Here is a 288,358-nt window from a genome sequence, read left to right on the forward strand (position 1 = left end):
CACTAATTTACATTCAAATAACAGATAGAACCAGTAAGATTAAAACACAGTCTGGGGGTCATAACACAGGACCCTTAGAGCCAGCTAGTGTCTGGGGGTCAGAGCAAATAACAATCAGAGCCAGCTAGAACAGCCTGGGACTCAACACATATTACTTAGAGTCTATTGATGTTAAAGGTCACTCTCCTGTCCCCCACATACAAACCATGCCCTTGCTGACACCCCTTCAACCATCCACCCCCACCTCCAGCCCACATTGTCTTTTGTCTTATTCAAACTAGTCTCCTTGCCACCTCAAATATAATGGATTCATTAAAAGAGGGCACAGACACTGTCTCACTTTACCCCACAGCATTGGTCTCACTTTACCCCACTGCCACAATTTGAGAAAAAACTACCTCTCTCAGTAATTCAGGCTACTCTTCAGTTATCATCATCACATGGTTTCATATGTTGGTAGTTCATCAACATGTATGATATAAGCTTTTCTTCCTGAATCAATTTGCTTTGGCACAACAATCGATTAAGTTGACAGCAAGAAAATGTACTTTTACATGCAAAAAAGACATTTAGGTCCTCTCTTTCATGGCCAAAGGGAAATGAGAGGGTCTTGAAAACATATATCTCACATGACCAAAAATTTGTTCCATTGCCTAGATACAGGGGGTGTCTCACATTACCCGATGTCTCACATTCCCCCGTTCTCCAGTACTTTCAGCCAGTACAATGGCATTTTATTAGGTAGGCTACCTGGTCGGTGCATATGAAAATTATAAGAGTAAAGCAAACCACTGGAAAATTATAATAACATTAATAATAGCAACTTTGAAGCTGCACTGATCAATATTTTATCAGTTCCATTGAAACAATGATGTGCAATGTGAAAGGGGTCACTAACACTGAATGATTTACCCTAACCCTACAGTTAGCCTCAATGATTAAACATGATGTTGTAATGCCTTTCAGACATTGTTTTGGTTTGGCAGCCAGCAACTTTAACGTTTTGATTCAGTCTCAAGGCTCTCACTAACTTAATTCACCAACCTCATTCATTTTCTGTGAAAAGATTTTGATGAACCCAGGTATAGCCTATTCTTCTTGTACAGCACAAATTGGCTGATGAGTTAGCAACTAGCTAGTTAGCAGGGTCAAGATAAAAGAGCAAGCAGCAGAGCAAAAATTAGGATCGACAGAAGTGACATTTATGCTAATGTAGCTTCATGTTTGCTGAATGTGTGAATAGGTAATTGTTTGCTAACACAACCTTTTTGAAGTCGTAGAATGTCAATATTGTGTTAGAAACTTTGCTAGGTTACCTACGGCGTCACTTACACCCATCAGTTTTCCGTGATCCCTTTGGGGTAATTCATCAAGTTGAGAAACCCTTTATTAAAGTGTATTTCCCCAATCAAACCAAATATAGCCTATAACTGAATCTCTTCTATTCTATTGAAGTCTACCATTGATGTGACATGCTTCAACCCAATCTGTCCATCTTGGAACCAATATTTGCCATTACAGGATGAATCTGTCTAGGCTATTACCGCCGCGTAGACGAGTTACTAAGCATACACAAAGTTTCCTCTCGTGTCTCCCTTTAACAAATAGGAAAACTCAGTGAGTGACGATATCATCCGTTACAAAGCGGCTTTGTTTGAAAGGCAGGCTTCTTTTTTCTGCAAATAGGGTTTACTCGGAAAGAGACTTGTGCGTCACTGGTCTGAAGCCATTCACCCAACTCAGACCAGCATCCATTTCGCAACAGCAGCCCATCCAAAAACACAGAGGGCCAAGCTCACCTCTCCCTACTCATTCCTCCATTCATTCAAACCATAACTGGCAATAAGTCAAGCCAACGAACCCGTGATTCAGGCTTTTTGTAATGAGAGGACTTTACTAAATATAAACCGAGGGGGGGGGGGGGGATGGGGATTAGGCCTTTTTTTTCACAGCTTGTCAAACACACAAAGCTCCTGAAGGTGCTGAAAACAGGCCTGTGTGTATCTAGGAAACGGCCGCTGCCAAAACGGGAAACAAACCGAGCTCTGTGTGCTGCTCTCCACAGAGCCTTATGTAAATGTCCCGGCAGAGTGGGACGCTTAATTGACATCAACTGGCGGCCCCGGGAGCAAGCACTGAAAATGATCAAATTGTTCCACCTTGTGACCGACATCCTAACTGAGCGGCCTTGTCTGACCTATATATGCCTGTGTTGGCATTAGTCGTAGTTACCTTAAAGTGTAAACTTTGTAACAGAGATGAACATCTTTGTTTAGTAAAAACCAACAGACACACACACACACACACACAAAAAATCTCTTTTTAATTGGAGAATCATGGGATTAGGATAGTAGAAATGAGTTGCACAAGGAAAAGGAATACAAAAAAAAACTGTGACACTTGCATTCTTCCTCGCTTCCAGGAGATGGCGGTAGAGTTCAGTGTTTTGTTGAAACGTGTTGCGGCTTTGATCTAATTCCAATATCTGCAACTTGCCAAGTTAAAGAAGAGAGTGTGTGGGAAAATAAATGTAGAGCCTAAAATAATGCAGTGATGTCGTAGTGACAGCTGTAACAGAGGGATATGACCCCTGTAACACCGAGTTATGGAAACTTCATAACCTGCTGGACAGGATGTTTGCCTATTCCCTACACTGTTGTCATTATATTTACACCTAGCCCAGTGTAAGTTTTGTTTTTTTAATAGGTTGTTTTTTGTCTGTGTGTTCTTTCATGGATTAATTTCTATGTCCTGGTATTATTAAATGCTCTTTAAGACCCTTTTTAAATTTGATGTCAACATGTATTTATTCTATCAATAAAACGTTAGTTCGTTATAGGGATAAAAGGATAATTTTGTAAGTAAACCTTACAACATCTTACAGTGAAAAAGAACATAACAAAATTAGTAACTAAGTTATGACATTATAGTATCACAAACAAAGGAATAAAAATAAATGAAAACATATAAACCACACGCTACATTAGCACAATTTCACAGGGTATAAGTTATATTTACTTCCTATGACATTTTGTTCTTTATAAAATAAGCCTACACGTTTTTAGAAATGTGTTTAATCATGATAAGAGATTTCTTTTTGATTCAAACCATTCAGCAAATTGTCTGGCAGAGAAAAATCCTTGACGCGCCAGTAAAGCATTTAGATGCTTATCTTAATTGTTGTTTTGATATGCCGTGTTAGGAGTGACCTGCCTCCTAATAACATAGTAACATAATATAATAACAGCTGGGGAGATTGTGGCAGTGGTTTTAGGCAACCACTCGGCAATACGTTTGATGATTTGATTTTTTTTTAAAGAGCGATAAAAGAGCATTTACACATTAAATGAAGGAAAGTTCCTGATCCACATTTTAGTTTAAATTGACTTTATAAACATCTGTGTCCAATGATATAGTGTGTAAATGTTTTCACTGCATTAGCCAGCATCTTTATCCATGTATCTACTGCTATGTTTGAATTAAAGCGCTATATCCCAGTATGGGTCCCATTACTATACAGAGTATTAACCATAATCTTATAAAATACTGAGGCAAAGTGTTCACTTTTTCACTTGATACTTACCTTATTTGTAAGGCCAAAATAGTTAGGTTCAGGTTACTTTATTTGTACATAGGTAAACTTGTTTGGGACATCACTTACACACAAACACAAATGGGACAGTTACATACAGTAGGTAAAACAATTAAAGTGCTCCAGTGCTAATCCTACATTTGGACACTTAAAACTGACCAACATAATTCAGATATAATAAAACCCCAATAAATTGATCTAAAAATAGATAAATGAAACATACAAAATTAATGTTGTGCAAATGTAGCAGTTTCTACAGCTTGTTCATCAGCGTGATTGCAGCTGGAACAAAGCTGTTTTTAAAACGCTTGGTTTTAGACCTTTTTCCAGAAGGGAGAAGCTGAAAAGAATTGTATAAAGGATGCAAACGGTCATTTAAAATGGACTGGGTTATCCGCTGTACCTGTCTAGTGTACAGGGAGCCCGGGTTGAGCCGAGATTCTCCAATTAGCTTACTGGACCATTTCACCACCTGATTAAGTGAGTTCCTGTTCTTGATAGAGAGACTTCCAAACCATGAAACCAAAGCGAAGGATACAATTGATTTGATAAAAGCATGATAAAACAAGGTCATTATGGTTTTATCCACCTGGAAGAAGAACAGTTTCCTCAGACAGTGAAGATGCTGGTGCCCCTTTTTACACACAGCAATGCAATTTTCTTCAAAATTCCGTTTGAAATCAATTATTGTTCCAAGGTATTTATATGAATCCACATATTGCACTGGTTGTGTTTTTATTGTTGTGACATCGTGAGGGGAAGCATGTTTTCCAAAATCAATGATCATATCTTTTGTTTTAGATATGTTTAATTGAAGATGTGACTCCTCACATCACTTCACAAAATCCTCTATTATCGGGCCATGACCAGTCTCATTTTTCTGGAGGAGACTTACAATAACAGAGTCATCTGCATACTTAATTATGGTCCTGTTTTCATATTTAGTTACCGGTAACTGAATGTTCTTATCCAACAACAATTTCAATAGAAAACTATTTTTCTCAATTTAAATAAATGACCTTTTCCAAATTAAAATATTTCATGCAAAACAAGAATTAAGTACCTTAGAAACATGTAGTCTTGGTAACAGTAGCACTCTAGAGCCTGCAGTACAACCTTTTGTTTGACTTTCACATTGTCAAGTTGGCTGAGAAAGTTAATGAGTATTTATGAAAGTGCATTGTGAGTGTGTGTGTGTGTGTGTGTGTGTGTGTGTGTGTGTGTGTGTGTGTGCGCGTATAACAATCAAGTTCTTGCTATATTTACACAGTGCCACCCCTTTAAAACCACTTGGAGGCAGTGTTGGACTTGTTTTGCCTTCATTCATTGGCTACTGAAGAACCTTTAGTTGTAATTGAGAAGACGCCCATGATTAATCCAATGATACAGTGCCAGTTTGAATGGTTTGGATAATTTTGGTCAGCTGAGTATTATCTGACCTTGTGATCCTGCAACCATGACTGGCGCACCATGCATCACGTGGGTGAGTATTGAAAATCCTTCTCTTGTCTGTTTAACATAAATTATTATGCCCCCCCCCCCACCCCCAGTGTTTAGTGAATTTTGATCCAGTGTAACTTAAACAGCTTTTGAACGCCATCTCTATAGAGGTGTGTGGGTGGTATCCAGGAGTCACTGTGGAGATGTATGTATGGCTAATGCCCACACCAACCAAAGGCCCATTATCCAGTCCAGATGAGGGAGCACGATAACATCCTGAGTGACAGGTTTGTGGCAGCTGTATGGTGGGGAAGGCCCCCCCACCACACACACACACACACACACACACACACACACACACACACACACACACACACACACACACACACACAGACGCACAAACACTCACTCTCACTCTCTCTCTCACACACACACACACACACACACACACACACACACACACACACACACACACACACACACACACACCACCCTAGGTCTCTGAGTGTCCGTTCACAGAGGGAGGCGTTTGTTTCTGTGTGACAGCTGTCAGGGCCCCCTCTCGCCCCTCGCCCCTTTCCTCCACAGCACAGCTCTCCACATCATTGCCTCTCCCTGTAACCTGCTGTCCCCTCAAACCTGTCAATAGAGAGAAGACATCTCTGCATACCAAGAAGGAATTTGCTTATGAGGTTTTCAGTTATTCTGAACAGTAGTTTCAGGCAATCAAACACACACACAAATAAACATAATAGAATGTCAGCATGGACCCTCATAACACCCGCATGGAAGTTCAACCCTTTTTAACAGAAAATCCAACAAGACCGTCAACTGTGATTGACAGATGAAATTTGGGAAGTAAGTGCAAAAAGACCCCAGCAGCGAGTACTTAAAAAAACAAAAAGAAAACATGGAGGTGACCAGCAAAACATTACCAAAAAGAACACTTCATTTTAGAGCCTTTCAGAAAAGCAACACTGTATGAACACCAAAAATGGACAACAGTGAATGGTATTCATACTGAAGGATGGTGCTTCCAATGGTGGAGGGCAGGACTCCCAAGGGGTCACCAAGAACAATGTGAGTGCCATGCTAACAGCTCTGTGAGACTTTACTGAGGCACTGCATGCATGCCTTGAGCTATATGCTAATGTAAGCAAGCAAACATGCTTAAAATGGAAACATTTACCCACCTTCAAGGTACTATTTGACAATGTTCATCATCTGAAGCCCCAATCGGACTGTATGTATTTCTCCAGGGAAGGTGGGTTGATTTTGAGCATAACCTGTTCTCGTCAGTGGTTGTAAGAGCAGGCACCCCTACCCCAGTAATACTTACAGCTACAATAATGCGCTGTCTCTAAGTGACCTCGCCGATCCTCTTGCAATTTCAAATCCTGTTCGGAGCAATGTCCTTGAATTTTTAAAGTACATCTCTAGGTTCTTTCCACAGGAATAAGTAATCCATTTACTTCTAATTGTATTTAAGCTCATAATAGCTCATAGTAAAACTTGACTTTAGTGTGAACATAGGATAAGTCAAAGTTTCTTGCTGATTCGATAGATAGAAAAATGCATAGAACGACAAATATATATATAGAGCCATTTGAAAACTAATATGATGACAGAAAAATAAGGAGAGAACGACCCCACAGAGGCTCCTTAAATGGGCTTTTGCAATGTCAGCTACAGTACATGTAGGAGCTGCTACTCTCTTCTGAGCACTGTTTTTAGCTAACATAACATTGTTGATATTTGGGCATATTGGCACCAGTAACGTTTTGCCAAATCGGCTATTATTTGCAATGTGGATATACAGATAACTATCAATGGATTGTCTCTATGCCATGGAAAACTAAAAAATGCTAGTCGGAAGCGTCTTTCTTTAAATGGTAATGATAATGATATCTTTGGGAAGTGTATAGGTCACAATCATATCAACGTGTGTTTTATTTGACTCAGTTATGAGGCAGAGAAGCAGTGAGATTTTTTAAAAACTCATATTCAACTCACAAAGTGTCTTTTCCTCCCTTGTCAACACTCCCACACCCTCTGGGGAGACTTTTGGCTCTGAATTGTTTGGCTTTTTCCTTAGGAAATGTCCATGTCTATTAGAGACCAAACCATTTAGTGTCCTTATAGTTAAAATGATGTCTGGAACAATGAGTTAAATTACTCAAAAGCACAGCAGATATGTCATCCCCTACCTCCCCCTGTAATGTCCGCACAAGATTTTGTGCAAATCTATCAAGTAGATGTTGAAATTTTGCTGAGTAAGTGACAAGGTGTTGTTAAATGGAGGGTCAAGGGATTACCCAAGTCAGAGGGATTTACCCTCTGGACCATCTTTCATGGCAATTCATTCAATAGTTGTCGAAATATTTAAGTTTGGGGCCAAAGTGGAGGAGGAGTGCTTTACACCAGTTTATCGACACTGTCCCGTATAGCCTAGTGCAGCTAGCATGGCTTATAAGATGATGAGACTGAAATACATTCCAGCGTAACACAAAATCTTGCCAAATACTGGATATTTTGAACTCTTCTGACTCTGCGATCCCACTGCTGGGCCATGACCTGCGCTGAGGGGTAAAACGTAAACATTACAGTAGCCTATAACCTACAGGAATACATGGTAATCCTGGCCACCTTATCTAAAGGTGGTCGATAGATTAAACCGCACACGTGTGGAGTTCTATGAAATGATGAAGACATTTGCAGAGAAGAAGATCACTGAGGTGGTGTTAGGGAAGCTCAAATGAAGGCGTGGGGTTGTGCTGACACTGTCAAAGTAAACAGATGTTGTTTTTATTACAGGATGATTCATGCACAAGCCCGAGGACATGTCAGGCCTGAATACAAAAAGCATGCCATGGCTATATTTCATAACAGCTATTCAGTGTTGGAGAAAATGTACCTTGGCTTTTATTCAAAACTTAATAGCTTCCTGTTATCATCAGTGTTTCACAATGTGACGACTATGACACAGCTGGATTTCGTAACATCGGGACCAGTTCAATAGACTGGTTAAAGTTAAAGCTTATGAAAACATTCTGAACCAGAGCACAGCATACCTGTATTAGTTGCAGCTTCAAAAAGAAAAGTTGTATAAGGGGTTAATATTTAATTTAAAAGACGTCAGCAGTAAAACAGTTTTATAATGGAATAAACCTCTCCACCCAAGGCTGTAAATGCTGCGTGGGAATATCTGTTGGATTCTCAGCTCCAATTATACAGTCTCTTTCTGATTGTTAGCCAGCACATGCTGTATGCTTTACCACACTGTATTGTACTGTAAAACGCAGTGCAAACCACTAAATCACAGATTAGATTGATAATCACATTTTGAGTTCCTGATTTGGCACAGCATGGTAGGCCATTTTATCAGCAAAATCTCCATTTTATGTGCTAGCCTAATAAAGAACCTTCACTTCCTTTAAAGGAAACATATAATGCTCATTTTCAGGTTCAGGTCTAACTGCCAGTTATGCCTCGTTTCCACCGAGTAGAGCGGGTCGGGTCGGAGCGGTTCGGTCCGGGTAGTTTGGCTTTTCATTTGCCAAAAGTTGGGTAGGGTACGGTTTAAGCGCACCTAACCGCTCTGAGCCGCTCCCGATCTCAGTACTCCTCCGTAGGGGTACTAGCGGCCTGAAAGCGGGCCGAAAATGCATGAGAAGGCGGAGCTACACACTGCCGTCATTTGATTGGTCGAAAGAATCATTTCCGCCATGTGTAGATCTCGGCAAGAGTGAAGAGAGTCTTGTGTTTTGGCGAAAATGTGAGCACAGCTCTGTTTATTGTGTGGTGTTTTTCCTCGTCAATAAATTAATCAGTTGGTTACACTGTGTCCCATAGTCACGTAGCTGCTGCAGCCAGCACTGTTCGCTCACTGTCTCTATGAGTTGCGCCGAGCGGTCTCTGTGTGTTTACGCCATAGATAGTAGTAAAATACACGCTCACAACAACACGGGGGGAATACATAAAGAAGCGGCTGGTTTGAATCATCTCCGCCGTTTGTAGTCACCTCGGCTAGAGTGAAGAGAGTTTTGGCGAAAATGTGAGCGCGGCACTGTTTATTGTGTGGTGTTTTTCCTCGTCATTAAATGAATCAGTTGGCTACACTGTGTCCCACTGCTACGATGTCACGTAGCTGCCGCAGCCAGTGCTGTTCGCTCACTGTCTCTATCAGTTGCACCGAGCCGTCTCTGTGCTCACAACACGGGGGGAATAAATAAAGAAGCGGCTGGTTTGACCAAGCAAAAACAAGAGACCGCTGGCTTGACCACAGTTGTTCCCACAGCCCGATAGTTTGACCCACATTCTGGCGTCGGCTATCGCAGTCCAGCCTAAACCCCGCCCTACCAGTAAGGGTAGGGTCGGCGGTGGAAACAACACCGAGATTCTTAAAAGTGAGCTGTCCCGCTCTGAGCCGCTCCGATCCGACCCGCTCTACTCGGTGGAAACGAGGCATTAGATTCAGGGGTATATGGGGGGGTGCTTATCACAGGTGGAGGTATTGTTAAGTTAGGTTGGTAATGAGGGGGCATATCTTATCCCTTTAGACATCATAAGGGGAGAGAAATCTGACTGGGGTTTTTAAACACAGGTTTTCAGAAAGGTGGAGAAAGAGTGAGTGGGTTGTGTTTTCTCATACTTTGTGAGTCTTTAGTCTAATGTTGAAAAAACATGTAAAAGTGCATTTTGTGTAAAAGGTGACCTTAAATCTAATGCTTACTCAGACAAATTCAGCCTGTCCGTCGTGTGAGTCAAAGGTTGGTGAACTGTTAACTGAGGATGGAGGTTAATCCAATGAAGGTAATGACACAGTCCTTCCTGTGTGCACCACCGTCCTGTTGATTCATGGCCTGCTTTTCACACACACACACACACACACACACACACACACACACACACACACACACACACACACACACACACACACACACACACACACACACACACACACACACACACACACACACACAGAGAGAGAGAGAGCGACTGTACTAGAGGTGTAGAAATAGACATGGTTGCTGAGTCACCAATTACTATGTCCACAAAAATTTGCTGTAGACTATTTAAAGCTATAGTGCGTAAAGTTTGCCTAGAAATGAATGTTGGTTAAATTCAGGCCATCACTAAATAAGATCACACAAAGTTCATTAGCTCCACAAAACTCTCTCTGTATTTCTCAGTTTGGCAGTGTTTACAAACTGCTGTCCTCCCCACCCCGCCCCCCGAAAAATCCCAATAAGTGGCAATGATATGCTTACTTTGTTGATTCTACTGCTAAGATGAAACATGGATGTACAGCAAATGGTATAAAATCCAATTGCGATCAATGAAAGGGTTACCCAGTGCCCCGATAGTGTTCTTTTAATTAGAATTACTCATGGGGGGGACACCCTTAGCTCAGTTGGTAGGGCGTCCCCCCCCCCCGGGCCGGGCCCAGCAGCAGACCCGGGTTCGATTCCCGCCCGCGGTCGTTCTCTGCATGTCACTCCCCTCTCTGCCCCATTTCACCTCTGTCTCTCTAGACTGTCAATAAAGCATAAAAATGCCAAAAAAAATATCTAGAATTACTCATTGGGCTGACAGAAGTTACACACATAGCTTTGATGCTAATAAACCAAATGGATTCCATTTGTGAAAAGTGAGGCATCAGTAAACACCCAACCACACACTTATGTCAAAAATGTCACGAGCTAACTAACATTAACCAAAAAGCCATAGGCAAGTGAACAAAGCAGGGGATCTGATAACAAATGTACGGAAGAGACAAGGCTATGGAAACACATTAGGACAGGGCCAGTAATCACAAAGGAGGGAAACATTCCTTTTATTTCTTGTACGATTAACACTGGTGAAGACCTAACCTAAAAGAACACACCTAAATGACTGTCGGAAATGAAACACTTTTATTTAGGTTAAGTTAACAGCAGATCTTAGCTCAAGTGAAAGAGGCAGCCATCTTGGTCTCCTTTAAGAAACATGTATCTTTTCCAGGATGGCAAAAAGCAAAAGCAGTAGGCCAGTTGTCATTAGTCACAGCCAGTGAAGTTGGTTCACTCCCTAAAGTAAGCAGTTGTGTCCCCAATCAAATGTACATTGCAGTAGGCTATGTTCTGTCTGTTGCCTGTTGAAGCTATTATGTACAGAATGTGCCTGTACAAGCACTGCACATTATGTTCATAGCTCAGCAACCTGTTATTAATAAATAATGATTGTGATCGTTTTTATGGCTTCCACTAACTTTAAAGAAGAGGTAAGCGATATGTTTTTAGTTAATAAACATGTTAAACCACTCTATATTCCAACAACAATCACTTAAACGGTATGCACATTCCATATCACAGGTCTCCCAGTCATTCAGTTTTGCAATAATTGCCGGATAAAATTTTGTTGTATCCAATCAAGAGACAGAGCTCTATAAAGAGGCGTGTCTCTGTCCCCGTGAACAATGACTCGCTGCTCTCCATGGCAGCACAAACTGACGAAGACGGCTGCACATTCATGTACCGACGTAGGGACGAGGGAGGGGACTGCTTACTGCAGTCACTGACAGGAAGTTAGCTAAAAGGACCATATCACTTACTGAACCTTATACTATTGTGTGTCATGGCTGAGCTGGCAGCGGTGCTCTCGGTCACCGGTGAGGGGAGCTCCCCTGCTAAAAGCTAATGATTCCATCATTGACATAGTGACAATGATTCAGTATTGTTGGCTCAGTCTGAAGTTCCGTTTTTTAAAGAATCACTCATGCATTTACTGAACACCCCTGTCTTTTACTTCCACTGGACCCAGGCCAAACCTGAAAGCTAATGGGCAAACCACTATAATGGAGGTTATGGATCTGTGGCTGGCTGGGTTCATTGCCTTTTAAATCCTGCTGGCCAGCTCTGTCCAAAATGTCACCAAATCTGTAAAAGAAATACAATTAAAAGAATGGGAGGGTGCTATTATGGAGCAGTAAGATACAATATGTCACACAGTTGAAGCCTGTATGTGTTACTAGGTCCACTGGATGTGGAACTCTACCCTGTTTTTTATGATGGTGAATTCCTTTGGCCGGTATAATTCCAATATGCTTGACTCACCGAGCTGGCATCAAGGTGCACTGATTCAGTCTAAAAGATTACAGCATGGTGATTCAGACTCTGAATGACTATACCATTACAAGCTAGTGATGTTTGGAGCATATGGTGTGTGGGTGTGTGGGTGTGTGTGTGTGTGTGTGTGTGTGTGTGTGTGTGTGTGTGTGTGTGTGTGTGTGTGTGCGCGTGCGTATGTTTCATTTCGCACATTATTTGTGTATGTGGGTTACGCACCAGGGGAATCACATTAAGATATCCCATTTCACCTCAGCTGAGGAGGGAAAAAACATGGAGGAGCAATATTGTATTAAGGGGGGGGTAATTAATTGCCGCTCTGCTGATTAAGGGTGAATCACAGATGTATCATTCTTGGCTGATTTATTTGAACACATGGAGCATAGTTGTAACCGTGGAAAAGCATTGCTGAATGGCTGCAGAGATGAGTGCGGTGCTCTTTTCTGTCGGAGTGAGCCATTGATTTCCGCCCTGCTGATAACTCTGGGGGCTTGTGTGTGTGTGTGTGTGTGTGTGTGTGTGTGTGTGTGTGTGTGTGTGTGTGTGTGTGTGTGTGTGTGTGTGTGTGTGTGTGTGTGTGTGTGTGTGTGTGTGTGTGTGTGTGTGTGTGTCACTCATCACTGAGCGGGAGTTGGGAGCTGTCGATGAGATGAGTGGAAAACATGTCAGAGAGTGAGGTGGCAGTTAGACACCACTATGGCTCCAGGGAATCTGATAGTGAGAAATGTGTTACCTCCCTGCTGAATGGAGAATGAAAGAAAAGAGCTGCTTATACACATTCAAACTACACTCTAAAAAGAAAAAAGTTGAACCAACTTAATTGAATTAGGGCAACCGGTAACACAGGATTGAATTAAGTTTATTGAACTAAAGAATGTAAGTTACACTTAAACAATTGTTTTAAGTCAGATCAACTTAATAGTTTGTTTGTTTTCAAATCAAAAGTTTGCATTAATCCAACTTAAAATTAAGGGACAACAACTTAAAATGTCAGTGTTTTCTGACTCAATTTCTTGTTTAATCCTAAAGTAAAATATTGCTTCCGTAGAACCTAAAAGAAAACAGTTGGACCAACTTAATTGAATTAAGGCAACCGGTAACACAGGATTGAATTAAGTTTATTCAACTTAAAATTGCTTCTAAAATAAAATCACATTTTCAAATCAGTTTGTTTTAATATACTTTATTGAATAAAAGTAGAAAACAAAGTGCCAATACCTTCGAACACATTTCAGTGTATAACAGTCGGGCAAGCAACATATTTCCCATATCTTTCCAATATAGAATCCATTATAACCAGCTATAGCCAGTATAGTCACAGTGTAATTTAACATGGGAAAGGAAAAAATATTTTACAGTTTTAAACCAGACAACCAGTGTAATGCAGGTAAGCCTTTTCCATGTTTCTGGCAGCCGTCAGTTTAAGGTGGAGTCAGGGATTCTGGAGACCGCTTGTTGTCAAATCACTTTTGGTATTTTTTTTTACATAGTTTTAAATTGTGTGGGGAAAAAAACACAGCCTAGGCTCAGCAAACTGGTATGTAAACAAAGGGTATGTTAACAAAAGGGGCCCACCGGAGAACCACATGCCCGTTTACAGAGCATAGGCATTGTAATGGAAGACACTGAATTGGTTTTCAGCGCAAAATCGTGAGGATATATTTACAGATTTTTGAGAAAGTGATTAGGACTACAAGCAGTCTCAGGAATCGGTGACTTCACCTTAAAAAAAATAAAAATAAAAAGATCTTGTAAGTCATTATAAATATACTATCACCATTTCACCTTTAATTTTGAAATATGTTTGAAAAAGTAAGTCCAAATATGTTTATACTAAGCTGAAATATTGATAGTTTCTCAATGTAATGACTCACAGGTTTTTTTCTTTTTTTACAGTTTTAAATCAGACAAACACGGTGTGTAATGCAAGTTGTCCTTTTTTCCTTGTTTCTGGCAGCCGCCAGTTAAAGTTATAAAAATCCTCCAAGTCAATATGATACCATCTCAACATTTCACCTTTTATTTAAAAATCAGTTTTAAAAAATTATTCCAAAAATGGTTTTACTTATAAGTGATAATACATATTGAGATAGTGTCTGTAAATATAAAAAGGAACTTCTTTTACAGTTTTAAATCTGACAAACTGTGTGCATAGTAATGCATAAAACCATCAAAAACACCAAAGTTATGTATTCTTGTGCGTGCTAAACATAGATTCTGCTCTACAGCCAGTGTGTTTTGTTCTTTTTGGACCATATCGAAACAAAAATGGAACCTTTCACCTGCTCTTCCAAAAACGTGTGACAAAATTTGTGTATATCACCTTGTGGTTTGAAGAATATTTGTCTCTCATGTGTAGTCACTGTTTTCAAGTCTGCCATACAGATTTTAGGATTTGGGGGACATCTTATGTTGCTTGAGATGCATGATGATTTTCTGGAGCACCTCAAAAGTGAAAGAAAGGGGTGTTGGAAAAGCTAGGTTCAGGTCAGTCCATGCAAAACCTCCACACTCTCGATGAAGAGGCCCATGTTTTCAGGTGGCTCCTGCAGTCCTTCCCCATCCTTTCAAAAGACAAACACTGCAATGGCGAGCTGCTCCAGAGTCCTACAGTACATGACACAAAACATCACTGTCATCACTTTGCACTTGTATGCAGTAACTAACTATGAACCTTGTATGGTACAATAATATCACTGGCATTAGTCTTGAGTCCAATTTTGTGAACATGCACTAATTATTCTAATGAGTAATTCAAGTATACTTTGTGTCTTGATTTTATCTGTATTTTTTTCAGGGCCCTTGACTTACTTTTCCACTATACTAGTACCTCTATCGTATGAATGTACAACAGTAAATCAAATAATTTCTAGTCATATTTTGCATATTTGTTGCAATCTAGAGTAGGGGTGTGCACGTGTACATGTGTAACCGGTTAGTAAATCATAACCATTTAGGTAAAATCAATAAACGAAAACCTTTCTCTCTCCCCCGCTAATACAGTTTTTAAATATGTTCTGGAGACACGCATTTATTAATTTTACAAACTATTTGGGGATGATAAAAGCTAGTCTGCCAAATCTGTCTGTCCCTCTGTGTGTGTGTGTGTGTGTGTGTATCGGCACTGCAGACACACATGCGCGCGCACACTAACACACGCGCGCAGAGTCACCGTCGGGCATGAGTCACAGCCATGGACGAGTGATGAAAGATTAAAGTTACCCGGTTGACGTGAACTACGCTCGTAAGTAGACCGAACTTTATAACACCTGTTCAACCTGCATAAAAGTGTAACTGTTGAAGCTTACCGGATATTCCTTGATCAGGTCATCTGTATCCTCTGCGAGGCAGATGATGAAGGCTTTCGGTACACACTCCCTCCGAAGAAGAATGTCGTCAGTCTAGGACAACATGATATTGATTAATTTTCAATTCAAATCAGTTTCATAATCGAAGACACTCTTAAAACTTAAATCCTACAATTTATTTAAAAATAAATGGACATTTGTAATGCCAGAGTTTCATTAGAAAATAAATGTAAGCTCAATGGTGTGATGGTGAAACATGAGCTGCATATATTAAAGACACTATAATGGTCTGCCCTTGTTATGTATCTGTAAAAGATAGGGAAACTCTGACACCCTCTAAGCTACCAAGGAAACTTGTTTTGTTTGATGCTCCAAATGTACCTGGTCCAAAGTGTCCGTCATTTGGCCTGTTGATCCACCTTTGATCGGCTGACTTGAGTGACTGTAACTGGGCCATGGACCCAGGAACAGCCATGAACCACAGGAACTCAGAATGGATCTAAAACAAATAGTGAATTAATAAAAGAAAATGCAAATTACTTCACTCTGTATACAATCTTACTATGGATCTTCATGTGTCCTGAATAAAAAAATCATATAATCTCAGTATTAAATTTGTTATTATGCTCTATAGCACTTTGCCACTGTTTTGAAAGTGGCTATAAGCTTTTTATGGCCATTTGTCACAACAAAGCTGCGTCACCTGACTACATTTTTCTTATCGTCACCTCCCCAACATGAGTTTTAATTTTCACACTGTTTAATCCTTTTGAGGAGAATCCTTCGCACACTTTTATAATGAGGGCTACAAATAGCTTTAAAAAGGACTGTGGCTGAACTGGAAAAACAATTTGCCTGACGTATAGAAATACATGCCATTGGCAGGGTGCAGTAACTTGTACTCTAACCCTGCATGGTAAACTGAATGTGGCTACACAGCCACATTGAAGCCTTATAAATAGCACTGTCATTAGCACTCAATACTGCAGTTTAACTTACCTTTGGGTAGTTCAATTATTTGTGTCCAGGCCTGAAGTAACCACCACCAATCAGGGAAAGAATCATGAAAAGAAAATTAAACATGCATTAATATTAACTAAGGGAGTGGCGTTTCATTTCAATGTTAAGCCAAATGTGGTAAAGAAGGAGAAAACAGTCTGCTGCGATATAGCAAACTAATATGAGCTGGACTGGTGAATGCTTTAACCACCGAGAAACGTATAACTATGGGGTTTCACCGCTGCTGCCTCCATGTCAAACAAGCCACAGAGGCAGTTATCACTGCGTTTCACAGCTAGGTTGAGTGTTTGGTTGTCACGAGAACTACATGACACACACACACGTAGGAACGAATGGCCCAAACAGACACGCGGGCGCAGTTCAGTTTATTCTACCTGTCCGCTAGCAAACTAATATAATAGTAGTGGTGTTGTTTATTTAGCAGCCGGACTCACCTCCGTGCTTTCATCAGAACGGCATGCGACTCTCATTGGTGCTGCCTGAGTATTCATACTAAAAACGTTGATAGCAACGGATGCGGTGACGGCAGTAACACACAACACACACACACACACACACACACACACACACACACACACACACACACACACACACACACACACACACACACACACACACACACACACACACACACACGGTGTACTGAACAACAGGCGCACGCAGCTCGGTGGTAAAGAAATGTAAATGTATCTGGCCTTACCAGTAGCCTACACAGCATGCTAACCCGGAGAGCAGAGCACTCAGCACCGCGCGCAAATTACTAACCGTTCACTCTACATGTGTCCGCTGGCAAAATGCAATTAATTACTGACCAGTTAACAGCCAAACTATCACCTTTAAATGCCACAGGAAGTTTTACACACAAATGGTTTGAACAAATGGCCAACAATTTCTCACAGAATCAGATAAATTAATCGAAAATTATAAGCTAACCTGAAGGACACAGCATGACTTTGCTGGTCCGGCTCAGTTTAGCTTACTGACGTTAACCTTAAGACGAAAAACTGTAACCATTACAGGCAGAAAATGTATTATCTGACAATTAACATTTGTAAAACATTACTTTGTCTGTATTAGACTTACCGTTTTGTTGGGGCGCCGTGACCGTGTGCGAGACGAGTGCGAGGAGAAAACATGGCGGCTTCACAGGAAAATTTTAGTTGAAAAAGACGTTGACGTAAACGTCCACGTCATGACGTTAGACAGGAAAACCTAATTGAAGCGCTTTCATTTGCATAAGAAAAGCAAGTCAATGTCAGGTCTATGTAGTACAGTACAATTTCAATTTGATGTAATCCACAAAAGTACGTTGCCATCGCTAAAGCAGAAAACCGAGTCAGACTTATTCAAAACAGTGCGTTACTTCAACTTTTCAAAAATATACTTTTTAGAGTGTAGGAGCTTCTGTTACACTAACCTCCACAGCTGTGTTTTACCATAGTGTTTTAATTCTACTTTTCTATTCATGTGGGTTACACATATTTTATGTTATTTGGTTATTGGCTGATGAATTTGTTTCTGCATTTGTTGAACAAAATATACACCTATCAAAATATGGGTGTCTTAATGGTATGATGTAACCATTTGTGGTCACACATATCAAAATGTAATAAATGATCAACTATGATAGTGATGGGTCACTAAATGTAGTGTATACACAATGGATTTAATGACGTAGCAGAGTTTAGGTTAAATGTAGCTGTTGATTGCTGTAAACTACAGTTTACATAATGGGATTTGTTTTTTTATATTGCAAAATGCCAGGGGAGAACCTCAAATGTCTGAATATGTAATCCTTAACTGTCTGCTATACCTGCATACTGCCCTTTAAAGACTACACATGTATAAAGCGGTTACTGTGACTTGAAGCTTATGTAAAATGGCTATAGGCAAATTTAAACACGCTGTACAGGTTGCAGTTTCAGTTTTGTAATGAAAAGGACCATGCATAAATATTATGACAGGCCTTAACAAGCACATATCGCTCACCCCAGAATCTATCTAAGCTTTCCCATGTGTTTTAAGGTTGTGAAAAGCCCGTGGCTTGGAACAAAATGTCAAGATTGACATCTAAAACTGTACCAGTGATGTAATACTAAAAAAAAATGTTATCCTCTCCAGTGTAATTTACTTTTCAAACGACTTCCTAAGATCTTTTTATTTGCTGGGTCATATCCGACCCTGATGCGAAGTGACGGTAAACATTAACTACACTGCACCAAAGGGAAATGAAGCCCCCTAAAGGAAACTTGATCCGATGGCCTGAGGCACAAGGCAGCCATTATGGGGCAAAAATGACTCCTGTCATCTCAAATGCACACCTCGCCTTTTTTCGTTGCCTGGATTCATGTTGACGTTTCACCAATGTGAGAGAGAGAGAGTCCTTGATGATGAACCCTCTTTAAAATGCCTGTGCGTTTCACATGGAGACACAGAGATAATGACTGTGCAGCTATGACCATGAACGCACACATTGGCATTTCCTCCCTCCGGGAAACACAGCCCGCAATCCAGGCCTGAAACACTGACTCATCAGGACTCATACTGTAGGAGAGAGAGAGAGAGAGAGAGAGAGAGAGAGAGAGAGAGAGAGAGAGAGAGAGAGAGCGAGAGAGAGAGATAGAGATAGAGATAGAGATAGAGATAGAGATAGAGATAGAGAGATAGAGAGGAAGAGAAGGGTACAGAGGAGGTAACCAGAGACCTGTAATTTCTTCTGCACAACTATAATTTTTCGCAGTGTCAGATGTTACCTTAAAGGAATCGGCGATTGTGGAGAGTGCTTGTGGTCAAAATCACTTTGTCTACATACCAGTTTATAACACATAGGCTGTGTATTAACAACAGACATTTTCTCTCTCTCAGTGCACAGGATCGTGCGGAGACATTCACTGATTTTGATAAAAGGTAATTCTGACCTTTTCTGAAGCATCCCCCAGAATCACTGACTCCACCTTTAATGAAAGCTTACAGAACATGTCAAAGGGTTAAAGGTGGTTGCTGGTGCAGAGGTCTGCGGGGCTTTTCCAGCTGTGGGACCGACTATGAGTTGAGTTGTGTGGAATGACATGAGCAGCTTCTTTTACCCACAGTGGAGAGGGCGGTGGCCTGCAGAAAGACTTAGCAAACTATGGTTATTATTCTCCTCTGTAGCACCAGCTGATGCTGATCGGCCATACAAGGCCAAAGAATGTCAAAAATGAGGGAGGGCAGGGAGAGCGTATGAAGCAAGCTCTCTCACACTTCTCAGGGCCTGTACATTTTATTTCAAGTGTTATTGTGAGCTCTCATTGAGGCACACGCAGACACCCACATGTGCACACACACACACACAGAAATATTGAAGAATCAACAGTTCCCAGGCCTCGGGGAGGTGGAGGCTATGCAAACTCAGCTGCTCTGACTTACAGTAAGCAAGTAAGCTCCTCAGGCTTAACCACAACCTGCGTACAAAACTGTTTTCTTTTCTGCCACAGAGCTGAGCAAAGACCATTTGTACAGACCTCCAAGCACCGGAGGGCAAATCTCTTGGGCCTGTTCCATATCTTATAATTAGATTTTTATCTACATGAGCTATTTGTGTCTGTACCTATGCTGCAGTCATTCCCAGAGGCCACCCTCCAGGCCTTTAGGGAAAGCTCTTCATGCCACTTCCGATATAAGTGACAGATATGTTGAGGACAATAGGGAATGCAGAGTATGCTGTTGGTTCCGCCAGCATTTATAAATTAAATTGAGTTGGGGATCACTTGCAAATGCTCTTACATGCATTTCTCTAGCGCTTGGGTGAACTTTGACATGTCCATTTGTGACAAAGAGCAGGTGGAAAGAGCCATGGCAGTGCTGACCCATAAAGGAAACAGAAAGGCCTTGGGAAGTAAAAATGGAGGAAGCTATCATATGCAGCATAAACTGCTCCACCAAATGATGCGTCATGGTTTGTTATTGTGAGAAAAGATTAGATGGCTATGTGAAATTAAATGATCATTAACTAAAGCTTTCAAATGATAAATGTAGTGGACTAAATTCAATGCAGTAGAAGTAAAGTAGCATACATACTCAAGTGACGTAGGAGTAGTTTAAATTTGAACTAATGTACAAAACTTGAGGAAATGTTCTTCGTTATATTCCACCACTGACTGGATCTGAAAAATGAGAAGAACTTCAGATGTACTTTTCAGTTCAGGGTGGACATATGACCACACCCATAACAGAATTGGGATTTTTTTTCCTGTTCTGTCAGGTCTAAATCAGCATAATAAGCAACAGTGGATTAAAGAGACTTGGATAATAAATGACTGAGGCATTTTACATACGTTACATACGTCATGGTGAAACAGAACAAACCGGATCAAGGGCAAGTTTCTACAGGAGGTTAGAAGTCAATTTTGTTTTTGAGTTTCAAAGATCACCAGAACACCTCTCCCTCTCTTTTCATCTCTTATTTTCTGACGCACATGAAGCGTTTCCTCTTGGCTTCAACACATTTTCCCCGGACATGAATCACATAAGTCATTTTAAAGTGTGTGATTGTAGTTGATGTCAGAAAAAGTGTACGGACACTCTGTTCTGAAGTGGGAACATAATGTGGCAATTCTTTTTAAGGCCATTTGCCATTTGGCACCTGTAGCAGCCCCGTTCCCCACTCCATTATGAGAAGGTGCTAATCTACTGGATCCTGTTAAACTCACACACACGCACACACACACGCGCACACACGCACACACACACACCCTCTGGCACACACTAGACCCTTTTGCACCCCCCTTCCGAATTAATTAGATTGCAGTGTGTTCATAGGAGAGATTTTCGGGAGCCATCAGGAGGCTGCAGTAAGAGCCTGTTGTGGTGCTGCAATGTTAATGGTGCTGGCTTAGTGAGACAATGGAAATGGTGCTGGGATCAAGCTGTTCAGAGGCAGAGTTCACAGATGGGATGAACATATATAGCTGCGGGCTGGGCTGAACACTACACACACACACACACACACACACACACACACACACACACACACACACACACACACACACACACACACACACACACACACACACAAAAGGACAAGGGATTCCATGAAAGTGTGCAAATCATTTGCATATTTGTGTGCATGTCCACATACACAACAAAAAGCCAAACATAATCACATGTTTTCCCCATGTGCTTTTCAAACATTCACTGCAGCATTAAGGATCCCATTCTAACAGTCACAGATGAACACATTCCCCCCTCAAACCTGAACTCCAAACACACACACACACACACACACACACACACACACACACACACACACACACACACACACACACACACAGGAATAATCTCATGTATTTTTTTATGGATAATTCTCTCCACTATGTGTGTGAGTCGATGATCTTGGAATGTCCTTTTTCCCCCATCTTGCCAGCTGCTTGATGCATGCTGTGGTTAAAAATAATAGTCAGATAAAGAAGGGCACACAGGCACTGAAAGATGACTTTGAAGAGCCAGACAGAAAGAGATAGCAGCAGAGAAGGCGTGCAGCAAATACCTCCACGTGTAAGGAATGGCTGTATTGGTGAATGTACCGAGACAGCATACCAGTAAGATGAGAGAAGATGGGAGATGACAGATGGTGTGATTACATATTAAGATATTAACACACTTGGATCAGAGCAGGTGCCAAGAGCCCCCCCCCCCCTTCCTTCTAATGTGACCAACTCCAACGCATTTGTGGTTCTTATGTGTCAACCTCTTATAATGCTGCTTTAGCTCTCCAGAGAAAACATTTGGATTGACGCACACATTTCCAAAGAATCTTGAGATGTGAAAACACAATCAAAATGTTGACTTGGCTTAAGATCTTTTGGGGGTCATGCTTTGCTCACAAAATACCCCAAAGTAACAAGTTTAAATTATTAAAAAAAAGAGAAGAAAGGTTGTTTCTGTGAAATGCAGCTGTAATGATAATTAGACGAAATTACTGTAAGCGGCGGAAGAAAACTATAAGGCATTCTAAACAGAAAGAGTTTTAGGAAGTGTTTTGAAGACAGTCTCACACAGCACCCCATTTTATCAAATGCAGTTTTTTAAGCTGCAAGTACATCTGTTTTCTCTGGCGAGCTCAGGGAAACATTAACTCAACATAACACCTAAATATTCGCTGTTTTGAGCTAATTCTCATCTCGGCATGCTAACATGTTCGCAATGACAACGCTATTATGCTGATGTGAAGCAGGTGTAATGTTAACCATCTTATTTGGGCTTTTTAACATTCTAAAATGTTGCTTATTATCACTAAGTACAGCTGGGATTCATTCATGGGAATGTCATTAGTATTGCAGCAGGCCATGAATACAATATGATTCTGAGGGAGACATGAATGTAACAAATACCAACACCATTTGTCCAGTTGTTGTTTCATTTCATTTCATACAAAACCAGGCATGTTAAACTGTCGGTAGTGCTAGAGAAAAAATGTCAGGGGATCATCAAAGTCAATAGGATTCATCCAATGGGGACCACGAATTTCCGTACAAAGTGTAATTTTAACCTATTTTAACTATGGCTGATGTATTTGAGTCTTAGCTAATAACACAATAATGTCCATGTTTTAAAAATAACCTTTCGACTGACTTGGGCACGCTCATACGGAACAGTTTTCACAATGATTCACAAAGTGACCAATTGGGTCAACTGTGTAATAATCAGAGTCTTTAACAGAAATGTCATTCATTGGTGATATGACTCAGTTACCTTGTCTCTGTGTGTGACTGCTGTGGCTCTTTGCAGTGTGGGAACCTAGCAAACACAGAGGTGTGGTAAACGCAAAGTCTCCTTGAATTTCCTGTTCTAGGAACTCATATAACGTTCAAGTGTGCGCTCTTATGCAACTGATGGCGTAACCACACTCGTGTGTTGATTTGACCGGGTGAGAGGACAAATGGTAATGTTAAATATATATTGTAGTTCATTATAACACATGCAGGCTGGTGGCTCAGTTTTTGATGTGGTTTTCAGTATATTCAGTAAGGCTAAAATTCAATATTAATACATTTTTAAACAGTGCAAACCTTTTGTGGTGGAATGTAGCAAGTACATTTACTCATGTAAAGTACACATTTAAGATACTTGTCTTTTACTTTACTTTATAAATACATTACATCATGACTATTTTCATTGCAACATTGGCAATGTTATCACTTTTTACCTTTTTACAGTTATTAAAAAAGGTATTCAGTCATTTAAATAATACTGCCAGTGATGAATCATTCATTATAGGTTCCTACTGAGCGTAACGTTGGTATCCTCTCATTGCGAACCACTTGACTTCTTTCCCCATCCGCACTGTTATACCGGAGCTGTAATCTTTAGTGTTAGCGTGTCTTCAGTTCAAATATGACTCATCTCATCCCTTGTGCTTTTCAACTTTTCCTCTCTCCTCTTCACACTTCGGCAGCTTCTCTATCTGACGAAGCGGAAATAATGTAAAGTAGCCTTAAGGAAACAAATCCTACACAGACAGCTGTACCAAGGAACATTTAGAATGTCACACATCAACAATATACCAGAACAGGCTTGGGCTACATTCAGGGATCAAACATCACTTGTGCCTGAACCCTTTATCATTTCACACTTTAGATGGGGCCAACTTATCTACATAAATCCTGCACCAAGGTTTAACTACTGTACTTTTTAAAAACTGCAATTTCTTCACAAAATGCATAGGCATTCTTGGGTACATGTCTCTGCACAAACTCCCACTGTTCCATTTCTACAGTAACACCGGTGGCACGCAGGCGGTTTTTTAAACCCGTTAGGAAGTTACACCTGGCTGACGCTTCAGTGGAGAACAACCACTACACCAGTTAAAGGCCAATGGAGGAGGTGGTAAACAGGAGGCTGGGAGAAGAGAAGAAAGAGAAGGCCAGATGGGAAGAGACACACACACACACACACACACACACACACACACACACACACACACACACACACACACACACACACACACACGACTGAGCCAAGAATTTTCTGTCTAAACCATTCGGGTGGAAAAGACAATAAATCAACACGATGACACGAGTACGGTTCACACAAGTCCAACATTTCCAAACTGATTATTTCATGAAGACATGTTTTGAGGAATTGCTTGTGATTTCCCCATGTTATATGCCTCTCTGTATATGATTGCCCATCCCCCTTTTTTGGTCCCTGCAGTGAAGAGGTGGGGGCAGGGCGACTCTCTTTTCTTTGCAGTCTCCACACACAGCCTGCTGACAGCTGCTCGCGTAGGCCCGGGGCCGCTAGCCGCTCACTGCTGGGCAGAACCACAGCCCGCATCCTGGACCAACCATGCAGTGCACAACTCAAGGATGTGCTTACGGCCACGGAAGACCAACAAGAAAAAATACACTGGAGCAGCCCCCGAAATAAAGAAGGGCCTCGACCAAGGCAGTCTCCAATGTTTACTCAATCTGTCCCACTTCTGTTAATATTTGAGGAATCCCATTGTGGCTGCGAGGAGGTGGCAGGAGAGAGAGAGAGAGAGAGAGAGAGAGAGAGAGAGACATAGAAAACACACCGTTTTAAAGGTTTAAAGTTCCATCCCAACTGAACTGACGGCTGCTTCCTGTCCAGTCCTGAACTGTGATTATAGCCAGTGTCACATGGCTTGACCCGCGGGGCTGCATGTAATGTAAATTGTAGAGCTGAACCGCACCCAGATCCTTGAGAAATGTATCTAGTCTCTTTCGGGAATTGCGTGGGGCCAGGAGGCAAGTTTGGGAAAGGGCTGCGTATTTGGCAACCGCAAGAGAGAAAGAGAAATTCAGGAAGTGCATAATGTGGCTTTACTGTTGAGGAAGTCGTTGTGTACTCGAACAGAATCGGAACCACTTTGATGGCCTGTTTTAGACCCTATACCACCTATAAGCGAAAATAATGAATTTATCAAAGATAATTCCCGACAGATAACATGTGTATTATCCTTATCACATTATAAAGGCAATGAGTAAGGGGGGAGGCTATGGCATGCTACTGAATGTAAATGAGAGGCTGAAGTAATCAAAGCCCAAATGATTAACTTGGATCAATAAGACGACCCAATTTAAAAAGCCTGGCCAGCAACTTTAGGCTGTCAATACAGATGGCAGGAGTGAGGAATAACTCTGAGGCATCAAGGACAAAGGAGGAGACAGCTCTCCCATGCACAGGCTCTGGAGACGCGCCAAGGTTGTTTTTGAAGCCACCGTGCTGTGCCATTGGCCTAGCAACAGCCAGGGACCAGGGACATGTGGAACACGTCAAATACACATAAGCACATCCCAGGCTGGAAAAATGTTTGGACCGTGAAGCTTACGAGCACATTTTCACACACTGAGGGCTCACTCACACTAAGGCTGCTGTTCCGTGCCCGAGCTCATTTGCATACTATATTTGCTTCAACGAAAGCTCATCTCCATCAGCTGAGACAAAAAAAAGTAGATGAAAGTTAGTGATATACATTTTCATGCAGTGTCAAACATTAGATTAGCTATGATAAAAAAAATATATATATAATATATATTTTAAGTGTCTACGAGGAACTTTCAATTTTTGTTGATATTAGCAGCACCTTTGGACAAAAGTGGTAGTATTTTTATGACACCAGTGCCCAAGCGCGTGCTGGCAAACTTGATAAAAATAGTGTTGTTTTCGCTGGCTTACTAAGTTAAATAAATATTGACTTAATTCATGATTCTGTGCAAGTAAAAGGAAATGTTTTATTACCATAAATATTTGGTATATTTTTATGAAGACTACATTTTGGTTGTCTTTTTCTGGCAGGATTGGGCTTCCATACACAGTAAAATACAACTTATACAGTAACTTTCTGACCTCCGATTATCTGTTTTACCACACCCTATTGAGTAAGCCCAAGTTTTAGCTAAGTTCCGGAGGACGAGCCCCCTTAACATCCGCATCATGTTACTCCTAACACGGGACCACCCAACTTGCCTAATCTGGGGTATAGCAGACATGTCATCTGAATAGTGTCAAGGCAGGTTTGCTTTCTTAGCCTTGGCTCATAGCTCTATTCCTGTTCCTGTGAGCATCCCCGCTCACCGAGCTCAGATAGGCCAGGCTTCCTCCAAAGTTAATTACGGCCACAGCTTGCATGGAGGCATATCATTAGCAGTAATTGCACACAGCATCCCACTGCCATGTGCCTCCCTGCTTCTCTTTTTTGTCCCAGATTTACGCTTTACTGATCCATGAAGGAGCACTACACCCCTCCACACTCTGTGAATGGGAACATGATGGATGCAAACTGCAGACCCTGCGTGTGAGAGCATGTGCTCACATATCTCAATCGGGGTCTAAGTCTGGGACTGGGTTTCAAAGAGGTATGGGGGGGGGGGAGGGGGGGTTGGGGCACATGAAGATCAGGATAGCGCAGTTCCATGTCAACTCCAGGAAATGCAGGGATTACTGAGAAGCACTGCATGTTTGTTGTGTAAGCAAGCATGTGCATGTGTATGAGAGTACGTGTTTTCATATCAACAGTGGGGCAATTGTTCCCTCCTGCCTGGTTGCAGAGCTGGTTGGTACACGTTGAACCCTGAACTGTAGATTCTCAAATCTAAATGGAATTAGCCTGTTTCATCTCTACTCTCTGACCATGCAGATGGCTGAGGCCCACTTCTGAGAGACCCATTAGTAGGCTACTGCAGTATGCCACCACCCTCCACCTGTATGGAGATGAAGCCTCTGGGCTTACATAATAACTAGTGGCTCTCTGTTAAATTATTACACAGGGTGCTCAATAGTGGCTCCAAGGGCTCCATGCACTGCAATTTAAAGATAACATATTATGCCCCTTTGTCAGGATTGTATTTTGGGTTTCTACTGGAAAATGTTGTCATGGTGTAGTGTCCAAAAAACCTTTATATTTCTCACAGTGCCCTTGCTTTCTTTCTCCCCTTTTCAGCCTCTTTCTGTGCATTGTGCATACTAGGTGACCTTTAAGAAAACACATGCTTAGTATAACCACAGGGAAATGAAAATAAACAGATTCACCTATTTGACAACTCATGCAGCCCACCGATACATGCTATGAAAACACAACCAAATACAGGAACATACTGAAAGTGACTTGACGTCACTAGAAAACAAGCAAACAAACGATTGATTAAATACTATTGCAGATATCTGGTGTTAACCCTACTGTACAGAACATGACATAATGTACAGGCCTATACAGCCTGTCTCATGGTTAGTCATTGCGTGACTATAACAACTTGCATAGTCGAATCATGTGCCCTGAATTTCTTTCCCCCAAACACTTATGTGGAACTTGCAGCATTTCTGCATTGTGTTGTGTGGTGAGAGTCCATCACATTATGCTATGCTCCATATGTTCATCCCCATTTGCATGTGCCTTCATTAGTTGCAGTAGTCCTTACTAGCTCTCAAAGCCACCCCTATAGCTACAAGCTAACGTTCTGGTTCAGATCCATTAATCGGATGAAGTGTATGCATAGACATTCCTAAATACCCAAATACTTATGAATAAAAAAAAGGAATTTTGTCATCAGAATTTCATTTAATATAGAAACATGCACGTCAAGATGTCCCCCGTCAATCGATTGGGAGCAGACATTTCTCGCTTCATAGCCAAGGAATCCACAGTGGAGAGCGCTGTTGGCTCCCCTTTGACAGAAGAAAAACGACGCCAGCTTGACAAATCTCTGCACAGTGGTCACCGCCGTCCTGCCTGCAGATATTTGTTTGGCACATCTTGTGTAATATATCCAATGTGTTAATTTGTGTGTGGCCTGTCAGCAAGATTCAGAAAACCCAGCCTGCCTGCCTTCCTCCCATCCCCCCTTCCTTCCCTCTCTCTCTCTCTCTCCCTCTCCTGCCTCACCTGCACAGTGTGACGGATCGACGCTAAGCAACAGCCACTGAGCCAAACACAGCCTCGGATGGCAAAGACTGCCTGCGGGAAGAAAACAAAAGACTTTAACAGAAATGAGGAAAAAAGCCACACAGACGCTGAACCTGCAACAAACACAGAGGCAGAACCACATGGGTTTATCTACACTGTATAAACTGTTTCTCCTCCATTTTTAGGACTTTTGACATCCAGGATGTAAGACAGAACAGCAGTGCAGCAGTTTTCTATCTGTGGCATCGGGCCTTCAATGGGCAATGATGTACACTGAACAGAATGGCTGTGATCCCAAAGCGGGATCCTCCAAGAATCCTTGATCCCTAAATACAGTAGGCCTACGGTGGTTATTTTGTTATCAGCTTTAATTAAATAATAGGTTAACACACACACACACACACACACACACACACATCATTCTGAGAAGCTGCCCAAACACAATTCGATGCGCCATTAATTTTGGCCTTCAAAAATCTTCATTGTCATTTATCAACACTGTTTGCAGGCTATAGTCAGATACGTATTTTACACTTTCTATAAAATCTCCATTGGCTTTAAGGAATATCCGGTAAATTCTATAAAAAGGTTTGGAGACCGTCTTTATGCTAAGCTTAGCTATTCATTTCGTGGCGGTAGCATTTTTACATAATGTGTCATCAATCTCTCGCTTCTTAGAAAACGTATCCAAGAGAGACGAAAAACAGTGGAGCCTAATAGATGGCGTGTTTGTGACTCAGTGCAAAGAGCACAATATATATCTGACATCTGACAATATGTGTGAAATTCAGACTTTATCCCCATCTTCTTAGGTCTTAACAACTGCTCCATTACCCAGTGCACACGTTATGAGACAATGTGATTGGCCAGAGTGGACACTAATGAGGAATCACAGCTGTACACTTTATTTCTGTCATGCCCTGAAGAAAACCCATTGTGAGTCAAAAACAGTCGTCTTTTTGTGATATTCTTAATCTGATAAACCCCAAAGGCCTTATAGCAATCCTTGGGTCGATGCGAGTGTTCCCGAAGTAGGCCTTAGTGCTTCCCTTTTTTGTGAAATTATGATATTATTGAACTCTTTATATTAGTAGCTACAGTACAGTATGCCTACAGTACAATACTAGCAACCTTTAACACCCAAACTGGTGTATTTCTAGGAATCAGTTGAATACCACACACTTTTTTGGCCTACTCCATTTGCTCTGGCACAAATTAATCAGATTGCAGAGTGCATGGTTATGAAATGAGAGCAGGGGTGGGTGGGGATCTAAAGTTGAGCCAAGAAAATTGATCGGGAGATATAAGAGTGTCACCTCACCATCGAGCTGCACACGCTAGTTATGCAACAGACATACCTAACCACTCCTATCTATAAAAGCAGGCTGTCAATCAACATGCATTAGTGTGCCCCTAACCTTACTAGAGTTCCAGTCAAAGGCACAGTCATATATCACTGTAGGGTGTGTCCGCCACAAGCCTCTGTAAATATTTGGGCTTTAGAGGACCATTTAAGCAGTACTGAAAACCCCCCAAGTTACAAAACCTAAACATAAGCACATGATGATGAAATGAACATGTGACCACAGAGACATTTAGAGGAGCAGACTGAGCAGTGCATTGGAAACAGACCCAGGGACCATGTCTACACAACTTAAAGCTTGGAGAGATTAGCAAATAAATCGTTTGACATAAGACAGAAGACCAAACAGCCATGTAACATCGGCATGTTCAATATGAAGCTACAGCCAGGAGATGGTTAGCTTAGCTTAGCACAAATACTGAACAAAGGCAATACGCTAACCAGGCTCTGCCCAAAGCTAACTAGCAGAATCAGCCTAAAGCTCACTAAGTAGACAGTTGTCTAAACTGTACAAAACACTGAAGTAAAAGTCAGTTAGGCCAGCCTTTTCTAGTCCTTTCAGCCTTTTTAAGCTAACCATAACCATGCGCTGGCTGTCTCAGTATATTAACCATTCAAATATGGAAGTGGGATTTATCCTCTCACACAACTCTCTGGAAGTATAGGAGAATAATGGTAGTTTCCAAAATGTTGAACTTCTCCTTTGCACACCTGACAGAATGAGCATGAGAGGACTTTTTTTCTTCCAGCCAAAAGGTCCAACATTCTCAATGTAAGACAGAAAAAGGATGAATTGAGTAAATATCTTGTCTATGCCATGCTGATCAGCGAAGTAGCAACCAAAACATGGCCCTAAACCATTTGATTCTACATTTCCCATTGTGGAACTTGAAAGCATCATTTCACAAGGTCCCTGTATACCTGGTAAATGCTCACATCTTTTAAACTCCACAGTTTGGAAAGCACTTATGATGTAACTGTTTGAACAGGTTGTGATGAGTAAAACTGAGGAGTGAGTCAAGGTGCATTTTATCAACTTTACACAAAGATTACGGTGAAATTTGAAAAAGGCCCATTTAAAAGGTGGAGTCAGTGACAATGCTTGTTAAAAACATTTAGTCAAAATCAGTGTTAATGCACAACCTATGGTGTGTTAACAAAGGGGCGTGTACAGACACAGCTTCGCTAGAAACATGCTATTTTACAGAGCCCAGGCTGTGTATTGACACCGATATTGACAAGCATATTACAACAAGAAGAGCATCTCATGAACATCAATGACAAAGTGACCCATCCACGATAGCACAGATATTGCTTTATATTTTATTTTATGTACAGTACATGTAAAAAAGAAAACAAAAAAAAATTAGCCAATCAACATTGACCAACGTGGGCAACAGTAGATAGCCATGTTGCTTATAAAGGGGGAAAACCTTGACGGCTGTTTCCCCCTCTCTCAGGCATACATACATACATTTACACTCTCCCACTCCTGGTTGTGTTATAGGCTGCCTGGAAACTAGCAATCAGTCAAACCGCAGATTATCACAATGAGAGGTGTGTGTTATCTGGCCCCCCCACTCCCCATAATAGAACAACACTGCTCTAACTGACAGTCGGTGGAGCTAGTTTTTCAGCCTCCATCTGAACTAAGTGTTCCCAGACAGGGCATAAAGGAAACGGGCTGGTCGGCTGAGCGTGACTGTGTGCAATCTTCAATATGTTCTTAATAGAGACCCGGGCTGTGCTCGACAGCCGTGGTCTCCTGCCTTCATTGCACCCCCCCCCTCGCCTTCCCAACAGTGCCGCTTTGGACACTAAAGGTCAGCATGGCAGTCTGCTTTGGCCGGATGACTCAATTACTGCAGCCTCCCGACTAGCAGCGAGATGTTTCTCCAGCACGCTCAGCAAGTTGAATTCACAGTATTCTTACAGCATCTAATTTTTTAATTGTTCTCCCAATGTCACTCATAAAGCTTTAAACTGATAATGCATAAGGAAGGGGAGTGGCCTTTGACACCCTATTGTTCACCCATGTTCCTGCAGTGGAAATGTTTAAATATGGATTGTTGTAGTGTGTGTGTGTGTGTGTGTGGCAGATAAGCTGAGAGAGAAACACACCCAAATGCGAGAATACAGTGTACACAACCATCCGTGTCAGGTGTCCCCAAAGAAATCGTACAATAAAATAATATAATAAAAAAAGAAAAGAAATGTCTTCTTCTTTTTTTTTGTATCTCCAAGGCCATGGATAGTCAACCACAGAGACTTCCCCCCCTGTCCTGCTGCCTTTAAGGGCTGTATCTCGCAATATTGTTTTTCTCAGACAAGGAGCTAACAGCAGGCCACCAAGGTACAGATAAAGTGCTTTTTTTTTCTCTCCTTAAAACGGGACACATTAAATAATGAAAGTGATGCAAAAATGAAGGAGTTGGGAGGGAGGGCAGGTGGGGGATAAGTCCGCTGACATGATGACACTCCAAAATGAAATGGAATAGACACAACATGATTCTGGAGAAGGAATTAGAGTTCGGTATAAATACATCCACAAATCCAACTAATGTTGCAGAAGGCTACGAGGATGGAAAACACTGATCGCTAGAGGAGCTGGCCCTGAACAGCCACTACTGTCTCTGGATGGAGCCGTTCACAGTTTTCAGAAGTAAGAGCAAGACAGGTTAAGACTTTTTTTTTTAAACCGTGGTCAAACTTCTCGTGTCAAAAAAGGAGGGAGTATTTCCCTTGAAAGATGCCAACGGACAAAAGGTGGACCTCGCAGTGAACACATCGGCAGCGAAGGGGGCCGCGATACTGACAGCAGCAGACTGGTAGGTTTGTGAGACTGTAGTAGAACGTTGATCAGAACAAATAATAATAAATAAATTTGGGTCCTTCCTTGTAGTGTAGTTATTCGGCTCTCTTAAAATATGATTAAATCTAAAAGGAAAAAAAAAAATAGAGGAGGAATAGTTCATTGTTGATCATGAGGTGCCTGGCCTATTTTATTTTTTCTCCCTCATCCAGCCTCAACTTAAGTCCCCAATGGCGGCCATTTTTTAACCAGCCTTGTTAAAAAAAAATAACAACGTGTAAATAGTAGCCGTGGCAATCTCATGTACTCCCTTTCTTGATGAAGAGAGTCGGGAGAAATCAGAAAAAAAGTCCTCTAGTAGTTGGTTGTCAGCTTCTACACAGGAGACAAAGAAGAGGGAGTGAGGGGGGGAGCACAAAGTCAAGACAATGAGCAAACAAAGCAGGTACAGAATGTCTAAAAGGCTTAGCACTGGCAGAGTTGGGCTTCTCAACATCTCATATTAGTTATCTCAAGATTATGGAGCACCGTCAAGTGAACGTCAGCTACTTTCCCAGCCTGCTAAAGCCTCTGTGTCGCTGACAGAGCATAAAGAAGAAGAAGAAAAAAAAAAAGTTTAGGCGCTCTGGAAAAAGTACCAAATATAGGCTTAGTGTGTATATTCTCAACTACGGGCAACCTCTTCCTGGCTAGTGAGCCCATGACAGAGTAAACAGAAGGGTTGGGAGCTGCCAGTCTGTCTCATATCACTCAAAGAGAATATTTAACCTCCGAGTGTGTGTTGAGGGCCTGCTGCTTGGCTACATAAGTAAAAATGCACTGGGAAACCAGGGGAACAAGCTCGACACCGCCGCAGTATGTTGCTTCTAGAGACACAGCACATTCCTATTTCTATGCACTTGCAGCAGACTAATGCATTTGATTGGCTTTGGTTGTGCTAAAGCAGCAATGTCTTGTTATGTTGAACTCACTTCTTTCTGACATGAGCTGTTGTTAACCAGCTATTCCTGTGGACAGGCAGCGGTACAGCCCGTGCCTGCATTCAAAGCTGGTATTAATATTTGTTTTGCTGCTGCGAGTACAGCAACTCCTTCATGACACAAATGTAGCTGGGGCTGCCTAGGCCGCAATGGAGTATTTGTGTAAACGAGCAGGTTGGTGCACTGCAGAATCAAACATTAACATCATTAAGTTAGAAATTAGTTAAAAATAAAAAATCTAAGGTTAGGGCTGGTCAATGTGACCTAAATGTATACAGGATCCTGCTTTCTAATTCCACAGTATGTTGCGAAACAAAATTTGGTCCAACGGCTGCCAAATAGATCTGAACAGCACATTTTATGGTGTCTCATTCAATCGATTAGATATGTTAGCCTCTACAGTGCGAGCATTATGAGCATATGTAACTCTGACTTCCTAATAGGGATGTGAAATGACTCATTATTGACGTGTCGGAGGCATGAATCGACAAATCGATCGATTTACTGTGCCATAAAAAAAAAGGCAGTATGCCGCCCACTGTGTGTGTTCAGACTTCATTTGCATCAAAGCCTTTTTGATAATAAAAATGAGAGGCTTTAATTAAACACTGTTCATGCGTTGGAGGTGCTTGTAACTTACTCGGCTGAAACGGAGGGAGGCGTCTCACTGTACAGTTCCTTTAGTCGCACAGTCAGTTTGCCGACATGGCTCTGTGTATTCCGGCTCGAGACATAGGCTACAAACAGATCGGGGAAGCTATTCCCCTAGACAACTTTAACGGGCAGAATATCCCCGACTATCATTTAGCTGTCAAACCAAGCAGTCTTTCTGCAGGGCGGCTCACTTGCTCGCACTGGCGAGGTCTCCCGGTGATTTTTCCCGTCACAGCGTTCCACTCTCTGCTTTGCTCGGGCGGGGGCTTTGTGTAAAGGTGATTTAACATCACGGTCATATATGAATCATGTTAGAACTTTATATGACACATTTAATGGGCGCATATTACAGAAATGAAGCACCTGCACCTCACTCGCGACCACACGTGAACTCGCATCAAGGACGTCTCCCACGTCCCCAAAAAATCAAATAAAGTAAACCCCTGATTAACCGATTTCTATTTTTCGTCGTCTTGAGCAAGAGTTGAGAATCGATCGTTAAGTCGAGACATTGTTCACATCCCTACTTCCTAACACCTTAGTTTGCAAAATACAGACTGACTTAAGTCAAAGTCTAACTGCTAACTCTTAAAGACAAGATCAGAGTACAATACACTGTTGTAGCAGCTCACACTGCCCGTGGCAGGTCGTAAAAGCTGTTGCCAATTAATGATAATTTTGTGAGAACATTAAAAGGTCACCACTTATTGAAAATGCACTTTTTCAACATAAATGTGGGTCTCTGGTGTGACTTGAGACTCTTAAAGTATGGGATAAAACAATCCCCCAGTCAGATTTATCCATGCAGCCTCGCAGCCCCTCCCCCCATTTCCAACGTAACCTGTGATAAGCAAACCCCAAGATACCCCTTAATATAACTGTCAGTTAGAGTTAGGGGGTATCTGGGGCAGCCTGGGCTTTTAAGATGGCGGGCCTTAAATTGGAGCGTTTTAGACAGAGCCTGAGAAGAGGTGATTCAGCAATGGCTCTGTGAGAAATATAAAAGGTTTTTTGAGATACTAGAACATCAAAAAAAATTCTAGTAGACACCCAAATAAGTATCTTGAACCTGATAATGAGCATAATGTGTGACCTTTGAACTACTCTGCAAACCGCTGCCTGTGCTCAGCAGAAGATGATTCATGAGGGAAGAAACTCCCTTGTGACACAGATACACCTTTCCCAGTATAACTATCTGACTAATAGTGTCCAGTTAGTTTAGTGAGATTAAGGAGGATCAAAGTCATAGATCTGAACGAGTACCACTACCTTCATATTTGGATGAAGAGGCTCCTGAAAAATCTGACTGGGGTTTTTGAAAGGTGGTAGTGGAAAAAAGAGACAGGGCTGTTTTTTCCTCATACCTTGGGAGTCTCTAGTCACCATTATTAAGGGGACTCGTTTTAAAACAACAAAAAGTGCAAATGCATATTAGGCGACCTTTACATTTTTAGAAAGCTCAGAGACACATGCAGTATGCAAATGTGATCCACCCACATGTAGCATCTTGACTGTGAACTGACCTACGTGTCGCAGTGCGAGAGGAGCGATGTAATCTCTGGGCCCATGTGTCCTGTGGCCTTGGCTGCCTCCAGGATGGCTCTCCGGTACATCCCTTTCTTCTTGCGATTGAAGCGGGACCTGAAGAACTCCCTGAAGGGCGACAGTTTGGCGACGGAGAGCTGTGAGGTGGTGGGCGAACCGAACCATGCCACCTTGGCCTGGGGCCACTGGGCCTCGCAGGTGGCCGTCTCTTGTTTGCGCGTGCCACTGATGCTGAGGACGCGCGCCGGCCACCAGGGGAAGCCGTGGATCTTCCCCCACACCACGTCGCCCACCGCCACCGCGTGACCCTCCTCCGTCACGCACTTTGTCATGCTGCGGGTGTGAAGCCGCACAGTCAGCGGAGGCACCGTTTTGCAGTCTTCCCGCAAGGGAACCGATGATGAGGTCACAGACAGGTCTTCGCCCGGGGCCAGATCACACAGCTCTGGTGACGTGCCGTCGGAACTGAAGGACTTGGACTCGTCGAGGCTGTCCGTGCTGCACACCGAAAGGCTGGAAGAATCCGCTTTACGCTTCCGAAAATTGATGAGGAGTGTGAGGTCGCTGTGGCCGCGCTCCACCTCCTCACCTGAACTCCCAGACCATAACTCCAGTGAGTTCTTGCCTTCCCCTGAGTCTTCAGAGTGGGGCAGGCAGGGACCGGGCACCCTGGGGCTTCGTCTCCTGGTGCCTCCCACGAGCTCTGCCTCGTACTCCACCAGACTCTCCTCGCCCTCCCTCTCGAGAGGCGGTCTGAAGCGGATCTTTGGTGAAGGCAAGTCCTGACCCACGGTGGTAAAAGGTCTGGTTAGTTTGAGTTTGGGAATGGACACCGTGAGGCCAGACCTTGTGGCGTCTAGAATGTGCCGTTGTTCCTTGTCTGCGTCGGAATGCGGCGACGGCGTCTTGCCGTTTTCTCCCAAAATGCCGTTCTGAGCTAGTTGCTTGGGGCAGAAGGGCTTTACCGAACCGTGTACTCTGGCGGGTATCTTCATGACCTCGCCCTTGCCCTGCGGAGTGCTGTAGGATATCTTTATGACAGGACTGTGGGGTATAACAGGGAACTTTTCCACGTCAGCATCCCCCTTTTTGTCCTTCCTGAGGCGCTTGCTGTCAAGGCTGGTGCCATTTTCACGTCTCCTAGCGTCTTTGGCTGCATCCTCTTTCCTCGACAGCTTGGAGGCCGGGCTGTCCTTATCATCCCCACACTCGTCGGCACTCTGCGGAGCATTCTCTTTTCTAGAATTCTTAGTGTTGCTCATGCCGTCTTTGCTGTCCTCGTCACTGTTCAGCGTGTTCTTGCACTTTTCACACAGCACCTGCCGCGGCCGCAGACGGATGGTGCTCATGGTCATGCGGCCTGGCTCTCGCGTTCGCCTCTTCTTCCTTTTGATTGGTCGCGGAGGGGGCTGAGGTACCCATTGGCAGTAGCTGTGGCGCACCCATAAGGGCCGGGGGAAGGGGGCTCCTTCAAAATAAGGAGGGTAAGCCTGTCCGGCTGGCACCGGTGTGGGCACGGGGCATGGGAGAGGTGTGGAGGGCTCGCTGCTTTCAGGGAGCTCGTTCTCATCCTTTGGCATGTGCGGAGCCTGGCTGGGAGATTTGGAAACCGGCTCCTCGCTCAGAACTTCTGGGACTTCACAAGCCTGTTTAGAGTCTACGGGGCAGTCCGCTGCCGCTTTGGCTGTGAAATCCGGTAGACAGAACAGCCCACTCCTAAGATGAACAAGAGAAGAAGGAGAAGTAGAATAAATGAACAACTGTGTGTCTTATTGAGCTTAATCAGAGCGCAGCAGTGAAGGTCATGCAGGCGAACGCAAACAAACATTCCTGTCAACACAAGCGAGCATTTCTTGAATTTTTTAAAAACTAAGCAATTTCCTCCACAAGAGTCACGTTGTTATGCCGTGCTTGTATTTCAACATGTCAGATAACTTAAGGCTAGTGGGGCGAGACAAGTCAAACACCTTGCTGTTTCAGTAAAAAAAAACAGAGAAGAACAGCCGTAGTTATTTAAATACATTTTATAAGTGGCCTTCTATAGGCTTTAAGAAGGAGACACTTATTTTAGCATTTTGGTTCTCTGTGACTGAACACACTGACACCTCTCTCCCCGTCACCTGTATGCTGAAATTCTTATCGCATGTGGGGGTTGGGATCATGTTCTTCTGCCTAAGGCCACAAAAATGGAGCAATGGTGTCGCTGACTGTCTGAGTGGTTTTATGCCGTTCTTTATGCTTTCCCTGTACTCTGGGACCAGCAAACATGTCCAAAGAAGGCCTAGCTGCCAAGGAGTCTTTGAGAGGTGGCTGGCAGGCAACAGTAACATGGCTGTGTTGCTTTAGTAAGGAGACAGCAGACAAAGAGACTACAGGATGCCCAGGAACCAAGCCCCCTCCTTCTCCTCCCTCTCTCCCCAACATCTGACTGAACAAAAACAATCCCATGAATCACTCGGGATTCAGAGATGCAGGGAAGGAGCCATGAGATTTGGGTTTGTTTTTGCATCCGTGTGTCTTTTCTGGGCTTATGTGTGTGTGGTGAGATTATTAATTAGTGCACATTGGTGAGCCCCTTTGCGCGTTCCCATGAGAAGTGACTGGCAAGCACCTCCGAATAATAGTCTCTCAGTGCGACTTGATCCCCCTTGCACCTTTTAATATGCGGCCCCTAAAGCAGCTGAATATTAGACTTCACTGTGATTGACGCGACACAAACAGGGGGCTGCCCGTGACATGGGGAACACGCAGTGCTTGTTATAAGCACAGTAGACGGACGCACATATGACCAGCCAGCCACCATTCAGAGCAGCGTTGCCATTTCACCTTGTGTACAGTGTAACCAGATTCAAAGATCTGCCTGAATGATAGGCCTAAATTATGACATACAAAAACGTGGGAGACAATGACAGGAAATGGATTTCCATGAGCTGGAAAGGAAGAAGCCGTCACATTTTGTCAGTGACAAGGCCTGAAAATATAGGCCTATTTTTAAGTGATTCAAGAGCCTGTCTTTCCCATTTGGGTGGGTTATTTTCGGGACAGCTTGAGCTCTCACATGAAAAGCTATCTAAGCAAAGTGAAGGGGCAAAGCTGGTCAGATTTTGATTCTGCTCATCTATAAATAGTCTAAAGCCATTGGCTTTCAAGGTGCACGCCACCAAGAGAAACACAAGGCTTATACATGTGACACACACACACGCACTCACACACTAAGAGGGGAAGATCAGACATGACACTGATACATGTTCAATTATATATAAATGTTTTTTTTCTCATTTGAACAGTGTGGGTCAACTTACTATCAAGATAAGGCCTATACCTGCACACACAGAGCCTAAAGGTGGTCATTGGATCTTTTCAGAACCAGGTTCAATGACAGAGAGAAAGCGCAAAAGCATTCAAGTGGTGGCTCACTGGAATGCTTTTGTCATATTTTTCAAATCAAACCCCCCCCCCCCCCTTAGTGTCTTAGTTGCCATTTTCCATGGTTTCTGAAGATAAAAAAAATGTGTTCATATGCAGGACTGCTCTTTTAAAAGACATCAGCTGTATTTTACACTATTTTAATTGAAACATCACTCAAACTATTACACAGTGCAGTACCATCTGTATGTGCAAATGCACCAACACATAAGTGATATACAGCATACTGTTAAGGCCTACTCTTTTACTGGATACGTTGTAGCTGCAGTGCCTTTGATTATGCTAACAATAAGCTATAGATGAACCCATTGACATTAGTTAATGTTTATTAGAAGCCACTAACAGTCTCTGTGGACAGGGCCATTGTCTTGACATACAGCATTTGACCACAGTAAAATTGTGAATTTCACCGTGTAATTTAGGGTTAAAATAAAAACCATCTTAGCCATTAGCCTAGCAGCTAGCACTTAGCTTCCCTGTCAGCTACATTAACCTGCGAGTCTTTTGTATGTAGGCCTACTTAGCTCAAAGCTAGCTTTGGCTTGTTAGCATCAAAGGTAGGTTAGCCGTTAGCTACGTTTAGCGATTTAATTTCAGATATAAATGTATGATGGGAATAACGCGAAATGACACTCACTTTTTGTTGCAATCAAGTAAAATACCCGTGTAGCTCCTTTCTCGGTAGGTCAGCGTCACCACCAGTGTATCGTTAACCATTTGATCGATAGTGACAGGTACCCGAGAGCCGGCCTGCAGCTCCTCGGCCGCAGCCTCCATGTTTCCCTGCGTCAAGTGTCCGGCTCGGCGGTGCTCGATCCCGGCCAAGGGAGCCACGGTCGCGTCGGCTAAAGATCCGTCTCCCCTTCGATATTGGAGCAGGAGGCTACACCAGGGCATAAAATGACGCCATCACCCCCACCAAGTCAATTACAACCGTGCTGCCACCACTGACATCACGCTCTGTGTGCTAGAGGAGCAAAAAAGCTCCCCAAGACAAGGCCTACCCTTTCTCTGGCTCACTTTGACTTGTTTGATGCTATTCATCAGTGCGGACTTTTACCTCCCGTTTCTCACAGTGAGAGGCTAAATAGCGGGTTGCTCTAAACTTAAACCACCGTTACAAAGAGAAGTAGATTGGAATATGGTAGCATTGTCTAACATGCTGTGACCGACACGGTTGTTAAGATTATACAACTATGACCTTTATTTAAACATTCATCAGAAGATATAGTAGCCTATACTAAGTTACCAATCTCGACGACATGTAGTTATACTTCAAGAAGACAATCCATCTGGTTATTGTGGCCTTTATTAATTAATGGCATTATAGGATACCTGAAATAATGGCATATACCCTGCTGCAAATCTACCTATTAATATTATTAAAATGTAATCTTTATATCAGGTTTAAAGTGGGCTGGTCCTGATCTGAAAACAATTTAAGTTATGGTTACCATAATTGTAACAAATACTTATCAGTTCCCCCTGAAGGTCCTTTTTTGAATCCTTGTTTAGTAGCCTACATTGTGTGGTGGTTTTTCTGTTCTTATATCTGACAAGATCAAAAGGATTCTTATGCTATTATGGATGGTGAGCCAATGTAACATTTAGCAAATTAACAGCTTCGTTCCACTAACTTTATTTACTTTGAACATATTTGAAGGCAGCACAAAATGGTAATGAGCTAATTGCCAAACATCAGTAGTTTGTACAGTGTAATGTTCAAAACACTCACTTATGCAGTATTAGCCTTGTGATCTTTATTTTAACGTGAGTCACATAGAGGGATTAGTCTTCACAGCGTCAATTGTGAGTGTGAATTCAAAGCCACCAAAACTCAAACAACAGGAGTGAGGAGTGACAGGCCGTTGTTATCATCTTGTGGTCACTGGTCAACGAAACTGGGCCAGGTGTCTCCGGTGAAGATGGTGAAACTATTTTCAAGATCTTTTCCCCGATTTCGCTTCTTATCCAGGAGCCGAGTCTGGAGCTTCCTCACCTGTGATTCAAAGTGGGAAGAAACAAAACAGAAACAGAAAAACTAATGAGATCAATACGCTTCCATATAGATTGGTTGTGTGAATGATGTGTGAATGATGATGGGGTCCGACCTCGTCCACGTCGTGCTCTGCCGCTGCCATCTGCTCGGTGGCCGTGCCCCGGGGATTCCTGCGCCTCTCCTGCATCCTCTCAACGCGGGCACGGATCTGCCGCTCCAGCTCACGGGCCGATCTGGAGGGGAGGCAAGGGCCAAAGGTCAAAATCTCATATAGAAAGACTGAAAATGTAGATGCTCCAGTACAGACAGTAGTATCATAACCTTTATGTTGTTAAGTGATTTAAATGCAAATATGTGTCTCACTGTTTTCTCCCTAGTTAAGACTTATTCTATCAATGAAATCAGAAAAGGCTTGAGGTGTTCTATCTACACTGGTTTATCTCGTGTTGGCCATAATGTGGCTCAGGGAAGAACAAAAGAAACATTCTGATGTTCTATGGTTGGTGTACAATCTTTGTTTGTCCACTAGGTGTCTAACTTTCCAAATGCATTTGCTCACAATTGAGGTCTATGCCAAAATGGATACGTTTATGCCTTAACATCAGGTCAAAGACCTGTTGTCTCTGTGCCGCTATGTTTTTTCCCTTCAGGCACACTGATGAAATAAACATACGTACAAACCTTTATGATTTAGCAAGTTCACTAAATCTGTACTAATCTCAAATGAGATAGTGGAGATAAACAGAAGCAGACGAGTTTTAGATAATGGGTTTTTAAACGTTTGAGACAAGTCAGATGATAGTTGTGCAAAAAAGGCTGCAACTGAATATCAGTAAGTTGTTTCAAGTATTTTGGACATATAGTTAACAGCAAGCGGTTATTCTGGGACAAACATTGCTGGATAATACGGTAGGGCAGATTCAGATTATTTTTCCAGCTAAGGTTTCAGGTATTTGTACAGCAAGTTGTTGGTGCAGACACTATTTTGTCTGTTCAGTCTTTCAATTTACCTGGACTCCTCACTCTCTTTGATGGGCATGTGGGGAGCATGAATGATGGTATCACTGCCTTCACCCATGACAGGCTTTGAATCAGTTTCTGGATCCTGAAAGACAGACAGACAGACAGACATAGGAGGTGTTTATAACCATGTACAATGATATTCAGTTCTAAAATATTGCAACACAGTATACAACCTTCAAATACAGACTGCAGCTGCAACATACCAGCCTCATTGCGTCAATGGTTTTTACTACACGCCTTGGTAAATATTTAGCCTGATGTTGCTAGTTGAATGCAAACATTATGAAGCTATCATTCAACTGTTTGTACAGTACATTTGGAATGCAGCTGAAAGCTCAAATTACTGAAAAGCTTTGATCTACATGTAGCCGTTGTGCGATCACTGGCGTAGCTTCACAAGCTTAGCATCTACTGCCCAATAAGTCCTTCACCAACACCAACATAGTTTTATCCTTTGGTATATCATATTTATAGTTATAATCCTCCACCCAATGTGACAGAGGTGGCGCTCTACTGCCCCCCTGTGGTTGACAGGTGTAGATGTAAGTGATTTATTCCACCCATACCTCTTGCTCTCTTTGTCTTTCCTGCATCTTCTGCTTGCGCTCGGACAATTTTTTCTCCTCTGTGATCTTGGCTTGTATACGCCACTTACGAAGAGCATCTTGGCTTCTGTGGGAGAGCCAAAAAACAATGTATTATAAATCTATGTCAAGGAAATTGGTTATTGGGCTATTGGTTCTGCATGGTTGCAATTGCAAATGGGTCTTTAAACAGACATTGTTCTTTCTTCCTTTACAGTGTGTCACTTGGGCAAATGCCAGTTAGAAAAGAATATAGCCCTGCCTCATGAAACAACACTATGTCTTATCTTGAGTATTACCGGGCCTGACTATTCTGTACAATACAGCCAATGTAATTTAACGGTCAAACTGTAGTGCAGTAGGATAGCTAATAGGGTAATTCATCATAATGAACTCAAGCTTATAGAATAAATCAACTTACTTTCTTCTTTGCTCGATAATAGCTTGTTTCTCCTTCAGCTCTTTCGTTGCAGCCTGTGTCCTTTCTTCAGGCTTCTTCCAATGCTTGGTGTCATACAGGCGCAGCTCAGGAATCTTGCCAGCCTTGGTGGTTGGTGGGTTTTTTCTGAAAAATGTATTAAAGCAAAATGCTTAATTTTTTTATTGTCCTCCTGAACTCTCAGTCCCAACTGAGATGGCCTGGGTGAATTTTTATGACTTGATCTCCTCTGCAGAGAATGTCATTAAAAAAAGGTGGTTTGCTTTGCCGTCCTTTGCTCGGCCATCAACCACAACTTCTAACTCTCAGCACAAAAGTTATCTACTGAAACAAAACAAAATCACCTCCTCTGTCCTACTATAAGAAATACAATAACACCTTTAAACATCAGTGCACACTGTATAGGCATACAATGTATTCCTGCTCAACAGATATTTGTAGGATACATTGTAACAAAACAATTGCAAAACAATCAAATGATGAATAAGACTAAGAAAAACATATTTTAGAATAGCCTAGACTTTTTTTCTTGACATTTGGGGATATGTGCTTAACGATTTCAGGCAGAGATATATTCAATAGCACTCTGTTAAATATGCAGCTAAAGCCATCAGCTGTTGGTTTAGCTTCTTATTTAATCATATAGTAAAGCAGCTACCCTAACAATGTCCAATTGTAACAAAATCTTCCTACCAGCACCTCTGAAGCTCAATAATCAACACTCTGTATCTCGCTTGTTCAGTCTCCTTAAACCCTAATTGTAAAAATGTCACTGTGACTATTTCGTTGCCGGGACCAGTTGTCAGGCAACCAGTGAAGACTCCAAAAGGTCCTCTTCGTCCCTGCCAATAATTGGTCTGGCAGGTAAACCCATTTTAAATTTGTAATTGGCTGTTTTTTTTTATACTTTGGGTCTTTTATAGAACACACATATTGGGTCTTTAATGAGCTTGAGAGGGTCTGGTAGGCAGATTGTGTACCTTTGGATAAAGCCGAGCTAGCTGTTTGCCCCTTTTTCCAGTTGCTACACTAACGGTGTCCTGGTTTTAGCTTCCTATCTAGGTATAGATTTGACAGTCTCTTCTTCTGTCTGGGAAAGAAAAGCAAATGAACAGATATTGACAATAAAAGAAAAAAGCTATTTATCTTCCTTCTTTACAGCAAAAATATCTTATTCCGTTCATCTGATATACTTTTACGCTACTTACCTTTTCGAAATAAAAATAACGTGTGACTTTGGGACGCCATCTCCGCCGTGTGCTAATGAGCCCAGCTCAGCTTTGTCCAGCAGGATCATCTTGTCTTTGAGTTCCTCGAACTTCTGCAGCTCTCCTTCATCCTCCGGCTCGTCCTGCTCCTCCATACAGGAGCCCATCAGATCCACCAGCTGGAGCCTCTCCACCACTGGAAACTCTACCAATCAAACACAACATGGCAGCTCAGTATGATGTAGCGGTGGCCAATTCTGTATAAAAGTAATGATAATAATCAGTTGAAATGATCCATCAAGAATTATTGATAGAATACTCCTGCAGCAAACAAATGCCAATTTTTTTTACTAACAAATGCAAAAAAAAACAATAATGAGCAGAGTAATGTTAGCCTGGTGAGACCAGCCTATATGTGTATTTCATTATCATATTGTAGGTTTTGGGAGGACTTCTCCCACGTTGAGCACAGACATAAGCAAATTGAGCACTTGCCCTGCGTTCCGAATCGCATACTTTCGACTATATAGTATGTAGAAAAAAGATTTAGGATGTCCCGATTCTTGTGGCCAGATTTAGGATGGACGACGAAGCCTCCATATGAAAACAAACGGGGATGCAACGGATATAAAAGCAAGAGGCAAGATCAAGGCGCAATGTTATGATGAAATAAAAGAGTAAAAGTATGTCCCAATAGTATGCCTACTGCATCCTAACTAACTAGATTATTTTTATCGTCGGATGTAGTATGTAGAATAGAAAAAAGAAAGAGTATGCGATTCGGAACGCAGGGTGAATGTAAGAAAACGCAAGATGGCTGACTTGGATGTGGGCCGGGCTTGATGTCAAGCCCCGCCTTCCCGCAGGTCGCAAGATGCTTCTCCTTAATTTGTCACTGATTGAGTGAGCAGGTGTGCTGCCTCACTCAATCACGCCCAGGTGTTATGATCAGTGAGCAGCATAAAAGCAGGAGGAAACCTCAGTCTCGGCCCCTGCGCTGCCATGCTGCTGACTTGTTGGTACCATGCTGATGCTCTGCTTAGTGATGGTGTGATGAAGCCCCGTGAATGTGTCGAATCTTTCTGGCCAAATGCTTCACCAAAAAGCCTGATCAACAAAGCCCCATTTAACAGCTTACTTAGGAATACTGACATCTGCTGGTATGTTATGGTAGTGGCCCTCTTATTTCACATAGCGAGCATATATAGTATATAAACGCGAGGCAGTCGCATGATTTCAGAAAACGGGGCTTCGTTTGTCTTTAGTGATGTGGTGCTGTGACAAACGATACAGGCCTCAAGACAGGCTTCATCTGGACACGCCCCCTTTGCGCGACACAGGCTTCGGGGCTTTCGTGTCTGACGTAACATCACTAGCTCTGCTCGCTTTCAGTTTTTCTTTGTTCACCCTGAAGTTAAGTAAATGCTTTTGTTTTGAGAAATAAATACATATATTTGACTGCCTGACTCCCATTTTAAATCAGGTTTTATGTTACAGTCTTTACCCTTAGCCCAATTTGGGGACCTAACACTGACCATTGACCACTGTACATCCCTTTATAGCCAGAGATTTGCTACATGGATGTGCAGACGCCAAATCTGCAGCAACTGCGTGATGCTATCATGTCAATATGGACAAAAACCTCTGAGGAATGCTTCCCACACCTTGCTGAAAGTATGCCAGGAAGAATTAAGGCAGTTCGGAAGGCCAAATGAGGTCCAACCCGTTACTAGCAAGATGTACCTAATAAAGTGGCCGGTGAGTGTATAGTTCATGTTATCGCAGCTGAGAAAGATTGATGAGAACTCAGAATGCAAAATGAACAGTGCATTTTTAAATCTTGCAAACCTATACTCTGATCCAGTTAAATAAAAGGAGATTTCCCACAGGAGACCGGAGCCCTGTCTTTGCTAATAACCTTGCAGGCAGGGCAGATGAATGTGATTGAGGGCTGTGGCTCTGCTCAGTGTGCAGCAGCAGCCTCTCCTATGGAGGGCTGTCGAGGGCTTCTCACAGTGATTACCTCCAGACAGCGCGGCGAGACACACACACAAGCTCCTGGGTCCCGTGAGTTATCGATCAATTTCATTGGGCTTAAAATATTACACAGAGCTAAAAGTGTTTGTGTGTAGGGAAAAGATGGTTAGTTAGGCAGCCGAGTGGCACGTGTGCAATCTCCAAGGCAACAAAGAAGTCACACCAGTGAAGTGGCACGAGGGCAAAAAAGCTATTTTTTGTGACCTATCTTCGACACAAAGAGCAGATGGATGGGACGGATGTGGAAGCTTGAACACCTCACCGCTGCACCAGTCAAAGTTAAAGGGTGTCATTGATTCACCTGGGGGGGTCCTCCTGTCGTTCACCGGCCGCATAGCCATGGCCTCCCTGAGGAACTGGAGGATGCTCTGGAGCCCCTGATCCACAATGTCTCGCGGGGGGAAACTAATGGGGCAGTTCCTCAGGTTGAGCCCTTTGAGGGTTATCACATTTCCTGGGTACAATGAGGAAATAGAAGAAACAAGCCCTTAGAAACATGTTTACAGGTTTAGACTTTTTGCATTAATACCTGATACCTCAATCCAAATGAGTTCACAATGAGTGCATCAGTAGAGGAATTTTGCAGTGTATTTCTGATAACCGTTGCTTATGCACTGTACACGCAAGCAGCTATGAATTAGTAAGAGTCTAAAGTGACAACAGGTAAGAGGGCAAAGAAATTGCATCGGATTATTGTGTCTTTCTATAAAGTACTTGTTATTCATTTCATGTCATCGTGATCTAAGTTTGCTGCCAGTGAGGCTTTTTGAAACTGGTGAAAGAGAGATTCAGTGTGTTCTTTCAAAGAACGAAGAGATTGCTTGCTGTTAAAAGGGGACTGCACTCAACCCACCCAATTCCGGTGGAAGCTCTGAGATGGGATTTCCCTCGAGAAGCAATGTTTTCAGACATCTACGGGAAGAATACATTCAGAGATTATTCGACTATTTCAAAGGCTTTTATGTATTAGCAAGAGGATAATTTACAAAATGTGCCTTAATCATAAAGAATAATAATGTTGACACACTTGGGAGGAGTCATATATTTGGTTTCCAGAGTGTATGCCAGTAAAATTAATATATAAATTCAGATCCAAAACATTTCTGAAATGTGACAAAGAGACATACCGTCTTCTCAGCATATTTTTCAACAAGTAGTTGCATGTGGAGCCTACCTGTGCGAGCCAATTTCGGCAGGGAGCGAGGCGACTTGGTTTTTTCTGAGGTCCAGCCACAGCAGGTTGGGCAAGTTGAAGAACATTGACTCTGGAATACTGGATATCTGGTTGCCTTCAAGATATAAATACTGAAGATGATATGATGAGTGGTTAGAATGAATGGATAGAGCAGATCAAAAAAATAACACTGAGATATAATATAACATAATGTTGGTCTTAAAGGTCACCTATTGTGGAAAATGCACGTCTCCATGTGTTTTCAGCATTAATATAGGTTCCTGGTGTGAATACACACTCCCAAAGTATGACAATAAACAGCCCTCTCTCTTATTCTCCACCTGCACCTCTCTGAAAACCTTTCCTAATTAAAAGATAATTTCCCTTATTACAATCATATGAAAAAGTTTGGGAACCCCTCTCAGCCGGCATTATAATTGACTCTGCTTTCACAAAAAAAAGATAAAAGTGGTATGTCTTTAATTTACCAGGAACAGCTAAGTACTGGGATGTTTTCCAAACAAAGATTTTTTGAAAAGCAGTATTTGGTTGTATGAAATAAAATAAAATGTGAAAAACTGGCTGTGCAAAAATATGGGTACCCTTGTGGTTTTGTTGATTTTAATGCCTGTAACAGCATGTAAAACTGATGACTTTAAACGCAAAATTGGTTGGATTATGTTGTTAAGCCTTGAACCTCATAGAATTGTCTGTTTAATCATGAGAAAATGTATTTTAGGTGCCTAAATGCAAGTTGCACTTCTCTTTGACTCTCTGCTGAAGTGAGACAGAATGGGATCATCAAAACAGCTCCCAAAAGATCTTAAAAACAAAGATTATTCATTGTCATGGTTTAGGGGAAGGCTACAAGAAGCTTTCCCAAAGGTTTCAATTGTCAATTTCTACTGTAAGGAACGTTGTCAGGGAATGGAAGGACATAGGCACAGTTGCAGTTAAACCCAGGTCTAGCAGACCAAGAAAAGTACAAGAGCGACATATGCGGCGGTTTGTGAGAATGGTTGCACACAACCCAAAGATCACCTCCAAAGACCTGCAAGAACATCTGGCTGTAGATTGTGTATCTGTACATGGTTCTACAATTCAGTGCAATTTGCACCAAAACATCTGTATGGCCGGGTGATGAGAAGGAAGCCCTTTCTGCGCCCACGCCACACAGTTGCATGGAGTATGCAAAAGCTCATTTAGACAAGCCAGCTTCATATTGGAAGAAAATGCTTTGGACTGATGAGACAAAAATTAAATTATTTGGTCTTTATAAAAAGCAGATGTTTTGGTGCAAATTGCGCTGAATTGTTGAACGATGTACAGATACACAATCTGCAGCCAGATGTTCTTGCAGGTCTTTGGAGGTGATCTGTGGGTTGTGTGCAACCATTCTCACAATCCTCCACCTATGCCGCTCCTGTTTTTTTCTTGGTCTGCCATGCCTGGGTTTAACTGCCACTATGCCTGTGTCCTTCCATTTCCTGACAACGTTCCCTACAGTCGAAATTGACAATTGAAACCTTTGGGAAAGCTTCTTGTAGCCTTCCCCTAAACCATGACAATGAACAATCTTTGTTTTTCAGATATTTTGGGAGCTGTTTTGATGATCCCATTCTGTTTCACTTCAGCAGATAGTCAAAGAGAAGTGCAACTTGCATTTAGGCACCTAAAATACATTTTCTCATGATTAAACAGACAATTATATGAGGTTCAAGGCTTAACAACATAATCCAACCAACTGTGTGTTTAAAGTCATCAGTTTTACATGCTGTTACAGGCATTAAAATCAACAAAACCACAAGGGTACCCATATTTTTGCACAGCCAGTTTTTCACGTTTTACTTTATTTCATACAACCAAATACTGCTTTTCAAAAAATCTTTGTTTGGAAAACATCCCAGTATTTAGCTGTTCCTGGTAAATTAAAGACATACCACTTTTATCTTTTTTTTTGTGAAAGCAGAGTCAATTATAATGCCGGCTGAGAGGGGTTCCCAAACTTTTTCATATGACTGTATGTCATAAGGGCAGAAGCCAACCAAGACAGAGGCTGAAAAGAGGAGATTCAACAATGGCACTGTGAGAAATGTATTGAACACCACAGACTACACCATGAAAACTATTTCTAGTAGAAACACAAATTATAATTTGAACCTGAAAATGAGCATAATATGTGCCCCATAAAATCATACTGAATGCATTTATGTTATGTTCATTAGCCTACTGTTGTTATGCTTGAAACCCACAGCATGTGTAGCCAGGTTGACTAAAGGCAAAGTAAAGTGCACACTGACCTTTAGTCCACTATTTCTCAAAATACTGTCCTCAACATGTGTGAGGTGACTCCTGCTCAGACTCAATCTCTCTGTTGAATCATTTTCCTGGGACTCAGCATCCCTAGGCAGAGTGTATGGGGTCTGTGGTTTGACAACGGTGTTCCCAAACACAAAGGTAGGCTGCAGGTCAGAGACTTCCTCCTCCTCCTCCTCCTCAAATGGGGAAGACATTGTAGAGGTGATGCTGAGATGTTTAGTGTGCACTGACTATTGTCAACGGCGTCCAAGGGTCTTTAAGCACGGCCATTTGTGTCCTTGTGTCTGAAGAATGAGAAAGGCAATGTAAATTATAGCCTACTGTAGAAACTTTTTAGGCTACGTGACATTTTTAACCTTCCCCAAAAGCAGCTATTAATTCACCGCTGCTGCTGCCTAACTTGAGCTAACATTAGCAAACAGTTTTTCAACTACGGTAGGCCTACAACAGCTGTAATAGCTTGGTTGGAATTTGAATAACCTGTGGACGCGTCTCGGTAACCTTCTCAAAACTGAACACTTGACATAATACGAAAGAGGAAAACGTCGCGCTTACTTCGACCACCGGCAGACAGTAGTATCACAAGGTTTTTTTTGACGTCGTAACCAAGGCAACGAGGTCAACACAAACTACGGTAACCCTGCGGTAACCTTCCACGTGCAAACAAGGCTAACAGCATCCTTGAGATGTGTTATACTTTGTGAACGTGAGCAGGTCACGTGCCAAAGCTACATTTACCAACAATATACAATGCCATTCTTTTAAACGTGTTCATTAAGAAGCAACAGGAGAAAATAAAGACAGTGTGCGTATCGGAAAAAAAGTGTTAAATCCCTTTCCCCCTCAGTGGTTCTACACCACCCCTCCATCCAGCCATCCATCCCTAATGGGATTGTGGAATAATTCAATGAGGTTCATTTTGGCTGGAGGATGGCACCAGACAGACACAAGCGATGGGACACACACCTTTTCTTTTTACTAGCTATCCTGGCTTTACCATAGATAGTAAATAAGGCTTTACCTACAGAGGCTGCTGGTCCTTATACTGTAACATATGCATGACAGTCTGTGATACAGAGCTACGTCGACTACACAGTCACTCACTGGTCAATAACTGGCACACTACTCTCTCGACTATCAAGCTAGTCAAAATGCCAAAAGGTAGCGTCCGGTTGTTTCTTTCAGTATAAAAGTCTCATTGACAAGCCTTACAATGAAAGTAAAGGAACAACGATTAAACAAGAAGGATTTTTGAAACATATAAAATATGTTATTTGTTGGTATTATTTTTGACATCATGGCCTACCTAATTGCTACTAATACTTGCAAGTGAATTTAATCACTGATATATTCTTTTTTTATATATATATCTTTTAATCTAAATTGACTGAACTCGACTTCACATTGATGTAATAATAATTATACATAGGCTAATAATAATAATGATCATAATAATAATAATAATTATTATTATTATAATATTATAATTATTATTATTATTCTTTATTTTTCACAGTGTGTACGGTAAGGTGATATAAAATCAGTTTAGATTTGACACAAAACTCATTAGGGTTAGAAAAACAACCAGCCAACTAAAATAGAATTGAGCACAACCAGACAACAACAAAAAAGTACAAACTTCATATTGAATAAAATCCCGTAAGATACCAAACAACATAGCCTTTGTAGCTTACATTATTGAAATTAGTTTATCTTTTAAACTCATTCTTGGCCATCCTGCTGCACAGATAAAAGCTCACATAAGGTATTTTGTTTCAATTGTCCCCTAATCTTATCTACTGTAGACTATAGGCCTACTGAAAAGTGCCAATGCACGAATGCAGCGCTGTCTACATTATTTGTAAGCTTTTATCTTTTAGGCAAAATTGGCTTCCGGTCTCCTCTTTGCTACTGTGTGTAGCTCGACGCAGCTCTCTACTCTCGGCTCCGACAAACAGAAGTCTCTCGTGTGTGGCTGGCTTGCTACGGAAGACAACTGAGCAGCAAGCAGTACCTGCGCTGAGTGGTTATATTTACCTCCATCTGTAACATAACGAACAGTATATTTTATCTTTAGATATATTTTCCAGTCCGTCGGTACCAGTATTTGATAAGCGACTCTCTAGTCTATTTGGTTTAGAAATAGTTTTACTCGCGGTGCTGTAAAATTTTCGGCATAATATAATAAAAAAAAAGAAAAGACAAATACAGCGAAAAAACCGGCCACGGTTTTGGGGTGAAATGTTTAATGTTTTATGAGGGGGGTGTCCAGCACAGAGCTGTAGTTTCTCCTCAAGACGCGAGGAATGCAAGCTGAGCATCAATGTTTCACTGGGGCAAGTGGAAGAAGAGGATGGGAGCCAACAGTTCGTCAAAGAGACCTGTGTTCGACGAGAAGGAAGATGGTAAGTGCTGAAAAAACAAGTAAAAGTAGAAAGCGCGGGGTTCCCCGGAAAGCTAGCTAAAAATAAAAAAATGTCACCATTTCACAAGTTGTAGCCATGTTGTGTGACAAAATTGAACGCATAGGTTCCTCGTGTAACAGTGTGTTTCGAGTTAGCACAAGCCTGCAATACTAATATAGAGCTGTGCTACGAAACCAGCGGTGGAAACGAGGCATTAGTTGTCAAAGTTTGTGGTGTAGGCGCTGAAATGTTGACAACAGAGCACTGTTGCTGTTCTGTCTGTTGGAGATTTTTTACGAAAAGATGGAATATGTCGCCGACATTTTAAATAATGGTTGTTTTTTGTGTTGTGTTATTGTTTGGGGGCGTGACGTCCAACTTCCCACTGACAGGCAGCACCATTGTCTGTGAGCTTAATCAAGCATAAGTGCAAATTTGAGAATCAAAGTAACCCTGTGACGTGTATCAGGTTTCTACTTCAAATTAGCCTACGCCTGGAAAAAGTTAATATCTTTCCTCCAATGCACAAAGTGTGACATTAACAACTCAGTCACGCTGGAATTGTCTGCTGCTCAATATGCGCTGCTAATGCCTGAATGAAGTCTTTAGGACATGCACCATTTGAAGGCAGATATTTAATTGCATAATTAGGACACGATTAGTGTCATGCTTTGGAAGTAATGTTAATATGTCACGTGATATCTTGTCAGGGCATGGGATATAAGCCCTGTATGGGATGTGCATTCAATAAGCTCTGCCCTGAATCATTGGATCTCTATGATGGAGTGAGGAGTGTTGCTACAGAGCGAAGATCAATGCGATGTGCTGGCTAAGTTACAGGCAAAAACTTGAGTAAATGAGGTCACTCCCGCTAGGTGTGTGTGTGTGTGTGTGTGTGTGTGTGTGTGTGTGTGGGGGGGGGGGGGGGGGGGGGGGTGTGTCTGTGTGATCCAACATGCAAGGATAACCAAATTAAGCCTAAAGCTTTTAATCAATAGCCTTCAAGAGTAGAGAAGTGTCCAGGTCTAATTTTGGATTACGATCAAGGGGAGTGGTAATTGAAAAAAGAATAGGAGTGGCCCTAAAGCCTCAATCGGTGTGTTCTCCCCCTTTGCAGCAGTTGATCAAAAAGCCAAGACCCACACTGGTTAGAGTATTAAGGTTTTTAGAGAAATGTTCCTGGTTCTTGTGTTTCTTCCCATGCAATTTAAAAAGAGAAGCCTTGATGCTCAGGGCTGAACCCATCAAGGCTGCTGCTGAGATGGTGTTTGAACGCAAAGAAGAGAGAGAGAGAGAGAGAGCTTCTTTCAGCTTTTGCTTTTTTTATGAGACACAAGTCACTGTCTGTACTCTCCCATCATCATATGTGGGCTGTTTATTTATGACCGTCACCATCATATGACCGTGTCAAGTGTCAATGCCATTGTAGCAACAACAGCAACATCTTGGGCGTCATTCATGCCTTTGTCATAACTGCTAGTCTATGATTCATATTAAGTCCAAACATAAGCATATATTTCAGGGGAATGCAGGGGATATGTCCCCCCTCAATATTAACTAGAGGTAAATGTGTCCCCCTCAAAAAGAAAATATGAAAGACTTAACCCTTTTCCCAAACCTACCGACCTTACACCATTGCAGTGACCATTGCAGTAAGATTCAATAATTTATAAGACATTTCCACCATAAATTGGTGCAGTACAGGCACTGATCGGTTCATAAAAATTTGACTAAAGATTTTCTTGGGGAGGACCCACAGACCAACCCCTCTCGTGCTGAATGTGTCCCCCTAATGTTGGAACGAAAGTTACGCCCATTGGGCCAGTCTGGTCTTAAGTGCAAAGGTGCATAAGGACATGTTCAGACTGCCAGCCTGAATCAAATTATTGATATAGGATGGCCATTTAGAATTTTTTCTTTAACCAGTTACCGACAAGAATGAATGGTTATTAACCGGTTAATTAATTCAAACCACGGTAGTTTGAAATGCGATTACAATCAGATTTCTACAGATGCGTATCCAGTCCAGAGTTTAATGCTCCCATCGTTCAAGTTGGATAGTGCCTTTAACTTCACTCACGACGCAACACAAAATAACAAGCATCATTCAGACGGAGACTGAAGTGCCCTTGACGACAACAAAAACAATATCAACTTTTGCTTGTCCGTGGTCGGATGCGGACATTTCTTGTCTGTTGGGGCGTGGCGAGCTGGAAGGAAGCAACAGACAGCTGCTTCACACCAGCAGATGTAATGATGCCTACAACGTTACCACAGTAACCCATGCATATAGGTTGGTACAGAGCGCAGAGGTCCCGACGCAACACATTTTTTATTTTTTTTAAACTTTTATTATGGTTTTATGTTTTTTTTTACATATGGACAAAAAAAACAAACAGAATAAGTAAACACATACAATACATACACAACACCCAACTCCCTCTCCCCTCCCCCCTGCCCCCTCCCTCACATAAATAGACAAGGAATACAGAAAAAAAGTGAAATAAATAAGACAAAATTATTAAGAAAATAAGCTATAAGTACACAAGAAACAAAACAAAGCTAAAACAAAAACAAAAACAAAACTGGGGCAAACCTCACACCTTTTGGTTCCCTAAGTGCCGCAGCACTGGGCCCCATATAGCGGGGAATTTATGGGGGTGACCTGACAGCTCATGTCGTAGCCTTTCCACATGTAGAATGCCCACCATTTCCCTCAGCCAGGTCTCGAATTGGGTCGACGCAACAAATTTGATCTGATCACTTGCACGTCAGTGTCAAGCAAATCGGATTTGCCTGCAGTCTGAACGAGGCCTTAGATGTAATTATACAATGTTGCTGTTACAAGGATGAACTCTACAGCGGGCCCCTTTATGCACCAATGAAACACTGCTGAACACACAGTGAACTGTATTGAGTAAAGTGGAGGGCAAAAGCGTATTGAAAATAAGACTTTTAACGTCAGTCTGGTCACAGTGAGCACTTTGTGAAGCCTTCATTCCACAGTTTTTAGTCTTTATAAAGGCGGCCACTTATCTTTTAACCTTGTCCATCGTTCAAAGCGCTGCCTGCCACTGATAACTCTCAGAGCAAACCATGGTGTGCTGCGTAGCAGATGCTGACTCTGTCTCTAGATGTCTGTCGCTGTCCGTTGTCAGCTCTCTTACAAACAGCATCTCTGGGCTTCTTGGAAAACAACACACAGCCTACATTAGCACTACTATTAGAGCAGCGTTTGGCTCAAAAAGCTGCACAGATAATCGAGTGGTCAGGTTGATGTCCAAGCGTTGCTGCCAAAGGGCTTTTCTGGCACATAGTTTGATAAGCAAAAGAAGGCTGTGGAATTGATTGAGGTGCACATCCTGCTTTCATGGCTGAAACTCTTTGCCCACAGCATTCAGGGTGGAAATGAATACAAGTCAGTGGTAGATAAGCCAGAGAAGCCTTTCCTTCTTCTTTGGCTGCTGAATCAGTCAACTTCACATTTACTGGATTGTTTCTTGGCTGGGTAGGACTCGTCACCTTAAGTTTGTTGGCAGTTGACCAACGTTTTTTTTTACTCTTTATGTGGATCAAACTAATGAGATTTAATATATAAATCATCGCCTGTCGATGTGCTGATAACTTACCGTAATGCAAAGCTAGGCTAGCTGTTCCTCCCTGTTTTTAGTTTGTTATAAACTAAGCTAACTGGCTACTGGCGGGCGCTTTATATATTTCATAATTACTGAAAGTGAATACCTGAAATGCTATATTATTTATTTTATTTGAAGCTATGGCCAATTTTTGGCTGCAAATAAATAATTAAAAGTGGAGCTTCTCCCCTCCCCGACTGTTTAATTTCACAGTCTTGCCGAGCAGTTTGTTTTTGTTTCCCTCATTTATCTTGTGACCCCTTAGGGGCGTCCCCAACCCTATGTTGGAAAGCATGTTCCTATATTTGGTCCGTAGTGAGTCATAATGAACTGTAAGCAACTAGAATCCATCTGTGACATTTCTAATTAGTCAATTCAGTGTTAAATACATTTTTCAAGCAGAAAAATGCTGCAGTTTCCAAAATGACTGCCAATCAGATCCGACTGGGCATTTTGGAAGGCGGAACTTATATAGGCCTACACCAATAAGACAGTTTCCTGTAGAAACCCAAATTACAATTTTGAACCTGAAAAGGTCAAATTAATAATCAATCAATGGGTGAATTGTCCGTAAAGAAAACCCTCTTTAATTGCAGCCCTGATGTAAATGAGTTTTACTCAACAAAGTTGTCAGCACAGACTGAGCCGACTACACTGAGGGCGCACTCACACTAGTGCCGTTTGCCTGTTCCGTGCTCAGCACGATTCAGCACGATTCCCCCCCCCTTCCCCACTCCCCCCGCAGGCACGTGCTCACACTGCTCGTGGCCTGGGCACACTTGCACCTTGCCTACGTCACCGTGCGCGTTTAGGATTTGGAGCTTAGTCTACTTGTAGGCTATACGACTGTTTGTGAATATTTTCATCCGGCCAAATTTGCATCAAATATTCCACTTCCACATTAGAGCAACGAGAATCCTTAAGCTATTGTTTTTTTTTTAATGTAGCCTTGACGTAATAGGTCGCGGTGGACAGTCTCATATTTGTGCAGCACGCTGTTTATTATTAATATAACGGCCCGTCATCAGACCATATGTATCCGGATGGTTTTGTACTAGGGATGTCCATGGTTAACTGGTTAACCGTTAACCGTTAAGAAGATCTTTAACCGGTTAATACTAAAGGTTAAATGGTTAAAAAAAATATATATCTTAATTTCTCTGAAATCCGAACTCTTATTTTGATATCGCTAAACCGGATGTAAGAATGCCAACTGCCGGTAGAGAATGAAACCAGTAGTGTAGGCTACGCTCAACTTTATAATAGGTCCATGGTACGCTCCCAGTCACAACTTATGGTCACAACGCTCCCATGTCATATGTTTGTATAATTTAATTAACAGCGTGGGCTCCCGCTAGCTTAACATAGCGCTAGCATTAGCCTTCTTGAGGTGGATGCTGTCCTGCATCTATCACCGTCTCAGTGAGTGTGTGAGGGAGTGACAGCCAGGCAGTGAGTGCCCCTGCACAGACACAGGTCTGCCATGATTGTGTGCCAGGATCAACAGCAAAAATCTGTCAACAAAAGCGTAAAGTATCGTTATGCAGTACTGATAACATCGGAGCTTATCAATATTACTGTCTTTCAAAATGTTGCCCCGTGCTCAGCACTACTTAGCACCGGGTTTCGGTAGGCTATCCCCTAAGCCTGTGTGTGTGTGTGTAAATGTCCCGGCCTTTTCAGTCACTTATTTCACTTTCTGCTCCTACATTCGCATACTACACCTCTTCTCACAACAGACAAGGTGCCGTGTGAATGTCAACATGTAGGCATTTAAATTGGCTACTGGTCCCTGAATTGTTTTAAATTAATATGCCGGTCCTTGGAACAAAAAAAAAGTCGGGAGCCCTGCTATAATGCTTCATATTTTAGGCTACATTAAATCTTAAAGGTTAACCGGTTAATAACCGTTAATTCTGGTGGTTAACCGGTTAAAGAAAAAATTCTAAATGGCCATCCCTATTTTGTACACATCGATCGCTCCATCAAATCCAAGTCAGAACTTTTTGTATGGGCAGAGATCGTTTTTTTAACTGTCTTTATAAAGTTTCTTGTTAAACCTTAGTGTAGGCTACTGTTTCCTTATCACCGGGCCGCGGTGTGTTGTTTTGGGTGCGTCTCCACCGCCATGCGTAAATGCAGTTATGACAGCTGACTGGAGGAAAAAGAAAAAAAGTCAGCTAACGTGAGTAAACACGAAAACCTTTTTGCTGTGCTTTCTGAGCCGACCTAATTAGCTCTCTCCCTCTTTTATTAGCCCACACCTAGGCTTACACACATTATAGCTACAAGTCCAAGTGGTGGGCAATTCTGGTGCCGACTAGTAAGGCAGCGGACGTTAACGGACAATGCATCCTTAATAAATTCACGTCAGGAACGCCGCCTGTGCGCTTGCTTGTGCGCGTGTCATCTCATTAGCATCTGTACTTTGGCCACGGCACACCTCTCCCAGGTGTGCCGTGGCCAAGGGGCTGTTCCGTGCTGGAATACGGATGGCGTGGTCACACTAGCCAAACGTTCTAGACTTTAGTATGCTAATGAGCTTTGGCACGGGGCCGCGGCCCTAGTGTGAGTGGCCCCTGAGTGTAAAGACTCTTTGGTTTAACCATTAGCCAGGCAGGAGCAAACAAAGGAGCTGTTCACTCTACACGTTTCCATGTGAACTTGGAACAGCACTTCCTTGTCATTTTTTGAAAGAGGGCACTTGTGAATGTGCTACAGTGTTCAGGGAAGACAGTGTAGCATTGACAGATTCCCGTTTCATTGAGCGCTGGAAAGGACTTAGTCTTGTTTTTATTTACAAAGGATTTAAAGTGTGTGTGCGAATGTATACAGAAGATGACGCTAATTGCGTTGATGGTTTTGTGACATTATTCTTGTATGCGTTTGATCATCCCACTCCTCCATTAAGCCAAAGGCAAGTTTCATCTTCCATGGACAATAAACTTCAGTTCTGAGTGTGTGCATGACTGCTCTCCCGCCAAGGATAAGTGTGCGAAGCATTGAAAGCAGATTTTGTTTGAGGATAAAGATAGATACAGGGAGAGATGGCTGATTACTTGCACTGAATACTGAGGCTCTCACTTTCGTTCATCTCTGTTATATATTCCAATCTCTCCCTCTCTCTTTATTCAACTTCATGGCTGCCGGCAGCTTCTGGCCTCTTGCCAGAACAGAGGGACGCAACAAATGGCCTAAGCAGTAACACGATGAGATGGGAATGTCCTGGTCATATTGCAGTTGTGTCATCTGATCTTGGAATGTGGCCGCAGTTCAGATTGATAAATGTTTCCCTTGTAGCCACTGAAACTCAGTCTATAATGACTGAAAGCGAATTGGCCATAGCTTCATGAATCTCAGAAAATCTCAAGAATAACTAATTGAAAAAAGTTAAAAATGATCCGTTAATGTGTCACTGCTAACAGCAATGAAACGTATTTAGACTGAGAGATGAAAGCAGTTGAAATGTCAGTTGGTGTGTTACCCAAAGGGTTTTCCTCCCACATAAGCTTGCCTCTGCTTGATCATTTTAGCTCACATGTCTTACGATATTACTTTAGGGGTAAACACTTGACATATCTCGATATTATTCCAATAAAATCATTACATTTCAAATTGCTGTGATATTTACATTTAGCTACAACAGCTGCATAGTGGGCAACTTATAGTATTAATGGCAAGGTTATTTCAGAGTTTTCACATTTTTCACAGCACACATTTTGACTTGCGATGGTAAGAAAGAAAACAAAGGTTTCACCAATAACATTAAGATATAATATTCAAGTGTTGCAGTGAGCCATGACTTATTTTAGGTTTACACCTTTTTACAATTGTGACATATATAAAGTATAGTACTTTTTAATTATGGAACAAATCTTTCTCTCCACATAAGATACAACAACTCCTAAATGCAGCACCCCCGCCCCCCCTCTCTCTCTCTTTCTTTACGTAAGCTATTTTGCTTTGGGATTTTGTGCATGTCATGACAGTTGTAGCAGCTCCAGTGCCAGAGCGAAGGAGTCTTCAAAGAGATTAGCTCAGCATGATGCGAGGTGTCAACACGGGGGAAAAAGGTTGCGGTGTGCGCGGCACTGCCTGTCTCTGTGCAGGGAGGAAGGGATTAGTACGTGGAGAATGCAGTCAGAGTGGGCCTGTTAGTGTGAGCATTCTCTAATACCTTTGTGGATTGTTTGGTCTCTCCTTTGCGCTTGTTTTGTCACTGCGTTAGTATCACTTTAAAAAGGTTGAGCGCTTCATTGTTGATAACAAATCCACTGATGATCCCTGTCATGGGAAATTAAAGATTGTAATTGACAAGAGGAGCATATAATAAAGCACACAAAACCGTTACCTGAAGGCAACTTTGCTTGAGCAGTGAGGTTAGTTATGTGTTGAAAAATATATACAACTGCTTTCAGTCTGCATTCAATGCATCCCTGCTGCTTCAATTACTGAGCAAGATTCATAACTGTGGTAGGAGAAGCCGCCCTACATCGCCTCACTAATTCCTGTGGGAAACCTGAATGAAAATGTAAGTACATTTTCCCTGTGCCCAGGCTCAGCCAATGAGCAAATCGCAAAGTCAACTCACAACTAGACAGACTGACAAGGTGTAAACTCCCTGTAGTTTGTAATCCCATTCATTGTGCTCTGTGTGTGTGTGTGTGTGTGTGTCTGTGTAATGGTTGTGTGTGTGTGTGTGTCTGTGTGTGTGTAGCATCAGACTCTGTGTGGAGGCCTCTGTGTGAGAACCCTAGGCTCCTTGGTTTAAATCAGACGTTGTAGATATTGTTGCCCCTGGAAATCAATTAAAACCAGTTTTCAGCAGATCTCAGCATCCCTGGCTGCGTGGTTTTGGTTTTCATGTGAAAAAATTTCATTTTATAAAAATGGTAGCCTGACAAGTTGGCTGTGTGTTTTAGTTGTATAATAGTGTGCATATAGTTTTCAGTGCAAAATAAAAAAAGGTGCAAGACAAGTCAGTATTTAAGGCTAACTGATGCATATTACTGGGTAACCAATGTTTTTTTCCTGGATGCCTCGATACAGCCAATTACCAGCACTTTTAGATCTACGCACATCAAGCATGCTGCTGACCCTGATGAGATGAACCACTTGTGTATTGAAATTTGGTATTGAACGGCAAGACATTTTTCAATACTTGGTGGTATGGAGGCATTTTGGTTGTTGCCAAAAAAGTATCAAACTTAAATTCCCATAAAGACTAACTAATGTGTATCTATAATGATCTTGTGTAACGTTAGCCTAAACTCTGATGGCATCACCAACCATGGGCATACACGTGTGAAATACTACACACCGGATGTCCTACTTGTTTTTGTCTTTACTTAACCAAAGAAAAGAATGTACTCAGTTTAGCTTATCTCTCAAAAACTAAATATTTAGTTAGCGAGACATACCTAAGCTTATGCAATAAGGGATAAACACAGTTCCCTACACTGTTTTGAAAGTAACAAAATACACCATCCTCCAAACGTTTGGCCATTTCTACATCCAGCCCCATGTACACTGCTGTCACATGGAGAAATATTGACTGACCTGTGCTTGCTTATTAAGTTGCTTAGCTACAAATGGGCAATCAGTGCTGGTTGGGAGCAAATGGTCAATTCCAATGATTTATTGATCTAAATGACACTGCCGTCTTCAAAGTATAAAATCTATAGGACTAATTAGTTTCCTTTTATTCAGTCTCTACGATAGCACAATTAGGCAATTTAAACTGCTCAGGAAATGATAGACATTTGGATGCCCTTCCATAAAATTAGAAGAGAATTAGATTCGATATTTTCCAGTATATATTTCAAACTGAGAGGTCGGAGGAAGGTAACACTGTTCTTCACTGCAAAAGGACAGGACAGGTCAGGATATGGAAAATCACACCACCCAGCACCGCTGTTCTTCTTTATGTAAAGCTGTGTACTGCACATGCACCCTAAAAACCATGCTGAAGAAAACATAAGAATGTGTTTACCTTAAATCCCAAGATTTAATTGACCATTAAGAATGAATTTAATGACAATAATGGTTTTCCAGCAGCAATCTAGCCATGTTAACTTAATTTTTCTCTAAATCTCTTCCCCTAATAATAATCACACAAACTGAGGTCCTTGTTTATATGACATCTGATATCTCAGGATTATCCCTGTCTCAGACAGTAACTTACTGCACATGTAAAACAAACTGACTCACTGTTGACAGGCAAACGCAAACATGCATATTCTCCTTCTTGAACTGTACTCTCCAGTGAGTGGCCAGTGGCCACTGAAATGTGACACTATTAAATCTGACAGAGGCTCCTCCTTTCCAGCTGTCAGGTATAACCCTGGGGAGTGTGTATGCAAAACAAACCACCTTCACTGCGTAGGGCAGAGGTCTATAGAAACAGTCACACTGCTACCTACGGGTGTTAAAAGACATGTGTTTCACTCCCTTTTTTAGAGTTAGAAACAGGTGTTGTGCAACAATGTATGGGTTGGTGAAATAAGGCTTGTTATGAGCACACACCTTAGTGTGAACTAGTTAACTCAATATATAGCTCAAGTGTTTGTCCTAAATAACTGTGAGGACTAATAGAAGTCAGGTGTATCTGGGCCAGAACATGATGTGTCCTGCCTGTGCTCTGCATCAAAATCGTTGTTACCAAGGGGAAATGAGAAGTAGGCCACACTTTCCATCTCCCCTCACCTTAAAACACCCACTTAAAGGCGGTGTCATAGATGCCATGCTTAAGCTTAAGCTCAGTTCTTAAGTAGTCCATCTTTTCTCATGGTTGGAGAACAGAGATGTTGCCTGAATTAAGCTTCTATCTTTGCCTTAATTCCCATCAAACTTTCACTGTGAATCTCAGAGATCCGCTATTAATAAAATAATTTTTTCTCCCGGGTTATACATGAATATAACATGTGTTTGCTTATTAAGACATTTCCTGAAAACAATCTGTAATTTGCCTCGGAGATGTTATCGTGAATAATTCGTGGTTCATCAGCGCCGTCCCTCTGAGGCGCAGGATGCCCTTTTGTTTTCTGTGTTTGCGTTCGTACAAAGACAGCTGGAGTTGGAAGTGAAGATGCATTATTCAGTCCTCGGTGTACTTTTCACCTTTTTAGATGGGCTGAAAATAAAGATCACTGCTTTTTTTCTTCTTCTAAAAATGCATCACCTGAGTGCTATAGAACTGGACCTGTGTAGAATTCAGTAGCCTACACCTTCAACATTTTCCTTTGCTCTTAGAGACTCTTTGTGACCGCTCCTCCTCTAATCCCTATACGGCATTTGCTTCAGTCCCACCACCGCCCACCAGGCTCTAAATTGATCCCAAATGTATCCCTCTGCGAACATTTGAAAGGTTAGTATGGCATTTTGGCCCATTTCTTCCCAGCCGTGTGTCTCAGCCCAGCGGTTCGTGAAAACAGGTCCTATTGAAGATGCAGATGGAGGGTGGAAGCAGTTCGGGTTTAGGCATTGAGATAGACTTTTAATGGGAAGAAAAGGTTGGAAACATATTGGATTATGGACCCACTGAAATGCTGTCTATAGGTTGTGATGCATGTGTGAAGTGTCAAAAATAGGGTGCGTGTTCCCTCTCTGAGGTGCAGCCAATCCTAATGTTTTTCATTATGCCTCAGTGCTAGCATTTTAGACTCAATTGAAAACGAGAATAAAACAGGGAACATTAAACGTGTGCATGTTAAGATAATATACACACACGGGTTCGCCTGTCATTTGTTCGCCGTCATTTTCACCTTCATTCATTTCCAAATTAATATTGCCGATGGCTTTCTACAATTCCACGTTTAAATGCAGGTTGAACAGGTGTCATAAAGTTTGTAATGACATGTGGTAGGTTTACTGCTCCTTAAATCAACTAAACATAAGGTTGCTTTGAAATGGGAAGAATCACTAAATATTCAATACAAATCCAGGATTGATAGACAGAAACAGATTTGGGGGTTGGATTCATTTTCAGCCTGTCAAATAATTAATTAAATGGACTAATTGCTTCAGCCAACCGCAGTAGCAGTGGTGTCTGTAATGAAGCTTTGGCCTTACCTTCCTGCTTGAGTGATGGTGCAGTTGCTGACCTGGTTTCAGGGTGCTGGTTTGGGATGATGACCTTTGGGGAGTCATGCCAGGCTGCTCAATAAATCCATTGCTTTTTTCACTGGAGAAACTCGACTCCGGTCCGTGCTGCAGGAATAAGTCACACTAACATTGACTTTTAGTGTATTTCATCCGTATGTGTTTTCTAAACAAAGATACTGTATGTAATAATATATCTTAGGTATTTCATCACAAATCCAGCACAATGCCTTGCCTGCTTATTAATATTAATAAGGAGCCTAAACAGGATGAATACACAATGTGCCCCCCAGGAATCGTATATCATAGATAATTAATAATGCCAATGCACGGACAAGCAGCACTAGCGTCGACGGAGGAAAATGCGCACACACTCATGGGAACCATTGCTATGGTAACCTCAGAAGTTTTCACACGGTCCAGAAGATGTTTCTTTGTGACAGTGCGGTGCACGCAAGAGTCCCCATACTGCAGTGCAGAATTACCCTCTGAAGTGTTCCCGTCTTGCAGCCCATTCGTCTTGACAGTCTTTAGATGTACTATACAGCCTCCCATAATGATTCTCTCTGTGGGCCAAATTCTCACATCGACTCTTTAATTCTCAGTGGCATAGCTCCCTGTTTGTGCGGATTTACCAGCTTTTTCATATCGCACTAGTTCTCACAACTCTGCAACACTGTGGATACTCATACTTTACACATTGTTTCTGACTGTCTTAATGACTTAATTTGTAAATTTTTGTCTAAATGCATGTTGGAATAGTACACTTGCAGGTGGGCATCTTGTGTGTAATTGTAGGCCCAGCAGTGGCTGTTACTCATCCCTCAGACAGTTTATTACTTACTTACAAGCTGAAGTGTTATAATTCTAGATTTCAGACATGCTTGGTTTGGTGACACCTGTGGTTACTTTGGTAACAACAAGTACGTTTGAACAGGTCCCAAAACCTATTCCTTGAGCCACTCCTTTGTCAGCGACACAACAGACGAGCAACTGGTGTCTCTGTTTACAGTGAGGCCTAACAAACAAAGAAAAAAAGTCAAATTGAATCGGTCAATTTCAATTGCAACCACGATCTGATTCCATGCTGGCACACAACAGCAGGACACGGTAAAGTTGTGTACCTCACCTGCAGATCTTCATCTCACAGCTCACTATGACTGCTCCATTTTGTTCAATTTCTGCTCCCAAAAAGTAGCTCACTTTCAAAAATTGCGGAACATGAATGTGTCTGGAAGATCCAGTCAGCCCTATAAGTGACAAAAATATGATACCCTTCAAGAGAGTTGAAAGTAAACATTGAGGATTACAAAGGTTATCACTGAATGCTTCATATTGAAATGAAGCCAAGTTCGGAAAATCTCATAGAAAAGCTCAGGGAATTGAGTCTGACTATATGATGTTTTACGTCTGCATCCCTAAAGTCTTTTGTCTCCAATTGTTTAGAAATTGCAGCGTAAAACAGGTTTTGATTTGTATTTCCATTTTCTGTTTCTCCACATTCTGTCAACAGTTAGAAGGAAGATGTATGGAGGTGCACAGATATTAGAGGATATAAGAAGTTACCCAGGGTCCTTAAGCTATGCGCAAGACCTTATTCACAAAAGGGTGAAAAGAGAAACTAAGACAGCAGAGTTAAATCGGGGAACAACAAGAAAAAGATGGATTACTTGGATAACTTGCATTAGAGAAAGACACGACTGCTCAGGGCGAAACATCTGTATTGTCTATTGGTTTGCAATGAAACACCCGATACAATTTTGGCAGTTGACATGCACATCCCTGATCCGTCATCTATTGATCCTTCTTAAGGCAGCATCTGTCCAAGTCCACTCTAATTTGGTAAGTTACCTTAGCAACAAGGAACTGTGTATGAATCACCTGCCCTAATAGTTGTTAATGGGACAGGCTATTGGGGAGGTACACAAACACAGCCAGGAATAGAAAACTGCCACATCAAGCCTTAATGGATGCTTTAATTTTCCAGCAGTATGACTCATTTATGTCATCATAAAAACTGTACAACAGATGAAGATCAAAAAAACACTCTAAGGGTAATTAATGCGCATGCAAGGATGCTCAAAGATCGTAACCACATGACAGTCCGCCTGCAGGGATTGTCGACCTGCTACTGGAACTGAATAAAGGGTTGCACTTGCACATACCCTTCGTATCTCACCATCCAATTCCAATTATCAGTTGAGATCCATAGCTGAAATTGTCACGCCTGTAAAGACAATGAGCTCTGTGGTGCTTATTAATATTCATGAGATGCTGTGTTCAGTGAGCCCACAATGAGGCTGTATTAGTGTTCTGGTGTACAAGGAGAAAATGATGATGATAGCTGCTAAGTGATGATAGTGATTTAAGTAAACAGATTCATCAATTGTTGACTGCAGATGCATTGTTTTTCTGTTGCCGCAGACCGCAAGAGTTTGCTTTTTGTCTTTTATAGAGTTTTCTTAGGCACACTATGCAACATTTTAATGAAAAAATAAATGTTAGACTCACACAAAAATAATCCCCCTCAATGATCAGTTCTGCCTCACTAGAATGTGTGTTGGGGTGTTGGTTGTGTTTTGTAAACAGACTGAGCTCCACCGTAGCTCCTCTCTACTTATTATTGAACCGATCTATTCAATTAGATTCCATGTGTGCGACCGACATAACGGCATGCAAAATCCAGTGTGTTTCAGCAGAAACACTTTTATTTGTGCATCACGTACAAGAACCTGGTCTTCAGACTATACAGCCATATCAAATGTAGAACGGTGCCAACGACGTTGATTCAAACCACCATATTCTCTTTGTCCCCATCCAAGCACATGCCGCCATGCCTATGCTGATCAAAAGAACATGCAAGTCTTCCCCTGTATCTTGTAATGAGAATACCATCAATAAAGATCAAAGAAGACCGGGACAAGGTCAAGTGCAAGATGGCCTTTAACCAGCGCTCGGTCTTCGAGACAGCTTGAGAAATGGAGATCGCCATTAGCCAAATGTCCTAAATTAACATTGAGTGGAATATGACAGCACAACCTTCCGCGTCTGCCGTTCAATGCACATGATTGGATGCTCAATATCAAAGAAACTGGTGTGTTCCAGTAGAAGCTCTATTACGGACCGTGAAATTCGCCTTAGTACTGCGATAAAATATTCATGAATCACATGGGAGCTGCTGTAAAGCAAACAGTTTCTTTAGATCGGTTCTTACTATGGTCCTAACGGCACTGTGTGGTGTCACATGCACTCAGACTCTGATCCTTCCTTCAGTGTCTGTGAGAAATTGAACAAAGTATGTAGCCCTCATTGTACCGGGCGATGCCTGCAGCCAATGGTAAGCTGCCAAGCATGGAGCACAATGCTTATGTGCAATGTTCATGCAAATGGAAACCTGTCAGCAGAATCTGAGAAATGGCTTGTACACAGGCTGATAACATAGTCCAAAGGCAGACAGTATGGGATGGGATTAGGAGGAGGAAGGGATCGATGCTAGGAGGTTTTTTGATCCCAGTCCAATGGGCTCATCCACACAGGGTGCACTCACTCTCAGTGTGATATAAAGGCTCGGTCATACTCTGCTCTGCCTTTACATTTCAGAGTTCACTTTCTGTGTTCTGTTTCAAGCTATTCTACATTCGAAAAGGACGGTGCTTTGATATTTTATCATTCATTACACTCTACCCATATATTTCAATTTTCCGATTCACTTTTACCATTATTGAAAATAATAATCCTTTGCTGCCAGCTATGCTGGGCTTTTGCAAACTGTGTATCCATTTACCACATCATCTTAGATAGAAACAATCTACAGTACAAAAACACGTTCATGAAACCACAGAAATCATCAAAGGAATCTGTCTGTAATGAAAGAGGTGTGTGTATATGTTAATATCAACACAAGCTAACTGTCATAGCGAAAACATTACGTACATCCGAGTATCTGCACCATCTTGATGAATGCGTGTTGAAGTCCTGACTTGATCCAAAACCTCTTGATAATATTTGTATCTCTTTGCTTTGTGTATTGTCAAAGTTTTTTCACCAGCTACTTGTTGAATTTGGTTCCTTGCAATTTCCCATTGGACGGAAGCATTAGTAGATAATAGCACCAGAAGGCATAAGCGGCCTCCCAAAGGTTGCTAAGAACAGATGGTGAGAACATTAGGACCTATGCATCTGGACTTTAGGTCCACCAGCAAAACAATGGGCTGATAATTTGTCAATGCTGGCTGATTAGTAGCCATAAAGTAATGGCATAGAAATATGCGTAGGTTAGAAAGTGTAAAATGGGTTGTCCACTAGAAATCACTAACCAATTTTATTTTCCAACTGTAATGTTTTTAAGAACCGCAGAAATTGATTCTCAAGGGGATTGGCAATTTTGCAAACTAATTAACATTACAACAACTCACACATCAAAATATCTTTATTATTCTTAATGAAGCTTTTATCATACGGATTACGTTTTTTATATTTGCTCTAGGAATAAGCAGTAGCCATAATGAGTATTTCAAATTGAATGTAAGTGTTTACCGTTAATCAAGGTTTGATTTACTTTCAGTCATTACTAGGGCTGTCAAACGATTACATTTTTTAATCAGATTAATCACAGGATTCTGTGGATTAATCACAATTCATTTTACCATTCGAAATATGCACGAAAAATTCGAATTTTCTCTGTATATTGTTGTATGATCGGAAAGATAAAGGACAGAAGGTGGATATGGACATTTAAAATTAGTGTTTTTATTAATTAAAAATCCAAATGATGGTTTTAATACTGATTTTTTTTTTAAATCAAACTAAAATATATACCTACCACACCATAATTCAATTGGTCTGTCTCTTCACTATTAGGCCTTTCACACCGCCGCAAAATCGGCGCTAGTTCTGGGCTTGTTCGGAGTTAGAGCCAGTGTTTTGGTTTCACACCGCCAGAGAGCCTGCTCCGGGTCGTAAAAACCGGGGGAACTCATACCCCAGGATTGAGCAGGGTTTGATAAGAACTGCTTGCGCGAACGGTTGGGGGAGGGATTATCCTGACCAACCAGAGCAACTCAAACCTCATGCCCGCCATATTTAAAAACACCGCTACTACGAGACGTAAACATAACATAATTACCGAACGTAGCGATCAAATTGACCGGCGAGAATACGCTGTATGGGTCCTGTTTGCTTAAGAAAGCAAAGCGAGAGCCAACAAGTGTAAAAATAAGACGTATTCGCCGCTGTTGTTGTGCTTAAAGCTAGCGGTAGCTTTAGCGTTAGCCACAAGAGCAGCGGCGTCGGGTGACGTACACACACGTTTACAGTGACGTCATGACGTTGCTCTCTTGCCGGCTCCATGGCTGTCTCCGGTCGATGTGAAACCAACCGGTTCATAACTGGGATAAGGCTGTAACCAGTTTTGAACTGACCCCAACACCAGCCTGGAACTGACTCTTGGTTCATTTTGGTGTGAAAGGCCTACAAGTCTTTGGGCAAATATAGGCTATATAATGGCATTTATTTTGTGAATCTATAGGTTGTGCATTCTTGAATACAACTTGATTACAGTCCTGTGTGTGTGTGTGTGTGTGTGTGTGTGTGTGTGTGTGTGTGTGTGTGTGTGTGTGTGACCACGTCGTAGGGAACTGATCGTTATGTTGATGTCTACTCACACACACTTCTGAAAACTGCAGACGTTTGTGTCCTCGCGGGCTCTGAACAGAGCGGACAATGTGTCTCCTCCTGTTGCTCCCAACATCAGTCACCCGCGGCAGTTGATTTTATATACTATCTATGCCCCCGACACAGACGTGACCGTTAGCAGTTTAAAACACGGCAAGGGCTAACGTGCTGCTATGTTTGGCTGCGCGCAGCTACTGATCCTGGGTCAGCCATAACGTAGAGTGACTGTAGTACAGAGCCGGTGGGATGCACGGGGCGGATCATTCTGCACATGCGTTAATTGCGATAAAAAAAATTAACGCGTTAATTCCAGAAATTAATCACCCTGCGTTAACGCGATAATTTTGACAGCCCTAGTCATTACCCCAAGCTAAAGTAGCACTGGCAGGTGTGAGTGGATAAGTGGATCAGTGTTTTAAATAGAAGTATTTTTGCATAACAGTGACAGACCTTCGATCCCTGCCTTTTTCCAATTCAGCCCGCTCAGCACAACACTTTGAGTCATGAATGGAATGAGCCTTGCCTCCATCGTATTATGTGGGATCAATTTGCTGAGGCTCTGCTGACATATGGGGTATTAGGTTGCCCCCTCCCACCCCTCCCAATTACGATAGTGTTTTTCCTCCTTCTCATTCCTTGGTAGCACCCTAGTTCTGCTTGACACATCTATTTCAGGTGATGGTGAAACGGTATCATTGGTCCAGTTTATTGATCATGTGGTGAATCACTTCCAGTTAGATATACACCCACTATCGGGAACCCAGGGTGAACCTGGAGGCCACATAGCAGAGTGGTTCGACATAAACCGAATTTAGTTATGTTATTTTCAGTTAGAGAACCACGCCAACCTAACTTGGCCTAACCCCAGCACGTGACATTGCATAAATAACATAAACTCATAACCTTGAAGCGGATAGCATCTGTTTGTCATGAATCACGCTGCAGCTATCTAAACTACAGGTACATGTATATGAATTGAACTCATAATCCATTAGCATCTGCTCTGTTGATAAATTGCCACCCCTCCTCCACTCATGCAACACTCTTTGTGCTGGGAGCAGTGACTGTAATGGTAATTAATAGAGAACGTCTCATGAAAATTACATCATTTTAGGATTCATAATTAATACCAAAATATGACTATAGAAATTAGAAACTTCACATTAGTTGTCACACATTGATAGGATTTTGTTTTGTTGTTTTTTGTCAACATGTTCTGCCTCTCCATGTCGTCCCAGCTGTTAATTGCAGTCATTTTTGTTTCTGTTTTTAACAATGTTCCATTAGTGACTCTAGCTTGTAACACATTCTTATCATCTTTGAAGGATTGATACTACCCTGCCCTTTGACTGCTGTTACTTGAGCTGTGGATTTGTTTTATCTTGCTTCCTAAAAGTAAACATGTTGAGGAGATTTACTTTGAAAGGAAGTCTCTCCGGACGAGTCAGTATTTCCCAGGGTTTAAATAGCAAGGTTAATGATCCCGCTGCATAATGTATTTTTCATGGTCTTGAAGGTGTCCTCCACATGCTGTCCTTGTCTCTGCCCCCCTCTTCTCTCTTCTATCATCCACTATATTCTAATTGATTGCATTAACTGCAATCAGTATATAAATAAGAAACCCCCCCCCCCCCACCACACACACACACACACACTGTACCACCACCACCAAGCGTATTACCTTGCTTCTGCTGTAGTTGTCAAGCTGCTACTAAGCAAGAAAGATTAAAACAACTAGTCAATCTCCCTCTGTATCACCACCACACCTCTAATAGCCCCAAGTAGTGCTAAATTATTATTTTCTCCATTAGTATATTTATAAAGTAAGTTACTTATCAGTCAAAATACCAAATACTGGCTGTTTCCAGCTTTCTTAAATGTGAAGATGTGTGTCTTTCCTAATTTTATTAACTGTTAATCCATAGGAAAATGACATACGTTTTGTTAATTAAATTAATTGTTTTTGCGGCCGTTTACTTCAAGAGTATTGTGCTGCAGAACTGTCCTTTCTGCTGAATTGATCATGACACCCTATAATCCGCCCCCTCAGATTGTGTTGTTAACCCATTGATGACGGCTGCTGCGCGATGCCACATTGGCTCTCCTGCCTGATGCTGCGTCGCGCAGCATTATTACTTTATCTAATTTTCATGGCATTCCCAGCATAGAATGCACTGTCATTGGTTCAAATACACATGAGGTGGGTTTTGTTGATTTTTTTAAGACCACGTGACCACCCAAAAGTTGTGTGGTTTGCCAAAAATCATGTCAATCAAAAAAATAAAAAATAAAAAAATAAAACAAAATAATTTAAAAAATACGCCAGCTATGTCGGCGACAGAACAGTTAGTGGCGTTTGGTGCGCAGAATCAAGGTCTACTATAGACTACTGACGAAAATCACACAACACATTGCATCTATTTATTAACAATATTTAATAATTTTCTAATTCATCTCATTTTGACGATTTTTAGAAATATTTGTTGGTTTGTAAGCGCTAGGGGAGCATGTTTAAATAAAACCTGTGAACCTTAACTTTTAAATGTATTTTATTTCATGTTTCTATGTGCTACACAGGCTTAGATATTATGGTTTTGGTAGACTTGACAATTCCTACTATTTTTTCAGAAAACCCTCAGGCATTAAGGACATGCATCCTAGATTGCCATAGTCATCAATGGGTTAATTAAGAAGCAGTTTTTCATAGTGAGTTCAGTGTTTCCCCCAGAAAATGTCTTAGTCAAGGTGGTCAACGCCCCAGGTCATGGGATTTATTTATTTATTTTCCGCAAATCACAGCCTTTCGCACAGTTATGACCATGCACAAGCACACATCGCGCTTGCTAGTACATTAATTGTGCAGCACTGGGCGGGTCGGTCGGTAGTCAAGGCGGGGCGCTGGCGTTGCTAAGGCGGCCGCCTTAGCCATAAAGCGCTGAGGGAAACACTGGAGTTGTAAACTTGTATAAAGTGGTGAGGGGGAGTTGCGAGTTGACAAATGATAAGAAGACAACTTGATTGAAATATCTAAAATTGCAAAGTTGTGGGTGTGATACTTGGTGTGCCCCTGGTTCTGGAAGCAAAAACACATTTATTTTCTCCTTAGGCAATGCGAGGTGATGGACAGCTGCAGCACTTGGATATACAAAGATTAACAACCATGTTAGAAAATATCTGCTTCTTTGACAAACAGATTGAAGGTACAACAAGCCTGTGGACATAATAACATAAGATGAGAAGTTACTCCCACAGTGTATTTTGGCAACATACCTCCTTTGACAGAGCTTAGTATTATATTGCATGCACTGCGAACGGCAGAAGCTAGAGTTTATTGTGTTGTGAAAACTAACTAACTGCAACTTTAATCAATCAATACCCTATTGTGCGGTGGAGAACAAAATGGACCAATGCAAGACATGAGAAAGAGCCAAGTTGGAGGTGAAAGGGAGTGCATTAAAATGGGAAAGCCCAGGAGAAAAGGACTGTGCAGATACACACACCACCACATATTCTAGTGAGGCAGAAGTGATCATTGAGAGGGATTCTTTTTGTTTCACTCTAATAAATGTTTTCATTAAAATGTTGCATTGTATGCCTTTATCCATGAAAATGCAATTGCCTTGAAACTAAATAAATTATTTTTAACACTTGTGGATGTTTTGGAAAGCAGTTTGTGTAAAAAAAAGAAAAAAGTAATACTATTTTTAATGATTGGGTAATTATTGTCCCAGTCTGGCCCTGATGCAATGATAACGCATCAGTTTCTCTTCCATAACAATTGCGGCCAAAGCTCATGGATGTTGTACAATAGAGAAGCCTGCCATGACAAACTGACTTTCAGAAAAAGGAAAAAAAAATAATAATAATAATTAATATTAATTAAAATAATCAAAACTAGTGGTCATTGCATAAACCCTTATTGTTTTGAAATTATTTATGTGATTCTCTTGTTTCTATTTAAATCAAGACTGAAGATATCATTAAAAGAACCATTTGAAATGGGTATACAGAGTGGAGATAAGCCCTTCTGCAGCTCCTCCAGCATTTGCAACTCTACTTTATGATTAAAATTCAAGAGTTCTTTTAGTGAGTGCTGACTTGTGACTCAATTAGACATACACTCACTCTCAGACACAGTTTCCACAGCCCTTGACACAGGCTCTGTGCCAATATCAACTCAACCACAGGAGCCAATCACCCATCAAGGCCCCCTGTGGAGCCCACTCAGCACATCATCCTGGTGTGTCAGCAGCTTCGGACCCCGACAGAGGAAAGAGATGTTGACGTTCTCCCAGCGCTATCTTTGGAAGATCAAATTCACTAGCGCTGCAGTTGTCTGCCTGCATTTGCCAATGGCCCTTTAGTGCAGCATCCACGGAAACCTGATAGCGGCTTATGGAGCCAACGTAGTGACTGCAGACACTATCCAACCACTTTCACCATCAACCCGCTGCTTTCCTCGATCATCCCTACTTGACCGTGAAACGACACAAATTACAAACGGCATCAGCCACGTTGCTTGCCGGTATTCTATCGAACAGACAGCCATCTGTCCTTTGAATCGATTGGCTACACCTGCTGCAGCAACCGTGTCAAAATCAACCACTAAAAGCTGGGAAAGAAGAGTTCTGCATCTCTTAAGTAGTGGAAGCTCTTTGACTGCACTAAAAAAACATTAATTGATTTGCTGGGGAATGGTTAGTCACACAGGATTCCACTGGTAAAGAGTGGGTAATGACCGCCATGGCCAATAGCGAACAATTAACTATTTAAGATGATAATGAAGCGATGGTTATAGGGAATGCCGTGTCCTCTCTAATTATCCCTGTACAATGGAACAAGGGCCCAATTCTCTTCTTGCCCCATGTATCTGAAGAGAAACTCATTTCACCAGGCCAGATAAAGGGAGGGGGCTGCTTTTGTTTCCCCATCACCCCGATGACTCATACTTCGAGGAAGCGCTGGGATCCTGGAGACATCGATCGATGGGTTGAGAGAAAGGTGGGCTCGGATGGTTAGCTGTGCTGTCTGTCATGTAGAATCATATTCCAAGTCTTTAAATGTGAATTGACAGGTCTTGGGTTTCTTTTTTCAATATATCAACATAATTGCCTCGATTATGACACATACAGTGGACTCCTCATATTGAAGCTGGGTTCAGGGTAAAGTTATGTGGGATAAGTCCGGTATAATGTACTCATACTTTGGCTGATGAAAGAGAATAAACCTCTGCCATTTAGTAGCTGCAAAATAATTCAGGATACTTTAAGATACATTCAAAGTAAAATGAATGTGAATCAAGTCATATTGAAGGAATATGTTAAAATATTGTTTTGCTGTCAGAATCCAGCAAAGCAAATAACCAGGTCAAATATGTAATCCTACTGCTATTATTTGAATATTATACTGGACAAGAATATGATGAGTGAGTCCGACTCCTCACATTTTTTTCTTTTTATGTTTTACGACTTGTTGATACTGCTTATACCATCTCACTGAATAATACATGGCATGTCTGCCTCCTTTGTGAGATATATCAGGGATAATCTACAACAACATTGCACTTGATATTTCTATGCACACAGTGTTGACATGTACTGCACATATTTCCTTATTTGAAGGGTGATGGATGAAGTGTTCCCTCTCTTTTCTGTCAGAAAACATCTGATGGATGTCGGGCGGCAAACCAAAACATTACAGATAATTACAGACGTTGTGTTAAACCGTGATCAGATTCATGACATCGGTAGCTGAGTTGGCTGGAAAGCAACAACTCACGTGGCTCATTATTTTTAATTAGGCCCTCACCTTTTAAGACTTTGCACGTACCAGTGCCGGTGTTTCCGTCAGCACATACCGCCAGGCAAAAGTGCTAGGAAACTGCTGCAATACAATGTAGCAAACCCTGCCACCCTCCTAATGCATTCAGAATATTTCATTATTTAACATGCAATTTACATTTGCATGATCCATTATCAGGCTTGTAAACAAACACACTTTACCCACATTAAATATGCAGTTCGTCTACTTTAGCCATTGGATAGTTATGATTTTTAAGTAGTTTTTGGACTTACATACTCAAATTTGCTCCTCCTTAATGGAAGACAGTTTAGTAGATGGAGGGATGTAAAGTGCATTTAACAATGGAAATTTCCGTTTCAGGTAATGCTACAAAATATGGGGAAAACTGTGGTACGCATTTTTAGACTGTCTTTCCTGCAAGGCATTTATTGTGATACACTTGGTTGCTCACACGGATGTGACAGGAATAGCGGTGTTAAGATCGGAAAAGAGATTTGGAGAGAGAAGTTCCAACCCTGGCGACCCTCTCTCAATCACTGCTCAGAGTGGGGGGGGGGGGGGGGGTAGACTTGGTATTGTCGGTTTCGCAAGGTTAGAAAATCTGTCAGACACCACCCAATTCAAAAGCTGTGAGGGGAGTTTGACAGGGGGGTTCGGAAGTTCAACCACATGACAGGCGTGCGTGCGTGTGTGTGTGTTTGTTTGTGTCTCGGCACCAGGATGCAGTCAGAGTAATACATATGTGAGAGGATTAGCCATGTACAAAAAGATTCAGCGCTGACAATCATGCAGGATTAGTTTATCTCCCAGAATTTTTTTTAAAACCACACCTTGTATATTTGGTCCACATGTGAGCAGAAGGCATTGTGGGGTTTACCTCCTCGTTCAGCCTAGCTAGTATAGGTCATCAGGCATGGGGTCTGCTTAGAGGAGCCCAGCATGTGCTCTCTTCTCTCATGATCACACCTTGTCTACAAGGACAGGGGGCAGAGCATTTCAGAAAGTGAGCCTCTGAAGATGCCTGACTCTTAAGGAGGAGCCGCGTGAGTTGGCGTCATGCATGCTGTGCTCACATCTGCCTGTGTGGCACTGCTACACACACGCACACATGTACGCACACACGTACACACACACACAGACACACACACGTGCGCACACACACACACACACACACACACACACACACACACACACACACACACACACACACACACACACACACACACACACGAAGAAGAAGAAAGGCTTGTCTCAGTAATCTGATCAGGAGGAGGTCGGTCACTGCTGTGGTAGGCCATCACATTATTCTTCTTCTTCTTCTTCTTATTACTATAGTACATGAATGGCATATAACAGGTAGCCTTATTTGTCTCGATTCGGCTCCAATGCACTTCCACGAAAACCCTCTACATTGTAAATCTAAACCTTTTTCATCCATGGGGACCCCAAATATTACAAAATTTCCTTTTGAATGAGTACTCGGGTAATTAAGAACATCTTAACAAGCTGTAGCAAGTGGAGGTTTAAACCAATGATGGCTCATTTCACCTACTACAATGTCAACCGTGGCTGGTAAATTCACTCAGCTGTAGCTAATTGCAGTTCATTCTTTGAGTTGGTGAAACAACAAAACAGAAATCTCTGCTGTTATCTGGTTACTAAACTCTCTGCTGTATTGGTTCTGTCTATTGGTGAATGATGTTTAAAAGAATGAGGAGTCGGCTGTGTTTATGTGTTTTTCATAAAACTCCTGGCTTCAATTCAGACACTCAATAATTTACTCAAAAGTGAAAAGTGAATTAAAATCAGACTGTTAGTAATCATCAGCAGCTGCAGGACGTAGTGGATACATTTAATTAACAGGATGGGATTTCAAACAAAGCCGAGGTGATTGCCTCATGCAATTTCAGACTGGTGGCTAGCAGCTAATTAGTGTGATAGTAATTTAGTGTATTTTGTGGGCAAAGGTATAGCATCATTTAAGATTATCAATCTAACACACTGAATTGTGTTTTATAAATATTATTGAATTTTCTCAAGTGTACAAGTAATATACAAATGAATGACAACAGCAGAACATACTATGATTACTATTACAACTAGTTTACTATAACTAATATTTGTACAAATTGCTTTTCTTCAACTTTCTTCAATTCAATTCATTTATTTCGGGGCACAGGGATTTTTCCACCCCTTTACGGCTTTAAAGTTATTTTCACACAGGACATTTCTATCAATCAGCAGAACACACATCCACTGATGGCAATGAGCCAAGACGTCTAACTGTGCCATTACACATAGAGATATGGCAAAATAAAATACCATGAATGATAGCTGTGCAGTGAGCTGGGTGTTGGCCTGAAAAATGACTACTCTGCCTTTGCCTATATCTGATATTCCCACCAGACAAGCAATAGTTCATCTTGATAATAATTGTAGTGGCTCTGATTAGATAAAAGTGCTCAATTTTCTGTGACACAACCCACATTAATTTAGATCATTCTTGATCTGCTAAACATTGTACGTGTTATGTTTTAAGTTCTGATCTTATACAATAATAGCCTGGAAATCCAGACCCTGATATCTTGAACGATAGAGGGTCTGGCCACGATCAATAGTAATTTCCAACTCAAGGGGCGGCTCCTACTCGTGCATTTCAAATGCCACTGCACGCAATTGGATAGCACTACAACCAATCGGAGCGATGCACAAGGTGACGTATTAAGCCCCGTTCGTTTAGCGAACAGCTGTTAGACTGTTACATTAAACTTTTGCCGTGGTCGGTCGGCAAAACAGAATATTCCACTTACTTGCCAATGAAAGTTTTGAGTGCCGTCTTCCGAATCGTAAAGGGTCGAGGCCAAAGCAGTCTCAAACTCAAAAAACATATCCGCAGCCATCTTTGATGTTTACTATCACGGCTTCGACGGCGCAAGCACGTCACTGTCGTCATCCGGTTACGTCCGCCCCAGAGAACCATAGAAAAGGCTTTGGCGCGCCCATATTAGATAGAACCAATTGAAACGCGAGTCAGGATTTCTGGACTTTCTGAAAAAGCTTCAATGGAGAGTGTCCAGACCAACAGGCGCAGCAAATTTTATTTGCCAGTGCCTAGTGGCAGGTCTGGGAATGCCAGGCTAATACAATGACAGAATGTAGAACGTTTCATAGAAAAAAACTTTGGCGTCATGATCAGTGGTTCAGCAGAGTCTTTATAAAGTTATGAGAAGACAGGACCATTCAACACAGGCACGATAAGAAAAATAATTGTGGACACATTTTGATGCTACGTTGAAGCTTCACTGTTCAGATCTTGCATGAACAATACATGCTTCATGTTGTTCCTGAAGTGTTCTGATTCATAGGGCAACTGCTTTTATATTTTCAAGCTTATTTTCATATTCTTTCTCCCACTGTGTCCAGGACAGCTGGTGATTACTCTAATGGAAAAATTCCATTTTGTTCAATTGATTCCAGAAGCTGGGGACTTGACAGTTACAAATCTAATGTGTACAGCACAGTTAGAAGGTGTTCTATGGTTTTGGCTTTGTAATCCAGCAAATTTGATATAAGTGAAACAGTGGCTGGCTATCAGGTTCAGGGTGCTGACTGTCAGCTTGACAAGTGTTTGAGAAGGTTCAAATCTGTATTGGGTGAGAAATGTAGGACTCGCATACATTTTAAGCCATGTAAGTAACTTGGCTTTAGGGAAGGCGGTGCCAGGCAATCCTATTGACTGTGGTGATCTGATTTGGTGATTGACTTTAGTGACCTCTGTTTTCCACTAGTGCTACCATGAGTTTCACATTGCGGTTTTGAACTAAATGTGTCAGAAGTAATGGCATGGAATGTGCTGTGGCACAAACATTCATGTTACCCTTAGGATGAATTGTAATTATTTTTGGTGATTTTATTTATCTAGCCATTATCAGGTCAAAATTTGTCCCGTTTCAGCTTTACTTTGTGTTTTGTGCTCATTAGCAATGTCAGCATTAGCATGCTAAAATAATGTGGTGAACATACACTTGAAAGCAGTAGGATAATAATACCAATAGCATGTTAATGTAATCTGTTTGTGAGCATGATGGCTTACTAATGTATGCATTTTTACAACCTGACAAAGACGCTAGCATGGCTGTAGGTTTTTATTCTGATTTATTTGAAGTACACACAAACAAATTGATCTTATACCTACAGTACAAACAAAACAACCAACGACTTTTTGGAGGCCAACCAGGATTCTGGTGACTGGGCAAGTAATCACCTGACCTCATTCCAACTGACCATGCAAAACACAAACAGTCCTCAAGGCAAGCTGGGGTGAAAATGGCTGCAGTACAGGCCTGGGCTGGCACAGCATCACCAGGGAACTGTCTGCAATTGTGTGTGTGTCCTACGCATCAGCTGGTTATTGATTGCTAAATATTTGCAACTACCATTAAGCCTGATGAGTCCATCTTAACTTGTCCAATTACTGTCAGTCCCATAACAGTGTGATACTATGCTATTCCTCCACTGTTCCCCTGATGGAGATCTTAACACCCTTTAATGAATGATTCAAGTCAGCACATGAACATTATAGACAGTTATTATTTGTATATTAAAATCAAGATTTGCTGATGCCCAAAGCCGAAACAGCCACCAACCCTTTACAAATGTACTACATGTCTTGTTCCCTGCTTGGTAGCTAAGCTCATTCTGACCAATTACTTCTCTCTCCTCTTCTCCACAGTGAACTTTGACCATTTCCAGATATTGCGAGCCATCGGGAAAGGGAGCTTTGGAAAGGTAACCTAACCTACATTTCACATGCCCTCTGTGTGTGCGCGTGTATGTGTGTGCATGTGTGTGTGCATGTGTGTGTGCGTGTGTGTGTGTGTGCGTGCATGCGTGCGTGCGTGCGTGCGTGTCTACACTGCTCATTATCTCTGTTAAAGAATCACCTTAGATCTCATGATATTATGGTGCTTTGAAGACAAATAATAGTTCTATTTTAAAGTAGTTATGAATAATACAGCGTATGTAATTCTCTAAAGTCACCAAGAGGAGGGCCAATTTACTTTTCATCTCATGCCTGACAACCTGTTGGGAGTTTTGACCCACTGTCTCCATTTAATTACATGGCAGCACAATACGTTGGCTCGATTTGTCATCGTGCTAATGGTTGGGCTGAGGAAGTGTGTGTGTGTGTGTGTGTGTGTGTGTGTGTGTGTTGCATATTGTCAAACCAAATTACCGCAGTTATATTCAAACTTCCCTCAGGTGCCAATACCATCATTGGTGGCCATTGTTGGTAAAACAGACATTTTGGATTGGTCAATTTATTATTCCTTTTGTCCAAGTATCGAATGCCTGCATAAGACTTTGAATCCCAAATATCACAGCTAATATTTGTTCATTATACTCTTGTCTGTGCATGACCTTGCACATTCTTTCTGCTTTGCTCTTTTCAAAAACTGTCCCTGTGTCATATGGGAAGTCATTGCCCAATGCTGAATACATTACCATGTGAATTTATGTTAATTTTTACTTATTGCTTTGTTCCCTCAAGCTGCTGTCACTTTCCTTTTGATACTGAAGGGAATCTGCAGTAAGCTGGGAAGTACACTGTGTGCAGTTCTTACATTAAATACTGAAGCAGTGCAACCCAAACGTTATGAATAACTTATATACACTCACTCAAAAAAAATGTTTTGGGGGTTGGAGGGATAAATGCCATTTATTAATTAATGTTCATTTTAAGTATTTTTTTGTTTTTGGTTCTAAAATACCTACACAAAGAACTGGACGAAAAACTCCTGTTTCTTGTTGGACAGCCAACCGCTTCATCCAAGCAGCTTGGGAGATTGACACGCTTAGTTCATCACAGCCTGCCTCCAGTCTACACAATATCTGTAACACAGTCATGTTCGCACACCGTTTCCCAGAGACACGTGTGCGCTCACACTGACAAACCACCCTGGCACAGTCAGGCAGATGCTCACCGAGACGTCCAGATAAAGTTTGTCCTTGTTGGAGGTCATCCTGTCTGTGTTTCTTGGCCCACTGTGGCCTCAACTCTGTTCCTGCTGTCTCTGAATACTGAACAGCATGAGTCTTTAACTTCCCACTGAACACACGCGGCCTCTGGGTGTGTATGTAATCAGAGATGTAGTTTGAAGGATAGAATATGGGTAAACCATGACCTGCAATTGGTATTCATACCCAAACAAAGGAACACGAGTTGGAAAATTAATACAGAACATTTTCACATTAGATTTGCTTTTGATTTTTGAACATTTAAGTATGACATGTATAGTATTATTGTTACAATACATTGTATTTGAGTTGTACCTTGTTTATAAAGTAAACCATTTCAAAAAACTAAATGTAAAGACAGTGTGAGATTGTGTGTTGTTGAGAGATATAAGAGTGGAAGGCTGAATCGGGCACGATTTAAAGGGTGAGGTATTTACTTCACACTGCAGCTCTGTGAAACGAGATCTGTGTATTTCAGCTTGTGTAGGTGCTCAGAGAATGGGCTCTTTGTAGTGCAGTGCTGCTATAGATGTGTGTGTGTGGGTGTCGATGTGCGTGTGTGATAGTGAGAGAATGGGTGTTGTGTTTTGTGGTGCTTCTTCTGGAACAGCGGGGAGTCTGGAGTTTGTCTGGAGGAGCTGAGAGAGGGAAAGAAACCTCCATCTGCAAACAGGCTGACACTGGCTTTACTCTGTTCTTTCTCTCTCTCTCTCTCTCTTTCCGTTTTTCTTTTTAATATACGCACATTAGTCTTGAATTTTTTCTCCACCGCCAGCCTGGCTCTCACTCTTTCAACACAAAAGCTTTTCTCTGTTTCATCTTCTCCTGTCTTAAAGATTGTGCAGACTGAATTTTCACATATCCTATGTCCCATATTAATGTGGGGCTGCATGCACAAACTGCAACTGATATGTCCCGTAGTACACTGCGGTTTGGGCAGCCAGCTTTAATTACTGGTTACTTTCCAGATTACAATTTTTACCCTTCCTGTCCAGTGAAAACCAAGTATCTCATATCACATATCTGTTGATTTCGATTCGCGATTTCTCAGATAGGCAAAAGGATCAAGTGTTCCTTCCTCAATAAACTGCTCAACCCATCAGCTGGACAATGGATCAACACCAAGGTGAAAACAGGGCGGTTTCCCTGAGCTCATGAACAGTTAAAACCTTTTACAGATGCGTGGTTTTCGCAGGACAGAGCCGCAACAGACATATGATTAGGGCTGGGTATCGTCAAGGACTTCGCGATACGATACGTATCACGATACACTGGTCACGATACGATATATCACGATGTATTGCGTATCTTGATATATCACGATATATTGCGATATTCCATAAACAAGTTGCCTTGTCAAACATAACAGCAGAATATAGTGATAATTGTACAGACAAATGAAGTCAAAACTATTTCATTCACAGCTTCCTTTACTATTTTTCTTCCTTTTTTTTGTTTTGGCAAATGATCAAACACTGCTGCAGCTGCCATAACATCAAAATAACAAATCCAATTCACTCTTGTACTAACTGTACAGGACACACTGAAAATGAAAACACATCAGTGTGCTTTTGTGACACAGTGAATCTTAAGTATTTTTATAAACAAAACTGATCTAACTTCAATAGTCAGTATCCTAGAGGCTCAGGCCTGACAGCAGACATGGGTTTGAATCTGACCCGTGATTGTTCTCTGCATTATATTCCCCCTCTGCCCCATTTCATATCTGTCTCTCTCCACTGTCAATAAAGCCCTGAAAAAAAAAAAAAAAAAAAAAATCACAAAAAAAAAAAAAATCATAAAAAAATGTATTAAAAAAAATCGATATTTTGATATAAAAATCGATACTGATATCGGGAAACTAAGTATCGCGATATATCGATATTTCGATTTTTTGACACAGCCCTACATATGATAGTCTTGTAGGATATGATGCATTGCTAATGTTTAAACGATCCAACAGTAGCTTATACAGTGAGTATAGTCAAAATTTGTTAAACCCTAAACAATGCAACAAACACAGCAGTAATATTATCATTTAAAATAGTCAAATAGGAACTATTTTACTGCACAATCACTACTTTTACCTTTGATACAATTTGTCAATAATAATACTGATTCACTTTTAGGCCTTAGTTTTTAAGTATTAGTACTTTGAGTGTATAGGATTAGGATCTGAATACTTCCAGCTCTGCATTTTGGGCTGTCCCAGATAAAAGTAGGATACATGGCGAAACCTTAAATCTTTAATATGAATAATGGTTGTCCTAGATTTCACTGTGTGACATGTCCACTGACAAACCAACCAATCGAAGTATGACCTGAAATGACTCAGAATACTGCAGTTGCGCGTCAATCTACTGTATGCCGGTGCCACAGCTGCTGGCTGATACCGGCACTGGCAGTTATAAGTGTGCAAATTGTAGATGTGAGTTCTTCTTATAAGTAGGATACACTTTCCGCTTCTGCTCCGCCTTTGCATATTTGAGAAGCCTCATTTAGTCTTTTATTGACCCATAAATGTAAACAAGTGTAAGACAGGTCTTTTATTAACAGTCGGTCGTAATATATGGTGGGATAAATGATGGTGACAGTTCGTCTTAGTTGGGTTAGGATTTTTTAATTCTGAAGGAAGGATAAAGTTGATGTAAAATGGTCTAATTTCCCCCATTTCTACTTTTGATATATGGGCACTGGTATCTCTCTCCCCAGCTCTCTCAATGTAATAGACCAGGGAAAGTTTCTCTCTCCATTCCCTTCTTGCTCTCCTCGCAATTCAATTCGAGGGGGTTTTATGGCCACAACAGTAAAGAAACCTGTGTTGGCAAAGCAATATAGTATTATTAAGAATAATATATAACACCAATATTGTTCCCTGCCCCCTGACTTCCCACTCTCAGTGCGGCGAACAGTATTAAGCGCACTCTGTCTTGATGTTTTGGAGCATCTGTCCTCTTCAGGGTGGGGAGTGAGGAGTGATGGTAGCTGGATGTGATTATTTTTCCACAGCAGTGGGGGATAAAGCTCATTTGTAACTTGCCGGCTAGTGGGCCTGGATGGCCATATACAGCACCAGAGTCGGTGTAATTGCCTGCTCGTCCGTTGCTCCCACTCTCCTTCTCTACCTCTTCCCCATGAACATCACTCTCTGGTCCCCCATTGTCACTCCATCTTCTCAGCTCAGGCTGCAAAGGAGACTGTCGTATCCGCCGCAGGCCTCATTAAGGCCCATATACTGAGAGAGAGAGAAAGAGCACATGACAGCCATTGGTGCTGGCAGCTGGTTTAGTGACAGCTCCTTAATGCTGACAGTCATACGGACAGGCAAACATCTAAACAGAGTGAAGAGGGCATGAGGGGAGGCGGATGGAGACAGACATGGGAGGTCAGAGGTAAGGGAGCTCAGCTGGTGGTTTCTACATCCTCATACGCCTTGTTTCCACTGAGCAGTTTGGTTCTGCTCGGCATGCATTTATTTGCGTTTTTACTGTCAAAAGTAAATAAGCAAGGCGAGCTGCACCTATGTTTATCACTGTTTCGTTGGGGTGCCAGGCCGTTCCAAATAGTCCCAAAAGGGTTGAGCTTACACACTGCAGTCCGTTGTGTGGTTGACAGAATAATTTCTGTGTTAGAGATAAACCGCCGTATATAGTCATCTCTGCAATGTCGGCGTGCAGCTCTTTGTTTATTGTGTGGTGTTCTTCATTGAATTAATCAGCAGGCTACACTGTGTCTTACTGCTGTGATGTCACGATAGTTACGTAGCTGCCGCTGGCAGCGCGGTTCAAAGACACCGCCCAATAGACTGTACTCTGGCCATGGCTACCAAGTAAGGCTACTGTCGGCAGTGGAAACGAAAGCTAGATCTATGGTTGCGGTGCCCTGCCAAACCGAAGGCATACTTGTTCCCCATGAGCAACGCACTCTTGCCCCCCATTGTCACTCCATCTTCACAGCTCCGGCTGTGTCCGCCGCAGGCCTCATTAAGGCCCATGCACCGACAGAGAAAACTCTGGGTGGGGGGGACATGACAGCCATTGGTGCTGGCAGCTGGTTTAGTGACCGTCAGACGGACATGTAAACAGAGAGACGAGGGCGCGAAGGGAGGCAAATGGAGAGGGATATGGGAGATCAGAGGTGAGGCAGGAGCTCAGCTGGTGGTTTCAACTTCATACTCTGTACCCAGCACACACTTCAGCAAGGAAAAGCCTTCATTAGGACGAAATTGAAGTAGAAGAAATAAGAGAGACGAACACACGGAGCAGGAAATAAGTGGAAGGAGAGAAGTGAGTAGATCATACAGCAAGGGAAGAGGACATGGAGAGAGAGAATTAGAGATTCTGTGACACCCTCATCATATCTGGGAATGTACCAGCGTCCGTGGAAAGGTCAGGGCACGATGAAGCCTTTGTTAGCTTTGTTGTCCCTCTCTCCGGTAGACCCACAGTTCTCCCAGGCAGCACACTGAGAGCCCTCCTGCCTTTAAAGAATGACGGTTCAGCTTTGTCTTTGCTCAAAAGGGCTTCTTCCTCTCTCCACTTCACTTTCTGGCTGCAGGTGCGAAGAGCTCAGAAGAGAGTTGGTTGGCTAAAGCTGCACGCCCCCAGCCGCAGCGGAGCCCCCGGCAACCTATTAACCTAGAAATGTGCACTCTTCCATTACACTACATCTCTATAGGTTTCATAGTACAAAGCTCCTCTGCATGTATATCCATTAAAAAGAAACCAAAAGGCCAAATGGATAAAATAGCTTCCGGACTGGGAGAGCTGCTTGAACAAAAAACTCCGGAGAGCTCGGACATCACTCCATTTTAATTTGTTTTGTTTTTAAATATATAATTGAAGCCATCCCTCTATTTTTGGTTGTTAAAATGGAAAGGGCAAATTCAGAATCCGGATGAAATAGGGCACTCGGAGGCGTTAATATTAATATTACTGCCAACAAAATATTGTAGAAACTACCGTAGAAAGTGAGAATGGCTTCAGTGCTCTGAGCCAGGACTGCAAAGTTTTTCACTGCAGTCTGCATCTTACTTCATCATCGTCCAAGTACACCAGAGTGCATAGACATTAACTACACTCATTAATTAGCTATACAGTATCTCACAAAAGTGAGTACACCCCTAACATTTCTTCAAATATTTCATTATATCTTTCCATGCGACAACACTGAATAAATGACACTTTGATACAATGTCAAGTAGTCAGTGTACAGCTTGTATAACAGTGTAAATTTACTGTCCCCTCAAAATAACTCGACACACAGCCATTAATGTCTAAACTGCTGGCAACAAAAGTGAGTACACCCCTAAGAAAAAATGTCCAAATTGGGCCCAAAGTGTCAATATTTAGTTTTGCCATCATTATATTCTAGCTCTGCCTTAACCCTCTTGGGCATGTAGTTCACTAGAGCTTCACAGGTTGCAACTGGAACCCTCTTCTACCCATTCATGACGACATCAAGGAACTAGTGGATATTAGAGTCCTTGCGCTCCTCCATCTCCCGTTTTAGGATGCCCCAAAGATGCTCAATAGGGTTTAAGACTGGAGACATGCTTGGCCAGTCCATAACCTTTACCCTCAGCTTCTTTAGCAAGCCAGTGGTCGTTCGGAGGGGTGTTTGGGGTCGTTATCATGTTGCAGTACTGCCCTGCGGCCCAGTTTATGAATGGAGGGGATCATGCTCTGCTTCAGTATATCACAGTACATGTTAGAATTCAATGAACTGTAGATCCCCAGTGCTGGCAGCACTCATGCAGCCCCAGACCATGACACTCCAACCACCATGCTTGACTCTAGGCAAGACACACTTGTCTTTGTACTCCTCACCTGGTTGCCGCTCCACACTCTTAACACCATCTGAACCAAATAAATGTATTTTGGTCTCATCAGACCACAGGACATGGTTGCAGTAATCCATGTCCGTAGTCTGTTTGTCTTCAGCAAACTTTTTGTGGGGTTTCTTTTGCATCATCTTTAGAATAGGCTTCCTTCTGGGATGACAGCCATGCAGACCAGTATGATGCAGAGTGTGGCGTATGGTCTGAGCACTGACAGGTTGACCCCCCACCCCTTCAAGCCCTTCAGCAATGCTGGCAGCACTCATACGTCTATTTTCCAAAGCCAACCTCTGTGTACGACGCTGACCATGTGCACTCAACCTTCGTAAACTGGGCCGCAGGGTGGTATTGCAACATGATAACGACCCCAAACACACCTCCAAGACGACCAGTGGCTTGCTAAAAAAGCTGAGGGTAAAGGTTATGGCCTGGCCAAGCATGTCTCCAGACCTAAACCCTATTGAGCATCTTTGGGGCATCCTCAAACGGAAGGTGGAGGAGCGCAAGGTCTTTAATATCCACCAGCTCTGTGATGCTGTCATAAATGGGTGGAAGAGGGTTCCAGTTGCAACCTGTGAAGCTCTAGTGAACTACATGCCCAAGAGGGTTAAGGCAGTGCTGGAAAATAATGGTGGCCACACAAAATATTTACACTTTGGGCCCAATTTGTAAATTTTTTCTAAACTTTTGTTGCCAGCAGTTTAGACATTAATGGCTGTGTGTCGAGTTATTTTGAGGGGACAGTAAATTTACACTGTTATACAAGCTGTACACTGACTACTTTACATTGTATCAAAGTGTCATTTATTCAGTGTTGTCCCATGGAAAGATATAAAGAAAAATGTGAAGAAATGTGAGGGGTGTACTCACTTTTGTGAGATACTGTATGTATCTTGACTATTGTAGCTTTTCTTGACAACAATGGGGCTAAATTATTTTGTATGCATTATCATTCCGACCCTTCTTCCCCAGAGAATACAAGATAATTTCACTTTTCACGTGTACTCTTTCATTATTGAACTTCAACGAGAGAGAGAAAGAGAAAGCGAGAGAGAGAGAGATATTTAGAGAGATAGAGAGTTGAGTTTCACTGTGCATTTCCATGCCTTAGGATAAGGTTACATTTTCTGATTACAATCAGAACTATGATAAAATGTCTCTCATTTGGGTTTAAAAGTTCATATAAGAATTCCATCAACCTCCACTATGCCCTTTGTCATTTATGCATCTGCCTTAGGCTGTAAATCACAATCAAGATATTTGATTTATTATAGCCATTGAAAACACCATATATTTGACATGGTATAAGTGTCTGCATTTGGCCAGCTCAATAGCTTTCCAATGATAACAGATGAAGTTGTTCCAGCAGCCTTCCCCTACCATTAATTGTCCAGGTTATGCTACAGATAGAAAACCCACTGTTTAGTAGTCTGTAGTATTTTCCCACAGTGTGAAAGCCAATCCTGGATGCTATGTTTTATCTAGTGTTATCCTGCTCTTCATTGGAATTGCGGCTCCAGCAACCATAGTCAACTCTCCGTGTGCTTGCATTACTTTTGGTAGGTTAGGCCTATTCCTCATCTTGAAAGCTTTTTCCTAGTCTTCAAAACATACAAGTATGTAAGTACCCAAATGGCGATGTGTGCTTTTCTTTTAGATAATTTTTTGGCATTTTTGCTTTTAATTATACATATTTTGGACATGGGGCAAAGAGGGGAATGACATGCAGAGAGGCGACCACTAGTCTGCTTCGAACCGGGTCTGCTGAGGACTGAGCCTCATGGGGGGGACGCTCTAACCACTACACCACGAGTGCCCCGCCCCCCGGATAAAATGTGTTTGATACGGATGTCACTCCAACTAGCAAAGACAACAGTCACCAATTGTGAGAGGCCTTCTTATGGCTACTGTACAAATTAAAAAATGACCAAGAATTTTCCGTTGTTGTTGTCAAGCGCATGTGTGAGAACAGAAAGGAAATAAGGAGGGCCCAGGCTTTAAACCATTCAATTGTGAAAGCTAAAGCGCTCATGCATTTGACGGCGCTGATATACAGTCCCCTCCATAAGTATCGGAACAGTGAGGCCAATTCCTTTATTTTTGCTGTAGACTGGAAACATTTGGGTTTGACACCAAAATATGAATATGAGACAATAGATCAACATTTCAGCTTTCATTTCCAGGTATTCACATCTGAATCTGCTACACAACTGAGAAGATAGCATTATTTGTAAAGGAACACCACATTTTTAGGTGAGCAAAAGTATTGGAACAGATAGACTTAAAATAAATTAATTGTGATTAAGTGAATAAGACTTAATATTTTGTTGCAAAGCCTTTGCTTGCAACAACTGCATCAAGCCTTTGACCCATTGACATCACACAACTTTTGAATCCTCCTTTTTGATGCTTTTCCAGGCTTTCACCGCAGCCTTATTCAGTTGCTGTTTGTTTACTCTCTTCAGTCTCCTCTTTAGCAGGTAAAATGCTTGCTCTATAGGGTTTAAGTCTGGAGATTGACTTGACCAGTCTAAAACCTTCCATTTCTTGACCCTGATTAACTCCTTTGTTGTTTTTGCAGTGTGTTTTGGGTCATTATCTTGCTGCATTATGAAGGATCTTCCAATCAGTTTGGTTGCATATTTCTTTAAATTGGCAGACAAAATGTTTGTGTAAACTTCTGAGTTCATTTAGCTGTTGCCATCATGTGTTACATCATCAATGAAGATTAATGAGCCCATCCAAGAAGAAGCCATGCAAGCCCAAGCCATGACATTGCCTCCACCGTGTTTCACAGAGGAGCTTGTATGTTTGGGATCATGAGCATCTTTCTCCAAACTTTAGCCTTTCCATCACTTTGGTAAAGGTAAACACATGATGGCAACAGCAAAATTAACTTAGAAGTCTACAGAAACATTCTGTCTGCCAATTTAAAGAAAGATGCAACCAAACTGATTGGAAGATCCTTCATCATGCAGCAAGGTAATGACCCTAAAAAACTGCAAAAACAACAAAGGAGTTCATCAGGGGCAAGAAATGGAAAGTTTTAGACTGGCCAAGTCAATCTCCAGACTTAAACCCTATACAGCATGCATTTTACCTGCTGAAGAGGAGGCCGAAGGGTGTAACCCCCCAAAACAAACAGCAACTGAATGAGGCTGCGGTAAAAGCCTGGAAAAGCATCACAAAAGAAGAATGCAAAAGTTGTGTTATGTCAATGGGTCACAGGCTTGATGCAGTTATTGCAAGCGAATGATTTGCAACAAAATATTAAGTCTTATTCACTTTAATTTACTTTAAGTCTATCTGTTCCAATACTTTTGCTCACCTAAAAATGTGGTGTTCCTTTACAAAAAATGCTATCTTCTCAGTTGTGTATCAGATCCAGATGTAAATACCTGGAAATGAAAGCTTAAATGTTGATATATTGTCTCATATTCATATTTTGGTGTCAAACCCAAATGTTTCCAGTCTACAGCAAAAATAAAGGAATTGGCCTCACTGTTCCAATACTTATGAAGGGGACTGTATGTCAGTGTTGTGGTCGGTCCCACAGGGATGTTAATGAGGGAAGTTTTCTCTCCAACAGACAGCTAAGAGAAGGAAACCTTCTATCAGAAATAGGTACAAGCTGTTAGGATACAGGAACTAAATCACCATGTCAAATCCCTGAAGTTAATAAGAAGGGAATGAAGAGAACAGGCAAGGTGTCAATCATTCAAATGGTTAGAATTATGCCGCGCTAATTTCTATCATGTATGCATTTTAAGAAGCAGACGATATAACACAGTTGCTGCGTTCTCGAACAGCGTGTACAGTATCTCCATCAAGATGATATGGAATATAAGATATCAAACAACATCCTTCAGATTCTCTAGTGTTGATGAATATTAATGAGATATATCCACGGCTCTTTCACACACACTTTCAGTAAAGCTAAAGAGAACACACTTAAGATAAACCTTCAAACACTCTTTGTGCTTCTTGAGTCTCCTTTACATTCTGTGATGCATGTAATCCTCATTATGCCGCCGTTATATTTTCCCACCTTCACACATGAGCAACTTCAAAGTCTTTTGGTGTGTTTTATATAAATTGGAGGTAAGAACACACTTGAGGCAAAGCTTGCTTATACAGTACATTTCAGTAACACTTTTTTAACATCTGTTTCTTTTCTCAAGGGGATTTGTGTCATGTTTATATGTGTTCATCATGTGTATTTAAGGTTTTCGTTTATTGTACACAGGCAACACAATATTTAGAAATGTCCTTTACTCTGTCTTTCCCTTCTCATTCTGACAGTTATGCAACCATAACAACCAACAATCCAAATTAAAAGTCAATTAGTAAGGGATACACCGATTGGAAACACTGAATGGCAATATTGACCATAATAAATAGATTTGGAATCAGCCACAACATGACCAATCCACATTGGTCTGGGAAAAACTTTTTTTGTCAGCTATGATTGCAAACTAAACATCTTCAGGTTTTGGGCTGTTGGTAAGACTAAACATCTCAACATTTCAACAATTATTCTGACATTTTACAGACAACATGATAAATGAAGGAGGAGGAAGCAATCACAAATTGTATTGGGAGAGAAATAGTGAAATTAATGCATCACCACTATTACTTTTTTTTAGTTTGAAGAGTGTAAACATGGAGCCACTGCTCAGACTTTTTAAGCTTTTTTCCTTAGTGACACCAAATCCCTTCATAAAGTTCAGTGATTTCCAGTGGAGGCAGCTTTAAAGTGCTTTAAGAAGCACTCTCAGGCTGTCAAAGGAGTGTGTGTTAAGTCTATGTGAGGCCCTGATGTGCTTCCATTGTCTGCCGGCACATAATCTTAGGTAATGTCATTTGTATTAATCTGTATTCTAGATGATTCTTACACTTTCACCAAAAAAAAAAGCTTCACTTTGCTCAACCTTCGGAGAAGTCTGATTCATGACTGTGCTTCTGTAGTCATGCTGCTGTTATACTACATCCTGGAGCTGTGCGAACCGACGGCCAAGCTCGGTAAACACTTTCATTTCTTGCATGCTGACAGCAGCCGCTGTGGAACAGAAGACATCCAGTGGAATGAAGCAAATGAAAAAGCAAATGATTTCTTCTTCTCCCCGGATGACATGTTCATCAGACCCTGAAAGTGTATTTGCCTCGCTTTCCTCTCAAAGCACACGAGTGTGTATTGTGTGTGGGAGCATTGGAGTTATTCCAGGTCATCCTTTTACGACGGAGTAATATGGCCATGTTGAGGAACAACTTGATAATAAATTGAGAGAATACATTTGTAATGTTACAACCAAAAAGTAATAGCTCAATATTACAAGAATAAAGTCGTAATATTACAAGAATAATGTTGTAATTTTATGAGAACAAGTGTTAATATTAAAAGAATAAAGTAATAATTTAATGAGAAAAGGCCTTTTTCCTATAAAATTACAACTTAATTCTCAAAAATTCTGACTTTATCAGCATAGAATTATGACTTTATTTTCGTTTTTCTTTTCTTTTCATCGTTGTGGCCCCGATTCTCTGTCGTATCTTCTACTACTTCTCCAATCTCTGACAACAAAATGACTGACGATGAGTGTCAAACCATCGTACCCACAAAACACTCAGACAAAAGCTGAAACATATTCTGAGGGAATGATGGATGTCAGTACTTAATGTACGGTGAATTTCCACTGAACTTAAGAGGCGAGTCGCAAGCTCCATCCCCTCAGGCAGGATCTTCCATCTGTTCGTGTTCCCCATGTATCTCAGTCACAGGCTTCTGGCCGACTTGGCACTTACCTGACCTAGAAAACAGTCACATTTGTCCACTAAATTTAACATCCAACCCTTTTCTCCTCTGCAAGCCTCTTTGTCCCAGGAGCTTTAGACCATCTGACAACAATTGATAGGACTGCTAACTATAGCAGAACGGTGGAGGGTATTAAGAGTAGGGATGAGAAAGAAGGCTGACTGGAAAGGTAAACAAAAAGCAGCCATCAGTGGGATTTAACAGTGACGCATTGCTTTGAAGCACAACATGAAAGAGCTTTTATTTTTGCGTGTGACTGAGGGATATGTTCAGCTAATAAGCATTTAATAAGTGCATATGTTGAAAGAGCCCGAAACATTAAGATTAGCCGGAGGGAGGTCTGGGCAGATGGTGAAAAGCTTGAGGCAGAGGTATGGGGGTGCAGACCTAGATCACTGTTTTGTAACATATAAAAGATTCAGAGCAGCAGAAAGTGCATTTGGGCTTTTTATATGTTGAGACTCACCTGCCCAGAGGCCGGTCAGATAAGGACACAGAGAGTGATAGGTCAGCCTGCTCTGGTACTTCACAGGTGATATTATATCAACAAACTACCTGAGCCTCCATGAAGGTGGCTGCATGGTAAGAGAGTCTGTCCCAAGACCTTGTGTCGACCATTTGATCTGTGGTGCCGTAAATACTTTACATGTTCAAATATGACTTTGAGACAGTGATCACCTGAAGGCAAACTCACTCCTCTTATTTTATATATTAAAGCTGCTACTTAATAGTATATATAGGATTCTACTTAGCCTTTACAAACTGTTTTACAATATTTTCTGTCAAATCAAAATCCGTCTGCGTTTCTGTCTGGGCTCGGAGACTAACTTTGTAGTAAAACACCTATGTATAAACTGACAAGCTATCAAGTTGCATTGTGTGAAGCATAGGATTCAACGTGTGTGATGCATATTAGGTACTAAAATATTGGCCATCCTGTTTGTGATCTGGCTCTTGTAAACCATCAAACTTAATGGTGGACTCGAACTAGGTTTTTTTTATGACTTTATGCCGAAAAAACTTCTCACGTTGTTGACAGCTACTTAAAGTTTTAAACAATGTGTGAATAACAGTTTTTTCAACAATTGAGACTGAAATATGCATTAATTCTGTTAACAGATACACATATGTTTTTAAAGTTTAAATATGTAGTTTTTGTTACGTTCATTCGCCATCTACACCGAAACATACATAAAACGATGTATCTTCTGTTTCTAGATGCCATGAAATCCCCTTGGTATAGCGCTAAAATAAGAATGAGCCCCTGGGGGTTCTGTTACCTACCATTGATTACCACTGCCATACTTTAGCTCTTGTTTTTATTCTGTGGCATGTCAGCCTCGTCCAATGAGACACTCTTTGAGGCACTTTGACCTGTTGGCTTCTGATAAGCAAAGTCTGCTAGCTGTGAGATAAGTTTCTGAATATATCTTTAACGGTGGGAGGTAGGATTTATTACCTCCTTGGTGATGGATGAAACACATTAAAGGATAGTAATCATCTTTGAGGCTCTTGCCTGTCAGTCTTTCTCCTCTCCAATATTGGAAATCTTACTGCATGGTATTCTGGTATCGCTCAGTTAATAAAGGAACTGTTTATCCTCAACTCAACATATTTTTGTAATAGGACCGTGGTGCCTTAAGTCCTGGTGGTTTTAATGAAATTTCTGTTTAATTAAGCTGCGCTGGAGAATCGCCTGCCCAACCCAATGTTTTGATGTTTATTTTTTTATATTTTATTATTCTTCAGTCACTTTCAGAAGCAGATTTCTTACTGAAATTTAATAGGATTCCTATAAGTCAAGAGGATGAAAATTTTTTGTATGGCGTATCTTCAAATGCCCTTTAAATTTAAATAATTATCTTCCAATGCCCTGTGGAATCATCCATTTACCTCCAAAATTAACATAATTAAGGGGGCAGCAACATGGGTGGAAAGGCTAGAGTCAGAGTGGGACAAAGCATCTCAGTGGGATATAGTTATGCCTTGTTTCCACTTAGCAGTACAGTTTGGTTTGGTACGGAATGGTCACCCTTAATCTGGCTTGCATTTGGGACCCTTTGGGACAGCTTGGTAGTACCCTAACGTATGGGTGACAAAAATAGGTACAGCATGTCTGCGTGGTTCTCTCATTCTGGTACCCTTCCCAACATTTGACAGTGGAAACACAAGTAATTGTGTACCTTACGGAACTCAACTGTACCACTCAGTAGAAATGATGCTGTAGTCTCATGCTCTGCAGGTGGGTCATACTAGTAGATGGGTCACATTGAGTCTTGGGGGCATTTCTTTAACAAATCTAGGTAGAATCCTACTCTACAGTAGGGCATAAATAATCGTTTGAGATGATATATCTTTATCCCCAACTCTTTGACACTAAGATAGTTCCTGTATTGCTCTTTCAGTCTATGAAGTAATATACTGACGCAACCTGATAACCTGTTGAATATGGCATGCTGAATTATTAATGAATTACTGTAATTTTTATTATGGATTACTGTTGCCTTCAAACCATTTTGAAGGGTTGGCAAGCCACGGGAGAATCCCCATTGTTATCCTGTGGTTGCTGCTCATATTGCCTCATTGGGGATCTAAAGAAGTTTTTAGAACACATGGGTGAATAACTGCTGGCTTTATTTAGAATGGTGGATGTTTTTAATGTGTTGTTCAATCACAGGAAAAGTTGTTTCTTGGCCTGCCAGACACCCCCGGGTGAGCCCATGGAGATTAACTCCAGGAAACACACCGCCAAGCACCTCGTTACTAGTGCGGTTCTCCCTTCTTAGCATTGATTAAATAATGGTTGTGCTGCAGAAAAACAAAGTTAGTTTCACGCTTCAGAGCTCAAAACTATTTAAAATGTGCTTTGGTTGCTAAATGTGATGCAAAGGAGGGGCTTCTTTGAGGATAGACAGACAGGTGTTCTCATCTATAGTGTCCTTCGTCCATACCTTGGAATTCCTCCCCATCCAATGACTGTGCACTTTTGCTCCCATTGATACACTCAGTGTTTTGTGCTTTTGCGTCCAATGTCCAGCTGGGTGAAAATAGTAGCCAGCTGAGATCCCGTCCCTCCAAGGGGGGTCCGGGGGTAAGCCCCCCCGGGAGATTTTTTTAAGTTTTTAAAGTGAAATGCATGAATCTGGTGCACTTTGAGAGGGAAATTAAGAGGCTAAAGCTGAAGAGTTTTGTATGAAAAAAATGGAGACACTGTGTCAGATGAATTAGGAGCTATTGGAGAAGGACACATGGATTTTCCATAATAATCTTAATTTAAAATAAAACATTATGCAGGGTCCTCTGGGATGGGCTTGGTAATCTTTTTTTTTATGGGACATATTTCTCTGTAATATAATAAGTGCATTTAAATTATTTAAAAATTAAAAGGGCCATATTACATTATATTTTTAAAATGTGCCATGGGCCAATCAATCAGTTGACACCCCTGCACAAGTGGGTTAACTAAGAAATGCAAAAAAATATATATATATATATTTATTTTTTCCAAAGGGCTATATTATATTATATTTTTAAAATTGGCCGCGGGCCAATAAAAAGCGGGCCGCAGTTTGGACACCCCTGATTTAAATAATTTAATACTTTTGTCTTTTCATGGGATTGGTTGTCAAAACACACTCACTCACACAAAAAAGAAAGTCACCATTATTTGGTGTATCCTTTTAAGGCGCTAAACATTTATTCATTAATTCAATTACTTATTGGGTTGAAGTGGGAAGGAATATGACATTGACATACTTACGTATATTTGTTTGTTCACTGTAAATAAACTATGATCAAAAGATGCGCATCACAGGCCAGAAAAATACATTAAATACGTTTTTGAGTCTTATAAAAAAAATGGATTGCTGCTTATTGAGTCATAGAATGTTGAAAAGAAATAGATGAGGAAAGACGACACACATGAGTTTCTTTTGTAGGACGAGTCATGATGGCTTGAAGCTAGTACATTGAGAGTCTGCTCTGGTGAATATGCCATTATATTAGCCTTGTATCACCCGAGATGCGAAGCGTGCCAGCCAGTGGAGATATTTGCCACCATTATCAGATTTGCCCCCAGCTTCCACCCAGCCTGTTGGAAAAGGAAATTACCTTTATCTCTGACAAATATTCAAAGGCAATCTGTGTAGCAGGTGTTCCTAAATTAGAATGTAACAATCAAAACCTTGCCAGCAGTGAACTAGAAGGTGGCTCACGCTGACCATTAGCATTTTGGAGATAATGTTACAGAATTAATTAGAGACACTTTAGTGTCCATTACTGGAGAAAATTGTTCTCTGATCTCTCATCAATCCGCTAATGCCACGGGACTAAGCCGGTGCGTCACAGCAAAAGCCGGAATCTTCCATCTCAACTGATTTCAATCTAGGTGGAATTATCTCCATTCATATGCAAATCGAGTGCAAAACATTGTGCCTCACACCACACTCGCCTCAAAACTCGTACTTTTCTCGTCTCCAAACTCGAATGGTCTAATGCATTGAATTACTAATATGCTCAATGAATATATGAATAACACTTGTCTGACCGTCTCCTGAGGTTTCAAGATAAGACGGTGCTGCTGGGAGATGACTGACAGTGTGATGTCTGATTGGTTGAGAAACTCTTGAGTTTTCCATTGTTCACAGCTGCCACAATCATTGGTCTCCTTAATAAAAGAAAAATCTAAAAATAGCAATGTATAATGCAATTGTCTGCCTGTACAATGAATAGCAACAACTGCACCGAGAATATGGCCCAACAGAGAAAAAAGTGTGATCAGGAAACAGGAATCCATTCAAAGTTTGACAATACACAGAACTTATATATTTCACTCATAAACTTTCACCTTTTGGTTGCTGCCTTTTAAATCAGTTTGAAATATGGGCTTTAGTGGCCTCCCTCAACACTTCATCTCTCTGCCTCCATCAGTTTAAGTCTGCCTACATGAGTAAGTCAGTGACATGCAGTCCTTCAGCATGGGCAGGAATATTCCAAAAATAAATGACGGAAAATGTCCACAGATGTTAGCACCTTTTACAAGGATTCAAGCCTAGGAATCAATTAAAAACTCTTAATTTCAGTTAAGCATGTAAACCAACCATAACTGCTGAGCAAATCAGCTGCATATATCTATCTATTCACAAAAGAATACATAATGACCTATTGAATGGGTTCTTGGCAGGCTTTCTGACAACAGCATATATTTTTATGTATATTTTAACTTTGGTCCGGAGGAGCACATTAGCCAAAAGACAGGGCAAAGGGGCAGCAATATTGAGCCTCAAGGGCCTCCGTACTGTGCACATCCTGCATTTGAATGAATGCACATTAAAAATTCAAAAGGAAGCAAGATGAAGAATGATGCCTGCCTAATGAATACTTACTAAGTGCATGACGTGCATTCAGGCATATCATTATGAACATTTGCTAAATGAGACTAGGTTTTTAGATGTCAGTATGCTCTGACTAGATGTCCACTTTGAATAGATACTGTATGTAACACATTAAGCATTTTGCTGCCCTCATTTTTTTGATTAAGCTAATGTAGTAAAGGAGTTGTGAGCTGGAAAGATTTGTTAAAACTCTCTCCTCAGCCGGTCATTCAAGTTAACATATCGATCGCATAAATTAGAAAATTGTGTCCCGTACAATAGAAAATTAATGATGTCTACATGTGAATGCTGTAATATGAGTGCATTGCAGCCATAATTTAGTTATATTTAGAGTTATCCAGATGAGGTTCTGGTACTCATCTGTACCTCATATAGAACTTCCCTCACTTCCACAAGTTATCCTGATATTACATTTAGCATACAGTTGAAGTCTCTGGAGGTGATTGGCTCAATCAAATTAAATCAAATCAGTTTTATTTGTATACCCCAAAATCACAAATACATTTGTCTCAGTGGGCTTTACATTTCATACACTATGATATATGATACAATATGATACAATATGACACCCTGCCCTTACACCCTTAGCTCGGCTGAGAAAAAACTCCCAGTAAAAACCCTATACCGGGAATAAAAAAAATTTAAGAAATCTCAGGGAGAGTCGACAGAGTGGACTCCGTCCTGGGATCCCTCTCCCAGGACGGACATACTGCAATAGATGTCATAAGTAGAGAAAATCACGAAGAAATGTGATCATTGACCAGGTGATTACATGGTAATACTAAGTAAAGTGTAAATAGTGTGGATGCAGGAAGACTTCAGATGCTGCCAGAGGATCCACACCGTCTCGTCTCCACCAGGGAAAACTAAGGTTTCCATCGTCGGGATTACATCCCACGTCTCCAGGTGGCGTCATTAACCACTGCAACATCTTTTGCGTTGATGGTCCATTCTCAGATGTTACCGGAGGGGGGACCAGATCCACACCGTCTCGTCACGACCAGGGAAAACTGGAAGAGGACAGACATCTAATGTTTGAGACTTACTTCTGCCATGCTCCGTTAGAGATTGTTGCGTTTTTTGCTCCAAGCATAGCCATAAAGAAGATTACCAAAACAGGGCCAATGTGTCTAATAGACCCTGTTTCTTATTCCCAAATGTATGCAGTCATGGAAATTACTTAAACAAAATGGATTAAGGTGTATGTGGAAAGAGGCTTAATTGTTTTCAACTTGAAAAAAAAGGGATACAAGTTCAGATGACTTTTTGGACTTTTGGATTTTTGTTTTTTTGGAAGATTCAAAGTACTAGCTCATCTTTAAAGGCAACTATTAGTATCTTTAAAGATGAGCTAGTTGGACCTTTTCGGGTCAAAGATACTTTCTTCAAGCAGTGGTACAGGAAAAAGTCTGCATCTTTCAAGAAGACCATGATTTTTATGCAGGACAATGCTTCATCACATACATCGAAGTACTCAATTGCATGGCTAGCCAGTAAAGGCCTTAAGGATGAAAAAAATAATGACATGACCCCCTTCTTCACCTGACTTAAACCCTATTGAGAACCTGTGGGCCTTGCTTAAACGGGATATTTACAGTGAAGGAAATCAGTACACCTCTCGGAACAGTGTCTGGGAGGCTGTGGTTGCTGCTGCACAAAAAGTTGATTGTCAACAGATCAAGAAACTGACAGACTCCATGAATGGAAGGCTTGTGACAGTTATTGAAAAGAAGGGTGGCTTATTGGTCACAGATTTTTTTTTTTTTTTTTACGTGTCGGAAATTTTTATTTGTAAATTTTGAGTTGTTTTATTATTCTCACTTTGACAGATGAAAATAAACAAGTGAGATGGGAAAATTTTAGTTTTTTTATTTAGTTGCAGAATAATTCTGCATACTAATAGTTGCCTAATAATAGCAAAACATATATTCTCATAAGAAAGACAAAACCTCACTTAAACATTCAGGTTTAGGTTATTTAACATTTTGGATTGACCGAGAGCACTGTAGTTGTTCAATGATAAAATTAATCCTCTGAAATTCAACTTGCCTAAAAATTTTGCACGCAGTGTATATCATTATTTAAACCATTGCAACTTAAAAGCATGTCATTGATTGATATGACAATAATATTGATAACAAATCCCATACAGCATTGATACTTAAAAAAAACTCATGAAGCTTACATTAGCTCGATAGCTGAATCAGATAAGATATATCCTAGTGACTCTGATGTTGACCCGTAAAATCGCAGGCCGCCAAAGCTGCTGTTTCTCTAACCATTGTTTCTCTAACCATTGCAGTTATCATCCTTACGGTTTATATAAACTCAGATTATAATTCACTATAACACTTTATGAAGACGAAGGAACATATGTGACATATTTCTGCCGTGATGAGCTAATAAAAGGGACAGAAGTATGGGGAATCTGGGCTTGGAGGAGAACCAGACAGAGGAAAGGGGAGAGAGTGAAGTCAGACTTAATTTTGAGCTCTATGCCTGAGGACCATGAGCTCAATTACACGGATGGTGTTTTACACTGTCAGAGATTTCCTTCTCTCACTCACTACACGAAAAATGTCTATTGTAACAGCTCATTTACTTTTGTGTTCATCACTTTTAAAATAATTTTATTGAACAACCTTAGTCTAAGATGGTATCACCAAGTTCATTAAATATGTTAAATCATGCAGGTTTTTCCTTTCTTTATAAAGACAAAGTGAAAATTACTGGGCTGGGATGTTGAGGCATTTCTTGCAGAGTGCAATGTAAAACAGCCATCTGTCTGGCTCAGATTGCAATGAGGAGTCCTGTGTTTTGGCGGACAATTCAATCCAGCTAAGGACTACTGTCTGTAACAGAATTAGCAGGGGGCTGTTTAGCTTTTAATGCTTTACAGGATGGTCAAGTGCTACACTCGGGGCACTGGGGTGACAGGTTTAAGGGCTAAAACAGCTGCTTAGGATTTGTTCCTGAAGCACTTTGACAGTGAATGATGGTGTGAATTTTCTGGCTTTGGCGAAGGGATTCACATTATCTGTGTTTACATGCGCACAGGAGGCCCGCTTATCGGGGCAGATAAAGTAAAGGAGGAAAATCGTGGAGTTTTTCATGCAGGTGGTCGGTAATCAGATTCCACCGTGAGGAAATCTGGTGTCTAGGCTCTGTAAACTGGTATGTAAGCAAAGTTGGCCGCACCGTCATGCCTGTTTATAAAGCCTAGGCTGTGTTTTAACACCACTTTTCTTTTCAGCGCACAAACCGGTGATTTTGACAAAAAGCGATTTTGACAACAAGCATTCTCCAGAATCGCTGACTCCTCCTTTAATCCCTTTCCCCGTGTTCTTGTTGGCGTGACATTTAAGTTTAAATCAGGTTGAAAAAATAAAGGCTCAACAATATTTTTGTGCATCTTGTTAGTCATTTTGAATTTGAATAAACTATAAATGTGTGTTTCCCCTCTGGCCCACTTAAGCATTCCACTGACAGTGTCGAGCGTTGGTGGCATCCCTGCTGAACAGTCACACAAATTAAATCGTACCACCCTTTGGAGCCCCATTAAAGGAAACCCTACTTTTAATGCGACACAGACAGAGTTTTTGGTTGAAGTGTTCATCCCTCCTCTTCATGCTGGCTATTAAGCAAATCCCTTTGTAGTGCCAATAACTGTCTCAGGGTATATATTCGGCAAATGAGTTTCATATTAAGACAAAAATATCTGTCTCCTTTTCATGTTTTCAACCACTGATTAAGAATATATACCTGTATGGTCTTAAAGCCTCTGGAAACCTGGTGTGAAATAGTAAAAATCAGTAAAGGACCTACTATCATGCAACTAACTCCCCAAATTGTGTAGTTGGAAGGATTTTGTGGATTTGGGTTTACAGGGGATTTAAGGCAATACACCAAACATGAACGGCTAAGAATTGAATTCCTTGTCTGTCTGCAGGGTGGGACTTGCACTAAACACATGATGTGTTTAAAGACCACACTTGGACTTTAATGTTGCTGTAAAGACTCTGACCTACCGTGCTGCTCCTGACTTTTCAAAGCCACTTCCTGACAACCACAAAACCTGTGATGAATAAATAACGAGGTCATTTGTTTGGAAGTGGTGTCTGCCACAAACTTCCGTGTCTGAAAATGAAGTGTGTCAGAGTTGCTCAGCATGTCAGTGTTTTTATGCATCAGTACAGGCCATCCATCTCAACAATTGCATTAATCAAGATGCTTCGGGGCTGTTTTGAAAACATATTTAATTTGCATCTTGGCATTGTGGAGCTGAAACCTTTTTTTTTTTACACACATTTGCACTTAATACATGATAATCTTGTACAAAAAGGCTTAACTATTTCCTTATTCCCCTTTCTCTCTCCCTCATTTTCTCCATTCTCTATCCTTTGCCTACTGCAGGTATGCATCGTGCAAAAGAGGGACACGGAGAAGATGTACGCCATGAAGTACATGAACAAACAGCAGTGCATAGAGAGAGATGAGGTCCGAAACGTCTTTAGAGAGCTTGAGATCCTACAGGAAATTGAACATGTTTTTTTAGTTAATCTCTGGTGACTATCCCATGTTTTTACACTTTGAATGTGGTCTGCATTGCCTGTGTCGGTTTGCGTGCTTTGTCTGTCTGTGCATCTTGCATTCGTACCTAAGAGATTCTCAATAGACAAGTGCATGCTCGCTCTAAAATCTGTTGCAGCCCTAAAATAGATGCACTCTTTCTGACTATCATACACACAGGGTTGCATGCACTTTACTTTTCTGCATTTAGCACACTGAGTGGGGGTAAAAAGTTGTGTTACTTAGTTCCATTACAGCTTGAAACAAACGTTCCTCAAGTAACTAACAGCTATTAACTGGAGAAACAATTAACACAGGAGAGATATATTAGGATATTCATTTAGATTCTGAGCCCATTTGATAATTAATGTGGTTTAAAATGACCTAACTCTTCCCCTGAGTCTGATACTTGGGTGAATAGAGGCTGCTTCCATTATTCAATGCTCATCTCCGAGCGGGACCCATTTCTAAATGTAATTGGGGACCCGGCGCGGCATTCACGGCATATTACACAAAGCACTTAACTCCTCTTTAATTGGTAGAATGATAGTGCACGTGCCCATCTCCTGAGCAATCGCCTCCAGAATATTTTGTCGTTCATGCGTTACATAATGGATTGATTATGTGTTGAGGGTGAGCAGATGAACTGAGACAAAGTCCTGTCTGAGGCTCATTCTCTCCCAAAGTTGTGAATGATTTAAGTGTGATCTAGTGGATATTTGTGCCTGCTATGTACTTGAACAAACTGAGGGTATTTTAATGAGCGTACAGTAGTAGGCCTTTGTATTTTTTTATAGGATAATTCCCTGCAGGAGAGCATGGCTGCCAAAGCCTCTTGTGTTCTAGTTTTCCATGTGCTGCTTGCTCTCTCACATACTAACGGTGCATCCAGCACCATTTCAGAAGCCCATTAGTGGAAAAAGATGCTTTTACTGTATCATTGCAGCTACGTGGGAATGAGAAGTTTCACACTTCACACCTCCTCCCTGAGTTTTCTGTGTCGGCTTCACGCAGATGCTCCAGACAGGGCCTGTCCATCTCCCTGGGAGTATATAGAAAAACAGCTTCCCTCATACCAAAGTTTTAATGGTCACATATACAACTAGTCTGTTACTTTGGATATCTCGTAATAACAATGAGAGTGAAACCTTTTATCGACAGTGAAGAGTCACTTGGCACTAATTTCCAAAAAAAGAATTATCTCCCATATCCCTAATGTCTTACTTCACACAATACAATAAAGACAACTTGAATTTTTTATACTTGTCACACAGCATTAATAACATGTTAAAAAAACTCACACCGTTAATAGCATTAAATAAGCATTCACATTTACAGTTAATTAATGTACCCTTATTGTAAAGTGTTACCAAATAAGTGACAAGGACATTGTTTCTGGAAACAGTGCTACAAACAAATACGATTCAGTTCCATTGTATTGGGTGGAGACAGGGACAGAGGCATCTCTAAGATCTGATAATCTGGGCAAAGATAGCTAAAACTATATGGAAGGCTTGATACCACTAGACGTGGAAGTTTGAGCCTGCCCATTCATGCAAAACAAAAAGCATACCATCATCTCAAAGCCACAAGATGTAAGGCTCTTTGCTTCTGAGTGGATTAGCCCTCAACTCCGAAATTACATAGGGTGCGTGGCCTTCTTTTGTACTTGCGCGTCTAGTTTTTTCTAATTGGGATCCTTAAAAGAAAAGTAAGTATTTCAAAAAGTAAGTATAATTAGTAGAAATGCTTGTACGTACTTCGGTTTTGAAGTCACAGTTCGGTTCTGTATGGTACGGTTCTCAGTTAAGAGGAAAAATGCAAAAAAAAATAATAATAGGAAAGAATACCTGTATTGTTATAGCCATAATAGCTGTAGAAGTGATGGGCTTCTCTAAACAGTAGTGTATCCTTCCCTCACCTTGCTCTGAGCTTGCCTGCTTGCATTTGGCTGGCCCTCTTAAAAAAGCATAAGGAAGCTGGCACATCTGCATAAAAAGTATACCATCTTATAGAGAGGTTGCAGGAAACAAAGGCAATCCCTCAACAAGCTGCAGCCGTTGTCATCAGATCGTGTGACGAGGGAGAGATGACATGTAAAAACAGCTGTGTGATGGTGTCTAGATGCAGCTCTTAATGTACTTGTCCGTGGTGTAGCAAACACAGACCTGAACTTGGACAGCTGTGTTGATGTTTTGTTAGTACCACCAGACTGGCTCCATGCAAAGCCACCAGATGGAGTGATATGTATTTATAGCTCTGCACCAGAATACCATTATTGGTTCCCCATATTTTGCAAACCTACAGTCTGTCGAGAAATGCAGTTTGGATTGGTTCCATCCCAATCAAGTAAATGGATTCACTGCTCCAAAGATCGTCTTCAGGGACTGAAGCCTTCCTGTGTTGAGCTTTCCCGGTGCACACAAATGTATGATTCAAGGGAAGTCTTGATTTTTCTCATCAAGGTAGAGAGAACACGGTTTGACGCAAAGGAAATCAATTTATATCTTGAGTCTATGCTTAAGTTTATTATTTCTGCCCCATTTCTGTGCATGACAGCGTTGTTTCGTCTTTCACCTGTATGCACCTCAGAAATTGTCAAATTAATTTAGCTGTTGCTCGAGACAATATCTCAGCCGGCCGAGTAATGAGATAGGACTGATGAGAACTGTGCTCCATCTTCCCATCGTCTCCTTTCCTGCAAAACAACTAAGATCCTAATTGGTTCTCTGCGCGGGTATGCTGTTAAACCAATTCCCCGTAGATGAAAATTGCCAGTATACATAAGCTTGTCAAATAGTGCGTTACGATTTCTGCCACTTTGCATTTGGGCACCTCAGTACATAATTAATGCATGTGCGATAGACCAGCTGAGGTTTGTTTGGGAACTGCCTCTCAAAAGCAAATTTAAGAAAGATGCAAGTCACGAGAAACAGTGGCTTTGATAAGGCTTCATAGGATATTTTTTTTCTCTTTTAGTTTTTTGATACGGAGGCAGGAGGGAGCCAAAGAGACAGGCAGCTAGAGTCAAAGAGAATGCAGGAAAAACACAGCGAACAGTGTTTCAGGGGAAGTAATGATTTGTGCAATCACACAGGGGTTGTGGGGGCCAGGGGACCCAGCTTAGGAAGTATTTTGCATTGATTTGTTTTGTCAAAAAAGAGATGTGCAGACTATGAGGATTTTTAAGGTTTCTTTCAGCTCCTACCTACACACAGAGACAATGTTTTTTGGCTCAGGGCGGGGCTTCCCTTGTGATTGAAACATCCGGCATTCCGCCGTGCTTTATAACAGCTCCATCCGTATAGCTTCAGAGGAAATTCATTAGGAAGCAACCTTGTGAAAGCCCACACTGAATCCCATCAGCTCGGCAAAAGGCTGACTTAAAGCTGGGCGGATGTCAAGTTTGCAGCCTACAGTAATTGCCGCGACCATTCCCTCGCTGCATAGATATGGTGTGTAGGAGTCGACGGTACACTGAATGGATTACCTTGGAGGAGGAAAAATGAACTATCATCAGCTGCACCAAGCGAATCCACACAAATCCCTGTAAGGATTTGAGACACATGAGAACATGCAGACTCCTGCTTTCCCTGGCATATTTTCGAAACCTTAAAGTGCAGGGGTCACCTCGCCCCACCCTGAAGCAGAGGAACCAGTAATAGGGCATAAGAATAAACTCCTTGCCCTGGTCTATGGAGTTTAGATATTGGATATTGTTGCTGGAGAGTGCCAAACTGAATTTCGTTGTGCTACAATGACAATAAAATCCTTGAATCCTTTTGAATCCTTGAATCCTTTAGTACTTCATTATGAAGCAAGGTTTCACCTTAAGCGTTCCATCACAACAGATCACTCTCAAACAGCATCACCCATTTTCCCTGAGGGCCCCGAGATGCAGCTGTGAATCTTGACCAAATGGGGCTACAATGCTGTAGAAAACAGAGTTGCAAAGCGAGGTTAGGGAGTGTTGTCGCAGCAACTGCCATCAATGAGTTTGACATTTGATCACAGTCCCTTGGGACCCTTTTCTAAGGTTTCAAAACCAAAGCAGGGTTGAGTCATCAGGAGGAGTGGTATATGGTGCATTTATTTTACTGTCTGTCTGTTCGCCCTTCACCAGAGTCAGAAAGTGAGCAAGTGGAGTGGTGAGGATGGATATGCCGTGTTCAGCCTCCATTAGGAATATTGATTTCAAGCCTGGATGGAACAAGGCCTTGGGAGACTGTGGAACAAATTAGCCTCTACACTCCCAGTCAGCAGTTATAACAATCCCTGTGAGGGGGGCTTAGCCTCAAATCGGAAAAAGCCAATCGTGGGATCATTTCCAAAACCATATAAGTCTATTTCTCTATTATCAAAAATAGCATAGTAAATCTACAGACTTTCCCTTGAATTTCAGCCTTGAAGGACTCAAGGCTCCCTTTAACTGAAATCGCCCCCACACACTACTTTTTAAAAGATAACTTTTTTTTTTTTCCAACATTGTATTTATTGATTTTTAACATTTTGCACATACAAAGTCTTACACATTAATCAGCAGGTTTGTACCCTATATTAGCACCAAGGTGTAGGACATTACAAAAAAGATATATGAAAAAAAAACATATATATATATATCACAAGTACAACAGGATTTAAATAACGAAAATAAAAATAATGTGAGACCCCTCTATTCAGGCGTCTAACAAACAAAACCAAAAGTATATAACAGACAAACAATAAGTCCTGTAGTATTTCTAATGTTGCAATCGGGGAATACAAGTAAAATCACATTACAATCTAGTATTCATCATATAATCACGTGAGCGTTGCAGAGGGCAATTTATTCATCCCCAGGTTCTTCTATCATATGTGCTATATCTCTCCTCTCCAGAAAACTTATAAACGGACCCCATATGTTAGTAAAGAGTGACTCCTTGGCCTTGATAATGTATGTAATTTTTTCTAAGGGCAGAGTTGTAGATAACTCAGTAATCCATTTATTTAAACTGGGCATGCCCACTTTTTTCCATGACAGAGCAATTATTCTTTTAGCCAACAATATACCAATTTCTAAAAATATGCGGTGTCCTTTCCTAATATTGTATTTTTCTGGATATAGGCCGAGTAAGAAAAGTTTGGCATCTAAAGGTATTTGTATTGGAATAATATCCTGGATACACCTCCTCACAGCCTCCCAAAACTTATTAACTTCTTCACAGTGCCAAAGACAATGAAAAAGAGTACCCTTTTCCTTCTCACACTTGATACAGATATCTGGAACGTCACTGTTGAATTTATTGAGTTTTTCTGGGGTGATGTAAGTTCTCATGAGCCAATTGTACTGCAGTAATTTAAGACGAGTGTTAATTGTTTGTGATTGTGCTTTGGTACATGCTCTCTCCCAGTCCACAATGGTTATGTTGTCATGTAGGTCTTCCCTCCAAGCCTCCAGCCTCTTTACCGATGACTCTGAGGACTCGGCTACTAGAAGGTTATAGAATTTGGAGATTATGCCCCGCCCCAAATTGTCCGTACACATTATCCTTTCTACTTTTGATAAGGGTGGGATAGACAATGATTGGCCCTGTTGTGATCGGATAAAATTCCGCAATTGTAAAAATTTAAAAAATTGATTACGGGGGATATTATAGTCAGCAGTTAGTTCTTCAAATGATTTCAGATATTTCGTGACTGGGTTAAATAAATCTCCAATTTTTTGTATTCCATTGTCAGCCCAGAATTTGAATCCTGCATCGGATTTACCTGGAGGGAAAAAATTGTTTCCCCAGATTGGACTGAAGAGTGAGATAGAGACATGCTCCCCAAGATGTTTGTTAACTTGTTGTAACACAGTAATCATATTTTTAACCATGGGGTTCTTTATGATTTTTTTAAGCCTTCTAACATTATCTGAGTACAGGAAAAGGGGAAGAGGGAGGCCCAGCTGTTGGCTCTCCATCTCCCTCCAGAGAGGGGCTTCCTCTTCTGAAAAGTAAAACATCAGCGTTCTTAACTGTGTCGCCCAATAGTACCAGAGCGGATTGGGGCACTTAAGCCCCCCTCTATCATATGGCAAGTATAGCAGTGATAGTCGCAACCTGGAGCGTCTATTGTTCCAAATAAATCGGATGAAAAGTTTCTTTAGGTGAGAGAATAGATTACTCGGTGGTGGCAGTGGTACATTTTGAAACAAATACAGCAATTTTGGCATTACATTCATTTTAAGGACATTTATTTTCCCTATTAACGACATTGGTATAAATGACCATCTATCCATCGATTTCTGGACTTCGTGCATTAATGGACTATAATTAACTTCTACAATATTCTCAAGATGGGGTACAATTTGAATGCCCAGGTATGTAAAACAATCAACAACTTTAAATTGAGCAGCTTCCTGAGGTGGGGATTTCCTTTCCAAGTGGTTTAACGGCATAATTGAAGTTTTGGATTTGTTTATCTTATAGCCTGAAATGTTTCCAAATGTCTTGATCAATTCTAACAGAACCGGAATAGATTTTCCCATATTTTTTAAGAAAACAATAATATCATCTGCATATAATGCAAGACGGTGCTCCTGCTCCCCTATTCTAATTCCAGAGATATGTTTATGAGTTCTCACTGCAATAGCCAATGGTTCGATTGCTATAATAAATAATAATGGGGAAAGAGGATCCCCTTGTCTGCATCCTCGTTGTACTTTAAAAGGTTTTGAGATATTACTATTAGTCAGTACCTCTGCGTATGGATCAGTGTAGAGCAACTTAATCCATTTCCCAAAATTTCCTCCCAGGCCAAAGCGATCCAGAGTTTCGAAAAGGTAAAGCCACTCGACTCTGTCAAACGCTTTCTCAGCATCTATTGACAGAAAAGCAGTATCTTGCGCCCCCTTTTGGCTGTGGAGAATATTCAAAACCCTTCTGACATTATGGAAGCCTTGTCTGCCACGAATAAAACCACACTGATCTTTCCCAATTATTGTCGGTATTATTTCTTCAACCCGTCTAGCTAAGATTTTACACAGCACTTTCAAATCGGCATTTAGAAGGCTGATTGGCCTCATATTCTCGCATTTATTATTTGGTTTACCAGCTTTTGGCAGTAAGGTAATCATAGCTCCTCTTAACGAGAATGGCAGGATTCCATTTGAAAACGATTCTTTAAACATTGCCAATAATGGAGCTTGCAGCCTATTTTTGAATTGTTTATAGATTTCAATGGGTAGACCGTCTGGCCCTGGTGATTTACCTACTTTAATATTATCAATTGCTATGGACATTTCCTCTAAAGTTATGTCTTGTCCTAATTCAATCCTGTTATCTTCTGATGCCCTGGGAATATGAATTCCATCTAAGAAATTGTCCAATTTAAGTTTGTCATGTATAACCTCAGAACTATAAAGTTTCTCATAGTATTTCCTGAAGGAATTGTTTATTAGGGGGCCAAGCCCGAGCAGGAGCTGGGACCGCGTTTTGCACAGCAACGCGGTTCCCAAGCCCTGCGGGGCAGGGAACCCTATTGTTTTTGTGGCGATTATTATTATTATTATTATTATTTTAATTTTTCTCCGAGTAAAAGTGGTGCTGCAGCCCAAACCGTAAAGGGTTGGGACATGCCACTTGCGTGACTAGTTCAGACCCCCGGCCTCCCGGCCTACAAAAAAATTCAGACATGCCGGCCACTAGGTGGCGCTACAACGAAGGAAAACGCGTTTGGGGTCATAACTCCCACACCGAACGTCCCACAGTCAAAAACTTTATATCCACAGATGCACTGGAGTCAGCTGCATCATTTGGCATAGGCCACGCCCATTTGCGATATTATAGATTTTTCGCAGAATCGCGAAAACTGAAAAACTTATTTTTCGCTACACCTCCCACAATTTTTGGACAATTGACACCAGACTTTGCACAGAACATCTACCGACCCACACGGAAAGAAATCATTCGAAAGAATTGTGATCCGACCATGGATAACGAAACGGTAGCGTTTTAAATATTTGTTGATTAGCTACGTTTTACGAAAAAATTAATAAATCCAAAATCATAAGTCGGATCAAGTCCAAAATTTAGACATATATTGGGGCTACCCTTAATTGCGTTCAATAAAAAAATTGGACATTTTCGCCATAAGGGGGCGCCATAAATTAGGAAATTTCATATCTCCTAGTTGGCCAGAGGAAATTTCTTAAAACTCACGGGAAACCATCAAGGGGCATACACGACTCTATATAAAAAATATGGCCAAAAAATATTAATGTGTAAGGGACTTTTTAATAAAATTAGATATTTTGACCGCGTTTTGCACAGCAACGCGGTTCCCAAGCCCTGCGGGGCAGGGAACCCTATTGTTTTTGTGGCGATTATTATTATTAGGGGGCCAAGCCCGAGCAGGAGCTGGGACCGCGTTTTGCACAGCAACGCGGTTCCCAAGCCCTGCGGGGCAGGGAACCCTATTGTTTTTGTGGCGATTATTATTATTAGGGGGCCAAGCCCGAGCAGGAGCTGGGACCGCGTTTTGCACAGCAACGCGGTTCCCAAGCCCTGCGGGGCAGGGAACCCTATTGTTTTTGTGGCGATTATTATTATTAGGGGGCCAAGCCCGAGCAGGAGCTGGGACCGCGTTTTGCACAGCAACGCGGTTCCCAAGCCCTGCGGGGCAGGGAACCCTATTGTTTTTGTAAGGATTATTTTTATTATTATACTTCGTCCCCTAAAACTGTGTCCACAGCCCAAACCGTAAAGGGTGCAGACACGCCAATTGCATGACTAGATCCAGATCCGTGAATTCTCAGCATACAAAAAAATTCAGACATGCCGGCCACTAGGTGGCGCTACAACAAAGGAAAATGCGTTTGGGGTCATAACTCCCACACCGAACGCCCCACAGTCAAAAACTTGATATCCACAGATGCACTGGAGTCAGCTGCATCATTTGGCATAGGCCACGCCCATTTGCGATATTATAGATTTTTCGCAAAATCGCGAAAACTGAAAAACATATTTTTCGCTACTCCTCCCACAATTTTTGGACAATCGACACCAAAGTTTGCACAGAACATCTACCGACCCACACGGAAAGAAATTATCACACAGAATTTTGATCCGACCATCGATAACGAAACGGTAGCGCTTTGAATATTTGTTGATTAGCTACGTTTTACGTAGAAATTCATAAATCCAAAATCATAAGTCGGATCAAGTCCAAATTTTAGACATATGTTGGGACTACCCTTAATTGCGTTCAATAAAAAATTTGGACATTTTCGCCATAAGGGGGCGCCATAAATTAGGAAATTTTATATCTCCTAATTGGCCAGAGGAATTTTCTTAAAACTCACGGGAAACCATCAAGGGGCATACCCAAGTCTATATAAAAAATATGGCCAAGAAATAGTAATGTTTAAGGGACTTTTTAATAAAATTAGATATTTTTTTTTTCCGTCAAAGAAAAAAGGCGGGAATGTTAGCATGTCCATTGACATTACATTGTGCAATTAGCTCCGGCGGCCATTTTGTCAAGGCTGACAATCTGCTTTTGCTCATAACTCGCCAACCACACATCGCACATTAAAAAACTTGACATCCACTTGTTCTGTGAATTGAGCTGCATCGTTCCACCGTGGCACTTTCGCGAAATTCATCCGTAAACAGCGATACCTATACAACTCCCGCACCGAACATCCCACGGTCAAAAACTTTACATCCGCAGATTCTGCGGAGTGAGCGGCCGGCGCGGCGGTTGACGACGAGTTGCGTCGGAGGCTTGGCCCCCGGTAAAAACTGCTTGCAGTTCTAGTTAGGGGGCCAAGCCCGAGCAGGAGCTGGGACCGCGTTTTGCACAGCAACGCGGTTCCCAAGCCCTGCGGGGCAGGGAACCCTATTGTTTTAGTAAGGATTATTATTTGTAGTCACCTAAAACTGTGTCCACAGGCCAAACCGTAAAGGGTGCAGACATGCCAATTGCATGACTAGATCCAGGTCCGGGCCGTGTACGCATACAAAACTATTCAGATATGCCGGCCACTAGGTGGCGCTACACCAAAGAAAACGCGTTTGGGGCCATAACTCCCACACCGAAACTCCCACAGTCAAAAACTTTATATCCACATATTCACTGGAGTCAGCTGCATCTTTTGGCATAGGCCACGCCCATTTGCGATATTATAGATTTTTCGCAAAATCGCGAAAACTGAAAAACATATTTTTCGCTACTCCTCCCACAATTTTTGGACAATTGACACCAAAGTTTGCACAGCACATCTACCGACCCACACGGAAAGAAATCATGCTAATGCATTTTGATCCGACCATGGATAGAGAAACGGTAGCGTTTTAAATATTTGTTGATTAGCTACGTTTTACGTAGAAATTCATAAATCCAAAATCATAAGTCGGATCAAGTTCAAATTTTAGACATATGTTGGGGCTACCCTTAATTACGTTCAAAAAAAAAATTGGAAATTTTCGCCATAAGGGGGCGCCATAAACTAGGGAATTTTATATCTCCTAATTGGCCAAAGGAATTTTCTTAAAACTCACGGGAAACCATCAACGGGCGTACCCGAGTCTATATGAAAAATATGGCCAAGAAATAGTAATGTTTACGGGACTTTTTAATAAAATTAGATTTTTTCTTTTCCGTCAAAGAAAAAAGGCGGGAATGTTAGCATGTCCATTGACATTACATTGTGCAATTAGCTCCGGCGGCCATTTTGTCAAGGCTGACAATCTGCTTTTGCTCATAACTCGCCAACCAAACATCGCACTTTAAAAAACTTGACATCCACTTGTTCTGTGAATTGAGCTGCATTGTTCTACCGTGGCACTTTCGCGAAATTCATCCGTAAACAGCGATACCTATACAACTCCCGCACCGAACATCCCACGGTCAAAAACTTTACATCCACGGATTCCGTGGAGTGAGCGGCCGGCGCGGCGGTTGACGACGAGTTGCGTCGGAGGCTTGGCCCCCGGTAAAAACTGCTTGCAGTTCTAGTTAGGGGGCCAAGCCCGAGCAGGAGCTGGGACCGCGTTTTGCACAGCAACGCGGTTCCCAAGCCCTGCGGGGCAGGGAACCCTATTGTTTTAGTGGCGATTATTATTATTAGGGGGCCAAGCCCGAGCAGGAGCTGGGACCGCGTTTTGCACAGCAACGCGGTTCCCAAGCCCTGCGGGGCAGGGAACCCTATTGTTTTTGTAAGGATTGTTATTATTATTATTATACTTCGCCGCATAAAACTGTGTCCACAGCCCAAACCGTAAAGGGTGCAGACATGCCAATAGCATCATTAGTTCAGACCCCCGGCCTCTCAGCCTACAAAAAAATTCAGACATGCCGGCCACTAGGTGGCGCTACAACGAAGGAAAACGCGTTTGGGGTCATAACTCCCACACCGAACGTCCCACAGTCAAAAACTTTATATCCACAGATGCACTGGAGTCAGCTGCATCATTTGGCATAGGCCACGCCCATTTGCGATATTATAGATTTTTCGCAAAATCGCGAAAACTGCAAAACTGACTTTTCGTTACTCCTCCCACAATTTCTGGACAATTGACACCAAACTTTGCACAGAACATCTACCGACCCACACGGAAAGAAATCTTGCTAAAGCATTTTGATCCGACCATGGATAACGAAACGGTAGCGTTTTAAATATTTGTTGATTAGCTACGTTTTACGAAAAAATTCATAAATCCAAAATCATAAGTCGGATCAAGTCCAAATTTTAGACATATGTTGGGGCTACCCTTAATTGCGTTCAATAAAAAATTTGGAGAATTTTGCCATAAGGGGGCGCCATAAATTAGGAAATTTTATATCTCCTAATTGGCCAGAGGAATTTTCTTAAAACTCACGGGAAACCATCAAGGGGCATACCCAAGTCTATATGAAAAATATGGCCAAGAAATAGTAATGTTTAAGGGACTTTTTAATAAAATTAGATTTTTTTTTTCCGTCAAAGAAAAAAGGCGGGAATGTTAGCATGTCCATTGACATTACATTGTGCAATTAGCTCCGGCGGCCATTTTGTCAAGGCTGACAATCTGCTTTTGCTCATAACTCGCCAACCACACATCGCACATTAAAAAACTTGACATCCACTTGTTCTGTGAATTGAGCTGCATCGTTCCACCGTGGCACTTTCGCGAAATTCATCCGTAAACAGCGATACCTATACAACTCCCGCACCGAACATCCCACGGTCAAAAACTTTACATCCGCAGCTTCTGCGGAGTGAGCGGCAGGCACGGCGCTTGACGACGAGTTGCGTCGGAGGCTTGGCCCCCGGTAAAAACTGCTTGCAGTTCTAGTTCTTTTTATTTGTCTCGGAAAAACGGTGTAAAACTGGTGCTGCAGCCCAAACCGTAACGGGTTGGGACATGCCACTAGCATCATTAGTTCAGACCCCCGGCCTCTCAGCTGACAAAAAAAATCAGACACGCCGGCCACTAGGTGGCGCTACAACAAACCCAAACGCGTTTGGGGTCATAACTCCCACACCGAACGTCCCACAGTCAAAAACTTTATATCCACAGATGCACTGGAGTCAGCTGCATCATTTGGCATAGGCCACGCCCATTTGCGATATTATAGATTTTTCGCAAAATCGCGAAAACTGAAAAACTTATTTTTTGCTACTCCTCCCACAATTTTTGGACAATTGACACCAGACTTTGCACAGAACATCTACCGACCCACACGGAAAGAAATCATTCGAAAGAATTGTGATCCAACCATGGATAACGAAACGGTAGCGTTTTAAATATTTGTTGATTAGCTACGTTTTACGAAAAAATTAATAAATCCAAAATCATAAGTCGGATCAAGTCCAAATTTTAGACATATGTTGGGGCTACCCTTAATTGCGTTCAATAAAAAATTTGGAGAATTTCGCCATAAGGGGGCGCCATAAATTAGGAAATTTTATATCTCCTAATTGGCCTAAGGAATTTTCTTAAAACTCACGGGAAACCATCAAGGGGCATACCCGAGTCTATATAAAAAATATGGCCAAGAAATAGTAATGTTTAAGGGACTTTTTAATAAAATTAGATATTTTTTTTTTCCGTCAAAGAAAAAAGGCGGGAATGTTAGCATGTCCATTGACATTACATTGTGCAATTAGCTCCGGCGGCCATTTTGTCAAGGCTGACAATCTGCTTTTGCTCATAACTCGCCAACCACACATCGCACATTAAAAAACTTGACATCCACTTGTTCTGTGAATTGAGCTGCATCGTTCCACCCTGGCACTTTCGCGAAATTCATCCGTAAACAGCGATACCTATACAACTCCCGCACCGAACATCCCACGGTCAAAAACTTTACATCCGCAGATTCTGCGGAGTGAGCGAACGGCGCTGCGGTTGACGACGAGTCGCGTCGGAGGCTTGGCCCCCGGTCAAAACTGCTTGCAGTTCTAGTTAGGGGGCCAAGCCCGAGCAGGAGCTGGGACCGCGTTTTGCACAGCAACGCGGTTCCCAAGCCCTGCGGGGCAGGGAACCCTATTGTTTTAGTGGCGATTATTATTATTATTCTTATTTGTCGCCGCTAGAACTGTGTCCACACCCCAAACCGTAAAGGGTGCAGACATGCCAATAGCATGACTAGATCCAGGTCCGTGAAATCTCAGCATACAAAAAAATTCAGACATGCCGGCCACTAGGTGGCGCTACAACGAAGGAAAACGCGTTTGGGGTCATAACTCCCACACCGAACGTCCCACAGTCAAAAACTTTATACCCACAGATGCACTGGAGTCAGTTGCATCATTTGGCATAGGCCACGCCCATTTGCGATATTATAGATTTTTCGCAGAATCGCGAAAACTGAAAAACTTATTTTTCGCTACACCTCCCATAATTTTTGGACAATTGACACCAGACTTTGCACAGAACATCTACCGACCCACACGGAAATAAATCATTCGAAAGAATTGTGATCCGACCATGGATAACGAAACGGTAGCGTTTTAAATATTTGTTGATTACCTACGTTTTACGAAAAAATTAATAAATCCAAAATCATAAGTCGGATCAAGTCCAAATTTTAGACATATGTTGGGGCTACCCTTAATTGCGTTCAATAAAAAATTCGGAAATTTTCGCCATAAGGGGGCGCCATAAATTAGGAAATTTTATATCTCCTAATTGGCCAGAGGAATTTTCTTAAAACTCACGGGAAACCATCAAGGGGCATACCCAAGTCTATATGAAAAATATGGCCAAGAAATAGTAATGTTTAAGGGACTTTTTAATAAAATTTGATTTTTTTTTTTCCGTCAAAGAAAAAAGGCGGGAATGTTAGCATGTCCATTGACATTACATTGTGCAATTAGCTCCGGCGGCCATTTTGTCAAGGCTGACAATCTACTTTTGCTCATAACTCGCCAACCACACATCGCACATTAAAAAACTTGACATGCACTTGTTCTGTGAATTGAGCTGCATCGTTCCACCGTGGCAGTTTCGCAAAATTCATCCATAAACAGCGATACCTATACAACTCCCGCACCGAACATCCCACGGTCAAAAACTTTACATCCACAGGTTCTGTGGAGTGAGCGGCAGGCACGGCGCTTGACGACGAGTTGCGTCGGAGGCTTGGCCCCCGGTAAAAACTGCTTGCAGTTCTAGTTATTATTATTATTATACTTCGTCGCCTAAAACTGTGTCCACAGCCCAAACCGTAAAGGGTGCAGACATGCCAATAGCATCATTAGTTCAGACCCCCGGCCTCTCAGCCTACAAAAAAATTCAGACATGCCGGCCACTAGGTGGCGCTACAACGAAGGAAAATGCGTTTGGGGTCATAACTCCCACACCGAACGTCCCACAGTCAAAAACTTTATATCCACAGATGCACTGGAGTCAGCTGCATCATTTGGCATAGGCCACGCCCATTTGCGATGATATAGATTTTTCGCAAAATCGCGAAAACTGCAAAACATATTTTTCGCTACTCCTCCCATAATTTTTGGACAATCGACACCAAAGTTTGCACAGAACATCTACCGACCCACACGGAAAAAAAAATTGCTAAAGCATTTTGATCCGACCATGGATAACGAAACGGTAGCGTTTTAAATATTTCTTGATTAGCTACGTTTTACGAAAAAATTCATAAATCCAAAATCATAAGTCGGATCAAGTCCAAATTTTAGACATATGTTGGGACTACCCTTAATTGCGTTCAATAAAAGATTTGGAAATTTTCGCCATAAGGGGGCGCCATAAATTATGAAATTTCATATCTCCTAATTGGCCAGAGGAAATTTCTTGAAACTCACGGGAAACCATCAAGGGGCATACACGAGTCTACATAAAAAATATGGCCAAGAAATATTAATGTGTAAGGGACTTTTTAATAAAATTAGATATTTTTTTTTTCCATCAAATAAAAAAGGCGGGAATGTTAGCATGTCCATTGACATTACATTGTGCAATTAGCTCCGGCGGCCATTTTGTCAAGGCTGACAATCTGCTTTTGCTCATAACTCGCCAACCACACATCGCACATTAAAAAACTTGACATCCACTTGTTCTGTGAATTGAGCTGCATCGTTCCACCGTGGCACTTTCGCGAAATTCATCCGTAAACAGCGATACCTATACAACTCCCGCACCGAACATCCCACGGTCAAAAACTTTACATCCGCAGATTCTGCGGAGTGAGCGGCCGGCGCGGCGGTTGACGACGAGTTGCGTCGGAGGCTTGGCCCCCGGTAAAAACTGCTTGCAGTTCTAGTTATTATTATTATTATACTTCGTCGCCTAAAACTGTGTCCACAGCCCAAACCGTAAAGGGTGCAGACATGCCAATAGCATCATTAGTTCAGACCCCCGGCCTCTCAGCCTACAAAAAAATTCAGACATGCCGGCCACTAGGTGGCGCTACAACGAAGGAAAATGCGTTTGGGGTCATAACTCCCACACCGAACGTCCCACAGTCAAAAACTTTATATCCACAGATGCACTGGAGTCAGCTGCATCATTTGGCATAGGCCACGCCCATTTGCGATGATATAGATTTTTCGCAAAATCGCGAAAACTGCAAAACATATTTTTCGCTACTCCTCCCATAATTTTTGGACAATCGACACCAAAGTTTGCACAGAACATCTACCGACCCACACGGAAAAAAAAATTGCTAAAGCATTTTGATCCGACCATGGATAACGAAACGGTAGCGTTTTAAATATTTCTTGATTAGCTACGTTTTACGAAAAAATTCATAAATCCAAAATCATAAGTCGGATCAAGTCCAAATTTTAGACATATGTTGGGACTACCCTTAATTGCGTTCAATAAAAGATTTGGAAATTTTCGCCATAAGGGGGCGCCATAAATTATGAAATTTCATATCTCCTAATTGGCCAGAGGAAATTTCTTGAAACTCACGGGAAACCATCAAGGGGCATACACGAGTCTACATAAAAAATATGGCCAAGAAATATTAATGTGTAAGGGACTTTTTAATAAAATTAGATATTTTTTTTTTCCATCAAATAAAAAAGGCGGGAATGTTAGCATGTCCATTGACATTACATTGTGCAATTAGCTCCGGCGGCCATTTTGTCAAGGCTGACAATCTGCTTTTGCTCATAACTCGCCAACCACACATCGCACATTAAAAAACTTGACATCCACTTGTTCTGTGAATTGAGCTGCATCGTTCCACCGTGGCACTTTCGCGAAATTCATCCGTAAACAGCGATACCTATACAACTCCCGCACCGAACATCCCACGGTCAAAAACTTTACATCCGCAGATTCTGCGGAGTGAGCGGCCGGCGCGGCGGTTGACGACGAGTTGCGTCGGAGGCTTGGCCCCCGGTAAAAACTGCTTGCAGTTCTAGTTATTTTAATTTTTCTCCGAGTAAAAGTGGTGCTGCAGCCCAAACCGTAAAGGGTTGGGACATGCCACTTGCATGACTAGTTCAGACCCCCGGCCTCTCGGCCTACAGAAAAATTCAGACATGCCGGCCACTAGGTGGCGCTACACCAAGGAAAACGCGTTTGGGGTCATAACTCCCACACCGAACGTCCCACAGCCAAAAACTTTATATCCACATATTCACTGGAGTCAGCTGCATCATTTGGCATAGGCCACGCCCATTTGCGATATTATAGATTTTTCGCAAAATCGCGAAAACTGAAAAACTGACTTTTCGCTACTCCTCCTACAATTTTTGGACAATTGACACCAGACTTTGCACAGAACATCTACCGACCCACACGGAAAGAAATTATCACACAGAATTTTGATCCGACCATCGATAACGAAACGGTAGCGCTTTGAATATTTGTTGATTAGCTACGTTTTACGAAAAAATTAATAAATCCAAAATCATAAGTCGGATCAAGTCCAAATTTTAAACATATGTTGGAGCTACCCTTAATTGCGTTCAATAAAAAATTTGGAGAATTTTGCCACAAGGGGGCGCCATAAATTAGGAAATTTTATATCTCCTAATTGGCCAGAGGAATTTTCTTAAAACTCACGGGAAACCATCAAGGGGCATACACGAGTCTATAGAAAAAATATGGCCAAGAAATATTAATGTTTAAGGGACTTTTTAATATAATTAGATTTTTTTTTTTCCGTCAAAGAAAAAAGGCGGGAATGTTAGCATGTCCATTGACATTACATTGTGCAATTAGCTCCGGCGGCCATTTTGTCAAGGCTGACAATCTGCTTTTGCTCATAACTCGCCAACCAAACATCGCACATTAAAAAACTTGACATCCGCTTGTTCTGTGAATTGAGTTGCATCGTTCCACCGTGGCAGTTTCGCGAAATTCATTCATAAACAGCGATGCCTATACAACTCCCACACCGAACATCCCACGGTCAAAAACTTTACATCCACGGGTTCCGTGGAGTGAGCGGCCGGCGCGGCGGTTGACGACGAGTTGCGTCGGAGGCTTGGCCCCCGGTAAAAACTGCTTGCAGTTCTAGTTAGGGGGCCAAGCCCGAGCAGGCTGGGACCGCTGTATGCAAAGCAACGCGGTTCCCAAGCCCTGCGGGGCAGGGAACCCTATTGTTTTTGTAAGGATTATTATTATTATTTGTCGCGCGCAAAACTGTGTGCACAGCCCAAACCGTAAAGGGTGCAGACATGCCAATTGCATGACTAGATCCAGGTCCGTGGTCATTCAGCATACAAAAAAATTCAGACATGCCGGCCACTAGGTGGCGCTACAACAAAGGAAAACGCGTTTGAGGTCATAACTCCCACACCGAACGTCCCACAGTCAAAAACTTTATATCCACAGATGCACTGGAGTCAGCTGCATCATTTGGCATAGGCCACGCCCATTTGCGATATTATAGATTTTTCGCAATATCGCGAAAACTGCAAAACATATTTTTCGCTACTCCTCCCACAATTTTAGGACAATTGACACCAGACTTTGCACAGAACATCTACCGACCCACACGGAAAAAAGTTATTCGAAAGAATTTTGATCCGACCATGGATAACGAAACAATAGCGTTTTAAATATTTGTTGATTAGCTACGTTTTACGAAAAAATTCATAAATCCAAAATCATAAGTCGGATCAAGTCCAAATTTTAGACATATGTTGGGGCTACCCTTAATTGCGTTCAATAAAAAAATTGGACATTTTCGCCATAAGGGGGCGCCATAAATTAGGAAATTTCATATCTCCTAATTGGCCAGAGGAAATTTCTTAAAACTCATGGGAAACCATCAAGGGGCATACACGAGTCTATATAAAAAATATGGCCAAGAAATATTAATGTGTAAGGGACTTTTTAATAAAATTAGATATTTTTTTTTTCCATCAAAGAAAAAAGGCGGGAATGTTAGCATGTCCATTGACATTACATTGTGCAATTAGCTCCGGCGGCCATTTTGTCAAGGCTGACAATCTGCTTTTGCTCATAACTCGCCAACCACACATCGCACATTAAAAAACTTGACATCCACTTGTTCTGTGAATTGAGCTGCATCGTTCCACCGTGGCACTTTCGCGAAATTCATCCGTAAACAGTGATACCTATACAACTCCCGCACCGAACATCCCACGGTCAAAAACTTTACATCCACGGATTCTGCGAAGTGAGCGGCCGGCGCGGCGGTTGACGACGAGTTGCGTCGGAGGCTTGGCCCCCGGTAAAAACTGCTTGCAGTTCTAGTTAGGGGGCCAAGCCCGAGCAGGAGCTGGGACCGCGTTTTGCACAGCAACGCGGTTCCCAAGCCCTGCGGGGCAGGGAACCCTATTGTTTTTGTAAGGATTTTTTTTATTAGGGGGCCAAGCCCGAGCAGGAGCTGGGACCGCGTTTTGCACAGCAACGCGGTTCCCAAGCCCTGCGGGGCAGGGAACCCTATTGTTTTTGTGGCGATTATTATTATTATTATTATTATTATTATTATTATTATTTGTACCTCCCTAAAACTGCGTGCACAGCCCAAACCGTAAAGGGTGCAGACATGCCAATTGCATGACTAGATCCAGGTCCGTCCGGACTACGCATACGACAAAAATTCAGACATGCCGGCCACTAGGTGGCGCTACAACGAAGGAAAACGCGTTTGGGGTCATAACTCCCACACCGAACGTCCCACAGTCAAAAACTTTATATCCACAGATGCACTGGAGTCAGCTGCATCATTTGGCATAGGCCACGCCCATTTGCGATATAATAAATTTTTCGCAAAATCGCGAAAACTGCAAAACATATTTTTCGCTACTCCTCCCATATTTCTTGGACAATTGACACCAAACTTTGCACAGAACATCTACCGACCCACACGGAAAAGATTTTTTTGAAAGAATTTTGATCCGACCATCGATAACGAAACGGTAGCTCTTTGAATATTTGTTGATTAGCTACGTTTTACGTAGAAATTCATAAATCCAAAATCATAAGTCGGATCAAGTCCAAATTTTAGACATATGTTGGGGCTACCCTTAATTGCGTTCAATAAAAGATTTGGAGAATTTCACCACAAGGGTGCGCCATAAATTAGGAAATTTCATATCTCCTAATTGGCCAGAGGAAATTTCTTAAAACTCACGGGAAACCATCAAGGGGCATACACGAGTCTATATAAAAAATATGGCCAAGAAATAGTAATGTTTAAGGGACTTTTTAATAAAATTAGATTTTTTTTTTTCCGTCAAAGAAAAAAGGCGGGAATGTTAGCATGTCCATTGACATTACATTGTGCAATTAGCTCCGGCGGCCATTTTGTCAAGGCTGACAATCTACTTTTGCTCATAACTCGCCAACCACACATCGCACATTAAAAAACTTGACATGCACTTGTTCTGTGAATTGAGCTGCATCGTTCCACCGTGGCAGTTTCGCAAAATTCATCCATAAACAGCGATACCTATACAACTCCCGCACCGAACATCCCACGGTCAAAAACTTTACATCCACAGGTTCTGTGGAGTGAGCGGCAGGCGCGGCGCTTGACGACGAGTTGCGTCGGAGGCTTGGCCCCCGGTAAAAACTGCTTGCAGTTCTAGTTATTATTATTATTTGTACCTCCCTAAAACTGCGTGCACAGCCCAAACCGTAAAGGGTGCAGACATGCCAATAGCATGACTAGATCCAGGTCCGTCCGGACTACGCATACGACAAAAATTCAGACATGCCGGCCACTAGGTGGCGCTACAACGAAGGAAAACGCGTTTGGGGTCATAACTCCCACACCGAACGTCCCACAGTCAAAAACTTTATATCCTCAGATGCACTGGAGTCAGCTGCATCATTTGGCATAGGCCACGCCCATTTGCGATATTATAGATTTTTTGCAAAATGGCGAAAACTGCAAAACTGACTTTTCGCTACTCCTCCCACAATTTTTGGACAATTGACACCAAAGTTTGCACAGAACATCTACCGACCCACACGGAAAGAAATCATACGAAAGAATTTTGATCCGACTATCGATAACGAAACGGTAGCGTTTTAAATATTTGTTGATTAGCTACGTTTTACGAAAAAATTCATAAATCCAAAATCATAAGTCGGATCAAGTCCAAATTTTAGACATATGTTGGGGCTACCCTTAATTGCGTTCAATAAAAAAATTGGACATTTTCGCCATAAGGGGGCGCCATAAATTAGGAAATTTTATATCTCCTAATTGGCCAGAGGAATTTTCTTAAAACTCACGGTAAAACATCAAGGGGCAAACACGAGTCTATAGAAAAAATATGGCCAAGAAATAGTAATGTTTAAGGGACTTTTTAATAAAATTAGATTTTTTTTTTTCCGTCAAAGAAAAAAGGCGGGAATGTTAGCATGTCCATTGACATTACATTGTGCAATTAGCTCCGGCGGCCATTTTGTCAAGGCTGACAATCTACTTTTGCTCATAACTCGCCAACCACACATCGCACATTAAAAAACTTGACATGCACTTGTTCTGTGAATTGAGCTGCATCGTTCCACCGTGGCAGTTTCGCCAAATTCATCCATAAACAGCGACACCTATACAACTCCCACACCGAACATCCCACGGTCAAAAACTTTACATTCACGGATTCTGCGAAGTGAGCGGCCGGCGCGGCGGTTGACGACGAGTTGCTTCGGAGGCTTGGCCCCCGGTCAAAACTGCTTGCAGTTCTAGTTATTATTCTTATTTGTCGCCGCTAGAACTGCGTCCACAGCCCAAACCGTAAAGGGTGCAGACATGCCAATTGCATGACTAGATCCAGGTCCGTGAAATCTCAGCATACAACAAAATTCAGACATGCCGGCCACTAGGTGGCGCTACAACGAAAGAAAACGCGTTTGGGGTCATAACTCCCACACCGAACGTCCCACAGTCAAAAACTTTATATCCACAGATGCACTGGAGTCAGCTGCATCATTTGGCATAGGCCACGCCCATTTGCGATATTATAGATTTTTCGCAAAATCGCGAAAACTGCAAAACTGACTTTTCGCTACTCCTCCCACAATTTTTGGACAATCGACACCAAAGTTTGCACAGAACATCTACCGACCCACACGGAAAGAAATCTTGCTAAAGCATTTTGATCCGACCATGGATAACGAAACGGTAGCGTTTTAAATATTTGTTGATTAGCTACGTTTTACGAAAAAATTAATAAATCCAAAATCATAAGTCGGATCAAGTCCAAATTTTAGACATATGTTGGGGCTACCCTTAATTGCGTTCAATAAAAAATTTGGAGAATTTTGCCATAAGGGGGCGCCATAAATTAGGAAATTTTATATCTCCTAATTGGCCAGAGGAATTTTCTTAAAACTCACGGGAAACCATCAAGGGGCATACCCAAGTCTATATGAAAAATATGGCCAAGAAATAGTAATGTTTAAGGGACTTTTTAATAAAATTAGATTTTTTTTTTTCCGTCAAAGAAAAAAGGCGGGAATGTTAGCATGTCCATTGACATTACATTGTGCAATTAGCTCCGGCGGCCATTTTGTCAAGGCTGACAATCTACTTTTGCTCATAACTCGCCAACCACACATCGCACATTAAAAAACTTGACATGCACTTGTTCTGTGAATTGAGCTGCATCGTTCCACCGTGGCAGTTTCGCCAAATTCATCCGTAAACAGCGATACCTATACAACTCCCGCACCGAACATCCCACGGTCAAAAACTTTACATCCACGGATTCCGCGAAGTGAGCGGCAGGCGCGGCGCTTGACGACGAGTTGCGTCGGAGGCTTGGCCCCCGGTAAAAACTGCTTGCAGTTCTAGTTAGGGGGCCAAGCCCGAGCAGGAGCTGGGACCGCTGTATGCAAAGCAACGCGGTTCCCAAGCCCTGCTGGGCAGGGAACCCTATTGTTTTAGTGGCGATTTTTTTTATTATTATTATTATACTTCGTCCCCTAAAACTGCGTGCACAGCCCAAACCGTAAAGGGTGCAGACATGCCAATTGCATGACTAGATCCAGATCCGTGAATTCTCAGCATACAAAAAAATTCAGACATGCCGGCCACTAGGTGGCGCTACAACGAAGGAAAACGCGTTTGGGGTCATAACTCCCACACCGAACGTCCCACAGTCAAAAACTTTATATCCACATATTCACTGGAGTCAGCTGCATCATTTGGCATAGGCCACGCCCATTTGCGATATTATAGATTTTTCGCAAAATCGCAAAAACTGCAAAACTGACTTTTCGTTACTCCTCCCACAATTTTTGGACAATCGACACCAAAGTTTGCACAGAACATCTACCGACCCACACGGAAAAGAATCATTCGAAAGAATTTTGATCCGACCATCGATAACGAAACGGTAGCGTTTTAAATATTTGTTGATTAGCTACGTTTTACGTAAAAATTCATAAATCCAAAATCATAAGTCGGATCAAGTCCAAATTTTAGACATATATTGGGGCTACCCTTGATTGCGTTCAATAAAAAAATTGGACATTTTCGCCATAAGGGGGCGCCATAAATTAGGAAATTTCATATCTCCTAATTGGCCAGAGGAAATTTCTTAAAACTCACGGGAAAGCATCAAGGGGCATACACGACTCTATATAAAAAATATGGCCAAGAAATATTAATGTGTAAGGGACTTTTTAATAAAATTAGATATTTTTTTTTCCGTCAAAGAAAAAAGGCGGGAATGTTAGCATGTCCATTGACATTACATTGTGCAATTAGCTCCGGCGGCCATTTTGTCAAGGCTGACAATCTACTTTTGCTCATAACTCGCCAACCACACATCGCACATTAAAAAACTTGACATGCACTTGTTCTGTGAATTGAGCTGCATCGTTCCACCGTGGCAGTTTCGCAAAATTCATCCATAAACAGCGATACCTATACAACTCCCGCACCGAACATCCCACGGTCAAAAACTTTACATCCACAGGTTCTGTGGAGTGAGCGGCAGGCACGGCGCTTGACGACGAGTTGCGTCGGAGGCTTGGCCCCCGGTAAAAACTGCTTGCAGTTCTAGTTAGGGGGCCAAGCCCGAGCAGGAGCTGGGACCGCGTTTTGCACAGCAACGCGGTTCCCAAGCCCTGCGGGGCAGGGAACCCTATTGTTTTTGTAAGGATTATTATTATTATTATTATTATTATTTGTCGCCGCTAGAACTGCGTGCACAGCCCAAACCGTAAAGGGTGCAGACATGCCAATTGCATGACTAGATCCAGGTCCGTGAAATCTCAGCATACAAAAAAATTCAGACATGCCGGCCACTAGGTGGCGCTACAACAATGGAAAACGCGTTTGGGGTCATAACTCCCACACCGAACGTCCCACAGTCAAAAACTTTATATCCACAGATGCACTGGAGTCAGTTGCATCATTTGGCATAGGCCACGCCCATTTGCGATATTATAGATTTTTCGCAAAATCGCGAAAACTGAAAAACTTATTTTTCGCTACACCTCCCACAATTTTTGGACAATTGACACCAGACTTTGCACAGAACATCTACCGACCCACACGGAAAGAAATCATTCGAAAGAATTGTGATCCGACCATGGATAACGAAACGGTAGCGTTTTAAATATTTGTTGATTAGCTACGTTTTACGTAGAAATTCATAAATCCAAAATCATAAGTCGGATCAAGTCCAAATTTTAGACATATGTTGGGGCTACCCTTAATTGCGTTCAATAAAAAATTCGGAAATTTTCGCCATAAGGGGGCGCCATAAATTAGGAAATTTTATATCTCCTAATTGGCCAGACGAATTTTCTTAAAACTCACGGTAAACCATCAAGGGGCAAACACGAGTCTATAGAAAAAATATGGCCAAGAAATAGTAATGTTTAAGGGACTTTTTAATAAAATTAGATTTTTTTTTCCGTCAAAGAAAAAAGGCGGGAATGTTAGCATGTCCATTGACATTACATTGTGCAATTAGCTCCGGCGGCCATTTTGTCAAGGCTGACCATCTACTTTTGCTCATAACTCGCCAACCACACATCGCACATTAAAAAACTTGACATGCACTTGTTCTGTGAATTGAGCTGCATCGTTCCACCGTGGCAGTTTCGCCAAATTCATCCGTAAACAGCGATACCTATACAACTCCCGCACCGAACATCCCACGGTCAAAAACTTTACATCCACGGATTCCGCGAAGTGAGCGGCAGGCACGGCGCTTGACGACGAGTTGCGTCGGAGGCTTGGCCCCCGGTAAAAACTGCTTGCAGTTCTAGTTATTATTATTATTTTAATTTTTCTCCGAGTAAAAGTGGTGCTGCAGCCCAAACCGTAAAGGGTTGGGACATGCCACTTGCGTGACTAGTTCAGACCCCCGGCCTCCCGGCCTACAAAAAAATTCAGACATGCCGGCCACTAGGTGGCGCTACAACGAAGGAAAACGCGTTTGGGGTCATAACTCCCACACCGAACGTCCCACAGTCAAAAACTTTATATCCACAGATGCACTGGAGTCAGCTGCATCATTTGGCATAGGCCACGCCCATTTGCGATATTATAGATTTTTCGCAGAATCGCGAAAACTGAAAAACTTATTTTTCGCTACACCTCCCACAATTTTTGGACAATTGACACCAGACTTTGCACAGAACATCTACCGACCCACACGGAAAGAAATCATTCGAAAGAATTGTGATCCGACCATGGATAACAAAACGGTAGCGTTTTAAATATTTGTTGATTAGCTACGTTTTACGAAAAAATTAATAAATCCAAAATCATAAGTCGGATCAAGTCCAAAATTTAGACATATATTGGGGCTACCCTTAATTGCGTTCAATAAAAAAATTGGACATTTTCGCCATAAGGGGGCGCCATAAATTAGGAAATTTCATATCTCCTAGTTGGCCAGAGGAAATTTCTTAAAACTCACGGGAAACCATCAAGGGGCATACACGACTCTATATAAAAAATATGGCCAAAAAATATTAATGTGTAAGGGACTTTTTAATAAAATTAGATATTTTGACCGCGTTTTGCACAGCAACGCGGTTCCCAAGCCCTGCGGGGCAGGGAACCCTATTGTTTTTGTGGCGATTATTATTATTAGGGGGCCAAGCCCGAGCAGGAGCTGGGACCGCGTTTTGCACAGCAACGCGGTTCCCAAGCCCTGCGGGGCAGGGAACCCTATTGTTTTTGTGGCGATTATTATTATTAGGGGGCCAAGCCCGAGCAGGAGCTGGGACCGCGTTTTGCACAGCAACGCGGTTCCCAAGCCCTGCGGGGCAGGGAACCCTATTGTTTTTGTGGCGATTATTATTATTATTATTAGGGGGCCAAGCCCGAGCAGGAGCTGGGACCGCGTTTTGCACAGCAACGCGGTTCCCAAGCCCTGCGGGGCAGGGAACCCTATTGTTTTTGTAAGGATTGTTATTATTATTATTTGTAGTCACCTAAAACTGTGTCCACAGCCCAAACCGTAAAGGGTGCAGACATGCCAATTGCATGACTAGATCCAGGTCCGGGCCGTGTACGCATACAAAAAAATTCAGACATGCCGGCCACTAGGTGGCGCTACACCAAAAAAAACGCGTTTGGGGCTATAACTCCCACACCGAACGTCCCACCGTCAAAAACTTTATATCCACAGATGCACTGAAGTCAGCTGCATCATTTGGCATAGGCCACGCCCATTTGCGATATTATAGATTTTTTGCAAAATCGCGAAAACTGCAAAACTGACTTTTCGCTACTCCTCCTACAATTTTTGGACAATCGACACCAAAGTTTGCACAGAACATCTACCGACCCACACGGAAAGAAATCTTGCTAAAGCATTTTGATCCGACCACGGATAGAGAAACGGTAGCGCTTTAAATATTTGTTGATTAGCTACGTTTTACGTAGAAATTCATAAATCCGAAATCATAAGTCGGATCAAGTCCAAATTTTAGACATATGTTGGGGCTACCCTTAATTGCGTTCAATAAAAAAATTGGACATTTTCGCCATAAGGGGGCGCCATAAATTAGGAAATTTTATATCTCCTAATTGGCCAGAGGAATTTTCTTAAAACTCACGGGAAATCATCAAGGGGCATACACGAGTCTATATAAAAAATGTGGCCAAGAAATAGTAATGTTTAAGGGACTTTTTAATAAAATGAGATTTTTTTTTTCCGTCAAAGAAAAAAGGCGGGAATGTTAGCATGTCCATTGACATTACATTGTGCAATTAGCTCCGGCGGCCATTTTGTCAAGGCTGACAATCTACTTTTGCTCATAACTCGCCAACCACACATCGCACATTAAAAAACTTGACATGCACTTGTTCTGTGAATTGAGCTGCATCGTTCCACCGTGGCAGTTTCGCAAAATTCATCCGTAAACAGCGATACCTATACAACTCCCGCACCGAACATCCCACGGTCAAAAACTTTACATCCACAGGTTCCGCGGAGTGAGCGGCAGGCACGGCGCTTGACGACGAGTCGCGTCGGAGGCTTGGCCCCCGGTAAAAACTGCTTGCAGTTCTAGTTATTATTATACTTCGTCGCCTAAAACTGTGTCCACAGCCCAAACCGTAAAGGGTGCAGACATGCCAATAGCATCATTAGTTCAGACCCCCGGCCTCTCAGCCTACAAAAAAATTCAGACATGCCGGCCACTAGGTGGCGCTACAACGAAGGAAAATGCGTTTGGGGTCATAACTCCCACACCGAACGTCCCACAGTCAAAAACTTTATATCCACAGATGCACTGGAGTCAGCTGCATCATTTGGCATAGGCCACGCCCATTTGCGATGATATAGATTTTTCGCAAAATCGCGAAAACTGCAAAACATATTTTTCGCTACTCCTCCCATAATTTTTGGACAATCGACACCAAAGTTTGCACAGAACATCTACCGACCCACACGGAAAAAAAAATTGCTAAAGCATTTTGATCCGACCATGGATAACGAAACGGTAGCGTTTTAAATATTTCTTGATTAGCTACGTTTTACGAAAAAATTCATAAATCCAAAATCATAAGTCGGATCAAGTCCAAATTTTAGACATATGTTGGGACTACCCTTAATTGCGTTCAATAAAAGATTTGGAAATTTTCGCCATAAGGGGGCGCCATAAATTATGAAATTTCATATCTCCTAATTGGCCAGAGGAAATTTCTTGAAACTCACGGGAAACCATCAAGGGGCATACACGAGTCTACATAAAAAATATGGCCAAGAAATATTAATGTGTAAGGGACTTTTTAATAAAATTAGATATTTTTTTTTTCCATCAAATAAAAAAGGCGGGAATGTTAGCATGTCCATTGACATTACATTGTGCAATTAGCTCCGGCGGCCATTTTGTCAAGGCTGACAATCTGCTTTTGCTCATAACTCGCCAACCACACATCGCACATTAAAAAACTTGACATCCACTTGTTCTGTGAATTGAGCTGCATCGTTCCACCGTGGCACTTTCGCGAAATTCATCCGTAAACAGCGATACCTATACAACTCCCGCACCGAACATCCCACGGTCAAAAACTTTACATCCGCAGATTCTGCGGAGTGAGCGGCCGGCGCGGCGGTTGACGACGAGTTGCGTCGGAGGCTTGGCCCCCGGTAAAAACTGCTTGCAGTTCTAGTTAGGGGGCCAAGCCCGAGCAGGAGCTGGGACCGCGTTTTGCACAGCAACGCGGTTCCCAAGCCCTGCGGGGCAGGGAACCCTATTGTTTTAGTGGCGATTATTTTTATTATACTTCGCCCCCTAAAACTGTGTCCACAGCCCAAACCGTAAAGGGTGCAGACATGCCAATTGCATGACTAGATCCAGATCCGTGAATTCTCAGCATACAAAAAAATTCAGACATGCCGGCCACTAGGTGGCGCTACAACAAAGGAAAACGCGTTTGGGGTCATAACTCCCACACCGAACGCCCCACCGTCAAAAACTTTATATCCACAGATGCACTGGAGTCAGCTGCATCTTTTGGCATAGGCCACGCCCATTTGCGATATTATAGATTTTTCGCAAAATCGCGAAAACTGAAAAAGTTATTTTTCGCTACTCCTCCCACAATTTCTGGACAATTGACACCAGACTTTGCACAGAACATCTACCGACCCACACGGAAAGAAATTATCACACAGAATTTTGATCCGACCATCGATAACGAAACGGTAGCGCTTTGAATATTTGTTGATTAGCTACGTTTTACATAGAAATTCATAAATCCAAAATCATAAGTCGGATCAAGTCCAAATTCTAGACATATGTTGGGGCTACCCTTAATTGCGTTCAATAAAAAATTTGGAAATTTTCGCCATAAGGGGGCGCCATAAATTAGGAAATTTTATATCTCCTAATTGGCCAGAGGAATTTTCTTAAAACTCACGGTAAACCATCAAGGGGCATACACGAGTCTATAGAAAAAATATGGCCAAGAAATATTAATGTTTAAGGGACTTTTTAATAAAATTAGATTTTTTTTTTTCCGTCAAAGAAAAAAGGCGGGAATGTTAGCATGTCCATTGACATTACATTGTGCAATTAGCTCCGGCGGCCATTTTGTCAAGGCTGACAATCTGCTTTTGCTCATAACTCGCCAACCACACATCGCACATTAAAAAACTTGACATCCACTTGTTCTGTGAATTGAGCTGCATCGTTCCACCGTGGCACTTTCGCGAAATTCATCCGTAAACAGCGATACCTATACAACTCCCGCACCGAACATCCCACGGTCAAAAACTTTTCATCCGCAGATTCTGCGGAGTGAGCGGCCGGCGCGGCGGTTGACGACGAGTTGCGTCGGAGGCTTGGCCCCCGGTAAAAACTGCTTGCAGTTCTAGTTATTATTATTATTATACTTCGTCGCCTAAAACTGTGTCCACAGCCCAAACCGTAAAGGGTGCAGACATGCCAATAGCATCATTAGTTCAGACCCCCGGCCTCTCAGCCTACAAAAAAATTCAGACATGCCGGCCACTAGGTGGCGCTACAACGAAGGAAAATGCGTTTGGGGTCATAACTCCCACACCGAACGTCCCACAGTCAAAAACTTTATATCCACAGATGCACTGGAGTCAGCTGCATCATTTGGCATAGGCCACGCCCATTTGCGATGATATAGATTTTTCGCAAAATCGCGAAAACTGCAAAACATATTTTTCGCTACTCCTCCCATAATTTTTGGACAATCGACACCAAAGTTTGCACAGAACATCTACCGACCCACACGGAAAAAAAAATTGCTAAAGCATTTTGATCCGACCATGGATAACGAAACGGTAGCGTTTTAAATATTTCTTGATTAGCTACGTTTTACGAAAAAATTCATAAATCCAAAATCATAAGTCGGATCAAGTCCAAATTTTAGACATATGTTGGGACTACCCTTAATTGCGTTCAATAAAAGATTTGGAAATTTTCGCCATAAGGGGGCGCCATAAATTATGAAATTTCATATCTCCTAATTGGCCAGAGGAAATTTCTTGAAACTCACGGGAAACCATCAAGGGGCATACACGAGTCTACATAAAAAATATGGCCAAGAAATATTAATGTGTAAGGGACTTTTTAATAAAATTAGATATTTTTTTTTTCCATCAAATAAAAAAGGCGGGAATGTTAGCATGTCCATTGACATTACATTGTGCAATTAGCTCCGGCGGCCATTTTGTCAAGGCTGACAATCTGCTTTTGCTCATAACTCGCCAACCACACATCGCACATTAAAAAACTTGACATCCACTTGTTCTGTGAATTGAGCTGCATCGTTCCACCGTGGCACTTTCGCGAAATTCATCCGTAAACAGCGATACCTATACAACTCCCGCACCGAACATCCCACGGTCAAAAACTTTACATCCGCAGATTCTGCGGAGTGAGCGGCCGGCGCGGCGGTTGACGACGAGTTGCGTCGGAGGCTTGGCCCCCGGTAAAAACTGCTTGCAGTTCTAGTTATTTTAATTTTTCTCCGAGTAAAAGTGGTGCTGCAGCCCAAACCGTAAAGGGTTGGGACATGCCACTTGCATGACTAGTTCAGACCCCCGGCCTCTCGGCCTACAGAAAAATTCAGACATGCCGGCCACTAGGTGGCGCTACACCAAGGAAAACGCGTTTGGGGTCATAACTCCCACACCGAACGTCCCACAGCCAAAAACTTTATATCCACATATTCACTGGAGTCAGCTGCATCATTTGGCATAGGCCACGCCCATTTGCGATATTATAGATTTTTCGCAAAATCGCGAAAACTGAAAAACTGACTTTTCGCTACTCCTCCTACAATTTTTGGACAATTGACACCAGACTTTGCACAGAACATCTACCGACCCACACGGAAAGAAATTATCACACAGAATTTTGATCCGACCATCGATAACGAAACGGTAGCGCTTTGAATATTTGTTGATTAGCTACGTTTTACGAAAAAATTAATAAATCCAAAATCATAAGTCGGATCAAGTCCAAATTTTAAACATATGTTGGAGCTACCCTTAATTGCGTTCAATAAAAAATTTGGAGAATTTTGCCACAAGGGGGCGCCATAAATTAGGAAATTTTATATCTCCTAATTGGCCAGAGGAATTTTCTTAAAACTCACGGGAAACCATCAAGGGGCATACACGAGTCTATAGAAAAAATATGGCCAAGAAATATTAATGTTTAAGGGACTTTTTAATATAATTAGATTTTTTTTTTTCCGTCAAAGAAAAAAGGCGGGAATGTTAGCATGTCCATTGACATTACATTGTGCAATTAGCTCCGGCGGCCATTTTGTCAAGGCTGACAATCTGCTTTTGCTCATAACTCGCCAACCAAACATCGCACATTAAAAAACTTGACATCCGCTTGTTCTGTGAATTGAGTTGCATCGTTCCACCGTGGCAGTTTCGCGAAATTCATTCATAAACAGCGATGCCTATACAACTCCCACACCGAACATCCCACGGTCAAAAACTTTACATCCACGGGTTCCGTGGAGTGAGCGGCCGGCGCGGCGGTTGACGACGAGTTGCGTCGGAGGCTTGGCCCCCGGTAAAAACTGCTTGCAGTTCTAGTTAGGGGGCCAAGCCCGAGCAGGCTGGGACCGCTGTATGCAAAGCAACGCGGTTCCCAAGCCCTGCGGGGCAGGGAACCCTATTGTTTTTGTAAGGATTATTATTATTATTTGTCGCGCGCAAAACTGTGTGCACAGCCCAAACCGTAAAGGGTGCAGACATGCCAATTGCATGACTAGATCCAGGTCCGTGGTCATTCAGCATACAAAAAAATTCAGACATGCCGGCCACTAGGTGGCGCTACAACAAAGGAAAACGCGTTTGAGGTCATAACTCCCACACCGAACGTCCCACAGTCAAAAACTTTATATCCACAGATGCACTGGAGTCAGCTGCATCATTTGGCATAGGCCACGCCCATTTGCGATATTATAGATTTTTCGCAATATCGCGAAAACTGCAAAACATATTTTTCGCTACTCCTCCCACAATTTTAGGACAATTGACACCAGACTTTGCACAGAACATCTACCGACCCACACGGAAAAAAGTTATTCGAAAGAATTTTGATCCGACCATGGATAACGAAACAATAGCGTTTTAAATATTTGTTGATTAGCTACGTTTTACGAAAAAATTCATAAATCCAAAATCATAAGTCGGATCAAGTCCAAATTTTAGACATATGTTGGGGCTACCCTTAATTGCGTTCAATAAAAAAATTGGACATTTTCGCCATAAGGGGGCGCCATAAATTAGGAAATTTCATATCTCCTAATTGGCCAGAGGAAATTTCTTAAAACTCATGGGAAACCATCAAGGGGCATACACGAGTCTATATAAAAAATATGGCCAAGAAATATTAATGTGTAAGGGACTTTTTAATAAAATTAGATATTTTTTTTTTCCATCAAAGAAAAAAGGCGGGAATGTTAGCATGTCCATTGACATTACATTGTGCAATTAGCTCCGGCGGCCATTTTGTCAAGGCTGACAATCTGCTTTTGCTCATAACTCGCCAACCACACATCGCACATTAAAAAACTTGACATCCACTTGTTCTGTGAATTGAGCTGCATCGTTCCACCGTGGCACTTTCGCGAAATTCATCCGTAAACAGTGATACCTATACAACTCCCGCACCGAACATCCCACGGTCAAAAACTTTACATCCACGGATTCTGCGAAGTGAGCGGCCGGCGCGGCGGTTGACGACGAGTTGCGTCGGAGGCTTGGCCCCCGGTAAAAACTGCTTGCAGTTCTAGTTATTATTATTATTTTAATTTTTCTCCGAGTAAAAGTGGTGCTGCAGCCCAAACCGTAAAGGGTTGGGACATGCCACTTGCGTGACTAGTTCAGACCCCCGGCCTCCCGGCCTACAAAAAAATTCAGACATGCCGGCCACTAGGTGGCGCTACAACGAAGGAAAACGCGTTTGGGGTCATAACTCCCACACCGAACGTCCCACAGTCAAAAACTTTATATCCACAGATGCACTGGAGTCAGCTGCATCATTTGGCATAGGCCACGCCCATTTGCGATATTATAGATTTTTCGCAGAATCGCGAAAACTGAAAAACTTATTTTTCGCTACACCTCCCACAATTTTTGGACAATTGACACCAGACTTTGCACAGAACATCTACCGACCCACACGGAAAGAAATCATTCGAAAGAATTGTGATCCGACCATGGATAACAAAACGGTAGCGTTTTAAATATTTGTTGATTAGCTACGTTTTACGAAAAAATTAATAAATCCAAAATCATAAGTCGGATCAAGTCCAAATTTTAGACATATGTTGGGGCTACCCTTAATTGCGTTCAATAAAAAATTTGGAAATTTTTGCCATAAGGGGGCGCCATAAATTAGGAAATTTCATATCTCCTAATTGGCCAGAGGAAATTTCTTAAAACTCACGGGAAACCATCAAGGGGCATACACGAGTCTATAGAAAAAATATGGCCAAGAAATAGTAATGTTTAAGGGACTTTTTAATAAAATTAGATTTTTTTTTTTCCGTCAAAGAAAAAAGGCGGGAATGTTAGCATGTCCATTGACATTACATTGTGCAATTAGCTCCGGCGGCCATTTTGTCAAGGCTGACAATTTGCTTTTGCTCATAACTCGCCAACCACACATCGCACATTAAAAAACTTGACATCCACTTGTTCTGTGAATTGAGCTGCATCGTTCCACCGTGGCACTTTCGCGAAATTCATCCGTAAACAGCGATACCTATACAACTCCCGCACCGAACATCCCACGGTCAAAAACTTTACATCCGCAGATTCTGCGGAGTGAGCGGCCGGCGCGGCGGTTGACGACGACTTGCGTCGGAGGCTTGGCCCCCGGTAAAAACTGCTTGCAGTTCTAGTTATTATTATTATTATACTTACCTCCCTAAAACTGCGTGCACAGCCCAAACCGTAAAGGGTGCAGACATGCCAATTGCATGACTAGATCCAGGTCCGTCTGGACTACGCATACGACAAAAATTCAGACATGCCGGCCACTAGGTGGCGCTACAACGAAGGAAACCGCGTTTGGGGTCATAACTCCCACACCGAACGTCCCACAGTCAAAAACTTTATATCCACATATGCACTGGAGTCAGCTGCATCATTTGGCATAGGCCACGCCCATTTGCGATATTATAGATTTTTCGCAAAATCGCGAAAACTGCAAAACTGACTTTTCGCTACTCCTCCCACAATTTTTGGACAATTGACACCAACGTTTGCACAGAACATCTACCGACCCACACGGAAAAGATTTTTTCAAAAGCATTTTGATCCGACCATCGATAACGAAACGGTAGCGTTTTAAATATTTGTTGATTAGCTACGTTTTACGTAGAAATTCATAAATCCAAAATCATAAGTCGGATCAAGTCCAAACTTTAGACATATGTTGGGGCTACCCTTAATTGCGTTCAATAAAAAATTTGGAGAATTTCGCCACAAGGGGGTGCCATAAATTAGGAAATTTTATATCTCCTAATTGGCCAAAGGAATTTTCTTAAAACTCACAGTAAACCATCAAGGGGCATACACGAGTCTATAGAAAAAATATGGCCAAGAAATATTAATGTTTAAGGGACTTTTTAATAAAATTAGATTTTTTTTTTTCCGTCAAAGAAAAAAGGCGGGAATGTTAGCATGTCCATTGACATTACATTGTGCAATTAGCTCCGGCGGCCATTTTGTCAAGGCTGACAATCTGCTTTTGCTCATAACTCTACAACCAAACATCGCACATTAAAAAACTTGACATCCACTTGTTCTGTGAATTGAGCTGCATCGTTCCACCGTGGCACTTTCGCGAAATTCATCCGTAAACAGCGATACCTATACAACTCCCGCACCGAACATCCCACGGTCAAAAACTTTACATCCGCAGATTCCGCGGAGTGAGCGGCCGGCTCGGCGGTTGACGACGAGTTGCGTCGGAGGCTTGGCCCCCGGTAAAAACTGCTTGCAGTTCTAGTTTCAGTTGGTTCTACTATGTCGTGTCCCTGGTCATTTTGAAGTATAGAAATTAGTCGTTCACTCTGTAGCTGTTTGATACGCCAAGCAAGCACCTTGCCGGATTTTTCCCCCTGATCATAGAATGTTTGTTTTAGGCGAAGCAGGCTGGATACTGCTCTTGATGCAGAAATCTCGTTATATTTTGTTCTTAGCAGGAGTAGTCTTTGATGAGTTTCAGCAGAGCGTGAATGATAATATTCATCCTCCAGTACTTTAATTTCGGTTTCCAGCGTCTTTGTCTCCTGGTATGTCTTCCTAGCTTTGGAACTAGTTATTTGGATTATTTGGCCCCTGATGAAGGCCTTAAAGGCCTCCCACCTAATACTGGCTGAAGTTTCTGTTGTATTTGTTTCGAAGTAGAATTTTATTTGTTCATCTAAGAAGGAAACAAAGCCGGGATCAGTTAACCATTTTTGCTTGAAACGCCATCTAGGGGGATCCCTCACCAATTGGAGATCTTGATATACTATGGAAGTTGGAGCGTGGTCCGAGATTAGAATAGCGTCATAAGAGCAATCTTTAATTTTATATTTTAAGCTGGCTGATATCAGAAAAAAATCAATACGCGAATAAGATTTATGTGTGCTGGAGTAACATGAAAAGTTCAAGTCGCTAGGATTTGTCTCTCTCCAGATATCTATCAAATTCATATCCTTCATGAAATGGTGTATTACCCCCCTACTTCGAAGATGAGATTGGTCACTTCCTGAGCTTCTATCTCTGACTGGATCCAGAGTACAGTTGAAATCTCCTGCTAAGATATAATTGCCGGAGAGATCAGACAAGGAAAGAAACAAGTTCTGAAAAAAATTTGGGTCATCAATATTTGGGGCATAAATATTTGCCAAGATAATTTTTTCCTTAAGAATATTACCCTGAATGATAAGATACCGACCCCCCTTGTCTTTAATAATCTTATTTACCTGTAAAGGAATAGACTGATGCACCAGGATAATAACTCCTCTTGCTTGGGAAGTAAAGTGGGCTGAATACACACTGCCTCTCCACCGTCGCCTTATCTTTAACTCATCACTTTGCATCAGATGTGTTTCTTGAAGGAACACTATATTAGACTGTATCAGTTTGATTCTATTCATCACCTGTTTAACTTTCTTGAGTTTTTGTAGTCCTCTGCAATTCCATGAAGTCATTTTAATTTTTAGCTCACTAGACATTAAACGAATTAAAATTATTTTCCCCGACGTTTGAAGCAACTACCATAAAGTAAAAACAAAACATGACAAATACAAACTTGGATGGAACAACCAATGAACATTGAGCAAACATACCCCTTAGCCCCTTCAGGTTACCTGACCTGAATACCCTCCCCCCTTAAATCGTATGACTTCCTGAAAGCTTATTACTGTTCTACCCTAAAGAGAAGAACAGAGTAGCTGTGCTATCAACCTTGTATCTTGAACCTTAACTCCTGTGCTACAATTTGAAAATAAAACTCTTTTCACTTGAATACTATAACAGAGCAGAGGGATGCATTATGCCTTTTTCCAGCAAATAAAACCACCTTAAAATAAGAGTGAGGAAAAAAGGAAAAGTTAAAAAAGGAAAAAAGGGAGATAAACTATCTCCTTTGACTGTAGTGACTGCCCACTGGTCCAATAATGTTGTCACTCTTGCCTCTCAAAAAATATTTTAAAAAATAAATAAAATGGGTCAGAAAAACATACAATATGTATGTCCATTTGAAAACAAAAGGTTTTCTCTGTATGACCCGTTTTTCACTTGAATACTATAACATAACAGAGGGATGCATTATGCCTTTTTCTCAGCAAATAAAACCACCATACAAAAAGAGTGAGGAAAAAAGGAAAAAATCAAAAAAGGAAAAAGGGAGAAATACTATCTCCTTTGACTGTAGTGTCCGCTGGTCTAATAATGTTGTCACTCTTGTCTCTCACTGTATATAAAAAATATTTTAAAAATAAATAAAAAAGGGGCAGAGATGCATACAATATATGTCCAATTGAAAACAAGGGTTTCTCTGTATGACCCGTTTTCCCAAACAGACCTTCAAAACTGACGAAAGAGTTTAAAAGTAACTAAGGAAGTTAAACCAAACACTTCTAAAAAAATAAAAATAAAGAAGTTCCAAACCGAGCTAGTTCTAAACAAGCCATATGTAATATCTGCAATCGCTCATTATTAAACCACGATACATGTTACCTTCAAATTGACGTCAGCGTTTGCAATATATGGGTTTAGTCCTTTCAGTGCTCCTCTGACTTGATCCTCCTGATAAAGCCTTCTGCCTCGCTTGGGTTGTTAAAGATGTGAGATCGTCCCTTATGTGTAACAATAAGTCGAGCAGGTGGGATTATACCGTACCGGAGTCCTAATGATCGGAGCTGCCGCCTCGCCTCGTCAAACTCTTTTTGCTTCTTGTGCAGGCCTGCTGCCACGTCTTGGTAGAGCCTCACATGGTGGTTCTTGTAAAGGATTTGTCCTTTCGACTTGGCTGCTCTTACCACCGCTTCTTTATCTTTATAGCTCAAAAACTTCATTATGAGCGTTCGGGGTGCCGCATTGGTGTCCGATCTCGGACCGATCCTGTGTGCCCTCTCCACCGTTGGTTTCGCACGTAGCTCCAGCACCTCCGGAATCCAGCTCTCCAGGAAAGTACATGCATCTTCGCCCTCTGCTCCCTCCGGTAGATTCACCAGCCTCAAGTTTGAGCGCCTAGATCTTGCTTCCAGGTCCAGTATTTTCTCTTCCAAGTCCTTATTTTTACCTTCTAGAGATTGCACTTTAGTTTGGAGCGTTGTAACGCTGTCTTCGGTGGTGGAGATCCTCGCCTCTGCCTGCGTCACTCGCTCTGTACAGTCCGAGACGTCCTGCCTCACATTCTCAATAGCAGTGAATAAGCCGTCGAATCTGGTTGAAAACTCAGTTTTCATGTTGTCGATAGCTGCCAGTATGGTGTCGGTGTTGGCTTCCGACTCATCCGTTGCAATCTGGTCTTGTGTTGTTGTGTCCTCATTTAGTGCTATGCTAGCTATTTCGTCCGTCTCATGGTCCGTCTCCATAGCTTTAGCGCGAGGAGTAGCCGTCGAGCTAGCGGGCGAGGTGAAGTTCGACATTTTCGTTTGATTATTTCGTTTTTGGCTTGCTTTTTTCTGTGCGCGAGGCATAACCGTAGAGTATCTGCATTAAAGTGACCAAGCAGCAGTTCTCAAATAGAGTTTTGAAAAGGATTTAAACACTATGGTAGCGGAGCAGGAGAATACACGTCCACTCAGCAAGCCGCCATAACCGGAAGTCAAAAGATAACTTTTTTAGTAGGACATGGAAAGTGTACCTTGTGAAAGCAGGCCAGTGGAGGTGTTTTGTCTTAAGGCGACTGGTTGAAAACTGCCGAGGGGAGAGGCGCTGTTAACTCGCACCATTTATTTGCAGGAATCCCCAGGAGCGTGCAAGTGTCTTGTGATTGAGTCATGCAACCAGTTCAGCCAGCATATGTCCATCATCAACTTTTATGTAGGCCACCGAAACTTTACAGACCAGCTCGAGCCAACAGAATCACAAGCTCTTGTTTCTCATTTTTTCCCTCAAAACTGCTCTCTCTTTCACTGTCCCTCTATTTCCCTCCCTGCCTCCCTGGACTCGTTTGTCATTGTGGCCTGATTATTTCAGCCTGTTCCTTGTTCTCCTTCCAGCCGGCTAACCTTCCTCTCTTAGTCGCTGTGACTGTCACAGTCTAGTCCATGTCCTGGCCTGTTCTGTCCACATGGTCTCCTCCTGGTTTTGGACAGTCACAGGCAGCTCTCCCCAGACTACAGATTTCTGCCAGGCATACACTCTCACACTCCTCTGTGCTCTTTGTGCAGCACAACTACATTAATTTAGCTTGTTTTTCAGTATAAAGAGCAGCAGAGGAGATAAAATGGCAAGTCCTCATGCTGTCCCAACATAATGGGGAATTTAACAGCTTTATGTTTCCTGAGGAGTTATATAAGTGAAAGGAATATCAACTGTATAAGGCAATGTACAATGGATGTCAGTGTTGTGTTGACAGCTTTTTACACTGGTAAACCAGGTTTTGGCTTCTAGTTTATTTCTTCTGCGAGACGTGGGGGAATTTGGCATACCAGAGAAATGGTATGAGAAATTTGCTCCTGGTGTATATGTAAATGACTATGTGACTCTGCACTTTGGGGCCCTCCACTTGCAGTGTGTCCCTTTCGTAAGGGTCCAACTAATCTGCTGATGCAAGTTTAAGGTAAGAGGACAGTTAACTTTGTTTTTTCATCTATGGATACCAGTCATTATCCTAACACCAGTACATTTTCATATGTAGGTTACCTCAATTCAAGACTGCATCTCGGTAGATACTATGTCCTTGAGTTCCAGCATTTCAAATGATTTGTGCTTTCCCTAAGGGACAAGATAAGGAGTGCATGCATCTGGAAAGAGCTCAGAGTGGAACTGTTTTTCCTTCATATTAAAAGATGAGATGTTTCTGGCATCTGATTAGAATTCATCCTTGACACCGCCTTGTGACCCAGGGGTATGCCCTGAGCATGCTGGGCATTTCTTATATCTTATCTCACCTATGAACACCTTGGGATCCTGCAGAAAAATACTGCAGGGCTAGAGAGCCTATGGCTGGAGTGTGCTAAAATCCAACTAGTCTGTCTAAAAAGCATGTCAATCGACTGCATCGAATATCAAAGAGGTTAATACCTGCTCAAAATGATGGCATGAAAAGCTTGCCATCGTGAAGAGGGATGAGACCACATGACCCCTACAAATGGAAATAAAGACACACGCTTTCTCCTCTCCAGGTGGGACACATGAACAGTCAGGTAAGTAGTTGTGTGAAGATGGAAAACGTTCAAAGCCTGTATATGTCTAACGTCTGCACATCTGGGCTATTGCGACAAGAAATGGGCGTGCCCAAGGAAGACACAAAATTTGTCGGATTTGTCGGACTTCCCAACCACTTCAGCTGAAGAATACTGACCCCTCAAACCTGCTGCCACCAATACCAGACCTTCTTTACTTCCGGTTAATGGATGGACGGATTGATGGCATCTATTGTGTCAGTCTTTCAAAACAGCCAATACAGGACTTGTCCCTTATTCCTTTCCCCAGACAGCGGAGGAGTCCTTTTTTGAATATTAGGATGGACAATTCTGTGCACCTGGATTTATTTGCCGTGAAGTGCTCCCAAAAACTGTACGAATAAAATTGTTTGTGTTTCTCCTCTGCCCCATCCTTGACGAGAGTCTTGAAGGTGACACAGCTTTTCTACGCCGGTGATTTCATATACTCCAGTTGTCGACCCATATCTGACATCTCCTTGTCACCTCAGCAAAAAAAAGCCCGGAAGGAAGTGACAGCCAGTGCTCAGACACTACAGTCTGTCTCTTAGGATCCCAGATATTTTGCGGTGGATTGAGAAGACGTTTTTTTGTGGGACACAGAGATAGCGAGTGCTACCTCGGAGGAAGCTAATCTGTCAACAGGATAGCGAGAATCAGACTGTGACAATGAGGTGATAAAAAGGTGACAGTGAGGAATCCCTGCCAACAGCAAACAATATCCTGGGGCCGGCCATCTGTTGAGGCCGCCTTGTGGTTTAATTGTGAGGCTGATCTTCGGTAGGTCTGATGTGTATGGCCCTACTGTCATTTCCTATTAAAGTTGGAGTCAGCGATTCTAGATAGTACTTTTTGTCGAAATCAGTGAATATCTCCATAGAATCTCTGACCCTACCTTTAAGTGCATGCTACATGGCTAGGTTGCCTTGGTGGTGGTAGGGTTTCTTAAGAGAAAGAGAGAGTGTTATAATGACTTATTTGATGGTTATAAATAGCTGAAACTTACAGCAAGCTCGTTATAATTTTGTGATGTCGTATTTAGACTTTTTTTCCCCCTTGCAATGAAGTGGTAATGCGAAAATGCTGTAGGGGTTGTTTTTGTGTTCACTTATTCAGTAGAGTAGGCCCATTGTGCCCATTATCTATCCTATCACATGAAAGTCGAGGTCATTTCATCAATTAATTTACGCTGTTTTTGGAGGAGAGAAAGACCCAGCAGTACCGCAAATCGGATTTTTTTTTCATCTTCAGTGGCAGAACCACCAATCTTCGGATGAGATGGAATGATTTTCGCTCTGCAGAGAGGCAGGAAATTGCACCTGAATAGGACCAATCAGAATGTCCCCCAGTGTATTCAGTGCCAAGCCTGAAGAAACAGAGGGACCCTGCAACTATAAAAAGAAGAAGTAATACACTACCTTTAATAGGAAAATAAAGAATCGTCTCAGTCGCAGCCACATTAAACTGAGTTTGATAGAACAACTCACTAAGGCTCAGTTTGTTTTCCCTCCTGCGCTGCAAATTATCATAGTGGGCCTATTAACATATTATTCTGACCTTTTTTTCTCTCTCAGATGAGAAATTTGATTCTGCTGTACAAAATCTGTATGTTCCCGTGTGGCTTAATGAGACAGAAATTGTGTAGTGGAGTGTTGCAAATCCCCTCACCCAGATCACAGAGGCTCTGTTTTAATTTGATGTGCATGATTAGTAAGGCTGATTGACAAAAATGTGAGGCGGACCACGAGCAGCCCTCAGTTAAGTCCCATCAAGCAAGATTGGGCTGCTTTCAAGCCATAATTCAACGTTTACTTCCTCTCTTTTTGCATTCCTTCAAATAAATGGCATGTTATTAGGATAATGATGGGTGTTTATCTATTATTGTCCTATATTCATGTTCAGAGCTTGCCAGGAAGCACACATTCACACAGAAACCAACTACATTGGCATGCATAAATATGTATTGTGGATTGAAGTTGACAATTCAATGGAATTTGATCTGATACGAGAAAGAAACTGCAAGGCGAAGGCATGATTTAGATACTAGATACAGCTTTTTACAATGTATGTCCAACAAGCATGTGTGCCTGCCGATGTTTACAGTTTAAGCTTTGCGCACGTAATGTTCTTTGTGTATTGGACGCAAGAGCATACAAGCTCCAAAACTGTATGTTCTATTTGTTGTTTAATGTGCTTAGTCTTTGTCCAGCATGTCTTCAAGTTCCACACTGGACAGTGAGTGAGCACTGTGTCCTCCCCTTGTTCTCAGGTATTCCTTCCAGGATGAGGAGGACATGTTCATGGTGGTGGACCTGCTGCTGGGAGGAGATCTGCGCTACCACCTGCAGCAGAGTGTCCAGTACAGTGAGGATGCTGTCAAACTCTACCTCTGTGAGATGACACTGGCGCTGGACTATCTGCGGAGGCAGCACATCATCCATAGGTAGGCGTTTGCCTGTCTCATTTCCTAAGTTCAGGAGTTTCCAAAACTTCTTCCACAATGTGAACCATTGAGTAACGATGTGCTGTGCAGGTAGCAGGCTGGAGCTTTGTCCACTTTTCAGTTTGAAAAAGGCTGCCTGCTGTGTCTGGGAAACAGCACTTAAGAGAACTGTTAGACTGAGCTCAAACAGTGAACTGATATTTGCTAAAACGCTACAGAGAGACGGCTGACAATTCTCTGTGGGTTTGTTATTATGAACAACTGCTCACAAGAATTCCACATGAATGCCAAGAATTCAATTTGTTTTTTCTTTGTTTTTTTTTCTTTCAAATTGTGACTCATCGGTCTGGTAGCAGATTCTTTTGGGTACTTAGTGTACCAGTATACCGAATGAAAGACTTCAACACTAATTACAATGTTTATGATTAAATCTTCAAAAACTGCAGATCAGAGAGAGACACACAACTCTCCAATCGTACCCACTCAAGTGTTTATGTCTGCGTTACTTACTTACCTCCTGACAACACCCAAAGCACCATTACATCATTATATTTTCTTTCATCAAAAACACTACGTCTCAGTTTCAGTTCAAAGCCGAGAATTTCTCCTGAATTAGACAAACTCTGAAGATCAACTCAAGGTTGTGTGTATGACTTTTTGTATTCAGAAGGTTTTCTTCACTGCTGCCTCCAGTTTGCAGCAATATTATTGGAGCTTTAGAAATGTTATGATTTGCTCAAACACCAAAATGAATGAAAGGAAAAGTCTAGCATCTTTTCTTTACATCATGACTCCTGCAGGTGCATTTTCTCAGCTATTCCATTGTGAATACTTCAATACTCTTTGTGTAAGCAACCACAAAGTCACAGTGGCCCTCATTTATCAATTTTGCGTGGAAACTGGTGCAGATTCTGGCGCAAATACCTCCCTACGCCAGGTATCGCGTGGGATTTATCAAACAGGCGTATCTCGCCAATCTCAGCGTACGCCAGGCCATTATTGATAAATGCGGCGGATGAAAACTAGCGTATCACGCCCCTATATTTTCTCAGTTTAGAGGCCTCGCCCAGAGGTTTTACGACATGGATATGCGCAATACGGCACTTCCCTGAAGTAGAAATTGACAGAATAACAGCGAAAGTAGAAAAAAAAAGAGTTTCATTTCGGAGCATTAGCCTACAAGCAGCATCAAAGAACGACAGAAGGCAGCAGTTAGGAAGGAAATAACTGCTGCGGTCAACAGCGTTGGTGACTCAAAATCGCCACTAAAAAAAGCGTGTTGCTGTTCTGAAATGCAACCAACTGGGGGTGCGGGGCTGCGGGCATAATATAAGTGGTGGAGGAGAAAAAGACGCACCAACTGTCCGATAATGGTCCCCATAAAATAAATACACGTCTGCAGAGATTTGAATGATTAGAATGTATTGGCCCTTTTAGATAGCACTATTCAAAAGGGTTTTAAAAACTAAAAATAACACATTTAACGTTTTACTGTATGACAGCATGCGCTTGGCACGAGTGGTCAGCCCGGCCGTCAGCTGCACAAGCCGACCCGGCAGCGATCAGCTGTGAGAGCGCCCACCGTCCTGCTCCACCAGCAGATAGGAACAACGTGCCGGTTATCGGTGGAAATAAATTGCTCGCTTTAGCATTAATGACACATTAAAAGAGGAACTAACATCTACAAAGTGCGTCAAATAAATAAAATGTTAAGCTGAATGTTGTGCCGTGTATTTTTTTGTATCATAAAGAGCAGTGTATGTCTACTACATATTTAATACTTAGGCTAACATTTTGAATGAATGCAGCCCCCGTGCCTCAGTGTCCCCCCAGCTGCTCCAAGACGGAGACAATTGCCCTTACGCAGTCCCATGCAGCCCTCCTAAGTGGCTGGTGTGCGCACTATTGAATCAGCTCTCCTACTCAGTTGCACACCATAAGCTGCTCATTTTTAAGTGATTAATATCTTTATTTCGGTCTTATTTGCACTGCATTTGTATTATCTTCTAATAATTGTCCAACAAAGTCATCGGCTACCCGGCACAGCCTGCACTGCGAGTCCAAGCTGTTTTCAAATTTGCGTACACGAGCTGAGAGCTGGCTTGGGATTTGAGCGTACCCTACGCTCACGTCCATATTGATAAATGCCGAGATTTGCGTGGAAATGTACGTACACCCATTTTTCTGGTCTACGCAAGATTGATAAATGAGGGCCAGTGTGTGTATATATATGCAATATACACTCAACAAAAATATAAACGCAACACTTTTGTTTTTGCTCCCATTTTTCATGAGATGGACTTAAAGATCTAAAATTCATTCCAGATACACAATATTACCATTTCTCTCAAACATTGTTCACAAATCTGTCTAAATGTGTGATAGTGAGCACTTCTGCTTTGCTGAGATAATCCATCCCACCTCACAGGTGTGCCACATCAAGATGCTGATCTGACATCATGATTAGTGCACAGGTGTGCCTTAGACTGTCCACAATAAAAGGCCACCCTGAAATGTGCAGTTTTGTCTCACAGCAAAATGCCACAGATGCCACAAGCATTGAGGGAGCGTGCAATTGGCATGCTGACAGCAGGAATGTCAACCAGATCTGTTGCTCGTGCATTGAATGTTCATTTCTCCACCATAAGCCGTCTCCAAAGGCGTTTCAGAGAATATGGCAGTACATCCAACCGGCCTCACAACCGCAGACCACGTGTAACCACACCAGCCCAGGACCTCCACATCCAGCAGGTTCACCTCCAAGATCGTCTGAGACCAGCCACTGAGACAGCTGCTGAAACAATTGGTTTGCATAACCAAACAATTTCTGCACAAACTGTCAGAAACCGTCTCAGGGAAGCTCAACTGCATGCTCGTCGTCCTCATCGGGGTCTTGACCTGACTCCAGCTCGTCGCCGTAACAGACTTGAGTGGGCAAATGCTCACATTCGATGGCGTCTGGCACGTTGGAGAGGTGTTCTCTTCACGGATGAATCTCGGTTTACATTGTTCAGGGCAGATGGCAGACAGCGTGTGTGGCGTCGTGTGGGTGAGCGCTTTGCTGATGTCAATGTTGTGGATCGAGTGGCCCATGGTGGTGGTGGGGTTATGGTATGGGCAGGCATCTGTTATGGACGAAGAACACAGGTGCATTTTATTGATGGCACTTTGAATGCACAGAGATACCGTGATGAGATCCTGAGGCCCATTGTTGTGCCATACATCCATGAACATCACCTCACGTTTCAGCAAGATAATGCACGGCCCCATGTTGCAAGGATCTGTACACAATTCTTGGAAGCTGAAAATGTCCCAGTTCTTGCATGGCCAGCATACTCACCGGACATGTCACCCATTGAGCATGTTTGGGATGTGCTTGACCGGCGTATACGACAGCGTGCACCACTTCCCACTAATATCCAGCAACTTCGCACAGCCATTGAAGAGGAGTGGACCAACATTCCACAGGCCACAATTGACAATCTGATAAACTCTATGCGAAGAAGATGTGTTGCACTGCATGAGGCAAATGGTGGTCACACCAGATACTGACTGGTTCTGAGTCCCCAGACCCCCAATAAAGCAAAAAAATGCACATTTCAGAGTGGCCTTTTATTGTGGACAGTCTAAGACACACCTGTGCACTAATCATGATGTCAGATCAGCATCTTGATGTGGCACACCTGTGAGGTGGGATGGATTATCTCAGCAAAGCAGAAGTGCTCACTATCACACATTTAGACAGATTTGTGAACAATGTTTGAGAGAAATGGTAATATTGTGTATCTGCAATGAATTTTAGATCTTTAAGTCCATCTCGTGAAAAATGGGAGCAAAAACAAAAGTGTTGCGTTTATATTTTTGTTGAGTGTATATATATTAGAGGTGGGCATAGATTAATTTTTTTAATCTAGATTAATCTAGATTAATTTTGGAATTAATCTAGATTAATCTAGATTAAAATGGCTCATTTGAATTCATTCATAATATGTGTGTGCTCCCTAAATAATGACTCAAAGTAAGTCTTTGAGAACGTGTTTCTCAAGCCAGGTGGCGCATCAGACCAGGGGCTCATCTCCTGTTTCCAACATGCATCACAAACTGCTTGAGGAAGCTGTTCTACTATGATAATTGGTGATGAAAATAAATAATGTTCAACAAGATGTTACATAGTAACGCGTTACCGGCATCGGACCTCTTTTTTCAGTAACGAGTAATCTAACGCGTTACTATCTCCAAACCAGTAATCAGATTGAAGTTACTCATCAAAGTCACTGTGCGTTACTTTTTCTGTCATTTTCCTTAGTGAAACATTTTACATAACTGCACAAGTGACTGCGATTGCGATTTTATGTAAATAAATGTGCGCGCATGTGTCTCTAAACTCTCCAACTGCTCCAACCGCTCCTCTCGTCTTTTTGGTAGCGCCCCTCGTCTCTGCCATGCAGCGTGTGTGTGTGCCTGTGTCTGTGTCTGTGTGTGTGTGTGCAGCAGCATTACGGCCGAGTCGAACTGTGGCGCAAAACAAAGTTTTCCCCCCGATGAAATATAGCGTCTGCTATGGGGATATTTAGGATTCGGGTACGGTGACGTTGAAGAGATAGAAGTGTTTAAAACTTGGAAACTTATAGTCACGTGGCGACCGGTGGCCACACACACCCACCCTGCGTTCCAATACCCGATTGTGTGGGCAAGTGATGGAGAGAGAGAGAGCGGCGGGTGTGTGAGAGAAGATTCGCCCCTCGTCTCTGACATGCAGCGTGTGTGTGAGTGTGTGAGTGTGTGTGTGTGTGTGTGTGTGTGTGTGTGTGTGTGTGTGTGTGTGTGTGTGTGTGTGTGTGTGTGTGTGTGTGTGTGTGTGTGCGTGTGTGTGTGTGTGTGTGTGTGTGTGTGCGTGTGCAGCAGCATTACGGCCGAGTCTAAGCTGAACTGTACAAATGACTGGCTCTCTGAGCCGAACAGGAGGTGGAATAAGAGATTAACGGCGATATTTTTTTTATCGCCGATAAGAGTCTTGCGTTAACGCAGCACGTTAACGCCGATAACGGCCCACCACTAATATATATATATATATTTACTTGTATATACACTCAACAAAAATATAAACGCAACACTTTTGTTTATCAGATTGTCAATTGTGGCCTGTGGAATGTTGGTCCACTCCTCTTCAATGGCTGTGCGAAGTTGCTGGATATTAGTGGGAAGTGGTGCACGCTGTCGTATACGCCGGTCAAGCACATCCCAAACATGCTCAATGGGTGACATGTCCGGTGAGTATGCTGGCCATGCAAGAACTGGGACATTTTCAGCTTCCAAGAATTGTGTACATATCCTTGCAACATGGGGCCGTGCATTATCTTGCTGAAACGTGAGGTGATGTTCATGGATGTATGGCACAACAATGGGCCTCAGGATCTCATCACGGTACCTCCGTGCATTCAAAATGCCATCAATAAAATGCACCTGTGTTCTTCGTCCATAACAGATGCCTGCCCATACCATAACCCCACCACCACCATGGGCCACTCGATCCACAACATTGACATCAGCAAAGCGCTCACCCACACGACACCACACACGCTGTCTGCCATCTGCCCTGAACAATGTAAACCGAGTTTCATCCGTGAAGAGAACACCTCTCCAACGTGCCAGACGCCATCGAATGTGAGCATTTGCCCACTCAAGTCTGTTACGGCGACGAGCTGGAGTCAGGTCAAGACCCCGATGAGGACGACGAGCATGCAGTTGAGCTTCCCTTAGACGGTTTCTGACAGTTTGTGCAGAAATTGTTTGGTTATGCAAACCAATTGTTTCAGCAGCAGTCTCAGTGGCTGGTCTCAGACGATCTTGGAGGTGAACCTGCTGGATGTGGAGGTCAGTACATCCAACCGGCCTCACAACCGCAGACCACGTGTGGTTACACGTGGTCTGCGGTTGTGAGGCCGGTTGGATGTACTGCCATATTCTCTGAAATGCCTTTGGAGACTGCTTATGGTGGAGAAATTAACATTCAATGCACGAGCAACAGATCTGGTTGACATTCCTGCTGTCAGCATGCCAATTGCACGCTCCCTCAATGCTTGTGGCATCTGTGGCATTTTGTTGTGAGACAAAACTGCACATTTCAGGGTGGCCTTTTATTGTGGACAGTCTAAGGCACACCTGTGCACTAATCATGATGTCAGATCAGCATCTTGATGTGGCACACCTGTGAGGTGGGATGGATTATCTCAGCAAAGCAGAAGTGCTCACTATCACACATTTAGACAGATTTGTGAACAATGTTTGAGAGAAATGGTAATATTGTGTATCTGGAATGAATTTTTAGATCTTTAAGTCCATCTCATGAAAAATGGGAGCAAAAACAAAAGTGTTGCGTTTATATTTTTGTTGAGTGTATATTTACAGCTGCCTTCATTATGTCCTCTTGATTCATCTCTCTTGCATCCGATTCGATTAGGACCAAGTCCTGTCAGATGACACTTCATTATTCTTCCAGAGCAGTGCATGGTGCCCCAAGCTTCCTAGATAGGATAGCAGAAAGGGTTGGTTATATTTTTATTTTGGAAAGTGTGTTCTATCCATGCGTCACAGTAAGGGGAAGATTGTGTTCTTAACCTCTATGAGTCCAAACATCGCTTGTTAAGAGTGATTAAGACATAACATAATAAAACACAACATTTTCTTCTTTTCACAATTACATGTTTTAATTGAGTCTTTGTGTGGGCTGAATGTATCACCTCATCTAGGCATTTGGGCCTCCACGTTTGTATGCATGTTACTTTACATACATAAAGAAAGCCTTAATGTATTCCCTGATATAATTATAACAATCCATCATCTTCAACCAGGGTGGACTCGCGGCCCACAGCTTTTTGTACAGATATGCTTAGAGCAGCACGATGAGTCTGTGCAATCCAGTAAGTGGAAGAGCTGGATCTCTTCAGACTGCAGATTGAGTACTTTTCAAAACCTTGTTGTGGCTTCATTTCTTCCTTCAAACAACAGCATGTCCTTTGTTTATTGATTTACCTACCAATCTAGCACAGTACCAATAAGAGAATAACTTATGAAGTGACTTGCCTGCAAGGATATAAATCAAATTGTTAAGGAGTTGAAAATGTGTTAAGAAGCAAACATAAGCATAAAAGAAAATGTTCTGGTCTGCGTCCCCAGTGAAGCAATATGTATGAAAATGATGTAGAAAATTTTGATTTTCTATCTATATACAGTCAATTTAAAAAAAAAACAATATTCATACAGTATTTAGAAGTAGGTCTTTTTGTAGATAATGTAATGTATACATTACCTACAAAGGTGTATAATAGTAAGCGGTTTGTGCGTTAACAGATTCCATTCATATCGTAATTCTAATGAGTTCTATATTTATATATACGATTACAAGCGTGTGTGACAATAAACCTGTCTGTGACTCTGTCACATTTTACTACACGGCAGGTAAAGGTTTTTTTTTTAAATAGTTGGCAAAGACATCCAGGATGTACATGACAGAGGCAGACGGACGAGAGAGAGTTGTGCTTTTATTTTTTCAATAAAAAATGTATTTACGCTCTCCTTGACATCAACTGATCTGCCTTTGACACAAATGTGCCTGCTCTCAGATCCATAATCCAATCCCTGGGTATCCACAGTTGTTCCCAGCGCTACAATTTTGTTCCACCCTGTAAGTTTTTGACAGGAGAATACTATACAATTATTTTGTTGCACCAACTGAGGGAAGAATGGGTCTGTGGTCTCCTAGCAACAGTCAGCTGCCACCATGCCCAAGGAGGTAAAATTGGTCCTATGAGAAGAAGGGAAGTTAAAGTGGGGTGTTGTTTTTTCTTTTCTTTTTCTTCTCTCTCTCGTCTCTTGCTTTTTCCTCTCTGCACAGACCACCAGGTTGCGTCCCTTTTTCTTCATCATACACTCTGCATGTTAAAACGGCTGCTTGTTAGATCACCTCAAACGGGAGGTTTTTCCCAGTTCCAAATAAGAATTCACTTCACATGCCGTTTCATGTTTGATGGGTGGTTCTGTGTTCGCTGTGAAATGAATTTAACGCTTTAAGTGAATTTCGTACATCAAACAAAATGGCACATCGCTGTAGCTGGCTCTCACTATCAGAATTCCTCTTGCGAATATGTATTTCCCTCCAGTCTTGTACTGCTGGATCAGTCCAACCCCCCCCCCCTCCTCCCACCACCACTCCCCTCCAAGTATTTTGGCAGATATTAGCATCAGCTAAGCGTTTCAAGCAGCAGTACTGAACAAATGCGTCCTATGGGATGTGCGAAGGCTCTCTGTGGACCGTGTGTATTCTCCACACCAGCGTGATGTGCGGCATAATTAAATAAGCTTTGTGCTCCGTTAATTGCCTTTGGGGGGCTTCGAGGAAATGTTGGGATGTGTGTGTTCAACGGGTGTGAATGTGTGGCGAAATGTGTCCGCTGCATGGGTGCCCAGTGTAAAAAAATCATGTGCGGACAAACCCGCTCTTACCTCCAGGGGGATCTGTGATAGGTTGGTTCTCATGTTCTCTTGCAATGTCTGAAAAGAAGGGATGAGAATTTTCTTGAATAAAAACACAGAAACACACACACACACACACATACACACACACACACATGCCAACATGAAATTCACACATGCATCAGCCTTCAAACACCTCCTTCAGACGTTCACATTGTCCACATTAAATGAATACACAGTTTATGTTCTAATCCCAGTCTTTGCCACCTGACCACAAACTATACACTTCGAGGCACTGTAACAAACCAACTGCATCACAGTTGATGCAATGGAAACAGACTTAGTGAATAAATCATGGCGCGTATAAAACGTGTGACTTGAGTGTTCACTGAAAACTCTGCTGAAGATACGAAAGATAGTAACAAACCAAAGCATCAAATCTGTGTGGACGAAAAAGTCTACAATGTTTTCCACTGTTTGAGGTGAGACTGGTGTCCGTCCACTATGTAACCTCTTGGCATCATTTGTTCTGCAATGGTTTAATGCCACCTTGGAGGATTGGCACCAGAAGCTCAATCTTCACACATTGGCATTCCAGTAGTAGAGTAAAACGGATATGAATTCAGTTAAATCTGTACATTTGGATGAAAACATGACTCATGATTTGTTGCTTTTCTGTACGAGGGTAATTTATGTGATAATCTGTGATCATCTTTAATTGTTCAATCTTTTGATGTGTGTGTCTGTTACTGTCTCCTTTAGAGATGTCAAGCCAGACAATATCCTGTTAGATGAGCAAGGTAAGGGTGTAAACTTTTAGCTTTTTGCTTTGTGTGTGTGTGTGTGCATGCAGCATACATCTGCTAAACAACAGTTTTCTTAGCCTACTGAAATGGAACAGGAAATTTAAATTTAATATCTTTCTCAAACCTTGTTTCATGCATATTTGACACATTTTTAATAACCCAGGGCGTATCACAGGACTCTATGATTGGCCCATTATTATGCAATCTACGTAGACTTCTTTAGTAATGTCTGATATTGTTTCTGATGCTGTTTGTTTGTTTGCTACTGGCTATGTGTCTTATCTCTGTCCTTACTTCTTCTGTTGTAATCGGCTGGTGTTCCTGCAAAACAGATCTTGATCTCAAGAGATAACTAAGCAAAGGTTTTATGAAAAGATTGCATGTCCATAAAATATTTTTTCAGATTAAGCCCTAATATCTACCTCTAAGTGTATAGTCACGCTTCTAAGTGTGATCAAGGAAACATGCAAAAAGCCAAAACCTTTTAAAGTGCACAGTTTGCAGGCAGCAGTGAGATTGAGTCCGCTGGTACTATAGTGAGTCACAACAATAATGAGGTCAGACCCAGAGGGCGCATTGATCCACTTTACAGGAATGTCAGATTTTGTTATCACTCTTTTCAGTTTCTTTTTACACATAGAAATATTTCCTTTTCTACATGGTCAAAGATGTTTGTTTTAAAAATCCAGAAGATGGGTTGTATGGATATGTCTTAATCAGTGTTGTGGTTGCTTTGTCTCAGGTCACGCTCACCTGACGGACTTCAACATAGCAACGATAATAAAGGACGGAGAGAGAGCCACAGCCTTAGCTGGAACCAAGCCCTACATGGGTAACTTTGCTTTTTGTATTCTTGGCATGGGAGAATTGAGTTGTGTTGACTTTATAATGGAAGAATGGTCCCTAGATTTGGTAGCTGTTGCCCAGTCAACTGAATGTTTAGTCGCAACAGTTCATTTTGCCAAACTGTTCCTGATGTGTAAGTGCAGATGACACTCTCCGTAAGAAGTGACTTGCTAATTGTGAGCAAATAATATACATTGACAAGCACTGAATGAATGAAATTGCAGATCATTTGTTAAAAATGCTCAGTCTTTCCTTTGAATGTTTTTCTGCTGTGTGTCCTTTCAGCCCCAGAGATCTTCCAGTCTTTTGTAAGTGGAGGGACGGGCTACGCCTTTGAAATAGACTGGTGGTCACTAGGGGTGACGGCCTTCGAAGTGCTGCGTGGATGGGTAAGGCATTATGGGAATTTTATTCATAATGTCATCAGGTTGAAAAGCTGAACTTACCTCCTTAAATTCGTCTCGTCCTTGTGTTTCTACTTTCTTTGTCCTCCTCTTTCCATCACCAGAGGCCCTACGACATCCACGCCAGTAACTCAGTAGAGTCCTTGATTCAGCTCTTCAGTACAATCAGTGTCCAGTACAACCAGGCCTGGCCCAAGGACCTGGTTTCCCTCTTGAGGAAGGTGAGCTGGACACAGTGTGGCAGTACGTTCTGTCGGCTCCTTCATTTAAATATTAGGATTTTCCTACGAGGAAATCTTTACCAACTGAGAGCTCAAACTATCATGACCTTGGGACAATGGAAGCGGTTATGGATTTTTTTCTTTGCCAGTTTCTCTTTTCTTTTTCTCTGGTTTTAGAAATGTTTTCAGTTTTTTTCCATACTACGTTTTTTGCATCAGGCATTATTGATGATTCTCTCAAAGTGCTATGATGTACACTTCATCAATAAGAAATAAGTGTTATTTGAAAATAATTGTTGGTAGGTGACTTAACTTGATCTATTTTACTTTTAGAACACAAACAATTATTTTGTTAATTGATTTGCCTATTAAAGTCTGTTTGAAACAGAATTCCTCAACTCTCTAGAGTTCCAACTTGTCAAATTGCAGTATATTCTAATGAAACAAGCGCCAGGTTACAGATGGTCTTCCCTTGAAAGGGGAGCAGATATTGTGGTACATATTGAGTTTAAAATAAAGCCTGAAGCCATATGAGCAGAGGATGGAGTACTGTAAGGGGACTGGACCCGGAAGGGAGGGGGTGAACCCTCAGGGGCAAAGGAGAAGAAAAATGACAGATGGGAATCTGAGGGATGGAAGCACAGAATTGGAGCAAGTGGGTGAGAGAAAAAGTGTGTGTGTGTTTATGATGGTAATATTCATCATAAGAAGTCATTTAACCTCATATTGAGGCTCAAAATGTGACTCAAATGATCATCTGCCAGCTGGAAGACAGAATAATTTAGCCTCAAATGGAAATAAATCAGCTTTTCTTTTTTAATGAGACTCATTTTCTCTGTAACAATAGCGTACCTCATTCTGCTTAGTGTCAACATGCTGTCATCTGAACAAGTAAACCTCTGCTGGAATCAAATGAACTCACCCCCTCTGGCAGTACTTCTAGAGCCATTTTAAGACGAGACTTTACAGTGAGAGGCCTGTCTTGCTGGATATTGTTGTTGTCCGAGTGTGTGAGTATGAGTGTACCGTACATGTGTTGTGTGTTAGAGTGACTGAGTGTTCTGGACAGAGCGTTGGTCTCTTCCGCTCTGCTGCTGATCGATTACCGTCTCTGGACCTAACCGGAGCAAACTGAATCAACCCTGCTGTGACCAACAGGAAGTAAATAAAGAAAAGGGAAGAGAGTTAACATGACAACAGCAGACCACCTCCCATTATCTTTTCTAATGTTAACCAAGAGTAGAGAAGAAACGGAACAGATGGAATTCCATTAAAACACACAACCGCACCAGGTTTGATTTGCTCTCTTGACTAACTGGCTCCACCCGTGTGTGTGATGCTCATCTGTTTCGATTGATGCAACTCTTTTTACTCTAAGCTGACCAGCGGCTGATTTGATTAACAGTGCCCCCTGTTGGTTACTAGAGCAGTAAGGGCTTGAGTTTGTCTGCTATCCTGTTGGAGGTTGCAATGCAATTATACAGATATTTAAAATAAAAAAAATATTAATAAATAAAATTGTTGTGGAATAAATGATAACTGGAATAAAGTTTAAGATAAAAAAAGGTTTTGCAAATTAATTTTTAAAACTCATCTTACTGAAATAATTTAGTCATTCTGATTGCAAATTTTCAGGGTTTTATTGTGGCTATCATAAGTGCACTGTATCTGGTGTTTAATTGACTTCTGATTAGATGACAGAGCCTGACAGGGTATAAGTTGGATACGTTTTACTAAAGACGAGGTTACTTAAGCTTATTACACTAACTGTGTTTCATTACAACAGCAGCTTTAACTGTAAAATTACTGTTTCTGCTTTAGCTAGTTAACAGGAGCTAACAGGCTAAAATCTGTATCTGTTGAGTTTGCTGGCTTTCGTGAGGCTTGGGGCATTGATAGACTGTGCATATATAACATAACATGTATTGTTGTGATTCTATGTCATGTCTTTTAAATTATTTAATATTGCAGACGTGGACGGTCCATATTCTTGTAAACGCCTATAAACAATAGAAACTAAATGTAGAACAATGGAAAGCGATGTCTGTAAACATTTCTTCAATTCCAAATAAAAAGAAGCAATATGTCAGTTAATAATATCAAGAGGTCTGAGGTTATACAGTGCAGTTGAAAATCTTAAATGTCATGGCCAGTTTCAAGGAAGCCAGGAAGGGATAGAAAAGAGAAAAATAATGTTTGGCTCCCTGTTATATTTACAATGCGCGATTAAAAAAAGAAACCTTCAAATTTAATTATATTCATCATCCAGGATTTGACGGATTTACTTCACCTCCCAGAGAGAGGAGCCTGGCTGTGAGTGAGGAGAGATGTTGTGTAGATGATACTGCTACTCTGAAGTTGACATGATGTAATGACATTGTGTGTGTGTGTGTGTGTGTGTGTGTGTGTGTGTGTGTGTGTGTGTGTGTGTGTGTGTGTGTGTGTGTGTGTGTGTGTGTGTGTGTGTGTGTGTGTGTGTGTGTGTGTGTGTGTGTGTGTGTGTGTGTGTGTGTGTGTGATTGTCTTCCTTCCAGCTACTGACAGTGAACCCAGAGCATCGGTTCTCCAGCCTGTCTGACATGCAGTCGTCTGCCTACCTCTCTGAAGTCAACTGGGACGCCGTGTACGAGAAAAAGTTGGATGCCGGATTCGTTCCCAACGTGAGTGATAACCGATCAGATTCTTACAAACATATAGGCACTCTCATAATAAAGACTTAAAAGCACACACACATCACAGGCATTCCTTCATGTTTGCCTAACCTTATAAGCATGTGTATAGCAACTAATGGCGCTTTTCCACCGCATGGTATCAGCTCGACTCGACTCGACTCAACTCGCATTTTTGGCTTTTCCACCGCAATTTCATGGTACCTGGTACCACGTAGCGGCTGCTTTTTTGGTATCGCCTCGCTCTAGGTTCCAAGCGAGCTGAGCCGATGCTAAAAGGTGACGTTGGCAGACGGCCGGCCACTGATTGGCCAGAGACTATTGTCTGGCCAATCAGTGGCCAGAGACTACCGGCTTCATTCTGTTGTTTATTCTCCCCAACTCTCCGGGACTTTTGAGTGTATTTACGCCGCGTGCAGCCTTCTCTGGCTCTCTTTCATTTGATTTGCATCACAGATCTGAATTTATTTTCCATATATTCGCTAAGCTCACCCAGTGTTGGTTGTTGGGGAAGTTACTTATCATACGAGAGGAGACATGTAGGGCAGCTAGCAGCTAGGCTAATATAGTAGCCAGCTGGGACAGACATGATAGCGAGCGATTACATTACAAGCCTCGGACTGAACTGATTACCTCAATAAAATATTCAGGCTGAGACACGGCTTGCATTTGAAAACACGTATCCTGAAACAAGCGCTAAACAGTCAACTTTATCATGCCCGTGTTTACGTGCATAGGGATGTACGTGACGCATCCCTACAGCTGTCTGTGTGGCAGTCACACATCGGGACAACAACCATCCCTTTTAACAAAGGTGGGTCGTAACGCGCTACATTTACTCCGTTACAAATACTTGAGTAACTTTTTGAATAAATTGTAATTTTAGGAGTAGTTTTATTGCAACATACTTTTACTTTTACTTGAGTAAATATCTGAAGAAAGAACGGTACTTTTACGCCGTTCCATTTGGCTACGTGACGGTCGCTCCCTTATTTTTTAATATATTTTATTTATTACATGCGAGAGCTATTTCTCTCATGATTTCTTTCCCCGGGGACGTCTTCAGCCAACATCTCTATCACGTGACTATTTCAACCAATAAAAACCACATTACAAAAGCTTGCCAATCAAATGCAGCCACTTCAGTCACATGACAAGTGTTGTCATGTTGTCATAGTGCTCAACCATGGGCTCAACAATGTCCGCGGACTTTTTTAAAGGCTGCGGTTCCGCACCGATGTTGTGTCCGTGGCCGTGCCATGTAGGTTAAACGCATATTTTACCGACTATCTGGGTGAGTCGAGAAAATGGAAGAAACCGCTGATTCCGAGGAGCAATAGCCACACCCCTGGCCTCAAATACAAACTCACACACTCGCAAGCTCTCAATCACACTAACTCACAAAATAACAATCACACAATCACAGTGACACAGACTCCCACACACTCGCAATTACAGAGAAACTGTTCTTCTTTGACACATGTCCTGTTCTCCCTGTAGCCTACTCACTTCGCATGCCCCAGTCTGGCTGTGTGAAAGTCTGAGAGTGGTCTCTTTGTTCAGCCACTCTGTAGTTTCATACGTTAAGTGAGTGTGCCAGCAGGTTTTGATGTGTAATGAAGTTTAATTTTGTGTGTTTTATATTTTTGGGGCTAAACCCAACCTAGATAATTTTCTCAGGGCCAGTGACATATTGTAGGAATTTGTTTTAAAATGTGTATGTGCAAAACAATTGCAACAGTGTTATAAGTGTATTGGTTTTAATTAATATAATTTTGGACAAGCCTAATTTATTATAATTTTATTTGAAGGGTTATGTATTTAATTTGGCAGATAATTAATTTATTATTGTTTGAGTTCAAGGGTTATTCATTTGATTTTTAAATACCTTATTTATTGTTTTATTTAAAATTATGTTATTTAACATATCTTTACTTGAACATTGCTGTTTTATATTATGTTCGTGTCTATTCTGTACCGTTTGTGTTGCTCTGTATATTTCAAAAATAAATCCAGAGTAATTCAGTAGGCCTACTTGTACTCTTGAGTACTTGAGTAGTCTTTTCACTGCATACTTTTTTACTCTTACTTGAGTAATAATTTTTATGAGTACTTTTACTTCTACTTGAGTAATTATAATCTTAAAGTAACTTACTTTTACTTGAGTAAATTTTTTGGCTACTCTGCCCACCTCTGCCTTTTAATGGCCCGTAGCAATATTCTTCTACTTCTTTTAGCAAACAGATACAAGGGGGGTATTTCTTAAACATTTTTCATCCGTGTGTTTGGCGGTTGGTTCAGTTAATAGTGCAACAACTGCTCGCAATTTCTGCTCTAATACTTTGCTCCGGACTAGGCTTTCAGCCCCTTACGACGACCCCGCCCACGTTCAGCGGGTACTATTTGCGGTGGAAAACGACCCGTGCTGCTACCAAACCAAGTTGAGTCGAGTCGAGTTGAGTCGAGTCGAGCTACATTTGCGGTGGAAAAGCGCCATAAATAATGCAAAAGGATTGCAGATTTTTTATGATATTTCCTGTACAGCACTGCATGCATATGAGTGCATTCATACTGTATGTATTATTTTCTGTATGTAGCTATCTATGCATCTTCGTGTGTGTGTGTGTGTGTGTTTCTGTTTCTAATTACTGCGTACGTCTCCCTTCTACAGAAAGGGCGCCTCCACTGCGACCCCACATTTGAGTTGGAGGAGATGATCCTGGAGTCGCGCCCCCTTCACAAGAAAAAGAAGAGGCTGGCCAAGAACCGTTCTCGAGACAACAGCAAGGACTCGCAGTCTGTGAGTGCTTTAATAGAAAGACAACGTTCTAGCTCATCTCTATTGTTGATCCAGATGTTTTTACTGGTTTGCAACTTATGACCAACCTTTTCATACCATGACCAGCTATTCTATGTCAAAGCAAAAAGAAAAAATATTGGAAAGGAAAACAAAGAAAAGTTTGTCAAATTCAATAACAGACCAGTCACAAGCTGCAATGAGATAAAGAGCATTACATTACAAAACAAAACAAAAACTATGGCGCTTTTCCATTTCATGGTACCGGCTCTACTCTGCTCGCCTGTGGTAGCGGGTACTTTACGATAGTACCAACTCTATGTAGCTGGTCATGATAGCAAAGTTAGCGGCTAGCGTTAATCGCCTTTGCGTTTCTACCTTTTATACACAGTCTATGGTTTCTACTAGTCTTCATCATTGCGATTATTTACAAAAAAAACATTTGATTAAGTAACATTAGTTCCTTTAACACTCACCACAACGTGCCGTGTAATAATAGGCTGTGTTTGATTTATTTTTCAAACACATTAACCAACATGCTTATGTGGAGAGTTGCCGCCAGACCGTTGCTGTATTAATCTTGGGCCACCAAGGTGAGGAACAGCTGTACCTCCTTTAGGGACCACGGCGAAAGAAAGTAGAATAAAACTGGAGAGACGGCAAGCTAAACATGTGCTAAACTTGGCTGTTTTGTTGTGCGGGATAGAGTTCCACCCACTGACACTCTGAACAAGGAGTGGTCTGCAGTGTTTCACGACAGCGTTTAGTACCAGGTCCCCTTGAACCTCGACCAAGTAGGTACCAAAAGACCAAATGGTGAGTAGAGTAGAGCCAGTACTATGTAGTGTAAAAGCACCTTTAAAAACCAGCACTACAGGAGTGATGCTGTCTGTGCGTACAATGCACAGGTGACATTCCTTAGATTCGTTAATCGTCCTTAATATCATGCTGAACTGCTGCAGAATCCCAGCTTTAAACACATAACGCTCTGTTGAGGAGGAGGACTCTGGAGCTGTGGGATGGAGGGGGAAACTCAAGATCTGTTAAAGGCCTTTATTCCCTTTGTTGGTAGAAAGGGTTATTTATAGCTTCTCTTCACATTTAAAAGGGTTGTTTTCTCTTACACAACCCTGTGATTTGCCATTTCCCGGTTTAATTTGATCTTTGCAGCCTTGTGCAGATCACATTAGTGTTGTTTTGCAGGATGTAGCTGCTGAAAATATGAAAACAAAACGGTTGTGAAGAGGACACCAGCAGAGGCACATGCATCTAGTAAATTATAACCTTACCACAAAGGAGCATTACTCACAGATAATGTACACGTGAAGAGGCAGGATAACAATACAGCTCAGGTTTACCTCACTGCATGATCTGTCACTTCCTGTCAAAAACTGTATATTTTTAGATCGGAGCTGAGAAGCATCCCAGCATGAATTATCTTTGTTTTCAACTCGCAAGACAAAAACAGTGTGTTTGTGAACATGAAGTTAGACTCAATGTGCAAACCTGGCATCCTATAAGTGTGATGTTTAGTCGTATCTATAGATCATAAATACTCCCAAACATTACTGAGTCCTTTACTATAATACTATATATTTTACTCTTGTTTCAAAACAGACTGTTTCTCCTGAACAAGGGGAAATAAGATGATGCGTCTCATAGCAGTTTGTTTATTAATGAGTAGCTGGAGCCAGAAGTTCAAGGAGTCAGAATCTCTGATCCTTTTCGGTGCTGGTAGGCATATATTTCTGTGACAAAAATTGTCCATATGTTGAATAATGCTGAAAGTTCATAGTTTATTCAGCCTTGTTATGTTTGAGTGAGACATCAATGAGACATCATTTTCCAGAGTCAGGAGATATCCTCTCGGTATTTATGGGTAAAAAGCCTGTTCCCATCTGTGTGTGTGTGTGTGCGTGTGCGTGTGCGTGCACGTCATGTGTTATCAGCGCTGATCGAGAGCAAGGAGTGTGTACCTCCTAAACAATAAAAGGGTTATGAGACTTTGTGTGTGTGTGTGTGTGTTCGTTGCCCATACACGTGTGCGCCTGTTTGTGTGTACTCCTACTCCGTTATTACAAAGATTATTAAATTATGAAGCCTTCGCTGCTGTTGTCATGGCCTCGAGTGCTTCGGAAATATGAGCTTCTATTTTCGTCTCGGGCCAAACATCCAATTTGAGGAGGGCTCACAAACAATCCATGACTAATTTAAAAAGAGCAATGAAAGATATAAAAAAAAAAATAAGTGAGGAGAAGAATTTTTTTTCCCTCAGAGGTCACACGGTTGACTGATGGAAGTTGACGTAAAGATTCATCTGTCGGATGATATTAACGATGATAACGAGGTGTGTGTTGATGGGGGAGACGGCTGTGATGTTGATGATGTTTTGTCTGTTGGCTGCCTGCAGGAGAATGACTACCTACAGGAGTGCCTTGAAGCGGTGCAGCAGGAGTTCATGATCTTTAACCGTGAGAGGTGAGCGAGCCGCATTTAAAGGTCACCACTTAATGCAAAATGCCCCTTTTCATGGTTTCACATTAACATGGGTCCCCTGTGTGTGTCTAGAGACTCCCTAAGTAGGAGAGAAAAAACAACCCTCTCCCCTCTTCTCCACCGCCACCTTTCTGAAAACCTGTGTTCAAACACCCTGTTCAGATTTTCTCCCCATGTAATGTCACAAGGGGAGAGCCCCCCACCCCATGACCAATCTAACCTAGCACGTCTACCTCCAACTGTCATCAGCACACCCCCAGATACCCGGGAATCTGATGGCAGTTAGATTCACATCGGCAGTTTTTTTTACACTACACCATGAAAACATTTACTAGTAGAAACCCAATTTACAAATTTGAACCTGAAAAAGAGCATATGTGACCTTTAAGAACTTCTATCAGCATCAGTATGTGAAGAGGTAGCAGATAGAGCAAATATTGATTTATGTCAGCTAAGCAATCAGTGTTTATTTGATAAAGTAGAGAAAGATATGGGTAGGCACTGAGCTTGCATATTAATTCAGATCTGTATGACAGCCAAGCCTCTTTAATGAAATGACCCTGGTGTGTGTAGATCTTAGATGACTGGTACACACTGCTGTAGCTTAATAGTATGCATCTATTAGTTTCTACATGTCAGTAAAATATACACAGAACACCAAGAATCAGGACTATGAGGTCAATATATCTTTAAATATGTGTCCTCTCTGCAATGACGAGGGAGGAATCTTGGTACAGAGCTGCTATAAATTATTGCCTCATGTATTATTGACCAGGGCCTGCCACTGCAGCGTTACTGAAATCCTTGTTTGGCAAATGTCTTATTATAGCCTATTGCTCTAATTAATGGAGTTTGCATTTATTTATAATGTCGGGCATAATATCTAGAATTATGCACACGTCAAGAAGAGTGCTGTATAATAGACTCAAAGCCTCTCATTAGATCCTGAGTGTCATTTTACTACTCTTCTGAAGACCATTCAGACGAGAAGGAGACACACAAAGGACACACTGTGCTCTCAAGGGCAGAGAAATACGGGACACAGTCACAAAAACAGCATGCCTGCCCTTCAAGAAGGGCTTAAGTATAGACACTGCAGACAAAAACGTCCTTTTTTCAAGCACTGGCGTTTTTCCAGATTTTGCTGGCATAACATATCTTCTTTGATACTAGTACAAATAAAAGGTCCCAAATGTACATTAAGTTGTTTATTTGACTATACCTTGTCTGTCTGCTTCTGTATATTTCTCCTACATTCATCGTAAATGGATATTTTTTTAACATTTTTTTTTTCTTTTTTGGAATACTCTGAACCAGAAATCTAAATGTTAATTTACACATTTCTTAAACCATTGTAACACAACATTTATTTACTTTATTCAATGTAAGTAATCAACTGGCAACCTTTTTCAGTGATATTTATGAGTTAAAAGATTGACCCTATTCACCTGCCAAGTCTCGCCTTAAAGGTTCAAAACAATGAGATTACAAGGATTGTGCGTCTGCCTCAGGTTGAAAAGGCCTATGGACGAGGGTCAGTCAGAGGCCGGCGGAGATGACGCCAGTGGAGACGGAGAGGCTGAAGCCAGGGCCACCGATGGTGACGCGCCCGAACCAGAACCAGAGCCCGAGCCCGAGTCCTCCTCCAAACTGAGCATGTGTGGCTCTGTGTGCTCCTCCCCCGGCAGCTGCTAGCACCACATCACCTCACACTGCCCATGGCAGGTGTCTCTGGCCCACTGCAGTGTTTGTGCCACAATGCCAATAGATAAGTTCTCACCTCTCTCCTGTCGTAGCCAGGATCAGTGGGGGGGGGGGGGGACGCACAGCAGGCCAAGGCGACTGGACGTATAACAGGACCCAAAATGGCTCCCACCATATCCCCTCCTTTTCTTTTCTCTGTAGCATCCTTCCGGTAAGGCATGAAATGATGCAGATTGTCAGAGTCCACGTCCACTGTACCCCGTCCGCCCTAGAGTAAGCTCTAACTAACTTCTATGCAATTTTACAGTATAGCATGACCAATTAAGGCATCACTTACCAGGAGGTGTTGTTCAAGAGCTGAAAGCTTCACGAGCATGATGACATCCCGCGCAATAGCAGTTCACCTTCTTTTTTCTAGGGGGGCTGGAGACGACGCTCTCTCAGCCTTCCTCTTCAAAATCTGACGGGGACGACTGAATAATTCAGCACACACAGGCACTCAGTTTATGTTATTGCCTGTGTCTTCAGTTAACTTTTTTCCCTCCGCATCTTTCATGTGAAGTGTGCCCTAATTCCCAACAATGTTTTTTTTTTTTTTTTTCATTTTTGTCCTGAAGCGAACTCCGCCTGTCCCGCATTTACACTAAGTGTTCGTGGCTGTTTTCAGTCGGCTGTGAAAGCGTGGCTGGTTTGTTTCATGTTGTTAACCCGTTTGAAGTGGTGCCTGTTGATGATAATCAGTATCCGTAAATCACATTGTAGCCACAGATGCATTGTAGGTCTGGAAGCTATTTTAAAGTGTTAGCAAATTATTCTTTTTTCAGGTTGATAAGTTACTGTGATGTATGGGAAAGCAGTGAAGTAATCAGACTGAAAGGTTTTGCTTGTCACTGTGTCTGTAATGGAGATTAAGTATGTTAGCCCTGACTAAATTTTCAAAAAGAGCATTCATAAATCACCAACATTTTAAGAAATGATTAGAACGCTCTGTTTGCTTAACTAGACATCATTATCTGTTTAAGTGCTTGGTTAATATAGAGTTCATCTCCCTGTAGAGCTTGTTTTGGGGCTGTACTCTAATGTGTAGCTGCGCCCTGTCGGTACTTCAAATTGTATAGATGAACTAGTCTATTGCTGTCAAAGTGATAGTGGTACAATAAAGGTGGCGCCATTAATCTCAGGCTGAACACCTGGGAACCTGTAGCAAAATGTCCACCTTAAAACCCTAAGGCCTAACGAAATGGAAAAAACAATGTAAATATCATACAGTTTAGGTAACTAAAGTCACCACAGTTTTATGTGGCACTGCGAACTCTCTGCGTTACAAACTAAAGGAAGAGCTTTGTGAAGCTTCACACTGCTTCGTTCCGCTCTTCTTTCCAAGTGTGCAGGCACAACTTGCAGGCAAAATATGCCAAAGCTTTTCTACCATTTGCATAACCATTTCTAAGGAACTTTGTGTGAATGTATGTCTCTTTCTCCCTCAGTATAATATAGTCACTTTTCGTTCTTTAAGTGAAAATACTATAATTTATACAATCATATTGTGATTGTGTATGAAGTATCTACTTCAGGTAGGCCTAAGGGGCAGGACCTTATAGTTATGGTTAATGCACCTATTCACTTTCATTACCAGAATTAAATGAGAAGATTGATGCTACTCGTTTGTGTGTAAAGTTCAGTGCTGGAGCTTTGAGCTTTTTAGGCATTTATCCTAGCTAAGCATAAAGACTGTCAAAAAATCTAATTTTATGTTTCACGTTAAAAGAACACACCAAATGGTGATCTACATTATAATTCTATATTGTAGCATTTTAATAACAATTTAGAAGAGAACTTGTTTGTTAGAAGACTCCCCAAATACCAATGTGTTCTTAGCTGGCTTGCTAACGTTAGCCACTCGTAAATCAAGGTTCAGGAATCCTACAAACAGTCACCGGGTCTAACTTTAAGCTAGCTGTTTTTGGTCAGTAAACACCTCAAAAACCTAGACTGACTGCTTGTCTAACCAGTATGTCTCATTTTCTATTGTTGCCCATGTCAAATAGAGAAATGTAGTACTTTTATAATGAGCCAAATGTAATAATTAATAAACCATTGATAAGTAACCTGTCCAACACTAATGCAAATAGTTCCTACGGCGAATGATGGTTAGCTGGCAGTAAACATGCTAGCAGATTAGCCTGCTAGCGAAATTTGCTGACTAGGCTGCCTCTGTCAGCTGCCTGACCCTTATCTATAGGTTGTAGCAGTCCCTCAAGGGCCTCCCAGCTGTTTCTGTCTGCCTCTGTCTTCATGCTAAGCTAGGCTAATGCCCTCCTGATTAAATGAGTGGTATCAGTCAACACTTTTAATTATGGTTATATTAAGGAGCTTCTTTAAAGGGATATTTGTGGCATCTTCCCAGCCGGCCAAAATATACGAAGGCTCGAATAGTGCTCAAGCCCTGTACTTTTTTTTGCATGTACCTTTACAGTATAGGCCTACGCTTGTTTTGCCAAAGCCTGGAACTTAAGCCTTGCTGGCTGATTTGTGCATGTACAAGCTCTGGGTAACGTCATACCTCAGTGCTCACCTGATTATAGCCACAGTCCAGATCAGACTATAACTGGCCTGCGTCAATGTTTCTGGACAATTGAGTTTTGTGAACTTTAAACTGTACAAAATCGTATAATTCCAGTGTTATATGGACGGCATGATATTTTTAGATGATATGCAGTACCTTCTGGCATCCCGTAGAATGTCTTAATGCTTTGGTCCAGTACACAGGCCCGTACCCTTGAGCTGGATGAGTGGAATGAGGTCAGCAGTGGTGTGTGTGATGCTCTGTTGTGGGTTAAGTGTTGCGTTATTGTCTGTGCGGCATAAAGAGAATATTTGGAACCGGGGCAGCTTTTCACTTCAACTCCAAACACATAATCTTGCATTATTATTATTAAAAAAAAAAAATTCAATGTCTCCATTTGTAGAAAATAAAGCTCACTTATTTCTATAACTCACTCAATCAGTCTACGCTCCATCGCAATCAACATAAGCCTGAAGTGGATGTGTCATCTAATGTTAGCCATCTGTTAATGGATAATGACTGAATGATTTTGACACTTCGTTTGAGTGTAGCTCTTTTTCCTCTTAAGTTACAATACTAAGCCACTGTTTTGGCATTTGTTCCTTGATACCAGTGATCGCCCCTAATTGGGCCGCGCTTGCAAAACCCTCCCGACATGTTTCGTTATGTGTTAACGTTCTGGATGCCGTTAGGTGTTTCAAAAAAACGCGTTGTGTTAGTGTTTGACCAGCAACAGCATGTCTCCTATTAAACCGATTGAGGCGTACCATACTGTAGATGTTTTACTTCTGTGGATACCATTTGAAACGCAGATAAAACATCTCAAGAAGAAGAAGAAGAAATTGAGATTTATGTCACTCTTTCCCTCCTTGTCATCCTGTGTTGCATGATCTCGCACTGCAGGATTTTCTAAGGGGGGAGCCGGTGAAAAAGCCTTGTTACTGTACTAACTGAAACTGCTCCGTGTGTCTACAAACATGCTGCTTTAACTGCTTTGATAAAGAAATAAATCTCCTTCCAGTAATATTATGGTGTCCCTGTGTCTTTGTCATTAATACTTCAAATGCGGCATCAAAGGCACAGTTTGTCTGCATACTGTAGAGGGCGCTGGAGAGCAGGGGTATGAATCGACCGGGCACAGATGACAAGAGTGGATTCATCTCTTTGAATGGCATTGTAAACAATAGCTGTGCTGCTGAGAACTACATGAGGAGATAATCTTAGGACCGAATATGTGACTGTAGAAGAGATGGGGTTGTTTCAAGATCAGCAAGAGTAAATAATGCAGACTAGCTTGGCCTTGGGACTCCTCTTTTAAGAGAAACATGTTAAAACACAGATCCAGTCTGCATACTACACCATTACATTATTTAATTTTTTTTTTGGAATACAGTCATGGATACAAATTGAATATTTCAAAGTCCAAGTTCAGGAAGCTTCTTTAGTCCCTCCATAGCTGATGTGTGGTTACTTTGAGCCAGTTTGTCAGCCCCTCTGCATTGGCTCTTCCAGGATATCCACAGCTGTCTTTCCAGTGTTGTCCAACAGGGGGCGCCACTTTGGGGCCTCTATGGCATCCAGAAGAGCAGCCACCTCCGCCTCCAACTTCTCCACCGTGTCCTCCACTTTCTGCAAGGAGACAGCAGACATAGTTGTGGTGCTGACATATGAATAATAAATGAATAAGTTGTAGTATGAATAATAGAATCATCACTCATCAATAATACAAACATATTCACATCAATAATACAGTTTCCCAAAACAGCTAGCAAAGTTAGGTCAGAGTAGGTGTGGGGGTTTGTCGGATGAATGTGCAGAGTTGGGAGTAACTCATCAGCGTTTTTTTGGGGGGGAGAAAGAAGAGAACTCATGGTGGTTAGGTTTTTTTTTGCACAGTAAGGGAATGTGGATTTGGCAGTGAGCCGCAGCTTTGTCCAAAGATAATCCCCGAAAGGAAATGCTGAGAATTTTTTTCTTTTTTGGCAGCCTAAGATAGAGAGTGATAGAGGCTGACATTTAATAATAGAGTTGACAACACCCGAGGGGGGGAAAAATATCCCAAATCCTGTTGGTTTCAAACCACAGAGGGCTGAATGCCAAGTTGATTTGGAAACGGCACCTTCTCTACTACGTCCAGGCGGTTGTGAAGGTTGGTGTGCTCTCCACAGGCACTTGAACGCACCGCTCCAGGCCGCAGGTCAGGCTCAGGTCCTGTAAACATAAAAAAAATATATGCATATCTGAGTATAGGTTTACAGTGTATGACAGTAAGAGATGAAGATGTCCAGCTTGTTCGAGAAAAAAGAAAATCTTTAAAACCACACACCAATAAACATGGTCGCCCACTAAAGGAGCAATACAAGGATGAAAAGTAATATTGGGTTTTAAAGAAATGTTATTCACGCCTGTGTTGGGGGATGACACTATATCGTTAACGCTGCCATACTGAGAGTTGTGTAGAGCTGATACAGGCTTTATCAAATTTGTCAACATAATTGACCGTGGCTTGAATGTAACCGACATTCAATATGAAAAAGTTACGCACTATAGCTTTTAAAGGAGAAGATCGATACCACTTGTCTGTCGGTTAAACGTAAAACTATTAGCTAGAAGCCACTTATTTTGGTTAGCCTGGCTCTGTATAAACCAAACACATTCTACCTTCCAGCACTATTAAAGATCAATAACTGATTTAATGTTTTAACCTGTAGAAAACTAACATTTAAAAACAGATAGCGTAAACTACAGGAATTAAGTCACCTTTCCTGGCCAGGAGATAGGAAAACAAATATGTGTTTATAAGTAGGTTTTAGAGAAGGCTGACTGCATACAAAGAAGAAGTGTATCAACCTGGACTGGGCCATGCTAGAAGTTGGGTTTTCTCCTGTTCCCAGTCTGCATTCTATGTAATGCTAAGCTAAGCTGAGCTTTACAGAAGGCTGTCTCTTGAGGCTTCATATTAAGCGTAAGCCAGGTCAATATTCTCACCTAACTAGAGTCTTTGGTGCTGTGTGTCCTATATATGGGCAACAACTGTATCTGTGCAACTGTCAGCACACTGAGGAAACTAATAATGCTGGTGTAAACTCTCTTCAGCAGGGCGGGGAGGGCCACAGGCTTTGTTCAAGACGTTTTCTGTTATGTTTCCAATTATCTCTTTCTCTTTGAAGTCTAAATTTTAGAGGGGAGAGGCTGCATACTTTCGCCAGACTGCTTCCATTTTCTAACACCTTCTTAGTGGCTGCAGGCCAAGTCTCCCATTGATAGCATTAATTCCATATAAATGAGTCGACTGCATTGTTTTTACAGCATGCTGCCGGAGGTGCTGTCTCTTTCATTTGGAGGAAACATTTGGAGTGAATGTGGACAGCTGATGCCCGAGAGCGTGTGTTGTTATTGAACATTAATGATACTAAAGGCGGTGTTGCCTCTGCAGACCTTAGTCAATACCACTCAGATCATTCCATGGCTGCTTGCCAATGACCAAACAAGGATGTGCTTTCCCCTTCTTCTCCTGGAAAAATATTGTTAGTTATAAACTGTACAATCTTTAACTGTTCCCCACCAAACTGTTTGAGCACTATGAGAAGAAAAACTCAACTTCCAAGCTTAGTGCTTAAATAATCTTTGGTCTCCTAAATTTTCCCAGCATTCACACCTTTATATTACTAACTTTGTTCTCTCAGGGCTGTTTCACTGTCCTTATTGGAAACTTCACATGAGCACACACTGGAAATAAACATTTTTTTAGAACAAAAACACCCGCCCTTTAGTCTACTGTCAAATAAACACAGACTGTGGCTTTTTTTTTCAGATTTCCGTCTTCTGTCACGAAGAATCCGTATATCTCACCCAGTCACATCTGGCACGTACTAGAAAAAATGTGTGTGTACGCTTTCATCAGCGGACATTTATTCTCCTTATTTTATCGTATTTTATTGATACAGGGGTAGAGACCAAACACTATTTGGTCTAACAAGTCATTTGTAGTCCACCACCAACCTCTGATTTTTTTGTTGCCTAAAAACAATAAAGGCTTTGCCAGCAGAGTGGAAGAGAAATGATTCCAATATCTTATTGTGCACGTTGTCCTAAAAAGCACAGCTGTGCTTCAGCATCAGGCTGCCTTGATTGTACAGAAATATCCCATGGAAACGTTTTTACAAGCTTCGTTACACGGACCGGAGAGGGTGCCAAGCCCAGTACATGAAGGTCACAGGCCCAGGAGGAGCGCTGGACGGATGGGAGGCACGGTAAGTTGCAGACATCTTTTCACTGGGGGGGGAGGGGGGGGCATGGAGAGGACACACTGCTATGGACATGATACACGGGTGAGTGCACAGGTTTGTTACTCTCCTGCAGATCTGGCTGGCCTTTCTCTGGTCTCTGTGGGGAGGAGCCTGGCCCCGTCCGATACTGGAAGGCAGCCCCTGATCGTTTTTTTGTGGTAGTTGGCATCAACAATGAAAGACGAATAAGCTTGTGAGATATAGCTGGGCCCACAAGATTGACGACCACATGAACCAATCTGAAGCTCCCTTCCGCTCTAATGGACAAACGTTAGGCTCGGCCATTTTTTGGTAAACTCCTCCGAACAGAGATTGGAGAAAGGCCGGAGAGAAACAAATGTGAAGCCTGCGAGATCAGGGTGCTGGTCTCAACCAAGCTAATGATACACACGATCGGGATTCAGAAATGACTCAAAGTGGTTATTTTCTTCTCATTTTGCTCCATTTCAAAAATAACCACAATCCTTAGCTGTAACAGAATGTGTGGCTGGTTTCCCGATCAGCTAAAGAAATCCCAAACCACAGCAGTGCTTCCATGTATGTGTCAGTGTGTATTTGTTTGACTGTGGCTGTGATGTTATATTATCACCACTGTGTGTGTCCCAACAGGCAGAAGACATTTGCTCCTGTTTGTGTTGGCTGTTTGTTTTGGTCCATCTCACTGGAGACTCTTTTGCCCTTCACAACTGTGCCAAGAGGTTGAGAAATCACATAGTAACCTTACCCCCCTCCCCCCCACACCACACACACACACACACTCCGAGAAAACACACGGCAGGACCTGGAAGCACAGATATGATAATCAAACTCACTGATTCCATTCTGGGACAAAGGTGAATGACCATGTGAGTGTGTGTGGAGTTAAAAAACTTTGTGCATTGACATGCAGAGGGAGAGGGAGTTGAGAGCCAAATTGATAGTCAGCAGTGGCCTGAGAGGAACCCATGGAAAACTTTAAAGGTTGAGTCAGCAGTTTTGGATAATGTTATGGACAGATAGCGGATCACGAGGAGATATTCACTGATTTTGACAAAAAGTTATTTTGACAACAAGCGTTTGCTGACTTCACCTCTAAAGATGTGCGTACTCCACACTAGCTTGTGAGGAGTGAAGAAAACGGCATATGACAAAATAAGCAAGTGTGTGCAAATGCGCCCTGACAATGTTTCTCACCCATTAAGTGAGGTGATATTTCACCTTTTCCTCTTTTGTTCGGCTGCATTCAAATGCTTACACATAGCGAACAATTCAACATGTCCGCTGCTTCAGCCTCAACCCCAACTGTAAATTTGTCAAGCAACCAATTAATACTTTGAAAAGATAATATTTAGAGTGTTTCCTGTGGGCACCCCGTGTCTGTGTCCATTACACTTACTGTACATCTTGTTGACTCACACATAACTATTTTACACCAGCAGAGTGTCACATCCTGCCCTATTCTAAGATAGTGACCCTCTCCTGTAAATTCCACACATGTTAAGTTCTTTTAATAATTTAAGTTAAAAGGGAAATCAAGCTTTAAGATGAACTATGAGGTCAATTGTGTGGTGTGTTCTTATGGGCTTGCTTGCTAGTTGTGTGAGGTGAGCTGCCTGCAGCTGGCCATTCTTGCGGTATGAAGTCAGTGTATAATTCCCACTTGAGACGGTCACACACAGATTTGGCTCAGGAAGATTGGCCCACATTGTTGTGAATTCCCATTGGACTTTAGTAAGACCGATGAAGCCAGCCAAACAAGCTAGTTACAAGCTGGCAGATGAACATGAACATCATGGAAGAGGGAAAGAGTGATTGTTTAAAAAGCTAATGCTGACAGATTATGTGGAGCAAGAACTGCAGTGAAATTAGTAACAGATGTGCTGGCGATCGCTGAACACACACAGGCTCTTATATGTGTGTGTGTATGTGTGTGTGTGTGTGTGTGTACACACCCATGATGTCAGCAGTCAGCACTGCTTCATGTGTGTTCACCCAGCCATAATGTACGCACACTTACACACATACCGTGAAGTATAAATGTATTGTACCATGCAGCATAGACAGAATGTGGCGAAAAGACAGAAAATGTATGTCCACTGCACTGATCCTTAAAGGTGCAGTCAGCGATTCTGGAATATGCAGTGAATATCTCCATATCCGCTACATGTCCGTTCTGTGTGTGCTGAAAGACAATCTGGTGTTAATACACAGCCTAGGCTCTGTAAACTGGTATAAAAGGGACGTAAACAAAGGGGGCCCACCATAGCTAGCAACATGCCCATTTACAGAGCCTAGGATGTGTATTAACACTGGATTATTTTTTCTGGCACACATACATAAAGTCAGGTACAATTGATAGGTGACTGATTTTGACAAAAAAAAATAGATTTTGACATCACGCGTTCTCCAGAATGGCTGACTACACCTTTAAAACCTCTATTCATTGCAACATCAACTCTGCTCTGCTTGGCTAAATCCTCCACTGTGTGTCCTCTTGCCCTTAGCTGTCCCACTCTGTGACCCCCTCCACCCCTCCCTCCACTTGAAACACATCCTCCCTTTCCTTACCTGCTGCAGCGTAGCCAATCAGAAGCAAGATGAGTCCAACAGAGGATGGGCAAGGGCGGCCCATGGCGACAAACAAAAAAGAGTGTTCGAGAGGGGTGAAAGAGACAAAGGGTGGAAGTAAAAAGAAGGAGAGCCCCCCAAATCTCCTGTACTGAATCCAAGACTGAAAAGGAAAAGGACTTATTTTCTCCTCCAAAACGTTTCCTCTCTCCTGCTTTTCCCTGTCTTGTTCTCTCTCTTGCTCTGCTCCCTGGTTGACTTGGTTGAACACGGTATTCCCAATGAAAACATTAAGAGGCCGAACAAAAAGCTCAGTATCTGGGAAGGGGCGGGAGGGAGATGCTGGGGAGGGGACTCAGATCTCAGTTCAGCCCCAGACTGACTGAAAGCTTTTGAAGAAAGGAACGCTAGCTGCTTTAAATGATGTGCTGTAAGTTTTGTAATGCATATGTGGTCGATGTGCAGTAAGTTTTGTAATGCATATGTTGTTCACATTAAGGCGAGACAAGGCAGGCTAAACATTGCTTTTTGAAGCACTGGTCAATTTGGAGATTCTTTGTCAATGTTGCTTCCATAACATGTCTTCTTTCATTATAGTGTAAATACTAGGTCCAAAATGTATATTTAGGTGTTTTAGTTTTTTACTTTACCTTGTCTGTTTGCGTCTATATCTTATATATACAGTATACCATCTTTAACGGCTATCAACTCAACATTATTTATTTTTCCCAATACTCTCGCAGTATTCTGAAAGTTATTACAGGAGGGTTTGTTCATATGTTGTTTATCGTCTGATTTATGATGCATTTCGGTCTTAAAAACATGGCGAAAAAAATCCGTTTTTAAGACCTGTGCATATAGTTTTTTTTATTAATCATTATATGCAATAAAGGCTGTATCCAAAATCTGTTCTGTAAAAATCTTTGGACACCAATATGTAATAAAAATTAAATAAAGATTTAAATCTGGCTTTATCAGAAATACAGATTTTTGGTTTTTAAAGAAATGCCAATGTGCCAGTAGCCTTATAGCTAAGGCGAAATAATTATGTAATGCATCAAAGAAGAAGAAGAAGAAGTCGAGGTAAGATCAAACAACCTCTTAATTGTTTTATTCAAATAGATAAAATACTGAAAAGACTGGAGGCTGCCAAACCCTTCCGGGAAAATCACTTAGTGTTTCTGCTCAGCGGGACGTCAGAGAAATCAAAATCAATTCTGCAGCAGCAGAGGATGCCCTTTATAATCGCATTGATTGGTTCCTGTTTTTCCCTCTGAATTGACTTCTGTCAATTCCCCGACTGTGTGACTCACACACCTTCCTACGCACCTACCCCCTCACACACACACACATAAACACACACACACATGCTCACAGCCAAGACAATTACGTTGTAAACGTGGTTATCTTCATTAAGCCAGACCGTCTTCAGCCTGTCTGACCTTCTTAAGCTGATCTGCAGGTTAAGCAGCAGAAAAGAAAACTAGAGGAAAAGTGAGTGAAGGGATCAAAGGAGAGGAAAGAGTCGGGAGACATTCAGAGATACAAGGCAAAGACTCAAAAAAAGAAACTGCCACATGCCAAGAATAACTGTATGTATCTCACACCTTCTTGGTCATCGATTTGTACTATAGTTTCAGCAAAGCCAATCGAAATTCATATGTGCCCATAGGCAAAGTGAAGAAAGTTGAAAACTATTGATATACTGAACATAAGACGAGGAGGAGGCCTTTTTCTACCATAACATATTTGGGAATTTCAACAACATATTTCCATTTCACAGAAAAAACGAAGATGTTTGTTTTCTTCTCACATCTATTTCATGAATCATTCAGAAAACATCAACATATTTATTTCTCAGTTTATGTAACGGGGACAGTGTGCATTGATAAACATTGCTGTAAATGTGGCAGAGTTAACCAAAGATATCTTTCATCGGAAGTCCCTGGAGAGACATTGCATTGTCACGCCCAAAGGAAAGAATGTTATATTAAAAATCTGCCCTAAAACTTACCCCATTAATGGGAAATGACATCATCAAAAAGGTTTTTGAAGGTTACAATACAACCTCTTTGTATAAGGACTTAATGGAAGGCATGCTACGTATTTTAAGGTCCCTAAATTGACAAGTTGTCAGAAACTAGCCTTTTTATTTGTTCTCAATTTCAAGAAAAATTATTGTAGAATTGTATGTACTTCGAAAGTGTTTTCTGATTCATAAGAGCGTATCCAACAAATATCAATATTGTATGAATGTTTATCAGACATGTTTTGCGACTGCCTGTGAAGACTATTGTGAAACAGTTTGATATTAAAAGTAAATGTGTCAAAGTTCATCTTGTGACCGTTCATTCACGTAGCCAGCAGACACATGGTGGAGCACACAGCCTGAGGATCATGGCAACACGCTGGTGTGTGTGTGGTGTGACAGACTGCTGTGGGCAGGGTCACCTTCTTACCATTTATATCTGTCCACTTCTCCTCATTGTGCTGTCTCTTTGTTTTGTTCAGTGTAACGCTTGCCAGTTGTTGTGCTGACCAAAATGTCCTCATTAACACAGACAGATTAGTGAGACCCCAGTCAAACAGTTCTTTTTTCCTGAATCTTGTTTATGCCAAGAAGTGTGCTCAGCTCTGGGTTCCTGTCTGGCTCCTGGCATACGCCCTCTTCCTGACACCTTTTAAGGAGCTCAGTCTAATTGGGTGAGGTGTGAGATTGTGTTTGTGAAGTCTGTGACTCCATGGAAAGAAGCAAAGCTCTACCTTTATTGACATTAGTTGACCTTTGGTTTCCCTAAACTTTGTCCTGATCCTATTTTAGATTAGCTGTTATTACAGAAACTATCTGCATCTTGCCTGAAAGGTCTTCTGGTGATGTTTGAGAACTAATTCGTAGGACATGTCTGACCATGTTGTAAAATGGATTGTATTGTGAAGTTTCAGGAAACGTCAGACACGACCCGTCCTTTAAAAAAGGGCATTTTTGTTTGTGTTCCGATGACACACTTAAAGGTATAATTTTGCCTTAATGTCACATCAGAGGGACTTGTTCAAATCTACCCCTTGGATAAGGGTAAAATAACCGACCCTAATTGTTAAGGGTTCAGTATGTTTGAAATGAACAAGGTTGTAGGATGTGTCATCCGACCACATTTTAGAGCAAAGTGTAAACTTTAATTCTCCACTATCATGCACTTTTCAAGGTTTTCAACATAAACATGGGTCCCTGGTAGCCTGGTCCAACCAGACCATCGTACTTCATTTCAGTTGGTCTGGAACTGCTCTATTTGGCAAACGTTCACTCACTTGGAGGCGGGTGTCTGTTGAAGTTTAAAACTATTGGATCTGCCCAGTGCCACTCTGGTATCAGCCAACCAATCGGATAACGTTTGGTCGGGAAGTATGTCATGAGCCGGCTTCTGACGGTGCGTTCCAGTTGTACTGGAAACTCGGAAATATCCTACTTCACTACATATTGTACATATTGTCTATTGATCTACCGGTACCTGGCAACGGTAACTTTCTAGAGCCTAACGTTTAGTTGTTTGGACAAGAACGGTTGTAGGCGTCCATACTTTCGCGAGCAGATGCACTGGAACACAGACAGGTCGGAACTCGGAACTACCAAGTCGGAAATCTCTGATTTCCGAATACAAAGGAACGCAGCATTCAACTGAAACTGAAGCGAGACTTCGACGTCATCATAGATGCCAAACGTATGAGATAAAACATCCCCCTCTCCTCTTTTCCACCTCCACCTTTCTGAATACCTGTTGAAAAACCCTAGGCAGATTTCTGTCCACTTATGATGTCATAAGGATAGAAGCCCCGCCCCCCAATTACCAACCTAATTTAGTACTACCTCCGTCTGTAATAAGCACACCCCCAAATACCCCAATCAGAAAAGACTGGGCTCTTAGGCAGGCGGGTCTTAAAGAGACAGGCTCTAAATCAGAGTGGTCCAGCTCTTAGTTTCCTACACTGCAACTGACACTTAACTTGACACTATCTGCAGTATGCCGGTGCAGTCTACTCTACCCATCTTACACTCCATCTACTATGCCCAGATTAACACGCAAATACTGTTTGAGCCATGTCTCTGTAAAGAGATTATCTCTGATTATACGCATTCCTGTAGTGATCTGAGAACGCTGAACGCTGGCATCACGGTCGGTCCTCTGTTCAGATGTAAGGACACTTTGGACATCAGATCAGAGCTGAATAGGATCTTGACCGCCTGCTGAGTGCTGGCAGCAGCCAATTTACCTCTTCTCCACTTTCCCTAAGGTCTCTGAGATCAGTCTCTCTGGCTGCCCGCCTATCTCTCTCTCTCTCATACTAGATGTTCAGCAACATACTGCTTCAGTTGCACATAAGCACTGGCAGAAATTCTGACCACTGAACAGAATATTATATTTTATTGCCCTCTATGTATGGTTTGAGGAGATTGCAATTCAACTGGATTCTAGATAATTATGGAAATGTAAGAGTTATTTGGCATTTCCACTAAATGTGTAGGTAAATTGATCAGATCCTGCCTTAAAACAAACCTCCATCTCATCCCAGCCGGCTTTATTTTATTCTGATCCTTAAACCATTTTTATCTCCTTTGTGTGGTGGAGACTTTAGATTCATGACTCCAAGAAAAACCCTAAGTCTGCATCTATCTCCTTACACTGTCTGATTAGCTCTACGTCATAGAATGGGGAAGTAATCCTGGTCTGGGCCCAAGAATAGAGCCCTTGAGAGGCAAGGCCACTGGAGAGACACTGCAGAGCCGCCGCGCATGTGTCCCTGAGTAATCCTTTTCTCAAATAGCTCCTGGGCAGGGAAAGAGGAAAGAGGTGGGGCAGTGGAAGTTACGCCGTGGGAGCAGCCCCAGTCAGTGTCCTCTTATCCTCTGGACACACAACAGCAGCAGCAGGCGGACAAGGGATTTCGGACACAGAGACTTGTTGGACCGTAGGGGAAGAGTGCCTCGACCAGGATGAACTTTGCTGCCCAGATATTCTACTCGAGCTACTTGGCGGAGCGACTTGAGCGTTTGTACGCACCCAGGCCTGCAATTAAAGCCAGCGAGGAGAATGACCCCTTCTGGCAGAGGTTGGAAACGACAACATGTACCCCCCTAGATCCTCCAGACCCACCCCCTGACCAGCCCAGTCCTGTAGTGACAGATGTACCCTCTGCCGAGAGTTCGGAAGTGGCTCCTACTACTATCGAAGCCTCAGGCAGTTCCATTTCTCCTCCTTTGCCCAGCCCTACAGACACACTCTCAGATCCCCAGTCTGTTCCTCTGCCACATCCTCCTCCTCATCATCATCATCATCACCACCATTCCCACAGAAGGAAATCCTTACATCCCCATGGCTGTGCATGCTGTGTTTCTGCTATCCCTAAATTAAGATCCCGTTCCAACAGTGTTCTTTCTCTTCATTCACTTCTCCCTGAACCTTCTCATGAGCCATTCAGCACCGCAGATGAAATGGTCTCTTCCTCTTCCATCTCCCAGTCTTCTTCTCCCTCCTCTACCACTGCTCCCGTTCGTTATATATACCCATCCTTTCAAGTACTGATAGATTTGTTCCTTCGCTTCGTCTTCTACCTTATGCTCCTCTTCTCAACTAGGTAACTCTTTCAGATATTGAGGAAGTCCAAGAGAACAATCAAAGAGGTAGACTCTTCTCAATAATTGTATTGCCATATTCGGCCACTGCTTTGTGCAATATATGATTTACTTCAAGAGTCGAAAAGGGTTTTCAGGTACATCCTATTTGTTTGTCTGAGCAAACATGAAACACCTTGATTGTCAGAATGAAATACATTGGAACAATTTGGCATGTTAAATCTTCAATCAGGGAAAAACTAAAAGAAAATCAACTTTCAAGAGTCTTGGCCCAAACCTTCTGATGCTAAGTGTGGTATGTAAATTGTCTAAAACAAACCAAAGAATGTAAGAAAGTTGTTGGACCAGGGTCTGCATGACAAAAAGATGCAGAATTGTATCCAGAAACGCATTATCAAAAACAACAACAAAAAAACTGGGTCTTACAGTGCTAGGGGACAATTTTTTCTCCAGAATGAACCCTGTTCAAGTAGGTAAGGGAAGTTCTACGGAAGCCAGTAAGGGTATTAAGTCTTCTAAAGGACATTATAAGCTGAGATAGTTCAAGGAGGAAAGTCTGCTCGGCAAAAATATCTTCTTCACTTTTTGCTTTTTTTATGTTTGCAATCTTGAATTGAATGAGCCAATTTGTACTATGTCAGCTCTTCACCTTCAAGTGTTTTAGGCTTGAGACTAGCTGTCATGTTGTTCTTTTCCCCCTTTGATGTTGTTTTTTGAACTCTGCTTTGAACCAAAGCACTGTAACGCCTTTGTGTGTGTGCATCTGAATATTGGACTTAAAATGGTTGACAAGTGGGGCAGAGGGCAACAATGGACCCTGGGGACGAGGTAAAAGGTCATGGTATTGTTTACGTGATATAAATAGAATGGGATGTTCTATAGATTCCTGTGATTGTTTGGTAGAACTGCTCCATCTGCTGGCCTCTTGATATTTGAACACACTTAAAGCTCACTAAGGCTCTTTGATCACTGCATTTCTAGTTACTCAGCTCTATCTGGACAGTCATGATGCAGAAAACCCCAACCATCTGCCAGGTTTTTAAAAAAAGCAGACACACCATTTTGCCTATACTGTAGATCTGAATACGTCTGGCCTGGCTTTCAAACTTAGCTATTTGCCTTCTATGAGCTGTTTTAGAGTCTAAGTCATACATTTAATCTCCAAAGGCTGTGATCCTATTACAATGTTTATACTGTAAATGGTATCCTGATTAACCTGGTTAGAGAAACGTGCACAATTGAGCCTGATGTTTAGTCCGGTTTTGTGCAATGTCATTTGATAAATGGAAAAGTGGAGTCCCTCAGTTGAGATGAGATTGAACTATTTAAATGAATTGTACGGTTTGATTAAATTCCATGGGATGTCCATTCACTGAGATGTCATAAATCAAATTGTTCTGCCTTTGGCCCTAAATTGCCACTTTAATGGTTTATGTGTCACCTAAAAAGAGAAGTTGAATGACCCGATGAATCATAAATTGCCTCTGGAGATGTAATCTGTCACAGTCACTGGAAGTTAGGTTGACATGGAAGGTGAATCAATTAATCTTAGATTTAGGGGACGTGTGTGTGTGTGTGTGTGTGTGTGTGTGTGTGTGTGTGTGTGTGTGTGTGTGTTTGTTTGTTTGTAGGTGGGGGTGTTCTTCCAGTCTCAACATTTTTACAAATGTCACTTGAACCCAATCTCATATGTAGAGACGGAATTACAGTCTCAGTATATTTTCAGGATTGGGTTAATCAAGGTCTTGTGTAGGGGGAGGGGGGTTGGGCCTTATTCTTTCACAAACTGTGGTCTACTTTAGCTTCAATGAAAATCAGTACAATAGAGTACATTGTGTTTTCACTACATGTCTGTGTGAGAATGATATTACTTAAAGTTTCAAATATCTTAATTAGCAGTTCTAATTAAGGCTCTGCCCTACTTTGTTAGACTTTGTTCCTAGAGACACTTAGGGGATTTGAGAGGTTTTACTTACACATTCTCGTCATTTCTAAAGAATTGAATCAAATTATTTTTTTCCTTATGAACTTCACATTGCTGAAATAAATAAATAGGCTAGTATTTTTTTTTTATCTTCTTCCTACATTTTAACCGACTGGTTTCCATTCATACACACAGTTAGAGTTAAAAACATGAACTTGATTTGAATATTAAAACAACCTTCTGTATGTTGTCCTTCTTCCCAGAGATGAGTTGCGTCTGGGCCCCAGTCAGCCTGGAGGCTCTCACAAAGGTGGCCCCGTCTGTAACGGCACTGCAGGCCGCAGACAGACCCTCATTGAACCGGACCGGCTGAAGGACTTTGGCGAGGAGGATCTTGTCAACGGAGATGTGAAGGTCCATCAGACCAAAGTGGCGGAGGATCCTGAGTTTGTGCTCATGGAACCTCCCAAAACCAGACGTCTCAGCGAGTTCAGGATCGTCCCCAGACCTGCATTCCAGTACCTTCGCTTTGAGGACATCAGCGCCGCGGCCTTCAGGATCCAGACAGTCATACAGAAGACACCATGCACGGTACGCTAGCTTAGCATGAGCTTATATAGTGGGGAAGGGGTTGCAATGGGAAATAAAGTGGTAGGTGACCTCTGAACTCTTTAGAAGAGGTCAAGGGTGGACAGTGGACAGACATATTAGGAGGTTGTTGGCGAATTTAACACAACAGAGGATATGAGAACACACTCAGAACACTCATCACAAATGATGACTGAAAAAGGTAGACCTAGAGAAGATTAATTTACATATATACATTATTAAATAACCAGACATATAATGGAAACCGCACCTCTAAAAAAAGTGTTATCCCAGTAACCGAATTTATAGAAACCATCTAAGGTGAAGGCTGCGCCGAGTGGAAATATGGAGCTGAATTGGTTTCACCTTTGCAAGAAATATACACTTAAAAATCGAGTTCACTGTAAAAGATAAACTTTCAAAATAAAGTAAGAAGTTTGAATTTCATAATACAGTAACGGGTAACTGTAACATAACATCACCTGCTCAAATTTTTACTCATTCTCCTTTGTCTTTATTTCACACACATTGCATGCATATATTCAGATTTTATTCACATAGTATAACTTTAACATTCAATACTTTGTCAGTTTGCATGTCTTTTTTATTCTCTATTTGAGTATTTGTATCAATTAGACATTTTTTTTCCTGGTGTGATTATTTAACTTTCCTCCAAAAACTATGAAGACTAAGAAGCATGTAACATTGTTGTTTGTTTTGATTGGTGAATAAACTCTGTTTCCTACATTAAAGGTATAGGTCAGTATTTTTGCAGCGGGGATGTATGAGGTTCTTAAGCAAAGTGTGTTACCTTATGGAGATGGCGTTCATTGAGTGAGTCACTAAGGAGTTTGGGGGAGACGTCGTCGCTGTAGCAGAAGTCAGCCTTGTACTGTTAAAGAGGGGGCCAGAAGAAAAACTTTCTTCTCCACATATTGAAAGGCTTACTTAAAACCTAAATATCTGTTCAATTGTACACTTTTCAACAACTTTTGTTTGCTGCCAGACAGCCGTTCATTTTGTATCATTCTCATGCTCAGCTCAGAGCTACTGGGCCCCCTCTGCAACAGTTTAATGGTGACTTCTACTAAAGCATCATCTCCCCTAAGCTTCCCTAAAATGACTGCTCCGACTGCGAGCTCCATAAGGTAACACACTAACTGTGCCTAATTACCCAATTCAGTGCCACTTCAAAAATACTGAAGTATCCCTTTAACAGGGTAGATTAACTGAATTAATACAGTAGTTGCCATTGAGCTGCTTCTAATGCTGCTTCTCTTCTGTGTGCAGTACTCCAGACTATCCAAACAGTACGGGATGGAGATCTATCTGAAGAAGGAACACCTGCACTACACAGGCTCTGTGAAGGAGAGAGGAGTGCTGTACATGCTCAGCTGCCTCACACAGGTAAGAAGAGCCAGAGAAAGCAAGAGAGAGATAGAGAGGGGGAGAGAGGGAGAGGAGAGGGGGGAGAGAGAGAGAGAGGAAGAGGGGAGGGGGGAGATAGAGAGACAGAGAGTTAGAGATGATGGTGATGATGATCCCCTCCTGTCTGTAAGGTCACAGCGAGTGTGATCTATGATCTGTGTGTTCGTGCAGACTCACGTGTTAACCGACCATTACTGACCTGGGACAAAAATAGTCTGAGTGCAGCTTTAATGACCAGTGGCCCGGAAACGTGCAAATCTACCAGGTGGGACGGTGTGGATCCTCTGGCAGCATCTGAAGTCTTCCTGCATCCACACTATTCACACTTTACTTAGTATTACCATGTAATCACCTGGTCAATGATCAAATTCCTTCATGATTTTCTCTACTTATGACATCTATTGCAGCATGTCCGTCCTGGGAGAGGGATCCCTTACTCTGTCGACTCTCCCTGAGATTTCTTCAATTTTTTTATTCCCGGTAAAGGGTTTTTACTGGGAGTTTTTTCTCAGCCGAGCTAAGGGTGTAAGGGCAGGGTGTCATATTGTATCATATATCATATTGTATGAAATGTAAAGCCCACTGAGACAAATGTATTTGTGATTTTGGGCTATACAAATAAAACTGATTTGATTTGATTTGATTTAGGTGCATACTGTGCCTTCATGTGCAAGTGAGTCCAATTTCCTTCAGACAAGTCAAATTTATTACAATATTATTTTGTGTAGAGTGGATTAACGTTTAGTTGACATATTTCACATTTAAGGTAGCTATCAAAAAACAATGGTTCAATCAAAGGCTCTATGAGGAGAGTTAATGGTGAAAATAGGGCATACAAAGAAGAATTGAAAGACAGCTATGCGTTCATCCTACCTGGTTTCATGGATGCAAAGTGGTGTGTCTCATCTCCAATGAAGTTGTAGCTGTATGCTACAATAATAAGACGGCATCATAAAACGAAGCATGGCACCTTCAAAGTGACCTTTCTGCTCCATAAAGAGAGATGAAAGCGCAAAACGGACAGCCATACATCATAGTGCTTTCTGCAGTGCTGCTGGTGGCCTTAGCATTGCATGTTCACGTCTGTCTGTCACGGTGTTATTGTATAAAAATAAAAGAGAAAAAAAGACTTCATCAAAATAAGTAAATGTAGGGAAATCTCTGGAAAATTGGCTGCAGATGACATAGACTAAACTCCATGTATCAACTACATTCTTAAAAGCGCAATATTTCATGGTTGATGAATTTGCAACATTCCTAACTGCATTATTGCCCAATAAAACATATAATCACTATCAAAACATTATTTCTTAACCACCAGACATTAGTTAGGCCTACAACTCATAAGACGTTTATAAAGGGGGAAATATTTAAAAATCATTGTTCCACAACATTTAAATAATTAAGCCTGGTATCATGTTTTCAATCACTACTATTGGAAGAATACATTTTATTATTCCTGTTGGTTTTACAGCTAGAGATTTACTTGGACTGGTATGGCCATAAGCTTGTTTGCTATTGTTAGCTAGGATTAGCAAACTAAAACAGTGCTGAGTCAGTTTGGTAACTTCCGTTGCTACTATAAAGCTACACTTAAGTATTTACAACTTTTTTTGTATTATCTATTTAGTAAAATTGACATAATCTCACTTGAAAATTAACAAGAACTTCAACTTCTAAATAAAGTCAGTTCATCAAAATAATCTCACAGGACCGATTTTATATTGCTGGTGGTCTAGTTTTGTCTCGCTAGCTGCAGTTGGTCAAGAAGCCTCTGTTGGGTAATGTTGTATCTATTGTGTATCACTCTTTAGCATTTTATAGTCTTTAGTTTTTCATTTGAGAAAAATATGCTTATTCACCTCCTGTAGTTAGATATAGCCTAATGTTTGTTTGTTAAAAATAAATGTAGTTTAGCTTAGCATCATACTACTTGCTGTAGTTTGGTCTGGTTTTTCAAGACTAAGCTTAGCATAAAGACGTGAAACAGGGGGAAACCGCTAATGAAATCCACCATCCAGTAGGCCTACCTCCAAAGCTCCCTACTTATCATATTTTACATTGGTTTTTCATAAGAATATTTCAAAAAGTAGGCTTTGTGTTTATGGTCTTCCAGGAGCAGCAGAGGAAGGGTGTGATCGTGGCCACTGACTGTAACTTCTCCCTGGCCGTGGCTCACCATGCAGTGGAGCTGAAGATCCCGGTGTTTGTCATCATGCCTTCGTGCTGTTCCTCGCCTCGCCTCCGGATCTACAGAGACTACGGTGCTATGGTCATCTCCTACGGCAGCACCGGACACGACTCCCTGAAACACGCCCGCCACCTCTCAACAGAGAACGGATACCTCTACATGGAAGAGTCAGTACCACTAAATTATCTAATTTAATAGGCCTATCTAATTTCTAACACAATAACATTATTGGTGACTCTGCTCCCAGCCAATATGCACAGTGCCAGGACTCTGGATTGTCTGTTAATACACCTTTGACTGTAGGCTACTGTGAGCGACTGTAACATATCTAAATATAAGGTGGGGGTTTCTGGGCTAACTTCACCTCCTTTAAGGTGAATGAAGACAATATAGCCTATTGTAAGTCTCAAAGAGCCAAGACCTCAGCAACACTTATAGTAGCCTATTAAAGAAAAACTTACATTTTTGTCCACTGTTAGTTTAATATTGTTTTACGGGTGTGATGCTTAATCTTCTGATATTAGCTTGTCTTTTGCTAAATGATGGCCACTAATGTCTTTGTATTTCTGTATTGTGTCCAGAGATGAAAATGCAGCGTACCTGGCAGGACTGGGCACTGTGGGCATGGAGATCTATGAGCAAGTGCCCAGAGTGGATGCAGTGGTTGTCCCTGCAGCTGGACAGTATGGCCTGCTCGCTGGTACAGCGGCAGCCATCAAACACCTCAACCCCAAAGTTCTTGTCATAGTAAGAAGATGCTCAGAAATGAGATATTGGTCGGAATTTAAATATCATTTTCATATGATGTAGAAGATGTGTTGATTTGTAGCCTCCATCTCACACCATTTTATCAAAGCGTATTTTGTTTTACTACTTTCTGTTGTCAAAGATCATGGTAAAAAACACCATGCCACGATTAGAGGTTTCTCATAGTATCTATTTCACATTTTGAAATGTTAATTGATGACGTAACACATGTAGCCTAGGCCTCATTAAAGTGGGCAGGAGGCTTATGAGCTGTTTTATTTTGAAATGCAGTCTGTATGCCGAGTACCCACAATTGATGACATTGTGTTTGATGCTTATTATTACATTTTAGCAAGCTAAGATGCTACTCTAAAATGGTGACCATGGCAAACAGTACACCTTCTCAACATCAACAGATTAGCAGTGTCACTGTGAGCATGTTAGCATGCTGACATTAGCATTTAGCTAGAGAAGGATGGCAGACTCTTATTTTGGTTTATACCCACTGTGGTCATTGGTAATTGGTGATGAAATGTGATAATTGTAAAATGATAAATACAGTATAAATATATATTTGTAACTAAATGGATTTTCTTCAACAGGGAATTGAACCAGAAGGTTTCCCTCTGCTGCGACAATCCCTGAAAGCAGGCAGTCCGATCACAGACATGCACTGCAACCCCAATAAGAAACTCTTTGGAGGTAAATTGATCAGACACATGGTAGAATCTGTCAACATGAACGTTAAATAAGCTTCATCAATATCTGCTTATCCTATCCATCAGAAGCTTGCATGGTTTTGTAATGTCTCTCCATCAGTAACTGAACATATGTCCAACCTTCTGTTTGTTGTCAGATCTTATGGAGCGTTCGCTGGGCTTCAACACCTTCCAGCTGGCAAAGACACTAGTGGATAAAGTCATCTCTGTCAGGTACTGCATCTCCATAGCGCATTTACACTAAGCCTGGTTTTACAAAGAAATGGCCTTTAGGCTACGCATGTGGTCGGATCATGGTTTTCTTTTATCAGCCAAATTCATATCAAATCTAACTTTAAAACATTTTAAACTGTAGAAAACCTTTTGTGAGGCTGATGCAACCTGCTTTCTACCTCTGCTTGACAGTGAGGAGGACTCTCTGGTGGCGATGCTGCGGTTTCAGGAGTTTGAACGCTCCACTGTGGACACAGAGGGAGCCATGGGATTGGCTGCCATCTTGGCCGGACAACTACCAGAACTGAGAGGCAAAAAGTGGGTCAGCCTTGTTGTTGATGTTATTTCATCTGACTGAGTGAGGCCAATATAGAGTCTTTTCTTGTGCATATAAGACCTAGTTTTTTTTAACAACATAAAAAACCGTCTGTATCATCTTAAATATAGTCTGTCAGAGGGCTGAGCTGACATTTTGGCACTACAGTGATGTCAGCTGAGCTTATCCGTTTGGCTGCGGATGAAACAAGACCCATAGTGTGTGTGTGTGTGTGTGTGTGTGTGTGTGTGTGTGTGTGTGTGTGTGTGTGTGTGTGTGTGTGTGTGTGTAGGGTGGCTGTGGTGGTGAGCAGTGCTAACATGGATCTGGAGATGGTGAGGCAGTGTGTGGACCGAGCCCTGGTCCTGGATGATCGGGTCAGTAAGTTCTCGGTGCAGCTGGGAGAGTTTCCAGGAGACATGGCCAAGCTGCTAGACTTCTTGTCCAGAGAGGACGTCAGGTAGAGTCTACACAGCCTTTCCTTTTGTATCTTTTTACTCTGGTGTTTTTCGTGCTGGGGTCCAATCTCTTGTATGTTTAACGTCCCTTGATTTGCTTCTTTTTTTTTTTTTACCCAGATTGTTGGACGTTTGCCATCGGAGGCAAAGTAACAAGTCAGACCTCTTCAAGGCAAAGGTATGCAACTAATCTTTCCTCTTCACCTCATTATTTTTCCTCCTCCAATCGATCAAAAATAAATAAATACATATCTATGCATATTTTTACTTCATTATCTGGAAAGGATCCAGATCAAACTTCAAGAAATTTGACTAATAATAATATAGATTCTACTAAATAAAAAAATTAAAACACCATCAACACATTATTTATCAAGCCCCATTCATAGGAATCGGAAACAAAATGCACTCTTGTTCAATTCAAAACAATCAGAGGCTTCACAGCTATACAGACTTACTTGTTCTGGTATAACCATAAGCTTAAGTTTACTGGTATTAGGGCTGGGCGATATGGACCAAAACTTATATCACGATATAGGTAATTTTATATCACGATATGGATATATATCACGATATAGTATTTTTCCTTAAAATTCAATGGATTACAATAACTGTACTGAACTTTAATCACATTAGATTATTTTCATCTTTTGCTTGGAACTTAAATTTCCATACAAAATACCACACCAGTCTGGCTTTAGTCAGTCAGCGCAAAATAAAAATGACAGCATCAACCAAAGAGCCTACATTTTCCAATTGATAGTAGCCTATATCAAAATAATGAAAGACTTGAATTTTCCTGCAGTATTTGCTCATCTTCATTTAAAAAAGCTGTCAAAATTAACTAATGAGCAAATGTCTGGTAATACTTTAACTCCAGCTTCAACACAAATAATATTTTCAAGTTTGACATGTTTTAAAGTTACATAAAACTGTCTCCAACAATAACAGCACGGGGGTGAAGCCCCGAGTAGGCTAAAGATGTCATTATTAGCCAGCTAGCTCACGAGAGCTAACCCATGTAGTTTGCGGCTTAAAACAAGCCAACTCTGCGTCACGGCAACAGCACGCTGAAGCAGCAAGCAAGTTTCCTTTGCCCGATGACATTTTTGACCGTTAAAACGAGCTGCTCTGCCACCGTGACACGGAGTTGGTTTGTTAACTGTAAAGCGACGGCGCACCGGAGCTATGGAGCTAGACAGCTAGAGCAACAGATGAGGCTTCTTCTGTTGCGGGTAGAGAAGCTGTATTGCAGCCCAGAACTCTGCAGCAGAGCCCCCGTGTGGCGCGGCGGTGTAACTGCAGTGTAACTGTAGGGACTCGGAGGGACAGCTGCCTCCCGCTCCATCTATGCTCCCGCCACATGAACTTTTTTTCTCTGCGATATAAACGGTATGGCCAAATCTCTCCCGGTAGACACTTTCATATCGTCCACGATATGATATCGTCATATCGCCCAGCCCTAACTGGTATCTAGGTTTACTCAATAATAAGAGTGCCGTTTGGTAACTTTAAGAGTCTTTGCTACTGATGACTCGTTCCGACTACCCAAAAAATGGAGTCGCCGTTTCAGGAAGCTCCAGTCTTCCCGTCGCGGCCAAAAAACACACCGAGACGACTGCTTATTTTCCGTACGCTCTGCGCTTGCGCGGGACGTAATGTCTCCACAACAGCAGGCGGCGCTAATCTGTATTGTGGCCCGAAAAAATACGAAAGCCGGAAATGATGGGACAGCTCTCTAGAGCATAAACATATGCTTTGTCTGAAATCGCGCACTTCTGTACTTACACTTACTTTTTTGAGTGCACTTTGCGCAAAACCGGAGAGTGTGCCAAAATGCAGTGCACTGTAAGTTCCTCGGTCGTGCACTCAAAACGGTCTAAAACTTGAGTGTGGAGCGATGGACACTTTCCACACTCAACGGCCGCCATCTTGCCTACGTAGCGGAGAGGACGGGACATTAAAATCAAAATAGAGGAGCTTGAAGCAACTGTGGAGACGGACGCGCTCTACAAAAGTTAAATTACACATTTGTTTAGTTTTTCCGTACAACTACACTGTTTTAGACTGTATCCGACCGTTTAAAAAAAAAATACCACCGAAGAAGAACCTTCAAAATGCAAAGTCATTTCCGGTAGGTGCGCGACGGCAGTTTGGACAGTGCACTGTAGAAATGAGAGCACTGCGTCTATAAGTAAGTGTACTGTAGGGATAATAAAGTGCACTCAATGTAAGTGCACTTACGTGAGTGCGCGATTTCAGACACAGCAATAGATAGAAATACGTAGTTATATTTATGGACCATAAGAGCACAATTTTTAGCAGAGAGTGTCGAGCATGGTGTCGAGCAGTCAACAAGGGTTGATGCATGTGAGTACTCTCAAAACGAAACGAACAAACACATTAAAACGATGGCTAGCTGTTGTTAGCTGTTTGTGCTACCCGCCTCACTTCCGGGCTTCACTGATTCGCTAGCCCTCCACCAATCAAATTGCTCCAAATGAAAGACAGTCGGCCGCCGATTGAACATGTCAAAACAAGCCCGACGACCTCTACGTCGGCCGACGTCACGGCACACACCAAACAGATTCGTGTCCCGACCCCCTACCGACACTACGACGGCGATTATCTGGCCGGTGTGTCCTGGGCTGGCTACATTTTTATTTGTACTATTATTGTGTTATACTATTATCTATCTGTTAGGCAAAATGTACATAGGCTTGCTTGAAAATTGTCTGAAAAAGAGTGTAAAATTGCATTGTAAACACATAGATTTGGCTCATTGTTTCCTGGTTCTACATTATGACATTTCTTGCCTACACTGACAGCTTTGCAACCTAAAGTTATTTCACCAGAAATGTCCAAACGTGAAAGGTGTAACATAGTTAACAGGCAACCCTGCTCACTGCACTGATTCCATTCCAGTGTGTGCACTCTCAAAGGGCTAACTGTATACGTGTGTGTGTGTGTGTGTGTGTGTGTCTTGATAGGTGGAGTGTGTGGTGGAAACCAGGGATAGGACTCAGAGCGCTCAGCTGCGCAAGACGCTAAGTGAACGCTACCCGTCTATATGCTGGCTGGACCGGTGATCATAGCAACAGCATGAACACAAACTATATTTATTCATGATATCAAACCAGAGAAATGAAGAAGATGAAACATACAAATTCACAAAATGTGAGATGAAGTTCAAACACATCCTGTAACGTAAGCTGCTACGATATATGAAGTCTGTTATAGGAATCTCGTTAAGACAAGTACAGAAAAGCCTTGAGATTATAGAGCAAATGCTATTCATGTTACTTGTGCTGCTAATGCTATTGTTCTTTGATCACAGCAACCTGCAATCATGGTAAAGTGGTTAAGGGGCATTCAGAAGATGAATATAGTTGTATAGTTTAATCACAGAGTATGATTCATGCACTGTAGAAGCAGGCTTTCTCCGCTTTCTATAGTAAGTACCTCCTCTAACCCCCAGCATAAAATACTATATATTTTTCAATCCATGTTGTTTTTAAACTGATGTATATATTTCTGTATTTATACTGTCCAAGAAGATAGATTTAATCCAAGTAAGTGTTCTCCAAATAAAAAAGGCTAATGTTTTTATGGTTGTGTGATGTTTTGGGCGGAAAGTAGAGAAATAAACTGAATCAGCATTTTCAAATATTTTCCTCTTCTCTGGGGGTTGGTGTAATTTCACAAGAGTCAAAGTGAGGCGAGGACATGAAAGTAAGACGTCTCTATGCTAGCCATCCCTGACTAATGGCTAGAGACAGCTCTGGTGGAGTTACACGAGCTAATGCTCTTAAGCTCATAAGCAGAGGACATAGTGACCCCGTGCTTCTAGGTTGGCCTCACTCGGACCAAGTTACTGTTTACATGTGACATTAAGCACTTCCGCAAATAATAATGTAATAAAACAAACATTTAAAGGTCTCCTATTATGCAAATTGTAATTTTCATGGTTTTTCATCGTTAATATGGATGACTACAGGCTCCCAAAGTATGAGTAAAAACAAGCCTCTCTTTTTCTCCGACTCCACCTTCCAGAAAACCTGTGTTAAGAAGAAACAGTCAGATTTTGGGGCACTTTACACGACTACACGAAACGGTGCAAACGCAGAAATATTCTCGCGGTTGCACTATATCATTTATGAAAACAGCAAACGCAGGCATGAAACCGCAAGTTTTTGAGATCTACTCCCAGTGAGGATTTTTTGGAAAACACAACGGTTTTGGTTTCTTGTAAACACCGAAACCATTTTCCCTGGTAACGCTGACGTCACGGCTCCATTTCACGTATGCGTAGTCTATAACATTTGCTGTCAAAATACCCACATGCGAGTTATAAAGTTAGAAGACAGCATAACATGAAAGGTGTCTCTGCGGCACCATCACTGTGATCAGCGGAGAGTGTCGTGCAGGGCTCAAATATAACACTCGCCAATTTAGTCTAAGCGATTAGTAAGTTATTGAGACCACCCGACACTTTTTCTGGGGAAAGATTTTGAGCTCTGCCGGTTTTTCTAGCAAAATAAACGTGTGTAGCTTCTATATGCCAGGGACACGGCTCTCTCTACATTAAAAAATCACTATCCATAGTTCAGCGTGCAGCGGTTAAGTTACTGTTCAACAAAAGGAGCATTAAGGCTATGGCTTCACAGTAAAAGCATTTCACTGGCTAAACATTAACAGCATTTCACTGGACAAACGTGAGTCGACTTTTATTTTGAAGTAGGCTATGCCTAACAGGAAAGTAGCCGCTCACAAAGCCCCTGCACTATCAGCATGTCTTCTGTTTTCACGAGTTCAATGCAGTGAAATAAGAGCTGTCCTCTTAAAGCTTGTAATTTACAATACTTGTAACCCCAAGCTTACACCAACCGCTTTATGAAAGTTAATGGCATTACTTTTCAGTTACAGTAAGGTTTTATGCATCAAATTGTACCGGAAGAGCTATCTACTAGGCTGTGTCACCGCTGACTATTGGCTTGGCATGGCTGCTACACTGCTACTACAGCGATTTCGTCCCGTTTCCTCTGAAAACATGTGTACGAGTGAAGATGTCAGATAAATTGTGTCTGAACAGGTTTTTTTTTTCAGACCAAAAACGGGAAAACTGTCACGTTTTCACCGTGCAAAGTGCCCCTTATCTCCCCTTATGAGTTCATAAGCCACACCCCTACATTACCAGTAGGGGCTGGCCCGAATGCCATTTTTCAGGCTTCGAGTATTCGTTGGTTTTTCCGAGCGAATATTCGGATATTCGTTCCAGAAAAACACACCATCAAACCAACATTAATAATGCCAATGTACTCACTGAAACCAAGTGTCTGAGCCGAGACAGCAAGCTGCGTAGTTTGTTGATGCTTTAATAACTTTCGAACGGTAGTAAAGTCGGAGTTCCTTACTTTTTCCCCATGGAGGCGAACAGCTGTTTTTCCGTTGCAAATCAGCTGTCATCTGCGCCATCGTAACCCATACAGGAGCTTATCAATTCATCCAGGAACGTGCATCTTTTCGGCGATTTATAAATCCATACAAAGATCCAATATTGATCTTTTGTGTCCATATTATATCCATTATTGACCGCATATTCCCATGAAGCAAGCAAGTCACTGTTGATGATGGGCGATAGCAGCGCTGCATTAGGAACGCAAACAAACAGCTAAGGTAAGCTAACGTTAGCATTACGCCAAGCATTAGGCTACTTTTCCTTCCAAAATCGCGCTAATGTTGTGGTATAGAGTTAAGAGGAACACATACTCTATTCTTCCTCCATCTCTCTCTCCCTACTGCGCTTGGTGCCACTTTTAATTTGCCTCGCTCTGGTAACATCACGTAGCCTACAGCTCTTTCTTTATAGGTCCATGCTACAGCTGATATCACCTGAAAGGACAGCGGCCATGACAGCGGCCAACTAGGTCAAAGTTCAAATAATTTGATCATATATTAAATGAACGTCTAATGTGTATTTTACAATTGTTGTATAACTAGTGTATATAATTATTATTTTCTGACTAAATATGTTGCAGTTTGAGGTACTTTTTGCAAAAAAAATAATGTTACATTTTTTTTTAAATGTAAAAAAAATAAAATTAATACTAATTTAACAAACGAATACTCGGATATTCGAATAATTCGGGCCAGCCCTAATTACCAGCCTAATTTAACACAACCTCGACATGTGATAAGCACACACCTAGATAGCCCTGAATCTAATTGACAGTTGTATTCAAACCAGCAGTTAGTTTCACGCCTAATCAGAGCAGTCTGGGCTTTTTGGAAGGCGGGACTTAAAGAGGCAGGCTCTAAAACAGAGCCTTTCAGACAGAGGCCGAAAAGAGAAGATTCAGCAATGGCACTGTGAGAAATAAAGTTTTTTTTGGAAACTACAACATGAAGAGTCGAAACCCAATTACAATTTCAAACCTAAAAATTAGCACAATACGTGACCTTTCTTTATGAAACTGAGTTGCATAAACCAGGATTGGTTCAAGCTGCTTATTTCATAACATAAAACTATGTGTGATGGGAAAGCGGTAGCTAGCAGGGATGAACCGGGACAGAATGTTCTCTGAACTCAGCAGTTCATAGCTCAATGAAGAGTAGTTTGTCCTACACAGGACAACTGGCTCTCCAGTTAAATTCAGCCTCTAGAGCTATTTTCATCAACATCTACCGGCCACCACAATACAATAAAAGCTTTTTTGATGACCTTGCTGAACTGCTGTCTGTAATCTTTACTGAGTTTGACTGTGTATTAATCGTCAGAGATTTCAATATTCATACTGACAAACCAGAGGACAGATGTGCGAAAGAACTGTGCTGTTTCCTTGACAACTTTGGACTAAATCAGCATGTTGACAAACCAACTCATAACAAAGGGCACACGCTGGACCTTATCATTTCCAGAGGAATGAACATTTCAGGCTTAACAGTGGCAGATATACTGTAGGTCCCCTCTCAGACCATTCCTGTTTATTTTTTGAGAGTAAAATGTCTCTGCACACAATTGATCAATCAAAAGTAATCAAAAAACGGAATATTACAGAAAATACCAGTGAAACATTCATTCAAGCATTTTCTCCAATACCACCCCTCCCCTGTAACTCAGTTAAAGGCCTACTTCACCGGTTTGAATATGAATGTGTATTAAATTCTGAGATCCTATGTAGTATAAATGTGCGAAAAAAATTGAAATCGGTTCATCCTAGCCTGAGAAAAGGCAGAAAGAGTGTTTTTTTAACCCTATATTTCTCTTTCTCGTGACATCACAGAAAGAGAAATATAGGGTTAAAAAACTTTGTAAATATTACTGTGATGTCTTTTACTGTGACATCACAGTAATATTTAGGTCAGAATAGAAAAAAGAGAGTGCCGTAAAGCAGAACGCAGGTGGCGAAAAACAAATCTCCAGGTTCATTATGACATCTTCGAAGAGAAACTGTGCACGTTTAACTCAGAACCGAGAAATGCAAGGCAGTCTTTCTTTTCTGACATCATCACCAAAAACAACAACAATGCACGTGCCCTGTTTGCTACTGTCGACAGATTAACAAACCCTCCTGTGTCAGTAGCGTCTGAACATCTCTCCACGAGAGCCTGCAATGAATTTGCCTCCTTCTTTACTGAGAAAATTCACAAAATTAGACAAGCTGTCACTGCATCAATACCAAGTTCAACATATGTGTTCCCTCTTAAAATCAATTCAAATGCAATGACAGAATTTTATCTTATAAACCACAAAAACCTGGAGGACATTATACAACACCTGAACTCCTCATCCTGCTGCCTTGACATTCTGCCCACAGGCTTCTTTAAAACTGTTTTTAGCTGTATGGCCTCAGATGTTCTACAAATTGTCAACATGTCCCTTCAGACAGGTCCTGAAAACAGCAGTCATCAAGCCACTCCTAAAAAAGAACAATCTAGATACATCACTCATGAAAAATTATAGGCCCATATCTAACCTACCATTTTTAAGTAAAACATAACCTTTACACATTTACATAACCATATCACCAGGAGACTACAGTCCGATACAGGCACTGAGTAAGTGCATTGAACAAATCAATGATTGGATGTGCCAACATTTCCTTCAATTAAACAACGACAAAACTGAAGTAATTGTCTTTGGTGCCAAAGATGAAGAATTAAAAGTCAGCGCACAGCTTACATCCGTTATGTTAGAAACCACACCCCAAGCCAGAAATCTTGGTGTTGTTGTAGAGTCCGACTTGAATTTCAAGAAACACATTAAATCAATTAATAAATCAGCCTACTACCACCTAAAAAACACATCAAGAATTAAAGGGCTTATGTCTCAGCAAGATTTAGAAAAACGTATCCATGCATTTATCTTTAGTAGACTTGACTACTATAACAGTGTCCTTGCTGGCCTTCCAAAAAAATCTATCAGACAGCTTCAGCTAATTCAGAACGCTGCTGCTCGAGTCCTCACTAGGACCAAAAAAGTGGATCACATTACCCCAGTTCTGAGGTCTTTACACTGGCTTCCTGTCACTCAAATAATTGATTTAAAAATACTGATGTTGGTTTATAAAGCACTAAATGGTTTAGGGCCAAAATACATTACTGATATGCTGATACGTTATGAACCGTCCAGAGCCCTTAGGTCGTCTGGGACAGGTCTACTTACAGTCCCTAGAGTTAGGACTAAACAAGGAGAAGCAGCTTTTAGTTTTTATGCACCAAAAATCTGGAACAAACTCCCAGAAAACTTGAGGTCTGCTGCAACTCTCAGTTCTTTTAAATTGAGTCTGAAGACTTTTTTGTTTCCATTTTAACCTGCAATTTTAATTTTATTTGCTTCTTTTATTAGCTTTTAAATGTTTTATAATGTGTTTTATGTATTCTAATCTTGCCCCTGTAAAGCACTTTGAGTGGCCTTGTGTCTGAATTGTGCTATATGAATAAACTTGCCTTGCTTTGCCTTACACTTAAGTTTATGAATAAGTACCTGCTGAATAAAATTATGCAACAACAATAACATTTAGTGCAGTTTGTAAGTCACTCTTTATTTCTCAGCATTAATATTAGTATCTTCCAGTCAGTAAGTTTAAACATGTTGAACTCAAAGCGCTTCGGTATGAGAAAAGGCAAATGCCAGAGAACATTTGAGGCTGATGATGACAGCGTACCATCTGCAGCCAAAGCTGTCTGACATTATGTTCATCACAGCAGCTGAGAATATATTCCTGCTGCCATCACCCGGGCTGATCGTAAACATCATGACAGTACACAATAGTTACAGAGGAGATTCTTCTTGTGTTGCACTGAATCTTCAGCCCAGGGCAGATCATCCATCAATAGGACATTATTATCAATATAAAACATTAGGTCCTCTGGTTTTACTAAGGTAAAACTTTACTTTCTATGGTTTATTCATATAAAATCTATGGAATGGAAAAAGTGATGCACTTCACTCAAAGGAACACAGGAAGTAGTATAAATTAATAATATAATTCATAAAATTAGTGTAGTGTTCACTTCAATACTTTTATGTTAGAAGAAACAGTATAAAAATCAAGGCTCAGGTGTCTCCCCCATCTCTTAGCACGAGAAAGAGATTTTCTAGGTTCAGCTTGTGCTGTGTTGTTCTGTTGGCTCTTGGTGCTGCTGTCAGTGGCGTTTGGGACGCTCGGGGTCGTACTTGATGAGCAGGCCGAGGGAGGCAAAGCCGAACACCAAGGTCTGGACGAACCACATGCAGCGAGTGGTCATGTTGGTAATGCCTTTATTACTGCAGTGGAGAAGAGACAATGACAACAGTCAGACTAGCAGTGGTTGCATTGTGTACAAATGTGTGTACAAAACAGTGGTCACTCATCTCCATGGTCCTTAATTTAGTACAACGTAAGAGCCTGCATGCAAATGGGTCAATACGTGATGAACGGAAATAATATCATAACTCAAATAAATGTTGAGGATTGCTAGTCATGAATGCTTATCTGATGTGTTTCTGATGTACATTAGGCCTCCAAAGACCCTTCTGGAAAATGTGGGTTCATAATTGCTATCCATAATTTAAAAAAAATACAAGATCCAAATTCGACAAGTGTCATTCAGAAATAGCTTATTCATTTGTGTTACAAATAATAATGTCAAAGATTGAAGAATAAATTAAAAACACACAAGAAAGGCAGCTTTTGGGATCTTTGTGTACGGTGTGAAGAGTGTGTTAGAGGTGAGTTTGGAGGCAGCCATATTTCATAGTAGAGGTTGAGAGAAAAAAGTTAGTTAAAATGAGATCACAGCACCATCTAGTGGAACACCATGTTCTTGTCAATCCTACCTGCAAACCTTCAACGCGTGAAAGGCCTCATAAACATGGATGGCGAAGCCGGCCCACCACCTGTGACAGAGAGAGAAATGTGGTCAACTTCACATTATCCTTGAGGAAACAACCTCAGTATTGAGTCAACAAAGACTGAATGGGGCCTTAAGGCTTAGCCCTCTCCCTAGATAGACACTTATCAGCTGTCTCATATGTCACATGACTTAAAACAACTACATATCAATAGGCTCGTTCGACCTAACTTTCAGCTCGTCTGGAAAGTAGACGAGAGTAGCCGAGTGCAGTCGGGGGAGTGACGAAAATGCCTGACTGAAGCCGGACAGCTCCGAGTCGGAAGTAGCGTCCTTGTTGCGGATGCAGTTCGTTTTCTAGTTTTATTTTGAAGGCCTATTAGAAACATATTCGCAGGAGAGTCACACATGCTACAACCGATTAGAAGCAGAACACAACACAAAGACGAGTAAACACTTTAAAAGCGAGGGGCATTTTCAAAACAAGAAACGAGATATAAGCTAATATCCCCATTCCCCACACATCTTTATCTTTCTTGTTACTTTACTAGAACACCTACTTTTAAGTGATAAAGAATAATTTACAAGAATAATTTACAAATCCAAATAAAGGAGGTTTAGTAGCCTATTTCTCCCTTCACATAACGAATATGATCGGCCTAAATAAAGAAGGTCTAAGAAAAGATCCCTTATTATTATTGTAGAGATGGATATGATGAACTGTATTATGATGTGTAACAAACAAACAAACTACTTGTTGTAGTTTTGGTCTGGCTTTGCGACACTACATGTAAAATACAATTCCCAGACCATTTAGATCACTTGAAATAAGCCTATGATTTAATCTTAATGGTATAAAAATCACTTCACCAAGATCTTATGTGACTCAAGTTTGTGTTCACTTTTAAATATATCTATACAGGAGAGTTACACATCCAAATTATTTCTATGTCAAGGGTTCAGAGGTTTAACTCTGATTAAGTACATTTCTGCTTAAATGCATATTGTGGCGGCCTAATGATTAAACATAAATTAAAATCAAAAAGAATGGATCGTAATTTAATTTTGAGCGGTGATGTCAGACTTTTGCCTAACCAATTGGGGAAACGCATCAAAGGCACGAGGTTTAAACTCCCAATTAGCGCTCAGCTCCGCCTGTCAGCAAGACGTTTCCCATCAGACATTTCGCTCCCGCAGCCCGTGGGGAGCAACTGCAGCGACTTGCTCCAGTGTCTGTGTCCGTCTTGATACCGCGGGACTTCAAAGTCTCAAGCAGCCGAGCCGCAGCCAGCCACGGGTGCAAGTGGGACATAGGCTGTGTCTTGATTCAGGGGTTGCGGTCTTGGAACCGGCCTCGTAGGCTGCATTTGAAGACCGATTGCGTCATAGCGGCGCGCAAAGGCTGTCCCATTTGCAAGGCTCCTTGCAAGGCTCCTCATATGCGGTCGTGAAATGCAGCCTTCGTTTCACGGTTTTGAAGCAGTTTTGAAGGCTGCATCAGATGTATCCTTCGTGGCCCAACATATCCCATGATTCATTGCGTTTTTTTCAGAGATGGCATACAATAAAATAAAAATTAACAAAACAGCAACGTGTTGCTCCATCTTCTTAACTTTTATATTCCTTTCTTTTTTTCTTGTACTTTTTTTTCTTTTCGTCTGGTAGACAACTTATTTTTCTTTTTTCCTCTGTTGACAGGGCCGTCTCCGTTGGCAGCAATCAGGGTTGCTAGGCAGCACAGGAGCGGCGAGTCGTCACGCAAGGTAACGGCTTGTTACGTAAACCGGAAATGCTCGTAAACGGAGACCTGCGGAGACCGTCCCGTTTAATAAGGCTCGTTGGCCTCAAAACCGGCCTTCATAGGCTATAGCCTTCATAGACCGCGAGACTGCGTCCTACCAAGTGCGTGGTCTCTGAATCAAGACACAGCCAAATAGTCTAACCATAATGCAGTGCGCTCAGCAAGACGAGCGTCATAATTGCGCAGGTCTTAGCAAGACGGCGACAGGTCGAACGAGCCTAATATCTCTTGCTCACTATCTCTGGTGCTTCAGCAGTCATGTGACTGAAATGATTAATGAACAAAGTGCTCCTCCACTTGGTAGGTCTGTTAACGACCTGTAAATGGGCTAAAAACATTGACATTAAGGATGTGGTTGATTAAAGAGTGTATTGCAGCCTTGTGACGTTTTTGTGGACTGTCATTGATGCTGCTCTGCTGAGGAAGTTATTGCCTTTCATTCCAGTCAAGATCAATATTATTTTATAACAGAATGTAAACAAGAGAACTGGAGTCTTCTATATTGAACTCTGATGTGTTTTCAGTAGTCAATAGGTAGGCCTACTGTTGATTAACTGTAGGTACTGTATGCTGCATTCCATTAAGTCGGAAGTCTTAACTGGGATTGACAGCACCTTTGACTTGCGCGTAGGGAAAGTGGGAAATTACAAGAAACTAAGCATGAACGTTGGCCTTTAGCAATCACCTTATGAATGTTTGCTTTTAGGAAATCAGCTCAGGTTAGCCATTGTTAGCAATACCAGTTGATAATAGGGCTCTATGTTGTATTTTGTGAATCCAAATATGGTAGCAACATATCTACAGATAGAAAATGAGCAGTACCATGTGAACAGGTGATTAAGTGTGACACAAATAATACTCCTTTGCGTCGAAAGGAGCCAGTTGAGGTGGTTCGCTAATTGTTCACTGCTGTCCATGTGCTTAGTAGCTACACTCAACAAAAATATAAACGCAACACTTTTGTTTTTGCTCCCATTTTTCATGATGGACTTAAAGATCTAAAATTCATTCCAGATACACAATTGTACCATTTCTCTCAAACATTGTTCACAAATCTGTCTAAATGTGTGATAGTGAGCACTTCTGCTTTGCTGAGATAATCCATCCCACCTCAAAGGTGTGCCACATCAAGATGCTGATCTGACATCATGATTAGTGCACAGGTGTGCCTTAGACTGTCCACAATAAAAGGCCACCCTGAAATGCGCAGTTTTGTCTCACAGCAAAATGCCACAGATGCCACAAGCATTGAGGGAGCGTGCAATTGGCATGCTGACAGCAGGAATGTCAACCAGGGGCCATATTCACAAAACATTTTAAGGCTAAGAGTAGGTCCTAACGTGCTGATTTAGGAGTAACTCTCAAAAATAAGGGGCGTTTCACTCCTAATTTTAGGACTCCTAACTTTTTAAGATAAGTGTAATTCACAAAGCATTTTAGCGCTAAAACTAGCTCCTAAATCTATAAAAAGCTAGGAGTCCTCGAGAGGACTCCTAAGTCACTAAGAGTAAATCACAGACAACCATTTGATGGTGTTTTGGAGAGATTTAATGCTAGTGAGCTTTATAAAAAGGTACCTTTAATAGCTGTAAGGGTTTAATGATCTTAGTAAAGCTATATTTAGAAAGTATAGACTAGAATATTTATTAAGTTCCTTTTCCTGCAGTTGCTTTGGGTTTACGATGCACTGAAAGTTACTGTTGGTGTCACGTTTGGGTTTAATTTCCTACTAGAGTAGGCCTATATGTGGCGCTTCCCAGCATCTCCTCCGTTCCACAGGTCTGCTACTGTATAGTTGCGCGTCTCGCCTTTTTCCTTCCTCATGCACTTTACAATTTTGCCGGCTGTTGTTTCTAAATTGTGAATTTCCTGGTTTGTCGCTGTCTGACTAATTGCTGCATAGTCCGCCATTGAGAGAAATACAGTGAGAGTGCATGGCGTGCAGCTGTTCAATGAGGATATTTTTACCGATTCAAATCATTGTAAAATTTAAAATGAATAGACCTATGTGGCGCTATTGTAGGTTAATTGTGAACAAATGTGTGGGAAACCCTGCAGTATCTTGGTTTCATGTTAAATCAGTGTCACTTGTCATTAATTGTATATAAAAACTCTTTACTTTAATACAGCGACACAATATGGATATCTCCCACAGTGTTTCCATCATAAATTCACTCTTAGCTCTCATTCCCTCTCAGCCAATCACTGTGGGCATAGAAGGTATGAACATGACATCATCCATAGCAACAGGGTCAACACCACCCTCTAGTCTTAGCTAAGGAGTCCCTCCCATTCCTTAGTAAAAGTTGGTCTTATCAGCTTTGTGAATAGGTTTTAAGAAATTACTCCTTACTAAGAACTTTTAGTGCTCCTTAGGAGTACTCTTAGCGCTAAGATAAAATGTTTTGTGAATACGGCCCCTGATCTGTTGCCCGTGCATTGAATGTTCATTTCTCCACCATAAGCCGTCTCCAAAGGCGTTTCAGAGAATATGGCAGTACATCCAACCGGCCTCACAACCGCAGACCACACCAGCCCAGGACCTCCACATCCAGCAGGTTCACCTCCAAGATCGTCTGAGACCAGCCACTGAGACAGCTGCTGAAACAATTGGTTTGCATAACCAAACAATTTCTGCACAAACTGTCAGAAACCGTCTCAGGGAAGCTCAACTGCATGCTCGTCGTCCTCATCGGGGTCTTGACCTGACTCCAGCTCGTCGCCGTAACAGACTTGAGTGGGCAAATGCTCACATTCCATGGTGTCTGGCACGTTGGAGAGGTGTTCTCTTCACGGATGAATCTCGGTTTACATTGTTCAGGGCAGATGGCAGACAGCGTGTGTGGCGTCGTGTGGGTGAGCGCTTTGCTGATGTCAATGTTGTGGATCGAGTGGCCCATGGTGGTGGTGGGGTTATGGTATGGGCAGGCATCTGTTATGGACGAAGAACACAGGTGCATTTTATTGATGGCATTTTGAATGCACAGAGATACCGTGATGAGATCCTGAGGCCCATTGTTGTGCCATACATCCATGAACATCACCTCACGTTTCAGCAAGACAATGCACGGCCCCATGTTGCAAGGATCTGTACACAATTCTTGGAAGCTGAAAATGTCCCAGTTCTTGCATGGCCAGCATACTCACCGGACATGTCACCCATTGAGCATGTTTGGGATGTGCTTGACCGGCGTATACGACAGCGTGCACCACTTCCCACTGATATCCAGCAACTTCGCACAGCCATTGAAGAGGAGTCAGGGTTCAACATAACTTTTTTTTCCTACTGGCCCGCCGGGCCAGTGGATCCGAGTTTTACTGGCCCCTTGTATATTTTCACTGGCCCTGCACACTTTTTTTTCTTCATAATTTAGTGTCAATAATTTTAATACCTGTATTAGAAAAATAACCATATCTAAAGGGAATATCTATACTGTAACAGTATAGATATTCCCTTTAGATTTGGTTATTTTTCTTTTAGTTAATTATATGAAATGTTGATATTGCTCATACACATAATATAAAACCAGGCAAACATATTGAATTTGAAGCCTACAACTGAAAGTATGTTGAAAGAGTGGGCCAGTATTTTAAAGTCCAGTAGTTTGATGATTGTTTTTATTATTGAATTTGGGCAGTTTAATGAATAGTTCACCTGCAGAAGTCATGTTCAAACATAAAAAATAAAATAAGAGATGAAGGTCTGATCATTCTTTGTGGTGTGGTAGGCTGTTTTTATTACTTTCTCTATATGCATTAGGGATGTGAATGTGTCGACCGAATGACCGGTTTTCCACTTGCGCTCAAGTTGACTTTAAAAATAGAATAGAAATCCGAAAATCAGTGGGTTATGCCGGTTTTTTTAATGGGAGATTTCACCGTGTATGAGTTCACGTCTGGTCGTGAGCGCGCTGCAGGAGTGTCACTTCTCCATGAAATGTCAGCTTCACATAAAAGTCCGGTGTGGGACCATTTTTTCAAACTATTGATAAAAAAACAATGCAGTGCAAAATATGCAGCATAAGTTAGACTCTCGTCTTAGACTATGACGTTAAATCACCTTAGAAACACACAATGCCTTCGTCCAAGCATAGCAGTGTTTCACAGTGTGATCTCGCCAGCGAGTGAGCCGCCGCGCAGATGAACTGTGGTTTGTGGCTAAAATAATAACCGGGGATATTCTCCCTGTTAGCGATTTCAATGGGAAAGACTTCCGCGATCTGATTGAATGTCTCGAGCCTGAAAACACAGTGCCAAACTGCGCGACTATAGGAACTGTACAGTGAGCGTAGTCCCTCCGTTCGTTTCTGTCTACAACCGACACAATCACCGGAGACGCATTCACAGCGTTTAAATAAAGCCTCTCATTTGTATTACCATTGGGGCTTGGATGCAAATACTGCAACATTACGGCGGCAGATAAAGGAAAAGCGCAGTTATCATTTTCTGCACCTCAACCTCTGCTGTGGGAAGAAAGAAAGGGGGCAAAGTAAGTCGATTGATTTGTCGACTCGCAGGCGGACGGTAGGCAGCTCTGCCAACGGAGCGAGAGTGCACCCGCTTGTTGCTCCGCCTGTCAAAACGCCCACGCATCGGTTGTCCACTGGCCTTTCATTAAAAAATATATTTTATATTAGGTTTATTATATTGAGTCTTAAATAAACACTGCTTTCATTCCGACTCTCAACGCGCATTTCAATGAACCATGATGTAGTCTACAAAAAGATACTGAACTGTGATTGGCCAGTCACTGGCCCGGGCGGGCCAGTGACTGGCCAATCAACTTTCCCTGCATATGATTTTACTGGCCCCGGGCCATCGGGCTATACGTTATGTCGAACCCTGGGAGTGGACCAACATTCCACAGGCCACAATTGACAATCTGATAAACTCTATGCGAAGAAGATGTGTTGCACTGCATGAGGCAAATGGTGGTCACATCAGATACTGACTGGTTCTGAGTCCCCAGACCCCCAATAAAGCAAAAAAATGCACATTTCAGGGTGGCCTTTTATTGTGGACAGTCTAAGGCACACCTGTGCACTAATCATGATGTCAGATCAGCATCTTGATGTGGCACACCTGTGAGGTGGGATGGATTATCTCAGCAAAGCAGAAGTGCTCACTATCACACATTTAGACAGATTTGTGAACAGTGTTTGAGAGAAATGGTAATATTGTGTATCTGGAATTAATTTTAGATCTTTAAGTCCATCTCATGAAAAATGGGAGCAAAAACAAAAGTGTTGCGTTTATATTTTTGTTGAGTGTATGTTAAATGTTGTTCTCGGGTTGGCGTGGCATCTCCGAATTTCCAAGAAGAATTCCGACCTCAGGGGGGCGTTCCAGTTCTAATTTACCACTAAGAACTCAGAATATCTAACTTCCTAGTTCAACTGGAACACAGCATAAGAATGGTTTCCAGGGAAACTAATTATTGTCAGTGTACGTCCTATTTCACACTATGAAAGTTAAAACAAGAATACTGTAAATATCCCATTCTGACAGTGTTTCAAATCACTTAAAATCACTTACACTTTGTACATAACACCGGCATAGTTATCCACGAGGTGGCTGCAGAAGGTGCCGAATGAACCAAGGACCTCAAATGGGATTTTTTCCGGCGCAAACACAATGCACTGCAAAACATAGCAGTTCAGCATTAAAGGTGTAGTGTGTAATATGACATCATCAAGTAAGTTCTAGAATGCAACGCTCCCTGGGTAACCCCACCCCTTTCGAATAATAACAGAAGCTACAGTGGCCTTCAAGGACAAGAACAATTCTAAATTTTAAACAATGCACCTGATGACATTCCAACTATGACACTTCCAAAATGGCGGTGACAAGGCCTTGGTCCAAAGTATGGAGAAATATGGACATATATGAGACACTTTCTGAGGAAAAAAATTATAATTCTAAAAAAAAAATTCATCTATTATGCACTAAATTAAACGTACTTATGGATATTATAATTGTTTTCTACCAAATCTGCTAGGAAATAAAACCCAAAATTCTACACACTGTAGGTTTAAACCATAAATAGCTGGATAAAACGAGCCGGCACACTCAAAATTTTACCTCGCAATTACTGCAAAGCTGAATGACTGGGAGACCTGTGTTATTAACTGTGCATACTGTTTTTTGATTACTGTATGAATATAGAGTAATTTAAAACGTACTTACTTCTCCTTTAACTTTAAGTTATCATACTTTGAATAGAGTTTGGCATTGGGCAAACACATTGCAAGGCTATCTTGTCTAAAGGACTTTGCACTGAGGTGTGATTGACCTGTGCTATGGCAGAGGATCGAATTAGTCCCGATAAGATATGCTATCAGGAAATAAATAAATAAAAAAAATAAAACCTGAACTGGCATTGACCTAGAAAGATACGAGAACGTTTTTACTAAACATTTTCACAACACAGAAGTGTTAAATAAATATATAGGAAACATATAAGATAAAGATTTTCTTTGGACTCCCCGACAGTAGCGTTATGTGGCTTTGGGAGAAATACGAGTAATATGCCACCCGGACGACGTTTTACGTAACACAACACGGTGGCATTTACGGAGCAGGGAGAAATAATATCAAACACACTTGTGCCATTTAAATTATCACCGATTCAGTTGACTTACACTGAAATATCCAACTGAGAGTGTCACAGTGACAATCCAAAACAGGCTGGTTCTTTTAAAGTAATCGGCTCCATCACTTTTAGCCATAGCTGCTGCTGCGGTTGCTGACTGTTCTCGCTGCGCTGGTCCCCCCGTCAAATGTGACCGTGGAAACACTGACACGTCCTCAGGGCTGGCTGGGTGGTATGATTACATGTAGACTGGAGAGTACAAATATTCTGAGAAAACACACAATAAAAAAAAACAGTCGATATACATTTGTCAGTTATCTGAACTGAAGAGTTTATTTTAATTTTTTATTGATACAAGTTTAAAACAGTATAACAAAACTTCACTGTAGTGCTGCCCCCTTGTGGCGTTTTTGTTGAGCTTTCACCATGCAGCTGTGTAAAGACGAAAATGGAAAAAGATTAAAAAATAAATAAACATATGGTTGATAGAGATGTTACTATATTTAGAGAGTTGAGAGATCATTCATATTAAAAGGACTGATCTGATTTTCGGTGGAATAATGTAGTATGTTCATTTACAAGATTGTTGAAAATATGAAGTGTTTTTAAAAAGTTACTATAGATTGATAATAATAATAATAATAATAAATATATTATAAGATATTGTATTGTACTGTAAAGTACATCTACTAATCCTCATATAATACTGTTCAGGTATATACTACATTATGTAATTATTATTATTTTTTTTTGCAGAAGGTGATAATAGGCTATTTTCCAGCACTTTTTTCTTATGGACTTTTAACTTTCAGATGTGAGTATCTCCTCTAAAGGTGCTCTAGAACAATTGTGGCTATCATCACCATACAATAAAAAGCATACAACTAGTGACGTAGTGGGTAATGAACTTACAGTCTAACTACTGCACTAATTCCATACTAGAAAGTATACATTGTTTTTTTTCATGCATCCCTGTAATTCACAGCCAATCAATGAGTTAAGTGTTCCTGTTTGGAGGATTGTGCTCTGCAGTTTACATGAAAACATAAGCTGATCAGATCAGGTGACTTTTTACATTTTCAAATATGCAGATCTCTATGGTGGGATGACCAAACTAAACAAAGCTCTTCATAGTGATTTTGCATTAGCTGAATAGCCTATATGCTGAACCAGTGTTTAGTTATCTTTAATTACTTGATCATTGTATGTAAACTTGGTTAATACAAGTGTTTTCCTGCTGAAATGGTTAACAGGTGAAACTCGAAAAATTAGAATATCGTGCAAAAGTTCATTTATTTCAGTAATTCAACTTTAAAGGTAAAAATAATATCTTATACAGACTCATTACATGCAAAGTGAGATATGTGAAGCCTTTATTTGTTATAATTGTGATTATTATGGCTTACAGTTTATAAAAACCCCAAATTCAAAATCTCAGAAAATTAGAATATTACATAAAATCAATAAAAAAAAGGTTTTTAAATACAGAAATGTCGGCCCTCTAGAAAGTATAATCATGCATATGTACTAAGTACTTGGTTTGGGCCCCTTTTGCACAAATTCTTGCCTCAGTACGGCGTGGCATGGATGCTATCAGTCTGTGGCACTGCTGAGGTGCTATGGAAGCCCAGGTTGCTTTGATAGTGGCCTTCAGCTCCTCTGTATTGTTGGGTCTGGGGCCTCATTTATCAACGGTGCGTACGCACAATAGAGTGCGTACGTGGCTCACTAAGCAACATTTGCGATTTATCAAAAGTATACTTGACGGGAAGAAGTGCGGTGTTCCACGCACAATATAACCCATGCGTACGGACAAAAAGTGGAGAAAGGAGAACTGGCGACTCCAGTCGGCAGATGAATGAAGTACGAGAACGAATGTGTCTGTGTAAAATTAATCGTATTAAGCCATGCATGCATGTCATACATCGGGAGTTCCTTTGCAAAACGGATAAAGCCATTCTTACAATTAATATGCCTCGACCGATTTTTCCATGGAGTGATACAAAAAAACTGATTCTAATATTTAATAGCCTACAAACGGACATATATGAGTGCACATTTAAAACAGATCTACTTTAAAACCTATATTCAGAAATAATTAAAGAATAACCTGCCTTTTAGCGTTTCTGAAGATCGAACTGAGGCACCAAACTAAACGTTTTCCTGTCGCCATATCCCCAGAAGAATATTATTTTCCAAATTGTAAAATAGTGTAAAATCTATGTATTTGTATTTTTCGTTCATTCAACTATTTTCACTTTATGGATGTTTTTCTCATGAATAAAAAACGTGAACAGGGCAAACAATGTGTGATGCTGTTTTTGACTCCTTCTGAAATAGGAGCGCAGAGTTTTAATATGATGTTTTACACATTTCTTTTTTACGGCCGAAGCCTGTTTTTTAATGGTTTTGTTTTTAAGCAGGTCCAACGCGTGGCAAGTACTTGCTGAAATAAAAATAAATAAATGAAATGTTTTGACAACGCAAAGTATTATTTTTATTATAATCATCATCGCCGCGTGTGTTGCTCGGAAATATTTGTCAACAATTAAGTCCATCATTAGGTCCACACCTGTATCTGTTTTGATGCAATTAGCTGGATGGGTATAAAGGCATGCAATTCCAATGCGCAATTACGCGAAATGGCTTATTTAGCATTACTGGAAGATCTGGCACAAAGAAGGATCCGGAGGGAGAGGGTCTTCCACGACCATGACGACCCGTTTTCCAGAAACGATCAATGGCTCATGAGCCGCTACCGACTGCCAAGAGCAGTCCTCCTGAACCTCTGTGCGGCGTTGGGCCCGGCTCTACAGAGGAGCACGCGCCGGAGCAACGCCGTGCCAGTCCCGCTTCAAGTGCTCTCGACCTTAGGATTTCTGGCAACCGGCACTTTTCAGAGGGAACTGGCCGACAGGTCGGGTATTTCGCAGCCAACCCTCAGCCGTGTTATGCCAGACGTGTTAGGAGGAATTATAGGTTTGACACATCTGTATATTCAATTTCCTTACACGGTGGGTGAACAGGCAAATAAAAAAGCGCAATTTGCAGCAATGTCCGGTTTCCCAAATGTAATCGGTGCTATTGACTGCACGCATGTTGCTATAAGGGCGCCAAGTGTGGATGAAAATGTTTTTGTCAATAGAAAGCATTTTCATTCAATGAATGTCCAAATCATTTGTGATGCGGACATGATGATTACAAATGTAGTGGCTCGGTGGCCTGGGTCAACCCATGATTCATTCATTCTGCGACATAGCAGTGTTGGACAGAGACTTGAAGCGGGGGCTGTGTGTGATGGCTGGCTTCTAGGTAAGCCTGATTAATGTATGTGTAAAAAAAACTACATTTTGGTATACTTCAGTGTCTAACCTTTCCTAACGTTGCAGGAGACAGTGGCTATCCCCTCACACAGTGGCTGCTGACCCCTTTCCAAAACCCTCAAACTGAGGACGAAAGGCGGTACAACGTGCGCCACAGCCAAACGCGGGCTATTATAGAACGCACGATCGGCCTCCTCAAGGGCAGGTGGCGTTGCCTCGATGCGTCAGGAGGGAGACTATCCTACAACCCCGTTAAGGTGTGCAGGATAGTTCGGGCCTGTGCAGTCTTGCACAATTTGGCACAACAAAGAGGTGTGCGTCTCCCTCCTGACGCAGATGGTGGGGTTGCCCCTGACCCCGACCCATACCCCCAGGCTTTTGAGCCAAATGTGGCCGCTGTGCGCCAGCGTTTGGCTGTGATGCGTCGCATGTAAAACAAACAAGGTATTGTAGCATTTATTTTATTTTATTTGTTAAGAAATTGTTGCATCGTTTGGTTTATGGCTGACAATACATCCCTGATGCCCTGCAGCTCCCTCACAACATCTCTCACAGCTGCAACGGTCTCCCGCTGCAGCTGCAGGACACTGTCCGTGAGGACTCGGTTGCTGGCCCCGGTTCCGCTGGTGGAGGCACCCACTCCGCCGCTGGTGGAGGCACCCACACCGCCGCTGGTGGAGGCACCCACACCGCCGCTGGTGGAGGCACCCACTCCGCCGCTGGTGGAGGCACCCACACCACCGCTGGTGGAGGCACCCACACCGCCGCTGGTGGAGGCACCCACTCCGCCGCTGGTGGAGGCACCCACACCGCCGCTGGTGGAGGCACCCACACCGCCGCTGGTGGAGGCACCCACTCCGCCGCTGGTGGAGGCACCCACACCGCCGCTGGTGGAGGCACCCACACCGCCGCTGGTGGAGGCACCCACTCCGCCGCTGGTGGAGGAACGGCTGGTCGAGGCACCGCTGCCGCTGGATGCAGCACCCCCAGCCCCGCTGGTCGAGGCACCGCCGGTCGAGGCACCGCCGCCGCTGGACGCGGCAACCCCGGCCCCGCTGGAACACGTGGCAGCTGTTTTTTTTTTTTTTGGGGGGGGGGGGGGAATAATAAAAAAAATAATTAAAATTCCATGTCTCTTTCTACTCATTTTAAAAAAATCAAATACTAATTACTTACTCGAGTAATCAGGTGGCCCACACGCATCAGTGTCACCTTCCCCCTCAGAGACCACGCCGCACAGTAGGGATTCCCCTATAATGCTGGCCATCCTCTCATCATTGGGGGTCAGCTCCGGTGTTCCCGTTCCCCCTCCCGTGGCCGTCACGCTCCGGCGATGAAGCGCCAGGCGCTTTTTGGCATCAACTTTCAGGTCCGACCACTTTTTTTTAATTTCGGACACTGTCCGACCCTCGGACGCCGAGGCATTGACAGCGTCCGCCACCAATTGCCACTCTCTGGCCTTTTTCGCGTTTGTAATTCCACTACCGTGGCTACCAAATAATATATTTTTTTTTTTTCCACTTCAGTGATTAGCGCCTCCACCTCGCACTGTGTAAAATTTCGCTTCTTCGTCTTTTTCTCCGCCATGATTTCATGAATGAATATTCATTTAGGGCGTTCCTATGACTATTTATAGGCAATTATGGGCGTGAAATTAAGCCTTCAAAGCTGCGCCACATTTAGTATTGATTGTGATTTACGAAGGGACACAGGCGTAGGACGTGCGTGCGCACTGCTTCATAAATCGGAAAATATCTTTCGCACGCACTGCCCTAAATCCTACGAAAGCAACCTTCTAACGCAAATCCTACGCAAAGTTTGATAAATGAGGCCCCTGGTGTGTATCATCTTCCTCTTGACAATAGTCCATAGTTTCTCTATGGAGTTCAGGGGCCTCATTTATAAAGCTTGCGTACGCCCAGAAGAGGGCGCACGCCAATTTCTAAGCAAATATTGGGATTTATAAAAACCAAACTTGACGGGAAGAGTGCGGTCCTCCACGCAAACTCTGACCCATGCGTACGCACAGAAAGTGGAGAAAGGAAAAACGGCGACGCCGTTGGCACATGTATGAAGTGCGAGAACGAATGTGTTTGTGTAAAATTAATCCAGATAGGCCTATTATAAGCCATGTAGGTCTATCATATATTGAGAGTTCCTTTGCAAAACGGATGAAGCCATTCTTACAACTAATGAACAAATGCCTCCACGGATTTTTCCATGGAGTGATACCAACAAAAACAAAACGAATTAGGATCTTAAATAGCCTACAAACGGAGATATATGAGTACAAATAAAAACAAAACAGCAACGTTCGAATAAGCTCTGCAGTTATTAAAGAATAACCTATCTGCATGTTGTGGAATTCATTCTGATAATATTGAGGTGGAATACAGCCTATTACTTTTACACTGACGCTGTTCTCGATGTCTCAGTCAGGCAGACAGGAGTGCACCTTTTCATACACTAATGATAAGCCTACAGTACATCACGGTATTTTTTTTTTCACGGCTTTTAGTCCGTTTTATCTATGTGTTTTTCTTTGTGTTTAAGCACGTCGCAATTGTGTTTTGAAAGGGACTGTGAAGTTTATTATTAACCCTCCGCCGCCCGTCACTGCCCCGGGATGAATTCTCCGAATCTGTATCTCATGGGGGGTCTCAGTGCCCCCCGCTCATGGCACAAACACTGTTGTGTGAGGATATGCACTTGTTTGCGTCCACTTTTATGTCGGATCACTTCTTTTTATTTCGGCCACAGAGATCGCCACAGGCTGCACTCTGATGCCTTTACGCTCACACTGCCACCAAACTATATTTTCCCTGGTCGCCACTTCTCCAACGGGTATTTCGGCGTGACCGCAGTGATCCACACCGTGTGGAGTCTATTTTTCCATTTCCCTTTCAGTCGGCGATTGCCACTACCGCCTTCATGCACTCAGTAAATGATATTAATTCGGGCGTGTCGATGACTAGGGTGAATTCGGGTAATCTGGGACATTGGGTAATCTGGGACACTTAAGGTCAAATGTGTTTATTTCCTTATCTAACAAAGTTTAAAAAAAAAAAAAAATACTACAGGATTAGTATGAATGTCACGCAACTGAAATGATATGTCTTCATGGGGGGGATGTCACAGGAAGAGGAAGAGCACTTATCAAACAGAAGCTCCCCTGAGAATTTCGAGAATTGGTCAATGACATAGGATTCTGATCAATTTAATGTTAAGGATATAACTCTTTCAAAAATAATGCATATTCTTGTTTTTTTTGGCAATTATGTTTGTGATATGTTAAAGAAACAAAATATGCAATAATATGTTGAATATTTGTTTTAGATTTTTATTTTTCAACCATTATGTTGCTGTCCCAGATTATCAAATATGATTGATAATCTGGGACGGCATGGTTTGGGTAATCTGGGACAGTCATTTAAATGATCCAAATTGGAAAAATATGCATTTACAGTGCTTAACTACTAATGCAAAGTACAATACAATAGCCTACCTCATAAAATATATAAAAATAAATGACCTATAATGTACAAAATTCAATGCATTAGGCCTACAGAGTACAATGGCCCCACAATGTCAGGAAAAGAGACTACGACTGAAAGAAAATGTTTTGAATAATTGCATATGGTAGATCAATTCATCAAGTGTACAATGTATTTGACTTATTCAGCTTTCTTTTTGTCATTTTCCCACAATGCTTGTATAGGACTTGTTGATAGTGAGGCTAAACTGCAGAAAATACGGTGATTTAGGCTTTTTTTTAAAGGCTAATACAACTGTCCCAGATTACAACGTCACCTGTCCCAGATTATCAAATTTAGGACGAATATTTAATTTGTCACAAAGAACTCTAATAGTTGTGGCATGTCTCTTCTTGGTATCATATCTACATTTTTTTTCTTCTGGTGTTGTAGAAAACATTCTACAGATTTCAGAAATTTATAATATGTTGAGATTATGTGTTGGATAGTTATCGCAATAGGTCGCTGAAGTCAAAATTGCAAAAATCGTCCCACATTACCCGAATTCACCCTATGTATGGGTAAATATGGGCGGTACGTGAAGCCCGCAAAGGCTGCGCCACATTTAGAGTTGATTGTGATTTATAAAGGGAAACAGGCGTAGGACGTGAGTGCGCACTGTTTTATAAATCCGAATATTTTTGTTCGCACGTACATCCTACATTTCTTCCGTACGCCAGCTTCCACGTGAATCCCACGCAAAGCTTTATAAATGAGGCCCCAGGTCAGGAGAGTTGTCTGGCCATTCATGCACAGTAATACCATGGTCAGTCAACCAGTTACCAGTGGTTTATGGTACTGTGGGCAGGTGCCAAGTCTTGCTGGAAATGGATATTGTCATCACCATAAAGCTTGTCAACAGACAGAAGCATGAAGTGCTCTAAAATCTTCTGGTAGATGGCTGTGGTGACTTTGGACTTGATAACACTGTGGACTAACAGCAGCAGATGATACCTCAAATTATCCCTGATCCAAATTAAATGTTGCGTTTCATTTGGAAATCAAGGTCCCATATTCTAGAGGAAGAGTGGAGGGGCACAAAATCCAAGGCGCTTGAAGATCACTGTCAAGTTTCAACAGTCAGTGATGATTTGGGGCACCATGTAATCTGATGGTGTTGGTCCACTGTGTTATCAAGTCCAAAGTCACCACAAGTGTCTACCAGGAGATTTTAGAGCACTTCATGCTCCTGTCTGTTGACAAGCTTTATGGAGATGCTGAATTACTTTTTCCAGCAAGACTTGACACCTGTCCACAGTGCCAAAACCACAAGTAACTGGTTGACTGACCATGGTATTACTGTGTTGATTGGCCAGACAACTATCCTGACCTGAACCCAATAGAGAAACTATGGAGTATTGTTAAGAGGCAGATGAGACACACCAGACCCAACAATACAGACGAGCTGAAGGCCTCTATCAAAGCAACCTGGGCTTCCATAACACTTCAGCAGTGCCACAGGCTGATAGCATCCATGCCACGCCGCATTTAGGCAATCATTTGTGCAAAAGGTGCCCAAACCAAGTACTTAGTACATATGCATGATTATACTTTCTAGAGGGCCGACATTTCTGCATTTAAAATCCTTTTTTTATTGATTTTATGTAATATTCTAATTTTCTGAGATTTTGAATTTGGGGTTTTCATAAGCTGTAAACTATAATAATCACAATTATAACAAATAAAGGCTTGGAATATCTCACTTTGAATGTAATGAGTCTATATAATATATTAGTTTCACCATTTAAGTTGAATTACTGAAATAAATTAACTTTTGCAAGATATTCAAATTTTTCGAGTTTCACCTGTATAGATAAGCCTTTTCCTCCATTGAATTACAGACTCTTTTAGATAATGATATACACACTTATGTATACACACGCAAGTATGCACTTTGTAATTAGAGTTTACTCATTCATTAAAATCATATATTTTTACATTGGTGTTGGATAAAGCAGAGAGAGAGAGAGAGAGAGAGAGAGAGAGAGAGAGAGAGAGAGAGAGTCAGTCAGCGGGACTTTTAGGAGCCGACTCCACACATGGAGACATTGATTCTACAAGTTTCCCTAGATAAAGATAAAAAGAAATGCCCTTAGCTGGTTCTGCTGCATTAGATAACTCTGATAGACTTCAAGCTCCATTGTTTTCTATGCACCTACAAAATGATGTAAATCTTTCCCTGCACTTTGCCCCTTTTCACTATTTGACTTCATGACCTAGCAGTTCAGCATTAAACCATAAATAACATAACCAGCATGCACTTTATGATGTTGGGGTTCCTGTTTGTGGAATGGCTCTTTGCAGTCGACTAAAGCAGCAGTATGTCCCACAAAGGGCAGCCTTGTTGGGAGATGTTCCACTCAGGGGCGCAACTACCCACTTTCTGGGGGGTATGCAGACACTTAGCAGGCGCAGGTGATTGGCTCAACCATGTCATGTCTGCCTGCACTGATTCTCCCAAAACTAAAGGACACAGTGAAGAACAGGTTGGTCAGCAGAAATAAAACTATACTGGGCATTTAGGTTTTTGTGGCCTCACAAGTGTCAGGCATGCAAACTCATGACATGAAAATGGTGACATCTCCGAAAACAAACCCCTGAAGGGTGGTCTGGGGGTTCCCCCCCCCCCCCCCCACAGAATTATTTTGTGATTTGAACATGTAAAATAAGCAATTTGGTGTAGGGGAGACCGGGGTAAGTAGGCACAATTTTTACTCTAGTGAGAATTGCTCATCACCTAAACATCATTCAATAGTCATTCCTACATTACAGTTTTTCTCAATTGTTTAAACACATTTTTTGGAACATCAGACACAATGTGCACAATCTGAAACTAATTTACCAACTGCTTAACCAATTCTGCTGAACTCCAAACACATTTCCTGCCTTAGACTCATATTCTCATTCCAAAACACACATTTAGTACTATTTTCTGGAATAATTTATAGACACAGAATGACCAAAAAGCAGAAAGAAGAAATGTACATGTTTAAAAAATCCAGTCAGCTTTGGGATTTTTTTTTTACCTTCGTTTGTATTTTTTAATGGCCCAATATAGGCCCCTGATCTTCGTAGCCCCGAACAATGTTATTTAAAAAATAACAAATGTACTGACGAATGGAAGGCCCCTGATATCTGTTTTTTTCTTCCTTGATGACATTTTTCTGGGCCTTCAAAGATCAGGGGCCTATATTGAGCCAGTAAAAAAAAAATAAAAAATACGTTTTTATTTTTTGAGTGCAGCCCCCCTCTGCCTTGGGCCCCCCAAGCCTATCCGCCGTCCGACGGCCCTGAACGTAACTGACCATCGTCAGATGCTCATAATTACCGAGTAGAAGTTGAATGTGTGATAATACAATTCAATGCAGCCTCTGAATGGGCGGCCCTCTAATGTGTGTGTGATTGGGCCAGGCCCAGCCTAGAACCAATCATAATGAGTAATGGCCTGGGACAAAGTTTTATTTAACTTTCAGGTGAAGTTGACAGCCTGCACGCACATTTATATGTCCACGGCACTCCCGAGAGGGAAGGGACCTTGGCCCTCGGCTGTGTGACTTGGCCGGGCCGGGCCGAGTCACACAGCCGAGGGTCCATTAAAAAAAAAAAAAAAACGCCTGATGGCCAGTCCAGCCCAGTTTGTAAGTCACTCTTTATTTCTCAGCATTAATATTAGTATCTTCCAGTCTGTAAGTTTAAAAATGTTGAACTCAAAGCGCTTCGGTATGAGAAAAGGCAAATGCCAGAGAACATTTGAAGCTGATGATGACAGCGTACCATCTGCAGCCAAAGCTGTCTGACATTATGTTCATCACAGCAGCTGAGAATATATTCCTGCTGCCATCACCCGGGCTGATCGTAAACATCATGACAGCACACAATAGTTACAGAAGACATTCTTCTTGTGTTGCACTGAATCTTCAGCCCAGGGCAGATCATCCATCAATAGGACATTATTATCAATATAAAACATTAGGTCCTCTGGTTTTACTAAGGTAAAACTTTACTTTCTATGGTTTATTCATATAAAATCTATGGAATGGAAAAAGTGATGCACTTCACTCAAAGGAACACAGGAAGTAGTATAAATTAATAATATAATTCATAAAATTAGTGTAGTGTTCACTTCAATACTTTTATGTTAGAAGAAACAGTATAAAAATCAAGGCTCAGGTGTCTCCCCCATCTCTTAGCACGAGAAAGAGATTTTCTAGGTTCAGCTTGTGCTGTGTTGTTCTGTTGGCTCTTGGTGCTGCTGTCAGTGGCGTTTGGGACGCTCGGGGTCGTACTTGATGAGCAGGCCGAGGGAGGCAAAGCCGAACACCAAGGTCTGGACGAACCACATGCAGCGAGTGGTCATGTTGGTAATGCCTTTATTACTGTAGGGGAGAAGAGACAATGACAACAGTCAGGCTAGCAGTGGTTGCATTGTGTACAAATGTGTGTACAAAACAGTGGTCACTCATCTCCATGGCCCTTAATTTAGTACAACGTAAGAGCCTGCATGCAAATGGGTCAATACGTGATGAACGGAAATAATATCATAACTCAAATAAATGTTGAGGATTGCTATTCATGAATGCTTATCTGATGTGTTTCTGATGTACATTAGACCTCCAAAGATTCTTCAGTGAAAATGTGTGTTTATAATTGCTATCCATAATTTAAAAAAAATACAAGATCCAAATTCGACAAGTGTCATTCAGAAATAGCTTATTCATTTGTGTTACAAATAATAATGTCAAAGATTGAAGAATAAATTAAAAACACAAGAAAGGCAGCTTTTGGGATCTTTGTGTATGGTGTGAAGAGTGTGTTAGAGGTGAGTTTGGAGGAAGGCAGCCATATTTCATACAGTGCGTTCCAAATTATTATGCAAATTATATTTTTCTCAGATTTTCCTAAATAGTCGATGCAAATGACAGTCAGTATAATTTTCAAGTCATCAACCGTTAAAGTATGATTCAAATTTTATTGGACAAACCTCCAAATTATAATGGTATTTTTTTCAAAAATAAAAAACTCAAAATGCACCGTTCCAAATTATTATGCACAACAGAGTTTCAAAACATTTTATAAGTTGTAAAGAAATAAAAATGGTCATTTGTTGAATTTGCAGGATGTGAAGGTCATATTTAGTGAAATCAAGAGCTATTTCAATCAAAAACATCTTAAAAGGCCAAGTTACATGTTAACATAGGACCCCTTATTTGATATCACCTTCACAATTCTTGCATCCATTGAACTTGTGAGTTTTTGGAGAGTTTCTGCTTGAACATCTTTGCAGGATGTCAGAATAGCCTCCCATAACTGCTGTTTTGATGTGAACAGCCTCCCAACCTCATATATCTTTTGCTCGAGGATGCTCCAAAGGTTCTCAATAGGGTTGAGGTCAGGGGAAGATGGGGCCACACCATGAGGTTCTCTCCTTTTATGCCCATAGCAGCCAATGACACAGAGGTATTCTTTGCAGCATGAGATGGTGCATTGTCATGCATGAAGATGATTTTACTACGGAAGGCACTGTCCTTCTTTTTGTACCACGGAAGAAAGTGGTCAGTCAGAAACTAAACATACTTTGCCGAGGTCATTTTCACACCGTCAGGGACCCTAAAGGGGCCTACCAGCTCTCTCCCCATGATTCCGGCCCAAAACATGACTCCGCCACCTCCTTGCTGACGTCGCAGCCTTGTTGGGACATTCACCAACCATCCACTACTACTCCATCCATCTGGACCATCCAGGGCTGCACGGCACTCATCAGTAAACAAGACTGTTTGAAAATTAGTCTTCATGTATTTCTGAGCCCAGTGCAACCGTTTCTGCTTGTGATCATTGTTTAGGGGTGGCCGAATAATAGGTTTATGCACAACTGCAAACCTCTGGAGGATGCTACACCTTGAGGTTCGCGGGACTCCAGAGGCACCAGCGGCTTCAAATACCAGTCTGCTGCTCTGTAACGGCATTTTAGCAGCTGCTCTCCTAATCTGATAAATTTGTCTGGCAGAAACCTTCCTCATTATGCCTTTATCTGCACCAACCCGTCTGTGCTCTGCGTCAGCCACAAAACTCTTCACAGTACGTTGATCACGCTTAAGTTTCCGTTAAATATCTAACGTTGTCATACCTTATCCAAGGTATTGCACTATTTGACGCTTTTCGGCAGCAGAGAGATCCTTTTTCTTTCCCATATTGCTTGAAACATGTGGCCTTCTTAATAATGTGGAACGTCCTTCTTAAGTAGTTTTTCCTTTGATTGGGCTCACATGGCAAACTAATTATCACAGGTGTATGAGATTAATTTAAATTATCCAAGGCATCCTGAGACACAATATCATACATGAGTTTAATTGAAAAACAAAAGAAATTAAAGTTTATGACACTTCAATCCAATTTGCATAATAATTTGGAACACGGTGTAGTAGAGGTTGAGAGAAAAAAAGTTTGTTAAAATGAGATCACAGCACCATCTAGTGGAACACCATGTTCTTGTCAATCCTACCTGCAAACCTTCAACGCGTGAAAGGCCTCATAAACATGGATGGCGAATGCGGCCCACCACCTGTGACAGAGAGAAATGTGGTCAACTTCACCGACACATTATCCTTGAGGAAACAACCTCAGTATTGAGTCAACAATGACTGAATGGGGCCTTAAGTCTTAGCCCTCTCCCTAGATAGACACTTATCTACCTTGGCCCTGAGAGCACACAGCACTGCAACATCAGAAAACACATGCAAGAAGACAAAACGCAAGCAAATTAAGAAAACATCTTCATCAATTTGACAACACATGCGCAGCATTTAGAAAACGCGCAGCAAAGACCACAACACATTACAAAAACGCGCAGCAAAGTTCACAACATAACACATTAGAAAAACGCTGCAAATAGGCCGAAACACAACGGAAGTGCTTCCGTAAGTGTTTCCAGAGGACACTTAAAAGTGATGCACATGTCCTACCGCAGATCACTTCAATAGGCTAATATCTGAATCATGCGATCACAATGTTAAAATAAATCAAAAACACTTACTTTTTATGTCATTTTCCAACACCACTGACTGAAATCCGGTGCTTGCAACAAGCCTGTCTGGACGTGTGCATCACTTCTAAGTGTCCTCTGGAAACACTTACAGAAGCACTTCCGTTGTGTTTCGGCCTATTTGCAGCATTTTTATAATGTGTTTGGTTGTAAACTTTGCTGCGTGTTTTCTAAATGCTGCGCATGTGTTGTCAAATTGATGAAGATGTTTTCTTAATTTGCTTAAGTTTTGTCTTCTTGCATGTGTTTTCTGATGTTGCAGTGCTGTGAGCTCTCAGGGCCACCGTACTTATCAGCTGTCTCGTATGTCACATGACTTAAAACAACTACATATCAATTTATCTCTTGGGTTGCGTTCCGAATCGCATACTCTTTCTTTTTTCTATTCTACATACTACATCCGACGATAAAAATAATCTAGTTAGGATGCAGTAGGCATACTATTGGGACATACTTTACTCTCTTATTTCATCATAACATTGCGCCTTGATCTTGCCTCTTGCTTAAATATCCGTCGCATCCCCGTTTGTTTTCATATGGAGGCTTCGTCGATGTTACGTCACTTCACGTGCGCACTGGATTGTGGGCCAGAATCGCCCAAATAGGATGCACTTTTCAACACTAACAATCTTGGCAGCATGAAGTAGGACATCCAGGTACTTCTAACCATCCTAAATCTGGCCACAAGAATCGGGACATCCTAAATCTTTTTTCTACATACTATATAGTAGAAAGTATGCGATTCGGAACGCAACCTTGCTCACTATCTCTGGTGCTTCAGCAGTCATGTGACTCAAATGACTAATGAACAAAGTGCTCCTCCACCTGGTAGGTCTGTTAACGACCTGTAAATGGGCTAAAAACATTAACATTAAGGCTGTGGTTGATTAAAGAGTGTATTGCAGCCTTGTGACGTTTTTGTGGACTGTCACTGATGCTGCTCTGCAGAGGAAGTTATTGCCTTTCATTCCAGTCAAGAGAAATATTTTTTTATAACAAGAGAACTGGTGTCTTCTATATTGAACTCTGATGTGTTTTCAGTAGTCAATAGGTACTGTTGATTAACTGTAGGTACTGTATGCTGCATTCCATTAAGTCGGAGGTCTTAACTGGGATTGACAGCACCTTTGACTTGCGCGTAGGGAAGTGGGAAATTACAAGAAACTAAGCATGAACGTTGGCCTTTAGCAATCACCTTATGAATGTTTGCTTTTAGGAAATCACCTCGGGTTAGCCATTGTTAGCAATTCCAGTTCCAGTTCAAATTTACCACTAAGAACTCAGAATATCCAACTTCCTGGTTCAACTGGAACGCAGCATAAGAATAGTTTCCAGGGAAACTACTTATTGTCAGTGTACGTTCTATTTCACACTATGAAAGTTAAAACAAGAATACTGTAAATATCCCATGCTGACAGTGTTTCAAATCACTTACCCTTTGTACATAAGGTCGGCATAGTTATCCACGAGGTGGCTGCAGAAGGTGCCGAATGAACCAAGGACCTCAAATGGAATTTTTTCCGGCGCAAACACAATGCACTGCAAAACATAGCAGTTCAGCATTAAACCATAAATAGCTGGATAAAACGAGCGGCACACTCGAAATGTTACCTAGCTGAATGACTGGGAGACCTGTGTTATTAACTGTGCATAGGCTACTTTGATTACTGTATGCATATAGAGTGATTTAAAACGTACTTACTACTCCTTTAACATTAAGTTATCATACTTTGAATAGAGTTTGGCATTGGGCAAACACAAGTGTTAAAGAGTGCTATTACAGTGCAAGGCTATCTTGTCTAAAGGACTTTGCACTGAGGTGTGATTGACCTGTGCTATGACAAGGCAAGGCAAGGCAAGGCAAGTTTATTTATATAGCACAATTCAGACACAAGGCCACTCAAAGTGCTTTACAGGGGCAAGATTAGAATACATAAAAAGCGAATAAAAGACAGAGATCGAATTAGTCCGGATAAGATAGGCTATGCTATCAGGAAAAAAATTAAAAAATTAAAATAAAACTGGCATTGACCTAGAAAGATACGGGAACGTTTTAACTAAACATTTTCACAACACATAAGTGTTAAATAAATATATAGAAAACATATTAGATAAAGATTTTCTTTGGACTCCCCGACAGTAGCGTTATGTGGCTTTGGGAGAAATACGAGTAATATGCCACCCGGACGACGTTTTACGTAACACAACACGGTGGCATTTACGGAGCAGGGAGAACAAATATCAAAAACACTTGTGCCATTTCAATAATCGCCGATTCAGTTGACTTACCGTGAAATATCCAGCTGAGAGTGTCACAGTGACAATCCAAAACAGGCTGGTCCTTTTAAAGTAATCGGCTCCATCACTTTTAGCCATAGCTGCTGCTGCGGTTGCTGACTGTTCTCGCTGCGCTGGTCCCCCCGTCAAATGTGACCGTGGAAAAACTGCGGCGAGAGAAACATTGACAGGTCCTCAGGGCTGGCTGGGTGGTATGATTATTACATGGAGAGTACAAGTATTCCGAGAAAACACACAAGAAAAAAAACAGTAGACATAAATTTGTCAGTTATTTGAACTGAAACTTTTATTTTTATTGATACAAGTAGGGGAGAGTGGCCTAAGTTGTGCAACTTTTCACTCAAAGTGACTTTAAAGTAAGGCCTTGACAGTAAAGTCTCCAACTCAAATATGTACATATATTTCAGGGTGTTTTGTGCATCCCTGGCAATAAAAACTTTGGATCTGGAATAAACTGTTGAAGAAATAGCTTTCGGAAAAAAAGTTGTCTTGTTGCACAACTTGCCCCCGGTGTGGTAAATTGTGCCATTGCTATATATCTCATAAACTGTAATGCAAGACAAATCCATTAGACAATCACTTATTTAAGGTGTATTTAAAGTAAATAAAGTAAATAGTTGACAAAGATTGAAGGACAATTTTCTTAAACAAGGCCTAGCATATCTAATGGTTTTACCTGCAAAGCTCACAATGACAAAGTCACCATCATCATCTTTCTGGCCATCTGAACTCTCATCAGTGGTGTCGTTAAGTGGAATTGAGATGTCACTCTCTTCTGAGCTACTGTAGACAATCACTTTCTTTTGGTGACCAGCGTATACAGCCATGCCACTGGCACAACTCTCAGAAATGTACTTTGCACTAGTTGCTCCGTGCTTGTGGAACCAACTGCCACCTGACAAATGTGATTCCCCCTACATTTCTGCCTTTAAATCAAGGCTCAAAACCCATATGTACACCCTGGTGTTTCCTCCCCATTAACTATCTTACCTCTGCACTACTATCTGTGTTTATGTGGATGTATGGGCTTTACGTCTTTTATTTTGGTTATTGTTATTTTACCTTCATTGTTTACCTACTGAATGCACTATGTACAGCACTTTGGACAGTGCAAACTGTCATAAATGTGCTTTTATAAATACGTTTCACTTACTTACGTACTTATAACTCACCTAGGCCCTTTGGCACAAATCACCCCAATCCCAGAAATTTGGATAATAAGCATGATGCAGCAATTTAGGGCTGACATCGTGCTAACTGTATAGACTCAAAATGTAGCATACCAAAGCACTAAAACATGTGTCAAATGTTTTCAAACTTGTCTATAATTGTTCAGACACAATAATCAAAAAACCTTGATCATGGAAATTTTACTTTGAAAGGCAAAACACAGTTTTTTGAGCTTAAATGTGCTTATATCTTATTCCTTGTGTCTCCCTTCTTTACAGGATGAGTCAAATGGATGGCTCTTCTTAAATATGTGGTCACATTTCCAATTTCTTCCACGGTTTTCTAGAAACAAGGGATGGCAAAACATCCAAAATGCACAACTTAGGCCACTCTCCCCTATAACAATTACATTCATATTAAGGGACTGATCTGATTTTCGGTGGAATAATGTAGTATATTCATTTACAAGATTGTTGAAAATTGAAAAAGTGTTTTTAAAAAGTTACTATAGATTGATAATAATAATAATAATAATAATAATAATAATAATAATAATAATAATAATAATAATAATAATAATAATAATAATAATAATAATAATAATAAATGTATTATAAGATATTATATTGTACTATAAAGTATGTCTACTAGTCCTCATAGAATACTGTTCAGGTAGATATACTATATTATGTAATTATTATTATTTATTTTTTGCAGAAGGTGACTTTAGAAACCTTTTGCATATTTTTAAATGTTACACTTAAGATAGTAAGTAAACATTCATATCATTTACATATTAGGCTTTTTTCACAACACTTTTTTCTTATCTACTTTTTACTTCCAGATGTGAGTAGCTCCTCTAATGGTGCTCTTGAACAATTGTGGCTATCATCACCATACAATGAAAAGCATATAAATAGTGGCATAGTGGGTAATGAACTTTCAGTCTGACAACTGCAATAATTCCACACTAGAATACATTGTTTTTTTTTCATGCATCCCTGTAATTCACAGCCAATCAATGAGTTAAGCGTTCCTGTTTGGAGGATTGTGCTCTGCAGTTTACATGAAAACATAAGCTGATCAGATCAGGTGACTTTTTACATTTTCAAATATGCAGATCTCTATGGTGGGATGACCAAACTAAACAAAGCTCTTCATAGTGATTTTGCATTAGCTGAATAGCCTATACAGTGTCGTGCGAAAGTTTGTGAACCCCTTGAGCCTTTTGGAATTTTATTTATTTTAACCATTATTAATTCATTTTTTTCAATACCAGTATTTTTTATATGAAATAACAGATGTTTGTTTATCAATTCAACATTTTTCTTTTCCAGAAATCAATTGTTAAAATAGATAAAACAAATTATTTGACAAATGTTGTATGTGCAAAAGTTTGTGAACCCTGAGCTGCATTGCTTAAATCGAGCAAGGTAAATACAATCAGGTGGGCCAAACTGATTGATGAAATAGACCAATGTAATGAGAGATCTTGAGGGAAGAAATTGGGCGCCACTAGATAAAACAAAGATAAAACCAGGTCAGTTTAGGCTCACCAAACTGAACCCATACAGGTCAGACATGCTCAAAGGGGAGAAAATCTCAGAGGATCTCAGGAATAGAGTTTTGATGTTGCACATTTGTCTGGGGACAGCTATACATTCGTATAAAAAAGTTTGAGCTCCATCGGCCCACCGTGAGGCAAATCATCTACAAATGGAGAGCTTTAAGAGTGACTTAACATCTGCCTAGAAGTGGACTTCCTTCAAAAATATCCTCAAGCTCCACAAGAAAATGGATTTTTCAGGTAAAAGCCAACCCACACATTACATCTGGAGATTTGCAGACCATTTGCCACCACCATTCTTCACTTGGGAGAAGGTCCTCTTGGTGGTAGGCAGAGTTGCGTTTCTGCCCAAACATGGCGGTTTTGGTTATGACCAAACAGATCAATTTTGGACTAATCTGTCCACAGAATAAGACTTCAGGTATCTCCAGGTGCTCTCTGGCAAAGCTGTGACAAGCAGTTTTGTTCTTTTTTGAGAGCAGAGGCTTCTTCAGCAACCATCCCATGAAAGCCATTTTGACTGAGTTTTCTTCTTATTGTGGAACCATGCACATCTGTCCCAGATGTTGCAAGAGAGGTCTGCAAATCACTAGATGTAATGTGTGGGTTGGCTTTTAACTAAAAAAATACTTTTCTTGTGGCGCTTGAAGATATTTTTGAGGGAAGTCTACTTCTAGGCAGATGTTTAGTCACTCGTAAAGCTCTCCATTTGTAGATGATTTGCCTCACGGTGGACCGATGGAGCTCAAACTTTTTTTTAATTAATTTATAGCTGTCCCTAGACAAATGTGCAGCATCACAAGTCTATTCCTGAGATCTTCTGAGATTTCTTTCCCTTTTAGCATCTCTGACCTGTATGGGTTCAGTTTGGTGGGCCTAAACTGACCAGGTTTTATCTTTGTTTTATCTAGTGGCGCCCAATTTCTTCCCTAAAGATCTCTCATTACAAAGGTCTATTTCATCAATCAATTTGGCCCACCTGATTGTGTTTACCTTGCTCGATTTAAGCAATGCAGCTTAGGGTTCACAAACTTTTGCACATACAACATTTGTCAAATAATTTGTTTTAACTGTTTTAACAATTGATTTCTGGAAAAGAAAAATGTTGAATTGATAAACAAACATCTATTATTTCATATAAAAAATACTGGTATTGAAAAAAATGAATTAATAATGGTTAAAATAAATACAATTCCAAAAGGCTCAAGGGGTTCACAAACTTTCACACGACACTGTATGCTGAACCAGTGTTTAGTTATCTTTAAATACTTGATCGTTGTATGTAAACTTGGTCAATACAAGTGTTTTCCTGCTGAAATGGTTTATAGATAAGACTTTTACTCCATTTTACTACAGACTCTTTTAGATAATGATATACACACAGGTATGCACTTTGTAATTAGAGTTTACTCATTCATTAAAATCATTTATTTTTACATTGGTGAGTTTTGTAACTTCCACTCCGTTCTTCCTAACATCTGATAGGATTTGGATAAGGCATAGAGAGAGAGAGAGAGAGAGAGAGAGAGAGAGAGAGAGAGAGAGAGAGAGAGAGAGAGAGAGAGAGAGAGAGAGAGAGAGAGAGAGAGAGAGAGAGAGAGAGTCAGCGGGACTTTTAGGAGCCGACTTCACACATGGAGACATTGATTCTACAAGTTGCCCCAGATAAAGATAAAAAGAAATGCCCTTAGCTGGTTCTGCTGCAATAGATAACTCTGATAGACAAGCTCCATTGTATTCTATGCACCTACCAAAATTATGTAAATCTTTCCCTGCACTTTGCCCCTTTGCACTATTTGACTTCATGACATAGCAGTTCAGCATTAAACCATAGTAAATAACATGACCAAAATGCACCGTATGATGTTAGGTTTCCTGTTTGTGGAATGGCTCTTTGCAGTCGACTGAAGCAGCAGTATGTCCCACAAAGGGCAGCCTTGTTGGGAGATGTTCCACTGATATTACATGTTAAGCAGTAATGGAGGAGAATCCGTTCTGCATCATGCTGGGTTTGGAGAGTTGGCATTCAGGGTTCAGTCATGTGAGACCAAATGTGTCTCTTTTTTAATCAAAGCTCTGAACCTGACTTTATATCTTCTAAGTTGCTGTCAGAGACTGAGGTTGTTTTTCTACCTTCATAAAAAGTTTTTCGGACAACACTGTAATTCGGCAGACACAAAAACTATTACATTGGTTACAACAAACTATCTGTGTTCTGTTGACTGTAAACGTGAACACGGAACACTAACTTAAAGCTTAAGTCAACCTTTTAAATGAATACTTTAGTAAAATGCAATAGATATAGAATGAAGTGAAGGTATTTTGAGCATTTCCAGTGAGGAAAATGATGCAACAACAATAACATTTAATGCAGTTTGTAAGTCACTCTTTATTTCTCAGCATTTACATTAGTATCTTCCAGTCTGTAAGTTTAAAAATGTTGAACTCAAAGCACTTCGGTATAAGAAAAGGCAAATGCCAGAGAACATTTGAGGCAGATGATGACAGTGTACCATCTGCAGCCAAAGCTGTCTGACATTATGTTCATCACAGCAGCTGAGAATATATTCCTGCTGCCATCACCCGGGCTGATCGTAAACATCATGACAGCACACAATAGTTACAGAAGACATTCTTCTTGTGTTGCACTGAATCTTCAGCCCAGGGCAGATCATCCATCAATAGGACATTATTATCAATATAAAACATTAGGTCCTCTGGTTTTACTAAGGTAAAACTTTACTTTCTATGGTTTATTCATATAAAATCTATGGAATGGAAACAGTGATGCACTTCACTCAAAGGAACACATAGTATAAATTAATTAAATAAAATGAGTGTATAGTGTTCACTTCAATACTTTTTTTTAGAAGAAACAGTATAAAAATCAAGGCTCAGGTGTTTCCCCCGTCTCTTAGCACAATGTCAAATCGAAGGAGACACGGCAGGCGAAGAAGGAGATTTTCTAGGTTCAGCTTGTGCTGTGTTGTTCTGTTGGCTCTTGGTGCTGCTGTCAGTGGCGTTTGGGACGCTCGGGGTCGTAGTTGATGAGCAGGCCGAGGGAGAAATAGCCGACCATAAAGGTCTGGACGAACCACATGCAGCGAGTGGTCATGTTGGTAATGCCTTTACTACTGCAGGGACAAGGAGAAGAGACAATGACAACAGTCAGACTAGCAGTGGTTGCATTTTGTACACGTGTGTACAAAATACAAGGTCCAAATTGGACGAGTGCCATTCAGAAATAGCTTATCCATTTGTGTTACAAATAATAATGTCAAAGATTGAAGAGTAAATTAAAAACACACAAGAAAGGCAGCTTTTTGGATCTTTGTGTATATTGACTTATGGTGTGTGAAGAGTGTGTTAGAGGTGAGTTAGAGGTGAGTTTGGAGGCAGCCATATTTCATAGTAGAGGTTGAGAGAAAAAGGTTAGTTAAAATGAGATCACAGCACTATCTAGTGGAACACCATGTTCTTGTCAATCCTACCTGCAAACCTTCAACGCATAGAAGGCCTCAAGAAAATGGATGGCGAGGGCGACCCACCACCTGTGACAGAGAGAAATGTGTTAAACTTCACCAACCATCACCGACAATTCATCCTTGAGGAAACAACCTCAGTATTCAGTTCTACATTCAGGCAGCGGTGTGGTGTGGGAACATGCCAGAACGTCACGCCATGTTTGGTCTTTCCTCATGCAAAGATTAGCAACAAAGACTGAATGGGGCCTTAAGGCTTAGCCCTCTCCCTAGATAGACACTTATCAGCTGTCTCATACGTCATATGACTTAAAACAACTACATATCATTATCTCTTGCTCACTATCTATGTTGCTTCAGCAGTCATGTGACTCAAATGAACAAAGTGCTCCTCCACCTGGTAGTACTGTTAACGACCTGTAAATGGGCTAAAAACATTGACATTAAGGATGTGGTTGATTAAAGAGTGTATTGAAGCCTTGTGACCTTTTTGTGGACTGTCACTGATGCTGCTCTGCTGAGGAAGTTATTGCCTTTCATTCCAGTCAAGATCAATATTTTTTTTTAAACAGAATGTAAACAAGAGAACTGACGTCTTCTATATTGAACTCTGACGTCTTTTCAGTAGTCAATACTGTTGATTAACTGTAGGTATGCTGCGTTCCATTTACATGGGAAGTTGGAGGTCTGAACTGGGATTGACAGCACCTTCGAGTTGCCCGTAGGGAAAGTGGGAAATAACAATAAATTTAGCATGAACGTTGGCCTTTAGCAATCACCTTATTAATGTTTTCTTTTAGGAAATCCCCTCGGGTTAGCCATTGTTAGCAATAACAGTTGATAATAGGGCTCTATGTTGTATTTTGTGCATCCAAATATGGTAGTAACATATCTAGAGATAGAAAATGAGCAATACCATGTGTACAGGTGATTAAGTGTGACACAAATAATACAGAAGAGCTAAGTGTTCAGTGCTGTCCATGTGCTGAGTAGCCATGTTAAATGTTGAACTCGGGTTGGTGTGGTTTCTCTGACATTTCCAAGTAGGAATTCCGACCTAAGGGGGGCATTCCAGTTCAATTATTCCACTAGGAATCTCCGACTTCCTAGTTCAACTGGAACGCAGCAAAAGAATGGTTTCCAGTGTGAGTCCTATTTCACACTATGAAAGTTAAAACAAGAATAAATATCCCATGCTGACAGTGTTTCAAATAACTTCAAATCACTTACACTTTGGACATAACGCCGGCATAGTTATCCAGGAGGTATCTGCAGAAGGTGCCGTATGGACCAAGGTACTCAAATGGGAATTTTCCCGGCGCAAACACAATGACCTGCAAAACATAGCAGTTCAGCATTAAACCATAGTAAATAACATGACCAAAATGCACCGTATGATGTTAGGTTTCCTGTTTGTGGAATGGCTCTTTGCAGTCGACTGAAGCAGCAGTATGTCCCACAAAGGGCAGCCTTGTTGGGAGATGTTCCACTGATATATTTATTTATTATTATTCTTTCGGACAATTCCACACAATACACAATTATCTCTTTCACATCATACATCTTAATTTGTGTTGTCCGAAGGGTGACGGAAGAAGCCTAAGGCTTATCGAGTCCCGCCCCCAACATGTTAAGCAGTAATGGAGGAGAATCCGTTCTGCATCATGCTGGGTTTGGAGAGTTGGCATTCAGGGTTCAGTCATGTGAGACCAAATGTGTCTCTTTTTTAATCAAAGCTCTGAACCTGACTTTATATCCTATATGTTGCTGTCAGAGACTGAGGTTGTTGTTCCACCTTCATAATAATTCACATTTCTTACAACAGGTTAACCAGATAACTGTATTTTAAGAGGGATTATGGAGCAATTGCACTGTTTCCCTATATTGCTAGTCACTAATTTCTATACGTTAAAATAAAGTTGAACATGTGTTTTTAAATAGAAGCCTAGATATAGGCTAATAACAATTCAAAATTAAACTTAATCGGTAGGCCTACCTGAATTATAAAGCCACCCTTACTAGCTTTGTGATACCAATTATAGTACAGAGAAACACATGAGCTGAGAGTCACACACATTCCCCATTGAAATGTCCACCTGTGCCATGTCAGGTATGTGCATGTGGACTGTGACAGGTGCATGGAAAACACAAAAGGATGTTGTTGGAAGAAGAGGTCCAGAGGCTACAGATAATTTTCAAATCAGACACGCATTTAAAGGTCAACTGTTTCTTATTACGAATTGAAGTAAACCATCAACCTCGGCATAGGTCAACATGTGTTTATTATGTCCTCAATGCAGTAAAGCCCCTTTAAGCTACATTAACCTATAGCCTGCCTACCCTTTCAACATGAACGTGTGACAATTTTTCTGGAAAATTCCACCGAATTCCATTTTTAAAAAACGTCATGTTGGCAATAATTTCACTTTTCCTGCCCAGTGAAGGCAGCGACACATTTTGGAAAACACTGTAAAGACGTGCTATAGGCCTAAATACTTTTCGGTTAATTCGGCAGACCTTCAATAGACCATAAACTATAAAATTGGTTACGAAAGAAACCTGAAATATGTTCTGTTGACCGTCGACGTGAACACTTATCATAGACTTAGGGAACATTAACTTAAAGTTATCATATTTTGAATGGAGTTTGGCACGGGGGCAAACACAAGTGTTAGATAGTGCTATGCCAGAGGATCGAATGATTCCTGATAAAATTAGCTATCAGGAAAAATAAATAAAAATAAAATAAAATCTGAACTGGCAGACCTAGAAAGATAACCTACGGGAACGTTTTTACTAAACAATTTAAGAACACAGAAATTATAAATAAATATATATAAAACAAGATAAAGATTTTCTTTGGACTCCACGACAGTAGCGTTATGTGGCTTTGTGAGAAATAAGAGTAATATGCGACCCGGGCAATGTTTTACGTAACACAACACGGTGGCATTTACGCATTTACGGAGCAGGGAGAAATAATATCAAAAACACTTATGCCATTTAAATTATCACCGATTCAGTTGACTTACAGTGAAATGTCCAATTGCGAGTGTCAAAGAGACAAGCCAAAACAGGCTGGTTCTTTTAAAGTAATCGGCTCCATCACTTTTAGCCATAGCTGCTGCTGCTGTTGCTGCGCTGGTCCCCCCGTCAAATATGACCGTGGTATGACGACTGCGGCCATGGACCTATGATATAAAGAAAGACTGCGGCGTGAGAAACACTGACAGGTCCTCAGGGCTGGGTGGTATGATTTCATGGAAAGTATTCTGAGAAAACACAAAATATTTTTTATTGCTATACAAGTTTAAAACAGTATAACAAAACTTCACTGTAGTGCTGCCCCCTTGTGGCGTTTTTGTTGAGCTTTCACGATGCAGAGTACAGAGAATGGAAAAAGATTAATAAATAAATAAATCAATAATAAAATAAAAATACATATTGTTTGTTTTGATTGTTTAAAAAACAGTTGTCATGTGGCTCACTTTACCCCAGCTGTGGGGTAAACTGATCCACTTACTTTTTCCACTCTGAAACTACCATAACAACACTGTAACAGTAAGATTCCTGAAAGCTAGCCACACATTCCAGAACTAATGTCGGACTAGTAAAATAATGATGGGGTTTGGTAAATTAAGCAAAGCAAATTTTCTAAACACTTGAAAGTAACTCTGAACAAAATCAAATACAACATATTATAATTCAAAGGGTTTTAATAAGATTCAAATGAAATATAGAACCAGTTAGATTAGAACACAGTCTGGGGGTCAGAACACAGGACCCTTAGAGCCAGCTAGTGTCTGGGGGTCAAAGCATAGGAAAATCAGAACCAGCGAGAACAGCCTGGCACTCAGAACACAGGAGAAGACCCAACTGGATTATAACATCAGCCTGTCATACTCTATAACTAGGCCTACTCTACATTCCAGCCCTGAAGGTTACAGGGAAAGACAAGAAGGTGCTCTTTCCATGTGGTTGCCCCAGGTCGTCTTCCTGGTGTATTTCCTTGACATGATGGCTTTTATACAATGTGTATGACATTAAAATAAAACATATGTCATGTAATATTACATTAAAATATGTTTAAGACTAAACTTAACTTGTGCCTCATGGTGGGGGAAAGTGAGCCACTGTCTCACTTTCCCCCACAGCATTTGTCTCACTTTCCCCCACCACCACAATTTGAGAAAAAACTACCTCTCTTAGCATTTCAGGCTAATCTTCAGTTATCAGCATCACATGGTTTCATATGTTGGTAGTTCATCAACACGTATGATAGAAGTTTTCTACGTGAATACATTTGCTTTGGCACAACAGTTGATTAAGTTGACAGCAAGAAAATTTACTTTTACATGCAAAATACCTATTTTGGTGAAAAAAACATGCTTACCACAGCACCATGAGGTCCTCTCTTTCAGGGCCATGGGGAAATGAGACCCCGTTTCCACTTGGCATTAACATCTGACTTTTGTAATCGGATCACATGAATAAAGCTTTAACTACAGGTGAAAACACTCTCAAGACGCATTGAGATCGGATCACAAAAACCACATTCGGAGGTGGTTTACGTCCGTTGTGACCGTTGTGTTCGCATTTATTTGGTAGTGGAAACACCAATGTGACTCTTGTCCACATTAGGGACCTCCTACTCAACTGCTGCCCCCTGCCTGAGCGGAAATACGTTAAAAGTGCATCACTGGCGTTCATGCAGCTTTTATAGAAGCCTCATGAACGTTAGTTGCATCCGCCAGTATTGCAAATGACAAGCTTTCTGTCCTCTGGTTTCATTTCACTGCGTAAATCTAAAAACACGGAGAGCTGCAAGGCAACAACTTCCTGTTCTTATTCGCTTAAAAATAAAAGTCAACTCGCGTTTGGCTAGTAATAGGCTTTTAATGTGAAGGCGCACAGGAAATATTCTGTTCGCACGTAAAGTAACTTAAAGGCCTACTTCACCGGTTTGAATATGAAGGTGTATTGAATTCTGAGATCCTATGTAGTATAAATGTGCAAAAAAAAAATTAAAATCGGTTCATCCTAGCCTGAGAAAAGGCAGAAAGAGTGTTTTTTTAACTCTATATTTCTCTTTCTCATGACATCACAGAAAGAGAAATATAGGGTTAAGAAAAACTTACTTTGTAAATATTACTGTGATGTCACAGTAAAAGACATCACAGTAATATTTACAAAGAAAGTGTACTGGTGGTGGTGACGAGGGTAGCAGACGTTAGAAAAGCTGCCCGGCAAACACACATCTTTCACCAGCCAAAGTGGCGTAATAACTTACTCGCCTAAGAGTTTTTACTTTTACATACTATCTATGATATTTCCCGCATTTGGCGAGTGTTAATGTAGAGCCCTCTAAGCAGTGTTGTGCATCGCTCCTCCTTGTCTAAATGAGACAGTAGCCTATCTCTTCAACCTAGACTTGTAATTATCTTCGCATGTAATGCATTTTAATAGCAAATGCGATTAAAACTGTGGCACTGTACAGCCCTGTATGTTTACTTGTTTGAACCCCACCGGTTAAAAACAGCAATGCAAACGGAAATGATGTACGTGTTGATTTAAATACAGCGCGGGTAAATGGAATCGGATCACAAGTAGACAAAGAAGTCACATTTGAAAATGCAAGTGGGAACACACGGATTGAGAGCTGTCCACTTGTAACCAGATTCAAAAAGTCAGATGTTAATCCCAGGTGGAAACAGGGTCTGAGAGGGGCTTGAAAACATATATCTCACTTGACCACAAATGTTTTCCGTTGCCTAGATACAGGGGGTGGCTCACATTACCCGATGCCTCAGATTACCCCGTTCTCCCCTATATTCAGATGTGTTTTTAATATTCACTAGATTGATGATGACTATAATAATAATAATAATAATAATAATAATAATAATAATAATAATAATAATAATAATAATAATAATAACAATAATAATAATAATAATAATAATGATAATAATAATAATGATAATAATTAAGATAAAATTCGATGTGTCCCAGCTCCCTTACATATTGCGTGCATTGCAATGTTATACACTTGATAATACCGTATTATTTTATGTTGTACTATAAAGTGTATCTAGTCCTCATAGAATGCTGTTCAGGTAGATATAATACATTATGAAAACATATTTTTTGCACAAGGTGATTTTAGAAACCCATTGCATATTTTAAAATGTTACACTTAAGAGAGTAAGTTCATATAATTTATATAATTGGTTAATTTGACTTATTTCTTATCTACTTTTTACTTCCAGATGTAGCTCTTGTAGCTATCATCGCCATACAATAAAAAGCATACAACTAGTGACGTAGTGGGTAATGTATTTACAGTCTAACTACTGCACTAATTCCATACTTGAAAGTATACATTGTTTTTTTCATGCATCCCTGTAATTCATAGCCAATCAATGAGTTAAGTGTTCCTGTTTGGAGGATTGTGCTTTGCAGTTTACATGAAAACATAAGCTGATCAGATCAGGTGACTTTTTACATTTTCAAATATGCAGATCTCTATGGTGGGATGACCAAACTAAACAAAGCTCTTCATAGTGATTTTGCATTAGCTGAATAGCCTATATGCTGAACCAGTGTTTAGTTATCTTTTAAATACTTGATCATTGTATGTAAACTTGGTTAATACAAGTGTTTTCCTGCTGAAATGGTTTATAGATAAGACTTTTCCTCCATTGTATTACTCACTCATTTTAGATAATGATATTCACACAGGTATGCACTTTGTAATAAGAGTTTAATTAATAATTTTTGTTTTTCACATTGGTGAGTTTTGTAACTTCCACTCTGTTTTGCCTAAAATCTGATAGGATTGGGATATAGCATAGAGAGAGAGAGAGAGAAAGAGAGAGAGAGAGAGAGAGAGTCGGCTGGACTTTTAGGAGCCGACTCCACACATGGAGACATTGATTCTACAAGTTGCCCCAGATAAAGTTAAAAAGAAATGCCTTTAGGTGGTTCTGCTGCATTAGATAACTGATAGACTTCTAGCTCAATTGTTTCCTATGCACCTACCAAAATGATGTAAATCTGTCCCTGCACTTTGCCCCTTTGCACTATTTCACTTCAATCCCAGTACATTAGCGTTTCAAATTTCAACGCTTCTGACATTAAATGCAGCTGACAGGGGGGCAAAGAGGCAGAAGCATAAAGCGGGTCACATACAGCAAGTACAAACATTTCTAAAAAAAATTATATTTAATTTAGGAAAATGCATGACTGTTTACAAGCAGCCTGTCAGTGCACAGAAGACAGAAGATTTGACATATTGAGGTTAAAGGTCACAGAATCAGCATACAGCTCAGTTAAAAGCCTGGACATGTTGAACAACTTGACAAGCTTGACACTGCCATTGAAGTATCTATTCTACTAAACTATAATGAGGCTGCCGTGTTCCTGTCCAATTAATCACTGAATAATTACCCAGCTTTGTTTTTCCTCCTGTGATAGTGGGGAGCTGCTCTGCATACGAAAAGAAAACAGGAGCCTCTGATAGGATTCGTAATTTTGCCAAGGTCTGAGTTAAACATTTCTTTAGGGCTATTGTTGGTTGATCAGTGTTCAACAGTTGGCAAAAGCTCTCTGTGTTTGCACTCAACCCTAATCACTTATCTCCCGGTAGCCAAATTTGAATTAAAGGGCAGCTTTGCAATGTGAAAAAAGAGAGAGAGAGAGAGAGAGAGAGAGACACACACACACACACACACACACACACACACACACACACACACACACACACACACACACACACACACACACACACACAATAAGACAATCTCTCTTTAAATGTAAGCTTTACATTTTTAAATATCAGCTTGGTATACTGCCATTTTACATCTCATCACATCTCTTGTGAAAAATCCCTGGAAAATATGCATATATTTCATACATTGTTATAATGTACCTTAATGACACAACACATGTCTACAAAACTCCTAGACACTTATATATTTAAAAAAATAATCAGTCAATGAAATAGTAGCAACAATTAAAAATTATGCATCAGGGCTTTGGTTTGTACAGTATGTGTACTATCTGACAGCTCACATATCCAGCTGCACAAAACCAAAAATAATCACATGTATGTCGTCTTGTAGTTAAGTGGTATCGATGGGGCTAACCATCACAGAGAGACTTTCCTTTGTCTTTCCCAAAATCTTTCTGCAGTGTGTCAAATTTTCCATTAACCTTGTCCACCTTTGATAGGGATGAGGTGATAAGGGCCCCGTACTTCTGTCAAACACCAAGCCCTCAAAGTAGAACAACCCCCCCCCCCTCTCATTAATTCTGGCCCGGCCTTACTATTGCCTTATGTGGTCTCAGGTGATCAATATAAAAGGTACCCTGACACGAGCAGGAATCACAGTCAGAGACTCCCAGTCAAGGAACACACTGAACTCTGTCACATCACAAGTCCATTATAAATCCTTCATTCATTTCACTGCAGCTATGTGGAAGGACTCCAGAAATGGTAAGATATGCTTTATAATCCTCAAAACAATGTTTGCTTGTTGAGAACACCGAGACCAATCTTTGTCTGTTCTTCATTTATATGTAATCTGAACTAATTTTTTAGTCTGTGTAAACTATGTGAATGTATGATGGAGGCAAATAGTTCAGGGTTTGTTTAAACTGCCTGCAGTGTCAGGTGGAAGGGGTTTTACTGCACCAGAAGGCCTTAACTGAGAAGCCTCTACATGAATTGCAGTCTGTTCATTTTGGCACTCATTGCATGTAGTGTAAGGCACCTAGATGGGGCTTACAGAAAAACAACTAAGAATTTGCAAATACTTCAACTTCAACAGGTTCAACCTGTGTTTAAGGTGGAACACATGTAGAAAGTCAGATACTTGGCTGGGTAACAACACCAAATTCTTGATTTTTCTTAAACTGCACTGTATTGAGCATTACAATGTCAGAACCATGCAAACAGAAAAGGCCAGGCGAATAGATAAATGTGTTCTGTATCTGTGCATTAAATTAGTGATGTTTAGTTATTTCTGTAGAAGAACGCTTGATGGGTGACCAAAAACCATGGAATCTTTGCAGAACTTGTGTTGAAATGGGAAAATGTAGCATTACCGAGCCTGTCTGATGCAGAGCCTGCTCTCTCCTCTTCCCCCCAGACGATGCCAGACCCTCCGGCAGCTCCTCTCGCAACGCCAGCCGCAGAAAGAGGACCAGCTTCTCCAAAGATCATGTGGAGCTCCTGCGCAAAACCTTCGAGACCGACCCGTACCCTGGCATCAGTCTCAGAGAGAGCCTGTCCCAGTCCACAGGCCTGCCGGAGTCACGCATCCAGGTACACACCCGTCCAGGCTTTACCTATATAGATATGAACTAAAGATCCGTGTGTCTTGGGCAATGGATATGATGATGAAATACAATAAACCAAGCTATTTAGTGTTTGTGAAGACGGATAAATTAAGGAATTATCTCTGTCGGATTTTGGACATCTGTTTTTCTTAGATAAAATACCAACGTACGGGCTTTTCACATGACCACTAGGTACAGAGGGATGTTGTAAGACATATTTTTTTGCGGCTTCTTATCATGAAAGGGCTCTGTTTTCAAATGCATTCTGCATTGAATTGTAGATACAGCTACCCCTCTAACACTTAATTGCTTTATCTTTAAAGGATGAGGCAAGCTGTTTTTATCAGGATCTTGTTTGAGCTGACGAGATAGACCGTTCAAGAAGGCTAGGACAGCTGACAGCTTCTAGATCTGCTCTCTCCCCCGTTTGCCCAGGAGATGATTAACTGAACAGAATGTGTTGTTTACCCGTCCTGATCTGAAGCTAAGCTCCTTTTCTTTCTTTCTTTCCTGTCCAGGTGTGGTTTCAGAACAGAAGAGCTCGCACCTTGAAGTGCAAAGGAGCCAAGAAAACGATGTGGCAATCAGACAGCCCGGTTCACGATGGACTATCTCCACCTCATGCTGTATCCGTATCCAGCAGAGGCCCACAGGTTGGCTCATCCCATATGCTTCCTCATGGCCCTCCACCGGCCTACCCCACCCAGGTGAAGGAGGAGATGGAGGAAGCCTGCTACTATGGACAGTGTCCTCCAGCTTACTCTGCCATCGACGAGCATGGACACTATGGCTCCATGTATGGACTCCAGCGTGGCAGACCACTTGGAAGCACATCCAGCCCTAACCCAACCATGAGGGGCTTCTGGTCCCAGCCGGGAACCCAAACCTCCCCGGTCCCGTCACTGTGGTGCAGCTCACCCTTAGAGATGAGAAACTACGGCTTCATGTGTCAAGCATCAGCAGAGCAGCAGATGTACATGCCCTCATCCACCTCCAACTCCTCAAGTCCAGACACCTCAGATTCTGGATACTGGGATGCCAGTGTGCAGAACAGTCCACCAGTAGAAGGCCAGTACAACCAGCTGGATGAGTCGTGGAATGGCGGGGCTGCTCTGGAAGGCTACAGCAAGGGCTATGGATATCCTGTGCCGGTCCAGCACGCCCCCTTACCTGAGCTGTCTCTGCATGAGATACTGGGAGCTCTGGAGGAGGACTGGTTGGGAGGAGATCGATTGGACAGCCATGCCGCTGAGGACAAAATGGCTTCCCACAAATGACTCTAGGATAAGTTTTACCATAGACAATAAGAAATCACATGTATTATTTTGATTCGAGTCATTTGTGTATTGCTTCTGAGACGTGTACACACACAACGTCCAAAGACTTTGCTAGATTATTGGAAAGGGAATGCAAGTCTTTCAAATCCTACGATCCCTCATGTTTTTTTTATTTATTCCCACATTATAGTTTCCTTCGGTTGCTGTATTTATTTGCTATTTATAACCTGTATTTATGATTTTTGGTGCACTTCTTATATAAATAAAACAGTAAAAATAAACCATAAGAGTTTTTTTTCTTTTTATTATTCAAGAATTAACTTGGGGTTAATTTCTAACCAATAACAATTGGCTCATGTATGCCTGCTATCCAGATGTGAGTGTCATAGTATTTGCTATGTAGCTGGGGGGGAAAGTAGGTCATGTTCTCCAACCAGCAGATGGTGCCTATGAGTTGGGAGATGTATAAGAAAAACATCTCTCTGACTTAAACCCTTTCTTTCGGAACAAAGCGCCCAACATTAAGGATTTTGTTGCAAATGACACAGCTCTTATGGTAAAATAAGATTTGTTTTGGAAGTTCTCAGAAAATGACGGCCATATGTAAAACCCCTTTTAGGCCAATCTCAAACATATGTTGAGATTTTACATTTATGGACAGTGTTGCCACAGTTACTTTGAAAAAGTAATCCAATTACTGATTACTAGTTACTCCTTAAAATAGTAATTTAGTTACCTTACTGATTAGGCCTACTTGATGTTAAAAGTAACTAAGTTAGATTACAAGTTACTTTAAATGTTACTTTACAGGTTTTGAAACCCATATATCTCAATTTAAAACATGCACATATTAAGAATCATTGAAAATATATAAAATAAAGCTTGAAGGCTAGTAGCCTATAGGCACACTGTTTTAAAAGTAATAAAAAGTATGGTTTAAAAAATGTAATGAAAAAAAAGGTTTTTTCCCCCCATGAAAATAAATGCATTCCTCCAAAGTGCAAAGACAGTAGCAGCAGTGGCGGCTCCTGACAATAATCTCAGGGGGGGCAATTGTTGCCATGATGGGAAATACAGTCATATGAAAAAGTTTGGGAACCCCTCTCAGCCGGCATAATAATTGACTCTGCTTTCACAAAAAAAAAGATAAAAGTGGTATGTCTTTAATTTACCAGGAACAGCTAAGTACTGGGATGTTTTCCAAACAAAGATTTTTTGAAACGCAGTATTTGGTTGTATGAAATAAAATAAAATGTGAAAAACTGGCTGTGCAAAAATATGGGTACCCTTGTGGTTTTGTTGATTTTAATGCCTGTAACAGCATGTAAAACTGATGACTTTAAACGCAAAGTTGGTTGGATTATGTTGTTAAGCCTTGAACCTCATAGAATTGTCTGTTTAATCATGAGAAAATGTATTTTAGGTGCCTAAATGCAAGTTGCACTTCTCTTTGACTCTCTGCTGAAGTGAAACAGAATGGGATCATCAAAACAGCTCCCAAAAGATCTGAAAAACAAAGATTGTTCATTGTCATGGTTTAGGGGAAGGCTACAAGAAGCTTTCCCAAAGGTTTCAATTGTCAATTTCGACTGTAGGGAACGTTGTCAGGAAATGGAAGGACACAAGCATAGTGGCAGTTAAACCCAGGCATAGCATACCAAGAAAAAAACAGGAGCGGCATAGGTGGAGGATTGTGAGAATGGTTGCACACAACCCACAGATCACCTCCAAAGACCTGCAAGAACATCTGGCTGCAGATTGTGTATCTGTACATCGTTCAACAATTCAGCGCAATTTGCACCAAAACATCTGCTTTTTATAAAGACCAAATAATTTAATTGTTGTCTAATCAGTCCAAAGCATTTTCTTCCAATATGAAGCTGGCTTGTCTAAATGAGCTTTTGCATACTCCATGCAACTGTATCTGTGGCGTGGGCGCAGAAAGGGCTTCCTTCTCATCACCCGGCCATACAGATGTTTTGGTGCAAATTGCACTGAATTGTAGAACCATGTACAGATACACAATCTGCAGCCAAATGTTCTTGCAGGTCTTTGGAGGTGATCTTTGGGTTGTGTGCAACCATTCTCACAATCCGCCGCATATGCCGCTCTTGTACTTTTCTTGGTCTGCTAGACCTGGGTTTAACTGCAACTGTGCCTGTGTCCTTCCATTCCCTGACAACGTTCCTTACAGTAGAAATTGACAATTGAAACCTTTGGGAAAGCTTCTTGTAGCCTTCCCCTAAACCATGACAATGAATAATCTTTGTTTTTCAGATCTTTTGGGAGCTGTTTTGATGATCCCATTCTGTCTCACTTCAGCAGAGAGTCAAAGAGAAGTGCAACTTGCATTTAGGCACCTAAAATACATTTTCTCATGATTAAACAGACAATTCTATGAGGTTCAAGGCTTAACAACATAATCCAACCAACTTTGCGTTTAAAGTCATCAGTTTTACATGCTGTTACAGGCATTAAAATCAACAAAACCACAAGGGTACCCATATTTTTGCACAGCCAGTTTTTCACATTTTATTTTATTTCATACAACCAAATACTGCTTTTCAAAAAATCTTTGTTTGGAAAACATCCCAGTACTTAGCTGTTCCTGGTAAATTAAAGACATACCACTTTTATCTTTTTTTTGTGAAAGCAGAGTCAATTATAATGCCGGCTGAGAGGGGTTCCCAAACTTTTTCATATGACTGTATGACCCGAAATTAACCTAAATCAGATAGCATATGACAATGTCATATTGCATTTAACTGTTTGTTTTTCCTGTTCATCTGGCATAACCACTCTGGCAACATTAGACAAGCATTGCACTGTACAGTATTTTTGGAAATTAAGTTAGTTAATTTCTTGAATAAAATTATTTTAGCTCTAAAATGATTTAATTATCCGGCTGTGGCCATCACAGATAACTTGTCATCTACCAGTGTGCTCCTCAGATAGGCTTCCTTTAAAAGTTAGGAGACAAAAATGGATGCTGGCATAGCATGTGCAACATTAACAGTGCTAATCATCACATTGGTTTGGGTTACTACTGTCTACAGCACTTGGTAGGCGGGTTTATGTCGGACGGTGAAAGCAGCTGTCAGCTAAACGACGATCAGCTGATCGCCGTTCAATAGCCGATCAGCTGTTGAACGGCGCTGGCTCGTATATGCAGATTGATGTTTAATGTTTGTTTTACCTTTTCTGAGAGATGATGCATAGGGGTGACACCCAAAGTTATCCATGCGGTCTCTGTGCTGCCATCAGGATGGATAAAAAGCCAGTATACAGTCCATATCATCATGCAGCGGCAGCAGGACAGAGCGTTAGCGCATTAGCATCCTGCTAGCCTCGTTAGCCGTTCAAACGAGCCCCGTGAAAATCCGCGTTTATAAGATCCCCCAATCCATCTTGGTAGATACTTGCTTGATGGTTACATTTTGTCTGGGAAAGACCTAATCCGAGTCCGATCAAGTAAGTAGCTTGCCAGCCTAGCCTGAGTTGATATAAAGTTGTGTTGGTCTTGAATATGACCGCTCTGGGCTGCATACTGGACATGTGACTGTATTAGTCACTGTAATTGGTTTATTGTTTACTGTACGTATGACGACAACACGTTAGGGCGAGCACCCCCGGAACCCATAGAGATTGCATTGCGAGGCTTGCAGTTTGAAAAAAAAAAGTTTTACATTGATGTCTATAGCCCCTTTTACACAGCCAGTGAAAGCCGGGAATATGCCGGCCTTTCGGCCCTCCGCCCTGCTGTATAAATGCGACAGTTGCGGAACGAGGGAAGAAAGGTGCGAGTGATCGTTCCGGGAATTTTACTACCTCGGGGGGTAGTAAGATTCCCGACACGATCAGTTCCGCCTCTCTGTTTAAATGCTCCAGCTTGTTGATGCGGAACTGGGGGGCGTTTGACGTTCCATAGTCTACGTTCTAAACATGCGACCATGTTAGCAGTTGAAGGACGTGTGTTTAACATTAACCACGGCGGCCTGATGTCCCGTAAAAATCACCAAATAAAAGGAACGGCGTATAATCTAGCTGATCATAAGGTCCGTTGCTCAATCCAAACCCCCGCGCTTCATTTTGCAGAGTGTATGAGTCTATTTCTGCCCAGGAGAAGTTGTACAATGGGAAAGCTAGGCTAGGCTAAGTAAGGGATAAAGTATAGCGAACGGGTCACTTGCTAGAAATAAAGACCGACAAGCTGAAGCAGGAGCCCGACGCGCAGCGGAGGGCTCTTGTTCAGCTTGAAGGTCGACCTAGTAACGGGGGAATAGTCTGCTCGCCCCGCTAGACTGTCTGCTTCAGCTGACTGAAGGCTCCGGCTCAGCTGTTAGCCACAGAGCTACTGTTTTGCTAACACATTCCGCCGCCGCTATTATTATCCTAAGTCTGAGCGTATATCCACACTTTATTTCTGTCTACAGTAACGTGACTTCACACACTGTGTGTATGTGTATGTCTGATTGGCAGATCGCTGCCCTCACAAAGAGACTCGCTCACAACCAACCTGTCACACACACACACACACACACACACACACACACACACACACACACACAGAGGTGAAGCGGTCGGATTGATTTAGTCAGTTTGGTTAACTGTCCCAGTTTTGTTGGACTCAGCGCGTAGCGAGATCAACTGGCACATCGTGGGGACAGTAAAATACGGCCCTCTTACTGCAAGCTCCAGCACTTCTGCTCTCAATTCACCGGCCATTGTTGTTGTTGTAAAGCAGCTGACCGGCGCGGCGCTAAATGTTTACGTCACACCTGACGCTGTTTACAAGCACCTCTTTCATTCCGGAGCGCTGTGTAAAAGGGACTACTGATGCGCCAGCAGGCCGGCGTTGCTTGGTTCTGTGTAAATAACACAGAAGCAAGCAAAGCCGGCATATTGGAGTGATGTTGTTCCGTCAATATGCCGCAATCTCTGTGTAAAAGGGGCTAATGAGAGCGCTGGGGGCGATTTTCAACCAGCCCGACATCGCCCCAGAGTGACGGTACAGAGCACAGACGCTGATTGTACAATGATATTCAGACTTAGATGCAGGTAAAAACTGTATTGAAATCATAAATTATGATTATTAATAAAAAAAAAAAAAAAAAACATCATTATTATTAATTATTATATTTTCGTTTTTTGCTGATATGGCTCAAGGAGGGCGGCGCCCTATCGCCCTCTATGGGCGAGCCGCCACTGAGTAGCAGTGTCTTTAAACTTAAAGGTGAAGTAAGCGGTTTATTTATATTAATATAAGTGTTAAATCGGTCTTTATTCATACAGTAATCACACACATAATGTGCGCGTTTCATAAAGCCAATCTCTTAGTCAGCTACTCTGCATGTAATAAGCAATTAAACTTTATGTATCCCGAAATTTTAACCAATCACAAGAGAGAATGCTACAAACCGACACCCGTCCGCACCCGTCTCACTCATGGTCTCACTACCGGTGCACGCCAGAGCGACACATGGGTGAATGTTTATGCGCCTACAATGGCGGAGCAGGTAAAAATCCTTTCCCTATGTCTGTTTTGATGGTTTTATCATGTTTTATCACACTTATGGATCTGAGATGATGCTAGATAACTTGCTGCTTGGAGACCGCAGTGCATTAATGTGGTGACGTAGGGACGAGCGAGGGGACTGCTAACTGCAGTAACTAACAGGAAGTTAGCTAAAAGAACCATTCCGCTTACAGCATCTTTAGCGTGCTTGGCCCTTCACTCTCATGCATTAATTTGACTTTTCCTGCGATGTCTCATGTGTTGATAGACTGGGTGTGTGCGGCCACCGGTCGCCACGTGACTATAAGTTTCCAAGTTTTAAACACTTCTATCTCTTAAAGGTCACCGTACCTGAATCCTAAATATCCCCATAGCAGACGCTATATTTCATGGGGGGGGAAACGTTTGTTTTGCGCCACAGTTCAGCTTAGACTCGGCCATAATGCTGCTGCACACACATAGACTAGCAGGAGGGGCCCTCAGATTTTCAGGTACCCCTACCCGAGGTAGAACAAACCTCAACAATGATTTTTTTAATCTTTGGAATGTCCTCTTCATGAAATTGATTGTTGAGCACTTTTATCTTTGGGGGAAATGTGTTTTTTTTGGTTATTCTTTAGAACTATACCCAGTCCCTCAAAAAGAGCCAAATTAGGCCATTCCGAATAGGAGAAATGTGACAAAAAAGCCCATAACTTGGGAATGCTGACTTATTTCTTCATCAGATTTGCTGAGGTACTAACGAGGTGTCTGTCCCACATCACCAAAAAGTTAGAATGTAACTTACCAAAACATTTATTGAAATAGGGTCCTGTATACATAGCTTTAGTTTAGGCGGAAATGGAACTTTTGTGGTGATAGGAAAAGAGGGCGCCTTTACTTTTCTCTCAAATATCACCAAACAATAAATCCCTACCAAATATACCATTTATGTATTGTCTAGGATGCTATTGAACAATAACCACTGGTTGTATGAAGATATCTATTACAGTTCAATTTCTAATGAGATTTCTCTAGAAGTACTCATGCACTGAAATAGCCATATTAGGACATTCCGAATGGGGGAAAGGTGGCTTAAGCAGATATGTGAATGCATTGTGCTTTTTATGATACAAACATGAGCTTTGGCACACTGTTAGAGCATGCCCTAAGGAAGATTTTTGGCTATAGGGCCATCGCCAATTTTTCCTATGGCGCCCACGGCGGCCATTTTCAAAAATGGCCACCAGCAGATGTTATAGTACCAGTAGCTTGGGTTGTAGAGCACCTAGGATCTTGATTATGGTGTCTAATCCTACATTTTCAAGGATGGACAAGGCAGTGGTGATATTTAAAACATGCTAGAAAGTACCTTACTTCATATATCTGACATTCAGGTAACAAAAGTGTGGTAAAACCTTCAAATATTAGCGGAGTTGTTCATATTTTCATGAATTACAGAATCAGTTTATGAGTTGTATGCTGACCTTATATGCTTACAAGTAAATATCTATTTCAAAGCCTGACCAATACATCAGTTTGAGTGGTGTAATTGCTATTTTATCCCTGTAACCCACTCTGAGTAAGTCAACATTGCTCTAGGTTCCGAAGGAGCTAAGTGATGAACAGTTACCACAATGAAAATACCAGGCAAGGTAAGTTGCAAGCTGTTTACTCACATAAAGTTGTAGGTAACACCCAAAACACATATGCATGTATACATAATTTGAAAATAAAAACGTGGGCCATTTAAAATAAACAAGTGTTGTCAATAGTCCTTTTAGTCCGTCTGTTTTGTGATCACTTCCGGTTAATCAATCCACTGTCAGTGGTTCTCCATTAAAATGTCTGTAACTAGTCCTGTGACAGTTCTTGGAAAGGATGTGTGTAGCAGTCCAATTGATGTGTGTATACTGGCGACTGGTACGGCCCTACCACATGTGGAGTATTTCATAGGTCGGTTCCTCGTCCTGGAAGGATCACACTGGGAGGCTCGCCGTCAATGAAGAGGCCTCTTCACAGTGGGTCTCACTCTGTCTAAATGTTATGCAATAATCATACTAAAGCATAAAAACATTGTTAACACCAAGAATTACACAATGGAGCGTGTACTTCCCCTTTAACTGTGACCAAGTCAAAACCATTCGCCATGATTTGCCATTCTATGAATGTGGTGAAGAAGGCAGTGGAGATTCTGAATCCTGCTTAGGTACCAATCATCACTCTGGATCAACCTCTGTATGCAGTGGCAAAACACATCCGGTGGACTTGGCCTTCAGCTCATGGTGAAGATAACTTTGTTGCGATGTTTGGTGGGTTCCACATTGAGATGGCAGCACTCAAGGTAGCCTACTTGGCATCATCTTGGAAGGTAGCGTGTGGACAGGACCACTTGTGCAAGCTGGAGTTGCTACAACAGGGACAGCAGATTAATTTCTGAAAGCCTGTCACGTGACGCCCCTACCATGCTCATCAGGTCACAGCCAACAGCCTATATCTTCTCCTGCAGAGGGCTTTCACCGAGTACATAAATGACCTGGAGGAGGGAATTACTCCTCTGTCCTTGGAATACTGGTGCAGTGAAAGAGCTTTCCCCAGTTCCACTTCTGGTCCATTGTCCTGCAGCTGGAAATAGAGTAAATGATCTATGAGCGATCAATAAGAGAGGCCAACTTCCTACTCTATATACTGTAGATGCCCCGACCAAGATCGTGCTTTGGTTCTTTGCTTTGGGACACACCCACTATGCCAGATGGATACCAGTCCACTTGTGTGACATGAGTTCACTGTTGGATACACATCCTGATGTCCATGAGCAGTTTCTGAAAGGAAACTTTGCTGTGAAGAAAACAACACACTGCTTCTCAGCTATTGCCATTGACCAGGTGGTGGTGTTGTGGGACTTACAGAGAACCCTGCAGCTCTGCGACGCTGGATGGTGTCTGACCCTGAGAAGGCAAGTGTGGTTGGAGAGTGTGAGGCATCCACTGAGAAGAGAAGGGAGAATGACACCCGGCACCATGAGTAGACCAAACATGCACAATTGGCGTTTGCAAGAGAGGTTAAAGAACTAACTAGCGCTATACACTCACCGGTCACTTTATTAGGTACAGCTGTTAATTTTCTTTTTAACACATATAACTTATCAGTCAATCACATGGCAGAAACTCAATGCATTTAGGCATGTAGAGCTGGACAGGACAACTTATTGAAGTTAAAACCGAGCATCAGAATGGGGAAGAAAGGGGGTTTAAGTGACTTTGAACATGTTAATGCTGATGGTGCCAAAAGTGCTGGTCTGAGTATTTCAGAAACTGCTGATCTACTGGGATTTTAATGCACAACCATCTCTAGGGCTTACAGAGAATGGCCCGAAAAAGAAAAAATATCCAGTGAGCGACATTTGTGTGGATGAAAATGCCTTGTCGATGTCAAAGGTCAGAGGAGAATGGGCATACTGGTTCAAGATGATAGAAAGGCAACATTAACTCAAATAACCACTTGTTACAACCAGGGTAGACAGAATACCATCTCTGAATGCAAAACGCGACCAACCTTGAAGCAGATGGGCTACATCAGCAGAAGACAGGACAATAAAAGATTGGAAAAGTCTTGCCTGGTCTGATGAGTCTTGATTTGGGTGCGAAAGTCAGATGCTAGGGTCAGAATTTGGAGTAAACAACATGAAAGCATGGATCCATCCTGCCTTGCACCATCAACTATGCCATGTTAAAAGTTGCTTAACCCCCCCTTTTCCCCATTCTGATGCTCAGTTTTAACTTCAGCATGTTGTCTTGACCACGTCTACCTGCCTAAATGCATTGAGTTGCGGCCATGTGATTGGAAGATTAGCTTTTTGTTTTTATAAGCAATTGAACAGGTGTACCTAATAAAGTGGCCTGTGAGTGTACAAGACATGGGCAATCCATTCTGTGAAAAGAGCACTGTAGATCTTCTTGTACTAGATACTACGAACGTTGCAGATGAAGCAGTCATTGACACTGTCAACCAGGTTGAGAAACTTGGACGGGACCAGTATGACGCCTATGTCAGTGAACGCCTGATCAAAAGGAACAACCTCCCTTTATTCAGCCGGCCTCCAGTCCGAGAGAAGACCAGGTCCCAACAACAGTCCTCATCCCTGAAGAGTGACTGCTCCCTGTTCTCTAGGCTTTATATTGTATCCCAGATACGTGATGGAAGTCTGGGTGAGTTTTTTTAGCATGAAAAACCAGGCATGTCCACTGGCATTGTCACAAATGGGCAAGCTAAGAACTGGAACCAAGTCAGAATTGGTTGGCTGTTTGGAGAACCTGATTTCATCACAAGAGAACAAATTCAACCCCATAGTACAGGTCAACATACTTGATGGGGCTGCTCTTGTGAACATGCTACGACCTGGTGCTGCTAAGACCTTTTCTAAATATGCACAGAAGATGTCAGCAGAGTGGATGTTGTGTGGGATCAATATTTTCCTGACAGTCTTAAGGCGGAAACAAGCAGCAAGAGAGATGCTAGGAAGGAGAACAGTTCAGCCTTGTTGTCGTCAATTCGCAAAAACTCTGGCCATTTTCTAGGAATGGCACTTGACGGCTCAACTCTTCTACGAACTCCCTGAAGGGCCTGACAGCCCTCAACACTGAAAAACAAGTGATTAGCTCCCATCATGCTGAACTCCTCTGCACTCAGCCTTGAGATGTAGAAGTTCTTGCACTATGCACACATGAGGAGGCTGATACCCGCATCCTACTGCACCTTGGAGATGCTGTGAAGGAAGGGTATAACAGTGTATCAATATGCACAGTTGACACAGATGTGTTAGTACTGGCAGTGACTGCAGCCCACTCTCTCAACATCAATGAGCTGCGGGTTGCCTTTTGAGCTGGAAAGAGTTTTCGACATTTAGCAGCTAACGAGATGGCAACGGCACTAGGTCCAGAACAATGTATAGCCTTGCCGGTGTTCCATGCCTTTACTGGATGTGACACAATGTCATCTTTTGGTGGCAGGGGTAAGAAAACTGCGTGGGATACATGGAGGAGCTTTGAAGATGTCACAAACGCCTTCTGTGCATTTGCTGCCACACCTGACTCCATAGACAACTGGATGGAGCCTCTGGAGCGATTCGTTGTATTGCTATATGACCGCACCAGCAGCCAGGAATCTGTCAATCAGGCAAGAAAGCAGCTCTTCACCCAGAAAAGTACATCAATTGAGGGACTTCCAACACAAGCAGCACTGATTCAATACAGAAAGAGGGCTGCCTACCAAGCTGGTCACTGTTGGGGACATATTATGGTTTCAGCCCCTGAACTCCCATCACCAGGTGAATGGGGGTGGAAGTGGAAGGCCACAGGCGGATGTGAATTTCACTGGGCCGCACTACCAGGATCGATCCAGACCTGTTGTGAACTCTGCTGTGGATGTAAAAAGTTGTGCAGTGGACATTGCAAATGTGTCAAGGCAGCACTTCTGTGCACTACCCTTTGCCACTGTGGTGGACTGTGTTTTCAGAAATAATAAAAATGTGCTGATAATTTTATTGTTATTTAATTCCCTGAATGCCAGATATGTTCCTATGTAGTTTAGCATGTTGTAAATAGTACAGCACTGCATTCCTCATTCTTGTACAAGTAGAATTAGGCCAATTTTGTAAGTTCAAATGATGTATACATGCATATGTGTTTTGGGTGTTACCTACAACTTTATGCGAGTAAAAGTAACAGCTTGCAACTTACCTTGCCTGGTATTTTCATTGTGGTAACTGTTTATCACTTAGCTCCTTCGGAACCTAGAGCAATGTTGACTTACTCAAAGTGGGTTACAGGGATAAAATAGCAATTACACCACTCAAACAGGCTAAACTGATGTATTGGTCAGGCTTTGAAATAGATATTTACTTGTAAGCATATAAGGTCAGCATACAATGCATAAACTGATTCTGTAATTCATGAAAATATGCACCTCTCCGCTAATATTTGAAGGTTTTACCACACTTTTTTTCCCTGAATGCCAGATATATGAAGTAAGGTACTTTCTAGCATGTTTTAAATATCACCACTGCCTTGTCCATCCTTGAAAATGTAGGATTAGACACCATAATCAAGATCGTAGGTGGGTGCCATGGGAAAAATTGGCGATGGCCCTATAGCCAAAAATCTTCCTTAGGGCATGCTCTAACAGTGTGCCAACTCATGTTTTTATCATAAAAAGCACAATGCATTCACATATCTGCTGGACTATAGGCTATTAAGCCACCTATCCCCCATTTGGAATGTCCTAATATGGCTATTTCAGTGCATGAGTACTTCTAGAGAAATCTCATTAGAAATTGAACTGTAATAGATATCTTCATACAACCAGTGGTTATTGTTCAATAGCATCCTAGACAATACATAAATGGTATATTTGGTAGGGATTTATTGTTTGGTGATATTTGAGAGAAAAGTAAAGGAACCCTCTTTTCCTATCATCACAAAAGTACCATTTCCGCCTAAACTAAAGCTATGTATACAGGACCCTATTTCAATAAATGTTTTGGTAAGTTACATTCTAACTTTTTGGTGATGTGGGACAGACACCTGGTTAGTACCTCAGCAAATCTGATGAAGAAAAGAGTGAGCATTCCCAAATTATGGGCTTTTTTGTCACATTTCTCCTATTCGGAATGGCCTAATTTGGCTCTTTTTGAGGGACTGGGTATAGTTCCAAAGAATAACCAAAAAAACACATTTCCCCCAAAGATAAAAATGCTCAACAATCAATTTCATGAACAGGACATTCTAAAGAAAAAAAAATCATTGTTGAGGTTTGTTCTACCTCGGGTAGGGGTATCTCGAAAACTAAAGCCTTTTGTGAGCACTTGCTGCTAGTCTAACAGACACACACACACACACACACACACACACACACACACACACACACACACACACACACACACACACACACACACACACACACACACACACACACACACACACTGCATGTCAGAGACAATAGGTGCTACCAAAAAGACGAGAGGAGCGGTTGGAGCGTTTAGAGACACATGCGCGCACATTTATTTACATTAATCGCAATCGCAGTCATTTGTGCAGTTATATAAAATGTTTCACTAAGGAAAATGACAGAAAAAGTAACGCACAGTGACTTTGATGAGTAACTTTAATCTGATTACTGGTTTGGAGATAGTAACGCGTTAGATTACTCGTTACTGGCATCACTGTTTCTGGAGCACCCAATTTGAAATAAAAGGTAAAAGGTTATTAGAGAAGTAAAAAATAAAAGCAAGATACACAAATAAATTGTCAGTGAAGACAAGGCAATTTTTTTTTATAGCACAATTCAGACCATTCAAAGTGCTTTAGGCCTACAGGGGCATGAAATACATCAATATTAAAATACATCAAGTATAGAATAGACATTATAAAAGCAAAAGAAAAATATGAATAGAAATAAAACATTTAAATTAAATTAAATGTACAGGTTAAAAGGGAAACAGAAAAGTTTCAGATTTGATTTAAAAGAGCTGAGAGTTGCAGCAGACCTCAAGTTTTCTGGGAGTTTGTTCCAGATATGTGGAGCATGATCTCACAAGCTTCACATTCGTTTCTCTCCTGCGGATCAGTCTGGTCTCACCAGGCTATTTTATTTTAACTTTTGTTCAAGAGCTGGAGCCATTTTGTATTTTACACTTATGTAAAGGGTCACTCTTTTCCTTTTTGCTTTCCTTTACTGAACCTCAGTAGTTCCACCATAAGATGCTGAGGGTCAAATGTTCAGGTCAAGATGAGAATATCTCATCTTTCGCCCACAGTCCCCTGTGTGGATCAGCCCTGTGTTTCCCCCCTGACCCGTTGACCCCAACACACATTTCTTTATCAGACATGAAATAGAAAAAGCCCAGGACAGTCCACAGGATGTTCAGCATCCAAGGCTCCACACTGTTTACCGCAACAATGAACTGTACATATGTTGTTTGTACTTGTTTGGCCTCCTGCCTTCATCCTCAAGATGAGAGGAAGGGTGTTGTACTTTTGTTAGTGTCTGGCTTGGGTTCCTGCGACCCCCCCATAAAACAACACAACAGGCCCAGGAGGCAAGGGGGGAACGTGGTTCTTCAGCCTCCTGTACTCACTAAAGATAGATCAGCAGAGGAAATGTTGTAGACCGTTGACGTCTGACGTGTGTCGGGCAGGTGTTCACCATAATATACTGGCAATAGCACAATTTGATTGGTCAGGAATGTCTACACTACAGTAAATACAACTGTTATGTTGTAATAAAGCTACTTGGCTACTATGCAGTTCTTTTTTTGGAGGAGTATGAATGGAGGGATACATTCAAGTGTCCCTTAAACAGGCATTCTCCTTTCATAAGACTGTTTGCCAATATGCATTTATGGAGTCTATTGTATGAATCAGTCTCAAATGTGTTCTTTTACTGCACCCTCTCCAAATGAAATGGGAACAATGTCAAGAAATTCTGTAACCAAACAGTTGTTACAAAATGTAATTGGATGATGGAAAGGTCTCTGAATTTTACACATGAAATAAGTACGAAGAATATTAATGTGGCGATGGCAGATGAATGGGCCATTTATTAATAGCACGGTACACAGGAAATCGTCATATTTTTACATTAGGAGTGGATCACATGACTGCCAGTACGTGAATGGTTTGCTTCCCTTTAACAACAAACTCAAAGAGAATCATGACCTGACTCTACATTACACCTCAGTTCTGCTAAGCTTTTTAAAATCCTTCACCTCATTGTTTTGGTTCTAGTACACTTGTGAACCGTTGTTGTTTTGGTTCACCCTCTCAGCTCTCATCTGATTTCAGACATATCAGGGAACTGTTTTAAGCTCTAAAAACTTCACTACTTGACCTGCCAACCTAGTATCACGGCAAGACTGCAGAATGATAAAGTAAGCTTGTTGAACATAGTGAAGCGTTTAGCAGATACACCAAGGGATGTAACAATATACCGCAAAACGGTCGTTCGCGATATGAAAAGGCCACGAATGTCAACCGTAAGTTTTTTCTTGTTATACCGCGTCACGGTATTGAGGCGAGCATGCATGGTAAATGCGCTCCGTCATTGTGGAGAGTCTGGTAAGCAACGTTGTCATAAACGTAGCACTCAATCTAACACTGTATGGGCCACACCAACATTGGAAACCAAACAATAACACATTGACACAACATCTTATCACTGAAACATGACTTCTAACTTTAAACTGAACAGTCACGTCTCACGTGGGCCGTTGTTTACACTAGCGCGTGCAGCTTCACAACATTGAGTCACGTAGCAGCAGAGAAGAGAGAGAAAGAGAAAAGGGAGAGATAGAGAAAAAGATCGACTAGCTTACCAGACTGAAGAGAAAGTTGCTCGCGGGTCAATTATATCATTATGAATCCAGGCGAACGTGAGGAAATGAGATTATAAAAAAAAAAAAAAAAAAAAAAAATAGAACAGAATAGAATAGAATCCACCGCCACCGCGCGTTAAATCCCCGGTAAAGTCGGCGAACTTCCGTGAAAGGCAGATGAAGGAAATAAGTCCAAAGATCCTTGATATATTCATCACAACTTCACGTGAACTCAGCAGACAGTAGCTAACAGCATGTTGCGCAATACTATGGAATCCCTACTATGTCAAACTTAGGTGACACTACTTTGGTCAAATGAAGGTGACGTTGCGAAAGTGTGAGGAAGGGAGGGGGAGAGGAGTGCACTGCAAAAACATTGATTTTGAGACTGCAATTTAAGTTAATAACAAATAAAAATCATAAATAAATATTTTACAGAGTTAATTGTGCTTGTCATAATGTAGGCCTAATAAGGTAAAAGCATGGCTTGCAAAAATAGAGTTGATAAGCAAATAAAACATAAATAAATGGGGAAATTATCACACTATTTAAATAATTTTTATTTTATACATACTTTTACAGTTACAGACAAGTGACTAAATTAAGTTTAGATTTAAAATTCCTATTTCAGTTTGAAAAATATAGATGTAAAGTTTCTTTAAAAACAGCAGTAGAGAAGCAGTGTCTTTGTTTTGGTGATAAGTTGTTTAAATCTCTCAGAAATCTCTTCTTCATATTAAGATATAAAAAATTTGAATTATTCTTGCGTTTATGTTTTATTTAAATCAGCGGTACAACATTTCATTTGAGGGGGTAGAAATGAATTCCGCGCTTAATATCGTATCGTGATATCGTGATATCAATTGCAATATCGTATCGTATCGTACCCAAAATTTCATATCGTTACATCCCTACACCACACACAGTACCTTTAGGAGTTGGTGAGGACCTTTTTGGGTTTCCATTGTGTCACAGTACCGATGGCCATTTCTGGTAGCGGTATGTTTTCACATTCATTCGCTTTGCAGTAGACTTTTGATTAATTCCCTGGTAAAAGCTACACACCAGGATTCAGCATGTACTGTGTAACATCATGCGGTTTACCATGTGTTCCAGGGTTACTAAATAATACAAAGGCCCATCCCCATCGCCCATTAGCCTGCTTCCAGTCAAGTTGCCATCCACTTGTAATCAGCTGATCATTTCATGTGATTTTTGTGTGTATGTGTGTGTGTGTGTGTGTGTGTGTGTGTGTGTGTGTGTGTGTGTGGTTGGTGTTGTCTAGTGACCTTTTGGCATGACCAACATACCTCACATGGCACACATTTTCCTGCAGACAATATCTACACATGTTTGCTTTTTCAGTCTGTGTCTGTCTCTCTCTCTCTCTCTCTCTCTCTCTCTCTCTCTCTCTCTCTCTCTCTCACACACACACACACACACACACACACACACACACACACACACACACACACACACACACACACACACACACGACCCGATCCAAATAATGATTATATCAAATTCCCGAAGCCATACACTGGAGGTGAATTATTAATTATATTCAAAGGTTCTCACTTAAAACACACTCAAAGCAATTCAACCATTTCTAAACTATGGCCTAACTTTACTCCTGCTCTACACAAACACAAACACAAACACAAACACACACACACACACACACACACACACACACACACACACACATACACACACACACAAGTGTTAATGCTGGCATTGAACAAACCGGGGGCTGACAGTGAGTGATGGTCCTCAGCTGCTGGCAGTTCCAGGGATGAAGCCTAGCCTTCACTAAAAATATGGCCTGTAATTGAACCAAACCCTCCCAGGGAGTCCATACTGGCTACACGCTCTAATTTAAGAGCTCATCTGAGCGCTTTGTGATTGCACTGCGACACTCTCTCCCGTCGACCACCTCATCCTCAATTTGCACGTTCAGACTGTGATTGATGTTGGTCAATGACAGGGAGGAAGTGTGTGTGTGTGTGTGTGTGTGCGTGTTCATATGTGCACACTATTCGATCTACAAGATAGTATCTGGGAACAGGAGACGTGGAAGTTAAGAGCTCTTGCATTTTTTTTTGCCTTTCCCAAAATAGAACAGCTAACCGCACTCTGGCCAGACAGCCGTCCTGTGCAAGTGCCCTGATGTAATACTATACTATGCAATATGTTTGCTTTCACTCACATTCATTTAGTGTGCACAAAATACACACAGTTTAATTTCCAGTCAAACGCCACTGTCCCTGTCGAGAATACACTAAAGTCGACACAGTCATGTCTTCTGTTTACATTTGTACTTCACAGATGACTATGAATGTGCTGGGATGCAGAAACCAATACATTTTAATGAAGCCTCCACCTTTAAACTTAGCTCCATACGGAAATAGACAGTTGATATTAAATGTCATCCACGTGGGAAATAAGGTCAGCAGCTCACCAATGAACTCCTTAGGCAGCAACGTCTTCTGGTACACCTGTCAGCTTTAACCTACACTATGGCAACGCAATAAACCTGATACGCTGCATGAACACAATGTGTGCCCTTCAAAAGATGTACGTAAAAATAATGGAAGTTTTACATGGATAACTCCCTACATGAACATAATAGTAATGTTCTTGTTATAGCTGGGGAGGATAAAACATGGGCGGCTGGGTAAGGTGACATCGGAAAGTCATTACTAAGGACCACAGATACACTATATGAGCATGTCATGAAGAAAAAAAAGGCTTTGTTTGCAATGTGATTGAGCTGTGATTTAGAGAAGCAGTCCATTTGATGTTGTATTTAAGATTGAAGCATTACAATTTTTAGTAAAATGTCCATTGTAAAATGGTTTGTACAATTCCTTTTTACACAACAGTGATGGATATGCCGAATGTCAAGGACTTAAATCATTTTGTAGATAAAGTCTGCTCCAGTGAGCATTCACTGGTTATTTACATTTTTATTTTATTTCACCTTTGGTTTTATAGGCATGTTATTAAGAAAATTTAATTATTTACAATGGCAGCCGGATAAGCGACAAAACCTATGAAATACATTAGACCTAAAATACAATTTAAAATGACATAAAGTAGAATTAAATACCAAACTAAAATTGTCTTTGAAAACACATACAATCAGCAAGTATAACATGAGAAGTGTGCAGGTACATGGATGAATAAGTATTGTAACAATAGTGTTATCAGCCTCAACTTGAAGTTATATCTCACCCACCATTTTTTTTTAAACAACACAGCTATGCGAGTAATATCTTAGTGCTCAATAGGAGTATCAGTGTATTATCCCAGCAGGCTGACTTTTCTCATTGCAGCTCATAGCTCCCTTGTTGCTCTCCTGCCCAGCCCAGTGCAGGGGGCAACACCTTCAGCCCGTATTACTACAAGTATGAGGTAATTGTTGTTTGGTCACGTGAGCTGCTGCAGCAGCTGTCAAATGTGATGATAGCAGGAGAATCCTCGGCCCCGCCCCCTGCAGCCGATTGGACAGCTCACAGCCGTCTAGGGACCATCCAGATCAGCCAATAGAAGGACACAGAGAGACAGGGAGAGAAAGACAAATGTTAGTGTTGTGACTATGCTGAAAATGTAACAGTAAAGTACTATTTAAAAAGAAACAAACATACAAATTTGAATAGCATCTGAATTGTATAAACAACATTCTGCCTGAGAATGTAACATTGTATGTTTAATAGCAGATATAATATGTTCAACCTTGGCATTGACATTTTCTTTGAGTGCAAGTAATGTTGCTGTTAATCACATTTAATACGCATATTACCCTTTTCCCACAGTATCAGCTGTCAGTAATGAAGACAAGCCCAGTTTCCTGCTTCCCGTCAACTGTGACTCAGTTGGTTATAACTGTAAGTAGATTTATTTTCTGTATCATGTGTCAGCCATATCTTTTGACCACATGTATAATACAAACAAGCCAAAAGTTCCAAAACACAAAAGTCTAACGATCAGTCGATTGGATTTTGTGGGTGATGCATTTGTTTCTCAGATGTAATGACATCATTTCAGTTTAAGTTTTATGAAGTGAGATATGACTAGATTTAAAACAGGCAGGGGGTATCAAGAGACAGGCTAACATGGCTAAAAAAAACCTATCCTTTGCACAATATTGTACTTTAACCATTTCCATTTTTTGCTGACAACTGCATGGTAAAAACGGTTAAACTGACTTGGAGGTTCCCGTTCGTGTTTTATGTAAAGGACATAATAATAAATGTGTAACAAAAAGCTGACTCATTCCTGTACAATGTATTAATTTGTTATCTTACTTTAGGATCCCCCCCCCCCCAACCTGCACATTTCTTGGTACCCCATGCAGTTCAAGGCCCATTAGTATAGAGGGATGTGCTATTAAGATGGTTATGAGTTCACTAATTCAAGCAGACAGCCCACACCTGGCCAACTGCAGCACAGAGGTCAAATCTCTGTGTCTCCACTCCTTTCTTTCACTAACACCTACCTCCTCCTGTGGCGTCTCCATCTGCAGCTTCCTGTCCCCCTGGATCCCCTCTCAAGTATCCCATCCATCACACACACACACACACACACACACACACACACACACACACACACACACACACACACACACACACACACACACACACACACACACACACACACACACACACACACACACACACACACACACACACACACACACGGTACCACAGTGTGCAGGGATCATCTATTTATCTCCTTGACCACAAAGTCATGTGAAAATCAGACAGACACTTCCCCTAAATTTAGAACCTAAATAGTTTTCTTTTAACTTGAGAGAAAGATTTAAGTTACAACATTTCTAGTATCTAAATAAACATGTGGGGGTATATGCTTACACATTACAGTAATGCTTGACTGCATGGTAGAGCATGTCTAGCCAAAGGGAAATCAACAAGATGCCATTATTGTCTTTATTTAGGGGGTGATAATACTTATAGTGGGAATTAGATTTTGTTATTATACTTTTACACCCTGATAATGTTCCTAGGATTATCCTTTGTGTGTGCATCATATAGGCTGTTGGACATTGCACCAGTAAGTATGTGTGTGTGTGTGTGTGTGTGTGATAGCCCAACTCATTTACTTCAAGAAATAGTTTTTATTTCCAGAGTGGTTACTGTTCTAACATTCCCCTCAGTCATTGTGACAGATTACATTCCATTCAGCTGACGCTTTTTCGTTCATGTTATAATAATAGAAATCTTTATTTGTAGGCCTATAGAACTTTTAAAAACAAGATTACAAAGTGCTTTAAAGAGCATGTAAGTAGTAGCTTCAAATTAGCCAACCCACAAAGTGCCACATGAAGTGCAATATACAGACCTAGGCTATATGTTTTTAACATGGTTGTATAAAATCTTCCTAATGTATGTAATGATGTCATACCTTACACTCCTTGGTCCACGCACATCCCCAGCAGGCGGAGTGTATACTTTATCCAGAGCCCCTTGCTTTCAAACCAAAGCTCCGCCTCTTCTCCAGCAGAGCGCACCCACCTTGTCCACCACCAGCGGCACAGTGCACCAGGCAGCGAGTTGAACACACACAGGCGTGGAGCGCACCAGGGAACGGGCACGACTAACCCGGCTACAGCACTTCACATGTGGGTTAGGGAGAAACCGTATTGAGGACCCTTTAGGACTGAGTGGGAGGGGGGTCCTGTTCATTCTGTCAGCCTCGGGGAAAGGGGAACTCCTTTGACGGACAAATTTGGGAGTTCCGTAACCCGGTGGTGGTGGTGGTGGTGGTGAGGAGAAGGAGGTGGAGACAGATGCAGATCCAGTCCGACTCGTTGCGCTGCGCGGTCCGCCTCCGACGCTGGTGATGCCCGGTGTTCGCGGATCATCACCGCCCAGCAGCAGCAGCAGCAGCAGCAGGTTATTGAAAGCCAGGGGAGTAAGGTCAGGATTACAGGGCGTCTTGGGGGCCGGTGATGATGACTGTTAGGTCGGGATCATGGCAAACGGAACCGGTACCATCATGTTAAAATGCGTCGTGGTCGGGGACGGTGCAGTGGGCAAAACGTGTCTTCTTATGAGCTATGCCAATGACGCCTTTCCAGAGGAGTATGTGCCCACTGTCTTTGATCATTATGCAGGTAAGAACAATACAATACAGTTGTTCTATTGTGCTGTCTATCTATCACGAGCGTATTATGATAACACCTTGACAAAGCTGATCAGCTGCTATTCTGTGTTTTGTAATAATGTGTGAGTGAATGTAACGTTTCTCGAGAGTGAATTTCCTCTGCCACTCTTTCTCCAACTGCATTGGCTTGCATCTGTTGCTATAATCAAAACCACTTGTTTGCCTTCTCCATAGCAGAGAGGGGTTGGGGGGACCCTGAGCCCTCCCTCCCTCCCTCTCTCCCTCCTCTCAAACTGTTCTTTGTCATTTCCTTGCAGTGAGTGTCAATGTCGGGGGGAAGCAGTACTTGTTGGGACTCTATGACACAGCTGGTCAGGTACAGTTTATTTTTTCCCCTGGCCAGTTGCCAAGCATGTCAAGGGCACACTCACATACATACACACACTCTCTCTCTCTCGCTCTCTCCGTCTCTCACTCCATCTCTATCTCACTCTCCCTCCACCCCCCATGTGCTCCTGGGACTAATAACTATCCCCACACGCCCACGGGCTTCATATTCAGGCCAGACGCTAAGCTGCAACAGGTGATGGCTTTTGCACATGGGCTCTGCTGCCAGAAGTCTGGTGTGCCACGGACAGTGATGGTAGCGAAGGAGTTTCAATAGTTCTATTATGTGGAGAACAGGGCTCCAATGTCCAGTAGTGATGTCACAGGTTGGTTAATAGGGCCGCCTATAATGCCTGGGCTCTTTCTTTACAATGTGCCATTCAGTGGGGGCAATAGTTAAAACTGTACAGAAAATGCACTGGACTGAACTCACACACACACGCACACACACACGCACACACGCACGCACGCACGCACGCACGCACGCACGCACGCACGCACGCACGCACGCACGCACGCACGCACGCACACACACACACACACACACACACACACACACACACACACAAATAATAATGTTTCCACTCACCAGAAGAGCCAGTGTAAACACACAAAGACAGACACAGGCATGGCTCATGTGTGTGGAAAGCCCTGCATTATTTTCCATCCGTACCTCCAGTCTAAAGTTCTGGGGCGAAAATGATTATAATTCCATCTGTATGAGGATAAGATGATTAGACTGAAGCTGAAATGATGAGATCAAGTAATGGATGAGTCACAAATGAATCGGCAACAATTAGTTAATGGATTTATCGCTGTTGAGAAAGGTCACAGATTAATTGACAGTGAAAGTTGTCAAATTGTAGCCCTAGATTGGACAGGCCCTAAAGCATGAATCCTGGTATTTTAATGTGAAAAGCAGTAATGTGGAAGCAGTAATGTGGAAGGTACCCTTGGGAGTTTTCGACCACTAGTAGCACTATGGAGCAATGTTTTTACACGTGGGCACTTGATTTGCTTGAAATGTAGCTTTTGTGTGCTGTGGGGGCTGGCTTTAATGCTAATCTGTTGATTGTCAGTTTTCGCTAGTACACAACAATGCACCGTTGAGCTACGGTTATAGCTCGATATTTAGTAGGATTTCAGTCGGACTAACTAATGTTTACATTTATTTATTTATTTATGAGAGCTTTCAATCGGTAAAACACAAATCGATGTATATGTGATCGTGAACCCAACTTTTGTTTGCTAACCAGAAAACTACGCAGGTCACCTTTAAGTTTGAAAGTCCCTTCAGCTACAAGGCAACTCTGATGACCTTTGACCTCCTGTCTTTTACCGTAACCTAAAACTGTACACATGTCAAACTGTTGAATAGTTAACGCTTTTCCTCAGAGCCGGATATAACTGTGTGAAGTCAGAATGAGTCACAATCTGCTATCTGATCCGTCCACGGGAAAGAATAAAAACTAGGCAGCGGAAGGTCAACTGGGGAATATCCAGCCTGTTTCCCTGTTAGGCTCATTCATGAATGCTAAATGTCCATGAATAGAAAATCACCGCCAGCTTCGCTCTCTCTTCTCTCCACCCAAACGGCTACCTGTGGCTGCGTTAAATATATATACTCTGCATATGTCTTCTGGTTTCTTTCCCCCTTGAGAAAACAGATGGTAGAATTGTTACTACTCGGTTGTAAAAAGAGGAACTCAAACGTATTGTCTATTCTGCCCGTCTTTGATAGGGTGTGCATGTGCTGTGTGTCAGATGAGAGCTTGTTTTTTAGCTGATTCAGAGCGGCTCTGAAATGGAGAAGTTCTCCCAGATGTCTGCCGTGGCCACCGAGAGTAGAGTTACCGCTCTTCCAAAACGCACTTCCCCTCCACCCCAAACCCCCCCCCCCCCCCCCATCCCAATCCGCTCTAGACTCCGCTGACCTCTTTATGTGGAGCACAAGGCCAGCTGGTTATGTTTATAGCTTCAGCATCCCATCAAAGACCCGGCGCCCCAAAGAGAGAGACGGAGAGAGAGAGTGAGATGAAGGCAGAAAGAGGAAGAAAGAGAGAGAGAGAGGGGGGACAGATTGTGGGGAGGAGGGGGGGTGGGGGGTGGTATTGCTCAGAAAAGTGGATAAATTCAGTCCTCACAGTTTCATTTTCCTTTCACCTTCTCTCTCTCTCTCTCTTGCACTTGTAAGATTTAAAAACGCTCCCCTCATCATCTCCACCTCTGGCTGCCGCTACACAAGGCCTGTGTTTCCAAATCACACTCTCTTTCTTTTTACCATTCTACAATCTACAGCCGATCATATAAAGTATGTAGTTGACATGCAGTATACTGCGATTATGACATGCTTTTACATATTTAATTCATTATAACATCACACCTTGAACTTGCCTTTTGATTATATAACCGTCTCAGCGCTGGATGTTTTCACACGGAGGCTCAGTCGATGTGACGTAAAGAATTGCCCAAAAAGCATGCTGATTTCCACACAAAAAATCCCGAGCATAGTATTTCTATGCATGTTGAATCCGATCACATGAATTGGGACATCCTAAATCCTTTTCTACCTTACTCAATAGCAGGGAAGTATTGGTATTGGAATGCAAACCATGTATTGATTAGCTTCAATACATTGTCATCATAATATTTACTGTACGCCCAGGCTCCCACAATGTTTTGCTGTTACACAAGGTTATGGGCAGCACATTATGCGCCGCCGCCGTGCCCTCATCGGATACAATTTCAAGCCGTTGTGTCTGTGTAACATGTCAGGGCCACATCATACCGGCTCGTCCATTCGACTGAGCTCCAGTGCGCTCTGTCTGCTGCTGATACTTTCTTCTCCCCTGCCTGCTCCTGCCTGCGCGCTGCCACGTCGTCGCTCCCTCGGCCTCTGCCTATTGAATTACTCCATATGGAGGAAGCTCTGCCAGGTCTGTTTTGCTCAATGTGACCAGGGGAACAGAGGGGAAACTCTTTATTTATTCATCTATTCTCCTGCTGCTGTTGCTACTGCTCATGCTCTCAAAAACCTAGCACCGCCGCCCGAAGAGGAGCAACAGGGAAATAGGAAGTGGATGCTAAGTGCTGTAGTGGTACCCATGGAAACGCTTTAGGGTAGAGGGACTAAGAAGAAGTTGGGACCCTGCGGGAAGCGTAACTCGCCATCCTCTCTCCCACCTCGTTGATGGATTGTTCTGTTCCTCATTTGCTGAGCCCATTTTTAAATGTCCTCCTCACACTCAACTGCACATCCTGTAATGACTTTTACCACTCGACTTCCCCCATTACCCATACCCTGTCCCCGTGCTGCGTGGTACAGTCTGATGAGTGTCTTTTGACTCAGTAACCCACAGTGGCCCACTGACCCTCAGAGCAGGGTATGGGGGGGGGGGAGCAGGTGGGGATTGGGGCGAGGTTTAGAAGGTGGGGAGTGGAAATGGTTTTGCCCAGCTGGAAGCCTGTCACCACTCAGCTGCTTGGATACACAGAAACCGGAATACTAGACATGCCTCAGCTCCCGCTTTAGAGTAGACCTATAACTTGCTGATCTTCTGTATGAGGGAGAGGCCCACGCAAGAAAACCTTGAAACAAATATTCTACTGTATACATTTTCTAAAATATGAATATGCTGCCTTGGTCTGATTTGTTCTTTGTGCGTGATGGTTGCATAAAGACAACAGAGTAAACATATCAATCAATCAACGCAGCTAAGGCGGGGAGATGTCCCGATTTTCGGTCCATAGAATGGGTCAAACTCCAAAAACACTGGATCCTCCCATGATGAAACCAATAGCCTATTTCCTGCTTGGTTAATGTACATTTTTCAAACTTCTTCTGCCAGTTCTTATCACTTTTCTTATTGTAAACCAATCCCGTGAAAAAGGCTGAAGAATATTTCTCCATATGCGAATACTTTCCAGCTCCCCTTCCTGAGGCGCTGAGCCCCAAGTGCATTGGCTCCTTCTGTAACATAGCTTATGTCTCGAAAAACATGATTACAAATGTATTTCATTGTTTTTTAAAGGCTCAGTAATTTGTCATGGGGAATAGCTGTGAATTAATACACATGTGTTGCTTGCTAGATTTGGTCAAAATAAACTACAACTGTGTGTGTTAATGGTAATACAGGAACATGTAAATGCTACAATGTGGCCCATTGATCTTTTTTAATGAACAAATAAGCTCTATTGCACAGAGGATATATCAGGCTTTTGCTAAACAGAAAGTACTTTAGTTAATAGTAGGAGCTGTACATAACCCCTAATGACATCATAAGGTGTTATGATAGCTCGAGGTAGGACCCAAAAGCAGAACAGATACCCAGGTAGTCAGTTTTAGAACAAAGTCAATTTTCAGGCTGGCAGGACACTGGACGGCAGGGCGGCGCCGCGAGCATAGGCAGGTGGGTAATCCGGGAAACCTCAGGCAGGCGAGCAGGACAGGTGAACAGCGGAGGCAACTGGCACGGAAGGGAAAAAGGAGCAGTGTTAAAATCAACTCCAACTTGAGACGTGAAAGAAAACAATAAACGAAGAGCTTAAGCTCGGGAATCATACCGCTCTGATACGTAGTATACTCTGGCGCTGAATGACTGGAGTCCACAGGTTTAAATAGAGAGCCCTGATTAGCCCAACGATCCACACCTGGAAACAGCCTGCCCTGGAGTGCCACCACGCCCACATGCCAACAGGGAAGCCGACACATGGAACAACAAAAAAAAGGAGAGACAGACGAGGGAAAACACACAGAAGAGGAGGAGGAGGGACTGCCGAGCCGTGAGTCATGACATAAGGGACATCAAAGCTCCTCCTCAGTCACCTCACCAAACATACTGTATATGAAATGAATTGACATTGGCGTGCATTAACGCTCAGGCATGTGATTATTACACATACATCATCATCATGATCAATCATTAAGCATCAGAAGCTTTTTATTCATGGGGTCAAATCCAGTCCTGCTAAAATGTGCAGATCAGAGACCAAACTTTGTGAATAAGAGAGCGTCAGTGTTTAGGATTGCATTCCCGGCCGGCGGCCATGTCAGAGCAGGCGTCTCTGACTCTGTTGACACAGACAGTTTATAGAACCCAGAGGAGGCTTTAGAGAAAGTAGAAAAGGAGAAAGATAGAAAAAAGAGAGAGAGAGCAGTGGATGGAGGACGAGGGAATGACTCACTGATCTCATTGAACTCATATGTCACAGAGTCAACAGAGCGAAGTCAAACTCAAGGCTGGCCAATGAAGATGCAGAGTCTTGCCCCCGTAGCAATGTATGGAGAGAAGTTACTGTTCACACGTCTGACGGACACACACTATAGGCTCCTTCTTTCGCTTCCTTTTTTAAAATGTCATTCCTGTGCTCCCTTGGCACTGATCATAATATTTACTGTGCGCTCCTGACTACCTTGGACAGAGTCATAGATGTATTGGGAACTGTTGAACCGATATAATGGTGTGTCATACAAAGCACCTTAACAACAGCTCAAGTGTAAACATCTCTGGACCGAGCACTGATCAAACTTAAAGGCCTACTTCACCGGTTTGAATATGAAGGTGTATTGAATTCTGAGATCCTATGTAGTATAAATGTGCAAAAAAAATTAAAATCGGTTCATCCTAGCCTGAGAAAAGGCAGAAAGAGTGTTTTTTTTAACCCTATATTTCTATTTCTCGTGACATCACAGAAAGAGAAATATAGGGTTAAAAAAAACGTACTTTGTAAATATTACTGTGATGTCACAGTAAAAGACATCACAGTAACACTCTTTCTGCCTTTTCTCAGGCTAGGATGAACCGATTTCAATTTTTTTCGCACATTTATATTACATAGGATCTCAGAATTCAATACACCTTCATATTCAAACCGGTGAAGTAGGCCTTTAAGACTTAGCACAGGAGCTAGAGGTACACTCTGTTAGTGTCTGACTGTGTGTACACTGTGAGAGGACTAGCGGGCATGCTGTGTTTGGTAATGTTTCATGGCTGTGCTGAGGAAACAGAGACGGGGCTCAGAGAAGCTGTTTACAGTAAACTGCTGAGTGGCTATCACTGTGTTCCTACGTAGGTGGCTCACCAGGGAATAGCAGGATTCACTTTGTGCAAGCAAAGGTCACAAGCACACAGAGAGACACATAAACACGCTCAGAGTGTTGCTCCCATGTGGCGGACATAGTGCGTCTATGGGGGCAGAGAATAAGCACATGACGTCTATGTGAATGCTAGGGCAATGTTTTCTTTTCTTTTTACCAAGTCATTAAAGGTGGAGTGAGTGATTCTGGAGAATGCTTATTGTCAAATCACTTTTATCAAAATCATTGAATATCTCCTCACGATCTGCTACCTGTATGTACTGTGTGAGAATAATCCATGGTTAATACACATCTTAGGCTCTGTAAATAGACATGATGCTAGCTCAATTGGCCCCCTTTGTTTACATACCAGTTTACAGGGCCTTTCCTGTGTATTAACACTGGAGTTATTATTTCAGCGCACACACACACAGTATGGGCAGGTTGCAGTGGTGACAAAAAGTGATTTAACAACAAGCGTTCTCCAGAATCACTGACTCCACGTTTAACTTAAAAAAAAAAAAAGTGAATTCATGAAAAAGTAGTTTGACCAAAAACCTAACTGCAGACAAGTCTCTTAGCGTTTGTCCTCCTGTGACATAGTATTTAGCTCAGCTTGCATGGAGTGCCATTTGGTTTGCAGCCATCCATAACTGATTCATAGCATCAGGAAATTCAGATAGTGTCCGGTAACCGGTGTCAGTCACTGTATAGTTACGGAAACGACAGCTGTTTTCTAAAGACTCAATCATCTCATGTGTCATATCATAACCTCGACCCATCTGGCCCTCTAAGAAGTTCATAACAGCCACCATGAAGCCTTTGACATCTCTGCACGACTCGGCTCAGTGATATACTGCACTCATTTGGAAGTAAGAGGATGAACAACTCATACATTTTTGATTTATAGCCACTTGACTTTCTCTAGCTCAGCATAGTAGTCTAGGCTCTAAGATTTGTATGCCGTTTCCTCATCTACTTCAATCTAATATAAAGTCAGTGCGTGTTAAATCTAATAGACGGGCAACAATAGATGACACACCGGGCGGGCTGATCTACTGCTTTTCCGGAGAATCTCCTGACATTCATCTCATTTGCATAACCTTTTTTCCTCGTAATGCATTTGCGTGAGAGGGACTTGTTTCTGAGAGTTACAGCGGTGCTATCTTATTGGGCTTTGCTGTGTGCGTTTAGAATAGAAGGGAATACAATAAATACATTGCCATGAGCTCGGTTTTCCCATTGCAGCCTGAGCTATATCTTGCACAGTGCAACATTGCGTCCAATTAGCTTTTGATTTCAGGAGATTTGGACAATAACATTCCCCAGATAAAGAGATTGAGATTGATTCCATCGGTGCGAGTTGGTCTGGTTGAGTCATATCTAATTACTGGAGGTCCATTGATCACCCGCGTCCTCAAGCCAGCAGCAGCAGAAAACCATCCCAGTGTGTGCCAGAAGGAGAATGCGTGAGAGATGCGGCATGAATATTCATATGTGTGTGAGTCGGACACCCTGTCAAAAGTGGTTTATTTATCGTGAAGACAAGAGAGCGCTTGATCTGGCACACAAAGGACAGTCTTGCGCCCGTAATTTAGGAGATGGCAGTGTGTCTGGTTTTCAGTGTCTTGCGGCGAGGCCTTGCTCTCAGGACCGCAAAACGAAAAGAAAAATCCTTAATGATGTCTAGCTGTCAGAAAAGGGAGAGCAATAGAAGTAAATCTCTCATGTGAAGGTCATCTTCACACTTTTCTTCATTTCTCCATAACTCATTTCCAAGTGCAGGTTTTATTTTATTCTTACCACTCCTGTCTCACATACCTCACATCCTTTGTATAAAACAGCCACGGAGCTATAGCTAATCACAGTTTTAGATTACCACTCTTGGCTACAGTGAAGAGTAAAAGTATGTCCGTCTTCAAAGCTCTTTTTTTTTATTACATGCTTTAATATTTCACAAATGATTGTTTCCCCAATGTTCAGAAACGGAAATGAATCATGTCTGCTCATTTGTTCCTGACCTATTGTTCCTCCCCTGACCTCTGATACTAACCATCCGTGTCCTTGCCTCCTCCTTCTTCTTCTTCTTCTTCTTCTTCTTCTTCTTCTTCTTCTTCTTCTTCTTCTTCGTCTTCTTCTTCTTCTTCTTCTTCTTCTTCTTCTTCTTCTTCTTCTTCTTCTTCTTCTTCCAGGAGGACTACGACCGCCTCAGGCCGTTGTCCTACCCCATGACCGATGTCTTCCTCATCTGCTTCTCGGTTGTTAATCCGGCCAGTTTCCAGAACGTGCGTGAAGAATGGGTGCCGGAGTTGCAGGAGTACGCACCCAGTGTCCCCTACCTGCTCATTGGCACCCAGGTTAGTGCTCCCCATTCTCTGCTGCTCACACCACACAGGCCTTCACATTTAAAAGATATGTGATGAGAGAAATACATATTAGTATGATGAGATATATAGATTATTGTATTTCTCTATATAATACTAAACAGATGTGTCTCCTTACAGATCCAATAAGGGATCTTTATTATGTATGCATGGGAAATGAAATGTTGCAATATCTGTCACATCTGTTCTGATATTTTCTGAGAATACTTGTTCAGAGATGATTTGTATAGTGTTTGATGAAGTCACATATGCAGAGACTCACTCTCAATATCCTAAAAGAGAAAATGGAAGAGTCAAGAAAAGGCAGAACATAAGAATGCTCACGCTCCCATAGCTGAGAACAGTATGCAGATCATGAGGAATCACTTAAAGCTGCCAATGATCAGTCAAATTGTACCATTTGTACATCCGTCCAGACAAATCTGACATTGAGAAAAAAGGGTAGCATCCTTCCCGTACCTGTCTAGTAATACAACATACTTTGAAAGGTGGAGGTAGTGCTAGGTTGAAATCTAACCTTGACTTCAGCATCTTCCGGGTAACAACACAAAGTCCCCATCTAGCTGCTTCCAACCAACCTGGTGGCCGTCCACATCACCAAACAGTTCTCTATGTACACAGCTAGCAGACACAGCAACAGAAGCATTTTATTTGGAGTCATGTTTCATGTCACACTCCTCTAGGTTCTCGTTTTGGTCTCCAACAACTTCTTGATCGGGAAATATCTGGCTCCTAGATGCTCAACTGTGTTCACCAGCTAGTCGCTAACTAAGTCCTCACTGATCAATACATCTGACTAAACCAGAAATGAACTTGTGCAAAGATGTTAAAGCTGGGTTAATTGTCTTTTGATCTTCTTAAAGAGGTTTCACTCAACTCATGCTCATGTGAAGAAATGACGCTCACCCTATGTATATCAACTTATTTCTCCAGCTTAACCTTAAAACCCACCGCCAATACAGTACGCCCTCTGAAAAATGAGTGCTGACTTGGGGTGGGTGATTTCTGGTCCGTGTTCCCTGGCAACCAAATGCCAGTGCAGCCAAGGCCCAGCGGTTATGAGCAGGATGGAGTGGGTGTCTGATTTATCTGGCGTCAGCTGATGTTGACTGGCCTTTTATCAGTCCCCTCCATAACTCACCGGCCGCTCTTCGGCAGGATGCTGATATGCACACACGGGCTTCAGTAACAAATCACACCGGTCCAGGATAAAGGGTTAATGAAGGTGGCTCCCAGGGAGATTGTGCAGGTGGACGCATTTAAAAATCGTAATTGGTCGTTACAGAGATGGGGATGAGTTGTGTTTGTGTGCTGAGCATTGCAATGACTGAGTAAAAGAAGAGAGTGAGGAACCTTGTGGTCTGCTGTGAAATCGTTTCTGCACAGGAGCAGGAAGTTTGGGGCCAACATGGCTTTGTTTCAAAATGAGTCAGTTGGACAGTTGAGCTTATGTTTTAGAGGCATGGAGAAAAAGTGATGCAATACCTGATGTTGGCAAATCAGACAGAGAGTCAGGAAGAAACTAATAGAGCTTTTATTAAATATCCATATATCATAATGTTGATAACAACGTTGAATGAGGAAGTGTCGTATGTCTCTTTCAGATTGACCTGCGTGATGACCCCAAGACCATTGCCAAACTGAATGACATGAAGGAGAAGCCCATCCCCACTGAGCAAGGACAGAAACTAGCCAAGGAGGTTTGTATTGTGTTTTTGTCTGAATGTTAAAAAAGTAAAGTAGGTTAATACGCAGGTGGTGAAATACATTTTGACTTTCAGTGTTGTAGCAGTTAGCTGTCAGGTCCAGTTAGATTCCTGCGTGTGGACTTGACCCAGGAATGTCTCCGTAAGAATGTCATTTCTCCAGTGAAATGCCCAGAATAAGACCTCTGTGCATTCTTTGCCTTGAAATGAATCCGGGAAGACATTCTGGGTCAACATGGATGTCCAGCAGAGTTTGAGGCTGTACGACAGGCAATGATAAAATATATTACAATTTAGACTCATTTAAAAGTTGATTATCCATGCAGTTTTGGCAACCTTATATTGGATTTAGATGGACAGATTTTGATTGATTGATTGTCTCCTGGGAGGCCACCAGGATTTGAAAATCATTCAAAGAGCTATTATACATATACAGTATATATACAACCAATTGGATGCTCTACTGGTTTATTCTGTATATTTGGGCACTTATATAAGCAGACAATTACATTATATGCAATACTTTACTCACACTGAGTGTGCATAAAAAATATGTGCTGTAACTGCAGATGGACCAGAATAGTGCATAACAACCACAGGGACAATTAAGTATAGCTTAACACGAGATTACCATGTAAAACTGCCTTACTAAAAATGTCTTGTCTAATGTTTGGTCCTTTCTGTTCTCCTCATCAGATTGGTGCATGTTGCTATGTGGAATGTTCAGCTTTGACCCAGAAGGGACTGAAGACGGTGTTCGACGAGGCCATCATTGCCATCCTGACTCCCAAGAAAAAGAAGGGAGCTCTGAAGAGAAGGCTGGGACCCCGCTGCATCAACTGCTGTCTGATCACGTGATACAGAAACCCAGAGATCCTTCAGCGACCAACCATAAACCAAACCTGGACAGAAGGCAAAAAAACAGACAAAAGGGAAGGGGGAATAAAATGCACAAAAGGACTGAAGTGGACAAAACAAGAGCTACCTTTTAAGCTGTAGGGCTCTGGAAAGGCCATAACTCTCTCTCTCTCCTGCTGTCCGACATGGGTGAAGGATGCAGTTTACTACCAAAGGAGCCCAAAACCCAAGTCAGTCTCTTCATCAAAAAGACATTTCCCTCGGAAGTACCTTCTTTTATATCCATTTTTAATCATATCTCCTGTGCGAAATCGTTGTAAGGTGTCATACGAAAAAATGCAAAAAGACATTTAGTTTTTAAAAGAAATGCTACATTTGAAAGAGTTCATTTCTGCTATTTCTATAGTTTTGAAAGCTATATTATTGATTTGTGAATCGGTAGGGAAAACCTGAAGCTGATAAATGTTGAGGGGGATGACTCGAGTGACAGTAGTTAGGACATACACTGCTGGACAAAGAGGCCTAGTTTTTTCAATTGAACTGACTCCTGGTCCACCGAGTCCGTCTCCAGTTATTGGTCAGTTAAGGACATGCAAATGAAACCACATAAGGGGCTATGCATTGTGTGGGAAAAAAACACAAATGAGTGAAATGCTCCTCAGTGAAATGTTGGTCCTAGAACTATATCATTTTAAAGTTTGAGAGTCTTGTTTTTGCCTTATGGAACCCCATTGTTTTATAGTGTGGCATGCCAAAACATACTGTAAGTTAGGACTGGGGCGGTGGTCTTCATCAGTAACTGAAGAGGTCTGTTATCCATTTCAAAAAGATATGTTATCCAAAGTTTATGTTTGTATATCTCTAAAATAGGGATGTTCAAGTCTGTGCGAATATTATCTTCTCAACTGATGGCTTTCCTTATTATGTTTTAATTTTGTTATCCTGCAATAACGTGTCATCCTTTCATCGCCTTTAAGAAGGTTTAGATAAGAGAGAGGAAGAAGAGGGATCTCATTTTAGAAATGAACCTCTTGATTCATATCCAACGTCCAAAGAATCAAATGCACACTTTCATCTAAGTAGGTTGCTATGGTGACCTAATACTGTAGTCTATCTCTAATGCACAACATGAAGCACAGTCAGCGCCACTTCATTTCCCGGCACAACAAAGCACATTCCTCTGCTTTAAAACACTGATCCTCTCCTCTCCCTGAACAAAAAGGAAGATTGAAGCACAGAATATGCACTCTGTTCCTCATGGCACAAACATGAGAATAGCACACCATGTTACCACGCACACAGTCTATAAAGTCCCTAAATTAGCCTACATACAAATATCAGCTTTTCAAGAAATGCAGCCGTTTGCGCAAGCTGTTCGTAACTTCAAACTGGGCCTAGCTTTAACCTAAGTGTTGGACATGGACATGTCACTATACCTTCTATATACTATCTATGGTCACTACATTTAAACTGGTTACCCCACAGGAAATAGCTCTTAGGTAGAGTTGAGTTATTACTTACGTAGTATTAACACCCAGTGGGCCCACCAGGGGAAGCTGTTGTTAGCATGGTTTTAGCCAACTAAACCAACTTACAAAACAGTTGTAGATAAAGAAGCAGCTCTAAAATGCATCACTTTGCCCCCTAACTGTTATTTTTGGTGCTTATGTTAGTATGTTAGTATGCTGCCAAATTCATTAAATCACAGGGTTGAAACAAGTTAGTGCTAGCTTTGAAGTAGGCTACAAACAGATGTCGTGATGCATTTATGAAAAGCTAGTGCAGCCCAGGTTGTAGAATTGATTCAATCCTGCAGAATAATAACCATGTTGGAAGTTTTAAGGTCTTTTACATTATGAAAAATATGAAAACATTAGTCTGGCCACCTCCGTGTACCGATCCCATCCTGTTGTAGAAACAGGTTCTACCATAGCAAGCCATTGATCTGTGTTAGATTATGCAAAATTTCAAATATAAATTGAGATAATTTGTGGAGTTTACCCGATTTAGAGATAAGCTTAAATATCCATGATCCCCCTTAATACAATTGTATGCAACAAAAGGTATGCCTACGTGTCTATATTTTTGTAAGTGATAACTTGAGGTGTTGACTGAACCTTTCTTGCAAGCCAAACATCAGAAATATCAGCTCCTCTTGTTTATATGCATTTATTTGCTTTGTCAAACTTTTTTTTTTAAATATATTAATCAAAGGTGCCAACTCTTGCCAAATGACTATTGTTAATTTTCTGTTCAGAGTCATATGATGATTGATTAAAGCTTTAATGTAAATGGTGCTTCTCCTCTCTGTCCCAGCCTGCGTTGTACGTATAAACTGAATGTGGATCAGATCGCAAGGGTGAACTGTCTTCAGTCACACGGACAGTTTTGCTTGCTTTCGTCGTGTGAGGGCCACCCGCAGGATCCAGAGCCTATAAGTGCCGCAGCAACCAATGCATTCTCCCGCCTCTCTTCTCAATAAATGTGTTTACTGTGTTTATACATTGTGTTGGAGGGTTTAACTTGGAGAGCATTAGCATTCGTGAAATTAACATGTGTAGTGTGTTCATTCCTGGAACTGGAAGGGCATTTTCGTTATGGTTCAGACATCACTGGGTTGACTTGAAAAGCAGGTCAACAGAATTCAACTCCTTGTGTTCGAATGAATACAAACAAATCCTCTAGATTAATGCATGATTTGATTTGCCTTTTTAGGACAGTTTCTTTTTTCTGACCAACTTCTTAACGATGATGCCATTTCATTAATTTACTACTTGAGCCAATTTAGGAGGATGAGTTGTGTTTCTGGATCTTGAGCGCCACTTGGTGGATAATAGAGGGCACTGTAACATGCCCATTAAGTTACTCTGCTGCACATATACTGTAGTTTCCCATTTGAGAGGTTCTTCAACCATTGGATGCTCACCAGAGGCCTTTGTTCTACACCCTCCACTATGAATAGACTTGTTCAAGGTGAGTTATGACTATTGATTGATTGATTGATTCAATTTTATTTCAGACATATCAAAAAAAGAAAAATTAAAAGCATGAAAATACAATAAAAAAATATGTTCAAATGATTTCACAAATAAAAATAAACAAAAAGTAAGAACTATAGTAAGAACAAAACGAATCACCTCAAAAAGACTCTTTCAAGCCTCTGAATAGTTCTGAATATAAGGTTACCTTGCCAAAGAATGGCACCAGACAATGTTCACAAAGTTCAAATAGATGTCTTTGATAATCACAATCTCATCATTTAAAATAAAGCTATCGTTCAAGATAGCTGTGGAGATGAAACACCAGCTATGCATTCTTTCCTACTGGAGCAAATGACAGCAAGCCTTCAGCAAAGGGGTTTATCATGTTTAATTATGGCTGTAATGACTTCTCTTTGAATAAAGTTGCCTTTGCAGAATCACTTTTCCAAAATAATTGCAAACATTTATAGAATAAAGGCCTAAAATGTTTGCTGCTATGCATTTTGCTGACTTAAAATGTTGCTGGTGCTTTTTCGATCCAATACAAATTGATTGAATCTACAACTTCCTTTGGGTTGTTCTTCTTTTCGCACAAATCACCATGTTTAGACACGTTTCCATTCGTAGCCAAACTCCATCAAGGCGCTTGGTTGCTTTCAATAGAAGACGCTGTAGGATAGACTTAGATGTGCCCCCCTTTGGTGAGCAGTTTGGAGCAGTGGCCTCAGCGGGGAACACCTGCCCAGTGACCCACGAGCAATGCAGTACCTCATTAAGTTAAACAAGTATGCCTGAGTTTTCAGGGGTAAATGGTCTGTGGATAATTTCCGCATTTCCAATTCCCCGAAGTGGGCCGCTGTAATGGGAAGACAAGCTGTGTGTTAGCAGGAGAAAAGGATTACTCCTGTAACACTGGATCTGAGTTTACTCAGAAGATTGAGGGAATGGGCAGAGTGGAGCTTTTATTAAGATGCTGGTGGTGCCCAGTCACTGCACATTTTTCTCAAAGCATCATGAATGAAGATGAGCTCATTTTTGATCTTGCATGAAGCCTGAGCAAAAGTTTTATTTGTTTTATAAAAATGTTAAGTCTTCCATGTGCCGTGAGACTAAAGGTGCGGCCACACTACCTACCTTTTGCTGTGTGCATAACACAGCTAAAATGTTGCTTGATCATTTTGTGTCAAAAATGGTTATACGCGCGTAACTCCCGATAATTTATTTCCCCTAATCAACCATGGCTGCGATCAGACCCGACCCGACACAACAGCGTGCATGTCCGCACAAAACAACAACAACACGGCCAACAACTGTGCCAAAAGACACATAACTGAACAGCACAAATAGCCCAGCATTAAAACAGCATTGCATATTCACGCTGCTCGGAAATTCATACAAACAGCAAGGCAGCTACATAACAAACACAGTTACAGCAGCATCGGTGCACGGCGGTACAAAATAAAGGCAAGTAGCCAACATTACCCTACCTGGCTGTGACGGGACCGTGGCTGGCGTAGATAAACACCGGTGCTTCGCTGTATGGTCGTGAAAGTTCCCCGGACATAGCCGTCATGTTTGGGTTCATAATATGAGGCGCTAGCCGCCCGCACACAACCGGGTGAGTTAACTAATGCTATCCGGCACTAACTTGGTTTATCGGCTAAAACACAGCTACACATATTCACTGAATTAACCAGGAAGTCCAATCTCCTGGTTTACTTTCCCCACGTCTTCTATTCCCGAGCGGCTGTCATACAGCACCGGCCGCCCGCAATACATTTTCCTCCTCTGTGTTTCTCAGCCTCTGTGTACACTGTTCTCCGACCGTGCCAATGTATGTGACGTCGGGTCAAGCTCAACGCTGATTGGCCAATGCGGCTAAGCGTCACGCGTAGGAGCGTAAAAAGTTAAATTTTTTGAACTCCGCGCGTAGGTGCGTATATACGCAGCTCATACGCGGCTAACGCGCCTACAGTGTTGCTTTAGCTAGCGTGTGTAACGCATCTACGCGCCATCTACACGCCATCTACACGCGTAAACCAATGGTTCCCTATGGAAAAATTGACGAATTTATACACGTCTGTACGCGTGTAAAGGTGCGGCCACACCACACGCACCTTAAGTCTAATGACAAACATTTAGGATTAGTAAAATTACTCATAACATAGTATGTTAAAGCAAATGATTTTGATTCCTCACTCTCGTTTTTTTGCTGGATGCTTGCAGGTAGGGGACAACTTTTTATGACAATCACCCAAAGTTCAGGTGACAAAAACACTGCAACAGCGCATTACTCAAGTATAATTTTGAGAAGATGTATTTAAATACAACACATTCGGAGAGAGATAGACAGAGATTTTGTGAATCGTTGTCAACACCAAATAAAACACAAACGATCCAAACAATCAAATACCGTTAATTACCGAGTCATAAAACCACATGTGATTCTAGTGAGGTATTCTTGTATTTCACTGTTCTAATATTTCAGACAAAGCCTAAAATTTATGTCTGAGTTACTTTTGTCTTGAACATCACCTGAAAGTGATTGTATCATATAATATTGATTATTGTTTGAAATCAGACGCACCAGCAAAGCAGCCATGCATTTATAGCCAGCAAACAACACTTTAAAAATAACCTTATTAGGGATCAGTCAATTTGATGTTGATGCAATTTTGTTTCCAACCTGCTGCCACAAGATGGCCACCTTGCTTTTGCCACTACACGTGGACAACTCCTAGATACTGTACATGAAGATTAATACAATACATTAAGCACACAAGTCGTATTGTGAAAACAGTTTTAATTCGTTTTTTCATTGTCTGTGTGCTATTTTTCATTTTGAACGATGTCTTCATTTACAATTACAATGCAAATGCTGCTCCCTGTCTAAAAAAACTAGACCGGATAGGCTACATTATCTCTCATTGCCAGGTCAAAAAGCTAATATCAAAATAAGTAATGAAAGATTTGGCATGGTAAAACACTCATTATAAATAGGTTATGTGTTAGTTAAAGACATGTTTCTCATTCATAGAACACATGTGAGACAGTTGTATTGTCATCAGACCTCTCCCTTTCACATCCGAGTGAATCACAGTCATTCTCCAGGGACACGGTAGCGGTAGAGAGTTATCATATCCTCATTGTGGATTGCTTCATAACCCAGCATAGACCCTGGTATAGGAGAGTTTTTACTTCAATGTTGACTAAAATAGTGTGAATCGGTCCTGGCCGAAGAATCAGAGCTAATGCAATTCTCTTTCATTTCCCTTCATAAGCAACAAATTAGATCAGCATCTCGGAGATGTAAAAGCTAATGTGTTCGGACTGCTGGTGATTTCCCCCTGAACTCGACCTCGGCACCGGCTAACTACTACATTACTCACACCACTTCCTCATCCCATTACGCCTTGAGTCATGTGCTCATGAATGATCGGGGTCCAGGAGATGACCTCATGTGTGGGTGCGAGTGACTGCAATATGCTCCTTTGAGACGTTTTGATTGTTCTTAAGATTTACTTTGATGCAATGGGGATGACACATACCCACTGGTGTGTGTGGGCTAAATAATGCATAACCGTGCAACGCAACAGCACTTGAGGCCTTTGGTTGAGGGTGGCTCTATTCGGTATTAGACCTCAAAAACAGAATTTCCACAAATGTATATATTTTTTAAACTATTATTAAATGTTTTACTTGTACGGATGCACGGATTAATGACTTTGTTCAGTACACTAAGAATGTAACTGAGTTGCCAGAGAGTTGTACAAGCATGATCCTGACCTACAGTCTGTTTGTAAGTTTAAAAATTAACATCTTGATTATTATTATTATTAATTTTAATATTATTCACCACTAAAATTCCCATTCAGTCTATCTATCTATCTATCTATCTATCTATCTATCTATCTATCTATCTATCTATCTATCTATCTATCTATCTATCTATCCATCCATCCATCCATCCATCCATCCATCCATCCATCCATCCATCCATCCATCCATCCATCCATCCATCCATCCATCCATCCATCCATCCATCTACCTATCTATCTAGTTTAATCAATTCAACCCAACTCAATTCAATGAGGCTTTATAGGCATGGAAAAAAACAAGTAGACATTGTCAAAGCTATAGAGCAAATGTGAAAACAAAGGTTATTGAGCAAATATAATAACAAAAACAAAAGTTATAGAACAATTTGAAACAAATTAAATAAATATTTTTATAAGAATTGAATTGAAAATCTATCTATCTATCTATCTATCTATCTATCTATCTATCTATCTATCTATCTATCTATCTATCTATCTATCTATCTATCTATCTATCTATCTATCGGTAACACTTTACAATAAGGTTACCTAAATTAACTGATAGTTAATGCTTACTTAACAATATATTAACGCTTAGTTAATGCATAGGCTACTTAATGCTTATAGAGCATTACCAAATGTTAATGTTTAGTTGTTAACAGTTAGTTAATGGTTGGTTAAGCATGCACTATAATTAGTTAACTAATGCTTAGTTTAGCATTAACTTTCAAGACAGGGCCTCATTAACAGGACACTTAATTAATGCTTGAATAGTGCATAAGCTTTTCAATTAGGTCAAAATGTGTGAGCTAGGCCTACTCACCAAACAGTAGCCTAACCTCAGAGCTTCCAGGGTTAGGGTTACCTGGATGACATCAGTGAGTCAGTGGTGGTGAGGCCTGGCCGTTAACAGCAGCAGCCAGCATCCCATCACCTCTCCACGTTTCCAAGTAGCTGCCAGTGGGAGAAGCCTTAATCCTCCTCTGTGCTCTCATTGGTGCCGCAATACGCCCATCACGCAGAGCCAGCGCCACGGCATTCCCTATCCGCGTGCTCCGTCGGAAATGGCCTTCTCTCCCCGTTCCTCCATTGGACCGAGCCGCTGTCAGTCGGCTTCCCTCACCGCCGAACTCCGTCCTCCTCTCCGGCTCTGTGGCTGCTGAGAGCGCCGTCATATTGGGCTGCTAGAAGCATCAACGACCACGGCCGAAAAAGAAGAGCCCACAATGAAGAAAATTGGCTTTTCGCGGCATCGAAAGAATAACTTGACTTTTTAAATAATTTTTACCCTTATTTAGCTAATTATTTAAATAAAAAGATTCGGGATGATACCCTCAAGTAACCAACCTTCAGTGCTTTCATCCGACACCGTGGTCCGCAAGGGGGATGTATGCCTGACTTCTCTTAATAGCCATTTTTTGCAGACAAAGAGGGCTTTTGAATAAGGCATTCAAAAGGCACACGGGTAAGATATGACTTCCAGAAACGAAACATTACCTGTCTGACATGTCTCGTTCGTCAACTCGGCATATTTACGCCGCCGAGCACCGCTTGGTTTATTTGTGGTAATTTTTTTGTGTAAATTTTTCCCAAGCTAACATGCTAACTCCCACTCTGGGGAATGCTCACAGTTAGCCTATTTGACAGCTCGTAAGCCTGAACCGCTAGCTAAGCAGTCAGCATTCAGGGTATATATACATACAACAGAACGCAGTGGCGAATGTATTCCATTAAAATAGTATCTGACTTTAGCCACCGAGCCAACTCGGCAGATATGAGCGTAGCTATCGTTATCTTCGCAGCTACACGGCTAACGTGTTAGCAAGTCTGCTAACTTGTTTGGGATCAGGGAAAAGTGGGGCCTCCAGAAACCTAAAGGCCTTTCCAACCATTTCTATATCCCGGCTAGAACGCCGTTAATGCTTGATAGCTGTGTCTGCTATGGACTTTAGTGGGATACTAATATAATAGCAATCTGTCGAGCTACCTAACGTTAGTATAACGGGACTTTACTTTCCACGTTAATCTGTTTGACAAGATCCTTTTAAGACGCAGACAGTTCTGGTTGGTGCAGGGATAAATTGAGGTACTTCACGTTGACTCTTAACAGCGTTTGACTTGTAGTGTTTTGAGATTTTTCCAGTTAATTTGATTTGTTAATTTATTCTCGTATGTCTGTCTGAAGTGAATTATGTTTGATTTAATTATTGAGCTCAAACTACTAACATGCTCAATAACTATTACTATGACTATGTATTGTGCTGACAATACAATACTAAAATGCAGGATTATGCAATAAATACCATTATACTTATTATAAAAGGTTTATTATTCCTGTAGACAATATGGCATCCTTTACCTTTTTTCTGGGGGAAAAACTAAATTGTTTACCGTATCAGCATTTCTTGTAGAAGTTGTGTTATTTGTTGAGATTTAGGAATGGTAGGAATCTGTGTGATTTATCAGTAATCTACAGACCCTCTCTGTGGTTCATGCATATCTTACAGAATGCAAGACACTGCAAATATCTCTATAACTCTGGTCTGGTCGGAGCAGAGAAGGCGTCCTCCCTTAATCTAGTGTTCTCTCCAGCCAGCCCTCTCTCAGATCAGTATGATCCCGGGAGAATGGGTGTGTTGGGCTGCCGGAGAGCAGAAGTAGCCTAGTTCTGTGAAAGGCTTGTGGACTGGATCACATTATTTGTGTGGCCATTGTTATCAGTGGGGACCGTCATAAAGAGTTACGTGAGACGACTAAAGTTAAAATAATCAAGCTGGAACCAGTTAAGCAGATTTATTTGTAGGCAGAAATTGGCGATACAAGATGCCTCAGCAGTGTGTCCTGTACTTAAAAATGTAACGTTTAGGTTAAAATGTTGTCTAGACGACTAGAGTAAGAATTGAATTACATTATAATTAAAAATTAGAAAATGTTACTGCTGTACTATTTTTAATGTCTATTTTGAATATCAACAATAATTTAATTTGGTGTCTTAAGCCTCGTTTCCACCGAGCAGCCGAACCACGCTGCTTTATTGCGTTTCTATTGTCAAAAGTTGGGTACAGTCACAAAAAAGTGAGATGAGCCGTCCCTATTTTTGAGACTCTTCCATTGGGGTACGTAGCCACCTGACGGCACCAAAAGTGTGGAGTTACACACTGCAGTCCGTTGATTGGTCCACAGAATGATTTCCGCATTATACTGCCGTTTATTGTGTGGTGTTTTTTTGTCTACATTGAATTAATCAGTGGGCTACACTGTCCTGCTGCTACAATGTCACCGTAGTTACATAGCTGCAGTGGCCGGAGCCGTTCAGCGGCTGGATGCTATGATCCATATTCTAGCCGCGGCTATCGCGGTCGGGCATAAACCCTGGCCTACCTAAAGGGTAGCAGCGGTGGAAACACAAGCCAGATCTAGCGTAACCGAGCTGACCTGATCCATGCTGCACTGACCCGAGCTGCACCGCTTAGTGGAAATGAGGAATAATAAGAGTTGAACCATTCTAATGTGGATGCCGGACAAATTGGCTAACTTACACTGTAGCACACACTGGTCTCAGTGGTGATTCCCTCTCATTTCTAGCATGTTCTTTCCTGTTTAAGGACCTCTATTATTGTCTGTACGTAATGGGTTTATTGGCAAAAACGTGGCAACAGTCAAGAGTACATTTACAGGCATGCTTTGGTCATACTTTGGCACAATGGACAAATTATTTGAGATCCTGTCCGTCCCTTTTAGCCGCGTGTTTTGGTCACTGGAACTTTTCATTGTTTGTAGTTTGGTAGTGCTTAGTAAGCTAAGGGATAATACACACCAACCCCGATGGAAAATCCAGGCTTTTAAGATGAAGCTGATATAACATAAGCTTCACAATTCCAGTTCCTCTCTGTGGAATGACAGCAGGCTGTGAATGGGGGTGGGGGGTGGGGTTAAGTTGGTAGAATAGTGTTTTTGTGTTGGCAGTATAATTTAAGAAATAAATACAAATTAAGGTTGTGGCTATTAAGATGTGTGTGCTCCAACAAAAGCTTTGACAAAATGAAAAAAGGTTGTTTGTATGTTTTGCTTTGTCAACTCAGATTGACAGAAGTGGTTCAAGTACATTTGAGCCATGTTGCTCCATTGATGAAACCTTGGGTTGCTTGTCCTTTGTATAGTATGGGGTCACCATACAGAAATCGTACTTAAATAACAAGTTACCTTGCATTTAACATCATCTGATACTGTTAAGTAGAGATGTGCTGCTTTAGTTTACCTGATGTAGTAATATTGCTGTAGAAGGTTTATAACATTTTACTGTAACACATTTTATAACTTGATCATTATTTATTGCAACCAGCCATTTCTGGGTGAAGCAGATTGGGGCATCACTTATTATAAAAAATCATCACTGAGACTGTCTAGTGGCTGTTTTGGACTGAACCCTTTTAAATAATTTGAACAGATTTTACTGGATAATTATTATTAGTGGAAACGTATGAATAGGGATGCAATTAATTTGATAATCGATTTATCAGTTTTTTTCTGGATTGATATCTAAACATCAGAAAAAAATAGATGTCCAGTCCACCACTACATCTTAATAGGACCTAGACCATATAGGGAATGTCATTAAATCTCAGGTTTTGTATAACCACAGTGCTAAATCCCAAATATATTGTTTACCATAACGTAAGAAAAAGCTAATTGTCACATTTCACCAATTGATTAATTGTGCAGCTAGCAGCTCTAGTGAATAATTGTCTTAATCCAGATGTACTCATCTCACATGACATTATTAGGGCTGCAACTAACGATTATTTTGATAATTGATTAATCTGTCGAATATTTTCTCGATTCATCGATAAGTGTTTTGGTCCGTCAAACGTCAGAAAATGGTGAAAAATGTATACATTTTCCAAAGCCCATGTTGACGTCCTCAAATTTATTGTTATGTCCAAAACACACAGATATTTCAGTTTACTGTCATAATAGGATTAAAGAAACCAGAAAATATTCACATTTGAGAAGCTGAAATCAGAGAATTTGGACATTTTTTATAAAAAAATTACTTGAAACGATTAATCGATTTTCAAAATAGTTCGCGATTATTTTAATAATCGATTTGTCGATTAATCGTTGCAGCTCTAGACATTATGTGAACATGTCTAGGACAGTGGCAGTTCCATTAAGTGTGGATATTTGCCATAATGTGGGGAACAATGATAGAGTCTGTGCTGTGGGCACTGTGCCAGTTGTTTAACCATATAACCCATGAATGGCAAAATAAAAGGTTACGCTTACGTTGATGACGTGTTGCAGCTTTGAGTTTAGACAAAACTATACTGTCAGCTGCTCATACATGCAGCGTTTGATCTAATCAAAAACAATTGTATTTATATAGCCCAATATCACAAATGGCTATGTTAATAGTTTACGATGTTTGATATAAGGGTCACAGTGTACAATGATTTACATTTAATATAAAAAACACAATCACCCTTTAAATCTATAACATCAGAAGAAACATGTTTTCAGGAGATTGGGGTATATATTTTTATTCCATTTTCATACTCCAGATTCTGAACTCAAAAGTGCATTGAAGTGCCAGAAAAGTGATGCCACGGTCTTTCTTTTGGACAGGTATGTTATTTTTTTTGGAGGAGGGGTGGGATGTGTTCATTGTTTTCATGAAATGTCTAGGCAACAGAGTTATTTATGTTACATAGCCATATTATTCCAATGCTAACGTTAGCTTCCCCTTCGATCTAGACTTGTAAGCAGTATAAGCTTATTTTTGCATATTCCTTTCTTATAAAACGCTAACTTGTGTAACGCAATATTGATGGTGTCTGAACATGTCATTAACATATTGGCTTTTCACAAATTTGCTGATGCAGGGTCTGTTTTCTTTTTTTGTTGTAGTTTTAAAAACGATCATCCAACTGACACCATGGATACACGGATTGATGGGACCACTTCCCCTCGCTATGTCAACTACTGTGTCGGAGTCTCTCGTCTAGATTACCGTTCTCTTTGATGAACAAAACATACACAATGATTTATTTATGATATTTGTTCTAAATATATGCGCAGACAGTGGGTAAATGTCAGTGTTCAGTCTTTGTGTATGTGTATGGGGGGGAGGGGGGGGCTCAAAGCTCTCTGTAAGGCTAAGTTGGTAGTCGACTCACATTATTGTAGTTTCATCTCAAAGTTCTTACTTTACTATGTGCAAAAGCTCATTAAAATATATATAAAGGACCTCCTCAAGGACAATCACTGCCTGAATAATTGGTTGCCACAGCTGATGATTCAGCCGGATGCACATCCAGACCCTTCTGCCAACATTGGGCCCCTGGATACTCCTTTTCTTGTCTTTTTTTTTCTATGAAAATAAACAAGTCTCACATCACATTGGTTGTAGTTATTTGAAGTTAAGAAGGGGCATAAGAATTATTATGTCTTGATAGTTCATAATGACATAGAAATGGGAAGTCATTCTTCATGTTGAATTGTTTTATTCAAACAAGTGACAAAATATAAAATAAAAGGACGTACTCTGTACTGTTCATTATCCCTGGGAATAAATACAAAAGAAACAAGATATACAGCTTGTACACTGCAAGGCTCTGCTGTTATATACTGCACTGGTTTACTGGGATGGTTAAACAATAAGTCATTACAGTTAAGACAAACCACACCAATTGGTTTTATCTGTAACTTGAGGGCCGGATGGAGAGGTATCTGCTGATGTAATGCTTAAAAGGTCAATCATGAAGCTGGGGTCACAAGCAGAGCGCCAGCAGTTGACGTGACTCTTCTAGGTTGAGATTTAGAATTCTGGCCGTAAAGCAATACATGCTCCAAACGATGAGTTATTTTTAAGAGCGTTATTGTCTTCTAATGTTTATTGTGAGTTCATGGTAAATGAGAGGTTATTATACAAAATAACTGGTAAGGTTGATGTCCCAGAAAACTGCTCTTTCAAAGCTCTCACCCACTTTGGGACTTCTGACAAGCAAAACAATGAATGATATATTTGTACTACAAAATTCAAGTTTGTGAAAAAACGTGTTGTATTGCTAAACTTTTTTAGCTTTGCCTCTGATATCCACCTGGATTATGCTAACATGCAAGCCTCAACACGGACTCAGCTGCTACACATATTTGAATCTCTGTTGAGGCTACTAATGTGCTGGCTTGACAGCTGTGAATATTGACAGTGATCATGTTTGTTTAAAACATCTTGCTAGCTAAGAAGTATTATATGTATTCAATGCAATATATTATGAAAGGAAGATGTCCAGTGGACCAGACAATGCCCAACACTTATTCAGGCTTATTGTGCAGATGCACATTAAGCACAGAACAGGAGTGAAAAAACAGTGAATGAGTCATATCACATTTAAGGATGTAGCTTAGCTGTGAGAATAAGATATTTTTATAGTGGTAACCATTTATTACAGGCTGTTGTTTTAGGCGTATATAGCCCAAGCATCTATTATATATAGAGATAGGTTGA

At 41.5% G+C, this 288,358-nt stretch overlaps 10 protein-coding genes and 1 long non-coding RNA gene across 12 annotated transcripts in view; 4 read left to right on the forward strand and 7 right to left on the reverse strand.

Annotated features, from left to right (window-relative positions):
- Positions 1-14,214: 14,214 nt before the first annotated feature.
- Positions 14,215-17,614, reverse strand: LOC307257187. Its single transcript, XR_013845083.1, has 5 exons — positions 17,550-17,614; positions 16,446-16,476; positions 15,828-15,945; positions 15,447-15,539; positions 14,215-14,745 (listed from the first exon to the last, which is right to left on the reverse strand). It is a non-coding gene; the product is annotated as an uncharacterized lncRNA (long non-coding RNA).
- A 13,562-nt stretch (positions 17,615-31,176) lies between these two features.
- Positions 31,177-40,104, reverse strand: pwwp2b (PWWP domain containing 2B). 2 transcript variants are annotated; one of them, XM_080037218.1, is made up of 3 exons: positions 39,789-40,104; positions 35,704-37,441; positions 31,177-32,921 (listed from the first exon to the last, which is right to left on the reverse strand). In XM_080037218.1, exons 1-2 carry the CDS (start codon positions 40,046-40,048, stop codon positions 35,704-35,706), a joined length of 1,998 nt encoding a protein of 665 aa, XP_079893344.1. In that variant the 5' UTR covers positions 40,049-40,104; the 3' UTR covers positions 31,177-32,921. The 2 variants fall into 2 exon arrangements, with proteins under 2 accessions (XP_079893344.1, XP_079893345.1); XM_080037219.1 differs by having other exon boundaries at positions 35,678-37,441.
- Positions 40,105-40,961: 857 nt separating this feature from the next.
- LOC307257904 (leucine-rich repeat-containing protein 27-like) lies at positions 40,962-51,986 on the reverse strand (the record flags this gene model as incomplete). The annotated part of the gene is made up of 11 exons (XM_080037265.1): positions 40,962-41,150; positions 41,263-41,383; positions 42,161-42,255; positions 42,740-42,845; positions 43,179-43,322; positions 44,405-44,609; positions 46,743-46,895; positions 47,295-47,353; positions 47,616-47,746; positions 49,916-50,164; positions 51,972-51,986. The coding sequence occupies 11 exons, from the start codon at positions 51,984-51,986 to the stop codon at positions 41,037-41,039; spliced, it is 1,392 nt and encodes a 463-aa protein (XP_079893391.1). The 3' UTR covers positions 40,962-41,036.
- Positions 51,987-52,257: 271 nt separating this feature from the next.
- On the forward strand, positions 52,258-166,268 carry stk32c (serine/threonine kinase 32C; the record flags this gene model as incomplete). The annotated part of the gene is made up of 12 exons (XM_080036930.1): positions 52,258-52,339; positions 80,282-80,337; positions 103,025-103,176; positions 145,689-145,862; positions 155,097-155,134; positions 155,883-155,972; positions 156,272-156,375; positions 156,495-156,611; positions 159,146-159,271; positions 161,952-162,080; positions 164,488-164,555; positions 166,085-166,268. The coding sequence occupies 12 exons, from the start codon at positions 52,258-52,260 to the stop codon at positions 166,266-166,268; spliced, it is 1,320 nt and encodes a 439-aa protein (XP_079893056.1).
- Positions 166,269-170,199: 3,931 nt separating this feature from the next.
- On the reverse strand, positions 170,200-175,981 carry LOC307257978 (placenta-specific protein 9-like). The gene is made up of 3 exons (XM_080037351.1): positions 175,680-175,981; positions 170,963-171,054; positions 170,200-170,472 (listed from the first exon to the last, which is right to left on the reverse strand). Exons 1-3 carry the CDS (start codon positions 175,741-175,743, stop codon positions 170,329-170,331), a joined length of 300 nt encoding a protein of 99 aa, XP_079893477.1. The 5' UTR covers positions 175,744-175,981; the 3' UTR covers positions 170,200-170,328.
- Positions 175,982-180,666: 4,685 nt separating this feature from the next.
- LOC307257232 (L-threonine ammonia-lyase) lies at positions 180,667-192,978 on the forward strand (the record flags this gene model as incomplete). The annotated part of the gene is made up of 11 exons (XM_080036403.1): positions 180,667-180,782; positions 183,493-183,820; positions 185,108-185,224; positions 187,362-187,603; positions 188,018-188,183; positions 188,786-188,885; positions 189,040-189,115; positions 189,308-189,433; positions 189,724-189,891; positions 190,010-190,067; positions 192,880-192,978. The coding sequence occupies 11 exons, from the start codon at positions 180,667-180,669 to the stop codon at positions 192,976-192,978; spliced, it is 1,596 nt and encodes a 531-aa protein (XP_079892529.1).
- Positions 192,979-198,933: 5,955 nt separating this feature from the next.
- On the reverse strand, positions 198,934-208,793 carry LOC307257235 (transmembrane protein 254-like). The gene is made up of 4 exons (XM_080036406.1): positions 208,667-208,793; positions 207,561-207,664; positions 200,211-200,270; positions 198,934-199,658 (listed from the first exon to the last, which is right to left on the reverse strand). The coding sequence occupies exons 1-4, from the start codon at positions 208,751-208,753 to the stop codon at positions 199,538-199,540; spliced, it is 372 nt and encodes a 123-aa protein (XP_079892532.1). The 5' UTR covers positions 208,754-208,793; the 3' UTR covers positions 198,934-199,537.
- Positions 208,794-219,121: 10,328 nt separating this feature from the next.
- On the reverse strand, positions 219,122-224,929 carry LOC307257838 (transmembrane protein 254-like). The gene is made up of 4 exons (XM_080037191.1): positions 224,802-224,929; positions 223,948-224,051; positions 221,973-222,032; positions 219,122-219,849 (listed from the first exon to the last, which is right to left on the reverse strand). The coding sequence occupies exons 1-4, from the start codon at positions 224,886-224,888 to the stop codon at positions 219,729-219,731; spliced, it is 372 nt and encodes a 123-aa protein (XP_079893317.1). The 5' UTR covers positions 224,889-224,929; the 3' UTR covers positions 219,122-219,728.
- Positions 224,930-230,044: 5,115 nt separating this feature from the next.
- LOC307257840 (transmembrane protein 254-like) lies at positions 230,045-234,177 on the reverse strand. Its single transcript, XM_080037193.1, has 4 exons — positions 234,062-234,177; positions 232,260-232,363; positions 231,039-231,098; positions 230,045-230,681 (listed from the first exon to the last, which is right to left on the reverse strand). The coding sequence occupies exons 1-4, from the start codon at positions 234,146-234,148 to the stop codon at positions 230,561-230,563; spliced, it is 372 nt and encodes a 123-aa protein (XP_079893319.1). The 5' UTR covers positions 234,149-234,177; the 3' UTR covers positions 230,045-230,560.
- A 28,032-nt stretch (positions 234,178-262,209) lies between these two features.
- Positions 262,210-276,360, forward strand: rhoq (ras homolog family member Q). The gene is made up of 5 exons (XM_080036737.1): positions 262,210-262,651; positions 262,959-263,017; positions 271,297-271,461; positions 273,093-273,188; positions 273,891-276,360. Exons 1-5 carry the CDS (start codon positions 262,510-262,512, stop codon positions 274,050-274,052), a joined length of 624 nt encoding a protein of 207 aa, XP_079892863.1. The 5' UTR covers positions 262,210-262,509; the 3' UTR covers positions 274,053-276,360.
- Positions 276,361-282,047: 5,687 nt separating this feature from the next.
- Positions 282,048-288,358, forward strand: part of socs5b (suppressor of cytokine signaling 5b) — a 15,104-nt gene continuing 8,793 nt past the window's right edge. The window contains exon 1 of the mRNA XM_080036978.1: positions 282,048-282,316. The gene's annotated coding sequence lies outside the window, so the exon portion shown is untranslated. The remainder of the gene's footprint in view (positions 282,317-288,358) is intronic.

This window comes from Ammodytes marinus (assembly GCF_949987685.1).
Source record: "Ammodytes marinus genome assembly, chromosome: 11".
In the NCBI taxonomy this organism is placed as follows: Eukaryota; Metazoa; Chordata; class Actinopteri; order Uranoscopiformes; family Ammodytidae; genus Ammodytes; species Ammodytes marinus.

Bases quoted from the DNA above. Each gene is read 5' to 3' on its own strand.
- pwwp2b (XM_080037218.1), bottom strand. From the start codon at position 40,048: ATGCCCTGGTGTAGCCTCCTGCTCCAATATCGAAGGGGAGACGGATCT. The intron at 37,442-39,788 runs GTGAGTGTCATT...TGTTCATCTTAG, and splicing joins TTACTTGATTGCAACAAAAA to GAGTGGGCTGTTCTGTCTAC.
- LOC307257978 (XM_080037351.1), bottom strand. From the start codon at position 175,743: ATGGGCCGCCCTTGCCCATCCTCTGTTGGACTCATCTTGCTTCTGATT. The intron at 171,055-175,679 runs GTAAGGAAAGGG...TTATGTTTACAG, and splicing joins GATTGGCTACGCTGCAGCAG to GACCTGAGCCTGACCTGCGG. The intron at 170,473-170,962 runs GTGCCGTTTCCA...GTCTCCTTGCAG, and splicing joins GCCTGGACGTAGTAGAGAAG to AAAGTGGAGGACACGGTGGA.
- LOC307257235 (XM_080036406.1), bottom strand. From the start codon at position 208,753: ATGGCTAAAAGTGATGGAGCCGATTACTTTAAAAGAACCAGCCTGTTT. The intron at 207,665-208,666 runs GTAAGTCAACTG...TATGTTTTGCAG, and splicing joins TCTCAGTTGGATATTTCAGT to TGCATTGTGTTTGCGCCGGA. The intron at 200,271-207,560 runs GTAAGTGATTTT...TCTCTGTCACAG, and splicing joins GCCGGTGTTATGTACAAAGT to GTGGTGGGCCGGCTTCGCCA.
- LOC307257838 (XM_080037191.1), bottom strand. From the start codon at position 224,888: ATGGCTAAAAGTGATGGAGCCGATTACTTTAAAAGGACCAGCCTGTTT. The intron at 222,033-223,947 runs GTAAGTGATTTG...TCTCTGTCACAG, and splicing joins GCCGACCTTATGTACAAAGG to GTGGTGGGCCGCATTCGCCA. The intron at 219,850-221,972 runs GTAGGATTGACA...TCTCCCCTACAG, and splicing joins CACGCGTTGAAGGTTTGCAG to TAATAAAGGCATTACCAACA.
- LOC307257840 (XM_080037193.1), bottom strand. From the start codon at position 234,148: ATGGCTAAAAGTGATGGAGCCGATTACTTTAAAAGAACCAGCCTGTTT. The intron at 232,364-234,061 runs GTAAGTCAACTG...TATGTTTTGCAG, and splicing joins TCGCAATTGGACATTTCACT to GTCATTGTGTTTGCGCCGGG. The intron at 231,099-232,259 runs GTAAGTGATTTG...TCTCTGTCACAG, and splicing joins GCCGGCGTTATGTCCAAAGT to GTGGTGGGTCGCCCTCGCCA.
- rhoq (XM_080036737.1), top strand. From the start codon at position 262,510: ATGGCAAACGGAACCGGTACCATCATGTTAAAATGCGTCGTGGTCGGG. The intron at 271,462-273,092 runs GTTAGTGCTCCC...TGTCTCTTTCAG, and splicing joins ACCTGCTCATTGGCACCCAG to ATTGACCTGCGTGATGACCC. The intron at 273,189-273,890 runs GTTTGTATTGTG...TCTCCTCATCAG, and splicing joins GACAGAAACTAGCCAAGGAG to ATTGGTGCATGTTGCTATGT.